The sequence below is a fragment of the Coregonus clupeaformis genome, chromosome 8 (genome assembly GCF_020615455.1).
Source record: "Coregonus clupeaformis isolate EN_2021a chromosome 8, ASM2061545v1, whole genome shotgun sequence".
Lineage (NCBI taxonomy): Eukaryota > Metazoa > Chordata > Actinopteri > Salmoniformes > Salmonidae > Coregonus > Coregonus clupeaformis.
The window spans coordinates 45,853,294-46,100,437 of record NC_059199.1 but is presented as its reverse complement, the minus strand read 5'-3'; the positions used below and the strand labels follow the sequence as shown (position 1 = coordinate 46,100,437).

The following is a 247,144-nucleotide window of genomic DNA, read 5'->3' as shown; positions in this document are numbered from 1 at the left end:
GTGTGACAAATTATTCAGGTCAGGAAAGTGGTTGGGAGCTAGAGGCGAGATGGAGCAAGGTGAGCCTATTGACGGATACAAATATAAAAAGAATGATGATGGTACAGTTAACAAGTACAAGGTTATTTGCAAGATTTGTAAGAAGGAGTTTCAATTTCACCGGAGCTGTTCAAGCTTGAAGTACCATGTCAACGCCAAACATGCGTTTGCTGGGCCGTCAGATTCAGCAAGTGGTTTGCGCCAGACCACGCTGAATGTTTGCAGGCAATTAACAAAATCAACCTCAGATAATTTGACCAACACAATAGCAAAATGGATTGCAAAGGATTGTAGACCCATTAGCATTGTAGAAGACTCAGGTTTCCTTGATGTTTTGCAAGTGGCGTCTCAAGACTCATTCTATAAACCACCGTCAAGAGCCACAGTTATGAAGAAAATCCACGAGCTCTATGAAAACGAAAAAGAAAAAAGGAAAGAGGTCTTGGCTCAAGTAAATCATATCGCCCTGACAGGAGACCATTGGACATCAGTGAGTAACAACAATTACCTCGGAGTAACTGCACATTTAATCAGTGACACGTGGGAACTGAAGTCTTTTGCGCTGACTATATTAAAAACTGAGGAGCGTCATTTTGCGGAGGCTTGTAAAGAACAGTTCCTGTCTGTTGCACGTGAGTGGGACATCGTATGCATTTCAGAAAAAAAATGGTTAGGATTCAGGTGTAATTGCAAATAGTGATTAATCATGATTAATCCACTGAAAATTCTGATTAATTTGATTAAACATTTTAATCATTTGACAGCCCTAATTTATATATATAAAAAAATTTATCCTTATTTTACCAGGTAAGTTGACTGAGAACACATTCTCATTTGGGGAATAGTTACAGGGGAGATGAATGAGCCAATTGGAAGCTGGGGAGGATTAGGTGGCCATGATGGTCAGATTGGGAATTTAGCCAGGACAACAGGGTTAACACCTCTACTCTTTAGTGACCACAGAGAGTCTGGACACCCGTTTATCATCCCATCCAAAAGACTGCACCCTACACAGGGCAATGTCCCCAATATATTATTTAGAAAAATCCTGTCTTGGGGTGAAGGACCTAGTCCTGCCACAGGCCTACTACACAGGTGGTGAAGAGGAGGTGGAGGTGGTTTTTGTGTAATGAAATTGAAAATGTTATGGTGAGAATCAAATAGTGTGACTTGGAGGTGAAGGGGGAAGGGGAGAAATAAAGGACTACTCACTAGACCTATCTGATGTAAGCAGTAAGGCTGAGATATGAATATCTGGGAACAGGAAGATCATGTTTTCTGTGGACAGGACAGGGGGGAAATTAAAACATGAGTCAAAGACGCCAGGTATGAGTTTCCTGGTGTAATATACGCATAAGAAAAACAAAACAGTGGGAAATCTCACAAAATACTTCCTGCTTGACAGTTAGCTAAAGTATAACATGATCACACGGTCGATTGCTGCCTGCTGGCTGGAAAAGTCTGGACGCCAGGGTTACACACGTCCTACAATCTCACGTAATTTGGTCGGTCTGTCCACGAGAGATTACCTGAGATAGAACAAAAACTTTTCCACCATAGTTCTTTACTGCATACATTAAAACACATTGTCTTGTTTCTCAGCTTTGAGTTACAGTAAGACAAACCTCCCATGATAAAAGATCAACAGATCAGTCATCTATGTATGACACAGTGTACTGAAAAGAGATGATGGATAACACAGGAGAATAAAGGTCACGGAAGGTCACTGGGAGCCAAACACCTCCTAACTGCAGTGTCTGGGACCTAGACACTGTCTGAACACAGACATACACACACAGACACCAGAGAGTGTGAGGACAGGAAGGCTGTGTTCATAAACTCCCGACTCTGAGAGGCCACAGCGCTCCTGGAGACCCTGGTTTGGCTGTTTTACAGAATCCTATTGTTCCTCTCTGTCAAGTAGACGGTTATCTCCAGTGTCCGTTTCTCCTCAGTCACTTTCACAACCGGCGGAACAATAAAGCTGCTTTTGAGAACACAAGAGCCAAACAGGACATCCACTCTCTCTGCTTCTCTCTCTCTCTCTGCTTCTCTCTCTCTCTCTGCTTCTCTCTCTCTCTCTGCTTCTCTCTCTCTCTGCTTCCCTCTCTCTGCTTCTTTCTCTCTCTGCTTCTCTCTTTCTCTGCTTCCCTCTCTCTGCTTCTCTCTCTCTGCTTCTCTCTCTCTGCTTCTCTCTCTCTCTGCTTCCCTCTCTCTCTGCTTCTCTCTCTCTTCTTCTCTCTCTGCTTCTCTCTCTGCTTCTCTTGCTCTGCTTCCCTCTCTCTCTGCTTCTCTCTTTCTCTCTGCTCTCTCTCTGCTTCTCTCTGTGCTTCTCTCTCTCTCTCTGCTTCCCTCTCTCTCTGCTTCTCTCTCTGCTTCGCTCTCTCTGCTTCTCTCTCTCTGCTTCTCTCCCCTCAGTCTTTCTCTCAGTTTCTCTCTCAGTTTGTCTGTCCGTCTGTCTGTCTGTCCGTCTGTCTGTCTGTCTGTCTGTCTGTCTGTCTGTCTGTCTGTCTGTCTGTCTGTCTGTCTGTCTGTCTGTCTGTCTGTCTGTCTGTCTGTCTGTCTGTCTGTCTGTCTGTCTGTCTGTCTGTCTGTCTGTCTGTCTGTCTGTCTGTCTGTCTGTCTGTCTGTCTGTCTGTCTGTCTGTCTGTCTGTCTGTCTGTCTGTCTGTCTGTCTGTCTGTCTGTCTGTCTGTCTGTCTGTCTGTCTGTCTCGTCTGTCTGTCTGTCTGTCTGTCTGTCTGTCTGTCTGTCTGTCTGTCTGTCTGTCTGTCTGTCTGTCTGTCTGTCTGTCTGTCTGTCTGTCTGTCTGTCTGTCTGTCTGTCTGTCTGTCTGTCTGTCTGTCTGTCTGTCTGTCTGTCTGTCTGTCTGTCTGTCTGTCTGTCTGTCTGTCTGTCTGTCTGTCTGTCTGTCTGTCTGTCTGTCTGTTCTGTCTGTCTGTCTGTCTGTCTGTCTGTCTGTCTGTCTGTCTGTCTGTCTGTCTGTCTGTCTGTCTGTCTGTCTGTCTGTCTGTCTGTCTGTCTGTCTGTCTGTCTGTCTGTCTGTCTGTCTGTCTGTCTGTCTGTCTGTCTGTCTGTCTGTCTGTCTGTCTGTCTGTCTGTCTGTCTGTCTGTCTGTCTGTCTGTCTGTCTGTCTGTCTGTCTGTCTGTCTGTCTGTCTGTCTGTCTGTCTGTCTCGTCTGTCTGTCTGTCTGTCTGTCTGTCTGTCTGTCTGTCTGTCTGTCTGTCTGTCTGTCCTGTCTGTCTGTTCTGTCTGTCTGTCTGTCTGTCTGTCTGTCTGTCTGTCTGTCTGTCTGTCTGTCTGTCTGTCTGTCTGTCTGTCTGTCTGTCTCGTCTGTCTGTCTGTCTGTCTGTCTGTCTGTCTGTCTGTCTGTCTGTCTGTCTGTCTGTCTGTCTGTCTGTCTGTCTGTCTGTCTGTCTGTCTGTCTGTCTGTCTGTCTGTCTGTCTGTCTGTCTGTCTGTCTGTCTGTCTGTCTGTCTGTCTGTCTCGTCTGTCTGTCTGTCTGTCTGTCTGTCTGTCTGTCTGTCTGTCTGTCTGTCTGTCTGTCTGTCTGTCTGTCTGTCTGTCTGTCTGTCTGTCTGTCTGTCTGTCTGTCTGTCTGTCTGTCTGTCTGTCTGTCTGTCTGTCTGTCTGTCTGTCTGTCTGTCTGTCTGTCTGTCTGTCTGTCTGTCTGTCTGTCTGTCTGTCTGTCTGTCTGTCTGTCTGTCTGTCTGTCTGTCTGTCTGTCTGTCTGTCTCGTCTGTCTGTCTGTCTGTCTGTCTGTCTGTCTGTCTGTCTGTCTGTCTGTCTGTCTGTCTGTCTGTCTGTCTGTCTGTCTGTCTGTGTGTCTCTCTCTCTCTCTCTCTCTCTCTCTCTCTCTCTCTCTCTCTCTCTCTCTCTCTCTCTCTCTCTCTCTCTCTCTCTCTCTCTCTCTCTCTCTCTCTCTCTCTCTCTCTCTCTCTCTCTCTCTCTCTCTCTCTCTCTCTCTCTCTCTCTCTCTCTCTCTCTCTCTCTCTCTCTCTCTCTCTCTCTCTCTCTCTCTCTCTCTCTCTCTCTCTCTCTCTCTCTCTCTCTCTCTCTCTCTCTCTCTCTCTCTCTCTCTCTCTCTCTCTCTCTCTCTCTCTCTCTCTCTCTCTCTCTCTCTCTCTCTCTCTCTCTCTCTCTCTCTCTCTCTCTCTCTCTCTCTCTCTCTCTCTCTCTCTCTCTCTCTCTCTCTCTCTCTCTCTCTCTCTCTCTCTCTCTCTCTCTCTCTCTCTCTCTCTCTCTCTCTCTCGCTTTCCCTCTCTCTGCTGGACTGGACAGTGCAGTCCATTTGGGTCTATAAATACAAGCAAATGGTCGTAAAGCACCTTACATAAGGCGTGTACAGTATGTTAATTAAGCTAATGGTGGACAAAGTGACACCAGAGTAAAAGAGGTGTGAGCTCTTGTTCATCCATTAGGATGATGAAAGACTAAGGCAAGCACAGCACATTGGAAGTTGATTCTACGAACTTCAAGGATGACTCACATTAGGTTGGTCACATTGGGTGGACACTGGAGAGATATTCCTTTTCTGTTGCTAAGCGCTCATTAATCCTTTGTTTGATACGCTTGGTCTTATCAAAGTCAGTAGAAGTGTTAATTTTATGTTTACAATTCCACACACCTCTAGATGCCTCTACTGCACTGTATGTGTACCCAACACAGAGAGGAAGTGAACAATTGGAGTCATATTTCATGCCAGTACAGTATGCTTGCTCTCTAGTACAAATAAATGGCCTAACCTTGACTCTGTCCATAGCAGAAACTTAATTTGCTTTTTAACTAATAGACGATTGATGTCCTGAGTTTGCTCCTAAACACACCTCTTGCTTCCTGCCTCATGGTCAGCTTAACGAGAGATAAGATGTTTTTGATTTGGAGCCAAATAATAAATAAAGGCTCTTTTTGTGACTCTCTTAGTTTCCTAAGTCTATAAATACCTTATTCTTCGTAATGAATGCATGCGACCACATTAAATGTGTCTGTAATGGTGAAAGGTAGTGCACTGTGTAGGGAATGGGGTGCCATTTGGGACGGACCCATGAACAAACAATGAGACGACAAAGAAAACTTCAAACAGAAAGGGCATGAACAGGCTTGCATGCAAAAGATTATCTGCTAGCCTACTTATGCTTTTATATAACATTCACACAACAATGTCTGCTCAGAGCTGTTTCATAGTGGCAGTTACTCCGTTTGACTTCCTATATTGACCCTGTTGAACCATGTGTAGCTAACTGAAGTCAATGAAGCAGGAGCATTGAGTGATCTTTTTAAACAGTAATGTTTATTAGATTGTTTGTACTGTGTTCTTCTCGGTCAGCGTATGTGTGTGTGTGTGTGTGTGTTTTTGTGTGTGTGTGTGCAGTGGTGGAAAAAGTAACCAATTGTCATACTTGAGTAAAAGTAAAGATACCTTAATTGAAAAAGACTCAAGTTAAAGTAAAAGTCTAAAAGTATTTGGTTTTAAATATACTTAAGTATCAAAAGTAAAAGTAAAAGTATAATCACTTCAAATTCCTTATAATAAGCAAACCAGACGGCATCATTTTCTTGTTTTTTAAATTGACGGATAGCCAGGTGCTCGCTCCAACACTCAAACATAATTGCAAATGAAGCATGTGTGTTTAGTGAGGCAGAACGGATGACCAGGGATGTTCTCCTGATAGGTGTGTGAATTGGACCATTTTCCTGTCCTGCTTAGCATTCAAAATGTAACGACTACTTTTGGGTGTCAGGGAAAATCCATGGAGTAAAAATTACATAATTTTCTTTAGGAATGTAGTAAAGTAAAGTACAGATACCCCCAAAAAACTACTTAAGTAGTACTTTCAAGTATTTTTACCTAAGTACTTTACACCACTGTGTGTGTGTGTGTGTGTGTGTGTATGTGTGTGTGTGTGTGCATGCGTGAATCTTACTGATCTACTGCAGCTTTGTAAATAAACTTGAGTGAAATAATTGACTTAATAATAATAATAATAATAATAATATGCCATTTAGCATTTATCCAAAGCGACTTACAGTCATCCTCTCTGTTAGAAACTCAGTCAGCTTAATTTGAAGGGTATGATTCTGATTGACACTCCTCAGGGGGATGAAAAACATTCTAATCAGTTTGTTAACAACCCTGGAGTTAATTACTCATTAAGGTAATGCTGTCTAATTAGAGGAGGCAGTAATCGTCAGAAATAAGAAATATCCCGTGATGATTAAGAATTTTCCCTTTAGAGCAGCTGTAGGCCATATTGGGTGAGGCAGCAAGATTGAGACACTTCAGGAAAAATCCAGAGAACATTCTCATTCAAGGTAACATTGCTATGTTTTTGCATACTATAAGGTACTGAATACCTTTTACAGTTCTAATGCAATTAAAGGGGTGTAAATAATGATTAAAAATGTTTTTGCACAATTGAATATTTACAGTAAAAGCATACTACTTGTATTTATGCTACTCTTGATTTAGTAGTGTAGGTAACAGTCTCTCAAAGCTTGTCATTAAGCCTACAGCTGTATGCCTGTGGTTCAAAACCTGAGCAGGTCTCATCAGGAATCATTCAACTTAATTTAATTTCGTAACCTTTCATATCTAATAACGCTTCAATATACCACTTAATGAAATCCATAAAGGACCATGTGGTCATACATAATAGTATGCTTTCAGGGATGAATGTCTCTGACCTGAATTGTAATCACAGTGGCCATAGGTCCAGCAAATAGCCTATGGTAGATTTACCTTACGATGATGGCTTGCGAGGAGTCAAACATTGGCTTTACCCATAAATAAGATATGTTATATGGTTCCTTCCTTTGAAATGTTAGGAGTAATCTGGTACATTATGTCAGATCACATAAAAGAGGAACTGATATGGCCTGCTGAGATTACTACTAGCATGTCATAATGGTGGGAGCACTGCAATATACTGCTGAGCACCGGCACTGCATAGCCTGCAGTCAATACTGTTTGCTATCTTTCACGTGAGTCAGATACCAACAGCTGAGCAATAAGCCCTGCAGCTTTCTACTTCCCCCACAACACGCACGTCCCAGATCCCAACCTCTACTATGACTGGCTGCATCACCACTTGGTATGGCAACTGCTCGGCATCCGACCGCAAGGCGCTACAGAGGGTAGTGTGTACGACCCAGTTCATCCCTGGGGCTGGGCTCCCTGTCATCCAGGACCTCAATACCAGGCGGTGTCAGTGGAAGGCCCTAACAATTGTCAAAGACTCTAGCCACCCAAGTCCCACTCTGTTCTTTCTGCTACCGCACGGCAAGCCTGGGACCAAAAGGCTCCTGAACAGTTTCTACCCCAAAGCCATAAGACTGCTGAACAGTTAGTTAAACGGCTACCCGGACTTTCTACTTTTCACCTACATGTACAGTACATAGTACTTCAATCAATTGCCTAACCAAACCGAAATGTACACATTACCTCAATCAATCTAGTTAAATACCTCGTACACCAGTACACTGACTCGATACCGGTACTCCTTGTATATAGCCTGTATATAGTCTCATTATTAATTTATTGTGTTATTTTATTGCGTTACTATTTTTATTTTGATCTATTTGTAAATGTGCTTACTTTTTAACTGCATTGTTGGGAAAGGGCTCGTAAGTAAGCATTTCACCACCACCATGCTTGTTCTTACTGTGGAATGCAGAGTTTGGTTTTCGCCAGGCATTACTGGAACCATGTTGTCCAAAAAGTTATACTTTTGAATCATCTGTCCATAGAACGTTCTTCCAAGAGTCTTGATGATCATCCAGGTGCTTTTTGGCAAGCTTGAGTCAACTTTTTGGACAAGATGGGTCCCATTATGCCTGGCGAAAACCAAATAGAGATACTGGGGTGCTCATTTGCACCCCAGTATCTCTATTTGCACATCTATCATTCCAGTGTTAATACGAAATTGTAACTATTTTGCACTATGGCCTATTTATTGCCTTACCTCCATAATTTATTACATTTGCACACACTGTATATATTTTCTGTTGTATTTTTGACTGTACGTTTTGTTTATCCCATATGTAACTCTGTGTTGTTGTTGTTTTTATCGCACTGCTTTGCTTTATCTTGGCCAGGTCGCAGTTGTAAATGAGAACTTGTTCTCAACTGGCTTACCTGGTTAAATAAAGGTGAAATAAATAAATATCACAGGAGGTTGGTGGCACCTTAATTGGGGAGGACGGGCTCGTGGTAATGGCTGGAGCGGAATAGGTGGAATGGTTTCCATGTGTTTGATGCCATTCCATTGACTCCGTTCCAGACAATATTATGAGCCGTTCCTCCCCTCAGCTGCCACGACTTCATGCTATCTGTTACTCAGTTGACCCCTGAAACTGCTTTAGCTGGTTTCATGAGAGCGCTATAAAAGAACATTGTAACGATTTAGTGAGGTCAGTAGGATGGCTGTCGAACACCTGAATAAAATAGGGCTGGTGCACAGGAAGTTCATTATTGATTATCAACAGTAGTGTGTGTGAGTCAGAGGAGGCTGGTGGGGGAGCTATAGGCGGATGGGCTCGCTGGAATGGAATTAATGGATTGGTATCAAACACGTCAAACATATAGAAACCACGTGTGACTCCATTCCATTAACTCCATTCCAGCCATTACAATGATCCCATCGTCCCATAGCTCCTCCCACCAGCCTCCACTGGTGTGTTTGTGTGTGTGTACATGTTGATTTACACACAGTAAAGTAACTCAGACCTGTAGTGAAGGGCAGGGCAACCTTGAAGAAGCATTCAATTGCATTCCTCTACTTAGAATAACCTCCCCATCAATACATGCCAGGCTTTGCTTGAATAACAACATGACCTGTCATTTTCTATTTGGATATAGGCTGTACAGTATCCTTCCTTCTGTCTTTCCAAACTCCAGGTAGCCTTAGGGCCTCTTCTGTTCTGAATGCAGGGGAATTTTACATTCAAATCACTACCTGAATTGAATGACTTCAATTCAAATTGACCGCAACCCTGCTGTCCAGGCCTTTGCGTCAGGCCCCCAGTCACCCCAGCCAAACCACCTGGCCACGGGCCACAGCCAGGGGAGGGATGGTAATACTCACACTGTAGGACCTAGGTGTGAACAACGCCAAAGCCCAGACTGAGCCTTGTTCACATCCTGTGGAAGAATGTAACAAATACAAACCTGACCAGCATACACAGACTGAATGAAACAGCAGATGGTTATAAGTCTGTGTGCTCCAGATAGTAGAGGATGATTGGGAATGTAACATGGATAACTCTTTACAGGAAAACATTATACTGTAGGATTTAATGGAAAATGAGATATGTGTGGAAGTATGTTTTCTAGGAATAAAACAGTAATAATAAGAAGGTCCAAATGCAGAAACGTGACCAAAGGTTTTCTCACAATGACAAGCCATTGGAAGAAACCACCCAAGTCTCATGCTTCCCCCTTGTGGCCCAAAAAAATAAAAAGAATTACAAAATAAAAAAGACAATCTGCTAGCCTACAGCATTTTCTCCTAAACCAGGGGTCTCAAACTCATTCCATGGAGGGCCCAGTGTCAGCTGGTTTTTGGTTTTTCCTTTCAATCAATTAAGATCTAGACAACTAGGTGAGGAGAGTTCCTTACTAATCAGTGACCGATCCCCGGGACCACCCATACGTAAAAATGTATGCACGCATGACTGTAAGTCGCATGACTGTAAGTCGCTTTGGATACAAGCGTCTGCTAAATGGCTTATTATTATATTAATTAATCAATCAAAGACCAGGAAAGAGCGAAAACCCGCAGACATTCGGACTTCCGTAGAATGAGTTTGACACGTGCCCTAAATGGAGAAATGCCCCAAACAAATCCTGAAAGAGTTAACCTTTAGAATACCACATTAGATTTTCTGACTCAGTGACAGTTAAAGGGGCAATCTGGGATTGGAACATCAATTTTTATACTTTTAAATGAATTACATACCCGTTGATTCTTGAAGAATATAAAGTATAAATCACAAGTTTAGTTTATCAGAACCCAAAAATATAAGCTTGTTTGTAAACAAAGTGTATAGCCTCAAAACATGGTTAAAACTGTAATTTTGATATCATGGATGGTCAGTCCTTGCATCTACAGCTCTGTGGTTGCATTTATCCAGCCCCATCCCTCAGCTGTTTACCAAAACAGTGGCGGGGCTGCCATAGTGTTGTTTTCCAATCCTAGATGTTATTCAAGGAGAACATTGAAAGCTATCGGAGAGACATATCCTGAAAGCTTTGACTAAAACAGGTCACTGCAGTGAGATAAACAAGTGAGTCAATTTGTCCATCAAGAGGAAACGCACTAAACAAAAGGTAGTTTGTGGTGGACATGCACTTGTAAGGTAAGTGTTTTAAAGATCATTCAACATTATGCCTATCATGAAACTGCATGGTGATGGTGACATCATGGTTTGAGAATAGCTCATATTTATTTCAAATGCTGAATTTTGTGGATAGTGCAGATAGAACAGAAGTGCTAATAACCTTTTTTGTGACCAATAATTATGGAATAACCTTTTGAAACTCAAAGTAAAAGTTCAAACGTAGCATTTGACACCAGCTGATAATGTTCTAGAAAAGGTTATGCTACTGTTCCATTCCAGTCCTTTTAGTCCCTATTAGTGATTCAGATCAATCACATATCCTGTCCAGGTTCATTATCGCTGCACAAAGTACTGTGTGAGTCTTCATCAGTGGAGGCTGCTAGTGGCTGGAACGGACCAAATGGAATGTCATCAAACCATGTGTTTGATACCATTCCACCTATTCCGCTCCAGCCATTACCACGAGCCGTCCTCCCCAATGAAGGTGCCACCAACCTCCTGTGGTCTTCATAGCCCAGACCCAAGGGTGTATATTCTGGGTTTCAAAAGCTCAACTGATTAGAAGTCCAACTGCAGTGTTCAATACCCTCTCTCTTGGCCATTATTGTAAAAAAAACACTTTCTTCCCTTCTTTCTGTTTACCTCCCTCCCCTCTCACTCCTCCATCTGTTGCAGGGTGCAGGGGGTGAGAATGAGTGTGGCCACACTGTGAGCAATAGCCATGGCTGTCCCTGATCCTTTCAAACTCCTTAGTCCACTGGCCAGGTCCCCTCCACTGGTCTTCTCCATCTCCATCTCCACCCCCACCCTCTTCCTGTAGACCCGGTGCACTGCGAGCGGAAGCTGTCCATCACAAAGCAGTAGACCACGGGGTCCAGGCAGCTGTTGAGACTACTGAGGGTCACCGTGGCGTGGTACACCACCACCTGCTGTGCCCCCCCGCCCCACATCCAGTGCCTGGTGGAAAGCTGTAAAGCAGATGACGAACACCACCAACACTGCCACCAGGAGCCTAACCGCTATGGCCTGCTGGCCCCGGCTCTGGGGCATCAGCCTGGGGATAGCCAGCGCGCACACCACCCTGAGGGGAAAGGTCACAATGACCACAAGGAGGAGCAGGAACTCCAGGCAGTGAGGCGGCAGCACGACATGGCCTTGATATCCAGCGCCGTGGTCTGGAAGTAATAGGTGGCAACCCCAGGGATCCTCCAGTGGCGCCTGGCCCCGGCTGACACCACGGCAATGTAGCGGTCTACGCAGATACTGGTGAGGATGAGGATGCTGCAGTACATGTTGACGAAGTAGCTGAAGGTGTGGACGTAGGAGCAGGCCAAACACTTTCCACCGCTGTGGTAGAGGGTGATGCGGGCCGGGAGCGAGAGCCACGGTCAGCCACGGCCAGGTTGATTGTATAGACCACAGGGGCAGAAGAGGTCCGGGAGGGCAGGCAGAAGAAGTAGAGGGCCAGACTGTTAAGGACCACATCCAGCACGAACATCAGGGTGTTGGCCACCATCAGGGTCACCCACAGGCCATAGATCTCCTGGTACAGGCCCTCATTCAGGTTGGCTAGTTTCTTCAGGTAGGGCACCCCCCACTGGGCGTTGGATGTACTGTTCATGTCTTAAGTGTGTTGCATTGACCAATGGTAAGGCTGTGAGAATCTCCATTGCTCAGTAGCTAGGAATGTTGCGCAGCTTCTGTAAAACAGTGATGATGACGGGTCACGTAATGTTATAGAGCAAACCAAGTTTCTTGGTGAGTATGCATTGTTGGTTAAGGGCCTGTAAGTAAACATTTCACGGTAAGGTATTTTTCGTTATATACATTTTTTATTTTAGGGGGTAGATCAGCTTTAATATTGCAGATAGATTGTAACTTCCATCAATGTAATTATCTGTATCACTTCCAATCCCCCATGTTTTTTTTCTCTCGCAAATATATATATACATACATATAATATATACACTGAGTATGAAAATGTATGCACTCACTAACTGTAAGTCGCTCTGGATAAGAGCGTCTGCTAAATGTCGTAAATGTAAATATAAATACATACATACATATCCTTAAAAAATATATATTTCCCTTTATTACTTTCCAGGTTAATGTTACCTGATACAATTTTTTTGCTGTGTTGTGTGGAATTAGTGAGGTGATGTGGAAAGGTAAAGGCGTTTAATTGCATATTAAGCTTATTAACACATCACTATGTTCTACAACGTGATAAATGTTTTAGTTACATGAACATTACCTTAATATACCAGACACTTGAGTCCTCAGTACAAGTGTGCCATAGTTTCCATTGGCTTTAATACAAATCATAATGGTCTGCTCTCATACCTCCCACATGTATTATTAGTAACACTTTACACAGTATTTGTATTGGAATATTATATCCTAATGACTACACTCGTTTTCCATAAACCTGGAATCATGAAACATTGAAATTGTGCTTAAAAGTTCTGCCAAGCTCCTAATCACTGCAATGTTATAGAAGAGTTATCAGCAACAAATATGGAGCTTAGAGGAAAGCTTACTTCAATGGCAGTTTACAAGTTGCACCTAATCCTTACCAAAAGCCTTTTTTCACAAACCATCTTTGTAAAGACACAGTGCCCCTCTGTGTGGCCTGGGGAGTAAGAGTTCACAGTACGAGAATAAATGCACTACTACTCAAAGCCTTCCTAAAAATGGTAAGTGCGGGTAGCCAAATCAGTTTTGTGATAAAGTTTGTGATATCATTATTCTATGCTCTGTCTGTCTTTTTTTGGGGGGGGGGGTAGATCAGCTTAATATTGCAGATAGATTGTAACTTCCATCAATGTACAGTGGGTAAAACAAGTATTTAGTCAGCCACCAATTGTGCAAGTTCTCCCACTTAAAAAGATGGGAGAGGCCTGTAATTTTCATCATAGGTACACGTCAACTATGACAGACAAATTGAGAAAAATAAATCCAGAAAATCACATTGTAGGATTTTTAATGAATTTATTTGCAAATTATGGTGGAAAATAAGTATTTGGTCACCTACAAACAAGCAAGATTTCTGGCTCTCACAGACCTGTAACTTCTTCTTTAAGAGGCTCCTCTGTCCTCCACTCGTTACCTGTATTAATGGCACCTGTTTGAACTTGTTATCAGTATAAAAGACACCTGTCCACAACCTCAAACAGTCACACTCCAAACTCCACTATGGCCAAGACCAAAGAGCTGTCAAAGGACACCAGAAACACAATTGTAGACCTGCACCAGGCTGGGAAGACTGAATCTGCAACAGGTAAGCAGCTTGGTTTGAAGAAATCAACTGGTGGGAGCAATTATTAGGAAATGGAAAACATACAAGACCACTGAATCTCCCTCGATCTGGGGCTCCACGCAAGATCTCACCCCGTGGGGTCAAAATGATCACAAGAACGGTGAGCAAAAATCCCAGAACCACACGGGGGGACCTAGTGAATGACCTGCAGAGAGCTGGGACCAAAGTAACAAAGCCTACCATCAGTAACACACTACGCCGCCAGGGACTCAAATCCTGCAGTGCCAGACGTGTCCCCCCTGCTTAAGCCAGTACATGTCCAGGCCCGTCTGAAGTTTGCTAGAGTGCATTTGGATGATCCAGAAGAGGATTGGGAGAATGTCATATGGTCAGATGAAACCAAAATAGAACTTTTTGGTAAAAACTCAACTCGTCGTGTTTGGAGGACAAAGAATGCTGAGTTGCATCCAAAGAACACCATACCTACTGTGAAGCATGGGGGTGGAAACATCATGTTTTGGGGCTGTTTTTCTGCAAAGGGACCAGGACGACTGATCCGTGTAAAGGAAAGAATGAATGGGGCCATGTATCGTGAGATTTTGAGTGAAAACCACCTTCCATCAGCAAGGGCATTGAAGATGAAACGTGGCTGGGTCTTTCAGCATGACAATGATCCCAAACACACCGCCCGGGCAACGAAGGAGTGGCTTCGTAAGAAGCATTTCATTATTATTACATTTAATTTATTGACAAGCAATTATTATCCTAGCAAACAATTACCGCGGTCCATCCCATACACAACAGATGCGGGACAAACACACACGTCTGCCTTTCTTTCTACCTGGGATGTTTCTACAACTTCACATAAAGTCCAATAAATAACTTTCTCAGAGCACTGATCAGAAAAAAACATGCGTAGTAAAAAAGTACAATAAAGGATTTCTCTAGCTACATTCAAGAATATTTTTGAAAATTCCTATGCACCTACATCACCATGAGCCACATTCAAACTGTATCAATACGATATAGCATCATCGACTTTCAGCCAACAGAAAACTCTTCCCAACTTACCTATTTCAAGGATAGAATCATGTGATAACCTGCCAGGTCTGGTTGGATTCTGATCTTCTGTATAGCCACTTAATTCAGCCAATCAGAGTTCAGTGACTTTTAATGCTTCTGTCACCTCTGACTCTCACAGGATCAATGAGGTTCTTCCTGAGTGCCCCAAGATCTTCTTGTAGCATTGTCATAGATCTCTGTCTAATGTATCTTCTCACACTATTGTTGAGCTGAGAGGGAGTCCATAGCACATCAAGTCCTACACTTTTAGGGACTACGAATGATCTTACGTCAATTTGTTCACTGTAAACCATGTCCCATTGACTATCCCCAAATTCTTCCCTCATGTATTTCTCTCTGAATCAATCTATCTCTGAATCTCTAGCTAGATCCCCAAAACTGTCAGGGTGCATCTCCATGTCTCCTAGTACGTTTCTCACAAGATCTCTCCAGTGTCCAGTCTCTCAGTATCTCTCAGTCAATGTACACACTCTTCAGAACAAAGAAAACGACAGGACTGTGCTTTCCGTTTCTCTTTATTACTACAGGACTCTGAAACCACTGTTGTCAACCTGCTAAAGAGCCATCGGGAGAGGTTGTGTTTTTCTCTAGCAGGAGGTAAGCTTCTCATATGGTGTTGAGTAAAGCTTAAACCATGTATTAGATCGTAGGTAGGTAGTTAGTTGTAGTTAGGTATTGTAGTTATTGTAGGTTAGTATTGTTGTTATTGTAGGTTTCCGTAGGTAATTATTGTAGGTTAGTATCGAAGCACGAGGCTAGCTAGCTAGCGGGTAGCTACTGGTAACGTGTAGCAACGGTGGAGAGCTGTTTCCAATGTTAATGTGCTGCTAGCCAACGTTACATTTTTGCTGCGTTATCCGTTATGAAAGGAACTAGACACAGACATGAATTATCTGTTTAGTGTGTTAACACACTCTTGGCAGTTTGTTGTAACCAAGTATTGGTGCTAAACTGTGTGTTAATGGATGCTAGCATGCTAGTTAGCTATGGCGTCATAGCTAGGCATCGTGGGTTGTTGTGGGTAGTTACTGTAGGTTGGCAGTGTCTTCGGCCGTGCCGGCTGTAGCACGAAGCGAGCTAACTTGCCGTTTTTCAAACAGAGTCAGAGTCAATACAGTAGCCATTGTGTGCCGGGTGTAGCACGAAGCTAGCTAGCTAGCCGTTCTTCAAACAAAGTCAACACAGTGGCCATTGCTAGCTACCCAACACGACCAGCTAACTGTACTGTAGTAGCTAAATACAATATACTTGTCCTAGCTAGCCAACGTTTAATCATTGCTGCGTCATGAAAGGAACTTGACACAGACACGAATGATCTGTTTAGTGTGTTAACACACTATTGGTGGTTTGTTGTGACCAAGTGTTGGTGCTAAACTGTGTGTTACTGGATGCTAGCATGCTAGTTAGCTAGTTAACACACTATTGGTGGTTTGTTGTGACCAAGTGTTGGTGCTAAACTGTGTGTTATTGTTATTGGATGCTATCATGCTAGTTAGCTATGGTGTCATAGTTAGCTAGCTGAATAAAGTGGGTTGAGTCTATTCCTTTAAACATTGAACCGCTGTGGTTCACAACAATTCTGATTTCTAAAGGTGGAAGTTGGGAGAGTTTTTTGTTCGGGTGGTTCAGTGAAACAATTTTAGTTTCTGAGGTAGAAGTTTTTGGTGAGGGAGGCCCTGCTCTCTCCTCTCCCAGATGCTTAGCTCATTTCATTCCGATCTCCTCTGCATTTTTGTAGCCATTTGCTACAGCCTGTCAACTATGCCTCTGCCTATCCCTGTTCTCTCCTCTCTGCACAGGCTACACAAACGCACCACACCGCGTGGCTGCTGCCTCTCTAACCTGGTGGTCCCTGCACGCACCCCCACACCTGGAGTTCCAGGTCTCAGGCAGCCTCTGGAACTGCCGTTCTGCTGCCAACAAAGCTGACTTCATCCCAGCCTATGCCAACCTCCAGTCCCTCGACTTCCTGGCGCTGACGGAAACATGGATTACCACTGAAAACACTGCTACTCCTACTGCTCTCTCCTCGTCTGACCATGTGTTCTCGCATACCCCGAGAGCATCTGGTCAGAGGGGTGGTGGTACAGGAATCCTCATCTCTCCCAAGTGGACATTCTCAATTTTTCCCCTAACCCATCTGTCTATCTCCTCATTTGAATTCCATGCTGTCACAGTCACTAGCCCATTTAAGCTTAATATCCTTGTCATCTATCGCCCTCCAGGTTCCCTTGGAGAGTTCATCAATGAGCTTGACGCCTTGATAAGTTACTTTCCTGAGGATGGCTCACCCCTCACAGTTTTGGGGGATTTCAACCTCCCCTATGTCCACATTTGACTCATTTCTCTCTGCCTCCTTCTTTCCACTCCTCTCCTCTTTTGACCTCACCCTCTCACCGTCCCCCCTACTCACAAGGCAGGCAATACGCTTGACCTCATCTTCACTAGATGCTGCTCCTCTACTAATCTCACTGCAACTCCCCTCCATGTCTCCGACCACTACTTTGTTTCCTTTTCTCTCTCGCTCTCCTCCCACACTACTCACTCTGCCCCTACACAGATGGTATTGCGCCGCCGCAACCTTCGCTCTCTCTCTCCCACTACTCTCTCCTCTTCCATCCTATCATCTCTTCCCTCTGCTCAATCCTTCTCCCTCCAATCTCCTGATTCTGCCTCCTCAACCCTCCTCTCCTCCCTTTCTGCATCCTTTGACTCTCTGTGTCCCCTATCCTCCCGGCCGGCTCGGTCCTCCCCCTCCAGCTCCGTGGCTTGATGACTCATTGCGAGCTCACAGAACAGAGCTCCGGGCAGCGGAGCGGAAATGGAAGAAAACTAAACTCCCTGCCGACCTGGCATCTTTTCACTCCCTCCTCTCTACATTTTCTTCATCTGTTTCTGCTGCTAAGGCCACCTTCTACCACTCTAAATTCCAAGCATCTGCCTCTAACCCTAGGAAGCTCTTTGCCACATTTTCCTCCCTCCTGAATCCTCCCCCCCTCCTCTCTCTCTGTGGATGACTTCGTCAACCACTTTGAAAAGAAGGTTGACGACATCCGATCCTCGTTTGTTAAGTCTAATGACACTGCTGGTCCTGCTCACACTGCCCTACCCTATGCTTTGACTTCTTTCTCCCCTCTCTCTCCAGATAAAATCCTGCGACTTGTGACTGCAGGCCGCCCAACAACCTGCCCGCTTGACCCCATCCCCTCCTCTCTTCTCCAGACCATCTCCGGTGACCTTCTCCCCTACCTCACCTCGCTGATCAACTCATCCTTGACCGCTGGCCATGTCCCTTCCGTCTTCAAGAGAGCGAGAGTTGCTCCCCTTCTCAAAAAACCAACACTCGACCCCACTGATGTCAACAACTACAGACCAGTATCCCTTCTTTCTTTTCTTTCCTATTGAGCGTGCCGTCTTTAGCCAACTCTCTTGCTATCTCTCTCAGAATGACCTTCTTGATCCAAACCAATCAGGTTTCAGGACTGGTCATTCAACTGAGACTGCTCTTCTCTGTGTCACGGAGGCTCTCCGCACTGCTAAAGCTAACTCTCTCTCCTCTGCTCTTGTCCTTCTAGACCTGTCTGCTGCCTTTGATACTGTGAACCATCAGATCCTCCTCTCCACCCTCTCCGAGCTGGGCATCTCCGGCGCGGCTCACTCCTGGATTGCGTCCTACCTGACCGGTCGCTCCTACCAAGTGGCGTGGCGAGAAGCTGTCTCCGCACCACGTGCTCTCACCACTGGTGTCCCCCAGGCCTCAGTTCTAGGCCCTCTCCTTTTCTCCCCTATACACCAAGTCACTTGGCTCTGTCATATCCTCACACGGCCTCTCCTATCATTGCTACGCTGACGATACACAACTAATCTTCTCCTTTCCCCCTTCTGATAACCAGGTGGCGAATCGCATCTCTGCATGTCTGGCAGACATATCAGTATGGATGACGGATCACCACCTCAAGCTGAACCCTGGCAAGACGGAGCTGCTCTTCCTCCCGGGGAAGGACTGCCCGTTCCATGATCTCGCCATCACGGTTGACAACTCCGTTGTGTCCTCCTCCCAGAGTGCGAAGAGCCTTGGCGTGACCCTGGACAACACCCTGTCGTTCTCCGCTAACATCAAGGCGGTGACCCGCTCCTGCAGGTTCATGCTCTACAACATTCGGAGAGTACGACCCTGCCTTACACAGGAAGCGGCACAGGTCCTAATCCAGGCACTTGTCATCTCCCGTCTGGATTACTGCAACTCGCTGTTGGCTGGCCTCCCTGCATGTGCCATTAAACCCCTACAACTCATCCAGAATGCCGCAGCCCGTCTGGTGTTCAACCTTCCCAAGTTCTCTCACGTCACCCCCCTCCTCCGCACACTCCACTGGCTTCCAGTTGAAGCTCGCATCCGTTACAAGACCATGGTCCTTGCCTTTGGAGCAGCGAGGGGAACGACACCTCTGTACCTTCGGGCTCTGATCAGTCCCTACACCCAAACGAGGGCATTGCGTTCATCCACCTCTGGCCTGCTGGCTCCCCTTCCTCTGCGGAAGCATAGTTCCCGCTCAGCCCAGTCAAAACTGTTCGCTGCTCTGGCACCCCAATGGTGGAACAAGCTCCCTCACGACGCCAGGACAGCGGAGTCACTCACCACCTTCCGGAGACATTTGAAACCCCACCTCTTTAAGGAATACCTGGGATAGGATAAAGCAATCCTTCTACCCCCCCCCACACACACACAGCGGAGTCACTCACCACCTTCCGGAGACATTTGAAACCCCACCTCTTTAAGGAATACCTGGGATAGGATAAAGCAATCCTTCTACCCCCCCACACACACACAGCGGAGTCGCTCACCACCTTCCGGAGACATTTGAAACCCCACCTCTTTAAGGAATACCTGGGATAGGATAAAGTAATCCTTCTACCCCCCCAAAAAAAAATTGTAAAGTGGTTATCCCACTGGCTATAGGGTGAATGCATCAATTTGTGAGTCGCTCTGGACTAGAGCGTCTGCTAAATGACGTAAATGTGCCCTTGAGCAAGGCACTTAACCCTAATTGCTCCTGTAAGTCGCTCTGGATAAGAGCGTCTGCTAAATGACTAAAATGTAAATGTAAATGTAATGTACTACTGCCTTGGGCCCTTCTCCCTCACCACTACTCCATCACTGCACTGAAGTCCCCTAGCGGTACTAATCCTCTTTCCCCCTGGGTTGGGACACTAAAGGAGGAAGAACCTTCCCAAGTTTACTTCAGCTGTGACGTCACAGCCCCAAGGATTAGGGGCTCTACTGCTCTTGGATGAAAACCTGACTAGGGGAAAGTGTGTTTGTGTAAAAAAAAAGAGCAATAAAAAACAATTCAATACAGTAAATGGAGTAGACATAGTATTGTACATGAAATACAAATATGGATAGGCAAATGGCAAGTGAAAAAGTGTTGTTTTGCTCACGATGGCTAGTTGCGTAAGTGTTGTCTTTGCTGGGGTTTCTGACTCAACGAGGGCCTGTCTGTGTCATCACAGGAGTCTAAGCATATAGTCTTCCTCATCAGTTCACATACCAAGACTTGACAATGGGATAGCAAGAGTTAGCAAATGTGAAAATATAGGTGATGGTGGATTGCATGGCTGTACAGGGGAATATATGAGGGTAGTAGTGTACGCAGTATAAAACTGTCAAATAATATTAAAATAATAGATGGGATTGAGCTGATATTGTGAAACTGTCTGAAGTTAGGATGGTATCAAAAACTGTGGATGTAGGCTGGATGATGTGTAGACCAAATGCTTCGTAAACAACAGATTGACTTACAGTGAAATGCTTACTTACGCAACAATGCAGAGAGAAAACTAGAGAAATAATGGAAAGAAAATAACACAAAGACTAAATACACAATGAGTAACGATAACTTAGCTATATAGATGGGGTACCAGCACTGAGTCGATGTGGAGGGGTACGAGGTAATTGAGGTAGATATGTACATATACATAGGGATAAAGTGACTAGGCAACGGGATAGATAATAAACAGTAGCAGCAGTTTATGTGATGAGTCAAAGGAGTTAGTGCAAAAAGGGTCAATGCAGATAGTTAAATAGTTAACCAAATAGCTACCCAGACTAACTGTTTAGCAGTGTTATGCTTGGGGGTAGAAGCTATTCAGGGTCCTGTTGGTTCCAGACTTGGTGCATCGATACCGCTTGTGTGCGGTAGCAGAGAGAACAGTCTTTGACTTGAGTGACTGGAGTCTTTGACAATTTTTAAGGCCTTCCTCTGACACCACCTGGTATAGAGGTCCTGGATGGCAGGGAGCACGGCACCAGTGATGTACTACTGGGCCATACGCACTTAAGATGTAGGATCTTAATTTGAGCCAGTTTGCTACAGCAGGAAAAATAATCTTGCAACAACAGGAAATGTGAAATATTATGTGGATTATAATTAATGAAAGAAATGTGTGGGGGTTGATACATTTTTCATTAGGGCAAATCAAGTCTGACATTTTAATGTGGAAATTACAAATTTTAGAAGCCTTTTTAAGCTTCTAATACACTACAAGTTTACATTTGCTGATGTACAAATTAAGATCCTACATCTGTACCCTCTGTAGCGCCTTGCGGTCGGATGCCAAGCAGTTACCATTCCAAGCAGTGATGCAGCCAGTCAAGATGTTCTCAATGATGCAGCTATAGAACTTCTTGAGGATCTGATGGCCAATGCCAAATCTTTTCAGCAACCTGAGGAGAAAGAGGCATTGTCGTGGTTTCTTCATGACTGTGTTGGTGTGTGTGGACCAGGGCTCTCCAACCCTGTTCCTGGAGAGCTACCGTGCTGTAGGTTTTAGCTCCAACCCTAAATTAGCGCACCTGATTCTAATAATTAGCTGGTTGATAAGCTGAATCAGGTTAGTTACAACTGGGGTTGGAGCAAAAACCTACAGGAGGGTAGCTCTCCAGGAACAGGGTTGGAGAACCCTGGTGTGGACCATGATAATTCCTTAGTGATGTGGACACCGAGGACTTGAAGCTCTTGACCCACTCTACTACAGCCGCGTTAATGTGGATGGGGGCATTTCCTGTATTGCACAATCAGCTCCTTTGTCTTGCTGACGTTGAAGGAGACGTCACTGACCTCCTCACTATAGGCTGTCTCATCGTCATCAGTGATCAGACCAACCACCGTCGTGTCGTCAGGAAACTTAATGATGGTGTTGGAGTCGTGCATGGCATCGGTTTGTGGTGCTAAATAGACAGCTACGAAACATATAGATGAAAACTCTTAATAAATAGTATGGTCTGCATCTTATCATGAGGTATTCTAACTCAGGCGAGGAAAACCTTGAGAATTCCTTAACATTAGAGATTGTGCACCAGCCGTTGTTAACAAAGATACACAAACCTCCCCCCTTAACCTTACCTGAAGCTGCCGTTCGGTCTTGGCAATGCATAAAAATGAGCAGTATGTTCCGAGCTGCCGACTCGTGAAGTAGAATTCTTTATCCAAATCGAGGTTAGAGATCACAGTTCTGATTTACAGAAGCTGTTTTCGGTCATAGGAAATTATGGCGGAAATATTATTAATTAAGATCAGTGTCCAAAAAAGACTAAATAGCAGAATTGGTCAGGAGCTGTAAGACGGCAGCTATCCACTGCAGCACCATCTCATGCATCTGTAGACTGGATAAAGAGTAGATGTAGGCTGGATGGAGTGAAGATGTAGGCTGGATGGAGTGTAGATGTAGGCTGGATGGAGTGAAGATGTAGGCTGGATGGAGTGAAGATGTAGGCTGGATGGAGTGAAGATGTAGGCTGGATGGAGTGAAGATGTAGGCTGGATAAGATGTAGGCTGGATGGAGTGAAGATGTAGGCTGGATGGAGTCTAGATGTAGGCTGGATGGAGTGTAGATGTAGGCTGGATGGAGTGTAGATGTAGGCTGGATGGAGTGTAGATGTAGGCTGGATGGAGTGTAGATGTAGGCTGGATGGAGTGTAGATGTAGGCTGGATGGAGTGAAGATGTAGGCTGGATGGAGTGTAGATGTAGGCTGGATGAAGTGAAGATGTAGTTAGCCTACTTTCCTCTTATAACACAGAGATAGATTGAAGGTGTCCATTATGATACTGAAGTTGTTAAGATTACAAGGAGTACTAGTCCTGGTCTGGTTCCAAAAAATAACTTACTAAACTGTTCTGCTCTAATTTATCAGGTGGACTGAGGGAACAGCCTTATTTTAGTAACTTGGCAGAATGATTGTGATCCAGAGTGAGGAATATAGATTTCAACCTCACTGCGCATTAACCAACCAGGCTGCTGGATATACAGCTACAGCATCCTGATGGAAACCACGTTAAGGGCAGAAGACATGGTGTATAGTACAATACATGCCTGGTTTGAACCTGGGACTTCATCACAACTCCACACTGACAGATTCAGTTCAATGAAATCAAAATGGCCTTGCTCCTTCAGTTTAGTAGATACCTCTCTAAAGAGTTGAGGTAAAATATCAGTTGTTGACGAATCCTTATAGTCATACAATCAGGGGGGGACACATTAAGTTTGTTTGAAGCTGGCTCCAGGGTGGTATAGTGTCCAGTTATTTTTGTCTCTTCATAAACCTCCCTCTCATACTGTACTGACCCTGGCCTCCCACTCACTCTCTCCCTGTACCTATATTTCTACCTAATAGTGGATTTTTATGAGGTGGTTGTTAGTTTTGGTGGACAATTTGTTGAATTAATATCGGGAGAATCAAGAATGATCCTTTTAAGGGCACAAAGTATTTTTCCCCAGTGAAAATTAACCCTGTAAAAAAGATAACACCATTATAGTATAAACCACACCACTGATGCTGAGCACTCAAGGATGTATAACCTCATCTTAGCCAGTCTAGATAAATAAAGATAAATACCATCTATTTCAAATAAACGGAGGCCTATAAAACAGACCATTTTTTGCAGGATTGTCTCATTAAAAGCTACTTTAACAACACCTCCAGCAGTGCTACTGTATTTTTAGAGATTTGAGATGGCTCTATCCAGTCATGGTCCATGGGCTAAAAACAATGTCACGGATCCCCCCGGTACTGCTGCTCATTCCGTTCACCAGCTCCGGAGGTCTACGTCACCGGCCTTCTAGGTGTCACTGACCTGGTTCATTACCACCAACCCCGGACTGTCTTGTCTCATTACGCACACCTGGTTCCCATTCCCCCTGATTAGTATGTGTATATATGTGCCCTCTGTTCCCCATTGTCCTTGTCGATTATTGTCCCATGTCCGTTTGTTCTCGTGAGTACATTGTATTACAGTTTACATGCCGAGTAATTGTGCACTTGTTATTACGGGTCTCGTCCCGTGTATTATTTAGAGGTTTACACCTCGCTCTTTTGTTTGGGTTACAGTCCTGTGTTATATATATGTGTTTGTTTTGGGCTTCGTCCACGTCGTTTTCCATGACGTACAGTACCTGCGCCTGTCTTCTATCAGTATACAACGTGACAAACAAGCCAAAACACATGTCACAGTGATTAACCTTAACTAATTTCGACCGCTATGCCAACATTAAGTTTTTCTTCAGCCGGTCGAATGTCCACTTCCTATAAAATACATGCCATTTAGCAGATGCTTTTATCCAAAGTGAATTGCAGCCATGCATGCATGCATTTTCGTATAGCTGGCCCCAGTGGGAATCAAACAGTGAAGGCTGCTGAGGGGAGGACGGCTCATAATAAATGGCTGGAATGGAGTGGTATCAAACGTGGTTGATACCATTCCATTGACTCCATTCCAGCCATTACTATGAGCCGTCCTCCCCTCAGCAGCCTCCACTGGAATCAAACCCATGACCCCGTCGTTACAAACCACAAGCTCCACCAACTGAGCCCCACAGGAGACTCCATGTCCTCATGGCCAGTCTTTCTCTTCACGGAGAGGATTGACCCCAGACTGTACAGAGGTTTAGACTTATCACGGTCCTGGTGTTGGTCTCCATTGACAGGCACATTACAGACCTCCTCCAGTGTCATTCTGGGAGTCACCGACGCCTTCAGTCTACACCAGGAGAGAGGAACACATTCATATATCTATCCATCCGTCCATCCGTCCATCCATCCGTCCATTCATCCAGCCATCCATCCATTATCCATCCATCCATCTTGGTGGATTCATATGCATTCATAGGGTGGCAGGTAGCCTAGTGGTTAAGAACATTGGGCCAGTAACTGAAAGGTCGCTGGTTCGAATCCCTGAGCTGGCAAGGTGGAGAAATCTGCTGTTCTGCCCTTGAGCAAGGCAGTTAACCCCCAACAGCTGATGACGTGGCACTTGCGGGGGGTACCTCTCTGATTTAGAGGGGTTGGGTTAAATGCAGAAGATGCATTTTGGTTGAATGCATTCGGTTGTGCAACAAACTTGTCTACCTTACCACTAAACAAGTGCCTTTCCTTCCAAGAAGCTCCAAAAGGTAGCGATATGTCTTCCCTTAACAAAGTGGGCTGTGCTGGACCATGGCAATGACCAGTATGGCCTGCAGGTAGAAAAGGTTGGTTAGGAGAAGAGTTCGTCTTTCAAAATAGCTAAGATTGTTAACTAAAACTTCTGTATGCAAAGGAAAATTCCACTATAAATGGAAAAATTCCACTATAAAATGGTAAGAGACATGAAGTGCCATTTGCCTCACTCAAAACAGCACTGACCTGTGCAAAATGCAGAACTGTAAAACACAGTTAAACTCGCAATACAATGCAGCGTGATTAATGCTGTAAATGTTTTGCTCATTGCATTAGCTGCCCTGGGCAGGGGTGATGTCACCCACTGGAATGTGCTAGTGCATGAATGAGGTAGACTCACCACGATTAACAGTGGAGAGACCACCAACCAGCAGTGCCTTAAAGACATTTGGAGGTTCTCCCAGAATCATTTTCACCATTATAGCGAGCCGATGTACTCCTACAAATCAGCAGGAAGTATATTGTCATGGACTAAAAGCGTATAAGAATGAGATCTGCAAAGGTCATTATCTGCTGTATATGAAATCAATCTTTAGAAAATAAAGGTCACAAGACATTTCTATTGAAGACATGTTCAGCATTGCCAGATCATTATTCTTTCTTGGAATCAAGAGGAGTTGTTTTTGGAGAGAAAATCAATGAATAATGTCATACAACAGGGCATAATCATTCAAGGCCAGATGAAGCAAACAGATACAGTACATTCATTCTGAAAAAGAGCTCACATTGGAGCACTTACCAAATATTCAGCTTAGGGCAACAAATTCAGATAAAGAAGTGAACATCAGAGTTATAACCCCAGCATGGTCTAACATTTGGAAGATGTAGACCCTGCCCTGTAAAGACCAAGGCCCAAGAGCATAATTTGATATTATTTGTTTGAATAGGATAATGGCACCAAGATTACCCCTCTTGAAACCAGATACACATATGCATGCACGCACACACACAAAGAGAAATAAAAACATGCATGGACACGCACACAAACACAGGTACACACACACACACACCTGAGTAATGAAGTGAAGGCCAAGCAGAAAGGTCAAGAATCAGACAAAGTAATAGGGTCCCCACCTCTTTATACTTCAGCCTGAGGAGACTCTTTGGGCCAGAGCTGTCATAATACAGTCCCCACAACCTCCACAAGAGCAAACTATAGACAAGACAAAACACACATCAAACTATGGACAAGACAAAACACACAAACTATAGACAAGACAAAGCAAAACACACAAACTATAGACAAGACAAAGCAAAACACACAAAATATAGACAAGACAAGACAAAACACACAAACTATAGACAAGACAAAACACACAAACTATGGACAAGACAAAACACACAAACTATAGACAAGACAAAGCAAAACACACATCAAACTATAGACGAGACAAAACACACATCAAACTATAGACGAGACAAAACACACAAACTATAGACGAGACAAAACACACATAAAATAAAATTTTATTGGACACATGCACCGAATACAACAGGTGCAGACATTACAGTGAAATGCTTACTTACAGCCCTTAACCAACAGTGCATTATTTTTAATAAAAAAGTAGAATAAAACAAAAGTGTTGAGAAAAAAATATCAGAAGTAAAATAAAATATATATATATATACACAAACTATAGACAAGACAAAACACACAAACTATAGACAAGACACAAACTATAGACAAGACAAAATACACATCTAACTAAATACAAGACATAACAAAACACAAACTATAGACAAGACAAAGCAAAACACACATCAAACTATAGACAAGACAAAACAAGAACACACATCAAACTATAGAGAAGACAAGACACACATCAAACTATACCGACAAGACAAATCACAAACTATTGACAAGACAAAACACACAAACTATAGACAAGACCAAACACATTTTAATATGATTAAACAGATAACAGATCGTGTAAGTGTGCGTATGTTTGCATGCGTGCGCATGTGTGTGTGAGCTTGTGTGTGCATGTGTGAATATACCTTACATTACAGACTTAAAACTTTATTGAAGTTTAGGTTATATAAAAAATATCAACAATACAATAGATTGTGGGGTTACAGACTCTTTAAAAGGTTCCTATGAACCATAGAAGTTGGCTCAACAAGTCTGGACATTTTAGAGTCAGTAAGTACTGCAAGGCACTCAAAGAGGTGAGAAAGATGAGAAACTTGAGCTTACGTCCCAAATGGCACCCTATTCCCTATATAGCACACTACTTTTGACCAGAGCCCTAAGGCCTTATGGGCTCTGGTCAAAAGCAGTGAAATATATAGGGATTAGGGTGCCATTTGGGATACAACCTGAGTTATTCTCCCCACTTTTCGTTCTCTGTTTAGAGTTACATTAAGCAGAGTCCTATTCACCGTGACTTATTAAATGTTATATGCTTCAAACGCATCAATCTCCCTCCCCGGACACACTGTACTCATCCTGGTCTAACCAGGTAAAAACAACATCCTGGCGGTTAATCATAGAGAATGAGAAAAGCGAAGGGTTTCCCCCCATATCTCTGGCGTTATTAATGAAAGAAGCACAGTTGGCTGCAGTGTTAAGTTTAGTTCAATGAAAAAGAGAGAGGAAGGTACTACGTTTACAGTCCTGTTTCCTAGCTCCTAGCCATAATGTAAATATAGAAGAGAGAGGGGAGGGGGGAGAGAGAGAGAGAGAGAGAGTGGGGGAGAGAGAGAGAGAGAGAGAGTGGGGGAGGGAGAGAGAGAGAGTGGGGGGAGGGAGAGAGAGAGAGAGTGGGGGGAGGGAGAGAGAGAGCGGGGGGAGGGAGAGAGAGAGTGAGTGGGGGGAGGGAGAGAGAGAGTGAGTGGGGGGAGGGAGAGAGAGAGTGAGTGGGGGGAGGGAGAGAGAGAGAAAGAGGGTGGGGAGGGGAGAGAGAGGGGAGAGGAGAAGGAGAGAGAGGGTGGAGTAAGTCGCTCTGGATAAGAGCATCTGCTAAATGACTAAAAATGCAAAATGTAAGAAGGCATGACCCAAAATAAAGTAAATGATGTGACAGAGAAAGCAGACAGGTTTGACCTCTTATTGCTCTATTTCACAGGTTTGACCATTTTCATTAAGTAATGAGTTTTACTGAGTAACTCATGTTATATCATGATAATACAATTATACTTTTCTCTAAACATGTCACTACAATAAACACTATTCATAAAAATGTTAACTCACATATTTAACTGTAGAATGAAGCATGACATAATGTATATTGTAAAATAGGAGGCTTTTGTTGACATGTAGTCTACACGTAAGTGTCCTGATTGGCAGAGCTGACGAAGACACTTATCTACTGCCATTGATTAAAAAAAACTAACAGGTGTTTCAGTAACACCAGGTTCATTTGTCAAATAACAAATATTTGCTACGTCACACTTAATCAAGGCACTGTCGTATGAAAGTAATGATGATAGCACAATACTACACTATAATAGTGGTGCGGCAGGTAGCCTAGCGGTAAAGAGCGTTGGGCCAGTAACCGAAAGGTCGCTTGTTTGAATCCCCGAGCCGGCAAGGTGGAAAAATTAGCTGTTCTGCCCTTGAGCAAGGCATTAACCCCCAACAACTGCTCCCCGAGCGCCGTTAAACTCGATTAAGGCAGCCCCCCCGCACCTCTCTGATTCAGAGGGGTTGGGTTAAAAGTGTTAGACACGTTTCAGTTGAGTGCATTCAGTTGTGCAACTGACAAGGTATCCTCTTTCCCTAATAACTCTTCTATCTCTCATGTTTTTACAGGCTCATTAATCTCAGCACTAAAACCAGCTCAAACAACACTGAAAGAAAGTTGTCTAATACTGACCTCTATTGGACAATAACAGAAGCTACATGCTATAAATCCTGATAGCCTAGGACAAGTTTTTCTAAAGTTATCTGATCGGATTTCGGCAATCGGATAGGATTAAATGCATAGAAATGTAGCGAATAGAACAGGCGTCCCCATTTAACTAAATGATACGCCCGTTCTTTTTACTCTATTTCTTTACATGTAATCCTATCTGATTGCCGAAATCCGATCAGATAACTTTTGAAAAACTGGGCCCTGGATCACAAGTGATTTACCATTGTGGACAATCAGGTCAATTGTGACAGAGTAATGTATTCACTGACAGCTGATAATAAAGGCAGTGTGATTGGTGCTAGTAGTTCTGTTTCACAGGTTGTTGCTGTGATGTAGTAGGTCAAGGCAGAGCTGGAGTCATACTGTCCAGTAAGTATTCAAGGCTCATGGTAATGTCAAGGCTGGGGTCCTGGGAGTCGGGCTAAGATGCTCGGTCCCGTCAAGGCTTGGCTAAGGTCCTAAGGGTGCTGCTGGGTAAGGCTCTTAGGCTGCATCCCAATTCTTCACCCTTTTCCCACAGTGTGCACTTACAGACTTTCTGACATGGATTTAAAAAGCATTGGATTGGATAAATCAATGGAAGGAGCTTCCAATATTGTTAAATCCATGACAGAAAGTGTGCAAGAGCATACTTTAGTAAAAGGGTGGAGAATCAGGATAATAAGTCAGGTGTGGGTGAGTTAGTCAGAGATACTAAGTCCTGGTTCTGGATGGACTGGATCAGTCAGGGTGCTGGGCAGGGCCTGTCCCAGGATCCCTCTCCTGCATGGCTCTGTCCCCCTGTCCTCTCAGCGCCAGGTAGCGTTGGACCACCGCGGCCCAGTCTGTCACTTGCTCCACGCGCACCTGGCCAGCCAGCCTGGAGCTGGAGGGGAGGGGCTGGCCACCTGGGGGGCATAGAGAGAGCTTAGAAGATAAGAACAAGGCAACAGACTCTTCATATACATCTGCACATTTCTTTAAGATTTTTAATGTAGGAACTATGTTTGTTGGGACTTTTATTGATGAGAATCAAGAATGTAAGACGCTCAAACATGTCTTTTTTTCACGTGCCATGCATGTACGTATCAGATCGTAGTAGAACACATTTACCAAATCACCAAATGATTAGTTTGAACAGTTAATTGAAATTAATTAAATATATCTCAATCATTTGAATCAGTGAATTGAAATGGATCAGTACAATCAGGCCCTCACCCTCAGGTAGGATCTGTGTCCTCTTGTTGGTCCTCATCCAGCCCAAGGTGGTGTGAGCTAGCATGTCCAGAGAGCGGGAGTCAGGCCCAGGCAGACCCTCTGCATCCTCCTCTTCAGTCATCAGGTCCCGGCCCTCCGCAGAGCAGATCTTACCTGGGGGGTCATACATAACACACATACTGAGTGTACAAAACATTAAGAACACCTTCCTAATATTGAGTTGCACCCCCCCTTTTGCCCTCAGAACAGCCTCAATTTGTCGGGGCATGGACTCTACAAGGTGTCGAAAGCGTTCCACAGGGATGCTGGCCCATGTTGACTCAAATGCTTCCCACAGTTGTCAGTTGGCTGGATTTCCTTTGGGTGGTGTACCATTCTTGATACACACAGGAAACTGTTGAGCGTGAAAAACCCAGCAGCGCTGCAGTTCTTGACACAAACCGGTGTGCCTGGCACCTACCACCATACCCCATTCAAAGGCACTTAAATATTTTGTCTTGCCCATTCATCCTCTGAATGGCACACATACACAATCCATGTCTCAATTGTCTCAAGCCTTAAAAATACTTATTTAACCAGTCTCCTCCCCTTCATTGAAGTGGATTTAACAAGTTAAATCAATAAGGGATCATAGCTTTCACCTGGATTCACCTGGTCAGTCTATGTAATGGAAAGAGCAGGTGTTCATAATGTTTTGTACACTCAGTGTATATCTGATACATGATGTAGCATTACACATGCTACACTCATGTTTTGCCTCCTTGGGAAACAATCATTTGTAGTGGTTCAAACTGCCAATATTGAATCTATGAATTCCCTGAACAAGGTAGGAACACTAGTATGAAACTCACCTCGATGTTTGCAAAGCACCTTGGCATAAAAGAAGAGGTTGGTGAAGAGGTTGAATGGAGACGGCGTGCCTGACTTCCTACTCATGTCCCGTATGAGCACGGCCCGGCCAAACTTCCACTCAGTGTCTGAGTGGGCCTGAATGCGCTGATAGGTGTCACTCATCATGGCGATGAGCAGGTTGATCAGCACGATTACCGTCACCACCAGGTAGATGCCAAACACCAGGTGGGCCACCACGCCGGCGGCCGGGGGTGAGCGCACCAACGCAGGCATGTCCTCAGGCTCCGTCAGGCCGAAGAGGGCGAAGAAGAGCAGGACTGACACCTCCAGAGGGGTGTGGCCTCCTGTCTCCTGCCTCACCAAGGTGACATTGTAATACTGACCGAGTGGGTAAACGGGCTGGCACACAGCACACAGGCTCATGGTGAAGGCGGTGTGGAAGAGTGCCAGGATGACGGCAAACCTTCCCAGATCCTTCATCAGGTCTCTGATGAGGATGTAAGCCAAAAAAAACAAACAGGAGGCCTTATTATTGCAGATAATACTTAAGTGAACAATAACAACATATTTACAGAGGTACAGTGCATTCGGAAAGTATTCAGACCCCTTGACTTTTTCTACATTTTGTTACGTTACAGCCTTATTCTAAAATGGATTCAATACAAATGTTTCCTCATCAATCTACACTCAATACCCTATAACGGCAAAGCAAAAACAGTTAAAAAATTTTTTTTGCTAATTTATTACAAATAAAAAACAGAAATACCTTATTTATGTAAGTATTCAGACCCTTTGCTATGAGACTCAAAATTGAGCTCAGGTGCATCCTGTTTCCATTGATCTACAACTTGATTGGAGTCCACCTGTGGTAAATTCAATTGATTGGACATGATTTGGTAGGGCACACACCTGTACCACAGTAAGGTACCACAGTTGACAGTGCATGTCATAGCAAAAATCAAGTCATGAGGTCGAGACAGGATTGTGTCGAGGCACAGATCTGGGGGAGGGTACCAAAACATTTCTGCAGCATTGAAGGTCCCCAAGAACACAGTGGCCTCCATACATCTGAAATGGAAGAGCTGGCCGCCCGGCCAAACTGAGCAATCGGGGGAGAAGGGCCTTGGTCAGTGAGGTGTAGATGGGAGAACCTTCCAGAAGGACAACAATCTCTGCAGCACTCCACCAAGTAGGCCTTTATGGTAGAGTGGCCAGACGGAAGCCACTCCTCAGTTTGCCAAAAGGCACCTAAAGGACTCTCAGACCATGAGAAATAAGAATCTCTGGTCTGATGAAACCAAGATCAAACTCTTTGGCCTGAATGCCAAGCGTCACGTCTGGAGGAAACCTGGCACCATCCCTACGGTGAAGCATGGTGGTGGCAGCATCATGCTGTGGGGATGTTTTTCAGCGGCAGGGACTGAGAGACTAGTCAGGATCGAGGGAAAGATGAATGGAGCAAAGTACAGAGAGATCCTTGATGAAAACCTGCTCCAGAGCGCTCAGGACCTCAGACTGGGGTGAAGGTTCACCTTCCAACAGGACAACGACTCTAAGCAAACAGCCAAGACAACGCAGGAGTGACTTCGGGACAAGTCTCTGAATGTCCTTGAGTGGCCCAGCCAGAGCCAGGATTTGAACCCGATCTAACATCTCTGGAGAGACCTGAAAATAACTGCAGCGACGCTCCCCATCCAACCTGACAGAGCTTGAGAGGATCTGCAGAGAATAATGGGAGAAACTCCTCAAATACAGGTGTGCCAAGCTTGTAGCGTCATACCCAAGAAGACTCGAGGCTGTAATCGCTGCCAAAGGTGCTTCAACAAAGTACTGAGTAAAGCGTCTGAATACTTATGCAAATGTTATATTTCCGTTTCTTATTTTTAATAAATGTGCACACATTTCTAAAAACCTTTTTTTGCTTTGTCATTATGGGGTATTGTGTGTAGATTGATGAGGGAAAAAACTATTTAATCCATTTTAGAATAAGGCTGTAACGTACCAAAATGTGGAAAAAGTCAAGGGGTCTGAATACTTTCTGAATACACTATAGGAGCAGAGGAAGACCTGTTTGGTTGAAACGTGTTGCAATATCAGTCCTGCTGACATGTTGATCTGCTCCTACCTAGTGAATAGCCTACTTGTATAGTTGTATTTTTCCCCACTGATCTTCTCTCACCTGATGATGATGGCCCAGGGGCCGAACAGGTGGTGGAAGGTCAGGAACTCCAGCAGCTGGACGAAGCCTAGAGTCATGGCCACGGCTAGTAGGACGTTCCGGGCGAACAGGCAGTGGAGATGGGAGGGGGGCCAGAGCTGGAGAACCAGGGCCAGGAGGTGGCAGAGGAAGGCAGCGGCAGAGAAGCCCAGGACGAGCACTCGGATCCAGGCTAGGCCCTGGCGCTCCCCTGGCTGGGTGAGCTCAGACACCAGCATGCCCCCCAGCCAGGCCAGCAGCAGCCACTCATTCCAGCAGGGCAGCAGGTGACCCAGGTGGATGGGACACAGCGGGGGGTAGACGATGGTGAGGATGAAGAGGGCCAGGAGAAAGACGTGGGACACCAGGTAGCTCATGAACTTCACGATGGGGATGGTGTTGAACCTGGTGTGGTTTTGAAACATTTTACATTCAATCCCAAGATAATATTTTCTGGCAATCAACTATCACCCAAAACTGGCATTGATTCACAGGATGAGTTTTAATGCTCTAAGTTAATTGTCGAATAATTGATTCATGGTTGGTCAAAAATAAAGAGTCTTAGTTCTCTTGTTGTAACTGGTGGAGTTTGAGATAATGTTTGAATGTAAACACATCCCACTGGGCACAAACTGGTTGAATCAACGTTGTTTCAATGTAATTTGTCATTGTATTGTGACAAGGAATCTAAATGGAAAACACATTGGATTTGAAAAAAAAGAGGTTGTTTTGAGGGTGGAATTTCAACCACAGGATTAAGTCATCATTGTAACAAATTTACAGAATAGGACTAAATTAAATCAAACTTTATTAAAAGTTTTATTTGATTTAGTTATATTCTTTAACTTAGATGTCTGGTTGAGATGGAGCCTTGAATCCAACATATAAATTATTCAGTTGTAGACAAACTGGAATTAAAGCCAGACTAAGTCAGGATTAAGCCAGTGGCTCAGATGAAACTATTCAAGCATTATCCTTTAAAATGTTGATATTTGGTTGCGTTGACAACCAAACACAATTCAATATTCCTTTTGTAATACAGTAAATAGCCTAAAGTTAAGGCGATCTTACAAACTAATGTAACAGTATTTATTCAACCTTAAAATGAGTAACACATCCATGGCCACATTTTGAGGTTAGCCTACTGTAACTATAAATGTTTTCTTATGTAATCATAGAAAGCGTACATGTTCAAGATAGCATGCAAAGGTCGCAGGTCAGTGGAGATCTTCACAATATAAATATCTGTGCAGAATCTCGAACAGCATTGATCACTTGCACCATGTACTTTTAATGTTATCTCAACTGCCATCCAGGTCATTTAGTTGTGCTATTAGATTAAGTACAGGGATAACACATTGATCTGTTGTATAAATAGAAAATATCTGACATTGTATTCCCATTTGAACTTTGTTTTGCTTTTAAAATGGTTGAAAGCGCAGTGATTACATGTTTAGATGACAACTAAACCAAAAATCTGACATTGTTTTTCCATTGGAATTTGGTTGTGCTTTTAAATGGTTGAAAAGCATAATGATAACCCATTGGGAATTCTACAAACGTCTGGCTGACTTTTTGAGTTGGTGAATAAAGGTTGAAATCTCATTGATCAATGTCTCTACCAAATATTACCCAAATTTCCATGTTGAAATGACGTTGTGTGCCCAGTGGGTTAGCTTCAAAAGGGCTCCCATTAATAAAGGCTATGAACCTGTATCTATGAAAGTCTACTCTGTACCTGTGTTTGAGAGGCAGTGAGAGGAACAGCCACAGCAGAGGGCAGAGCAGCAGGCCAAAGAACAGCAGCAGGATCCTCCAGGAGTCCCACTGCAGACTGCCATACCACACCTCCGTCAGGTACTGCTGGACAGCCGGGTGGGCCACCACCCCCTTCTGACTCCCCTCGATCAGGCAGTCCAGCACGCTGGCCCCTCTATGGTCCACCGCCCTGAGTACGGCGCCGGCCCCCCTCTCCCCGGTCGAGGCCATGCTGAGAAGGTCGGAGGCCAGGCTCTCGCAGTGGTGGGCGGCCGCCTGGAGGTCCACGTAACGCTCCTTCTCCCTGAGGGCGGCCAGGCCCAGGGCTCGGGACAGACGCACGGCCGTGTCCAGGGGAGCAGCGGAGTGAAGAACCAGCTCCTCCAGCGTAGTGTTGGAGTTCAGCTTCCCACACACCATCAGGTCAAACACAAACTAAGGACAACACACACCATCAGGTCAAACACAAACTACAGACAACACACACCATCAGGTCAAACACAAACTAAGGACAACACACACCATCAGGTCAAACACAAACTAGGTACTCATCGGCAACATCGATTAAAAAACATGTTCTGGCAGCGCCTGTTGTTTAAAATTGTGTGCTTTGCTGCCATCTTGTGGTTAGACTAGAAAGAAAGTGTAAGGGAGTAGAAAATAGAGGGAAAATAGAGACATAAACAGACAGAGAGAGAACACCAACCTTCCTGTCCTCCAGCAGTCTCAGTATGTTGTTCTCGTCTCGTCGTAGCAGGAAGCTAACCGTCCCCTGGTGGTTGTCCCTGGCAGCGTACTGCAGTGGGGTTCGTCCCCCCTGGCACTCTACACTGGCCGACGCCCCACTCTCCACCAGGAACCGCACCATGTCCAGACAGCCTGCTTTGGCTGCGTAGTGGAGCGGGGTCCAGCCACTCTAGAATAGGGGGGTCAGGTGTCAATGGAATTAGTGTGTGATCAGGCATAGTTTTTATTATTGTCAACATGTCACCATAACATCCCTATAACATCCTCATACGCTCCCCATAACATCCTCATACTCTCCCCATAATGTTTCCATAACATCCCCACAACATCCCCACAACATCCCCACAACATCCCCACAACATCCTCATAACCTCTCCATAATGTTTCCATAACATCCACATATTCTCCCCATAACGTCTCCATCTCCAGGTCAGTCTCACCTCTTCGGTGTGGTTGATCTCGGCCCCCTGGCCCAGCAGCACTCTGACCATGGCCACGTGGCCGCTGGCGGAGGCCAGGTGTAGACAGGTGCGGCCCTGCTTGTCCCTCAGGTGCAGCAGAGAGCTGGAGCGGCTCAGCAGCAGCCCCACCACAGACATGTGACCATTCTGGGCCGCCAGGTGAAGGGGGGTGGAGCCCTGAGGAGAAGGGGGGGGGACAGGGGGACAGTCAGTCTGACAGAACCACACACACTCACACACACAAGCTTGCAAAACGCACACATGCACACAAACATTTGCACATAAACCCTTGCACAAAATGCATACACTCACGTACAGTGCATTTGGAAAGCATTCAGACCTTTACTTTTTCCAAATTTTGTTACGTTACAGCCTAATTCTAAAATGGATTAAATTGTTTTTTCCCCCTCAATCTACACACAATACCTCATAATGACAAATCAAAAACGTTTTTTTTTTTTAATGTTTTGCTAATTTATAAAACATTTAGAACTGAAATATCACATTTACATACACTACTGGTGAAGTTTTAGAACACCTACTCATTCAAGTTTTTTTTTTCTTTTTTCTTTTTTTTACATTGTAGAATAATAGTGAATACATCAAAACTATGAAATAACACATGTGGAATCATGTAGTAACCAAAAAAGTGTTAAACAAATCAAAATATATTTTATACTTGAGATTCTTCAAATAGCCACCCTTTGCCATGAAGACAGCTTTGCACACTCTTGGCATTCTCTCAACCAGCTTCACCTGGAATGCTTTTCTAACAGTCTTGAAGGAGTTCCCACATATGCTGAGCACTTGTTGGCTGCTTTTCCTTCACTCTGCGGTCCGACTCATCCCAAACCATCTCAATTTGGTTGAGGTAGGGTGATTGTGGAGGCCAGGTCATCTGATGCAGCACTCTCCTTCTTGGTAAAATAGCCCTTACATAGCCTGGAGGTGTGTTGGGGCATTGTCCTGTTGGAAAAACAAATGATAGTCCCACTAAGCCCAAACCAGATGGGATGGCGTATCGCTGCAGAATGCTGTGGTAGCCATGCTGGTTAAGTGTGCCTTGAATTCTAAACAAATCACAGACAGTGTTACCAGCAAAGTACCCCCACACCATAACACTTCCTCCTCCATGCTTTACGGTGGGAAATACACATGCGGAGATCATCCGTTCACCCACACCACGTCTCACAAATACACGGCGGTTGGAACCCAAAATATCCCATTTGGACTACAGACCAAAGGACAAATTTCCACTGGTCCATCGTCCATGGCTCGTGTTTCTTGGCCCAAGCAAGTCTCTTCTTATTATTGCTGTCCATCAGTAGAGGTTTCTTTGCAGCAATTCGACCATGAAGGCCTGATTCACAGTTGATGTTGAGATGTGTCTGTGACTTGAACTCTGTGAAGCATTTATTTGGGCTGCAATTTCTGAGGCTGGTAACTCTAATGAACTTATCCTCTGCAGCAGAGGTAACTCTGGGTCTTCCATTCCTGTGGTGGTCCTCATGAGAGCCAGTTTTATCATAGCGCTTGATGGTTTTTGCGACTGCACTTGAAGAAACTTTCAAGGTTACCTTGTCACAACACAACTGATTGGCTCAAACGCATTAAGGAGGAAAGAAATTCCACAAGTTAATTTTTAACAAGGCACACCTGTTAATTGAAATGCATTCCAGGTGACTACCTCATGAAGCTAGTTGAGATAATGCTAAGAGTGTGCAAAGCTGTCATCAAGGCAAAGGGTGGCTATTTGAAGAATCTCATATATATTTTGATTTGTTTAACACTTTTTTGGTTACTACATGATTCCATATGTGTTATTTCATAGTTGATGTCTTCACTATTATTCTACAATGTAGAAAATAGTAAAAATAAAGAAAATCCCTTGAATGAGTAGGTGTTCTAAAACTTTTGACCGGTAGTGTAAGTATTCAGACCCTTTACTCAGTACTTTGTTGAAGCATCTTTGGCAGCGATTACAGGCTCGAGTCTTCTTGGGTATGACGCTACAAGCTTGGCACACCTGTATTTGGGGAGTGCGTCACGGTTGGGATGGTGTTCTTCGGCTTGCAAGTACCCCCTTTTTCCTCCAAACATAACGATGGTCATTATGGCCAAACAGTTCTATTTTTGTTTCATCAGACCAGAGGACATTTCTCCAAAAAGTATGATCATTGTCCCCATGTGCAGTTGCAAACCGTAGTCTGTGACTTCTTCCTTGCTGAGCGGCATTTCAGGTTATGTCGATATAGGACTCGTTTTACTGTAGATACTTTTGTACCCGTTTCCTCCAGCATCTTCACATGGTCCTTTGCTGTTGTTCTGGGATTGATTTGCACTTTTCGCACCAAAGTACGTTCATCTCTAGGAGACAGAACGCCTCTCCTTCCTGAGCGGTATGACAGCTGCGTGGTCCCATGGTGTTTATACTTGCATATTATTGTTTGTACAGATGAACGTGGTACCTTCAGGCATTTGGAAATTGCTCCCAAGGATGAACCAGACTTGTGGAGGCCTACAATTCTTTTTCTGAGGTCTTGGCTGATTTCTTTTGATTTTCCCATGATGTCAAGCAAAGAGGCACTGAGTTAGAAGGTAGGCCTTGAAATACATCCACAGGTACACCTCCAATTGACTCAAATTATGTCAATTAGCCTATCCGAAGCTTCTAAAGCCATGACATCATTTTCTGGAATTTTCCAAGCTGTTTAAAGGCACAGTCAACTTAGTGTATGTAAACTTCTGACCCACTGGAATTGTGATACAGTGAATTATTAGTGAAATAATCTGTCTGTAAACAATTGTTGGAAAAATTACTTGTGTCATGCACAAAGTAGATGTCCTAACCGACTTGCCAAAACTATAGTTTGTTAACAAGACATTTGTGGAGTGGTTGACAAACTAGTTTTAATGACTCCAACCTAAGTGTATGTAAACTTCCGACTTCAACTGTATGTAAATAAGATATTTAAGTTGCTTATTTGTAATACATTTGCAAAACTTGCTCTGTCTAGGTCTACCTGTACTCACCTGCGCTGTCTAGACTTACTCATTAATTAATTACGGTTGTTGTTTAATTCAACAAGTGTGTCAATAGCAGGATACCCTCAGATTAAAAATCAACACGCTTGGCTCTAGATTACACCTATCTCAACATACTTTACATTTTTTGTGAGATCAGATATAATTTCACTATAATCCAAGTGTTCATTTTTGGAAGTTGCTTTCATTTTAGTGCATCTAATTTGTAAACATTTCAACTGTATCAAATGATTACTTTTTTCAATTCCACAAAAAAAGAACACCAATCAAAATAAAGTTATTTCCTTCTCGTTCTTGTGATGTACAGTGGGGAGAACAAGTATTTGATACACTGCCGATTTTGCAGGTTTTCCTACTTACAAAGCATGTAGAGGTCTGTAATTTTTATCATAGGTACACTTCAACTGTGAGAGACGGAATCTAAAACAAAAATCCAGAAATTCACATTGTACGATTTTTAAGTAATTCATTTGCATTTAATTGCATGACATAAGTATTTGATACATCAGAAAAGCAGAACTTAAAATTTGGTACAGAAACCTTTGTTTGCAATTACAGAGACCATACGTTTCCTGTAGGTCTTGACCAGGTTTGCACACACTGCAGCAGGGATTTTGGCCCACTCCTCCATACAGACCTTCTCCAGATCCTTCAGGTTTCGTGGCTGTCGCTGGGCAATACGGACTTTCAGCTCCCTCCAAAGATTTTCTATTGGGTTCAGTTCTGGAGACTGGTTAGGCCACTCCAGGACCTAGAGATGCTTCTTACGGAGCCCCTCCTTAGTTGACCTGGCTGTGTGTTTCGGGTCGTTGTCATGCTGGAAGACCCAGCCACGACCCATCTTCAATGCTCTTACTGAGGGAAGGAGGTTGTTGGCCAAGATCTCGCAATACATGGCCCCATCCATCCTCCCCTCAATACGGTGCAGTCGTCCTGTCCCCTTTGCAGAAAAGCATCCCCAAAGAATGATGTTTCCACCTCCATGCTTCACGGTTGGGATGGTGTTCTTGGGGTTGTACTCATCCTTCTTCTTCCTCCAAACACGGCGAGTGGAGTTTAGACCAAAAAGCTCTATTTTTGCCTCATCAGACCACATGACCTTCTCCCATTCCTCCTCTGGATCATCCAGATGGTCATTGGCAAACTTCAGACGGGCCTGGACATGCGCTGGCTTGAGCAGGGGGACCTTGCGTGCGCTGCAGGATTTTAATCCATGACGGCGTAATGTGTTACTAATGGTTTTCTTTGAGACTGTGGTCCCAGCTCTCTTCAGGTCATTGACCAGGTCCTTCCGAGTAGTTCTGGGATGATCCCTCACCTTCCTCATGATCATTGATGCCCCACAAGGTGAGATCTTGCATGTAGCCCCAGACCGAGGTTGATTGACCGTCATCTTGAACTTCTTCCATTTTCTAATAATTGCGCCAACAGTTGTTGCCTTCTCACCAAGCTGGTTGCCTATTTTCCTGTAGCCCATCCCAGCCTTGTGCAGGTCTACAATTTTATCCCTGATGTCCTTACACAGCTCTCTGGTCTTGGCCATTGTGGAGAGGTTGGAGTCTGTTTGATTGAGTGTGTGGACAGGTGTCTTTTATACAGGTAACGAGTTCAAACAGGTGCCGTTAATACAGTTAATGAGTGGAGAACAGGAGGGCTTTTTAAAGAAAAACTAACAGGTCTGTGAGAGCCGGAATTCTTACTGGTTGGTGGGTGATCAAATACTTATGTCATGCAATAAAATGCAAATTAATTACTTAAAAATCATACAATGTGATTTTCTGGATTTTTTGTTTTAGATTCCGTCTCTCACAGTTGAAGTGTACCTATGATAAAAATTACAGAACTCTACATGCTTTGTAAGTAGGAAAACCTGCAAAATCGGCAGTGTATCAAATACTTGTTCTCCCCACTGTAAGTGTCAACATGATCCGTTAAATCCCAGACTAAGCTTTAGCATTCTTATAGATGCAACGGAAAGACAATGTATTCCATTGAGCACATTTCAGCCATTAACAGAGTGTGTTTCACAAGTCATTACAAACATTTCTGCGGTCGTAACATTAACGGGAAAAAACGACAGGCACAAGCAAGAGTATGAAAGAGTGAAAGGAGTAAAAGGAAAACAGTCAACAGTCTCACAGTCAAATGACCAAATCGCCCTCTAGTGGCCTCATGGGTGGAATGTTATTAATATTTTTCATAATTTCTGAATTACCAAACTTTTTAAAAAATTTCGCTGAAAATCCGGTGTTTCTATGTCACAAACGGTTTCGTTATATTTCAGTTTTCTGTGATTTATATAAAGTGTAATATTGGGATGCAAACTATAAGTTTTATACATTTCAACTCTATATCTGACATGGTACAGGTGTCTACTTTTGTTTCAAAGTAGATTTGTTTAAGATTACCAAGAAACACTGTGTGATCCTGATTTAGCCCACTGCAGTAAAAGGTTACTGGATTTTGCACCCCTCAAACACAGGAAATAGATGGCTGAAAAAGACAGATCCTCAAGTGGGCGGAGCATGCACATTGCTATATGCACACATATTCATTTACACACGCACGCACACAGACAGAGACAGACACACACGAAAAGAGCTTACCTGTATGTCTGTCTCCTTGTCTGCCTGTACACCAGGGGAGTTGAGCAGCAGTCTCACCACACTCTCATGGCCAGACTGGGCAGCCAGGTGCAGGGGAGTGTATCCTGACTGGAGTACACACACTCTTTCATTCATGGGGGAAGACAATGTTGATTCTCTGGTCATAAGTGAGTTGTGGGGTTGGCACTATACCGTTACCTACCTCTAAAGGGGGCTGGTGCACTGGTATTCCCTCCCTACTGTTGCTGTTTGGGGTGTCACTGCGCATGGTGGCTGGCACCTTGGTAAGGATCTCTCTGACAAAGTCCACCTGACCAAAACGGGCTGCTACATGCAACGCAGTCAACCCTGTCTGGGATCATAGGTACACACATACATCAAATCAACATAAATAAGGAAATGTATCTACTATATAAGCAATCCTACTGTAGTTAACATTTTCAAGTTTTAAGAGAAGGGACAGATACCTTGGAGCTGGTGACCTTAAAGGATATGCTTCCCTTCAGCACGTCCAGGATGTGTGTGTGACCGTTCCTGGCTGCCAAGTGAATGGCTGTCATCCCTTCCTGGGAAGATGAAAAAGTTTAATGAGCTTTTGAATGAATTGTTCTGAGCTACTTTTGAATGAACTGATCTTTGCTGAGCTATTCTTTACTGTAGACTGGGTTTTGGATGACACCCTAAAACTGAATTGAATAACTGTAGCTACAGTCAGTAACAGTGCATCATCTCTGGTCAGTCTGCGGTCAGTCTTTGGTCAGTTTGACGTCAGTCCCCCCCAGGTGAGGTTGTGGGTTCTCTCCATCACTCACTGCGTCCTCTTCAGCTACAGACGCCCCAGCCTCCAGTAGGACCTTCACCACCTCGGCGTGTCCCCCAGCAGACGCCAGGTGCAGAGGACAGGAGCCGTTGGTCTGGGGATGAAGGAGAGTGGACAGAATGGATCAAACATTCAAGCTGGTGACTAAGCTTCTCAATCACCCCTTATCCCTTCGAAAATTATATCAAATTGTATTTGTCACATGCGCCGAATACAACAGGTGTAGACTTTACTGTGAAATGCTTACTTACGAGCCCTCCCCAACAATGCAGAGTTTTAAAAATTTGAAACATATACATAGTAACACAAGAGGAATAAAATACACAAGAATAGAGCTACAGTTGAAGTCGGAAGTTTACATACACCTTAGCCAAAAACAGTTCAACTCAGTTTTCACAATTCCTGACATTTAATCCTAGTAAAAATTCCCTGTTTTAGGTCAGTTAGGATCACCACTTTATTTTAAGAATGTGAAATGTCAGAATAATAGTAGAGAGAATGATTTATTTCAGCTTTTATTTCTTTCATCACATTCCCAGTGGGTCAGAAGTTTACATACGCTCAATTAGTATTTGGTAGCATTGCCTTTAAATTGTTTAACTTGGGTCAAACGTTTAGGGTAGCCTTCCACAAATTTGTAGCCTTTCCACAAATTCCTCCTGACAGAGCTGGTGTAACTGAATCAGGTTTGTAGGCCTCCTTGCTCGCACACGCTTTTTCAGTTCTGCCCACAAATGTTCTATAGGGTTGAGGTCAGGGCTTTCTGATGGCCACTCCAATACCTTGACTTTGATGTCCTTAAGCCATTTTGCCACAACTTTGGAAATATGCTTGGGGTCCTTGTCCATTTGGAAGACCCATTTGCGACCAAGCTTTAACTTCCTGACTGATGTCTTGAGATGTTGCTTCAATATATCCACATAATTTTCCTTCCTCATGATGCCATCTGTTTTGTGAAGTGCACCAGTCCCTCCTGCAGCAAAACACACCCACAGCATGATGCTGCCACCCCCGTGCTTCATGGTTGGGATGGTGTTCTTCGGCTTGCAAGCGTCCCCCTTTTTTCTCCAAATATAACAATGGTCATTATGGCCAAACAGTTCTATTTTTGTTTCATCAGACCAGAGGACGTTTCTCCAAAAAGTACGATCTTTGTCCCCATGTGCAGTTGCAAACCGTAGTCTAGCTTTTTTATGGCGGTTTTGGAGCAGTGGCTTCTTCCTTGCTGAGCGGCCTTTCAGGTTATGTTGATATAGGACTCGTTTTACTGTGGATATAGATACTTTTGTACCTGTTTCCTCCAGCATCTTCACAAGGTCCTTTGCTGTTGTTCTGGGATTGATTTGCACTTTTCACACCAAAGTACGTTGAACTCTAGGAGACAGAACGCGTCTCCTTCCTGAGCGGTATGAAGGCTGCGTGGTCCCATGGTGTTCATACTTGCGTATTATTGTTTGTACAGATGAACATGGTACCTTCAGGCATTTGGAAATTGCTCCCAAGGATCAGGTCGTGGCTGATTTCTTTTGATTTTCCCATGATGTCAAGCAAAGAGGTACTGAGTCTGAAGGTAGGCCTTGAAATACATCCACAAGTACACCTCCAATTGACTCAAATTATGTCAATTAGCCTATCAGAAGCTTCTAAAGCCATGACATAATTTTCTGGAATTTTCCAAGCTGTTTAAAGGCACAGTCAACTTAGTGTATGTAAACTTCTGACCCACTGGAATTGTGATACAGTAAATCCTAAGTGAAATAATCTGTCTGTAAACAATTGTTAGAAAAATTACTTGTGTCATGCTAATTTGTGGAGTGGTTGAAAAACGAGTTTTAATGACTCCAACCTGTGTATGTAAACTTCCGACTTCAACTGTATATACAGGGAGTACCAGTACCAGATCAATGTGCAGGGGTACGCGGTATTTGAGGTAGATATGGGCGGCAGGTAGCTTAGTGGTTAAGAGCGTTGTGCCAATAACTGAAAGGTCACTGGTTCTAATCCCCGAGCCGACTAGGTGAAAAATCTGTCGATGTGCCCTTGAGCAAGGCACTTAACCCTAATTGCTCCTGTAAGTCGCTCTGGATAAGAGCGTCTGCTAAATGACCAATTATTTATATTTATTTATATGTACATGAAGGCAGGGTAAAGTGACTAGGCATCAGGATAGATAATAATACGGTATTTGAGGTAGATATGTACATGAAGGCAGGGTAAAGTGACTAGGCATCAGGATAGATAATAATAAGGTATTTGAGGTACATATGTATATGAAGGCAGGGTAAAGTGACTAGGCATCAGGATAGATAATAATAAGGTATTTGAGGTAGATATGTATATGAAGGCAGGGTAAAATGACTAGGCATCAGGATAGATAATAATAAGGTATTTGAGGTAGATATGTACATGAAGGCAGGGTAAAGTGACTAGGCATCAGGATAGATAATAATAAGGTATTTGAGGTAGATACAGTGGGGAGAAGAAGTATTTGATACACTGCCGATTTTGCAGGTTTTCCTACTTACAAAGCATGTAGAGGTCTGTAATTAACAAAAATCCAGAAAATCACATTGTATGATTTTTAAGTAATTAATTTGCATTTTATTGCATGACATAAGTATTTGATCACCTACCAACCAGTAAGAATTCCGGCTCTCATAGACCTGTTAGTTTTTCTTTAAGAAGCCCCCCTGTTCTCCACTCATTACCTGTATACACCAGGGTAGGGGAGGGAATGGCCGGCAGGGATGTAGCTCAGTTGGTAGAGCATGGCGTTTGCAACGTCAGGGTTGTGGGTTCGATTCCCACGGGGGCCAGTATGAAAAAAAAAAAAAAAAAAAAACATGTATTCACTAACTGTAAGTCGCTCTGGATAAGAGCGTCTGCTAAATGACTAAAATGTAAATGTTAACTGCACCTGTTTGAACTCGTTACCTGTATAAAAGACACATGTCCACACACTCAATCAAACAGACTCCAACCTCTCCACAATGGCCAAGACCAGAGAGCTGTGTAAGGACATCAGGGATAAAATTGTAGACCTGCACAAGGCTGGGATGGGCTACAGGACAATAGGCAAGCAGCTTGGTGAGAAGGCAACAACTGTTGGCGCAATTATTAGAAAATGGAAGAAGTTCAAGATGACGGTCAATCACCCTCGGTCTGGGGCTCCATGCAAGATCTCACCTCGTGGGGCATCAATGATCATGAGGAAGGTGAGGGATCAAACCAGAACTACACGGCAGGACCTGGTCAATGACCTGAAGAGAGCTGGGACCACAGTCTCAAAGAAAACCATTAGTAACACACTACGCCGTCATTGATTAAAATCCTGCAGCGCACGCAAGGTTCCCCTGTTCAAGCCAGCGCATGTCCAGGCCCGTCTGAAGTTTGCCAATGACCATCTGGATGATCCAGAGGAGGAATGGGAGAAGGTCATGTGGTCTGATGAGACAAAAATATAGCTTTTTAGTCTAAACTCCACTCACCGTGTTTGGAGGAAGAAGAAGGATTAGTACAACCCCAAGAACACCATCCCAACTGTGAAGCATGGAGGTGGAAACATCATTCTTTGGGGATACTTTTCTGCAAAGGGGACAGGACGACTGCACCGTATTGAGGGGAGGATGGATGGGGCCATGTATTGCGAGATCTTGGCCAACAACCTCCTTCCCTCAGTAAGAGCATTGAAGATGGGTCGTGGCTGGGTCTTCCAGCATGACAACGACCCGAAACACACAGCCAGGGTAACTAAGGAGTGGCTCCGTAAGAAGCATCTCAAGGTCCTGGAGTGGCCTAGCCAGTCTCCAGACCTGAACCCAATAGAAAATATTTGGAGGGAGCTGAAAGTCCGTATTGCCCAGCGACAGCCCCGAAACCTGAAGGATCTGGAGAAGTTCTGTATGGAGGAGTGGGCCAAAATCCCTTCTGCAGTGTGTGCAAACCTGGTCAAGACCTACAGGAAACGTATAATCTCTGTAATTGCAAACAAAGGTTTCTGTACCAAATATTAAGTTCTGCTTTTCTGATGTATCAAATACTTATGTCATGCAATAAAATGCAAGTTAATTACTTAAAAATCATACAATGTGATTTTCTGGATTTCTGTTTTAGATTCCGTCTCTCACAGTTGAAGTGTACCTATGATAAAAATTACAGACCTCTACATGCTTTGTAAGTAGGAAAACCTGCAAAATCGGCAGTGTATCAAATACTTGTTCTCCCCACTGTATGTACATGAAGGCAGGGTAAAGTGACTATGCATCAGGATAGATAATAATAAGAGTAAAATAAAGAACAGAGTAGCAAGAGCATATGATGAGTGTGTATGTGTGTGCGTGTATGTGTGTTATATGTATGTGTGTTATGTGTGTGTATGTGTTGTGTGTGTATGTGTGTGTGTGTGTGTGTGTGTGGGTTTGTGTGAGCGTGTCAGTGTAGTGTATATAGCATTGTGAGTGTGCATAGAGTCAGCGCAAGATAGGGTCAATGCAGATAGTCCGGGTAACCATTTATTGAACTATTTAGCAGTCTTATGGCTATCTAGCAGTCTTTTGGCATGAGGGTAGAAGCTGTCTCGGAGCAGTCTATGGCTTGGGTGGCTGGAGTCTTTGGCAATTTTTTGGGTCTTCCTCTGACACTGCCTGGTATAGAGGTCCTGGATGACAGGGAGCTTGGTCCCAGTGATGTACTGGGCCGTCCGCACCACCCTCTGTAGCGCTTTGCGCTTGAGGGCGGTGCAGTTGCCATACCAAGCGGTGATGCAGCCAGTCAAGATGCTCTCGATGGTGCAGCTGTGTAACTTTTTGAGGATCCAAGGGCCCATGCAAAATCTTTTCAGCCGATTCATTGCGCATCCATAAGATAATATTTCCTCTGTCACTTTCCTTCCCTTTCTATGGCCAGCCAGGCCATTCATATTATAATTCAAACATTTTTACAGTAATATGTTCCATTTCAGACAAGGACAGAGCAGCACTACTATCACAACCCTCCTGCCCTCTGACCTTGTTGTGGAATTATTGTGTTATTCTATTACCTTGTAATTCTCTATTGTTCTGTTTCCATGTTACATTTTCAGCCAAGCACAGAGAAACACTACTTCCTGACTCCTCGTGACTCCTAACCCCTGACCTCTGACCTTGTTGCTCAGCGTGGTCACTCCCCCCTGGTTGAACTTGAGCAGCTCCCTGATGACAGCCAGGCTGCCCTTGGCTGCAGCGATGTGGGTGCAGGTGGCCCCCTCCACATTGGCCAGGGTGGCTAGCTCTGGACGGTGCTTCAGGAACAGCTTGACCACCTCAGAGTGGTCGTTCTCTGCAGCCAGGTGGAGGGGTGTCTGGCCGTGCTAGGGACAAGAGAGACATGAATGAATGGAAGGATGGATGGATGGATGACTGACTGAATTCATCAGTGAATGGATGTAGGGATGGAGGGATAGGCGGCAGGTAGCCTAGTGGTTAAGAGCGTTGGGCCAATAACCAAAAGGCCGCTGGTTTGAATCCCAGAGCCGACTAGGTGACAAATCTGTCAATGTGCCCTTGAGTAAGGCACTTGACCCTAGTTGCTCCTGTAAGATGCTCTGGATAAGCGCGTCTGCTAGGATAGATGAATGAATGATAGTTAAATGCAACCAGGGGGGCATCTGGCCTCTGCTGATAGGAAGGGCTCAGGTAAAATAATGAAGAAATTAGACCAGGACTTGATATGTAAAATGAGATTGTTGAAGCTATGACTATAGCAGAAATGTCCTTCAGGAAAGATTTACATATTCATTTGTTTATTTAGCACATGTAACAGTGTTGCTTCCGTCCCTCTCCTCGCCCCTACCTGGGCTTGAACCAGGGACCCTCTGCACACATCGACAACAGTCACCCTCGAAGCATCGTTACCCATCGCTCCACAAAAGCCGCGGCCCTTGCAGAGCAAGGGAAACAACTACTTCAAGGTCTCAGAGCGAGTGACGTCACCGATTGAAACGCTACTAGTGCGCACCGCTAACTAGCTAGCCATTTCACACCGGTTACACACAGACAACATTTAAATAGGCACAGACAGCCACACACAGACAAAGGCAGTGTCAGACAGAGAAACAGACTCACTATGTCTGTGGCAGTGATGTCTGCTCTGAGGTGGAGCAGGCTGCTGCACACGTCCAGCTGTCCACTGATGGCAGCTAGGTGGAGAGGAGTCTGCTTACTCTGGGGGTCAAACACACACAGAGGTTCAGAACACCTTATTTCTCTTTTTGGATCAGGAGTGGACAAATAAAAATGGTTCTTAAGAAAGAGGAAGATATGGCAAGAGACTTTGCTAGGTGTTCGATTCTAACTTTATTTCCCCTGAGCACACAGATTAGCCTTGTGAAACTCGACTAACCATAACACTCAGGTTTTGTTTCACTTCAATATAATAAAACAGAATGTGAGCTTGTGAGATCAGGTTAAACAAGGTTACACACAGATGCCTACGAGAATATATATGACATCTACCCCAATAATAACCAAATGTACTCTTTTTGGACTGATTTCCTATGAGAAGGGACATGTTCTCAAGACCTCCATAGTTGAGGGGTCATTGCTCAGCTCACTGACCAGGGAGAGAGCGTCGATGCTGCCCAGGTGTGTCTCCACCAGTAGTCTGACCAGGCTGGCAGAGCCGTTCTGGGCCCCCAGGTGTAGTGGAGTGAGGCCCAGCTTGGTCTTGGCATTCACAAAGGCCTTATGGGACAGCAGAATGTCAGCGATGTCCTCGTGGCCCCGCTTCGCCGCCAAGTGGAGAGCTGCCTCGCCGTCCTGTAGGATACATCAGAGTTGTGTTCATTAGGTGCCAAACGGAAGAAACCGAAACAGGGAGGGACTACGTGAACTTGTCCAATAACAAACGCTAGTTTTGGTTGGATACATCAGGGTTGTGTTCATTAGGTGCCAAACGGAAGAAACCGAAACAGGGAGGGACTACGTAAACTTGTCCAATAACAAACGCTTGTTTTGGTTGGATACATCAGGGTTGTGTTCATTAGGGCACGCAGCACAGACACGACGATGTCATATGTTCCTTGGCTTTGATCCTGCTTGAGTCATGATGACCACATTGCAGTGACTCAGCAAAATGAAAGTTTTACAGCTCAGCAGGCAGTGGCAGAGTTTAAGAGACAGAGTTAAGTTGTGGTACAGTATATTGAATTAGCCAATGGAAAAGTCTGAAACATTCCAGGGCCCTCACCTCATCAAAGACGTCCACCCTGGCGTGGTTCTGCAGCAGGATTCTAACAACCTCCGTGTGACCTCTCTCAGAAGCCAATAACAACGGGGACCAGCCATTCTGTATGGGCCCACAGAGAGTGCTCTCTCAGTAAAACAATAACGCTACATAACCAAAACGCAGAAGGCAGTTCATGCCACTTCAGAATTATACTCACCCGCAAAATACCCATTTAACAGCAGTACCAGTTATTTTACAGCAATAAACCAATATTTAAATGTCATGAGAAACCCCTGCAGTAACACCCAAGTAACGTAATTCCATCAGTACCTTGGAGTGCTTGTTGACTGCCATCTGCAGGCGACCGGAGGGAACACTGTTGAGCATCTCTTGTAGGACGTCAGTGTTGCCCACTCTGGCACAGTAGTGAAAGGGAGTCTCACAGGACTACAGGAACAGCCAAGAGCAGGGAGAAACAACAGTGAGACACACATGTACCTGTATACCTCAATAACATACACCAGAACAGCTAACTACTGTTCAGCTACTAAACAGAACGTATTGTACTGTACCTCCATCTGCTGTAGTGTACGGCATTGCTTAAAGGGATAGTTCACTCAAAACCCATCACCATCACAGTTTTTGCTCTATACTGAAAGTGCTCTATCTTGAAAACTTGACTTCTGACATGCAACATTTTTGGGGATTGTATTGTAGCGATCCTCCATGATATGATCCATGTTACAATTCCCACCACGTTGTTTAACACTATTGGCACGATGCATAGGGTGTTTGCCTTTCACGCCAGCGACCCAGGTTTGCTTCCCTGCCCTGCCATTCGCTACAGTATTAACTGTAGAATAATTAATAAAATGCTATAGCTATATCAGACTGTTCCTTGTGCCATACCTCTCTGGTTGCTGCAGTGATGTCTGCGTCATATTCCATCAGAGTCTTGATAATGTGTACGTCTTCTCCTTCTCTGTGGACGCTCTCCTTCTGCAGCTCAGCAGCTAAGTGCAACGATGTTTCCCCTTTCTGCAGTCACAGAACAAAAGAAAACTGGTACGTCAAAACCAAGAAGTAAAGTGGCATACAAAGAGGAGTTGGCTAAATTGCATGTGAAATGTAAATGTAAAATGCTAAATGGAAATGGAATGTAAAATGTTCAACCTTAAATACACAGAGAATTGTGTTTATTAGTTTATGTTGGCATTTCTATAATAAGAATAAGATCTAGACGGTAGGGAATGCTTGCCGGTAAAACATTTCTATAATAGAGCAACGATCACATTAATATTTCTATAATAGAACCGCTGTTCCATCATCTGGTCCTGTGTGTCTCAGTCGGTAGAGCGCGGCGCTTGCAACGGCAGAATCGCGGGTTTTAATCCTGCTGGGACCACCCATATGAACATTTATTCACGCATGTCTATAAGTCTCTTTGGATAAAAAGCGTCTGTGTAATGGCATAAATTATGATTATTATCATGAGTGTGTTATTCTCACCCTGTTCACCTGGCTCACACAGCACTGGGCCTCCTCGCGGCTTCTCTCACTGGTCAGATAGGTGAGAATATCCTCCACCACATGGGCATGACAGTGGCGCACAGCGACATGGAGAGGGTTCTCTCCAGCCTATGAATACAGAAACACACACACACACATATATATACACACACATGCATGCATGCACATACATACACCCACATGACAAAACACATACATGACCACAAAAAGGAGGTGTTTTAGACTACTGAAAGCGAGAAATAGACTCAATGTGTCATTGTTACACTGGTTAGACACAGAAAAGCGGTTCTACTTTACCTTAGATCTCCAGGTGAGGTCTCCTCCCTCCTCTATCAGGGCTTTCATCATCTGCAGTCCACCGTGGCGAGCAGCAACATGCATCGCCGTCTCCCCATTCTGACAGGGAGAGAGAGAGAGAGAGAGAGAGAGAGAGAGAGAGAGAGAGAGAGAGAGAGAGAGAGAGAGAGAGAGAGAGAGAGAGAGAGAGAGAGAGAGAGAGAGAGAGAGACACAGACAGAGAAGCTTGCTTTCAGATTCAGATGAGCCCTCTGATCTGATAAACCCACTCATCTCTGGCCACAGTGAAGGGAGAGACAAGCTCTAACCTCCTGTTCTGCGTTGACATCAGCTCCGCTCTTCAGCAGCATCTCAGCCACCTTTTCCCCCTCCTTCACCCTGGCAGCAATGTGCAGTGGGGTCTCCCGGGCCTTCATGCAGGGGCAGAGTGAGGACAGAGGGAGTGTAGAGGTTAGCAGCACATGCCAACAATAGCAGTTACTGTGTTACAAAAAGCATATTACTTTCCACCATCATGATATATACAGCACAAACTGACCAATTTTGGATTGTATATGTTTCTAGGACATACGTATGTCTCACCTTGCCTCCATTGAGTTGGACCTGAGCCCCAAAGCCCAGTAGCATCTGCACCACGAGGGGCTTGCAGTTCTGCACTGCGACATGTAGGGCCGTCAGGCCGTCTTTAGTGGTGGTGTCCACATGCGCCCCCTTCAGGAGAAGAGACTTCACTACAGCCGTGTGACCTCGTTTGGCTGCAGCATGGAGACACACTGCACCTGACTGTGGAGGGTGTGATGCCAGAGTATGATACATAAATTATAGGTAGGGTTCATTTGATAGGATACATTAAATAACATAGTAAGAAAGGATCATACATATATAATGATATATTCTAAATATATGGCTATTCTCATACAGTATCTGTACAATGCAGTGCATTTGAAGAGGTGATATTCAAATAAAATTTCAGGCCAGTGATTTATGTTTTTTTTTTTTAAGTGCCCACTGGACACCTGGACTTCCTGTACCTTATTGGGCATGTAGAGTGGGACCCCTTTCTTCAGGAAGGTGAGGGCGGTCTCTGGGTGTCCACACTGGGAGGCTATATGCATCAGCGTGCTGCCATCCTAAGAGAAGACACTGTTATTTATATACAGTCTCTGGAAGACTGCACACTGGTTTTAGAAGGTCACACAAAGAGATGGAAACAAATGTGTAAAGTTTGAGGGTCAAATGCTTGGGATTTCCAACTTGGACTTACATTAATCCTGCACATATTGCACAGAAATCTACAACAGTTTGTAGGTTTTCAACTAAGATCATTTTTATATCGACAAGTCAGGGAGCGTGAGATGGTTTTCCACTGATTTCACATGAATCATGTCAACCAGATATTTGCAAGGAAATTCGAGTTACATGTGGCAAGACAATATCTCAAGTTAGGATCCAACCCTGAGCAGGATTAGTTCACACTCCGCCAACCCTGATGTTCTAGCAGTGTCTGAATCCTGGCTCAGGAAGGCCACCAAAAATTCTGAAATTTCCATCCCCAACTATAACATTTTCCGTCTAAATAGAACTGCCAAAGGGGGTGGAGTTGCAATCTACTGTAGAGATAGCCTGCAGAGCTCTATCATACTATCCAGGTCTGTGCCCAAACAGTTTGAGCTTCTACTTCTAAAAATCCACCTTTCCAGAAATAAGTCTCTCACTGTTGCCGCTTGCTACAGACCCCCCTCAGCCCCCAGCTGTGCCCTGGACACCATATGTGAATTGATTGCCCCCCATTTATCCTCAGAGTTCGTACTGCTTGGTGACCTAAATTGGGATATGCTTAATATCCCAGCCATCCTACAATCCAAACTAGATGCCCTCAACCTCACGCAAATTATCAACGAACCTACCAGGTACAACCCTAAATCCGTAAACATGGGTACCCTCATAGATATCATCCTGACTAACATACCCTCTAAATTTTTATTTTTTATTTTTTTTATTTCACCTTTATTTAACCAGGTAAGCCAGTTGAGAACAGGTTCTCATTTACAACTGCGACCTGGCCAAGATAAAGCAAAGTAGTGCAATAAAAACAACACAGAGTTACATATGGGGTAAAAAAAAACATAAAGTCAGAAATACAACAGAAAATATAAATACACCTCAGCTGTCTTCAACCAGGATCTCAGCGATCACTACCTTATTGCCTGCGTCCGTAACGGGTCCGCGGTCAAACGACCACCCCTCATCACTGTCAAACGCTCCCTAAAACACTTTAGCGAGCAGGCCTTCCTAATTGACCTGGCCCAGGTATCCTGGATGGATATAGATCTCATTCCGTCAGTAGAGGATGCCTGGTTGTTCCTTAAAAGTAATTTCCTCTCAATCTTAAATAAACATGCCCCATTCAAAAAATACAGAACTAAGAACCGATATAGCCCCTGGTTCTCCTCAGACTTGACTGCCCTTGACCAGCACAAAAACATCCTGTGGCGTACAGCATTAGCATCAAATAGCCCCCGCGATATGCAACTTTTCAGGGAAGTTAGGAACCAATATACACAAGCAGTCAGGAAAGCAAAGGGTAACTTTTTCAAACAGAAATGTGCATCCTGTAGCACTAACTCCAAAAAGTTTAGGGACACTGTAAAGTCCATGGAGAATAAGAGCACTTCCTCCCAGCTGCCCACTGCACTGAGGCTAGGAAACACTATCACCACCGATAAATCTACAATAATCGAGAATTTCAACAAGCATTTTGCTACAGCTGTCCATGCTTTCCATCTGGCTACCACTACCCCGGCCACCAACTCTGCACCCTCCGCTGCAACTTGCCCATGCCCCCCCCGCTTCTCCTTCACACAAATTCAGACAGCTGATGTTTTGAAAGCGCTGCAAAATCTGGACCCCTACAAATCAGCTGGGCTAGACAATCTGGACCCTTTCTTTCTAAAACTAGCCGCGAAATTGTCGCAACCCCTATTACTAGTCTGTTCAACCTCTCTTTCATAACGTCTGAGATCCCCAGAGATTGAAAGCTGCCGCGGTCATCCCCCTCTTCAAAGGGGGTGACACTCTAGATCCAAACTGCTACAGACCTATATCCATCCTGCCCTGCCTTTCGAAAGTATTTGAAAGCCAAGTTAACAAACAGATCACCGACCATTTCGAATACCACCGTACCTTCTCCGCTATGCAATCCGGTTTCCGAGCTGGTCATGGGTGCACTTCAGCCACGCTCAAGGTCCTAAACTATATTATAACCGCGATTGATAATAGACAGTACTGTGCAGCCGTCTTCATCGACCTGGCCAAGGCTTTCGACTCTGTCAACCACCGCATTCTTATTGGCAGACTAAATAGCCTTGGTTTCTCAAATGACTGCCTCGCCTGGTTCACCAACTACTTCTCAGATAGAGTTCAGTGCGCCAAATCGGAGGGCCTGTTGTCTGGACCTATGGCAGTCTCTATGGGGGTGCCACAGGGTTCAATTTTTGGTCCGACACTTTTCTCCGTGTATATCAATGATGTCGCTCTTGCTGCTGGTGACTCTCAGATCCACCTCTACGCAGACGACACCATTTTGTATACATCTGGCCCTTCATTGGACACTGTGTTAACAAACCTCCAAACGAGCTTCAATGCCATACAACACTCCTTCAGTAGCCTCCAACTGCTCTTAAACACTAGTAAAACTAAATGCATGCTTTTCAATCGAACGCTGCTGGCACCCGCCCACCCGACTAGAATCACCACTCTCGACGGGTCTGACCTAGAGTATGTGGACAACTACAAATACCTAGGTGTCTGGTTAGACTGTAAACTCAACTTCCAGACTCACATAAATAATCTCCAATCCAAAGTTAAATCTAGAATCGGCTTCCTATTTCGCAACAAAGCCTCCTTCACTCATGCTGCCAAACATGCCCTCGTAAAACTGACTATCCTACCGATTGTCATTTACAAAATAGCCTCCAATACTCTACTCAGCAAATTGGATGTAGTCTATCACAGTGCCATCCGTTTTGTCTCCAAAGCCCCATACACTACCCACCACTGTGACCTGTACGCTCTTGTTGGCTGGTCCTCACTACATGTTCGTCGTCAAACCCACTGGCTCCAGGCCATCTATAAATCACTGCTAGGCAAATCCCCGCCTTATCTTAGCTCATTGGTCACCATAGCAGCACCCACCCGTAGTCTGCGCTCCAGCAGGTATATCTCACTGGTCATTCCCAAAGCCAACTCCTCCTTTGGCCGCCATTCCTTCCAGTTCTCTGCTGCCAATGACTGGAACGAATTGCAAAAATCTCTGAAGCTGGAGACTCTTATCTCCCTCAATAACTTTAAGCATCAGTTGTCAGAGCACCTTACCGATCACTGCACCTGTACACAGCCCATCTGAAATTAGCCCACCCAACTACCTCATCCCTATATTGTTATTTATTTTGCTCTTTTGCACCCCAGTATCTCTATTTGCACATAATCTCTTGCACATCTAGCATTCCAGTGTTAATACTATTGTAATTATTTTGCACTATAGCCTATTTATTGCCTTACCTCCATAACTTGCTACATTTGCACACACTGTATATATATTTTCTGTTGTATTTTTGACTTTATGTTTTTTACCCCATATGTAACTCTGTGTTGTTTTTATTGCACTGCTTTGCTTTATCTTGGCCAGGTCGCAGTTGTAAATGAGAACCTGTTCTCAACTGGCTTACCTGGTTAAATAAAGGTTAAATAAAAAAAATAAAAAACTATCATTAGCCTCTGTCTGGATCACAGTAACTAATGACTACTACAGCTTCTATAGCCAGACACCATCACAGTAACTAATGACTACTACAGCTTCTATAGCCAGACACCATCACAGTAACTAATGACTACTACAGCTTCTATAGCCAGACACCATCACAGTAACTAATGACTACTACATCTTCTATAGCCAGACACCATCACAGTACCAACCAAACACAGATTTAATGTATATCTAACAACAGCCACGGGACTCATATACTGTATTATCCTAATCATGATTCCATATGAGATCATACTGCACATATGGCTTGTTAAGATGTAGTGGTGGTGGTGGTAGCCTACCTTAGTTCTGGCCAGCACGTTGGACCTGAACTTCTCTGTGAGGACCTCCACCACGTTGGTGTGGCCTCGCTCTGCAGCGATGTGCAGAGGTGACCTGTCCATCTGGAGGTTAGAGGTCAGAGGTCAATTAATGGGAAGGTGTACATGACAAAAAAACTATTGAAACTCACTGGTGGACTACAATACAACACATAATTGGGCCAGTTTCCCAGATCAATCAATCAATCAATCAATTTTATTTTATATAGCCCTTCTTACATCAGCTAATATCTCGAAGTGCTTTACAGAAACCCAGCCTAAAACCCCAAACAGCTAGTAATGCAGGTGTAGAAGCACGGTGGCTAGGAAAAACTCCCTAGAAAGGCCAAAACCTAGGAAGAAACCTAGAGAGGAACCAGGCTATGAGGGGTGGCCAGTCCTCTTCTGGCTGTGCCGTGTGGAGATTATAACAGAACCATGCCAAGATGTTCAAAAATGTTCATAAGTGACAAGCATGGTCAAATAATAATCAGGAATAAATCTCAGTTGGCTTTTCATAGCCGATCATTAAGAGTTGAAAACAGCAGGTCTGGGACAGGTAGGGGTTCCATAACCGCAGGCAGAACAGTTGAAACTGGAATAGCAGCAAGGCCAGGCGGACTGGGGACAGCAAGGAGTCACCACGGCCGGTAGTCCCGACGTATGGTCCTAGGGCTCAGGTCTCTCAGTTGGCTTTTCATAGCCGATCATTAAGAGTTGAAAACAGCAGGTCTGGGACAGGTAGGGGTTTCGTAACCGCAGGCAGAACAGTTGAAACTGGAATAGCAGCAAGGCCAGGCGGACTGGGGACAGCAAGGTGTCAGCATGCCCGGTAGTCCTGACGTATGGTCCTAGGGCTCAGGTTCTCAGAGAGAAAGAGAGAACGAGAGAATTAGAGAGAGCATACTTAAATTCACACAGGACACTGGATAAGACAGGAGAAGTACTCCAGGTATAACCAACTAACCCCAGCCCCCGACACATAAACTACTGCAGCATAAATACTGGAGGCTGAGACAGGAGCGGTCCGGGAGACACTGTGGCCCCATCCGAAGAAACCCCCGGACAGGGCCAAACAGGAAGGATATAACCCCACCCACTCTGCCAAAGCACAGCCCCCGCACCACCAGAGGGATATCCTCAACCACCAACTTACAATCCTGAGACAAGGCCGAGTATAGCCCACAGAGGTCTCCACCACAGCACAAACCAAGGGGGGGCGCCAACCCAGACAGGAAGATCACGTCAGTAACTCAACCCAGACACAGTGTTACGTCTCCTCCCGTTGCTCCCCTCCGTCTACTGAGCCACCGGTCTGAGCGCACCACCTCGGCAACACCGGAATGGAAACCCAGCGCACCCTAATCACCTCCAGCGCACCTGCACCTCATCATCTCATCACCACCCCTATTTAGCCCTGGACTGTTCTGGATGATGTTGTGTGTGATTGTTTAGCTTCGTGTCGTTTACTCTATCGTTGTTATTTCTCTTGATCATTGTTAAGTAAACCTTGACCTTGTTAATTCCTGCGTCTTCGTATACTCAGTACTCGTCACAGAATCACACACCAAACGAAAATGGATGCAGCAGGAGTTTCCCAGTGCCTCGACCAGCACCAGCAGCAGCTTGCCCAGTTGAACGCCGCCATGCAGGAAGTGCTCCAAACTCTGCTAAATCTGCCCAGCGCTCCCGTTCCACCTCAGGGAGCGGCGAGTGCCCCCAATCCACCTGTTCCCGTGCTATCACCCACTTCTGTGGGAACCCTCGCCCTACCGGAGCGCTATGACGGTAAAAGTACTAAATGTAGCGGCTTCCTGCCACAGGTTTCACTTTATCTGGTGCGTCAGCCTGGGGCATATCCATCTGACCAAGCTAGGATAGCGTTGGTGATTTCGCTCCTTAAAGGAAAGGCGCTGGATTGGGCCACGGCAGTCTGGGAAGGAGAGGAGGCAGTGGCGCTTCTCTACCCCACCTTCCTCGCTCGGTTCAGGGCGGTGTTTGATCATCCCACGGAGGGAAAGGACAGGGGTGAGCGTCTCCTCCATCTACAACAGAGAGAGAGGTCCGCGTTCGAGTACGCTCTGAGCTTTTTGGCCGTACTCTGCGCACGGCCTTCAGGAGAGGCTTACGAGAGGACATCAAGACGGAACTCGCATGACGGGACGACGAGATGGACCTTGATACCCTCATCACCACATCCATCCGTCTTGACGACATGTTGAGAGAGAGACGGCGTTCCCAACACCTCTCGGAGCCTCGATGCTCACCCCATCTGAGCTATGGAAGCCGCACTGCTTCCGAGTCCTCACCCATGGAGGTGGGCAGCACCCCCCACCACGGACCACAGATCTCCTGGTGGCTCCCTATCTAGGCGGTATGACTCCCGTTGCCGCTCCGTGAGTGTTACGTCAGCTCCTATCACAAAACCATTGTTTTTAGTTCCCATAACAGTGACTGGTTATTCCTTCTCTTCCATTTCTACTGCAATAATAGATTCCGGATCAGCTGGGAACCTTATAGATAGGGAGCTGGTCTCTGAATGGGGGTTGCCCACCGTGCCACTGCTATCTCCGCTACACATCACCTCACTGGACAATAAACCCTTTGGATCAGGCACCATTACGCACGTCACCCTCCCCATCACCATTCCCACACTACCGGAGCACCACGAGGAGCTGTCATTCCACATCGTCACGTCACCCCATTCACCGGATCGTCTTGGGATTGCCCTGGCTCAGACTACACAACCCCACCATCAATTGGAGCACCAAGAGGATCACAGCCTGGTCCACCTCATGCCAGAAGACCTGCCTGCCGGTGGTTTGTTGTTCCACGTCAGTGGAGAGTCCGGAGTCCACCCTCCAGCCCAACATTCCACGTGAGTACACAGATCTCTCCGATGTCTTGTCTTCATTAAAGGCTATGTGTCTCCCTCCTCACCGGCCCTGGGACTGCGCCATTGACCTGCTGGAGGGACAACACCCCCCGAAGAGTCGCATTTACCCCCTTTCCATGGCGGAGATTGAGGCCATGGAGAAGTATGTGGCGGAGACCCTGAAAACGTGGTTCATCAGACACTCTACCTCTCCTGCCTCCGCCAGCTTCTTCTTCGTGGCCCAAAAAGACGGAGGACTGAGACCATGCATTGCCTACAGGGGGCTGAACGCTGTCACCACCAAGTACCGGTACCCCCTCCCTCTGGTTCCGTCGGCCATCGAGCAGCTACGAGGGGCCCGGTACTTTACCAAGTTGGACCTGAGGAGTGCCTACAACCTGATCCGAATCTGGGAAGGAGACGAGTGGAAGACGGCATTCAGCACTACCTCAGGCCACTATGAATACTGTGTCATGCCCTACGGCCTCGCCAACGCACCTTCTGTGTTCCAGTCCTTCATCAATGATGTGTTCCGGGACATGCTGAGTAGACAGGTGGTGGTGTACATCGAAGATATCCTTATCTACACGGCTACGTTCAAGGAGCACATCAGGGACGTCCGAGCTGTCCTACTCCGCCTCCGGGAACACAGGCTGTTGGTGAAGGGGAAGAAATGCGAATTCCACCAACAGGCCATCTCCTTCCTGGGATACAGGATCAGTCCTCAGGGGGTGTTCATGGAAGGAGTGAAAACTGACGCCGTCAGGTCATGGCCAGTTCCCACCACCATCAAGGGCCTACAGAGCTTCCTGGGCTTCGCTAAGTTCTACCGGCGTTTCATCAGGTCCTTCAGCTCCATAGCCGCCCCTCTCACCTCTCTCCTTAAGGGTGGGCCTCAGAAGTTGGCCTGGAACCCTGAGGCTGACACTGCCTTCAAGAGGCTGAAGGAGAGGTTCACCAGAGCGCCCCATTCTAAAACACCCAGATCCTTCTTGTCTTTTCATCCTGGAGGTGGACGCATTGGAGGAGGGCGTGGGTGTGATGAACATTTTTCTGTAAACTATGAGATAAACAAAGTTAATTACAGACATGATGAACATGGAGTCAAAATTAGACATGGGTACTCTCTGTTGCTGTGCAGGAACTTGATTGGTTCCTTTCGCTGGGTTTATGTGTGTGTGAAGTGGGGATCTGACCTCGGGTCAAATTCCTCGCTCTTACCTAATCCATGGCTGTCCTACCTTATCAGAGACTGAAACCAGACTGTTGCCTTGTGCCTCTCTCCTCAAAACAAAGTCCTGAGAGCGGAGCCAGAGTTGAGTTTAAACTGAACATGATTATTTGTGCATGATAAGGGCTTGATTGATGGTACTACTATTGATTCTAAACTGAATAAAAGTCCAAATTAGCCGCTATCATAGACTAAGGAAGTGGGCGGAGTGGTCGAGAGGGGGAAACTGAAGATAATGATGGGGGAACCTAAGAGGGAGGGGCTTTAAGATAGGATGTATGTGAATATTACTATATAAATGGAGAGCTGAGAGGTAGACGGGAGGATGCTTTGCAAATCACCCCGGCTTTGTCTAATTGTAATAAAGTCTATCTTAATTCTACAAAAACTCTGAAGTACTTTGATTATTTGATTAGTATAAGGACAACATTTTCCACAACAGGTGCGGTCCTCTTCCAGCGGCACGGTAAGCCACAGAAAATGTATCCCTGTGCCTTTTTCTCTAAAAAGCTTACCACCGCAGAGAGGAACTATGGAGTTAGAGACAGGGAGCTGTTAGCGGTGGTCCTAGCTCTGGAGGAATGGAGACACTGGGTGGAGGGCGCAGTCCATCCATTCCGGATTCTTACTGACCTCCGGAATTTTGAGCACATACGGGCAGCGAAACGGATGAACTCTCGTCAAGCCAGGTGGGCCCAATTTCTCACTCGCTTCCAATTCATTCTGTCCTACCGCCCAGGATCCCAGAATGTGAAGGCCGACGAACTCTCCAGGATGCACCATACCGGAGAAAGGAAAGATCTGGGGGGTCCTTTCCTGCCCTCTTCTCTCATCGTTGCACCTGTCGTTTGGGATGTGGACGAAGACATCCGCCTGGCGGCTCAGGAGGACCCATTCGCCTGCCAATGCCCCTCTGGGGGCGCATGTATGTACCCACCAGTGTCCGTGACCGCCTGCTGATCTGGGCGCACACCACCCTTACGGCAGGGCACTCTGGTATTACACGCACCCTGCATTCTCTAGCCCAGAAATACTGGTGGCCCACCTTGGCTTCTGATGTCTCCCGCTATGTCAACTCCTGCTCCGTATGTGCCCAAACAAAGACACCTCGGAACGCCCCGGCAGGCAAACTAGTTCCTCTATCAGTGCCTCACCGACCTTGGTCACACCTGTCCATAGTCAGGTCACTGAGGTCCTGTTCCAACAGGTCTTCCGGCATTATGGACTTCCGGAGGACATCGTCTCGGACCGTGGCCCCCAATTCACCTCCCAAGCGTGGAAGGCTTTCCTGGATAAGATCGGGGCCACGGCCAGCCTCACTTCCAGGTATAGGCCTCAGTCAAATGGGCATGTGGAGCGCGTGAACCAGGAGCTGGGGAAGTTTCTTCGTTGCCACTGTCAGGACCAGCAGGGTGAGTGGGCAAGGTTTCTTCCCTGGGCAGAATATGCTCAGAACTCCCTCGTTCACTCCTCCACGGGGCTCACTCCCTTCCAGTGCGTCCTGGGGTACCAGCCGGCCCTGGCCCCTTGGACACCCAGCCAGACCGATGCGCCCGCTGTTGACGAGTGGTTCCACAGGGCCGGACAGGTCTGGGACGCCGCCCATGTCTATCTCCAGAGGGCCATTAGTCGGCAGAAGGACCAAGCCGACCGCCACCGCAGTGAGGCCCCTGTATTCCAGCCTGGGGATCTGTCACGGGTACTGTCACGTCTCCTCCCGTTGCTCCCCTCCGGCGCTCTGATTCGCCGGTCTACTGAGCCACCAGTCTGAGCGCACCACCTCGGCAACACCGGAATGGAAACCCAACGCACCCTAATCACCTCCAGCGCACCTGTACCTCATCTCATCACCACCCCTATTTAGCCCTGGACTGTTCTGGATGATGTTGTGTGTGATTGTTTAGCTTCGTGTCGTTTACTCTATCTTTGCTATTTCTCTTGATCATTGTTAAGTAAACCTTGACCTTGTTAATTCCTGTGTCTGCGTCCTGCCTCTTCATATACTCAGTACTCGTCACACACAGATTAACCCTGGTCTTGGACTAAGAGGCACTTCAATGGAGAATCTCCATTAAGCATGCTTTTGATTAGGACTAGGCCTAATCAGTGTCTGGAAAAAAACTGTCTAAAACATGGCTGAAACAATGGGATTCAGAAGATAGTTTTTTTTGTATTATACAGTTATACTTTGTTCTACTATGGGCTTCCTTCCTTCCTTCCTCCCCCACCTTGTCAGTGACATTAGGGTTGGCCTTGCTCTGGTAGAACAGTTTCAGCAGCAGCTCATCTCCCTCCCAGGCAGCTATGTGGAGAGGAGTCTGCCCTTCCTCCTGTCAGACACAAAACAACAGATGTACAACTCTACAATAACCACACCCAATAGCTGTGCTAGATGTTTTTACTGTCTCCATACCAATGTCTTGTCTATGAAAGTTTACGAGAACAGAATGCAGTGCAGAGAACAGAATGTTAAGTTTGATTACTCATGCCTGTGATAGTCTTGTTTCCCTGTTTGCAAGGGGAACCTAATACACTACCTACTCACATTCTGGATGTCTACATTGGCCCCGTTCTCAATGAGGACTTTAGCCATCTCCAAGTCCTTCCTTCGGCAGCAGACATGGAGAGCTGCATCTCCACTCCCCTGAAGTACAGTATCAAACACATAATGTTGCACAGACTCACTTTTTTGCAATGTTTCTATACAGTAGCCTGGTCCCAGATCTCTTTGTGCTGTATTGCCAACTCCTACAGTAGTTGTCATGGCAAATAATATAGGAGTTGGCAATACAGCACAAAGACATCTGGGACCAGGCTATCTATCGATGTGGACACCACAACACACAATTTTAATAGTGAACATAATTACATTACAATCATTGTGCGTTGTGTCATAAACACCACATGTAAATAGAAAGACCAAGCCTGTAAACCCCTGGAGGTGGAGCCTCAGAAGACACATGGGTCAGTAAATCACCCAAATGATAAATGATAAAAAACAGAAAAACACTAGAAACATATTAAACACCCTGATAAAGTGGTTTGGGATATTTGCACATATTTTCCTTTAAAACTGAGCGCTTTTTCTGTAAGTGCTCGGTTAACCTATTATCTCATTTTCACCATGACTTATTACAGGGCTAGCCACAATTGGAAACATGTTGGTACTTTGGGCTGTAGTACTAAGTCATGGTTTAATATGTCACAGAGAGTAGTTTCATAGTGCCATTACAGCATGAAGGGAGGGAGGGAATCAAAAGACTGGTGTCATGTGGCATAATGTTATAAACACTAGACTGGTGTTATGTGACATAGTGCTATAGTTGCTTGGGTGTACCCAACGCACCTCTGTACTTTGATTGGTTGTAAAGTACATGATTAGTTGTACATTTTGGGTCAACTCTTATAACTTAATATCAAAATAATTTTGTCAACCAATTTTGATTTATGTAACTGTCCATTAATCGTACCTACACAGATTTCCTATCCAGAGGTTCTAACCTGTTTTAAAACCTTAACCTTTACTTTAATATGTGTCAATAAACATAATGTAGCTATTATTATGAATACTATAGCTACAGTATAGCTCTTATTCCTAAATGAAACACTTTGCAGGGCCCTTGCAACCATGTAACCCCAGACACCTTAGTTGGCTCTTACTGTTTTCTGAGCCCTAAGCTGAGGCTCAGATAGAGTTCCAAGGAGCTCCTTAACGATTCCAACATTCCCGGCTTCGACAGCTAAGAGCAGTGGAATGCAGCCATCCTGGACACAGATACAAAGAGATGGAAACAATGACTGTCTGTGAGCTGCAACCCAGCACAGTCAAAAGCCAGATAATCTCCTCAGGGTAAAGATAATATACTGTGAAAGTCAGTGGGTGCATCCGAAATGGCACCCTATTCCCTATATAGTGCACTGCTTTTGACCATGGCCCATAGGCAGGGCCCATAGGGCTCTGGTCAAAGGTAGTGCACTTTATAGGGAATAGAGTCCCACTTGGGACACAGCCTGTGCTTAGCTTATATATACAGCACAGTTGGTTATTCCAGTCATTCGAGACCACACAGTAATACATTTGATTGACGGATGAGGTGAGAAGTGATGGATGAGAGGGAGGAGAAGAGTGCGTCCCACTGCGGTATCATGTGGCAGATACCCTACCTTGTCTGGTACGAGCCGGGCCTCTTTGCTGGAGAATTTTAGCAGTGTCTGGATGGTACCGAGGGATGGGGTGGCTCGGGAGGCAGCAAAGTGGAGAGGCAGCTGGTCCTTGGGCTGGTATAATGAAGAGGGCAGAATGGGGGATATGGTTGCAGGTTAGCGTTGTTCTGGAGGCAGCTCTACAGAGTGGTCACTAGATGGCACAGCCACAAAGTCATCAAATCAGATTTTAAATCTAACCCTAACCCTAACCACACTGTTAACCATAATGCCTAACCCTAACCTTAACCCTAACCTTAACCACACTGCTAACCTAACCCTAACCTTAATTTAAGACCAAAAAGCTCATTTTTGTTTTCATGACTTTTTACAATATAGACCATTTTAACTTTGCAGCTGGCCCATCTAGTGGAATTTGCTCAGTTCTGCCTCCAAGGCAAGATTCATGACAATAAACGTCAACCTGCGATACGGTTAGGAATTTGTTTTGGTGATGTAGCCAAAATCCATGTCAAAGATGCGTCTGAGTCCAACACATTTTGTCCACTTGATTCATTATTTATCTAACCATCATCATCTTGGCATTTTTGTTTGATCACACTGGGTGATTATTAAGTTCGAATCGGTACACAGTTTCTGTATTCCATGCGTAAAAATGTATGCACACATGACTATAAGTCGCTTTGGATAAAAACGTCTGCTAAATGGCATATTATATTATATTACTATTATGGGGAAACAGCTGATTATTTTGGCGGCACTTTTCCCGCCACTAGCTTCCTTAGAGAGTCCAGGATTGTCAGCACCCTTGGAAATCTGGGTCTACAACACCCTTGGGAATCTGGGTCTACAGCACCCTTGGGAATCTGGGTCTGCACGATGGCTGTGAGCCAAGAACCACCATGGGTCTTTTCTTCCTCTGGGGATTACCTCAAGCACATTTCCCTCTCTCTTTCTTTATTTCTCTCTGTCTCTGTCTGTCTCTCTCTCTCTCTCTCTCTCTCTCTCTCTCTCTCTCTCTCTCTCTCTCTCTCTCACTCTCTCTCTTTCACTCTCTCACTCTCTCTTTCTCTTTCTCTCTCTCTCTTTCTCTTGCTCTCTCTCTCTCTCTCTCTCTCTCTCTCTCTCTCTCTCTCTCTCTCTCTCTCTCTCTCTCTCTCTCTCTCTCTCTCTCTCTCTCTCTCTCTCTCTCTCTCTCTTTCTTATTATGTCTCTCTTTCTCTCTCTTAGCCAAATAATTCACATGTAGATCACTTTATGTAAAATCATATTTTCATGCTCTATAGTCTTGGCACAGTTGGGCCTCTGCTTAACAGAAAATATGAATGCCTGCAGATGTTTGTATGGGCAGACATTGCTATAAGAAACCACCCGATAGATTAGTCATCAAAACCCCACTAGACAGCTTGATCATATTGAAGGTAGCAGGCTGTCATTTGTGTCCTCTAAGCCCATAGTGGTTCCTGTCCGTTAGACAGACTCTGGATGTCATAACAGGTCAGCTCGGCCAAAACTCACACAAATAATAGCAGTTTTCAGTAACCACTGAGGAGAAAAAAGGGCCAAATAAGCCAAACCACAGGCCTGTTTAGGAATGCTATCCTCCCTGGGCTGTCCTCAATTCAAAGCATCTGCCTCTAACCCTAGGAATCTCTTTGCCACTTTTTCCTCCCTGCTGAATCCCCCCCTCCTCTCTCTCTGTGGATGACTTTGTCAACCACTTTGAAAAGAAGGTTGACGACATCCGATCCTCGTTTGTTAAGTCTAATGACACTGCTGGTCCTACTCACACTGCCCTACCCTATGCTTTGACTTCTTTCTCCCCTCTCTCTCCAGATAAAATCCTGCGACTTGTGACTGCAGGCCGCCCAACAACCTGCCCGCTTGACCCCATCCCCTCCTCTCTTCTCCAGACCATCTCCGGTGACCTTCTCCCCTACCTCACCTCGCTGATCAACTCATCCTTGACCGCTGGCCATGTCCCTTCCGTCTTCAAGAGAGCGAGAGTCGCTCCCCTTCTCAAAAAAACCAACACTCGATCCCACTGATGTCAACAACTACAGACCAGTATCCCTTCTTTCTTTTCTTTCCAAAACTATTGAGCGTGCCGTCTTTAGCCAACTCTCTTGCTATCTCTCTCAGAATGACCTTCTTGATCCAAACCAGTCAGGTTTCAGGACTGGTCATTCAACTGAGACTGCTCTTCTCTGTGTCACGGAGGCTCTCCGCACTGCTAAAGCTAACTCTCTCTCCTCTGCTCTTGTCCTTCTAGACCTGTCTGCTGCCTTTGATACTGTGAACCATCAGATCCTCCTCTCCACCCTCTCCGAGCTGGGCATCTCCGGCGCGGCTCACTCCTGGATTGCGTCCTACCTGACCGGTCGCTCCTACCAAGTGGCGTGGCGAGAAGCTGTCTCCCGCACCACGTGCTCTCACCACTGGTGTCCCCCAGGGCTCAGTTCTAGGCCCTCTCCTTTTCTCCCTATACACCAAGTCACTTGGCTCTGTCATATCCTCACATGGCCTCTCCTATCATTGCTACGCTGACGATACACAACTAATCTTCTCCTTTCCCCCTTCTGATAACCAGGTGGCGAATCGCATCTCTGCATGTCTGGCAGACATATCAGTATGGATGACGGATCACCACCTCAAGCTGAACCCTGGCAAGACGGAGCTGCTCTTCCTCCCGGGGAAGGACTGCCCGTTCCATGATCTCGCCATCACGGTTGACAACTCCGTTGTGTCCTCCTCCCAGAGTGCGAAGAGCCTTGGCGTGACCCTGGACAACACCCTGTCGTTCTCCGCTAACATCAAGGCGGTGACCCGCTCCCTGCAGGTTCATGCTCTACAACATTCGGAGAGTACGACCCTGCCTTACACAGGAAGCGGCACAGGTCCTAATCCAGGCACTTGTCATCTCCCCGTCTGGACTACTGCAACTCGCTGTTGGCTGGCCTCCCTGCCTGTGCCATTAAACCCCTACAACTCATCCAGAATGCCGCAGCCCGTCTGGTGTTCAACCTTCCCAAGTTCTCTCACGTCACCCCCCTCCTCCGCACACTCCACTGGCTTCCAGTTGAAGCTCGCATCCGTTACAAGACCATGGTGCTTGCCTATGGAGCAGTGAGGGGAACGGCACCTCTGTACCTTCGGGCTCTGATCAGTCCCTACACCCAAACGAGGGCATTGCGTTCATCCACCTCTGGCCTGCTGGCTCCCCTTCCTCTGCGGAAGCATAGTTCCCGCTCAGCCCAGTCAAAACTGTTCGCTGCTCTGGCACCCCAATGGTGGAACAAGCTCCCTCACGACGCCAGGACAGCGGAGTCACTCACCACCTTCCGGAGACATTTGAAACCCCACCTCTTTAAGGATTACCTGGGATAGGATAAAGTAATCCTTCTACCCCCCCCCCAAAAAAAATTTGTAAAGTGGTTTTCCCACTGGCTATAGGGTGAATGCACCAATTTGTGAGTCGCTCTGGATAAGAGCGTCTGCTAAATGACGTAAATGTGCCCTTGAGCAAGGCACTTAACCCTAATTGCTCCTGTAAGTCGCTCTGGATAAGAGCGTCTGCTAAATGACTAAAATCTAAAATGTATGTAAATGTAAACGTCTGGGGGAATAGGTTTAGAGGTAAAGGTAGAAGGGTGAGATGAAGAAAGGAATAGAATAGAATAAAATAAAATGTATTCAATATAGAATTTAGAATAAAGAATACAGAGAGGCTTACACTGGGGCTAGAGACAACTTACCCCTCCTAGTGAGTCAGCATCTGCCTTTCTGGCCAGGAGCTTCACAATGTCTTCCTTGGAGTGTGCTGCAGCTACATGCAATGCAGTCCTGCCATCCTATAGGACACAAACATAGAGACAACATAGTCAATTCTGGCCCAGCATAATATAGTTATTGCAGATTGATGATTAGGTCAGACTGCACACACACACACACACACACACACACACACACACACACACACACACACACACACACACACACACACCCCTAATTTACAAATTGCACTGCATTTAAGATCCTGCCATGTCTCAGTAAATCCTTCCATTGTGCAGTCTGACTTAATGTATGATAGAAGTATGATAATCAGTCTATAATGTGATTCAGAGTTGCTCAAACGAGTGCAGATGTGGTTGCAGCCACCAATCCATCAGTCTGGGATTATAGTTTTTCTACGAGGGAAGCATTTTTTACCCATGCTCCTTTGTGGAGTAATGTATAACGTCTGTAACCTCACATTGAGGCACACCACAGAGAAAATACTTAGGGCAGTCTGCAACCCGGCCATGAGATATTCCATAAGCCACCCATTCTTTTTTTAAATGATCACATAAATAGTTTTTTTTGCTTCTGTCCAAATCTGAAATTCAAGTGCTCTATTGGGGTGGTGCAACAAGAGCCTTGTTTGAGAGCAAATACCAATACATACAGAGTGGGAAAAGACTCCAATGAGGCAATGCCAACAAAAAGAAGGAGAGAGGTTTGGAGAAGAGGAGCAGTATGAAATACAGCAATGGTTCACCCAATTCCACCATTACCAGATAGCTATGTGTACATTACCAGATAGCTATGTGTACACGCTTAGAAAAAAAGGTTCCAAAAGAGTCCTGCAGCTGTTCCCATAGGATAACCCTTTTTGGTTCAGGGTAGAATCCTGTTTGGTTCTAGGTATAACTTTTTTGGGTTCCAAAGGGGTTCTACCTTGAACCAAAAGGGGTTCTACCTGGAACCAAAAAGGGTTCTCCTATGGGGACAGCTGCAGGACCCTTTTCGGTTCTAGATGGCAAAAATTAATTCTAAGAGTGTATGTATGATGATCTACAAAAGAAATCCTCTCTCTAACTGAAGAGACCCAGTAAAAATATTGCTTGGCTCCACATTAATAAATACATATTGTAGCAAGGTTAATAAATTGTTAAAGTATGTTTGGAACTTGTCAAACAGTGTGGAGTAAATTGATAGCATGACTGATTTTCCACCAGTACCATAATTAATATGGAGTCAATTCTTTGTTACACACCAGTGCAATGGGAAGAAGTTAAATATTCTATATAAAGGACAGAAAGACTCAAGAATTGATAAGAACTATCTTTGAACTAACAGAAAGAATGGCCAAAAAATGACAGAATAAAAACAAAGATTTTAGGAAGTGACACAGAGACCGTAAAAAGTCAACTGTGGGACAGCCCTTCTGTCATTAAAGAGTCTGTAACCTCACATTCCTGCTCTCCAGAGTCTACGTATTCCGACTGACGCAAGTAGTCCGTCTCTCTCTCTCTCTCTCTCTCTCTGCTAATAACTTCTCTGGTTTCCTCCACATCCATTGGCTACACAGTATACCAGAGGCACCGCAGCGCGGGAACACGTTGGCATGTTCATACACACGCATGCACACACAAATACAGACACACAAACACAAACACACACAGACACACACACAAACACACACACACACACACACACACACACACAAACACACACGTTGGCATGGTCAGACGTTGCATTCTGCCACCCCAGTGGGACGAGACTGCCAAACCCCAAGAGAAACCCTCTCAGATCAGACGTTCTCGGCTCTGGCTCTCTTGTCTCAGACAAACAGCTCTAAATCCTTCCAGACAGGGCTGTGGGCTGTACACATCTGCACACACTACTGCAAGTGACAAGGGATTAATGTATCAGCACACACAGTGTTTACTGGACTGATTAGGACAAACTATATATCACGTCTCTGCTTACAGATGTACTATCTTAATTTGATCACTCTGTTGTCAGAGATAATTTTCCTGTGCAGCAGGTAATGCAAATTGTAGAGTATTCAAGGTTTCAAAACACTTCTAAAGTTTGTAATTTCCAGTTTAAAAAGTTAGACCTGATTTATCTTAGCCAAAAATGTATCAACCTCTACAAAAATGTCCATTAATTATAATGCATAATTCACATTTCCTGTTGCTGCAGGATTATTTTCCTGCTGTGAGAAACTGTTCAAAGTAAGATACCACATTAAGATAAATGTGATAGGTAAATATATGATGAGTCAATTGTGCAAATATTAGACTCAGATGCTATTTGGACCATCAACTTTTTGGGCTACATGGCCAAATACATTATGCCAAGATATTAAGCATTTCTAAAAAGTGAAAAATGAACAAAAATAAGTTGCATAAAAGTCATCCTGCAGTCCTACAGAAAATGTCATCTTTGTTTTGGGCTAGCCTTGCTGGCTGCAGACTAGGCCTACTGTGCAAAGTATAGAATGATAGCAAAGTATTGCATTCCAATAGCAGAACATATCTACTAATATATCTACCAATGATAAATGTTTTATGTGGCTTCACTAGATATACTGAAAATAAATTGCTACAGGCTTAAATCCAAACTTCTGGGGGTTTTGTGCATGGAGTGGAGAGATTGCATTTGCACGCCATTAAATTCCCCCATAAGTCATAAGTCAGTAAGGGTTTCCATGGATTGTAGGTTTGAGCTGGAGTGGAAACATTAGGGTAGAACAGCAACAATAGACTACAATCATAAACTATTACACATCAGATAAAAATATGAAATGAACTGAACCCAGGAGCAAATTTATTGGAAAATACAACACTTGAGCTCATACTAAATAGAAACATGCCCAGGATTTTACAATGGAGACTATGATGTATACAGGACATTTTTATAATGATTCATAATTTCCTATTTTTCCCTATGGTAAGCTACAGCTAATAATTGTTTATGTAAAAGCATCCTGTTTACTTTTTACCACAAGACATAATGGATTTTTCTGCTGATTACTCAGCCTGATCCCTAATCTGTCTGTGCTGTTTACCATAGGAGTTGACAAGACAGCAGACAAATCAGGGATCAGGAAATGTAATCAGCAAAAAATAAACATTCTGTCTTGTGGGATAAAATAAACAGGATGCTTTGATGAAGTTACCTGTCAGGACAATGAAAGCTTTAGATAAGTGGACGCTGTGGGAAGGGCAGTCTACTTTCCTAAACAAGCTTTCAAAATTTCACCCAATAAAGGAACAATACCCACTGTCAGTAGGCCTACAGTATTTTGAGATATTCAACTGCTTTTGTGCTCAATCTGCTTCAATGCTCATGATTTCATAGATTTTAACTGCCTATAACAGCTGCTGTACACATATGACATAATTCATTTTATAGTGAATGTGGGGAGAAAACACCTACTGAAATGATTAGTCTGTCTAGTTATGTCACCACTTTATGGCAGTGTGCGTTATCCATTTAATAAAGGAGCTTTCAGATATTATATCACACATTTTGTAGGTTCCTACTATCCCTGTTCCACCACAAAAATGAAATGTGTGAAAAGTGACATTTTCCAAAAGTTGAATTTTGGCTATTCACGGGGAGATACAGTATGCCAAATGATTGTTTTGTCATTCTCATCATTGTGTTGTTTTGATTCTGACTTGCAGGGAGGGTAAAGTAAAGTCACTGTGCCCAGCTGTGTCATAAATGCAATAGAATAGAAACCAGAAGAGATGCCTAGTGAGTGTCTCCATCGTAAAGGTCAGCACCGCCAGTACGCCCACTCCTCTGCCAACAACCTTTACCTCAGAAGCAACCCTGATCTACCCCATAGAAAGAGTTCTAATAGCAATACCACCTATTCTATTCCTATGATCTACCCCTATTTATTATTACCTTTATTTAACTAGGCAAGTCAGTTAGGAACAAATTCTTATTTACAATGACGGCCTACACCGGCCAAAGCTGGGCCAATTGTGCGCCGCCCTATGGGACTCCCAATCACGGCCGGTTGTGATACAGCCTGGAATCCAACCAGGGGGTCTGTAGTGACGCCTCAAGCACTAAGATGCAGTGCCTTAGACCGCTGCGCCACTCGGGAGCTATTACCCACTAGTCCACTGCACTACTCTCGTGTCCAGTTAGAATGAGAATAGTGGTGCATGCTTACATAGTTGTTTCTTAATATGTAGCCTGAAAATAGACTTGGGAGTAATCCTGCAATGTAATTTTACAATGATTATATCACGGTGTTACGGTATATGCTTACAGTAGTCGGAAACTATCCGACTGCTGCCCTTGGATCAGTCCATCCTCATCATCCTCATCATCATTATCATCATCATCATTAACCATTTCCAGTTTGAGTAAGTTCTTACCTTTGTCCTTTCACTAGTGCTGCCTCCTAACTCCAGTAGTCTGTCTACTGCAGATAGGCGGTTCTCCCTCACTGCAATCATCAGGAGACTCAAGCCAGACTCCTGGAAAAGAGAAGAATCAACCATATCTATCTCATTAGCTGACTCAATAGTATCAAATAGCTATCCACCAACATTTCATAATTCTAATCAATTATTTGACATGCTTGAAAAATTGTTTTACCATATATATATATATATATATATTTTTTTTTTTTATGTATTCTGCTGTTTTTAAGATACTAATATTCAGATCTTCCTTTATAGCCCAGAAATATGTGTAGGCTATAACAAATATATATATATATATATATATATATATATATATATATATATATATATATATATATATATATATATATATATATATATATACATATGTAATTAATAGTCCAAATATATTTGATTAACATTAGGCTAATTTGATGTATTTATTGATTTTACTTAAGTCCCACCCTTCATTACATATCTTACTGGTGCACATCAAGCGAATAAACCGGTTAAAAAAAACTGTTTAGATTAAATTACAACAACAACAAACATTTTACCTCATCGATTATCGTTAGTTCTGGGTCTCCCTTTTCCATCCCTTTGATTGTCTGCTCGAGCGCAATCCATTCCCCCTTCAGAGACAGCTGCAAGAGTCGCTGGCTGGACCCAGAGTTGACTGAAGATGTCTCAGACATCTTTTACATAGGCTACCATTCGTTTTTTTAATGCAAAATTTACACTAGCACATCTCATGAGAATATCTTTTTTTCCTTATTGCGCGTGGCTAAAAGCTCTGTCCTCGTGGCAGGTGTAATTCCGAAAGTAGCATTCTGATTGTAGAATTTGTGCTTCAAGTTTCTCCGTCTTTGTAGGAGGTACAATAAGCCGCATTCCGTTAACTCCAGCATGGGAAAATCCACCGCCCCTATCCACCACTAGTTCGACTTTTCTAACTCCGCCTTTGTGCTCTTGTTACCTTGGATTCGTCTGTGGACGAGCCAAAAAGCCCACCTTTCTCTCCAAACCACCAGCTCTATTTTGTAGGCTAAACATGATAATAACGACCATAGACCTCTGATAGGCCTACGCTCTTTAGTAAACTCATTTTGGTAGTTTACTTTTCCTCCTCCATCTCCTCATCGTGTGTGTAGAACACATTTACATGACATTTAGTCATTTAACAGACGCTCTTATCCTGAGCGATTTACAGTTAGTGAGTGCATACATTATTTTAATTTTTTTTCATACTGCCCCCCTGTGGGATTCGAACCCACAACCCTGGCGTTGCAAACGCCATGCTCTACCAACTGAGCTACATACCTACTTAACCTTCATCTGTGATTAGAAGAATACATTATTTGTTTTATTTCATGACTAATAAAAAACACAATAATCATTGTTTATTCTGAGGTTGCAAGATTTTGGGGGGGGTAGTGACACGGTGTTACAATGTTGCATTAATATTTTTGAGATTACCATGTTACGGTCATTTAGGGATATAATAAGGTTACAATGTTGCAGACCATCAACAGCTAGCCCCGCCAAAGCCTTGTGTTACCATGGTAACTGAAATGCGTCAACAATGAAGTCCGACGTGACAAGGGGGCCGGGTTCGTTTCATAGCAACTCAAAAATAGCAGAAGGGAAGACAGCGAACAAGTGCATGGTTTATATTGCTGGTACAGACAGTAAGGCTGGACGGCATACTTTCGTACTAGTAACATTTAGGGTTATCTGAAGTTCCTTTTCATAGAATACGCTTTTCTTTTTTGTCGTTTTGCTAGGCGGAACGAAGGACCATTATTTTGTGCCACACGGAACTTGGAGTTGAGGCAAAAGATACATCAAGTAAACTAAAGTAACATTAGCAACAAGTATTTGTAACAATACATGTGGATGAGACGGTGTTATAAACGCACAAATGTTTAAAAACACCTTTCAAAGTGGATTCCTATCTATCTTGTATAGCATTGGGAGCAAACCTCTTCAGATTTGGGATAAAAAGGTAAGCAACGATTTACAAAAGCCTTCGCATGAATTAGCTTGCCAACTAGCAAATATGACAAGGCTAGTTAACATCGGCTAGCTAGCTAGGTAACTAAAGAGCAGGGCTTGGTATGGTGCTAAGCTCCAGGGAGCAAGCAGCTAGCCATCTAGCTAACCAGCTTACTCATGACAATGACAGTAGAAACCTATACGTTAGCTTGCTAACGTTAGCTGGTTTTGTGGTCCTCAAACTGCCCTGTTTTTAGCTAGCACTAGGACATCTTGTTTTAGCTCATTTGACAGCGTTTGTCATTGCCACTGTCTTAATCAAGCCTTAGCTAGCAAGCTAACTAACGTTTGTTTATTAGCTAGGTTAAATACCCATTAGTTCCACAGGGCTTGGCTTAACTTTCTGGGTTCACATTCAATACTCAGACACACATTTCTTAAAAGTAGTAGCTAGCCAACCCATTACAAACGGTTGCTTGTGCTGTTACAGGTCAGGAACGGCCACATAAAGCGGATTACAGACAACGACATTCAGTCGCTGGTGCTTGAAGTGGAGGGAACAAATGTCAGGTAAGCTTGTTCCATCTTCAGAGCCTGTTTTGGCAGGTCCGCTGTTGTGCATCTCTTCTTCAGTCAACCACATCCAATCATGTGTTCTTAAATTAAACAGCACAACCTACATCACATGTCCGGCAGACCCAAAGAAGACACTTGGCATCAAACTCCCTTTCTTGGTTATGATCATAAAGAACTTGAAGAAGTATTTCACCTTCGAAGTCCAGGTAGGTTATCATACAAGTCAACAATCAGAGCCATTGCATCTGTACAAGCATGAAAGCTGAACGTTATTGTATTATAATTATTTGAAACAAGTCATCATAAGTTTCTGTAATAGACATAAGTTTCCGGTAATAGACTGCTTTTGTCCAATTTTTTGTTGTTGTTGAAAAGCGGATAAATAAAATTGCTGCTGGTCAATTGTCAGGGAGAAGAAGAAAAAATCCCATTGCGAAATAATGCATTTTAGCCTATTCACTGATGTAAATACCAGTTTAAATCGGTCTATAGGTTAATTTGCATACTTTTGTGGAATTAAATTGGCGCGTGTGTTCAGTATATTCGTATGCATCTTATTTATCACACGCTGCAGCATACAGATATAGAGCCTTTGAGTGGAAAATATGTCAGACAGTGCAAGAGCTGCTGCTGAAGCATCTTGTGGTGCTTTCAAGACAACTGGGAACTCTGAAAAATACGAGGTCAAATCATGACGTCAGTGATCTTCAGGTCGGAAAGTCGGAGCGCTAGGCACAAGTGCCCGAGTTGGATGACCATTCAAAACTATTTTTCCCAGTCAGAGCTTGTTTTTTTCCCCAGTTCCCAGTTGTATCAAACGGCAACGGAAGGCAGGCTTCATCAGTGCCTGACACACCACTTTGCTGGTCGAGCTGGAGTCAGTATGCATTTTGAAAACATATACTTAATTGTTTGAAACCTGAACGTTTTAATGCAATCCCAGGTTTTGGATGACAAGAATGTGAGGAGGAGGTTCCGGGCCAGTAACTACCAGAGCACCACTCGGGTGAAGCCCTTCATCTGCACCATGCCCATGAGGCTGGACGACGGCTGGAATCAGATCCAGTTTAACCTGTCAGACTTCACACGGCGGGCCTACGGCACCAACTACATCGAGACACTCCGCGTACAGGTCAGTCAGAAAGGCTCATGGACCAGGGTCATGGCCCAGGATGCAATATACGGATCTCTTACCTAGCCTGGTCCCAGATCTTTGTGCTGCCTTGCCGACTCCTATGGTCATTGCCATGCCAAGTTTGGTGACCGTAGGAGTTGGCGAGACAGCACACACAGATCTGGGACCAGGCTAGCTCTTACGTCAAATGGTTGTGGAGGAATAATAAGATACTGAACTCATTGTTACTGTAATACACACTTTAAAAAGGGGGTATGAAACTAATTTAGATGATTGTTAGTGAGCTTGACAGTCAGGAAATGGTATAAATGTAGGTCCATTATCATTTCTACAAAGTTTCTATTTGGTGTTAGTCATTTTAATGTATATTGAGTTCTCTCCCCCCGTGCTTTAAAATATCAGTTAGGCTATGTTTTGGACAAGAATAGATATTGCAATACCTTGCCTGTGTTTTTGTTGCAGATCCACGCAAACTGCCGCATCCGGAGAGTGTACTTCTCTGACAGACTGTACTCGGAAGATGAGCTCCCTGCTGAGTTCAAACTTTATCTACCCGTACAGAACAAAGCCAAGGTGAGTACAAGTAATGTCAATTTTTCAAGATGTTAAAGGTGCCAATGTTGTCATGTAGGCCTACAGCTCATACTGGGTGTCTCCCTAATGGCACCCTATTCCTTTTATAGTGCACTACTTTCGACCAAGACACATAGAGCTCTGGCCTAAAGTAGTGCACTATACAGGATGCAAACACTGTCTCGTATGTATCTCAAAGAATGAGCAAGATCCGTTGAAGAAAAGTACATCTATTGCAGTTCTTGTAGCTAATTGACATTTGTCTTTTGTTTCTTTGCAGCAGTAAGGGAGCTGAATCAATTATCCTCCCCCATTTGATGTTTATTTTATTTGCAGATAGTCTACATTTGTTGTAATGTTTGTTTTGCGTTTATGTATTTTGGAACCATGTGATTGTTTTCTCTGCACAATAAACATTTTGTATGCACAATACTTCCATATTTTTGTTTAGCATAAACATCTGCAATTGAGTGGAACCCTCAAAATGATTGTGCAACAAATGTATGTAATTGACAAGCACTGGTCAGTGTAAGCTCATGGTTATTACATACAAGAAAGAAAATAGCAAGGTTCCAGTTACACAGGCAGGATTTTATTTAACTTGTGCAGTAGATGCCAATGAGGAGCTCAGTGCAGTGACAGCAGTTAAGTACTGTATCTAATGTTACAAAACTCTTAGCACAGAGAACAAGATGAAAGTATAAGAAAAAATATCACAAAACACACGCCATGTTCATAGAAAACATCCTGCCCTCACTTACATACCCAATCCGACTGTTCTGGAAAAATATCACCCACTAGATGGGGCTTAAAATAGATCTGAAGTTGAATTACAATATAAACAAACCTTTATCAAATGTCACATTTTGTTGAGAGGCTTTAAAAATACCTATTACCTACCCTTCAAACACACTTGGGTTGAAATTGTAAATTAACAAAATCATACATTCCATTTTAACACTTGGTGAGGATTGAAGCATTATTTCGTACAACAGTCCTGAATGAAAACAATTTGTACAGAAAGAAACTGAACTCAACCCATATTTATTTCCTACAATACATGAAAATACAAGCTAAAAAAAAAAGATACTAAGCACTTTGGAGTAAGTAAAACAAAAGTGAAATGCAGGCTCGATTTGGTTTATGTGGCTCATGTAGCAATGTCAGGCACGAGTAGGATATTTGCTGAAAAGGCATGTATAGACAAATTTCATACTGAACCCATAAAGGGTTGAGAGGGCTAAACTAGACAACAGCTATAGTATACTAGTGACACAAAAGGTTAATTGAAGTGCAAAAGGTATGGAATGGAATCAAGGGATAAATGCATACTGTTGGTTAAAATCAATATTGTTTTTCTATGGTTGTTACTGTTTGGATCACCATTTATTTATAATGGGATGTCAATATTGGCAAATAAAACAACTTATTTTACAAGGACCATGTTGGTCCTTTAGCTGATACATTCAAAGAGCACTTGTATATTTCTTGGAAAACACCATGCATTTTAGTGCAAACACATTACACAGATTAAGGGGGTAGTTCACCCAAACAACATGTGACTGGTTATTACTGCAGCCACATGAAATAAAATACACAACTTAATACTCAGATCATTAAATAATCAAAGGCAAGAAACGTGTCAAATGCATGACAATAGAGAGCACATTGATAGTCAGGTTTATATATATATATAGGGTTGTTTGCATTGATCCTCACAGTTGTAGACTAAGTAAGAAACAGAAAAGGCATACAAATGTTCTCTTTGGCAGGGAAGTGTTTCACAACAATTGCACATGACAGGACAGGAGCCAAGTGTCTCTGGAGTGTATCAGTGCATTAGAGAAATGGCATCTGGAGGCCAAAAACCTTTTCGTAGTACATTCTTACTAAACAGTCGAGCTTCATATAAAAAACATTTCCCTTTCAAAATAAACATTCACATTCAATTTTTCCTTATTTAGCATGATGTATTGCTCCTCTGCTTGTGGCCAACTGCTCACGATTGTGACACGTAATGTAATACGTAGAAGTCGTGGACGTACATCAGCACGGCGATGGGCTGACCAATGATGAGCGAGATCCAGACTGCCGCATTGCCATAGTTACCTCTCAGGAAGCGGCCGACGAACCAGGCGAGTGGAATCTGAAAGAAAAGTTGAGGCGGAAACACTGATAAATCTAAAACCACTTACTTTAAAATGTGCGTATAACCATTAACAGAGGAACATGTCAAACCCAATGTTTGATTATGAAAATACTTTTTGTTTTTAGAAGGAAATGTTGTCTGACCTGAGACATCATGCCCATGAATGCCCACAGTCGGAACATTTTCAGAGGAACACTCACCAAGTACTGAAAAGAGAGGGAGGAAGATTATCAAATGATGCAGCCTTTAAAAACACTGACATGTACAAGATCAGATTAAGTCAAGGGTGAAACTATGAGTCAGTGGCCGTGTTGGAGAGGATCAAAACCATAATATATATCATGGGTAAATTGTGACTGACTGATCTACAAATAATATGGAGTAGATATTTATGTAGATCAGTCAGTCGGCAGTCGCCTGCACTGGTCGGCTGCAATGTTGAACACGCCCAGAGTGTTCGATGGCATCACAAATCACAGCCAACCACACAAACCTCGTGAAAGAAGGCGGAGACCAGGAAGATGGCCGTCTTGGCGACCCACTTATTCACACCTCTCCTCAAGAGAGGCTTGTAAAAGTGGCTGTAAATACAAGAGATGAAAATAAATCATTTATTAGTTGGAAACTGTAGACAATAACCAAGAGCGTCCTTTATAGCCATCTTAAAAACAAGCCATTATAATGTCACAAGGTTACAGCACTTACTGTAGACAATTCACCACACCCACACACACACACACACACTACCAGTCAAAAGTTTGGACACCTACTCATTCAATGGTTTTTCTTTATTTTTACATTGTAGAATAATAGTGAAGACATCAAAACTATAGAATCATGTAGTACCCCAAAAAAGTGTTTAACAAATAGGCACCCTTTGCCTTGACAGCTTTGCACACTTTTGGCATTCTCTCAACCAGCTTCATGAGGTAATAATAATAATAATAATAATAATAATAAAGCCATTTAGCAGACGCTTTTATCCAAAGCGACTTAATCATGCGTGCATACATTTTAAAGTATGGGTGGTCCCGGGGATCGAACCCACTAGTCACCTGGAATGCAATTCAATTAACGTGTGCCGCCTTAAAAGTTAATTTGTGGAATTTCTTTCCTTCTTAATGCGTTTGAGCCAATTAATTGTGTTGTGACAAGGTAGGGGGGTATACAGAAGATAGCCCTATTTGGTAAAAGACCAAGTCCATATTATGGCAAGAACAGCTCAAATAAGCAAAGAGAAACGACAGTCCATCATTATTTTAAGACATGAAGGTCAGTCAATCTGGAAAATTTCAAGAACTTTGACAATTTCTTAAAGTGCAGTCGCAAAAACCATCAAGCGCTTTGATGAAACTGGCTCTCATGAGGACCGCCACAGGAATGGAAGACCCAGAGTTACCTCTGCTGCAGAGGATAAGTTCATTAGAGTTACCAGCCTCAGAAATTGCAGCCCAAATAAATGCTTCACAGAGTTCAAGTCACAGACACATCTCAACATCAACTGTTCAGAGGGGACTGTGTGAATCAGGCCTTCAAGGTCGATTGCTGCAAAGAAACCACTACTAAAGGACGCCAATATGGAGAAGAGACTTGCTTGGGCCAAGAAACACGAGCAATGGACATTTGTCCTTTGGTCTGTAGTCCAAATTTGAGATTTCTGGTTCAAACCGCTGTGTCTTTGTGAGACTCGGTGTGGGTGAACGGATGATCTCCGCATGTGTTGTTCCCACCGTAAAGCATGGAGGAGGAGGTGTTATGGTGTGGGGGTGCTTTGCTGGTGACACTGTCTGTGAGTTATTTAGATTTCAAGGCACACTTAACCAGAATGGCTACCACAGTGATACGCCATCCCGTCTGGTTTGGGCTTAGTGGGACTATCATTTGTTTTTCAACAGGACAATGACCCAACACACCTCCAGGTTGTGTAAGGGCTATTTTACCAAGAAGGAGAGTGATGGAGTGCTGCATCAGATGACCTGGCCTCCACAATCCCCCGACCTCAACCCAATTGAGATGGTTTGGGATGAGTCGGACGGCAGAGTGAAGGAAAAGCAGCCAACAAGTGCTAAGCATACAGTGAGGGAAAAAAGTATTTGATCCCCTGCTGATTTTGTACGTTTGCCCAATGACAAAGAAATGATCAGTCTATAATTTTAATGGTAGGTTTATTTGAACAGTGAGAGACAGAATAACAACAAAAAAATCCAGAAAAACGCATGTCAAAAATGTTACATTTATTTGCATTTTAATGAGGGAAATAAGTATTTGACCCCCTCTCAATCAGAAAGATTTCTGGCTCCCAGGTGTCTTTTATACAGGTAACGAGCTGAGATTAGGAGCACACTCTTAAAGGGAGTGCTCCTAATCTCAGCTTGTTACTTGTATAAAAAGACACCTGTCCATAGAAGCAATCAATCAGATTCCAAACTCTCCACCATGGCCAAGACTAAAGAGCTCTCCAAGGATGTCAGGGACAAGATTGCAGACCTACACAAGGCTGGAATGGGCTACAAGACCATCGCCAAGCAGCTTGGTGAGAAGGTGACAACAGATTATTCGCAAATGGAACAAACACAAAATAACTGTCAATCTCCCTCGGCCTGGGGCTCCATGCAAGATCTCACCTCGTGGAGATGCAATGATCATGAGAATGGTGAGGAATCAGCCCAGAACTACACGGGAGGATCTTGTCAATGATCTCAAGGCAGCTGGGACCATAGTCACCAAGAAAACAATTGGTAACACACTACGCCGTGAAGGACTGAAATCCTGCAGCGCACGCAAGGTCCCCCTGCTCAAGAAAGCACATATACAGGGCCGTGTGAAGTTTGCCAATGAACATCTGAATGATTCAAAGGAGAACTGGGTGAAAGTGTTGTGGTCAGATGAGACCAAAATGGAGCTCTTTGGCATCAACTCAACTCGCAGTGTTTGGAGGAGGAGGAATGCTGCCTATGACCCCAAGAACACCATCCCCACCGTCAAACATGGAGGTGGAAACATTATGCTTTGGGGGTGTTTTTCTGCTAAGGGGACAGGACAACTTCACCGCATCAAAGGGACGATGGACGGGGCCATGTACCGTCAAATCTTGGGTGAGAACCTCCTTCCCTCAGCCAGGGCATTGAAAAATGGGACGTGGATGGGTATTCCAGCATGACAATGACCCAAAACACACGGCCAAGGCAACAAAGGAGTGGCTCAAGAAGAAGCAGCCAGTCTCCAGAGCTTAATCCCATAGAAAATCTGTGGAGGGAGCTGAAGGTTCGAGTTGCCAAACGTCAGCCTCGAAACCTTAATGACTTGGAGAAGATCTGCAAAGAGGAGTGGAACAAAATCCCTCCTGGTGGCCAACTACAAGACACGTCTGACCTCTGTGATTGCCAAAAAGGGTTTTGCCACCAAGTACTAAGTCATGTTTTGCAGAGGGGTCAAATACTTATTTCCCTCATTAAAATGCAAATCAATTTATATCATTTTTTACATGCGTTTTTCTGGATTTATTTGTTGTTATTCTGTCTCTCACTGTTCAAATAAACCTACCATTAAAATTATAGACTGATCATGTCTTTGTCAGTGGGCAAACGTACAAAATCAGCAGGGGATCAAATACTTTTTTCCCCCTCACTGTATGTGGGAACTCCTTCAAGACTGTTGGAAAAGCATTCCAGGTGAAGCTGTTTGAGAGAATGCCAAGAGTGTGCAAAGCTGTCATCAAGGCAAAGGGTGGCTATTTGAAGAATCTCAAATATATTTTGATTTGTTTAACATGTTTTTGGTTACTACATGATTCCATATGTGTTATTTCATAGTTTTGATGTCTTCACTGTTATTCTACAATGTAAAAAAATAGTAAAAATAAAGAAAAACCGTTGAATGAGTAGGTGTGTCCAAACCTTTGACCTTTACTGTATGCTAGAACACACATGCTGCCATAAAGTCAGTGCTGTAGGTGGTGGTATTGTTCCAATCACAATGTTATTTCTTCAACTCCTACTCACCGGAGGCACCACTTGTGCACAGGAATGTTCCAGTTAGACCAGAAGTAAGTGACAGTTTCAGAGTTCCTACAAAACAACAAGTGACTCACTCAGAGACAAAGTTGCAGTTCAATATCTAGTCACTACTGTACATATGGAGGGAAAGGAGAAGTAGGGCAGCCTCGCTCTTGAAGTAAAAAAATCCTTTATTTAGAACAGTTTTGACTAAGCTATTTTACCATTATATCTAGCACTACACGTAACCCAAACAGATGGCACAATTTGCATGTTATCACTGCACGAACAAAACAAAATACAAGGCTAACTGGGAATCATCATCCACTTACCACCAGTCCTGGTAAAACTCCCTGTCGCCGAACCGCATCAGCTCAGCTACGAAGTTCATGGAAGAGTGGAAAAACCAATAGAAAAAGATGAGCCAGATTAAATGATTGGGAACCTGTTGGGGTAGAGGGGAGAGGAGGGAAAGCCTTGTGCCATTAGACAGTCTGGACATGTACAGTGCAATCGGAAAGTATTTAGAGCCCTTCACTATTTCCACTTTGTGACGTTACAGCCTTATTCTAAAATGGATTAAAACAGTTTTTTCCGTAATCTACACACAATACCCCATAATGACAAAGCGAAAACAGGTTTTTTACAAATAAACTGAAATACCTTATTTAAATAAGTATTCAAACCCTTTCCTAGGTGACTCGAAGTTGAGCTCATGTGCATCCTGTTTCCATTGATCATCCTTGAGATGTTTCTACAACTTGATTGGAGTCCACCTGTGGTAAATTCATTGATTGGACATGATTTGGAAAGGCACACACCTGTCTATACAAGGTCCCACAGTTGACAGTGCATGTCAGAGCAAAAACCATGCCATGAGGTCAAAGGAATTGTCCGTAGAGCGCCGAGACAGGATTGTGTCGAGGCACAGATCTGGGTAAGGGTACCAAAACATTTCTGCAGCATTGAAGGTCCCCAAGAACACAGTGGCCTCAATCATTCTCAAATGGAAGAACTTTGGAACCACCAAGACTCTTCCTTGAGCTGGCCGCCCGGCCAAACTGAGCAATCGGGGAAGAAGGACCTTGGTCAGGGAGGTGACTAAGAACCCGATGGTCACTCTGACAGAGCTCCAGAGTTCTTCTGTGGAGATGGGAGAACCTTCCAGAAGGACAACCATCTCTGCAGCACTCCACCAATCAGGCCTTTATGGTAGAGTGGCCAGACGGAAGTCACTCCTCAGTAAAAAGGCACAGGACAGCCCGCTTGGAGTTTGCCAAAAGGCACCTTAGGACTCTGACCATGAGAAACAAGATTCCCTGGTCTGATGAAACCAAGATTGAACTCTTTGGCCTGAATGCCAAGCATCACGTCTGGAGGAAACTTGGCACCATCCCTACGGTGAAGCATGGTGGTGGCAGCATCATCATGCTGTGGGGATGTTTTTCAGCGGCAGGGAGACTAGTCAGGATCGAGGGAAAGATGAACAGAGCAAAGTACAGAGAGATCCTTAATGAAAACCTGCTCCAGAGCGCTCAGGACTTCAGACTGGGGCGAAGGTTCACCTTCCAACAGGACAACGACCCTAAGCAAACAGCCAAGACAACGCAGGAGTGGCTTCGGGACAAGTTTCTGAATATCCTTGAGTGGCCCAGCCAGAGCCCGGACTTGAAGCCGATTGAACATCTCTGGAGAGACCTGAAAATAGCTGTGCAGCAACGCTCCCCATCCAACATGACAGAGCTTGAGAGGATCTGCAGAGAAGAATGGGAGCGTCATACCCAAGAAAACTTGAGGCTGTAATTGCTGCCAAAGGTGCTTCAACAAAGTACTGAGTAAAGAAAGGGTCTGAATACTTACGTAAATGTCATATTTCCTTTTTTTTATTTTTTATAAATTTGCAAACATTTCTAAACTGTTTTTGCTTTGACATTATGGGGTATTGTGTGTAGATTGAGGAGGAAAAAACAATTTAATCAATTTTAGAACAAGGCTGTAACGTAACAGAATATGGAAAAAGTGAAGGGGTCTGAATACTTTCCGAATGCACTCTATATCTTTTTAGTTATAGGGCCGGTTTCCCAAACACAAATTAAGCCTGGTCTTGGACTAAGAAACACTGATGCAGTACATACATACCGAGTGTAAAAACCCCCATTAAGAACACCTTCCTAATATTGAGTTCCACACAGGAAGCTGTTGAGCGTTAAAAAAACAGCAACGTTGCAGTTCTTGACTCTCAAACCGGTGCACCTGGCAACTACTACCATACCCCATTCAAAGGCACTTTGAAAAAAAGTTTGTCTTGCCCATTCACTCTCTGAATGGCACACATACACAATCAATGTCTCAAGGCTTAAAAATCCTTCTTTAACCTGTCTCCTACCCTTCATCTACACTGATTGAAGTGGATTTAACAGGTGACATCAATACGGGACCATAGCTTTCACCTGGATTCACCTGGTCAGTCTCATGGAAAGAGCAGGTGTTCCTAATGTTTTGTACACTCAGTGTATATTGAGAAAGTATTTTCAGTCCTGGACTTGGCTTTGTGTGTATGGGAAAATGGCTCATGATGTATGTATGGTGAACCAACATATCGTTTTGATGGGAAAATATGACAAATGCGAAACATGAAATAAAATGGATTAAGTGTTAGGTTTGTATGGAGACATCGGTTTAGGTAATGTCTTTATTTGTACTCACAGCCAGTTTCAGCATGCGCTCCATCATTCTGGAAAAGTCCATATCCTGCCATAGGGGGGTACATGAAACAAAGTCACCCTTAAGCACAGAGAAATGGGAAAGTCCAATGGACAAAAGTCTAAGAGACGAAAGACATTAATATTTACCTGGAATGGTTTCATGGAATTCTGAATAGTCGGCACCATCCACTGAAAGAAACATGATTAAAGGTTTTTGTGAGGCAAGGTTAAAAGGTAGACACAGCGATATGACGCAGATGTACAAAGTAAACAGTAGTGGGTCAATTTCCACAACAACTAAGCGTTGGCGCGTGAGGCTCAACTTCTCCGCTGTTTTGGTCCCGTGGCTACCACATAAGAGCGTGAAGCGAACCCGTGCACTGTGACTGTGTGAGAGCAAAGAGCTAAGTCTTGGATCTTGCGCATCGCAATATCTGCGGTGCTGCTCTTGCAACGTCATTTTGCTGACTCTACCTTAGTTTAAACATTAAAGTGTATCTTGTTACTTCGGATAATAAAGCCACCCATTAATCAAATGTAATAATATAATAATAATAATAATAATAATAATAAAAGCCATTTAGCAGACGCTTTTATCCAAAGCGACTTAGTCATGTGTGCATACATTTTTACGTATGGGTGGTCCCGGGGATCGAACCCACTACCCTGGCGTTACAAGCGCCATGCTCTACCAATTGAGCTACAGAGGACCAATTGAGCTGTACTCGTTTGACGAGTGAAAATAAACCAAATATTAACCAAGGTAATGTCAGCATGGACGGCAGCACATAATGAACATACCTGTTGTACCAATCCAATCAGTAACTGAATGAAGAACAGCTGGAAAAGATTTCAGATCATGTTTTTAGATTTTAAAAGGCATTTACATATACAGTATGTTGTTTATTTAGGGTGCATGCAAATTGCACATTCCCAGGTCGCTCTGTTTTCCTTATGTGATATTTGACCTCACCATCTCAAAGAGTCTCCTGAGCAGGAAGCTCTTGCGTATCCGTGCTGACCGGGGGAAGTTCAGCTCATAGCAGAGAGTTGGGGCGAACACAAAATAATATATATCTATGGAGGGAGGACAGTAAAAAAAAAAAAACACATTAAAGTAATTAATTCATTGTACATAGTCTTTTGAAATAACAATTTTGTATGTACAAATGTATAAAATCGGTATGGATTTAATTGAACTTAATTCTAAACAGCTACTAGTCATGCTCATAAAGTTCAGTATCTCTTTCTGTTCTGACCTCTGTGTGTGAGATTCTCAGGGTAGGACACATGAGCGTGTACAGCTGACCCATTGGACTGGGCGACTGATGGACCTATGGGGACACAAATCATGTGGATGGACAAGACAGATTATTTCTGACTGCAGTACTTCTATACAACCAGTAGATGGAGATGGCAGCACAGTAACGTTTCAGAAAGTGGGACATTGCTGTATGAGGGTGCATCTAATCTGTGTGTGTGCGCGCGCGTTCGTATTTATTCAGGGGGCAAAATAAACATATTTAAACAAACTCTGAAAGCTTTTCACAGTAAACAACCCAGCCAAAGAAGTTACTCATACAGCAATGAGTCATACAGCTCATTAAATACCTGTACATTTCCCCTCACTTCACAAGCATTTTGGGGAGGTCAGAGTAATTATACGAGTCCTGGGACAGCCAATCAGATCTTGGGCAGCATCTGTGTTACTGAGAGGGCGCAAATGGAGAGAAGACCCATATGTGTGTGTGTGTGTGTGTGTGTGTCTGTGTCTGTCAACATGCTAATTTGGAGATGCTAACCAGTTTTCACATCATTACACCTGCACTGGAGTAAAGATCAAATACCATCAACCAGGACAGACAATGTTGATATTTTTCTCAGGAGGCTGTACAAAGATGGCGGCCTTAGCACCTCTTTATTTTAGTTGCTGCCATTTGTACACTTAACAAAAATATAAAAACGCAACATGCAACAATTTCAAAGATTTGTCTGAATTACAGTTCATAAGAAAAATCTGTCAATTGAAATAAATGTATTAGGACGCAAGAACCTGGTGAGGATGACGAGCACGCAGATGAGCTTTTCCTGAGATGGTTTCTGACAGTTTGTGCAGATATTCTTTGGTTGTGCAAACCCAGTTTCATAAGCTGTCCGGGTAGCTGGTCTCAGACGATCCCGCAGGTGAAGAAGCCGGATGTGGAGGACCTGCGCTGGCGTGGTTACACACGGTCTGTGGTTGTGAGGCCGGTTGGACGTACTGCCAAATTCTCTAAAATGACGTTGGAGTCGGCTTATGGTAGATAAATGAACATTTAATTATCTGGCAACAGCGCTGGCGGACATTCCTGCAGTCAGAATGCCAATTGCACGCTCCCTCAAAACTTGAGACATCTGTGGCATTGTGTTGTGTGACAAAACTGCACATTTTAGAGTGGCCTTTTATTGTCCCCAGCACAAAGTGAACCTGTGTAATAATCATGCTGTTTAATTAGCTTCTTGATATGCCACAACTGTCAGGTGGATGGATTATATTGGCAAAGGAGAAATGCTCACTAACAGAGATGTAAACAAATTTGTGCACAGAATGAGAGCAATAAGCTATTTGTGCGTATGGAACATTTCTGGGATCTTTTATTTCAGCTCATGAAAATGGGACCAACACTTTACATGTTGTGTTTATATTTCTGTTCAGTATACTTTGTTTGTACTATTTGCCATTTGTACTTTACTCATTCGATTATGCAAAGTGTGGAGGGACACCTGGTCAGGAGTACTCACATGAATGGGAGCGGGTCAAGGTGCGGGCTTTGGTATGCCTAATCTCTCTGCACCACATATTCACGTCCTTATACGAGTACAGCTTCATGAAGAGGATGGTGTACACACCCAGGGCAAAGGCTCCACCCACTGCACAAGACAAAATAGATATGATCAAGCTTTACAACACTATTTTAGAAGTGGACAAATCCTCTGAGATGGGCATTTAGTATTTTTGATAAGGTCAAGGAGTAGATCTACTGTTACTCACAGATAACAAACATTAGGCCTATTTATATGGCCATGCAGTGTAAGCAAGTGTATGTGTGTGATCATGATCAGGCCATCTCACCTGGGGTCATGGAGGTCAGCGTGAGCACAGTGGCTGATGGGAAAAAGAGGAGGGTGGTCAGATTGACCAAGTAAAGGAATGTTCCGGTAGTCTCCGAGATGGTGCCCTGCAGAGCAACAGAAATAAAAAGCATTGTTAACACAGTGGCCTGAGCACAGAATTACATACAGTATAAGAATATATTTAAATAGGTTCTTTGTGGACCTGGGGTGGTCTAGCAGTCTAAGCTGGTGCCTCCAGAATACATGTACCTGTGCGAGTGTGGTTTCGAATCCAACCCACTGCTATTCTAGCAAACCCTCTCCTCCTTCCTTTCCTGTCAGTCACTGTCCTATCTAATAGATGAGGGGGGAAATACAAAAAGGAGTGGGACTGCCTCACTCCATACAGTGCATTCAGAAAGTATTTAGACCGCTTTACTTTTTCCACATTTTGTTACATTACAGCCTTATTCTAAAATGGATGAAATAAAAATAAATCCTCAATCTACACACAATGCCCCAAAATGACAAAGCGAAAACAGGTTTTTATAACAAATAAAAAATACAACTTGATTAGAGTCCACCTGTGGTAAATTCAATTGATTGGACATGATTTGGAAAAGGCACACACCTGTCTATATAAGATCCCACAGTTGACAGTGCATGTCAGAGCAAAAACCAAGCCATGAGGTCGAAGGGATTGTCCGTAGCGCTCCGAGACAGGATTGTGTCGAGGCACAGATCAGGGGAAGGGTCCAAAAACATTTCTGCAGCATTAAAGGTCCCCAAGAACACAGTGGCCTCCATCATTCTTAAATGGAAGAAGTTTGGAAACACCAAGACTCTTCCTAGAACTGGCCGCCGGGCCAAATTGAGCAATCGGGGGGAGAAGGGCCTTGTTCAGGGAGGTGACCAAGAACCCGATGGTCACTCTGACAGAGTGAAGAGTTCCTCTGTGGAGATGGGAGAACCTTCCAGAAGAACAACCATCTTTGCAGCGCTCCACCAAATCAGACCTTTATTGTAGAGTGGCCAGATGGAAGCCACTCCTCAGTAAAAGGCAAATGACAGCATGCCTGGAGTTTGCCTAAAGGACTCTCAGACCATGAGAAACAAGATTCCCTGGTCTGATGAAATCAAGATTGAACTCTTTGGAGGAAACGTCTGGAGGAAACCTGGCACCATCGCTACAGTGAAGCATGGTGGTGGCAGCATCATGCTGTGGGGATGTTTTTCAGAGGCAGGGACAGGGAGACTAGTCAGGCTTGAGGGAAAGATGAACGGAGCAAAGTACAGAGAGATCCTTGATTCAATCCTGCTCCAGAGCGCTCAGGACCTCAGACTGGGGCGAAGGTTCACCTTCCAACAGGACAACGACCCTAAGCACACAGCCAAGACAATGCAGGAGTGGCTTCGGGACAAGTCTCTGAATGTCCTTGAGTGGCCCAGCCAGAGCCCGGACTTGAACTCGATCTAACATCTCTGGAGAGACCTGAAAATAGCTGTGCAGCAACGCTCCCCATCCAAAATGACAGAGCTTGAGAGGATCTGCAGAGAAGAATGGGAGAAACTCCCCAAATACAGGTGTGTCAAGTTTGTAGCCTCATACTCAAGAAGACTCAAGGCTGTAATCGCTGCCAAAGGTCCTTCAACAAAGTACTGAGTAAAGGGTATGAATACTTATGTAAATGTGATATGTTTTTTTATTTGTAATACATTTGCAAAAATTTCCAAAAACCTGTTTTTGCTTTGTCATTAATGGGGTATTGTGTGTAGATTGATGAGGGGGGGGGACCAATTTAATCCATTCTAGAATAAGGCTGTAACGTAACAAAATGTGGAAAAAGTCAAGGAGTCTGAATACTTTCCGAATGCACTGTACATATACTGAACAAAAATATTTAAAAAAAACGCTAAAAAGGTGCAACAACTTTAACGATTTTACTGACTTACAGTCCATATAAGGAAAACAGTCAATATAAATAAATTCATTAGGGCCTAATTTATGGCTTTCACTTGACTTGTCAGGGGCTCAGCCATGGGTGGGCCTGGGAAGGCATAGGCCCAGCCACTGGGGGAGCCGGGCCCAGCCACTGGGGGAACCAGGCCCAGCCAATCAGAATGAGTTTTTCCCCACAAAAGGGTTTTATTACAGACAGAAATACTCCTCAGTTTCATCAGCTGTCCGTGTGGCTGGTCTCAGACGATCCCGCAGGTAAAGAAGCCGGATGTGGAGGTCCTGGGCTGGCATGGTTACACGTGGTCTGCGGTTCTGAGACCAAATTCTTTAAAATGACGTTGGAGGCGGCTTATGGTAGAGAAATTAACATTACATTCTGTGACAGCAGCTCTGGTGGACATTCCTGCAGTCAGCATGCCAATTGCATGCTCCCTCAACTTCAGACATCTGTGGCATTGTGTTGTGTCACAAAATTGCACATTTTAGAGTGGCCTTTTATTGTCCCCAGCACAAGGAGTACCTGTATAGTAATCATGCTGTTTAATAAGCTTCTGCCACACCTGTCAGGTGGATGGATTATATTGGCAAAGGAGAAATTCTCACTAACAGGGATGTAAACAAATTTGTGCACAAAATGAGAGAAATAAGCTTTTTGTGTGTATGGAACATTTCTGGGATCTTTTATTTCAGCTCATGAAACCAACACTTTATATTTTTTATATATTCTCACACACGCACACACACACACACACACACACACACACACACACACACACACACAGCTAGCTAGAAAAGCCAGATTGGCTTTTATTAGGGGAGGAATGCTTGACAAAACCAATATAACAGATGTCCCCCACCATCTCTACCTAACGGGGGTCTGAAATACTTGTCTTCACAAGCAACAGAGAGATTAGTGAGATTTCACAGCACATCCTTCACATTATTCCCAGACATTATGGCATGACACTCACCAATGATAGCCTCCGCTCCGTGTAAAAAGCTGCCATTATGAACACGTTCGAAACTGAGGAAAAATAAACACATTAGATTTGGGTACTCCACAAAAGACAGCAGTGTAATATTCCTACAATATTGTTCCAAAATGAGAAAATGTGCCCCCACTTCTTGGGAAAACAGTTGTATAATGAGGGTATAATGACTTGGGTTGCTAAGCAACCAAAACCAGACATTAAAATAAACAGATTTGGGAAGATGTACAACAATTACAATAGTACGGTTAGCATGCCAAAGAGGAGAGCGGTTTAGTCTACATACCAATGACCAGGCATGGTGCAGGCCAGCTATATGGGTCTTTTAAAAACAGTGAAACCACTTGGATGGGGTCCACCAGTATCCCATATCTATCAGAGGAGGGAAAGAAGACATTGATGGAAACTACTTTTGTTCACAAGTAAATAGTGATGAGCGTTTTACAAAAGAAGCTGTGGTCAAAATGAATGGATCTGCAGTCGTGACGGAAGATACACTTAGGATCCCAGTGATGAACAACTGACCATCCTGAAGTTGACATAGCCTAAGGGTTTTAGTTATTTGGGGGGCCTATAGCTGCAGATACTTACTTTATTAGATTCTCCAGAAAAAGGCGTGCATTGCTCAAGACCTGCAACAGAAGAGATTTCACAATCAGTGTATAATGTACTTTATCAACTGGAAGTAACATGGGATTGTTCACGTTAAAAAGGTACAATACAGAAGTTGAGTTAACAAACAAAATTGTATGAAGGAAAAGACACTGATCAGTGGTCATTCATTACCAACACAGACTGGTCACAGGTCAGTCTCCTGCCTCATGTTGATATGAGCCATACTGTTGATAGGAGCCATACACTAGAAGCGCCGAGGCAGTCATTTTGACTGCATATGAAATGTAATTTAAAATATCTCCGCAATTTTTTTAAGTCATGCCCCCCTTCATCCTTGAATTTTCCTAAATACGTCTATTTAACACACATATGTTGTTTGACTTTCAATATCACAAAAAATACTTTTTCCTAATCCTCCTTGAGTCACATGCAGGTAAGACATTCTGATTTCTGTAGTACATGTATATACTACCAGAAAGAGCAGATTCTAAGGTTTCCAAAATACTTACCTTTGCCAAATAACTTAAAATTGAAGAGATTAAATCCATTTCAAACTATCACTTTTTCCTAGAATAACCACTGTTCCTTTGTGCTCCACACATGAGCACGCGCCAACAGATAGTCTACACTAACAAACTAATGAAAATGCTATTGTGTTCTTTGAATCAAAAAATGTTGGGGGGGAATGTTGCGGTCAAGAGGTCTGCCCATTGGCGTAGTAAGGGGAGGGTAGCGAGGCCCGGCAGTTTAAGTGTTAATCATCTCAATGCTATAAAGGCTGATAAGAACATCTATTCTGGCAACAGATAACCTAACCCTGGGGACCAACCCATATCAGGCAGCAGTACATGATACAGTACATGTTCATAGCTTGCTTCTGTATTACAGCAAAAACAAAAAACGGGATGAGATGTGGGATAAATCCAGGTGGAATATCTAGGCATATCGTCCTTGTTTCTCACCATGCAACGTTGTACCCGTTCTCGGTCTACAGATTGGCTAGGCTACACAGGCTAGCTAGCACTTCCATTAAAAAAAGGTTCATTCTGCGATTTGTATATCCATTTTGGAACTTAGAAATTAATTATACAGTATATACACACCCATTGATTCTTGAAGAATATAACTTCTAAATGCTTCTTGAACTTAGCTCAACTGTCGTACTCCATCAGAACCAAAAATATACATTTGTTTTACTCTATTGTTTGTAAAGAATGTAATTGTAAACCAACACTGTATAGCCTCAAAACATGGTTAAAACTATACATTTGATTCATGGGTGGTCAGTCCTTGCATCCATTGTTCTGTCTATGAATTTGAGAGTGGTTACATTTCTCTAGTACCATCCCTGAGCTGTTTACAAAAACAGGTCCAGATTAGCCATGTGAAACCAGACTGATCTCGCAATAGCTCACATTCTGTTTCACTGAAACTAAAATGTGAGCAGGCTATCCATAGACTATATCACAGCAGTCACTCAATGGTGGTATCACATTCATCGAAAGGTGACAGTCACACAGAGACAGAACACTGACAGAGCAGAGTAAACCCTGTTCCTGAAACCTTGGCCCTGGATAGTGGGGCCGTGCACACTTTGTCTGAGTTCCAAACTGAAAATAGACATGCGGTTGTTGCCATATTAAAAAAAGAAAAGCATAAGTCAATAACCTACAAGCAGCATACCAGACAGACTGCTTCAGTAAAAGGTTGTTAGTTTCTGCAGCAGCAACTTCTTTAATACATTATTCAGAGGGGCTTGTTCAATTTGAGGAGCAACATAAATTAAAAAGATAATTGAACTGCTAAATTACTCACATTTCTCCCAAACATTAATGATAGCTGTGGGGTACCTGTATGTTTGAGCCCCTTTAAAATATCAACATAAAGCGCACAAACATAGCTTAACATCAATTATGCATGTAGCCTTTGGCTACCTAGCCTAACATGCATGACCTGTGAGATGCAGAAACTGAAATATTGATGGTCCATTGAAAAACAGTCTACATACTGTAGATATAGCCTAGGACCAGAGCCCTTTATTGAAATAGGAGGCTCTGGTCAGGCCTACATTAAGCAGCATGGGCAGAGGAACCAACCTTTTCGAACTGGCTGGGCATCACAGTGACAGAAGAATATCCTTGAGCCAGCAATGTAAAATATTGTTGCACGGAGGACCCGCTGTAGCTGTTACATTTCTTCTCTAGCTCACATCCTCTTGCCAGCAACTTTCCACTTGAGTTTCATAATTATTCATTACCGGGTACAAAGAATTTAGGGATGATTCCCGGGGAAAAACGGTTTGGATGTCATAGCGATCATGTTTCAAAGACTGGATTAATACCGGCTTTGGAAATTAAACTTATCTTTCTCAGATGCTTTGAAGGCGACGGCAAGATTTTTCCTGCAGTCTCTCTTCAAAACAGAAAGAATTGGGTGTTTATTTTTAGGTAGAATACATAAGATTCTGTCCATATTAATTTCATTAATTTTCATGTTAGAAATGAGTGTTATTGGATGTTCTGCCGGAAAAATTATAAAATACCCTTGAACTTCCATTCACACTTTTGAAGGAGAAACGGAAATGTCTATCCTCAGAGGAATAATACATTCTCTCCTCAGACAGTGTCCTCATTTGACCTTACCCTGGGGAACAGAATTAACTGTAACACATCAACTGAGAAATCAAATGCTTGACAGGAGTCATGAATGCTCTGGCAACTCTGGTAAAGTCAAGGACAGCGAATGCCCATTGCCCACTCCATTAAAACAATTCCAGCAGCCTAGCATACCAGGCAGACTGTGTCAATGAGTTGAACCTTGTTTATCTGAACAGTGCAAACTTGATTGATCAAACATCAGAGACTGCATTAGGCTAAACCTAGGTAATATGGACCTCCGGCGAGAGAGAGATTCAGTGTGAGGGAGCGAGTGAGTGAGTGAGCGAGCGAGCGAGCGAGCAAGCGACTTGGCTGGCCTTTGCAGTTGAATGAGGCAAGCTGTGTGACATTACCAAGAAGAGTCGGCTCTTGTCCAAAGTCCAGGTCTCTTCATAGTTCATATTAAACTCCTCTCATAATAAAATATAAGGGGGCCAGGGATAAGTTCCTTCTCTTATCAAACTGATTATCGTTTTGTTTGCCGTGCACAGACGTAGTGTGGATAAGGTAAGCCAACGTTTACCATTGCTATTGAGAGACCGCTCTGAAAGACATCTACCACACCGTTGGGTTACGCATGAATCTCACTGTGTAGACAACAGCTCAAGAGAAACTGATATCATCTGCCTATCAATAAAATTGTAGCTATTGGCAGGAAAGCAAGGAATGTTGGCCTACTGTGATGGACAGAACCAACTATCCATCCATCCTCAAAGCTGATCAGAGTTGAGTCTTCACAGATTTCCTCATCGACAGGAGAGAAGTAATTGACAGAAGAGTATTCAATATTCTACAAATTGCAGTCGGAGTTCGAGACTCTAAAAGGACAATGTGGGTTCGTGCAGATTGATTTCAATGGCTCCAATATGGCTGCTCAGCTGCATCACTGTATTCTCTCTGTGGGTCTATCCTAAGGGCACCTCTCCTACAGCAACTGGCTTCTAGCAGAAACAGATCAAAGACCAGAATGACACTCCAGTGGAGAGATGGCTCACAGAGCAACCAACATACTTGATGAAAATGCAGTGTTTTCAGTGGCCTACTTCCAAATGTCTGTCTTTAAAACACTGTTCAGATCGGGTAATTATTCTGTGAAAGGGGTTTATCATGAATGGAAGTATACACTACCGGTCAAAAGTTTTAGAACACCTTCTCATTCCAGGGTTTTTATTTTTACTATTTTCCACATTTTAGAATAATAGTGAAGATATCAAAACTATGAAATAGCACACATGGAATCATGTAGTAACCAAAAAAAGTGTTTAAAAAATCTTAATATACTTTATATTTGAGATTCTTCAAATAGCCACCCTTTGCCTTGATGACAGCTTTGCACACTCTTGGATTTCTCAACCAGCTTCATGAGGTTGTCACATGGAATGCATTTAAATTAACAGGTGTGCCTTCTTAATGCGTTTGAGCCAATCAGTTGTGTTGTGACAAGGTAGGGGGGTATACAGAAGATAACCCTATTTGGTAAAAGACCAAGTCCATATTATGGCAAGAACAGCTCAAATAAGCAAAGAGAAACGACAGTCCATCATTACTTTAAGACATGAAGGTCAGTCAATACGGAAGATTTCAAGAACTTTGAACGTTTCATCAAGTGCAGTCGCAAAAACCATCAAGCGCTATGAGGAAACCTCTCATGATGACCGCCACAGGAATGGAAGACCCAGACTTACCTCTGCTGCAGAGGACAAGTTCATTAGAGTTACCAGCCTCAGAAATTGCAGCCCAAATAAATGCTTCACAGAGTAACAGACACATCTCAACATCAACAGTTCAAAGGATACTGTGTGAATCAGGCCTTCATGGTCAAATAGCGGCAAAGAAACCACTACTAAAGGACACCAATAAGAAGAAGAGACTTGCTTGGTTTTTCAACAGGACAATGACCCAACACACCTCCAGGCTGTGTAAGGGCTATTGTACCAAGAAGGAGAGTGATGGAGTGCTGCATCAGATGACCTGGCCTCCACAATCCCCCGACCTCAACCCAATTGAGATGGTTTGGGATGAGTCGGACCGCAGAGTGAAGGAATAGCAGCCAACAAGTGCTCAGCATGTGGGAACTCCTTCAAGACTGTTGGAAAAGCATTCCAGGGGAAGCTGGTTGAGAGAATGCCAAGAGTGTGCAAAGCTGTCATCAAGGCAAAGGGTGGCTATTTGAAGAATCTCAAATAGATTTTGATTTGTTTAACACTTTTTTGGTTACTACATGATTCCATATGTGTTATTTCATAGTTTTTATGTCTTCACTGTTATTTTACAATGTAGAAAATAGTAAAAATAAAGAAAGAGCCTTGAATGAGTAGGTGTCATAAAACTTTTGACCGGTAGTGTATATGGAGACTGTAAAGAAATATGGGGTTAAATACATGTATTAAAATATATATCTATACATTTCCTGATCTTTCTTATATCTCTCAGATATAGGAGAGACATAAAACTTCCTTTTGATACTGTTGTTCCATTGAGTGAATTTGGTATTCAATGCGTTTGTATGGGCTAATTGAGGGCTTGCAGTTGGCGTTCGACGCCTCCTGGCAGCCATGTTGGAAGACCGCCACATTAATTATTCTGATCGTTTCATCACTGGTAAGTCAAGTCTGATCGATTTAGAGTTTAGTTTAGCGGTTACGCTAACCAGGTGTCAACAACACTACAGTAAGTTAGCCAAAATTAGCTTGTAGTCTAGCTATTAGCATGTGTCGCGTGAGTTAAGTTTTTTGGGGAACACTTTTTTCACCATAAAAATGCACCTTTATAACAAAGGATTGCATGCCTCTATCACATTTGCACACCAATGTAAGCCTATTATTCCTAATGTGATGAGAGATTGGATAGTGATAATTTAGGCTATTAATAAGCGCGTTGTGGCATAGAGACGTTTATTTCCTTTGCACAGGAAAAATGTGGCCTTTGATAAACATTTCATGCAATTCTACTACACTTTATACAGTGAGGGAAAAAAGTATTTGATCCCCTGCTGATTTTGTACGTTTGCCAACTGACAAAAAAATTATCTGTCTATAATTTTAATGGTAGGTTTATTTGAACAGTGAGAGATAGAATAACAACAGAATCCAGAAAAACGCATGTCAGAAATGTTATAAATTGATTTGCATTTTAATGAGAAACAAGAAACATCTGACCTCTGCAAAACATGACTTAGTACTTGGTGGCAAAACCCTTGTTGGCAATCACAGAGGTCAGATGTTTCTTGTAGTTGGCCACCAGGTTTGCACACATCTCAGGAGGGATTTTGTCCCACTCCTCTTTGCAGATCTTCTCCAAGTCATTAAGTTTTCGAGGCTGACGTTTGGCAACTCGAACCTTCAGCTCCCTCCACATATTTTCTATGGGATTAAGGTCTGGAGACTGGCTAGGCCACTCCAGGACCTTAATGTGCTTCTTCTTGAGCCACTCCTTTGTTGCCTTGGCTGTGTGTTTTGGGTCATTGTCATGCTGGAATACCCATCCACAACCCATTTTCAATGCCCTGGCTGAGGGAAGGAGGTTCTCACCCAAGATTTGACGGTACATGGCCCCATCCATCGTCCCTTTGATGCGGTGAAGTTGTCCTGTCCCCTTAGCAGAAAAACACCCCCAAAGCATAATGTTTCCACCTCCATGTTTGACGGTGGGGATGGTGTTCTTGGGGTCATAGGCAGCATTTCTCCTCCTCCAAACACGGCGAGTTGAGTTGATGCCAAAGAGCTCCATTTTGATCTCATCTGACCACAACACTTTCACCCAGTTCTCCTTTGATTCATTCAGATGTTCATTGGCAAACTTCAGACGGCCCTGTATATGTGCTTTCTTGAGCAGGGGGACCTTGCGGGCGCTGCAGGACTTCAGTCCTTCACGGCATAGTGTGTTACCAATTGTTTTCTTGGTGACTATGGTCCCAGCTGCCTTGAGATCATTGACAAGATCGTCCCGTGTAGTTCTGAGCTGATTCCTCACAGTTCTCATGATCATTGCAACTCCACGAGGTGAGATCTTGCATGGAGCCCCAGGCTGAGGGAGATTGACAGTTCTTTTGTGTTTCTTCCATTTGCGAATAATCGCACCAACTGTTGTCACCTTCTCACCAAGCTGCTTGGCGATGGTCTTGTAGCCCATTCCAGCCTTGTGTAGGTCTACAATCTTGTCCCTGACATCCTTGGAGAGCTCTTTGGTCTTGGCCATGGTGGAGAGTTTGGAATCTGATTGATTGATTGCTTCTGTGGACAAGTGTCTTTTATACAGGTAACAAACTGAGATTAGGAGCAATCCCTTTACGAGTGTGCTCCTAATCTCAGCTCGTTACCTGTATAAAAGACACCTGGGAGCCAGAAATCTTTCTGATTGAGAGGGGGTCAAATACTTATTTCCCTCATTAAAATACAAATCAATTTATAACATTTTTGACATGCGTTTTTCTGGATTTTTTTGTTGTTATTCTGTCTCTCACTGTTCAAATGAACCTACCATTAAAATTATAGACTGATCATTTCTTTGTCAGTGGGCAAACGTACAAAATCAGCAGGGGATCAAATACTTTTTTCCCCTCACTGTATGACTGCAGACATTAGCAGAATCTTTAATACGATGGTAGCCTAGGCCTACTATACCGACACTGACAACAGATCAATAAAAATGACCTTGTCTTGAACGCAACCAATTGTTAATTAACGTGAAGTTATGTTTTTTTTTGCATTTTAGCTAACCCTAACCCTTTTCTTAACCTGCTACGTTAATTCTCCTAATCTGCTACGAAATGTCCAATATTACATTAATTTGACAAGAGCTGTATCCCCTTCTTGCCGTGACCATGAAAAGGGGAGACGCAAATTGTATGATACAACGTCCATAAAGCCTGGAGGACATGATTGTCCAAAAAAACTCCAGTGGTTATCATATAATAACCCAATGATAATTTGTTGAGAACTTTATTCATAAGGAGGGAAAGTGTGGACATTACAGCATAGAGAACAGCGCCGGGAAGATGGCTGCCGTTTTACAGCCCTCTAACCAATTGTACTATTATGTGTGTTTTTCCGCGTTATTTGTAATTTATTTTGTACATAATGTTTCTGCCATCGTCTCTTATAACCAAAAAGAGCTTCTGGATATCAGGACAGCGATTACTCACCTCGCATTGGACGAAGATTTTTTCTTCAACGAGGCGGTCGCGAAGGATATCCTACAGACACCCGACAAGGCCCAGATCCCCGTCATTCGCGTGAGGAAGAGACGGAGATATCGCGGACGCAGATCCGGGTGCCTTGTAAGGATCCGACGGCGAGCGAGTAAACTGCCTCTCCCATCAATCCTACTAGCCAACGTTCAATCTTTTGAGAATAAAATGGACGAAGTTAAGATTACGGTTATCCTACCAACGGGACATTAAAAACTGTAATATCTTATGTTTCACGGAGTCGTGGCTGAACGACAACAATGATAACATTCAGCTAGCAGGCTATACGCTACATCGGCAGGACAGAACGTCTGACTCTGGTAAGACAAGGGGCGGCGGTCTGTGTATATTTGTAAACAACAGCTGGTGCACAAAATCAAATACTAAGGAAGTCTCGAGGTTTTGCTCGCCTGAGGTAGAGTATCTTATGATAAGCTGTAGACCACACTATTTACCAAGAGAGTTTTCATCTATATTTTTCATAGCTGTCTATTTACCACCACAAACCAATGCTGGCATTAAGATTGCTCTGAATGAGTTGTACAAGGCCATTAATCAACAGGAAAACGCTCATCCAGATGCAGCGCTCCTAGTGGCCGGGGACTTTAATGCAGGGAAACTTAAATCCGTTCTACCTAATTTCTACCAGCATGTTAAATGTGCAACCAGAGGGAAAAAAACTCTAGACCACCTTTACTCCACACACAGAGACGCATACAAAGCTCTCCCTCGCCCTCCATTTGGCAAATCTGACCATAACTCTATCCTCCTGATTCCTGCTTATAAGCAAAATCTGAAGCAGGAAGCACCAGTGATTCGGTTAATAAAAAAGTGGTCAGATGACGCAGATGCTAAGCTACAGGACTGTTTTGCTAGCACAGACTGGAACATGTTCCGGGATTCTTCAGACAGCATTGAGGAGTACACCACATCAGTCACTGGCTTCATCAATAAGTGCATCGATGATGTCGTCCCCACAGTGACCGTACGTACATACCCCAACCAGAAGCCATGGATTACAGGAAACATCCGCACTGAGCTAAAGGGTAGAGCTGCCGCTTTCAAGGAACGGGACTCTAACCCGGACGCTTATAAGAAATCCCGCTATGACCTCCGACGAACCATCAAACAGGCAAAGAGTCAATACAGGTCTAAGATTGAATCATACTACACTGGCTCTGACGCTCGTCGGATGTGGCAGGGCTTGAAAACTATTACAGACTACAAAGGGAAGCACAGCCGCGAGCTGCCCAGTGACACAAGCCTACCAGACGAGCTAAACCACTTCTATGCTCTTTTCGAGGCAAGCAACACTGAAGCATGCATGAGAGCACCAGCTGTTCCGGATGACTATGTGATCACGCTCTCCGTAGCCGATGTGAGTAAGACTTTTAAGCAGGTCAACATTCACAAGGCCGCAGGGCCAGACGGATTACCAGGACGTGTACTCCGAGCATGTGCTGACCAACTGGCAAGTGTCTTCACTGACATTTTCAACATGTCCCTGACTGAGTCTGTAATACCAACATGTTTCAAGCAGACCACCATAGTCCCCGTGCCCAAGAACTCTAAGATAACCTGCCTAAATGACTACCGACCCGTAGCACTGACGTCTGTAGCCATGAAGTGCTTTGAAAGACTGGTCATGGCTCACATCAACAGCATAATCCCAGAAACCCTAGACCCACTCCAATTTGCATACCGCCCCAACAGATCCACAGATGATGCAATCTCTATTTCACTCCACACTGCCCTTTCCCACCTGGACAAGAGGAACACCTACGTGAGAATGCTATTCATTGACTACAGCTCAGCATTCAACACCATAGTGCCCTCTAAGCTCATCACTAAGCTAAGGATCCTGGGACTAAACACCTCCCTCTGCAACTGGATCCTGGACTTCCTGATGGGCCGCCCCCAGGTGGTAAGGGTAGGTAACAACACATCTGCCACACTGATCCTCAACACGGGGGCCCCTCAGGGGTGCGTGCTCAGTCCCCCTCCTGTACTCTCTGTTCACCCATGACTGCATGGCCAGGCACGACTCCAACACCATCATTAAGTTTGCCGACGACACAACAGTGGTAGGCCTGATCACCGACAACGATGAGACAGCCTATAGGGAGGAGGTCAGAGATCTGGCCGTGTGGTGCCAGGACAACAACCTCTCCCTCAACGTGACCAAGACAAAGGAGATGATTGTGGACTACAGGAAAAAAAAGAGGACTGAGCACGCCCCCATTCTCATCGACGGGGCTGTAGTGGAACAGGTTGAGAGCTTCAAGTTCCTTGGTGTCCACATCACCAATGAACTATCATGGTCCAAACACACCAAGACAGTCGTGAAGAGGGCACGACAAAGCCTATTCCCCCTCAGGAGACTAAAAAGATTTGGCATGGGTCCTCAGATCCTCAAAAAATTCTACAGCTGCACCATCGAGAGCATCCTGACTGGTTGCATCACCGCCTATTATGGCAACTGCTTGGCCTCTGACCGCAAGGCACTACAGAGGGTAGTGCGTACGGCCCAGTACATCACTGGGGCAAAGCTCCCTGCCATCCAGGACCTCTATACCAGGCGGTGTCAGAGGAAGGCCCTCAAAATTGTCAAAGACTCCAGCCACCCTAGTCATAGACTGTTCTCTCTGCTACCGCACGGCAAGCGGTACCGGAGTGCCAAGTCTAGGTCCAAAAGACTTCTCAACAGCTTCTACCCCCAAGCCATAAGACTCCTGAACAGCTAATCATGGCTACCCGGACTATTTGCACTGCCCCCCCACCCCATCCTTTTTACGCTGCTGCTACTCTGTTAAGTATTTATGCATAGTCACTTTAACTCTACCCACATGTACATATTACCTCAACTACCTCAACTAGCCGGTGCCCCCGCACATTGACTCTGCAACGGTACCCCCCTGTATATATAGCCTCCCTACTGTCACTTTATTTTACTGTATATATAGCCTCCCTACTGTCACTTTATTTTACTTCTGCTCTTTTTTTCTCAACACTTTTTTTGTTGTTGTTTTATTCTTACTTTTTTTGTTTAAAATAAATGCACTGTTGGTTAAGGGCTGTAAGTAAGCATTTCACTGTAATGTCTGCACCTGTTGTATTCGGCGCATGTGACCAATAAAATTTGATTTGATTTGATTTGACAACGGCCTCAATGGGATAGGACAACCTGCTGTGTTGACTATTGATTGTTCCAGCTCAACAATAGATGTAATCTTGGTAAAGCATGGCGTTTGCAACGCCAGGGTTGTGGGTTCGTTTCCCACAGGGGGCCAGTATGATTTTTTTAAATAAAAAAGTATGCACTCACTAACTGTAAGTCGCTCTGGGTAAGAGTGTCTGCTAAATGACTAAAATGTAAATGTAATGTAAAATGTCTTTGTATGCATATATGTTTTGTATTGTTTATCAAATAAAATCTTACAAAAAATAAGGCAGGGTAGCACTTACCAGCATGACCACACACCAGTTGAGGATGCCTCTATAGTTACTGTAACCACTGGCTGAGCTGAGCAGGGACTCCTGGAGGACATGACAGCTGAAGAGACAGTAATAAGGATATACAGTATTAGATACAACTAATCAACTTCAGTTCAATAAAAATAAAAACTGCTCATTGGGCACTACACAAATGGCCCAGCATCATCCGGGTTTGGCCGGGGTAGGCCGTCATTGTAAATAACAATTTGTTCTTAACTGACTTGCCTAGTTAAAGCAGAAGACACCACGAATGTACTAATAAAATATATATTATCTTAAAAGAGGCTAAAAACAGGTCTACGGTGATCATATAGTTGATCATAGGATTGCCAATGCTTAGGGGGGAAATTATAATGTTCCGAATTCATTGCATCATTTGTCACAGACATTTCCTGGCGGTAGGCCTATATCTGAGATTGCAATATCCAGAGTGTTTTGGGAAATGAACTTTGTGCTTTGGGGTTGTAAACTTCGTTAGGACTTCGGAAATTCCCAAAAGACTTGGACACTGGTTGTGAAAACTGGAGTAAAGGGGGTTGTTAGTAAAGGGGGTGTTTGGTATTGCGAAACCAGGTGACACCTAGCAGTGGAAGTGATATGCCTACACAAAACAAGTCCAGGCTTGAGGATCACTGAATAGTGTACAGCCACAGTTGCACTGGAGTAGCACATTTAAATTCACTGCAGCATAACTAGTTACCTGATCTGAAAAGGTAGCCTATGGACATTTGGCCTAGATTTCTCTCAAACATGTTAGCAAAGAGATCATACATGATGTAAGTGAATTTATGGCAGATTTGTCCTTTGGACCCATATTATGAGGCACCTGTAGCTTGTATTATGAGTAACCTGCACCTAAAGCTTAGCAAACATTTTAGGGCGGCAGTTAACGTTAGCTTTGCGGTTGAGAGCATTGGGTCAGTAACCGAAAGGTTGCTGGTTCGAAATCCTGAGCCAACTAGTTGAAAAATCTGTCGATGTGCCCTTGAGCAAAGCACTTAACCCCAATTGCTCCTGTAAGTTGTTCTGGATAACAGCGTTTGCTAAAATGACAAACATTTTATTCTGACAAAAGATGAGTGACAGCTAGAAATTGAAGACATGTTTGTGAGCTGCGCTCACAAAAAGCCTTGCGTTATGTCTTACCTAAATCTTTCGCTGGTTTTGCTCCTCTCTTTGCGTGGTGTAGTGACCGGCTCGTGCACGGGTTTTTCCTCCTTCACTTTCCCGTTGCTGTGGCTCGGATGGCTTGACATTTTTTCCCCTGCGCTGCCCTGCTTACTACGGTTGGCTTGTTTAGAATCGGCAGCCGCTGGCGTAGCGCAGATGGTAGTTCTCCTTGTTCTGCGCGTCATCATGGGGACTCTATCGTTTCTGTCGCCCATTTTCTCAATTTGATGCATTCAACCTTACCTTGCTGGCATTGAACTAGACGTTTCTCCCTCGAGCCTCTGAAATAAAGTCCAGCCGGACATGCTGTCGAAGAGACGGCTGCAATCACCCTTTTAAACGACAACATTATTTTGATTGAGGAGGGAGGAGCAATAGTTTGTAGGAGGGGGACGTTAAACTGAACCTTCAAGTGGTTTGGGAATTGAAGTTCTTTCTGTGCTACGACGCGGCGCACAGTTTAACGCTTTTGGATTTAGTCATTATTTTTTAAATAAAAAAAGGCGTATAAAATATGGGGAATATTGTTCATGAACGTCTGTTTTCCTCAAAGTGCACACATGTCCACGAATTTGCATGCCAGAAGATAAGAGCTGTGAAACGTTAAAAGCTCTATTGCACTGAGCCCACCTTCATGGATTTACAATTGACAGTGAATGAGCCAATGAGATGCATAGATTCTTAGATTGCGATCCTTTTGCACCAATCAGATAACAATAAATTATAAATCCCTCCTCAAAACAAGTTATGTGGATTTCCTGGGACAATAGCGGATGATAAATGAACAGCTGTATGACAGATCACAACTCGAACTGAGAATTTGTTGTAATTGTTATTTTCTGTAGTTAGAGATACGATTATAAACCTGTATTTACTTCTGCAATTGACGGTATCACAACGTATGTATTGTTGATGCTTTATTAATTTTAACAGGCTATGAAAAAAGGGAAGAAACACCAGCAAAGTACAGGAAGCCGGGAGAATGGGAATGGAAATACTCAGAGACATGGAGGTAAATTAACTCAATCAGTATTCAATTGTTAACAAATAGCAGATAATGTACTCATACATTGCATGTTGGGAATCGTTTTTTAGATAGTTGACAGTTGAATAGACGAATAATTTTACTAGTATTTAACAGATCTCTGTGTGAATCCTCTGTGAATGCATATCAGCTGGTCAGCTGCCAGACATGCTACGTGGAACAGCAAAGCAACGTGACCATCGATTGACCCATAGCAGAGCCCATATTAATAATCCCCATAAGAATAGGCTGCCATTCTTCAATGGCAATATACAAATGTACATTTTAGAATCATCATCACGTATTCTTCATCAAAACAAGTAAAAGGTGATACTGTCAGTCAGTAAAGTTGCCCGTGCAGTTGAAGCAAAGCAAGACTGCAAAATATAGGTGGGTCATTCCTGTTATGTGGTGCCTTTTCTGTCCCCAGGAAATATTCCAAAGGGCTTAAAATATAAAGTTAAACCATAAAAACACAAAGATATGGATCTCAAAGGGAATTTTATTTTGCCATGTCCCCGGGTGCTATTCATCGACTATAACAAGAAATATAAGCCATTCAATAATAAAATATTCCAAATATTTATTCATTATTTTATAGTCCTACTCAAAATCTGTCATCAATACATTTTTTTTCATGATTACTGTATTTGTTACTGTATTTAAGATTTTCTGTGTGTCCCTGATTTCACTTTCCACCCTGTTAGTTTGTAGTAATACCCCTTTAAAAAACAGCCCCTTCCCACAATAACATCACATTAAAATAAAATCAAATTTTATTTGTCACATGCGCCGAATACAACAGGTGTAGACCTTACAGTGAAATGCTTACTTACAAGCCCTTAACCAACAATGCAGTTTTAAGAAAAATAAGTGTTAAGTAAAAAAGAGATAAGTAAAAATAATTAAAGAGCAGCAGTAAAATAACAGTACCGAGGCTATATACAGGGGGTACCGTACAGAGTCAATGTGCGGGGGCACAGGTTAGTCAAGGTAATTGAGGTAATATGTACATGTAGGAAGAGTTAAAGTGAGGGGGGCAGTGCAAATAGTCCGGTTAGCCATTTGATTAGCAGTTCAAGAGTCGTATGGCTTGTGGTAGAAGCTGTTAAGAAGCCTTTTGGACCTAGACTTGGTACTCCGGTACCGCTTGCCGTGCGGTAGCAGAGAGAACAGTCTATGACTAGGGTGGCTGGAGTCTTTGACAATTTTGAGGGCCTTCCTCTGACACCGCCTGGTATAGAGGTCCTGGATGGCAGGAAGCTTGGCCCCAGTGATGTACTGGGTCGTACGCACTACCCTCTGTAGTGCCTTGCGGTCGGAGGCCGAGCAGTTGCCATACCAGGCAGTGATGCAACCAGTCAGGATGCTCTCGATGGTGCAGCTGTATAACTTTTTGAGGATCTGAGGACCCATGCCAAATCTTTTCAGTCTCCAGAGGGGGAATAGGCGATCCTTTTGCACCAATCAGATAACATTAAATTATAAATCCCTCCTCAAAACAAGTTAAGTGGATTTCCTGGGACAATAGCAGATGAAACATTTTCAGGAAGTGTCAATCTTCTTTTTGGCGAGAAAACAACAGTGCAAAGCTAAGTAAGTATCAACACCCGGTTTTATCTATATTGTATTGTTTCATGATGTTAGTCAGTATGTCTCACTCTTACATTTTCACCCTGTTAGGCTACATTAGATGAACATGTTATACAATTTTAGAATTTCAAAATATGTTTGACAGAAAAGTTAAAATCCTCTTCATCAGAAAAGCAGAACTTAATATTTGGTACAGAAACCTTTGTTTGCAATTACAGAGATCATACGTTTCCTGTAGGTCTTGACCAGGTTTACACACACTTCAGCAGGGATTTTGGCCCACTCCCCCATACAGACCTTCTCCAGATCCTTCAGGTTTCAGGGCTGTCGCTGGGCAATACGGACTTTCAGCTCCCTCCAAAGATTTTCTATTGGGTTCAGGTCTGGAGACTGGCTAGGCCACTCCAGGACCTTGAGATGCTTCTTACGGAGCCACTCCTTAGTTGACCTGGCTGTGTTTCGGGTCGTTGTCATGCTGGAAGACCCAGCCACGACCCATCTTCAATGCTCTTACTGACGGAAGGAGGTTGTTGGCCAAGATCTCGCGATACATGGCCCCATCCATCCTCCCCTCAATACGGTGCAGTCATCCTGTCCCCTTTGCAGAAAAGCATCCCCAAAGAATGATGTTTCCACCTCCATGCTTCACGGTTGGGATGGTGTTCTTGGGGTTGTACTCATCCTTCTTCTTCCTCCAAACACGGCGAGTGGAGTTTAGACCAAAAAGCTCAATTTCTGTCTCATCAGACCACATGACCTTCTCCCATTCCTCCTCTGGATCATCCAGATGGTCATTGGCAAACTTCAGACGGGCCTGGACATGCGCTGGCTTGAGCAGGGGGACCTTGCGTGCGCTGCAGGATTTTAATCCATGACGGCGTAGTGTGTTACTAATGGTTTTCTTTGAGACTGTGGTCCCAGCTCTCTTCAGGTCATTGACCAGGTCCTGCCGTGTAGTTCTGGGCTGATCCCTCACCTTCCTCATGATCATTGATGCCCCACGAGGTGAGATCTTGCATGGAGCCCCAGACCGAGGGTGATTGAGCGTCATCTTGAACTTCTTCCATTTTCTAATAATTGCGCCAACAGTTGTTGCCTTCTCACCAAGCTGCTTGCCTATTGTCCTGTAGCCCATCCCAGCCTTGTGCAGGTCTACAATTGTATCCCTGATGTCCTTACACAGCTCTCTGGTCTTGGCCATTGTGGAGAGGTTGGAGTCTGTTTGATTGAGTGTGTGGACAGGTGTCTTTTATACAGGTAACGAGTTCAAACAGGTGCAGTTAATACAGGTAATGGGTGGAGAACAGGAGGGCTTCTTAAAGAAAAACTAACAGGTCTGTGAGAGCTGGAATTCTTACTGGTTGGTAGGTGATCAAATACTTATGTCATGCAATAAAATGCAAATTAATTACTTAAAAATCATACAATGTGATTTTCTGGATTTTTGTTTTAGATTCCATCTCTCACAGTTGAAGTGTACCTATGATAAAAATTACAGACCTCTACATGCTTTGTAAGTAGGAAAACCTGCAAAATCGGCAGTGTATCAAATACTTGTTCTCCCCACTGTATGTGATATATGTTATTGTATTGCAATGTATATACAATTATAATTAGTAATTGTAATGTATTTAGCAACCATATATCTGTGTATCACAGGCGGCTGGTGGCACCTTAATTGGGGAGGACGGGCTCATAGTAATGGCGGAAAAGGAATTGGGAATGGCATCGAACACCTCAAACATGTTTTCCATGTGGTGTATACCGTTCCATTAACTCTATCCCAGCCATTATTGTGAGCCACCCTCTCCTCGGCAGCCTCGTGTGTGTGATCTCTATCTCTATCTCTCTCGCTCTCGCTCTCTCTCTGATATTAAAACAGTTACATGCATTTGTTAGGGAATGGCACCATCACTCAGTGCTCCTGAAATGCAGCGGCGTTACCGAGCACGCCATGATGCAGACCCAGAGAGAAGACAAAAGTACCTTGAGACCGAGATGTCAGCGAGACAGCGAGACAGGGAAAAATAGGATAGCAGATGTCAGTGAGAGAGAGAAGCGTGTTCTAAGGAAAAAATTGAGAGAGACGAAGAGAGAAGAAAACTCCAGAGCAACAGCCAGGGCATATTTTACCCCTCCCCCCACACCTCCCCCACTTCCTGAACATGACCCAATGCCAGGGCCCTCAAGGTTAGAGCAAGCTTGAAGCTGGGCACTTTAATGATTTATTAGTCAGGATCTATTTGAGTTGTGTTCACAACAGTTCACAATATTTGTGCTCTATTGTATATTACTAAACATACTCTTTTTTAATTGATAGGTTTATTGATTCATTCATTGAATAACATATTGATTAATTGATTGGTCGATTGATTTATTGATTAGTTTACTGATTACAATACCAATAGTCCTTACTGTGTTTTAGGCAAAGACATCAAGGTCAAAGAAAGACCAACAATACAAAGAAAACGCTCATGAAAGAGATCAAGAAACTTCAAGCCACCTTGGAAAAAGAGAAAAGGAAAAATACAAGAGATTCCAACACATTAAGGAAAACTCCAAATCTCCTCGCTCAAAAGTGAATGCCATGCTGAGACATCATCCTGTCCATCCAACCATTAGAAGAACCCTTCTGTTGTACTCATCATTGGTTGAAGACATAATAAATAAATATCGCAACACCAGAAAAGACAAGGAGAGGCAGATGAGTGCAAGAGTAACTATTGGGAACATAGTGAAGAAGTACCGACTGCAAAGGCTCATCCAGACTACTCTAGGTTTTTCAAAGAAGAGTGCTGGATTGGATGGATATATTTGTACCTTTGTGTGGAAGAAGAAAAACTGGGCAACTGCTGAATCCAAGTAGGGATGATGTGAGCCACATGACTACAGGGAGGAAACAAACTGTCACGCGAAACAAACAGAAGATGCATAAAAAGGTAGCTGACAGACAATGAAGACTCTACACAATAAGTTCCTGTCAGAAAGTCAAGACTCGATCTCCTACTCTTTCTTCTGCACCTTTAGGCCATTTTGGGTTGTGGCACCAACGGAAGCTGACCGTGAGACGTGCCAATGTCTCATGTCTAACAGCCTTTACAGCTGTGGGCTTTTATCGTCCAGAAACTGCAGTGAAAGGCACAATGAAGATGCATCAAGTGAAAAGTGTGTTGCCAGGTCACATCAAGTACAGAGACATAACCTGTCTCTGCCAAAGAGATGAGGGGGTCATGGCCTGTCCCTGCTTTGAGTTAACAGAAGCATCTCTAGAAGCTGCTGAGGCTCCAAGATCAGTGTGCACCATTGAAACCCCGTGGCCACCAGAGCCCATTCACTCTCACCATATTGGTCAGTGGTGTGTGGTGTCCTACGACAATGAGCCATACCCAGGAATCATAACAGATGTGGAGGAGGATAACATCCAGGTCAAGTGTATGCACCGTAATAGAATAAACTAATTATTCTGGCCAAGCCCACGCGACGACATCAGCTGGTACACTGACCACCAGGTAATATGCCTGATCCCAGAGCTTGGAGGTACATAAAATACCACTTTGGAAACCATTGAGCTACAACTGGAGCAAAGGGACTTGCAGTATGTGGAGGGGGGGATGGAGCGGAGTGGAGAAAAGGCGAGAGGGGTGGAGTGGGAAGGGTTTTGGAAGGGAGTGAAGTGGAGGAGAGGTGAGGAGGTGAGAGGGAAGAAGGGGCACTTTTTAAAGGTTCATGTATCCTTATATGTATGAGATATTTTATAAATGCTGTTAAACTTTTTGAATAACCATTTTTATTAAGCTTGAACCATGAGCCCAGAATTGTTAGGAGCAAAATGTGTAGGGCTGTTTATCATAAAATGCCTGAACAAACTGTGATTTTCAAATACAATCCAATTGTTTTACATCCAGCTATGTTGTTCTAATGGAATACTCGTGTTTTAATAATCTGTTTTTATGTTGTTTTACAAACTTTTAGGTTGACAATGTTTTTAAAAAGACAAAGTAAATTGAAAATTAAATAAATAGAAAGTGGTTCTAATTATAAATGTAATGTTTTTTTTAACCATTTCACAGATTTCAAAGTTCATAAAATATCTTTAATTGTTTAAATATTTTGTTCATTATTGGTGTTAGTTCCACCCTGTTATTGCTTTCCACCCTGTTATGCTTCATTCCACCCTGTTAGGTCAGTGTTTAAAAAAATCATAATTGAAAAATACCATCAAATGTTATGTATACCTTTGTGGTAACTTGTATAAATAGAAGGGGTCAAATACAAAAATGTTGACCAAATGATGTTGTTATTCACTCTTATTAGGGTGTGGTGCAAATGAAGAGCTGGTTCCGAAAATAACACACGTTTCGCTTAATAATCTTTGATTTATAATTAGTTTAAGTAAATCAATTAACGTAATAGAGTAAGGGACATTTGATGTCTTTAGAAAATCTAAATATATACATGCATTGTTAACACTTTCAAATAGTTATGTGTATGTCCCTAACAGGGTGGAAATATCCCATATTTATTAGGATTTAAGTGCCTGAGCTTGACCAATATGTTTTTCTGAAAGTCAAACATGTCCTTTTTCTGATAGAATACAAAACAAAAGAAAAATATATACTTTTTTTCACAAAAGTGATGTGGTCCGAAAGGCACCGCATTGTAGGAATGACCCAGGTGGGATACTATTATTTACTAGCTACAGTTGAAGTCGGAAGTTTACATACACTTAGGTTGGAGTCATTAAAACTCGTTTTTCAACCACTCCACAAATTTCTTGTTAACAAACTATAGTTTTGGCAAGTCGGTTAGGACATCTACTTTGTGCATGACACAAGTAATTTTTCCAACAATTGTTTACAGACAGATTATTTCACTTATAATTCACTGTATCACAATTCCAGTGGGTCAGAAGTTTACATACACTAAGTTGACTGTGCCTTTAAACAGCTTGGAAAATTCCAGAAAATGAAGCTTTAGAAGCTTCTGATAGGCTAATTGACATCATTTGAGTCAATTGGAGGTGTACCTGTGGATGTATTTCAAGGCCTACCTTCAAACTCAATGCCTCTTTGCTTGACATCATGGGAAAATCAAAAGAAATCAGCCAAGACCTCAGAAAAAAAATGGTAGACCTCCACAAGTCTGGTTCATCCTTGGGAGCAATTTCCAAACGACTGAAGGTAACACGTTCACCTGTACAAATAATAGTATGCAAGTATAAACACCATGGGACCATGCAGCCGTCATACCACTCAGGAAGGAGACGCGTTCTGTCTCCTAGAGATTAATGTACTTTGGAGCGAAAAGTGCAAATCAATCTCAGAACAACAGCAAAGGACCTTGTGAAGTTGCTGGAGGAAACAGGTAGAAAAGTATCTATATCCACAGTAAAACAAGTCCCATATCGACATAACCTGAAAGGCCGCTCAGCAAGGAAGAAGCCACTCCTCCATAACCGGCATTAAAAAATCCAGACTACGGTTTGCTACTGCACATGGGGACAAAGATCGTACTTTTTTGAGAAATTTCCTCTGGTCTGATGAAACAAAAATAGAACTGTTTGGCCATAATGACCATTGCTATGTTTGGAGGTAAAAGGGGGCGGCTTGCAAGCCAAAGAACACCATTCCCAACCGTGAAGCACGGAGGTGGCAGCATCATGTTGTGGGGGTGCTTTGCTGCAGGAGGGACTGGTGCACTTCACAAAATAGATGGCATCATGAGGAAGGAAAATTATGTGGATATATTGAAGCAACATTTCAAGACATCAGTCAGGAAGTAAAAGCTTGGTCGCAAATGTGTCTTCCAAATGGACAAGGACCCCAAGCATACTTCCAAAGTTGTGGCAAAATGGCTTAAGGACAACAAAGTCAAGGTATTGGAGTGGCCATCACAAAGCCCTGACCTCAACCCTATAGAAGATGTGTGGGCAGAACTGAAAAAGCGTGTGCGAGCAAGGAGGCCTACAAACCTGACTCAGTTACACCAGCTCTGTCAGGAGGAATGTGCCAAAATTCACCCAACTTATTGTGGAAGGCTACCCGAAACGTTTGACCCAAGTTAAACAATTTAAAGGCAATGCTACCAAATACTAATTGAGTGTATGTAAACTTCTGACCCATTGGGAATTTGATGAAAGAAGTAAAAGCTGAAATAAATCATTCTCTCTACTATTATTCTGACATTTCACATTCTTAAAATAAAGTGGTGATCCTAACTGACCTAAGACAATTTTTACTAGGATTAAATGTCAGGAATTGTGAAAACTGAGTTTAAATGTAGTTGCCTACGGTGTATGTAAACTTCCGACTTCAACTGTATATGTGCCACATTGTACATTAGTAACAGTAGAATGTGTGAAAAGTACACACTTTTAACTTGCACGATTGGCATTGAATAGCATTTTGTGGAAGGAATTGACTAACAAAAAGTGATATCAACCTACAGTACCAGCATAGACAAGCCCTTGCTTGCAGTGGTACTCTGGTGTTATCTTATCATCCAAGCAAACCCTGTCCACAGTCAAGCACTCAATTCATATTTTCTGTTGTCAAGCAGAGCACGAGTCGTGGAAGAAGCTGAAGCTGGTGGAGATCCACCAGGCCCTGAACAGTGACCCGGTGGACATTGAGACCCTGCGGAGGGCGGCCGTCAGCGAGGGAGGCCTTCTAACAGATGAGATAAGGAGGAAAGTCTGGCCCAAGCTGCTCAGCGTCAACGTGTACAAGTTGCCTGCTAAACCTAGTGAGTAAGAGGTTTCAATGTGAGGATCTGTGTGTCCATTGTTGCGATTGGCCATTGCCCTGAGACATGGCTTTAGACTACTATGGCGTTTAACATAAGACATGGCTGTAGACTACTATGATCATTACACTGTGTCAGAAGGCCTCTAGCTATCTATAGTCTGTTGATGTATGTTGACTGAATGTAGCCTACTGTAAGTTCATTAAATTCAGGTGACTTTTGTCAACATTGACTCATTCCGTAGTCCTCAACACTGTGCAACAACGGAATGTAAACGCCCCACAAGCAACATTAAGGGCCTTTGGCAGTAGCACTGATGCATATGTTCAACTGAAAACAATGGTTGGGGAGGGGGGGACACTGAGCTGTTGTTTTGATTCTCCTGAGTGGCGCAGTGGTCTAAGACACTGCATCGCAGTGCTAACTGTGCCACTAGAGATTCTGGTTCGAATCCAGGCTCTGTCGCAGCCGGCCGCGACCGGGAGACTCATGGGTGGCGCACAATTGGCCCAGCGTCGTCCAGGGTAGGGGAGGGAATGGCCGACAGGGATGTAGCTCAGTTGATAGAGCATGGCGTTTGCAACGCCAGGGTTGTGGGTTCGATTCCCACGGGGGGCCAGTATAAAAAAATATGTATTCACTAACTGTAAGTCGCTCTGGATAAGAGCGTCTGCTAAATGACTAAAATGTAAATGTAAATTCTAGCTAAGGATGTCAGAGAGAACCACAAGGACTTCAACCAGGTGCTGCTTGACGTCAGGAGGTCCATGAAACGTTTCCCAAGAGGTAACTAACTCACTCATTGTGCCATTGATCAATTATTATATTATTATTTTATTAAGATTATTATATTGTATATTAGACCTAATATAGAATAGAGTTAACTCACTGTGTCATTGATAGATTAGAGTTAACTCACTCACAGTGGCATTGATCTGATCAGGGTTCAGCTGATAGGTCACTGTCTGTCCTCCCTCTGTCAGTTAACTCAGGGCCTTAACCATCATGGGGCATCTCAATAGTGGGTTTCAGTGGCTTCCTTATATCATTATCTTATCTCCTTCCCTTTATGATGACCACTGATTAAAGAATACTAATATGGTGGAAACAGACTTCAATCCTTCTATCGACCAGAGACGGGCAGTGTATATCAGTGTCTAGACAGTGCTCTTGAAGTAAAGTAGATGATGAAAGCAAGCTATTGGCAAGTATTGAGACATCTAGACACAAGTATCTGAAACCCTAGTGATTGCAGCTTGCTTTCGACACGTTGGTTGTTAATAAATGTATTGCATCAGAGCGATAGTTTGTGGCTACCTCTACCTTCAGACACAGCTTTGCTCTCCCCCTCTCCCCAGGCATGCGTGTGGACGAGAGGAAGGTATTACAGGAACAGCTGATTGATAGCATCCTGGTTGTCCTACAGAAGAACCCTGCGTTGCACTACTACCAGGGTTACCATGACATCGTGGTCACCTTCCTACTGGTGGTAGGGGAGCGCATGGCCATCGCCATTGTGGAGACCCTCTCTAACCACCACCTCAGGTAGATATGAGGAAATCAGAACACTTACTATGAGACTCTTTATGAATACATAAGGGCACAGACCTCCAGACCGGGGTTCAAATAGTGTTTGAAAGATTCCAAAAATACTTTGAGCGTCTGCTTGAGCGTGCCTGTAGTGCCAAATGGGCGGGCTTGGTAATTTTGGGACATATTCCATTGTGCCAGGCAAGCTCAATCAAACACCGCTTAAGTATTTTAAAGATTTCAAATATTATTTGAACCCAGGTCTGTTATTATACATACCCCTTATTATACGATTATTACCCTATTCTGACCACCAAAGATGGCTTCCCCTCTCTGTCTATCATGGTCACATTATCCTCCTTCCCCTGCAGGGATTTCATGGATCCTACCATGGACAGCACCAAGCACATATTGAACTACCTGATGCCAATACTGGAGCAAGTTGATCCAGAACTACATGATTTTATGCTCAGGTAATTCTTTGTTCTTTTTTTATAAATACATTTACATTTTAGGAGACGATCTTATCCAGAGTGACTTACAGGAGCAATTAGGGTTAAATGCATTGCTCAAGGGTACATCTGCATATTTTTCACCTAGTTGGCTTTGGGATTCGAACCAGCGACATTTCGGTTACTGGCCAAACGCTCTTAACCGCTAGGCTACCTGCCGTCCTATGTGGATTTGTTGCAGTAAGAGAGATACAGATCACAGTTCGTGTGACTTCAACTTCAAATCTGTGTTTACTTGTGTCCTTTAGGGAAATTGGAGAGACAGTTTCGCAGATTATTTGAGAAAATATCAAATAACAGGTTTTAATGGCAGATAACAAGCTGCAATGAATACATGTTCACTTTGAAGTAATTCTACCAGTTTTCCCCAACTTCAAACTCTGATTCAGAGCAAGAGTTGTCAATGTTTTCAGTTGATACCAGTGTAATCTATTTAGTTTTATTATGTGTTAAAGAAAAAAACTTTTTCAGTTTCTACAGTGAGCTCCAAAAGTATTGGGACAGTGACACATTTTTGGTTGTTTTGGCTCTGTACTCCAGCACTTTGGATTTGAAATGATACAATGATATAAAGTTAAAGTGCAGACTGTCAGCTTTAATTGGAGGGTATTTTCATCCATATCGAGTGAACCGTTTAGAAATTACAGTACTTTTTGTACATAGTACCCCAATTTTAGGGAACCAAATGTATTGGGACAAATTCACTTACAGTGAGGGAAAAAAGTATTTGATCCCCTGCTGATTTTGTACGTTTGCCCACTGACAAAGACATGATCAGTCTATAATTTTAATGGTAGGTTTATTTGAACAGTGAGAGACAGAATAACAATAAAAAAATCCAGAAAAACGCATGTCAAAAATGTTATAAATTGATTTGCATTTTAATGAGGGAAATAAGTATTTGACCCCTCTGCAAACATGACTTAGTACTTGCTGGCAAAACCAGCAAAACCAGACGTTTCTTGTAGTTGGCCACCAGGTTTGCACACATCTCAGGGGGGATTTTGTCCCACTCCTCTTTGCAGATCTTCTCCAAGTCATTAAGGTTTTGAGGCTGACGTTTGGCAACTCGAACCTTCAGCTCCCTCCACAGATTTTCTACGGGATTAAGGTCTGGAGACTGGCTAGGCCACTCCAGGACCTTAATGTGCTTCTTCTTGAGCCACTCCTTTGTTGCCTTGGCCGTGTGTTTTGGGTCATTGTCATGCTGGAATACCCATCCACGACCCATTTTCAATGCCCTGGCTGAGGGAAGGAGGTTCTCACCCAATATTTTACGGTACATGGCCCCGTCCATCCTCCCTTTGATGCGGTAAAGTTGTCCTGTCCCCTTAGCAGAAAAACACCCCCAAAGCATAATGTTTCCACCTCCATGTTTGACGGTGGGGATGGTGTTCTTGGGGTCATAGGCAGCATTCCTCCTCCTCCAAACATGGCGAGTTGAGTTGATGCCAAAGAGCTCCATTTTGGTCTCATCTGACCACAACACTTTCACCCAGTTCTCCTCTGAATCATTCAGATGTTCATTGGCAAACTTCAGACGGGCCTGTATATGTGCTTTCTTGAGCAGGGGGACCTTGCGGGCGCTGCAGGATTTCAGGCTTTCACGGCGTAGTGTGTTACCAATTGTTTTCTTGGTGACTATGGTCCCAGCTGCCTTGAGATCATTGACAAGATCCTCCCGTGTAGTTCTGGGCTGATTCCTCACCGTTCTCATGATCATTGCAACTCCACGAGGTGAGATCTTGCATGGAGCCCCAGGCCGAGGGAGATAGACAGTTATTTTGTGTTTCTTCCATTTGCGAATAATCGCACCAACTGTTGTCACCTTCTCACCAAGCTGCTTGGCGATGGTCTTGTAGCCCATTCCAGCCTTGTGTAGGTCTACAATCTTGTTCCTGACATCCTTGGAGAGCTCTTTGGTCTTGGCAATGGTGGAGAGTTTGGAATCTGATTGATTGATTGCTTCTGTGGACAGGTGTCTTTCATACAGGTAACAAGCTGAGATTAGGAGCACTCCCTTTAAGAGTGTGCTCCTAATCTCAGCTCGTTACCTGTATAAAATACACCTGGTAGCCAGAAATCTTTCTAATTGAGAGGGGGTCAAATACTTATTTCCCTCATTAAAATGCAAATCAATTTATAACATTTATGACATGCGTTTTTCTGGATTTTTGTTGTTGTTATTCTGTCTCTCACTGTTCAAATAAACCTACCATTAAAATTATAGACTGATAATTTCTTTGTCAGTGGGCAAACGTACAAAATCAGCAGGGGATCAAATACTCCTGAGTGGCACAGTGGTCTAAGGCACTGCATCGCAGTGCTAACTGTGCCACTAGAGATCCTGGTTCGAATCCAGGCTCTGTCGCAGCCGGCCGTGACCGGGAGACTCATGGGCGGCGCACAATTGGCCCAGCGTCGTCCAGGGTAGGGGAGGGAATGGCCGGCAGGGATGTAGCTCAGTTGATAGAGCATGGCGTTTGCAACGCCAGGGTTATGGGTTCGTTTCCCACGGGGGCCAGTATAAAAAAAATATACAGTGGGGAAAAAAGTATTTAGTCAGCCACCACTGTGCAAGTTCTCCCACTTAAAAAGATGAGAGAGGCCTGTAATTTTCATCATAGGTACACGTCAACTATGACAGACAAAATGAGAAAAAAAATCCAGAAAATCACATTGTAGGATTTTTAATGCATTTATTGGCATATGATGGTGGAAAATAAGTATTTGGTCAATAACAAAAGTTTCTCAATACTTTGTTATATACCCTTTGTTGGCAATGACACAGGTCAAACGTTTTCTGTAAGTCTTCACAAGGTTTTCACACACTGTTGCTGGTATTTTGGCCCATTCCTCCATGCAGATCTCCTCTAGAGCAGTGATGTTTTGGGGCTGTCGCTGGCAACACGGATTTTCAACTCCCTCCAAAGATTTTCTATGGGGTTGAGATCTGGAGACTGGCTAGGCCACTCCAGGACCTTGAAATGCTTCTTACGAAGCCACTCCTTCGTTGCCCGGGCGGTGTGTTTGGGATCATTGTCATGCTGAAAGACCCAGCCATGTTTCATCTTCAATGCCCTTGCTGATGGAAGGAGGTTTTCACTCAAAATCTCACGATACATGGCCCCATTCATTCTTTCCTTTACACGGATCAGTCGTCCTGGTCCCTTTGCAGAAAAACAGCCCCAAAGCATGATGTTTCCACCCCCATGCTTCACAGTAGGTATGGTGTTCTTTGGATGCAACTCAGCATTCTTTGTCCTCTAAACACGACGAGTTGAGTTTTACCAAAAAGTTATATTTTGGTTTCATCTGACCATATGACATTCTCCCAATCCTCTTCTGGATCATCCAAATGCACTCTAGCAAACTTCAGACGGGCCTGGACATGTACTGGCTTAAGCAGGGGGACACAGCAGGATTTGAGTCCCTGGCGGCGTAGTGTTTACTGATGGTAGGCTTTGTTACTTTGGTCCCAGCTCTCTGCAGGTCATTCACTAGGTCCCCCGTGTGGTTCTGGGATTTTTGCTCACCGTTCTTGTGATCATTTTGACTCCCACGGGGTGAGATCTTGCGTGGAGCCCCAGATCGAGGGGAGATTATCAGTGGTGTTGTATGTCTTCCATTTCCTAATAATTGCTCCCACAGTTGATTTATTCAAACCAAGCTGCTTACCTATTGCAGATTCAGTCTTCCCAGCCTGGTGCAGGTCTACAATTTTGTTTCTGGTGTCCTTTGACAGCTCTTTGGTCTTGGCCATAGTGGAGTTTGGAGTGTGACTGTTTGAGGTTGTGGACAGGTGTATTTTATACTGATAACAAGTTCAAACAGGTGCCATTAATACAGGAAACGAGGGAGGAGAGAGGAGCCTCTTAAAGAAGAAGTTACAGGTCCGTGAGAGCCAGAAATCTTGCTTGTTTGTAGGTGACCAAATACTTATTTTCCACCATAATTTGCAAATAAATTCATTAAAAATCCTACAATGTGATTTTCTGGATTTTTTTTTCTCAATTTGTCTGTCATAGTTGACGTGTACCTATGATGAAAATTACAGGCATCTCTCATCTTTTTAAGTGGGAGAACTTGCACAATTGGTGGCTGACTAAATACTTTTTTTCCCCACTGTATATGTATTCACTAACTCTAAATCGCTCTGGATAAGAGCGTCTGCTAAATGACTTAAAATGTAAATACTTTTTTTTTTCTCCACATTTTGTTGTGCTACAGCCTGCATTTAAAATGGATTAAATAGAGGTTCTGTGTCACTGATCTACACACAATACCCCACAATGTCACATTTTTACAAATGAATTAAAAATAAAAAGCTGAAATGTCTTGAGTCAATAAGTATTCAACCCATTTGTTATGGCAAACCTAAATAAGTTCAGAAGTAAACATGTGCTTAACAAGTCACATTATAAGTTGCATGGACTCACTCTGTGTGAAATAATAGTGTTTAACATGATTTTTGAATGACTACCTCATCTCTGTACCCCACACATACAATTATCAGTCGAGCAGTGAATTTCAAACACAGATTCAACCACAAAGACCAGGGAGGGTACCTATTGGTAGATGGCTACAAATATAAAAAGCAGACATTGAATATTCCTTAAATATTAAACTTTGGATGGTGTATCAATACAACTAGTCACTCCAAAGATACAGGCGTCCTTTCTAGCTCAGTTGCTGGAGAGGAAGGAGAATGTATGGATCAACAACATTGTAGTTACTCCACAATACTAACCTAATTGACAGAGTGAAAAGAAGGAAGCCTGTACAGAATAAAAATATTCCAAAACATGCATCCTGTTTGCAACAAGGCACTAAAGTAAAACTGCAAAAAATGTGGCAATTAAATTAACTTTTGTTTTGTTCTTTTTAACTTTTTGTCCTGAATACAAAGTGTTATGTTTGGGGCAAATACAATACAGCACATCACTGAATACCACTCTTCATATTTTCAAGCATGATGGTGGCTGCATCATGTTATGGGTATGCTTGTCATTGGTCAGGACTAGGGAGTTTTTTAGAATAGAAATAAACAGAATAGCGCTAAGCACAGGCAAAATCCTAGAGGAAAACCTGGTTCAGACTGCTTTCCAACTGACACTGGGAGACAAATTCACCTTTCAGCAGGACAATAACCTAAAACACAAGGCCAGATATACACTGGAGTTGCTTACCAAGACGACATTGAATGTTCCTGAGTTACAGTCTTGATTTCAATCGACTTGAAAATCTATGGCAAGACTTGAAAATGGCTGTCTAGCAATGATAAACAACGAACTTGACAGAGCTTGAAGAATTTAAAAAGAAAATGTGCAAATATTGTACAATCCAGGTGTGGGAAGCTTTTAGAGACTTACACAGAAAGATTCATGGATGTAATCGCTGCCAAAGGTGATTTTAACATGTATTGACTCAGGGATGTGAGTACTAATGTACAGTGATTCGGAAAGTATTCAGACCCCTTGACTTTTTCCACATTTTGTTACGATACTGCCCTATTCTAAAATGTACGAAATAGTTTTTTTCCCCCTCATCAATCTACACACAATACCCCATAATGACAAAGCAAAAACAGGTTTTACATTTTCTTTGCAAAAAGGACCAAGGCCTTTCTCCCCCGATTGCTCAGTTTGGCCTGTCGGCCAGCTTTAGGAAGAGTCTTGGTGGTTCCAAACTTCTTCCATTTATGAATGATGGAGGCCACTGTGTTCTTGGGGACATTCAATGCTGCAGACATTTTTTGGTACCCTTTCCCAGATCTGTGCCTCGACACAATCCTGTCTCGGAGCTCTACGGACAATTCCTTCGACCTCATGGCTTGGTTTTTGCTCTGACATGCACTGTCAACTGTGAAACCTTATATAGACAGGTGTGTGCCTTTCCAAATCATGTCCAATCAAATTAATTTACCACAGGTGGACTCCAATCAAGTTGTAGAAACATCTCAAGGATGATCAATGGAAACAGGATGCACATGAGCTAAATTCCAAGTCTCATAGCAAAGGATCTGAATACTTATGTAAATAAGGTATTTCTGTTTTTAATAAATTAGCTAAAATTGGTGAAATCCTGTTTTCGCTTTGTCATTATGGGGTATTGTGTGTAGATTGATGAGGGGAAAAAAATACTTGTATTCATTTTAGAATAAGGCTGTAACGTAACAATGTGGAAAAAGTGAAGGGGTCTGAATACTTTCCGAATGCACTTTATGTGAATCAAAAGTTTAGCATTTGGTCCCATATTCCTAGCACACAATGATTACATCAAGCTTGTGACTATAAACTTGTTGGATGCATTTGCTGTTTGTTTTGGTTGTTTCAGATTATTTTGTGCCCAATAGAAATGTATGGTAAATAATGTATTTTGTCATTTTGGAGTCACTTTTATTGTAAATAAGAATATAATATGTTTCAAAACAGTTCTACATTCATGTGGATGCTTCCGTGATTACGGATCGTCCTAAATGAATTGTGAATAATGATGAGTGAGAAAGTTAGACGCACAAATATCATACCCCCAATACATGCTAACCTCTCACCATTACAATTAAAGGGGAAGTTAGCATTTGTTGTGGGTTATGATATTTATGCCTCTGTAACTTTCTCACTCATCATTATTCGTGATTCATTCAGGACTATCCGTAATCATGGTAGCATCCACATTAATGAAGAGGTGTTGAAAATACCCTCAAATTAAAGCTGACAGTCTGCACTTTAACCTCATAGTCATTGTATCATTTCAAATCCAAAGAGTACAGAGCCAAAACAGCAAAACATTTGTCACTCTCCCAATACTTTTGTAGCTCACTGTATATTTGCAGTTGTGACTAATGATCGGTGTCCATATTCATGAAGGCTCTCAAAGTAGGAGTGCTGATCTGGGATCAGGTCCCCCCTGTCCATGTAATCTTGTTCATGATGATCCAAAAGACAAAACTGATCCTAGATCAGCACTTACTCTGAGACACTTTATTAATATAGTCCCCTGCTTCCCACTCTTCTCTCCTGAAGGGGGCAGTAAGGGTGTGCATGTTCTTCTTGGAAAAGTAGGTTGTTGCAGCCAGGATTGAGTCAAACTAAGAGATATGGAGTAAAAATCCATCCGATCGATTGCTTCTATCTCTCTCCACCTGCCTTGCCTTAGCTAGGCTACTGTACCCCTGAGCCAGCTGGACTAGTGTGTAGTATGAGACTACAGATCTGAGGGAGATGGAGAAAGGATGGAAGACTGTGGATTTCTTATTTATCATAGATATATTTTGGGCTCCTGATGCATTTGTATAATTGATGGTCTGACAAGAATGTTTGCGGTGAGATTTAATTGAGAAGACTGAGTTAAGAGCGGGCCCTGGTTTCCTGTCTCCACAGCTAACTGTCAGGCAGTCAAAGGATTCCACAGCCTTCCACTGTGCTGTCACTGTGTTCTCTGTTTTTTTTCAATGTCACATTGGCTCTTGATTGTCAACCATCTTAAGGTTTTCTCCACATCAATATGATTGCTGCACTGACAAGTCACTATTAGCATGGTTGAGGTCTTTCTTTTTACACGCTAGACATGTTTTTCATCCATCTCCGAGGAGAAATGGAACGCAGCAGACAAACAATATTTTGACTCGAGCTGAAGCAGTGTTTTATTTTACTGTTCGTCAAAGTTGTGTGACTATATCCCTCTAAAACCCCAGCATTGTGTGTGGTGTACTAAAACACACTACCATGGTATTAGATATTCTCCTAGTCGTATTTACACTGTGTTCTGGGTGTGTGTTGTGTTGGAATGTTATGGGGTAAGCTGTAGCACATACAGTGAGGGGAAAAAAGTATTTGATCCCCTGCTTATTTTGTACGTTTGCCCACTGACAAAGAAATGATCAGTCTATAATTTTAATGGTAGGTTTATTTGAACAGTGAGAGACAGAATAACAACAAAATAATCCAGAAAAACGCATGTCAAAAATGTTATAAATTGATTTGCATTTTAATGAGGGAAATAAGTATTTGACCCCCTCTCAATCAGAAAGATTTCTGGCTCCTAGGTGTCTTTTATACAGGTAACGAGCTGAGATTAGGAGCACACTCTTAAAGGGAGTGCTCCTAATCTCAGTTTGTTACCTGAATAAAAGACACCTGTCCACAGAAGCAATCAATCAATCAGATTCCAAACTCTCCACCATGGCCAAGACCAAAGAGCTCTCCAAGGATGTCAGGGACAAGATTGTAGACCTACACAAGGCTGGAATGGGCCACAGACCATCGCCAAGCAGCTTGGTGAGAAGGTGGCAACAGTTGGTGCGATTATTTGCAAATGGAAGAAACACAAAAGACCTGTCAATCTCCCTCGGCATGGGGCTCCATGCAAGATCTCACCTCGTGGAGTTGCAATGATCATGAGAACGGTGAGGAATCAGCCCAGAACTACACGGGAGGATCTAGTCAATGATCTCAAGGCAGCTGGGACCATAGTCACCAAGAAAACAATTGGTAACACACTACGCCGTGAAGGACTGAAATCCTGCAGCGCCCGCAAGGTCCCCCTGCTCAAGAAAGCACATATACAGGGCCGTCTGAAGTTTGCCAATGAACATCTGAATGATTCAGAGGAGAACTGGGTGAAAGTGTTGAGATCAGATGAGACCAAAATCGAGCTCTTTGGCATCAACTCAACTCGCCGTGTTTGGAGGAGGAGGAATGCTGCCTATGACCCCAAGAACACCATCCCCACCGTCAAACATGGAGGTGGAAACATTATGCTTTGGGGGTGTTTTTCTGCTAAGGGGACAGGACAACTTCACCGCATCAAAGGGACGATGGACGGGGCCATGTACCGTCAAATCTTGGGTGAGAACCTCCTTCCCTCAGCCAGGGCATTGAAAATGGGTCGTGGATGGGTATTCCAGCATGACAATGACCCAAAACACACGGCCAAGGCAACAAAGGAGTGGCTCAAGAAGAAGCACATTAAGGTCCTGGAGTGGCCTAGCCAGTCTCCAGACCTTAATCCCATAGAAAATCTGTGGAGGGAGCTGAAGGTTTGAGTTGCCAAGCGTTAGCCTGGAAACCTTAATGACTTGGAGAAGATCTGCAAAGAGGAGTGGAACAAAATCCCTCCTGAGATGTGTGCAAACCTGGTGGCCAACTACAAGAAATGTCTGACCTCTGTGATTGCCAACAAGGGTTTTGCCAAGTCATGTTTTGCAGAGGGGTCAAATACTTATTTCCCTCATTAAAATGCAAATCAATTTATAACATTTTTGACATGCGTTTTTCTGAATTTTTTTGTTGTTATTCTGTCTCTCACTGTTCAAATAAACCTACCATTAAAATTATAGACTGATCATGTCTTTGTCATTGGGCAAACGTACAAAATCAGCAGGGGATCAAATACTTTTTTCCCTCACTGTAAACCTCTAGTCTTGATTGCTTGTCTATTTCCTTCTCTTTCTCTCTGTCTCTAGTCTTGAGTCTCTCCCTCTCTCTCTCACACTCTCTCCATCTCTCTCTTTCTTTCTCTGTTGCGTGCAGTGCCTCCCTAGTCCTTGATAGAAAAAGTTATTCTTGATAGTGGCACCATCTAAAATGTAGAGAATACGAGGGCTAGTGATAAATATTGAATAGGGGTGCATCTTGGAAGTAGTGCACTATATAGAGCATAGGGTACTATTTGAGACAGAGCCAAGGAGATGGAAGCTCACAGGTTGAATGATGTTGCACTGTCTGGCCCTGCTGCTGCTGCGGCCACTGCTTTTAGGCTACCTCAAGACTGCTGAGGAAATGTTCATGAAAGTATTGGACGCTAGAACGGTTAAATAGCCTCGTTTTTTTACAAATAGGCCCTACTTAATTTTAACAAAATTGAAATTTTACAAAGGCAAGTCATTTGACAACACAATGACTGTTGCTGTTGTGGTTGCCGTCCTAAATGTTCAGTTAGCTATAGAGTTGCCTATGGATGTAATAATAATAATAATAATAACACATTTTCGGCTTCTAAAATAGAGCTGCATTAAGCGCTGCAGTCCAAAGGGGTTCTGTAGTGAACCATGGCTAATGCCTTGCCTTTAGAACTGGGTTCTCCGTATTCTATAATTTCATCATCAGTGTGTGTCCGTCCTTACTCACAGGAACTGGCATAAGCATAACTTGGCTGTGTCCCAAATGGCACCCTATTCCCTATATAGTGCACTACTTTTAACGAGAGCCGTATGGGACGTACTCGTAGCCCTTGATATATTCACACATTTCTCTCAGACTTGCATTGCCCACTTTGCAGGCTAATGCAGGTTAAGTGGTGGGCTGTCCTGAGGTAATCATCACAGAATAAGGAGATTTGGTTTACTGTACATCAACTAGTGGGATATCAACTGGTGTATTTTAATTAGCCAGTGTAAAAATGAGCTGTTGCTCTTGATAATGAGGGGTTAAACAATGTTGTTGCTGCTGTTTATTCCCTCTGTAAAGTGTATGGAGACTCTGTGACGAAGCACTTTAAATCAAATTTGACTTAACTTGTTCATAATGGCATAGGGTGGTCAAGAGGTCTAAGCCGCTGCCTCCAGATCTCATATATTGCTGCAGTATGGGTTTGAATACGGCCCACTGTTATTTCAGCACACTCTCTCCTCTATCTCTACCTCTGTCCTATCCTATAAACAAACACATACAATAATAATAACTGACTAACTTGTTCATATGTGTTGCAGGGCCGAGGTGGGAACCATCTTTGCTCTGAGCTGGCTCATCACATGGTACGGCCACGTCCTGTCTGAGTTCCGTCACGTCCTCAGGCTCTATGACTTCTTCCTGGCTTCACACCCACTCATGGCCATCTACTTCGCTGCCGTGGTAAGAACCAATATTTAAACTGTGACCTCTCTGTTTATAGAATAGAGTAATATAGAATAAAAATACTAGAATAGAATAGCTAGGTTATTGTCCATTTTGTAAGGAATGGAAATGTCTTGTGCCTTACTCTGTACCTAAAATCATTTTTTTCAGTGCATCTCGCCATCTGCTTCCAAGTTGTCTGCTGGACATAATTATTTTATGGGGGCAGTGTGTATTGTTTTATAAGTGAGCGACAGTAATTTGGGCATTTTACAATCTGAAGGGAATTCAGAGATGCATTCTTATTTGTTGTACAGTAGTTGCTAATGAACAAGAAAACACTCATTAGTCTGCACATTCAACTAAGTGCTTATTAGATGGTATTGGGGAAACGATATCTCGCCAAACTTCAAACGTATGTTTCTCGCTCGGCCCTTTGTAAATGGAGTTGTTTTGTGACTACTTGGCAACGGGAAGGAAAAAAAAATAGGCAAGGATTTCTCTTTTCTTACATGCACCACACCACACACACACACACACACACACACACACACACACACACACACACAGGAATCCAGGGCACTTTGTTGTAGCTAGACCAGTTAATTAAACAACTCTAATGAACTCACCAGAGGTTTGGTGTGGAGGACTGGCTGTGTTTGTGCTAGATTGCTTTAAATGGCCCCTTTCTTCTCCTTCCATAAGCCTATCCCCTGCTAGATACTGGAGCTGCACACAAACCAAAGGGGGCTGAGGCCTTTTGAAGTCGGGATAACAAGGCAGTCAGGAAATGTAGTTCATCCTGCCTCTTATGTTACTAGACACAGGGAGGCTTAACCCTTTCAGTCTGCGCCGAGCCAAAACCCAATACCGCTACTCACCGGGCCAAAACCCTGAATCGTTACTCACTGGGCCACAACCCTGAACCGTTACTCACCGCGCATCTCCTGGAACAGAAAAGAGTCTGGGGTATGAGTCTGCTGAGGTAGATGGTAGATTTACATTTGAGTCATTTAGCAGACTCTCTTATACAGAGCGACTACAATTAGTGCACTCATCTTGAGACAACCAGATATCACAGTCGTAGCAAGTACATTTTCCCTCAATAAAGTACTTATCTTCAAAGTCAGTGCTGGTAGGAAAAGACAAGTGTATTTAAACAAATATATAATTGGTAGGTTGGTCTACTATGTATGTCGATTTAAAATGTCTTAATTAAGGATGTTGAGGCATATCTTCAACAGTTAGCAAAAGAGTGTAGCTAGACGAACTGTAACTACTCTACTGAATGGTTGAATGGGACAAAGCTAATATAATAACCTGCTAATATTCTGTCTCGTTTATAGATCGTCCTGCACAGGGAGAAGGAGGTGAAGCAAACCGAGTGTGACATGGCCATGGTGCACCACCTCCTGTCCCAGATCCCCCAGGACCTGCCCTACGAGGAGCTCATCACCCAGGCCCACTGCCTCTTCACCCTCTACCCTCCCTCCCTGCTGGCCAAGCGAGCTGCTCTGCAGTCCCGCAAGAGGTGAGAGGGTCAGGGTCTCCCTGTATAACTTACCATACCCTTTACCTTATAGGGGGGGGGGGGTTACTGTGCTTCAACTAAATCCAGTGTTGTGACTACTGTTGCCAGGAGGACTTGTGAGCTAAAGAACAGAGGCTGCTGTTACATCAGAACATGAGGATATGTGGACCATGCCAGTCACATAATACAGGAGGAGGAGATATTACATGGAAGAGAATGTAGCACAGTTAGATTGGGCTTGTAGACAGTGTAACATTATCTGCAGTGTAGCCACAGCAGGGGGTTCTGTCTTCTGCAAAGGATGGGTCTTTTACTATGCAGGCCTGGCCATGGATCCTCTAGACCCCTCAAACTCAACTCTGGATCTCGAAACCAGTTCCACTGCTTTTTTCATAGTTCCCCTCTAATTTTGTATTTGTATTTATTACGGATCCCCATTAGCGGCTGCCAAGGCAGCAGCTACTCTTCCTGGGGTCTAACCACAATTTACATACAATAAAACAATACATAACACAACACCTTATTACACACTACTCTACCATAACATATTTACAATACAAAATCAACAATACTGCAAAATAACAATATTAAAATGTGTGCGTGTAGAGTGCGTGTGTTAGCATGTAATCAGGGACTGATTTAGACCTGGGACACCAGGACAGTTGGGTGCAATTAATTATCAGGTAGAACAGAAAAGCAGCAGTACTCCGGACCTTGTAGGGTAAGATTTGAATACCCCTCCAGTAAACTACAACATACATTTTATTCAAATATCCAACAATCAGCTTCTAGTCTGAACTGGCCTGAAACAGGGAATGTGAGGAGAGATAGTCCTCTCTGTAGTATTAGCAGTAGATCCAACTTTGTTCAGAGCAGAGCAGAGCAGAGCAGAGCAGAGCAGAGCAGAGCAGGTAGAGCAGCGTAAAGGGATGTAGCTCAGTTGGTAGAGCATGGTGTTTGCAATGCCAGGGTTGTGGGTTTGATTCCCAAGGGGGGCCAGTATGTAAAAATAATGTATGCACTCACAAACTGTAAGTCGCTCTGGATAAGAGCGTCTGCTAAATGACGTAAATGTAAATGTAAATGTAAAGCACTCTTGTGGTCCTCTGGGATTTGTTTTTCCACATGTCCAGCAGGTGGGGCTGTTGAGCAGCAAGTCCCCCAGCCCACACCACAGTGACTCCCTGCTGCTGGAGCTGATCCTCTTCCTCCTTAGTGTCTATTGTGATGTGGCTGACGTTCAGTCCTGCCTGTCTGCATCCCAGCCCTTTGTATGTAAACGCTATCTGTCAGTCTGCGAGATTGAGCCTGCAGATTCTGGCGTTTTTTGAATATACTTTTTTTTTTACAGGTAGGCTGCTAGGCTCACCTTTATGATGCTATCAACACCAGTGGGAGGTTATGAGTACCTTTACCTTGCCCACAAGAGCAATGTTGTTCTCCCTCTATTCATGTCTCCTTCCTAAGGAGAAATGTCATCTAAATTGGACAGAAATCTGGTTCATTTTAGATCTGACAGCTTTTCTGATTCTCTCGCTACCTGCAATTGCCTGTCTCTTGTCAGAAAAGGTTGTCTAGAGAGATGGGGTTGTTAGTAGTCGGTGGCTCTGAGTTTGGGGTGTCTTCTCCTCTTTTGAATGTCACACTCGTCACACCACGGCATTGGAGGCCCCTTGTGCTACCTAATAAATAAGCCTCGTCCCTAGGTAATTAATGGGCTGTCTGATTTAGCATGCAGACCCCCCCCATCCTCCCCCTTTTAAGCATCTGTGGCCTCCGAGGAAAGGGGGGGTACATAGCCTCCTGTATTGTTCTCAAGACAGAGATGAGATGAGCAGCCCTCACCGCACTCCAACCCCTGGCTTCTGGCTCTATTTGTCTGACTGACCTTAGAGTGGGCTGCAATGGGGAAAATTTAGCAATGTAGTGGTTTCCCTCAAGAGGCAGGGGAATGGCGGTGAGGGTGACCCCCAAATGTTCTTCACAATGGATACACCCCCCCGTGCTGCAGGCTCTTTTCCCCCAATCTGCTCATAGTTGTAGGCCTATGTGCTTTGGAGGAGATTTAAAATACATGTTGGATCTCTTACAGGTTTTCTTTTTAATATCATCTTCTTTTCAGGCCTTTTCAGTGATTTTTTTAGGATTAAGAAACATTGTGATGTATCACAATCAAATCTAATCAACAGAGTGAAACCCCCTAAAAACAGAATATTCCACTTCCGTACTGCAGAAGCCGCCACCTGTAACCCACCCAGTGCATCAGCTCCTCCAGCAGCGGTTGGTTGGCTGGCTAGTTGGGTTTGGTGTGTGAGGTGGCTGGCCCAGCAGGACTGTGATATCACCTCAGGCACATCTTTGAGCTGTGGGCCAGGCGGTGGGGGGTTGGAGTGGGGGCTGGCTCAGTGGCGGTTTCTGTGCAGGGACAGCGAGCATGCTGGGAAGCACAGAGGCGTTGGAAACGGATTAGCCAGTTAGACCTTGTGCACAATCACCTCTGAAAGTGCTCCCTCAGACGAGAAACGAACAAATGCCTCTGCACTCATTTTTCCTTCCTCTCTCATACTCAGCCTAAAAACAGGGGCTTCATACGCAAAGGCAATGGATGTTGGTGAACAAGTCAGTGTGTTAACCTCTTGAAGGTTGAATTTTTCTCATCCATTTTTACCTCTCTAGCAGATAAACATGCCCCTTTCAAGCGACTCAGAGTCAAAAACCGAACTAATCCATGGTACTCTCCTGTACTCAAATCAAATCACATTTTATTTGCCACATGCGCCGAATACATTACTGTGAAATGCTTACTTACAGGTCTTAACCAACAATGCATTTATTTTTTCATAAAAATGTAAAATAAAACAACAACAAAAAAGTGTTGAGAAAAAAAGAGAAGAAGTAAAATAAAATAAAAGTAGGGAGGCTATATACAGTGGGGGAAAAAAGTATTTAGTCAGCCACCAATTGTGCAAGTTCTCCCACTTAAAAAGATGAGAGAGGCCTGTAATTTTCATCATAGGTACACGTCAACTATGACAGACAAAATGAGAAAAAAAATCCTGAAAATCACATTGTAGGATTTTTAATGAATTTATTTGCAAATTATGGTGGAAAATAAGTATTTGGTCAATAACAAAAGTTTCTCAATACTTTGTTGGCAATGACACAGGTCAAACGTTTTCTGTAAGTCTTCACAAGGTTTTCACACACTGTTGCTGGTATTTTGGCCCATTCCTCCATGCAGATCTCCTCTAGAGCAGTGATGTTTTGGGGCAGTCGCTGGGCAACACGGACTTTCAACTCCCTCCAAAGATTTTCTATGGGGTTGAGATCTGGAGACTGGCTAGGCCACTCCAGGACCTTGAAATGCTTCTTACGAAGCCACTCCTTCGTTGCCCGGGCGGTGTGTTTGGGATCATTGTCATGCTGAAAGACCCAGCCACGTTTCATCTTCAATGCCCTTGCTGATGGAAGGAGGTTTTCACTCAAAATCTCACGATACATGGCCCCATTCATTCTTTCCTTTACACGGATCAGTCGTCCTGGTCCCTTTGCAGAAAAACAGCCCCAAAGCATGATGTTTCCACCCCCATGCTTCACAGTAGGTATGGTGTTCTTGGGATGCAACTCAGCATTCTTTGTCCCCCAAACACGACGAGTTGAGTTTTTACCAAAAAGTTCTATTTTGGTTTCATCTGACCATATGACATTCTCCCAAACCTCTTCTGGATCATCCAAATGCACTCTAGCAAACTTCAGACGGGCCTGGACATGTACTGGCTTAAGCAGGGGGACACGTCTGGCACTGCAGGACGTCTGGCACTGCAGGATTTGAGTCCCTGGCGGCGTAGTGTGTTACTGATGGGAACACCATACCTCAAATAAGGGATCTTTAGGTAAGCAGGAGGTAAGCTGGAGGTAAGCTTCTCATATGGTGTTGAGTAAAGCTTAACCATGTATTAGATCGTAGGTAGGTAGTTAGCTGTAGTTAGGTATTGTATTTATTATAGGTTAGTATTGTTGTTATTGTAGGTTTCCGTAGGTAATTGTAGGTTAGTATCGAAGCACGAGGCTAGCTAGCTAGCGGGTAGCTACTGGTAACGATTAGCAACGCTGGAGAGCTGGTTCCAATGTTAATGTAGTGCTAGCCAACGTTTAATTTTTTGCTGCGTTATGCGTTATGAAAGGAACTAGACACGGACTTGAATTATCTGTTTAGTGTGCTAACACACTCTTGGCAGTTTGTTGTAACCAAGTATTGATGCTAAATTGTGTGTTAATGGATGCTAGCTTGCAAGTTAGCTACGGCGTGGGTTGTTGTGTGTAGTTACTGTGTCTTGGCAGTGCCGGCTGTAGCACGAAGCGAGCTACCTAGCCGTTTTTTTTCGAACAGAGTCAGAGTCAACACAATAGCCATTGTGTGCCGGGTGTAGCACGAAGCTAGCTAGCTAGCCGTTCTTCAAACAAAGTCAACACAGTGGCCATTGCTAGCTACCCAACACGACTAGCTAACTGTACGGTAGTAGCTAAATACAATATACTTGTCCTAGCTAGCCAACGTCTAATCATTGCTGCGTCATGAAAGGAACTTGACACAGACACGAATGATCTGTTTAGTGTGTTATCACACTATTGGTGGTTTGTTGTGACCAAGTGTTGGTGCTAAACGGTGTGTTATTGTTATTGGATGCTAGCTTGCTAGTTAGCTATGGTGTCATAGTTGGCTAGCTGAATAAAGTGGGTTGAGTCTATTCCTTTAAACATTGAACCGCTGTGGTTCACAACAATTCTGATTTCTAAAGGCGGAAGTTGGGAGAGTTTTTGTTCGGGTGGTTCAGTGAAACAATTTTAGTTTCTGAGGTAGACGTTTTGGTGAGGGAGGCCCTGCTCTCTCCGCTCCCAGATGCTTAGCTCATTTCATTCCGATCTCCTCTGCATTTTTGTAGCCATTTGCTACAGCCTGTCAACTATGCCTCTGCCTATCCCTGTTCTCTCCTCTCTGCACAGGCTACACAAACGCACCACACCGCGTGGCTGCTGCCTCTCTAACCTGGTGGTCCCTGCACGCACCACCCACGTGGAGTTCCAGGTCGCAGGCAGCCTCTGGAACTGCCGTTCTGCTGCCAACAAAGCTGACTTCATCCCAGCCTATGCCAACCTCCAGTCCCTCGACTTCCTGGCGCTGACGGAAACATGGATCACCACTGAAAACACTGCTACTCCTACTGCTCTCTCCTCGTCTGACCATGTGTTCTCGCATACCCCGAGAGCATCTGGTCAGAGGGGTGGTGGTACAGGAATCCTCATCTCTCCCAAGTGGACATTCTCAATTTTTCCCCTAACCCATCTGTCTATCTCCTCATTTGAATTCCATGCTGTCACAGTCACTAGCCCATTTAAGCTTAATATCCTTGTCATCTATCGCCCTCCAGGTTCCCTTGGAGAGTTCATCAATGAGCTTGACGCCTTGATAAGTTCCTTCCCTGAGGATGGCTCACCCCTCACAGTTTTGGGGGATTTCAACCTCCCTATGTCCACATTTGACTCATTTCTCTCTGCCTCCTTCTTTCCACTCCTCTCCTCTTTGACCTCACCCTCTCACCGTCCCCCCTACTCACAAGGCAGGCAATACGCTTGACCTCATCTTCACTAGATGCTGCTCCTCTACTAATCTCACTGCAACTCCCCTCCATGTCTCCGACCACTACTTTGTTTCCTTTTCTCTCTCGCTCTCCTCCCACACTACTCACTCTGCCCCTACACAGATGGTAATGCGCCGCCGCAACCTTCGCTCTCTCTCTCCCACTACTCTCTCCTCTTCCATCCTATCATCTCTTCCCTCTGCTCAATCCTTCTCCCTCCAATCTCCTGATTCTGCCTCCTCAACCCTCCTCTCCTCCCTTTCTGCATCCTTTGACTCTCTGTGTCCCCTATCCTCCCGGCCGGCCTCGGTCCTCCCCTCCAGCTCCGTGGCTTGATGACCCATTGCGAGCTCACAGAACAGAGCTCCGGGCAGCGGAGCGGAAATGGAAGAAAACTAAACTCCCTGCCGACCTGGCATCTTTTCACTCCCTCCTCTCTACATTTTCTTCATCTGTTTCTGCTGCTAAGGCCACCTTCTACCACTCTAAATTCCAAGCATCTGCCTCTCAACCCTAGGAAGCTCTTTGCCACATTTTCCTCCCTCCTGAATCCTCCCCCTCCCCCCTCCTCTCTCTCTGTGGATGACTTCGTCAACCACTTTGAAAAGAAGGTTGACGACATCCGATCCTCGTTTGTTAAGTCTAATGACACTGCTGGTCTTGCTCACACTGCCCTACCCTATGCTTTGACTTCTTTCTCCCCTCTCTCTCCAGATAAAATCCTGCGACTTGTGACTGCAGGCCGCCCAACAACCTGCCCGCTTGACCCCATCCCCTCCTCCCTTCTCCAGACCATCTCCGGTGACCTTCTCCCCCTACCTCACCTCGCTGATCAACTCATCCTTGACCGCTGGCCATGTCCCTTCCGTCTTCAAGAGAGCGAGAGTTGCTCCCCTTCTCAAAAAAACCAACACTCGACCCCACTGATGTCAACAACTACAGACCAGTATCCCTTCTTTCTTTTCTTTCCAAAACTATTGAGCGTGCCGTCTTTAGCCAACTCTCCTGCTATCTCTCTCAGAATGACCTTCTTGATCCAAACCAATCAGGTTTCAGGACTGGTCATTCAACTGAGACTGCTCTTCTCTGTGTCACGGAGACTCTCCGCACTGCTAAAGCTAACTCTCTCTCCTCTGCTCTTGTCCTTCTAGACCTGTCTGCTGCCTTTGATACTGTGAACCATCAGATCCTCCTCTCCACCCTCTCCGAGCTGGGCATCTCCGGCGCGGCTCACTCCTGGATTGCGTCCTACCTGACCGGTCGCTCCTACCAAGTGGCGTGGCGAGAAGCTGTCTCCGCACCACGTGCTCTCACCACTGGTGTCCCCCAGGGCTCAGTTCTAGGCCCCTCTCCTTTTCTCCCTATACACCAAGTCACTTGGCTCTGTCATATCCTCACATGGCCTTTCCTATCATTGCTACGCTGACGATACACAACTAATCTTCTCCTTTCCCCCTTCTGATAACCAGGTGGCGAATCGCATCTCTGCATGTCTGGCAGACATATCAGTATGGATGACGGATCACCACCTCAAGCTGAACCCTGGCAAGACGGAGCTGCTCTTCCTCCCGGGGAAGGACTGCCCGTTCCATGATCTCGCCATCACGGTTGACAACTCCGCTGTGTCCTCCTCCCAGAGTGCGAAGAGCCTAGGCGTGACCCTGGACAACACCCTGTCGTTCTCCGCCAACATCAAGGCGGTGACCCGCTCCTGCAGGTTCATGCTCTACAACATTCGGAGAGTACGACCCTGCCTTACAGGAAGCGGCACAGGTCCTAATCCAGGCACTTGTCATCTCCCGTCTGGACTACTGCAACTCGCTGTTGGCTGGCCTCCCCTGCCTGTGCCATTAAACCCCTACAACTCATCCAGAATGCCGCAGCCCGTCTGGTGTTCAACCTTCCCAAGTTCTCTCACGTCACCCCCTCCTCCGCACACTCCACTGGCTTCCAGTTGAAGCTCGCATCCGCTACAAGACCATGGTGCTTGCCTATGGAGCAGTGAGGGAACGGCACCTCTGTACCTTCAGGCTCTGATCAGTCCCTACACCCAAACGAGGGCATTGCGTTCATCCACCTCTGGCCTGCTGGCTCCCTTCCTCTGCGGAAGCATAGCTCCCGCTCAGCCCAGTCAAAACTGTTCGCTGCTCTGGCACCCCAATGGTGGAACAAGCTCCCTCACGACGCCAGGACAGCGGAGTCACTCACCACCTTCCGGAGACATTTGAAACCCCACCTCTTTAAGGAATACCTGGGATAGGATAAAGTGTTCCTTCTAACCCCCCCAAATTGTAAAGTGGTTATCCCACTGGCTATAGGGTGAACGCACCAATTTGTGAGTCGCTCTGGCTAAGAGCGTCTGCTAAATGACGTTAATGTGCCCTTGAGCAAGGCACTTAACCCTAATTGCTCCTGTAAGTCGCTCTGGATAAGAGCGTCTGCTAAATGACTAAAATGTAAATGTAAATGTAGGCTTTGTTACTTTGGTCCCAGCTCTCTGCAGGTCATTCACTAGGTCCCCCCGTGTGGTTCTGGGATTTTTGCTCACCGTTCTTGTGATCATTTTGACCCCACGGGGTGAGATCTTGCGTGGAGCCCCAGATCGAGGGAGATTATCAGTGGTCTTGTATGTCTTCCATTTCCTAATAATTGCTCCCACAGTTGATTTCTTCAAACCAAGCTGCTTACCTATTGCAGATTCAGTCTTCCCAGCCTGGTGCAGGTCTACAATTTTGTTTCTGGTGTCCTTTGACAGCTCTTTGGTCTTGGCCATAGTGGAGTTTGGAGTGTGACTGTTTGAGGTTGTGGACAGGTGTCTTTTATACTGATAACAAGTTCAAACAGGTGCCATTAATACAGGTAACGAGTGGAGGACAGAGGAGCCTCTTAAAGAAGAAGTTACAGGTCTGTGAGAGCCAGAAATCTTGCTTGTTTGTAGGTGACCAAATACTTATTTTCCACCATAATTTGCAAATAAATTCATTAAAATCCTACAATGTGATTTTCTGAGAAAAAAAATCTCAATTTGTCTGTCATAGTTGACGTGTACCTATGATGAAAATGACAGGCCTCTCTCATCTTTTTAAGTGGGAGAACTTGCACAATTGGTGGCTGACTAAATACTTTTTTTCCCCACTGTACAGGGGGGTACCGGTGCAGAGTCCATGTGCGGGGGCACCGGCTAGTTGAGGTAATATGTACATGTGGGTAGAGTTAAAGTGACTATGCATTAATAATTAACAGAGTAGCAGCAGCGTAAAAAGATGGGGTGGGGGGGATAGTGCAAATAGTCCGGGTAGCCATGATTAGCTGTTCAGGAGTCTTATGGCTTGGTGGTAGAAGCTGTTGAAAAGCCTTTTGGACCTAGACTTGGCGCTCCGGTACCGCTTGCCGTGCGGTAGCAGAGAGAACAGTCTATGACTAGGGTGGCTGAGTCTTTGACAATTTTGAGGGCCTTCCTCTGACACCGCCTGGTATAGAGGTCCTGGATGGCAGGAAGTTTGGCCCCAGTGATGTACTGGGCCGTACGCACTACCCTCTGTAGTGCCTTGCGGTCGGAGGCCGGGCAGTTGCCATACCAGGCGGTGATGCAACCAGTCAGGATGCTCTCGATGGTGCAGCTGTAGAATTTTTTGAGGATCTGAGGACCCATGCCAAGTCTTTTCAGTCTCCTGAAAGACCTCTTGATAAGAAATCAAGCCTGGGCCAAGGCTAGACAAACTGTCTCGTTAGCTGATTGGCAGCTATTTAGGTAATTGAGAAATCTGTGCACTGCCTCGGCTAAACAGGCCAAATCAAACTAGTTCCTTAGCGCTATGACAGACAGTTAGTGATCCCTCTAAATTCTGGAAAATCGTTAATTCACTGAAGTGGGGGTAATTCCTCTACTTCCCTGCCTAAGCAAGTAGTTTTAGACTCCTGCATCATTGCTGAAAACTTTCAGATTTGTGATTATTTTAATCAGCATTTTATCTCAGCTGGTTTCCTATTTGAAAGAAATGGTGGTCATACTGGTCTTGGCCAGTCAGTTGACTGTTCTTCCCACATACAGCCTCCAGTTGTCTCAATGGATGATCAGTCAACCTGACTTGGGAAATGGTAGTTAGGGTTTTTCTTTTTGGCAACTCACAGAAACTTAAGTTCTTGCTGCCTTGTTAGCTATTGACACCAAGAAGTCATTATGGGCTGACAATTTGGACCCGTCTTTGCTTAAGTATGCTGCACCCCTCATTGCTGTCTCAGTAACACAAATGTTTTAACTTTAGTATCAGGAAATATTCCAAAAGTGTGGAAAGCATATTTTGTGCTACCACTCCATAAGGGAGGGGATAGTAGTGATCTCGATAACAATCGACCCATTTCCAGGCTCCCTTGCGAAAATACTAGAATCATTGGTCAACAAACAGCTACGTTATTTTCTATCTGTAAATTGTATTCTTTATGTTATTCAATCCAGATTAAGACCTAAACATAGCACCACTATGGCTACCATGCTTGTTTTTAAATTATATTGCAAATGCCTTGGATTATAGAAATAATTGTGATGCCATGTTTGTAGACTTGTCAAAGGCTTTTGATACTGTAGACCAAGACCATGTTATTCTTTTGAATAAGCTGTCCTCGAAAGGGTTGGGTACTGATGCTTGCTGATGGTTTCATAATTATCTCAATGACAGAACTCAGGTCATCAAGGTAGATGGGATCAAATCTGAGTTCCTTGAGGTACATAAAGGGGTGCCCCAAGGTTCGTCACTCGGCCCACTACTTTTTACAATCTATCAAGATAACATTGGTAATGCTGTAAAACAATTATAATATTCATTTGTATGCAGATGATACTGTGTTGTATTCCATTGCTCCATCAGTTGGCCAAGCCTTTTCACATTTGAAGTCTGATTTTCAAACACTGCAGAGGTCACTACTGGATTTAAAGTTACTGCTAAATGCAAACAAAACGCATGCTTTTTTCTAGGTCCCATAACCCAGATTTAAATGAATTTGTAATGACTAGTTTCAATGGTACACAGATTGAATTCCATTCTACAAATATCTTGGTTCTGGCTTGATGACAAACGGTCATTTATAAAACCATGTCACTGAGCTGGTGAAGAAGTTGAAGTTCAAGGTTGGTTCTTTTACATAAACAAAGCATGTCTGATTTTTGTGAATAGGAAGGAAATTGTCCAGGCCAATTTTATGTATATTTTAGATTATGGGGATATTATCTACAGTGAGGGAAAAAAGTATTTGATCCCCTGCTGATTTTGTACATTTGCCCACTGACAAAGTAATTATCAGTCTATAATTTTAATGGTAGGTTTATTTGAACAGTGAGAAACAGAATAACAACAACAAAATCCAGAAAAACGCATGTTATAAATTGATTTGCATTTTAATGAGGGAAATAAGTATTTGACCCCCTCTCAATCAGAAAGATTTCTGGCTCCCAGGTGTCTTTTATACAGGTAACGAGCTGAGATTAGGAGCACACTCTTAAAGGGATTGCTCCTAATCTCAGTTTGTTAAAAAGCAATCAATCAATCAGATTCCAAACTCTCCACCATGGCCAAGACCAAAGAGCTCTCCAAGGATGTCAGGGACAAGATTGTAGACCTACACAAGGCTGGAATGGGCTACAAGACCATCGCCAAGCAGCTTGGTGAGAAGGTGACAACAGTTGGTGTGATTATTCGCAAATGGAAGAAACACAAAATAACTGTCAATCTCCCTCGGCCTGGGGCTCCATGCAAGATCTCACCTCGTGGAGTTGCAATGATCATGAGAACGATGAGGAATCAGCCCAGAACTACACGGGAGGATCTTGTCAATGATCTCAAGGCAGCTGGGACCATAGTCACCAAGAAAACAATTGGTAATACACTACGCCGTGAAGGACTGAAATCCTGCAGCGCCCGCAAGGTCCCCCTGCTCAAGAAAGCACATATACAGGCCTATTTGAAGTTTGCCAATGAACATCTGAATGATTCAAAGGAGAACTGGGTGAAAGTGTTGTGGTCAGATGAGACCAAAATCGAGCTCTTTGGCATCAACTCGCCGTGTTTGGAGGAGGAGGAATGCGGCCTATGACCCCAATAACACCATCCCCACCGTCAAACATGGAGGTGGAAACATTATGCTTTGGGGGTGTTTTTCTGCTAAGGGCACAGGACAACTTCACCGCATCAAAGGGACGATGGACGGGGCCATGTACCGTCAAATCTTGGGTGAGAACATCCTTCCCTCAGCCAGGGCATTGAAAATGGGTCATGGATGGGTATTCCAGTATGACAATGGCCCAAAACACATGGCCAAGGCAACAAAGGAGTGGCTCAAGAAGAAGCACATTAAGGTCCTGGAGTGGCCTAGCCAGTCTCCAGACCTTAATCCCATAGAAAATCTGTGGAGGGAGCTGAAGGTTTGAGTTGCCAAACGTCAGCCTCGAAACCTTAATGACTTGGAGAAGATCTGCAAAGAGGAGTGGGACAAAATCCCTCCTGAGATGTGTGCAAACCTGGTGGCCAACTACAAGAAACGTCTGACCTCTGTGATTGCCAACAAGGGTTTTGCCACCAAGTACTAAGTCATGTTTTGCAGAGGGGTCAATTACACTGCTAAAAAAAATAAAGGGAACACTTAAACAACACAATGTAACTCCAAGTCAATCACACTTCTATGAAATCAAACTGTCCACTTAGGAAGCAACACTGATTGACAATACATTTCACATGCTGTTGTGCAAATGGAATAGACAACAGGTGGAAATTATAGGCAATTAGCAAGACACCCCCAATAAAGGACTGGTTTTGCAGGTGGTGACCACAGACCACTTCTCAGTTCCTATGCTTCCTGGCTGATGTTTTGGTCACTTTTGAATGCTGGCGGTGCTTTCACTCTAGTGGTAGCATGAGACGGAGTCTACAACCCACACAAGTGGCTCAGGTAGTGCAGCTCATCCAGGATGGCACATCAATGCGAGCTGTGGCAAGAAGGTTTGCTGTGTCTGTCAGTGTAGTGTCCAGAGCATGGAGGCGCTACCAGGAGACAGGCCAGTACATCAGGAGACGTGGAGGCCGTAGGAGGGCAACAACCCAGCAGCAGGACTGCTACCTCCGCCTTTGTGCAAGGAGGAGCAGGAGGAGCACTGCCAGAGCCCTGCAAAATGACCTCCAGCAGGCCACAAATGTGCATGTGTCTGCTCAAACGGTCAGAAACAGACTCCATGAGGGTGGTATGAGGGCCCGACGTCCACAGGTGGTTGTTGTGCTTACAGCCCAACACCGTGCAGGACGTTTGGCATTTGCCAGAAAACACCAAGATTGGCAAATTCGCCACTGGCGCCCTGTGCTCTTCACAGATGAAAGCAGGTTCACACTGAGCACATGTGACAGACGTGACAGAGTCTGGAGACGCCGTGGAGAACGTTCTGCTGCCTGCAACATCCTCCAGCATGACCGGTTTGGCGGTGGGTCAGTCATGGTGTGGGGTGGCATTTCTTTGGGGGGCCGCACAGCCCTCCATGTGCTCACCAGAGGTAGCCTGACTGCCATTAGGTACCGAGATGAGATCCTCAGACCCCTTGTGAGACCATATGCTGGTGCGGTTGGCCCTGGGTTCCTCCTAATGCAAGACAATGCTAGACCTCATGTGGCTGGAGTGTGTCAGCAGTTCCTGCAAGAGGAAGGCATTGATGCTATGGACTGGCCCGCCCGTTCCCTAGACCTGAATCCAATTGAGCACATCTGGGACATCATGTCTCGCTCCATCCACCAACGCCACGTTGCACCACAGACTGTCCAGGAGTTGGCAGATGCTTTAGTCCAGGTCTGGGAGGAGATCCCTCAGGAGACCATCCGCCACCTCATCAGGAGCATGCCCAGGCGTTGTAGGGAGGTCATACAGGCACGTGGAGGCCACACACACTACTGAGCCTCATTTTGACTTGTTTTAGGACATTACATCAAAGTTGGATCAGCCTGTAGTGTGGTTTTCCACTTTAATTTTGAGGGTGACTCCAAATCCAGACCTAAATTTGATTTCCATTGATCATTTTTGTGTGATTTTGTTGTCAGCACATTCAACTATGTAAAGAAAAAAGTATTTAATAAGATTATTTCATTCATTCAGATCTAGGATGTGTTATTTTAGTGTTCCCTTTATTTTTTTGAGCAGTGTACTTATTTCCCTCATTAAAATGCTAATCAATTTATAACATTTTTGACATGCGTTTTTTTCAGGATGTTTTTGTTGTTATTCTGTCTCTCACTGTTCAAATAAACCTACCATTAAAATTATAGACTGATCATGACTTTGTCAGTGGGCAAACGTACAAAATCAGCAGGGGATCAAATACTTTTTTCCCTCACTGTATATGCATGCAGCAGCATCTACACTTAAACCACTAGATGCTGTTTTCCATTGTGTCCTTAGGTTTATTACTGGTGATGGTTATAGAACTCACCATTGTGTCTTGTATCAAAAAGTGGGTTGGGCCTCTTTTGTATGTAAGAGGGCAGCATTTTCTTGTGTTTATCTACAAAACACTTCCTATGTATCTATCATCATTAATAAAATGTTGACGTACAAATTACCAAACCCGGTCTCAGGCTTGGATAACAATGGAGGCCCCTTCAGTCTCCACAGAGTTGGGTAAAGCTGCTTTTAGTTTTTTTGCACCCTTTATGTGGAACAACTTACAGAGCTCTCTGAAATTATACTGAACACAAAAAAAGGCAACATGCAACAATTTCAAAGATTTTACTGAGTTACAGTTCATATAAGGAAATCAGTCAATTAAAATAAATTCATTAGGACCTAATCTATGGATTTCACATGACTGGGAATACAGATATGCATCTGTTGGTCACAGATACCTTTAAGAAAGTAGGGGCGTGGATCAGAAAACCAGCCAGTATCTGGTGTGACCACTATTTGCCTCATGCAGCGTGACACATCTCCTTTGCATAGAGTTGATCAGGCTGTTGATTGTGGCCTGTAGAATGTTGTCCCACTCCTCTTCAATGGCTGTGCGAAGTTGCTGGATATTGGGAGGAACTGGAACACGCTGTCGCACACGTCAACCCAGAGTATCCCAAACATGCTCAATGGGTGTCATGTCTGGTGAGTATGCAGGCCATGGAAGAACTGGGACATTTTCAGCTTCCAGGAATTTTGTACAGATCCTGGTGACATTGGGCCGTGCATTATCATGCTGAAACAGTAGGTGATGAATGGCACGAATTTGGGCCTCAGGATCTCGTCACGGAATCTCTGTGCATTCAAATTGCCATCGATAAAATGCAATTTTGTTCGTTGTCCGTAGCTTATGCCTGCCCATACCATAACTCCACCGCCACCATGGTACACTCTGTTCACAACAGCAAACCACTCGCCCACACGACGCCATACACGTGGTCTGCGGTTGTGAGTCCGGTTGGATGTACTGCCAACTTCTCTAAAATGATGTTGGAGGCTTATGGTAGAGAAATTAACATTACATTCTCTGGCAACAGCTCTGGTGGACATCCCTTCAGTCAGCATGCCAATTGCACACTCGCTCAAAACTTGAGACATCTGTGGCATTGTGTTGTGACAAAACTGCACATTTTAGAGTGGCCTTTTCATTGTCCCCAGCAGAAGGTGCACCTGTGTAATGATCATGCTGTTTAATCAACTTCTTGATATGCCACACCTGTCAGGTGGATGGATTATCTTGGCAAAGGAGAAATGCTCACTAACAGGGATATAAAAAATGTGGCAAAGATTTGAGAGAAATAAGCTTTTTGTGCGTATGGAACATTTCTGGGATCTTTTATTTCAGCTCATGAAACATGGGACCAACACTTTACATTTTGCTTTTATATTTTTGTTCAGTGTAGATGTTCTGGTCCCCCTTGGCCAGTTCAGACTAATGATTGGAGACCTCTATGCTGATAAATGTGTCTGATTTTCTTAATATGTTTTTTTATTTTGTATATTGCATGTGTATCCTTCCACTGGCGCTGCAGTCATCCCTCTGTCCGTATCCTTCCACCCCGTGCTGCAGTCATCCCTCTGTCCGTATCCTTCCACTGGCGCTGCAGTCATCCCTCTGTCCGTATCCTTCCACCCCGTGCTGCAGTCATTCCTCTCCCGGAAAAAATGACATTGCTGACAAGGGGCCTTGAGTGACAGCTGGATACAAATGTCTGCCTGGAGGTACACAGATAGTGTCATGCTCTCTGGCTAGTTGCTGCTTCCTTCCAATTGTAGGAAGTGCTGAGTGAGTCAGTCAGTCAGAAAGTCAGTCAGTCAGGGTTGGCCTGGGCTGATTTCACAACAGGTGACTTCGGGTAGAGCGAGAGTTGGTGACACCCAGGACAGGTTTGTATTCATTAGTGCACACAGAACGTTTTTCAGCAGAAAACGGAAAATGAGCATTTCTTATTTGACACTCCAGGTAGAATCCTCCCTGTTTCAGTCCGTTTTCTTCCATTTGGTGCCTAATGAATACGACCCAGGAGAGCTAGGGTGGCTGTGGGACTCTTGTATACGAGACATGGCATTAGCTCCGTACATGAAGGTCATGTCTGTGTTGGTTTGACTTTGACCCAATATAGAGTAACAGGTGACCTCATCTCCCTCTTGCCCAGTAGTAGGGCGATGCATGACATGCAAGTGAAAGTGTGACGACGAGTCTGACTAACTGATAGTGTATTTTAGATCTAGCTGCAGCATATTGACTGAGTTGTGGTGTGTGTCTGACGAGAAAGGGAGAGAAGGAAAGAGTGAGATACTGTACAGGGAGAGAGAGAGAGAGGGCAGGGGTGTAGTGTTGCGTCACGCTGCACGGCTGAGAGAGCAGCTCCCGGTGGTGACATGACAAACAGGCCAGGTCGGTGGTGATGACTCAACCACACTGAACATCCTCTGCTTCTTCTGGGTCACGAGGATAACTGCATGCTGAATCACCCGTCTGACCGCTGTTGTGTCCTTACTTTACTTTGGACTAGGGAATAGGGTGCCATTTGGGACGCATCCATGGTTTACTAATGCAAATTAAAACATGACTACACAACTACTGTGGCACAGCACCACTGACTACAGGACAGGTTAGGCCAAGGTCACATACGGTGAATGACCGGCAGGCAGGCAGGCAGGCAGGGGATGGAAGGGTCACAATGCCCATAGGATCTTTTTTATTGTTTTTGAAATCCCTGTAATGACCACATATTTAATTTCAAAGGGAAGAAGCCAGCAAAGCCACCTGTACCTCGCAAAATATTTCTCAAATTCTATGAAGGTTTAGAATGAGCTGCTTTGATCACGGTCATCATCTCACTATCCTGTCAGCTGTATTCAAAGACTGAGTGTCACTGTCATTGACGAGGTCCTAGACCCTTTCATCAGGAGGAGAAACGAGAGGAGAGGACATAGGCTAAGCCAGCCTCCGTACTGTCACACGGAGCTATGTTCCAAATGACACCCTATTCCCTATTTAGTGCACAACTTTTTTTTTGTGATCAACATTTTATTTTTTATTTCACATCATACAATACACAACGCAGGATCACGTTACAAATATGAACTTAGTGCACTACTTTTGACAAGGTAGCTCTGGTCAAAAGTAGTGCACTAGAAAGGGAATAGGGTGCAGTTTGGGATGCTGTCAGAGAGAGGAAGGAGAGGAGTGAGTGAGTGATAGAAGTCAGCCACTACTGTATGTACTGTACACTATAGATGGAGGTTCATCAGAGGAGCTGGGCACTCTGGGGTGTTAAGCTGTTTAAAGTGAAAGATAAAAAGTTAATTGTCTGCCGTTACCTGTCAGCTATTTTCAGCCTGGGCTCATTAGCAGATGATTCTAATGAGAGAGAGAGAGATGGGAGAGATGGAGAATCAAAAAGTCGAACGAAAGACTTTAAAGATATTGAACCCCTCAACGCACGCTCGCTCGGGGTACCATTTTCCGAGAGGCATTTTTCTGTCATAAACCGTCCCGTTTTTATTTTTACAAGGTTCATAATCGGAGAGAAAAGGCATTTGCATTTTGTGTTGCAGCGCAATGTTTACTATTACTTCCAGAGGGACGATAATGAAATGGAAGTGAATATCTTACGATTTTTTAATGATGTTTTTCTCCAAACTGTTGAGGAGAAGAAGAAAAAAAATCAGCCTTGTTGCCGTTGTCTTGCCCATCAGCGCTGGCTGGTGCTTCTGCTGTTGTGTTGCTATTGTAATTGAGAGAAAGCCGTAGCCAAATTAAAAGTGGCTTCTCTCAGTGTCTTTGTTGAGGCCATAGGGCACTGCTCCCTCCCTCCCATATGGAGCATTTCTTCTTTTTCTTTTGTCACCCGTCTCTCTCCCTTCTGTCTTTCTTATTGACATTTCTTCACTCTGTCATTCACTGTATTTTGCTGCAAGGCCACTAGTCCTCCTCCCCCATTGACAGTGGTAAACAATAGGCAATATCCTGTAGTAGGACAACTCATATTGTGAAGTGCCGACCCTATTTATTTGTCTACCGCCTGTTTCAGTATTCTTGTGAGCCATAACCAACTCGGCAGCGATGAATAACTGTTATGAGAAACGAATGTTTCTCTTACACTTTATCAGACAAAACAGTATTTCCTTCTGTCTCTCTCCAGCATCACCATCAACTGTTTCAAGGCCTTCCAGATGAGCACTCAGCAGCAGCGGCCCGACTCGGTCCTCCGTCGGCAGCTCCTCCGGGGCCCAGCCCGAGGCCGAGGGGGCCTAGACTCCCAACTGGCCATGCCCAAGGACACGCAGCCCAACCAGGCTGCCAACCAGCTTGTCAAGATGGCCGTGTGGGGCATCTCAGCCACCCTGGGGGCGGCCGCTCTGGCTGTGGCCCAGACCGCCCTGGACTGGGCTCCTGACTTCTTTATGCAGCTCTACTGATGGACTTACTGCAGCCCGCTGTTAAGGAGCAGGGGGTAAGGAGGGAAACGGGTCTACCTCTGTTAAGGAACAGGGGGGAGGGAGATGGAAGGGAGGTGGGGGAGAGGAGCACTCCCCCAGTTGAGGAGTAGGAGGAATGAGATGCTAGGGCAGTAGGGAGGAAGAGAGGAGGGAGACAGGAGCTAGTGCCAAATGGGTTGAGCCACTAACACATATGTAAACCCTCAGCCTAGGAGAGGTGGAGCACCCCAGAGGACCTTGTGTGCCAAACTCAGTTCCATGAAAAGAAAGGGGAGGAAAAAGCCTTTATTTATTCAGTAGTGTTTTTATTTATGGATTTTACTTGTGCTAATATTGGTTAATGAAAGGTAGTAGATTAGTTTTTGTAATGATAAGCATTTCCGAGTGCTGGCCTGTGTGCCGTCAGCAAGCATGTCTGGGGAGGAAAACGCGCCGGTAGCTAATTCACAGCAGCACAAATGATGAAAAATACGTCTTCCCCCACCCTTCTGCTGATTGCCTTGGGTTGGGAGTGGAGGAGCGGTTCATTAGGGGGTGGAAACACTCACTCAATCAGGTGGTTTTTATTCAGAGAGGTCGACTATGGGGAGGGAGAGAGAGAGAGAGAGAACCCAATTTCTGCTTTAAACTGGCACTTTAAAGTAACCGGCTTCCCTCCAGTTGATGTCGATGGAGGATTTATAGAGTACATGTAAAATATTCACCTGCACACCACTAGGAGACAGTTACCATTTACATCAGCATGAAAGGAAGGCTGCTGTCCCAAATGGCTCCCTATTCCCTTTTGTAGTGCACTACTTTTAATACAGGGCCCATAGGGTGTAGTGTGCTATATAGGGAATAGGGTGCCATTTGGGATGCAATCGAAATGTCCACACTTATGCCTCCAACAACCCTCTAGACTACCGCTGTCACTAGCCAAATACTTATTCAGTTAGCTGTACTAACTGGATAGCCCTGCGGCTTTTTAAAGTATGTTTTATTAAATGTTTTTACAAGAACAAGACTCTGAGAGAGTGTGTATCTGTCCAAAGACAAACGAGTTCGGAAGTCTTGCGTTCTATTGGTTCTATGTCATCACACTGTTGTGTATTCATTATGGAAGGAGACCCTATAAAACACTGAGGATACTTGATGATCATAATGTTACAATGCATGCTGTATGTGTGCACCCCCTGTATTGGAGGGGTGGTGTTGTTTTAATTAGCATTTGATGATCTCGGTGCCTTGGAGGTGATGGATATAGCAACCAATGGGCAGCTGTTGCTATGCTCTAAGTTAATTTGATCAATACTACATGAATCACTGCCAGGAAGGACAACATGGTTGGTTTGGTTTGGTTCTGTAAAACATATGTCTATGTTCCATGCAGCCTAGTTAGATGCTACTAGCCAAGCCAGAAAGTCAGAAAGGCACAGGCCATATTTTTATTTCATGTGAGTTTAATTTGAGCCTCTGGCTATTTGCAAGGGTTTAGCCCAATCATTCACCGGAATACATTTAACTAATGAAGCTGACAAAGCAAGATCTTAAAAGGCCCAATGCAGCCGTTTTAACTCAATATAAACATTTCTGGGTAACAATAAGTACCATACTGTGATTGGTTTCAATTAAAATAGTAAACAAAAAATAGTTTCTTAGTAAAAGGCAATTTCTCAAGCAAGAATTTTGCTAGGACTGTGGGAGTGATCTGAGTGGGGATGGGAAAACAGAAAAGTAGTTGTTATTGGCCGAGAGGTTTGGAACTCTCTTTCTTGATCTATTAACTAGACTGAACAAAAATATAAACGCAACATGTAAAGTGTTGGTCCCATTCCTCATGAGCTAATATAAAAGATCCCAGAAATGTTCCATGTCTCAGGTTTTGAGGAAGCGTTCAATTGGCATGCTGACTGCAGGAATGTCACCAGAGCTGTTGCCAGAGCATTGAATGTTCATTTCTCTACCATAAGCCGCCTCCAACATCATTTTAGAGAATTTGGCAGTACATCCAACCGGCCTCACAACCGGCGTTGTGTGGGTGAGCGGTTTGCTGATGTCAACGTTATAAACAGAGTGCCCCATGGTGGCGGTGGGGTTATTGTATGGGTAGGCATAAGCTATGGACAACGAACACAATTGCATTTTATCGATGGCAATTTGAATGCACAGGGATACCGTGACAAGATCCTGAGGCCCATTGTCGTGCCATTCATCCGCCGCCATCACCTCATGTTTCAGCATGATAATGCATGGCCTGCATACTCAGACATGCCATCCACTGAGCATGTTTGGGATGCTCTGGATCGACGTATACGACAGCGTGTTCCAGTTCCCGCCAATGTCCAGCAACTTCGCACAACCATTGAAGAGGAATGGGACAACATTCCACAGGCCACAATCAACAGCCTGATCAACTCTATGCGAAGGAGATGTGTTTTGCGCTGCATGAGGCAAATGGTGGTCACACCAGATACTGACTGGTTTTCTGATCCACGCCCCTACCTTTTTTCTAAGGTATCTGTGACCAACAGATGCATATCTGTATTCCCAGTCATGTGAAATCCATAGATTTGGGCTTACTGCATTTATTTCAATTGACTGCTTTCCTTATATGAACTGATACTCAGTAAATATTTGAAATTGTTGCATTTATATTTTTGTTCAGTATAATTTACCGCATGGTGATGTCACCATTGAAGGCCAAAACTCCATCCCACCAAAACAAGCTGAAATTCCAGGCGGTCTTTTCAAACCGCTCTTAGACTAAAAGGGCATTATCATAATTTTAACAATAACACAGCATTATACAAATCTCATAGTGATCAGTTTATTAGGTACACCCATCTAGTACGGGGTCGGACACCCCTTTGCCTCCAGAACAGCCTGAATTCTTCAGGGCATGGAAACGTTGCTCAATTGGTATCAAGGGACCTAACATGTGTCAGGAAAACATTCCCCATATCATTACACCACCGCCACCAGACTGTACCGTTGACACCAGGCAGGATGGGGCAATGGATTCATGCTGCTTACGCCAAATCCTGACTCTGCCATCAGCATGGCGCAAAATAAACCGGGATTTGTCGAACCAGGCAATGGTTTTCCACTCCTCAATTGTCCAGTGTTGGTGAATGCGTGCCCACTGGAGCCGCTTCTTGTTGTTTTTAGCTGATAGGAGTGGAATCCGGTGTGGTCATCTGCTGCAATAGCCCATCCGTGACACGGGCCGACAAGTTGTGCATTCCGAGATGCTGTTCTCCACACCACTGTTATACTGCATCGTTATTTGCCGGTTTGTGGCCCGCTTGTTAGCTTGCATGATTCTTGCCGTTCTCCTTCGACCTCTCAGCAACAAGCTGTTTTCGTCCACAGGACTGTCGCTGACAATGTCGCACCATTCTCGGTAAACCCTAGACACTGTCGTGCCTTAAAAGCCCAGGAGGCCGGCAGTTTTTGAGATACTGGAACCGCCGCGCCTGGCACCGACGATCATACCATGCTCAAAGTCGGTTAGGTCACTCATTTTGCCCATTCTAGCGTTCAAACCATTTTTGTGAATGGGGTGGTGTACCTAATAAACTGGCCAGTGTATATAAAACACAGGAAAGTTTGACTGCACTGGGCCTTTAAAAGATGAGAAACGACAAGAAACCACTGGTCTGATTTCAGAATTACTCAAATTTCACCAAATTGTATATGTTTGAAATGTATGACACATCTTTTAATTTGTCATAGGTTGTGTTTATGAAGCTGTTCATTAATAGTTTTGATATGATTGTCAGTAATTTGTCATGATTATTCATTGATTTGTTAATTTATTTTGGTGCTATATTTTAAGATGTGTTTTGCATGCATTACACATCAACTTTGCGAGGAAAATAACATTATGAATATTGCAAAATGAACTTGGAACAGACAGAGGCCCAACACAACATTGTTGATTTAAAACATACTCAGAGACCCAACACTATTGATTAAAACATATTCAGATCCCGGTTACTGAGCTACTGGCCTTTTGGAGTGTTGTTGGCAGAGGATCTAGTTTGATGGGAGACACTAGACAGTTAGTTTATTGGCTCAGTCTCTCTCTCTCGCTCTCCCCCCCAGTCTAACTGGGGTCTTGTTGACACCCGCTCTTCTAAATCCTGTCCAGTTGGAACAGGTTAGCATGACTACTGGCCTTTTGATCTGCCCTGTCTGTCTTGACCCTGGAGTTTTCCACTGCCCAAATGTTTACGGCAGAGACTATGGGCAATTGTCTGAAGAACCTTCCCAAACATGGTACACTAGCCTATACTTCCCAGAGAAAGCTAACTTTTAATGGGTGTCCGGCACTGACACTAGCCATGGTACAGGCTGTGTCCCAAATGGCACCCTATTCCTTTTATACTGCACAATACCAGTAGTGCACTATATAGGGAATATGGTGCCATTTGGGACGCACCCACAGAGGCGAGTGTTCAAGTCGCGCCACCATTCGACAGGTGCAAGGCTTTTTATTGCTTGGCAATAAGAACGTTTCCAGTCCATTCATGTGACGACTGTTTTGCTACGCTGCATGTGCTTCCACAAAAAAACGGTTATGTTGAAATTGAATACCCCAATGTTTTATTTTCTTGTTTGTGAATTTGATGCACAGTGCACACGTGAAATGGTTTACATTAACGGTACAGTACGATGCATTTGAAAGTATTTCTACATATCACAGAATCTTTGCACATGCTGTTGTGTTATGACCATGTCAATATTGATAATGAGGAGACATCAATGTCTCTATTTGCATCTTTCATTCAGGTCTGGTATTCTGTTATGATGTTCTTGGTTAGAGAACAATTTGTCTTTTGGTAAGGAAAAGCACATCAATAAAGACATGAAAAAAAGAACATTATAGTTACATGACAATCTGTTTTCATTGTCTTAGGGTGTGTCAATCTCTATTGCACTCCACACTGCCCTTTCAAAAGGAACACGTGTTCAGTGGCGATTTTAGCATGTAAATATTTTTTTTAATGCATGCCAGCAAAGCCACTACGCAACACTAAACAATACATTAATTGCACTATAAAGCTCTCCCAACAGCAGTCCCAACACCACTGCTACACCTGGCTATCAGCGGAGCCTTGTCTGGCAGTGAAACAGTTAATTCAGCCTAATTTACTGACTTTAAAAAAAACATAGCTGATATGGCTGATTGCTTAAACATATGTGGTTTCTACCGACAGTACAAACTATGGCATAAGGGGACGACGAGCGGCAATCCATAATTTCCATTAAGACATTAATGAGCGAGCTAGGACGGACGTAGTCAATATAACTATTTGTTCAGCACTTTTGAAATGTATGGCTACAGAATTCATGGGCCATTCTTACAGTATTCTCCCTGTACACCAAGTCAGAACCGTAGGATAAATAAAGGGGGCATTTAAGCAGACAATGAAAGCTCTTACAATATTCGATGATGACATTTCTCTAAAACAGGCTATAGGCTAAATGTGCACCACCAAGTCAGAACAGTAGGCTAAGTTATGAGATGAAAAGGGAGCAAATTATTAGGGTGAGGCACATGGGCTACTAACAGCTTACTACACAACATACACTTAGTATTACTTTCTTAGCTACAGTATACATATCTCCTTGGCATATTACATCATTTATGCAGCAGCATACAATAAATTTTTGGACTCACCTTGTTGTGCTGTGCTCACTTGAACAGGAAGGTGGCGCTGCGGTCCTTCTTGTGGGCTCTAGAAAGAGGCCCGGATTTCCGACCCAGTCTGAGCTAGTTTGACGTCATTTTATCTGTGCCCTATGACCTTGAGCCTTTTCGGATGGGCACATCTAATGTAAGTCTATGGCAGCACCCAACGGCCTTTAATTTTCGAGCTCTACCCGTAGATTTTGTGGTGACGTAGTGTCGCCATGAGTGACAGAACACTGAGCCAATCACGGCGCAACTAGAGAACATTACCAACCCCTACGCTCCGTATTTTCCAGTGGCTGCCCCACCACCACAGAAAGCACTGACCTGCCCTGAATGACGCGTCGCCACTGCACCTTTTTGAGAATGCTGTTCATTGACTACAGCTCAATGTCCAACACCATAGTGCCCTCCAACCTCATCACTAAGCTAAGAACCCTGGGATTGAACACCTCCCTCTGCAACTGGATCCTGGACTTCCTGACGGGCACCCCTAGGCAACAACACATCTGCCACGCTGACCCTCAACACGGGGGCCCTTCAGGGGTGTGTGCTTAGTCCCCTCCTGTACTCCCTGTTCACACACGACTGTTGTGCCCTCTTCACGACTGTATTGGTGTGTGTGGACCATGATAGATCCTTAGCGTACGACTCCAACACCATCATTAAGTTTGCAGACGACACGACGGTGGTAGGCCTGATCACCGACGACTATGAGACAGTCTATAGGGAGGAGGTCAGAGACCTGGCAGTGTGGTGCCAGACCAATAACCTCTCCCTCAACATCAGCAAGACAAAGGAGCTGATAGTGGACTAAAGGAAACAGAGGGCCAAGCACTCCCCCATTCACATTGACGGGGCTGTAGTGGAGCAGGTCGAGAACATCAGGTTCCTCGGTGCCTACATCTATCATGGTCCACACACCAATACAGTTGTAAAGAGGGCACAACAATGCCTCTTCCCCCTCAGGAGGCTGAAAAGATTTGGCATGGGTCCTCAGATCCTCAAAAAGTTCTACAGCTGCACCATTGAGAGCATCTTGACTGGCTGCATCACTGTTTAGTATGGGAACTGCTTGGCATCCGACCGCAAGGCGCTACAGAAGGTAGTGCGTACAGCCCAGGTACATCACTGGGGCCAAGCTCCCTGCCATCCAGGACCTCTATACCAGGTGGTGTCAGAGGAAGGCCCTAAAAATGTGTCAGACTCCAGCCACTCAAGTCATAGACTGTTCTCTCTGCTACCGCATAGCAACTGGTACCGATGCAAGTCTGGAAACAACAGGACCCTGAACAGCTTCTAACCCCAAGCCATAAAACTGCTAAATAGTTAGTCCGGGTAGCTATTTGGTTAACTAATTAACTACACTACATGACCAAAAGTATGTGGACACCCGCTCGTCGAACATCTCATTCCAAAATCATGGGCATTAATATGGAGTTGGTCCCCCCCTTTGCTGCTATAACAGCCTCCACTCATTCGTGAGGTTGGGCACTGATGTTGGGAGATTAGGCCTGGCTCGCAGTCTGCGTTCCAATTCATCCCAAAAGTGTTCGATGGGGTTGAGGTTCTTACACACCATTTCTGTATGGACCTCGCTTTATTACGTGATTCATCACTCCAGAGAACGCGTTTCCACTGCTCCAGAGTCCATTGGTGGCGAGCTTTACACCACTCCAGCCGACGCTTGGCATTGCGCATGGTGATTTAGGCTTGTGTGCGGCTGCTTGGCCATGGAGCTCCCGACAAACAGTTATTGTGCTGACGTTGCTTCCAGAGGCAGTTTTGAACTCGGTAGTGAGTGTTGCAACCCGAGGACAGAGGAGTGAGCAGGTGCTCCAGGAGCACCATAAAACGTCACATTTCATCTATCTAGTGTATGTGACAAAACAACATGTTGTTGTTTTTTTTGGGGGGGGGTGGGTCGTATAGGTCTACATCCCAAATTACAACCTATTTCCTATGTAGTGCACCAGGGCTCTGGTCAAATGTAGTGCACTATATAGGGAATAGGGTGCCATTTGGGACACAACCTAGGTCTCTCGAGTGAAACGAACCACACTATCTAGGCTACACTACCAGACCCATGAGGACAGCAGTACACAGAAACAGTGGCTCATGTCCTCATGTCATGACACAATGCACAGAAGTGCATGGGCATGCAGAGGATTGGGGTAGAGGGGAGGGCACAGAGGTGGCAGCAGTCGGCAGCTGCGCCAAGGGCTCTGTCTTTGTGTTTTCCCAGAAGCAGAACCACCCCAGTGTCCCCTGCACGGATGCCACACAGCTGGGTCACAGACGTCACCAACCCACCTACCTCGGGACCCCAGAGGGGACAGACAGAGCACCAAGGAAAGAACCATGTTTTTATATTATATACGTTAGAGAGAGATACATTAGTGGACCCAAAATGACATGGTACAGTGGTCACTGTTGGACCTTAGGTGCCTCAGGAGGCACAGAGCACCATGGATGCCCATGTTTTGATTTCATATACATTAGACAGACACTGGACCCAGATGACATGGTGCGGTGGGCGATAGGGGAATTCGTTCAGTGGAAGCGGTAGGGGGGTAAGTGAGTCAGTGAGAGTGGTAGCCAGACTACTTTGTCTCACTGTGAATACATCCAAAATGGCACCCTATTCCCTTTATAGTGCACTACTTTTGACCAAATGTAGTGCACTGTAAAGTGAATAGGGTGCCATTTGGGACTCAGTCAGAGTCTCACTGTGGCTGCATCCTGAGTCCCAGGGACAGGAGGTAATGGAAACTACTAGCTGTTTCTGTTGATGTCATGTTTTATTCATAGTTCCATGCTTTAAAGTGTGCCTTTTTGGTTCTATCAAATCAGTTTGTAGATGGGAAAAACCCTTCAGCTCTTGCTGAAATAGTATATTCTGTATTAAATTCAATATCTCCTTGTCCAGAATACAGTGTTATATTAGAATGTTCTTCACAGCTGGACTTCAGGGTCTGTATGTATAACATGTCTGAGTAGGAGTGCTGATCTAGGATCAGGTCCCCCCCTGTCCATGTTATCTTATGAATGATATAGCTCACAATTTCACCTTTGTCCTAGTATCCTCATCCATTTACCAGGTAAACCATTATCTAAAACTGTCTGTAACCACTCCGAGACAGACTTGATTGATGATTCTACAACACGTAGATCCTAAAGACCTAAATACATAAATGAGGCTAAAGTCAAAAATCTGAGGCATCCTCATATTCCTCCTAGAGTTCCAAGGGATATGAGGAGCAAGAGGTCGAGTGAGTGTGAGACAGAGGGGTGGTAAAGGTCACTAACGAAGAGAGGGCATCGCTAGTCCTTAGAGCCACCGACCCGTCTGTCCCAAACCACAAAGGTGAAGAGATTAATATTCATATGTCCGAGCTGCACCCACCTCTTCCACCCTCTCCCTTATTGTCCTCCAGGGGGGAGCCTCACAGCTGTAACCCAGGACTGGGGTTAATTGATGGGCCTGAGATTCCCTCCGTCAGGGCTGGCTGCTAGTCAGCCAGTGTAAAAGTATTAATAATGAAAAATGACGGCGCCAGTGTTTCCTCGTGCATGTAGGAAATGAGCTTCTCTTAATTAGGCCCCAGAGCTCCTTAACGTGTGTAATGAGCTTCTTCTCTCTGTGTGCTGACTGTCACAGGGCCAGAGCCGGCGCCCTCACTACACCACCACCACTGTCCATCCAGATTGGACAATGGATAGACGACACAGCTTCTCAGTTATGGTGATGGTGATAACCGGGAAAACAGGTATTCAATTATTTTGTAGTATTTTATTTTTTAGGTTAAAAACAATGTACTGAAATGCTTATGTACCGCTTATGAATGCAATATGAATGGGTTATAAATGTGTTATGAAGTCATTATGTAGGCACGGTACCCTTCAAGTAAAGTGCTTGTTCTGATATTGTGTGAAAAAGTGGTTTCCCTCTTTTATATGAGCAACCTGATCTATGCTAGAGTACATGCTATGCCCTGTATTGTCAGTTTTGGGTAGATATGGCACAGCACAGGGAATGATTCATCACAACATCACACAGGTGTCGGAGAGCGAGACAAATTAAATGTCTTTAATAGTGCAACCAACCAACCACACACTCATGGTCTGCATTCCAAATGGCACCCTATTCCCTATTTATAGTGCATTACTTTTGACTAGAGCCATATGCGCCCTGGTCAAAAGTAGTGCACTACATAGGGAATAGGGTGCCATTTGAGACCCAGCCTTAGACACCTTGTGCCATATGTACAGTGAGGGAAAAAAGTATTTGATCCCCTGCTGATTTTGTACGTTTGCCCACTGACAAAGACATGATCAGTCTATAATTTTAATGGTAGGTTTATTTGAACAGTGAGAGACAGAATAACAACAACAAAATCCAGAAAAACGCATGTCAAAAATGTTATAAATTGATTTGCATTTTAATGAGGGAAATAAGTATTTGACCCCTCTGCAAACATTACTTAGTACTTGGTGGCAAAACCCTTGTTGGCAATCACACAGGTCAGATGTTTCTTGTAGTTGGCCACCAGGTTTGCACACATCTCAGGAGGGATTTTATCCCACTCCTCTTTGCAGATCTTCTCCAAGTCATTAAGGTTTCGAGCCTGACGTTTGGCAACTCAAACCTTCAGCTCCCTCCACAGATTATCTATGGGATTAAGGTCTGGAGACTGGCTAGGCCACTCCAGGACCTTAATGTGCTTCTTCTTGAGCCATTCCTTTGTTGCCTTGGCCGTGTGTCCAAACACGGCGAGTTGAGTTGATGCCAAAGAGCTCGATTTTGGTCTCATCTGACCACAACACTTTCACCCAGTTCTCCTCTGAATCATTCAGATGTTCATTGGCAAACTTCAGACGGCCCTGTATATGTGCTTTCTTGAGCAGGGGGACCTTGCAGGCGCTGCAGGATTTCAGTCCTTCACGGCGTAGTGTGTTACCAATTGTTTTCTTGGTGACTATGGTCCCAGCTGCCTTGAGATCATTGACAAGATCCTCCCGTGTAGTTCTGGGCTGATTCCTCACTGTTCTCATGATCATTGCAACTCCACGAGGTGAGATCTTTTTTATTTTTTTATTTTTTTATTTTATTATTATTATTACTTATTTTTTTTCTGGGGGAATGGATCAGCTTAATATTGCAGATAGATTGTATCTTCTATCAATGTAATTGTCTGCATCACTTCCAATCCCCCATATTACTTTTCAACCCCACCATCCTTTCCCTACTTGGAGTAAATTAGTGAACAACAATGCCCAGGCCTCTAATTCCGGTCTATACTTACTATCTACACCTTATGGACAGAGTTAATTTTACAATAATTCTATATATATATATAAAAGAAAACATGAATCATCAGCGTACAATGACACCTTTGTTTTTAAGCCCTGTATTTCTAATCCTCTGATATTATTATTGGATCTGATTTTAATAGCTAACATCTCGATGGCCACAATAAATAGATATGCCGATAGTGGACAACCTTGTTTCACTCCTCTTGACAGTTTAAAACTTTCTGAGAAATAGCCATTATTTACTATTTTACACCTAGGGTTACTATACATGATTTTGACCCATTTTATAAGAGATTCTTCCAAATTGAAATGCTCCAGGCATTTATATATAAACCCCAGTCGAACTTTATCAAATGCCTTTTCGAAGTCTGCTATGTGAGATCTTGCATGGAGCCCCAGGCCGAGGGAGATTGACAGTTATTTTGTGTTTGTTCCATTTGCGAATAATCGCACCAACTGTTGTCACCTTCTCACCAAGCTGCTTGGCGATGGTCTTGTAGCCCATTCCAGCCTTGTGTAGGTCTACAATCTTGTCCCTGACATCCTTGGAGAGCTCTTTGGTCTTGACCATGGTGGAGAGTTTGGAATCTGATTGATTGATTGCTTCTGTGGACAGGTGTCTTTTATACAGGTAACAAGCTGAGATTAGTGTGCTCCTAATCTCAGCTCGTTACCTGTATAAAAGACACCTGGGAGCCAGAAATCTTTCTGATTGAGAGGGGGTCAAATACTTATTTCCCTCATTAAAATGCAAATCAATTTATAACATTTTTTACATGCTTTTTTCTGGATTTTTTGGTTGTTACTCTGTCTCTCACTGTTCAAATAAACCTACCATTAAAATTATAGACTGATAATTTCTTTGTCAGTGGGCAAACGTACAAAATCAGCAGGGGATCAAATACTTTTCCCCCTCACTGTAGATGGGTTTCTATAAAACATAAGAAGACCTGGGGCTAATGTTTTAAACATATCCCATATCTCGCTGCATGCATGTATGAGTGGAAATGAAACATGGCCATAAACCACTACACACTCTCCCTGACACGGAACACAGAACATGCTCTGTGTGTTTTAGCATGCGCCACATGTATGCTGCTTGCATGCTTCATAACCGGTTGCTGCGCTGGGCTCCGATGCATCAGCGAGCAGCCTCAATGGCGCGCTTGTATGTTGCTATCGCATGGTAAAGAAAGTCACCTATCACTTTCAATACTGCGTAGAGTGAGACGGACCGACACAATATGCTACTGTTGTTTAGCATGTTCTGCCTGAGGCTGCATGTGTCGTTTACGGTTCATATATCTGCGACAAGTCACATCCAATATATTCTAATTCATATCAAAAATATGGAGTGGAGGGTTGTTGGTAGTGGTAGTTTGCATTTAAAGTTTGGTCCCTTGGATTTTTACGTATCTGTGTGCAAGCAGCTGTGTAAAGTGGAGTGAAGTTGAGAGATGTTCTCCGTCTTGGTTATCATGACAGATGTTCACACACATGTATCATGACAGATGTGCCACTAGGTGACAACAGGAAGAGAGATGGTGCAGCTTCTTGAGACGAGTGGTTTCTGTGCAACACCCTGCTACACCCGCAATAATAATGTGTACCTCCCAGCCAATCTACCATTACAATTTACCACCCTGGAAGAGAGTGTTTGCTTAGCAAATATATAATAATAATAATAATAATGAGAGTGAGTGAATGAGTGAGTGAGTGAGTGAGTGAGTGAGTGAGAGAGAGAGAGAGAGAGTAGCTGATCACTGCAGAACTGAGGTTGATCCCGTGTTGCTAAAGGAAATGATAGGCCTTGTTCTGAGACTGTAGTTCTGAAATGAGATCTTATCCACCCCCCTCCCCTTCTCATCACTCCTTCTCCCCCTTGCCCAAAACATCATTACAGGGCTCATGGAGATGACATTTCCAGGGAGTGAGAGGGAAGAAAAGAAATACACACACACCAAATCCATTATGGAGACATCACTGATAATAGGATTACTCTCCCACTCTCCAGCGCCAAGGCCCGGGCAAAGTGGCCGTAATTGACTAATAATCAGTCCTCATCATTATCGCTCCCAGCTAAATCTTTCCCCTCCACTACTCTGCCAGCTACTCCATACAGAGGGGATATAGACAACACACATGGACACACTCGGCCCAGCAGCAACACTACTTCCAATTCATTGGCATTCAGGCCAGGCCTGGGTGGGCCTTAGCCCGACCGTAGACAGGCAGGCAGGGGGTCAGTAGCTGAGGGTCTGGGCCAAGCCAGGTGGTGGCTGCTCCAACCAGGGGCGACCCAGGTGGTGGCTGCTCCAACCAGGGTCGACCCAGGTAGTGCCTGCTCCAACCAGGGTCGACCCAGGTGGTGGCTGCTCCAACCAGGGTCGACCCAGGTGGTGGCTGCTCCAACCAGGGTCGACCCAGCAACTTGGCCTCGGGGGTGTTGGGGGTGAGGCCCAACATGTGTGGCCATCTGGCCCAGGTCTGATTGGAGGAGCAGGGGTCTCTGGGTGGAGGAGAGGGTGTGGGGTGGGTGTTATTGGGTTCTTGGTGTGTGTGTGTGTCAGGGTGGTGTGTGGCTGTGTGTGCGTATGTGTGGCAGGGAGGTGTGTGTGTGGGGGGGGGGGGGCAGAGACCTGTCACTCTGTGTCAGAGTGAGGACAGCTCAGACTGGCAGGGGCAGATAGGTTACTGACCAACAGCTGTTGAACAGGCTAGGTGAGAGATGCGTGTGTGTGTTTTTGTATTTGTGTGAGTGCAGGCGTGCGTGCGTAATTAAGTGTGATGAAGTCAATCTAGCAAGGATTCCACTCCACTTCACTATATTAGCCATATTGGATAGAACTGTTTGTTATTAAATGTAGCAGCCAGAAACCTTTGATATGTACATTATACTGTATGACTAAACTCTATGTGCATGTATAGTATGATGTTAGTGGGAGACTATCGTTGCCTAAGCGAGTCGTCTGACCAGTTGAAGTAGTGCTGCTACTTCTCAGTCTGTGGGCGCGGTGCCAGGAAGCCTCTCTGCCTGGTGTGTCCTCTCTGCGGCGGGTATGAGAGGAGACTGGCATATGGTGGAGCAGCACCCTGAGATTGTTAATCAGCACGGTTTCATTAGCTTCACCTCTAATAGGTCCTATCTGATGAGTTTACAATGCATTATGCATCACACGCGCGCACATTTATGCACGCACGCGCACACACACACACACACACACACACACACACACACACACACACACACACACACACACACACACACACACACACACACACACACACACATGCCTTCACACGCACACACCATGTAATAGGGAGCCTATTCTGTGTATATGGACCTTTTTTCATGGAGGCCAGGCTAGGCAGGTACAGCTGTAACCCATTCATCACACCTTTCCTCTGGGCATGTGGACCACCTGAGTGGGGCCTAACCTTGGCCTTGGCTGCTGGGTGCGAGGCTGAGCCAAGATTCCTGGCATGGCTGGCTGCAGGGAAGCAGGCTTGGAAACAGGAAAGAGAAACATGTAGTGAGGCAAGCAGGTTTTCTTATCAAGTTGTAAGCTTATGAATAGATATTTTTCATTTACAAAATCTATAACAAAAGCTCAAATAGGATCGGAAAAAGTAGTAGTAGGATGTTCAGTGTGAGGGATTTATCTTTGTTGTTTGTGGGAGTTTCAGCGGCCTGTGTGGTCCTTCGGTTACAGCTTCTGACCCCAGCATACATGTATGCCAGAGTTGGCATGGGTTCATTCCGGCCCACTGCTTTTTGACTCCCCCTCTCCCCATCTCCCCCATTTTCCCAACACTTTTCTATCTCTTCAATAAAGCAAAAAAATTACGAAAGGAGTGGGACTGCCCCACTTCTTAAAATGTTCTTTAAAAAAAGAGGGAGTTTGGATTCTGATTAAGGGACAAGTCAGTTGGGAGCAAGTGTTAATCAAGAATGTGGTTGATCATTTGCTCCAGAACATTCTCTCCTTAATTCTAGAACTATGTCCTGTGAAGACCTTACCTGTGTTCCAAATTTCACGCTATTCCCTCAGTGATCACTAGAAATAGACAGCGATTTCGGACATTCGAAAAGGTCCTGGGAACATCAATAGAAGCCTTCCTTTGCGCTCACTAAAAAACAGACAGATTCCCTATATAGTGCATTGCTTTTGACCAGGGCCCATAGAGCTCTGGTCAAAAGTAGTGCACTATGTTCTTTAGAGAATAGGGTGCCATTTGGAACGTAACCCATGTCAGAATAGAACAATAATTGCCAGCCCTCGCCAGCCACGCTTATGCAGATCTTAGGAAGTGATCTGAGGTTTGTTTTCCAAGAAAGTAGCCTATAAAAGATGAATCTGATATGATAGTCAAACATTTACGTCGGGCATCTAAGAGGAGTGTTTTGATCAAATAGATTGTATCGAATCAAATTTACAGACATGCTTTCAGGGAGTTAGATGTCATCCACAAATCAAACAAACTATGGATCAAACACGAACACCCTGCACCCTGTGATCAGATTGTCCCCTGTAGCTCAGTTGGTAGAGCATGGCGCTTGCAACGCCAGGGTTGTGGGTTCGTTTCCCACGGGGGGCCAGTATGAAAATGTATGCACTCACTAACTGTAAGTCGCTCTGGATAAGAGCGTCTGCTAAATGACTAAAATGTAAATGTAAATAAGCACTGTAACACTAACGTGACGTCATCGACTCTCACGACCAATAGACACACTCAACAAATACTAATTTAATACCACTCCTCAGTATATTTACAAGTGGTAACACATTGGGGAAAGCTCAATATCCGATCTTCCACTTTGTAATCAACATCGATTCCAGCTTACTAGCCATAAATGTAACAAATAATACTATAAACAGTATATCATTAAACTCTTCTAGTCAGAATAATTCCTTAAGAGTCTATAAACAGTATATCATTAAACTCTTTCTAGTCAGCAACAATGAGGATTGAGGACCCCACAGGTATACAGCGAGCCATAACAGGTCATATATGTGTTTGTGTACGTGAGAACAGGTTCTCTATGCTTAAAAGTGACCAGTTGAAACCAGAAACAGTGGAGAAAAGTGGAGTTGATTGGAGGGCCTCTTTCAGTAATCGTTGAGAAACGATCGAGGTCTGCCCATGTGTAATAACTCTCTTCCTGCTTTGCCTCTACCTCTATGAGGGGTTAGTAGCTGGTAGCCCGATGAGAGAGTGTAATTGTTTGTGATTCCGTATTCCACCCCGGAGTAGCCGCTATTAACCTCATCACTAAGGGAAACAATTGCATCTGTGATTGATATCCCCCAAACTAATAAACAGGCTGAGGGGCAGCAGCTGGGGATCTGTAGTCTGTAAAACATAACATTAGTGACACAGGCAGACAGGCAGGCTAGTGATGCCTGGGTTGACTCATAACCCGCAGTCCCTCTGGTTATTTCCCTGGGTTGACTCATAACCCGCAGTCCCTCTGGTTATTTCCCTGGGTTGACTCATAACCCGCAGTCCCTCTGGTTATTTCCGTGGGGCGGGTGGGTTTACACCTCATGTCCACCAGATGTGTCAAACTCTTTGCATTCCAGCGGAAGTCATTCATTGTCAATGGAGCAGTCCGCAACTCCACGTTGGGGATGCCGCACTAGGCTGCGGTGCATTCTGTGTACCGCATGTGTTCAATATTCAATAAGTACAGACAGACTCCAACTAGCTAGCTTGTATCTTGATGAAAGCGAAGCACAGGTGCATCAAGTACAGAAAATGCAGGCTAGACATCCTGCGAAGCAAAACGCATATGCATCTGGTGGGCATCGGGTGTTAGGGTAATGAAATATTGTGTGGATGAAGGTCGGGTGGGTGGCGGGCGGGTTGTGTAAAGAGAAAACTATGCATTCCAAATCAATAAATGTATAATTATTGTGCAATTCATATCTATAGATTACATTGAGGTTTTTCTTTCATTATTTTTATCTGGCGTTAGTGCGTTGGTCTAAGCCTAAGCTTTAGGGCCTAACTGTGCGCGCGCCAAATACACGCCAATTGCCAAATGTTTTTGGGAACTTGGGCAGAAAAGGTTAACATCGATCCACTGAGGCAAAAAGGACAATGTCAGAGTTTGTTTGTGAAAGATTTTATATGTGATGATGAGTATAGCCTGAGCAATGGAGCAAATGGAGCAGCTGCACCTCCACTTTCAAAATAGGGGTGCATGATCAATATCCATTGGGTAATATGTCATTTTCAATGATTAGTAATGTTTTGAGCTATTCTGTATGTAAAAACTATTGGTCACTAAATCCGTCTAGAAGGACCATGTAAAAAACGGTTGGCTGGTATGCCCTCACCCGTCTGAGCGGTCGGCTGTGAATGCCCTCACCCGCTATATACTTAAAACTGATTGGTTTGGTTCTGTCCTCTATAGTGCTGTCCGGTTAGAACATGATGTTGAGGCCCATCACTGTACTCTTGATAGTCACCACCAGACACAGCTGTTTCCTTTGAAGATGTTTATATGATTTTGGTAATCCGAATGACTTGGAATCTTACTGTTGTGGTTCTACAAGACAAAGATATGCACACGTAAACAGTATTAGTTAATGATTATAACTATGCAATATACATATGTACATTAATAAATGGCAAATGGCATTACACTTACAACATGTCTACAAAGGGCTTTAAACACAGCATTAATATAAACATAAACTTAAACATTCACCTTTTGGAGAGAGAGAAACTAATTCAACATTTATGGCACACTCTCGCTCCAGCCTTGTGTAAGAATCTGCCAGGCTGAGACCTTATCAGATCTGCCCTAGCGCCACAGGGTCATAAATTACACTGCGCATGAGCAAGCTCCAAGAACTGTCTGGGATGACTAGAAGCTTGCCCATGGCAGCGCAATAAAACACCTTAATAAAGGCCACTATGGAAAACGCTGTGGTAGCGTGTGCATGCAAAATACTATGTTTATCAATACAACAATTAAACCGCTTCTGCAAAAGTACTTGTGCAACCAATGCAATAATAACAATTATGGCAGTACAGAATAATTCTACATATGATAAACAATACGCAAAGCAGCATTGGCAACTCTAACATTAATGAATACTAACAGCCATACAGTAGGACATATGGCTGAAACTTATCAAAGTAACATGAAGTAATTAGCGGTAATAACCTCTTACTACACAGCATGTAAAAACCCCAATAAACCCCCCTGCAACTTACATTTTGATGCATGCACAACATTCAGACATTCGTGTTACTGTCGACAATAAAAAGTACTCAGAAACATGCGTCTTCTCCCTTCGGATGACGATAACACTCTGACCTGAGTGGGCGGGTGCAGTGTCCAGATGCGGATTTCCAGGGTTGGCAGGGTTATGATGGGTGAGGGATAACTAAGGTAGGCTGAGCAGCAAAACTAATGGGACTTAAGGGAAACTGAAGTGACTGTGAGGGGAAGTTAGGTACAGAGGAGTGGAGCAGGATGGCCTTTTTTACACTGTAATAAAATAGATATGTTCATTTTATAACAGTACCAGTCAGAAGTTTGGACACACCTACTCATTCAAGGGTTTTTCTTTATTTTTACTATTTTCTACATTGTAGAATAATAGTGAAGACATAAACTATGAAATAACACAGATGGAATCATGTAGTAACCAAAAAAGTGTTAAACAAATCAAAATATATTTTAGATTTTTCAAAGTAGCCACCCTTTGCCTTGATGACAGCTTTGCACACTCTTGGCATTCTCTCAACCAGCTTTATGAGGAATGCTTTTCCAACAGTCTTGAAGGAGTTCCCACATATGCTGAGCACTTGTTGGCTGCTTTTCCTTCACTCTGCAGTCCAACTCATCCCAAACCATCTCAATTGGGTTGAGGTCGGGTGATTGTGGAGGCCAGGTCATCTAATGCAGCACTCCATCACTCTCGTTATTGGTCAAATAGCCCTTACACAGCCTGGAGGTGTGTTGGGACATTGCCCTGTTGAAAACAAATGATAGTCCCACTAAGAGAAAACCAGATGGGATGGCGTATCGCTGCAGAATGCTGTTGTAGCCATGCTGGTTAAGTGTGCCTTGAATTCTAAATAAATCACAGACAGTGTCACCAGCAAAGCTTCCCCACACCATCACACCACCTCCTCCATGCTTCACAGTGGGAACCACACATGCGGAGATCATCCGCACGGTTGGAACCAAAAATCATCAGACCAAAGGACAGATTTCCACCGGTCTAATGTCCATTGCTCGTGGTTCTTGGCTTAAGCAAGTCTCTTCTTCTGATTGGTGTCCTTTAGTAGTGGTTTCTTTGCAGCAATTCGACCATGAAGGCCTGATTCACGCAGTCTCCTCTGAACAGTTGATGTTGAGATGTGTCTGTTACTTGGACTCTGTGAAGCATTTATGTGGGCTGCAATCTGAGGTGCAGTTAACTCTAATGAACTTATCCTCTGCAGAAGAGGTAACTCTGGGTCTTCCTTTCCTGTGGCGGTCCTCATGAGAGCCAGTTTCATAATAGCGCTTGATGGTTTTTGAGACTGCACTTGAAGAAATGTTCAAAGTTCTTGAAATGTTCTGGATTGACGGTCTTAAAGTAGTGATGGACTGTCGTTTCTCTTTGCTTATTTGAGCTGTTCTTGCCATAATATGGACTTGGTCTTTTACCAAATAGGGCTATCTTCTGTATACCACCTCTACCTTGTCACAACACAACTGATTGGTTCAAACGCATTAAGAAGGAAAGAAATTCCACAAATTAACTTCTAACAAGGCAGACCTGTTAATTGAAATGCATTCCAGGTGACTACCTCATGAATCTGGTTGAGAGAATGCCAAGAATGTGCAATGCTGTCAAGGTAAAGGGTGGCTACTTTGAAGAATCTCAAATATATTTTGATTTGTTTAACACTTTTGGTTACTACATGTGTTGTTTCATAGTTCTGATGTATTCACTATTATTCTAAAATGTAGAAAATAGTAAAAATAAAGAAAAACCCTTGAATGAGTAGGTGTGTCCAAACTTTTTACTGGTACTGTATGATATAATAATTAACAGATTGCATTTTGCACCCCCTCCCCCTGATGCCTCAAGATTAATGGTTTTGATCACTGGAAAGTGTAGCTTTTTCCCGCGCACCACTGTTTTGTTGCAGTGCCATTAGAAAGCAGCAGTTGCACCACTGGTGTTTAAATGAGAAGGCACCTGCAAAATACACTGCTCAAAAAAATAAAGGGAACACTTAAACAACACATCCTAGATCTGAATGAATGAAATAATCTTATTAAATACTTTTTTCTTTACATAGTTGAATGTGCTGACAACAAAATCACACAAAAATTATCAATGGAAATCAAATTTATCAACCCATGGAGGTCTGGATTTGGAGTCACCCTCAAAATTAAAGTGGAAAACCACACTACAGGCTGATCCAACTTTGATGTAATGTCCTTAAAACAAGTCAAAATGAGGCTCAGTAGTGTGTGTGGCCTCCACGTGCCTGTATGACCTCCCTACAACGCCTGGGCATACTCCTGATGAGGTGGCGGATGGTCTCCTGAGGGATCTCCTCCCAGACCTGGACTAAAGCATCTGCCAACTCCTGGACAGTCTGTGGTGCAACGTGGCGTTGGTGGATGGAGCGAGACATGATGTCCCAGATGTGCTCAATTGGATTCAGGTCTAGGGAACGGGCGGGCCAGTCCATAGCATCAATGCCTTCCTCTTGCAGGAACTGCTGACACACTCCAGCCACATGAGGTCTAGCATTGTCTTGCATTAGGAGGAACCCAGGGCCAACCGCACCAGCATATGGTCTCACAAGGGGTCTGAGGATCTCATCTCGGTACCTAATGGCAGCACATGGAGGGCTGTGCGGCCCCCCAAAGAAATGCCACCGCACACCATGACTGACCCACCGCCAAACCGGTCATGCTGGAGGATGTTGCAGGCAGCAGAACGTTCTCCACGGCGTCTCCAGACTCTGTCACGTCTGTCACATGTGCTCAGTGTGAACCTGCTTTCATCTGTAGCACAGGGCGCCAGTGGCGAATTTGCCAATCTTGGTGTTCTCTGGCAAATGCCAAACGTCCTGCACGGTGTTGGGCTGTAAGCACAACCCCCACCTGTGGACGTCGGGCCCTCATAGCACCCTCATGGAGTCTGTTTCTGACCGTTTGAGCAGACACATGCACATTTGTGGCCTGCTGGAGGTCATTTTGCAGGGCTCTGGCAGTGCTCCTCCTGCTCCTCCTTGCACAAAGGCGGAGGTAGCGGTCCTGCTGCTGGGTTGTTGCCCTCCTACGGCCTCCTCCACGTCTCCTGATGTACTGGCCTGTCTCCTGGTAGCGCTTCCATGCTCTGGACACTAAGCTGACAGACACAGCAAACCTTCTTGCCACAGCTCGCATTGATGTGCCATCCTGGATGAGCTGCACTACCTGAGCCACTTGTGTGGGTTGTAGACTCCGTCTCATGCTACCACTAGAGTGAAAGCACCGCCAGCATTCAAAAGTGACCAAAACATCAGCCAGGAAGCATAGGAACTGAGAAGTGGTCTGTGGTCACCACCTGCAGAACCACTTCTTTATTGGGGGTGTCTTGCTAATTGCCTATAATTTCCACCTGTTGTCTATTCCATTTGCACAACAGCATGTGACATTTATTGTCAATCAGTGTTGCTTCCTAAGTGGACAGTTTGATTTCACAGAAGTGTGATTGACTTGGAGTTACATTGTGTTGTTTAAGTGTTCCCTTTATTTTTTTGAGCAGTGTATAATAGTTTATCTATTTTGTTGTGCTGTTGTTTCATTTGTATCGTTGTTTCATCATCATGTCTGATGCACTCAGGGTGTTGTGACATATCATTTGAGTGGCATGCACCACAAGCAAATTCATTGTTATTTCACTTTGTCTGTTGAGTGATGATGAGTACGGGCACGTCTGATTAGGCTTCGGGCTATCGCAACCTCTGGCTCCAAGTAGCCTTCCTTCAGCCTACCAAAGGTTGGTTGCGCCTTTGCAGAAAACCAGATGTCTGGTATAGCTCACAGGCTATCAATGAGTAGCTTACAATTAGATACTGATATAAATAAATAATAAAAAGTTGTAAAAAGTGATTTATTTAAATATTTTCTACATTGTAGAATAACAATCACTCACAAAGACAAGGGGAACAGAGGGAACACTTATACACATACTAATTAGGGGAATGAGCACCAGGTGTGTGTGATTGACAAGACATGACAAGTGGAGTGATGAGAATGGGATTGGCAGTAGCTAGTACTCCGGTGACGACGAATGCCGAAGCATACCCGAACCAGGAGGGGTGCAGCCTCGGCGGAAGTCGTGACAGTACCCCACCCCCCCATGACGCGCGGCTCCAGCAGTGCGCCGACCCCGGCCTCGGGGACGGCCAGGAGGACGCGGAGCAGGGCGAGTCGGATAGCGACGGTGGAAATCCCTCAACAGGCAGGGATCGAGGATGTCCCGCCTTGGGACCCAGCACCGTTCCTTCAGACTGTACCCCTCCCACTCCTCGAGATACTGAAGGCCCCCCACCCGACGCCTCGAATCCAGGATGGAACGGACCGAGGACGCCTGGGCCCCCTCAATGTCCAGAGGAGGTGGAGGAACCTCCTGCACCTCAGACTCCTGGAGTGGACCAGCTACTACCGGCCTGAGGAGAGACACATGAAACGAGGGGTTAATACGGTAATCAGGGGGGAGTAACAACCTGTATGTCACCTCGTTTATTCTCCTCAGGACTTTAAACGGCCCCACAAACCGCAGGCTCAGCTTCCGGCAGGGCAGGCGGAGGGGCAGATTCCGGGTTGAGAGCCAGACCCGATCCCCCGGTACGAACACCGGAGCCTCCCTGCGGTAGCGGACAGCGTTGGCCTTCTGACGACGCACGGCGCGCTGGAGGCGAACGTGGACAGCGTCCCAAGTCTCCTCCGCGCGCCGAAACCAGTCATCCACCGCAGGAGCCTCGCTCTGGCTCTGGTGCCACAGTGCCAGGACCGGTTGGTAACCTAAAACACATTGGAAGGGTGTTAGGTTAGTGGAGGAGTGGCGGAGAGAGTTCTGAGCATATTCTGTCCATGGCAGGAACACCGACCACTCTCCCGGCCGGTTCTGACAGTAGGTCCGCAGGAACCTACCCACATCTTGATTCACCCTCTCCACCTGCCCATTATTCTCGGGGTGGAATCCAGAGGTCAGGCTGACCGAGACCCCCAGGCGTTCCATGAACGCCTTCCAGACTCTAGACGTGAACTGGGGACCTCGGTTGGACACTATATCCTCTGGTACCCCGTAGTACCGGAAGACGTGAGTAAACAGAGCCTCCGCAGTTTGTAGGGCCGTGGGGAGACCGGGCAGAGGAAGGAGGCGGCAGGACTTTGAAAAGCGGTCCACAACGACCAGGATAGTGGTGTTACCTTGGGAGGGGGGAAGATCAGTGAGAAAATCTATACTCAGACCTATATACCGCTGGCGCAGGGACTCAGTGACGTGTATTTCCATAGCCTTCGTTTCAGCCTGCGACAGGGGATACACATGACTCCTGGGAGGTACAGCGTCTACCCGAAGGTTTATCGCGCAATCCCCCTCCTGATGAGGTGGTAATTTAGTCGCTTGCGTCTTGGAAAACGTGAGCGCCAGATCATGGTATTCGGGGGGAATGCGCACGGTGGGGGTACCGTCTGGACTTTCCACCGTGGTCACACAAACGGAAACACCTAGACACCTACCCGGACACTCACGCGACCACCCCGTAAGAACCCTCTGCGGCCATGAGAAATTGGGGTTGTGAAGGGCTAACCACGGGATACCCAAGACTACAGGGTAAGCAGGAGACTCAATAATCATAAAGGTGATCTGCTCAACATGTGTCTCCTGCGTAATCATGGTGACTGGTACAGTAACTTCCTTAACCAACCCGGACCCTAATGGTCGACTATCTAGTGCTCTGATGGGGAGTGGAATGGTTAGGGGAACCAATGAAATGCCTTGACGGTGTGCAAATGCCCTGTCCATAAAATTCCCAGCTGCGCCTGAATCAACTAGCGCCTTACACTGGGAACCTACTAAGTGATCTGGAAAGGAGATAGATAAAGTACAGTGTGCCGCAAAGGGCTCTGAACACGTTTGGTGTTCGTTACCTGGGGTGATGCGTGAGTACCCTGCCTACCGCCTCCAGACCCAAAAGAACGTTGACTGCGACGTGAGGTGGATTGTCCCTTCGTGCCACCAGAGTGGCACTGTTGCTGTCCTCCTGCACTCTCTCGACCGGCGGCTCCCCCCAGCTCCATCTGCTCGGGGTCAGTCGTCCGGAGTGGGAACGAGCAGACCCCTACCAGGACGTCCTCTGGCTGCTAGCAGATTGTCCAGCCGGATGGCCATGTCCACCAGTTGGGAGAACGATAGCATGGCATCCCGGCAGGCTAGCTCCCGTCGGACGTCCTCCCTAAGGTGGCACCGGAAATGGTCGATCAGGGCCCGCTCGTTCCACCCGGACCCCGCTGCCAGCGTCCGGAACTCCAGCGCATAGTCCTGAGCGGTCCTCGTCCCCTGCCTCAGATGAACCAGTCTTTCGCCCGCCTCTTGACCCTCAGGCGGGTGATCAAAAACTGCCCGAAAGAAGCGAACTCTAACGCGCTACCACCCTCGTTCCACACCACGTTGGCCCACTCCAGGGCTCTCCCACAAAGGCAGGAAATGAGGACGGATACCTTCTCCCGCTCCCGGGGTGCCGGCCTGATGCTGGAGAAATACAGCTCGAGTTGGAGCATAAATCCCTTACATTGTGCTGCAGTCCCATCAAACGCCGGTGGCCGGATATCTGGATCCCTCCAGGGGCTGGGGTGTAGGTGGCTGGATCCAGCTGACCAGCTGGTCTCGATAGATCGGGTCCTCTCCTCTCCAGGCGTTCTACTACCTGAAGAACCCGATCCATCACTTCCCCCAAGCTGGCCAGCATTGAGGAGTGCTCATGGACCCTTTCCACAACTCCAGGCATGCGGTCTTCTCCTGCTGACTCCATTCAGCGGGTGAGTGATTCTGTGACGAGGTGTGAAGGAAGGAGTCAGGCGCAGGAGGTAAAATACCGAAGTCCAGAGTTTATTCCGTTTACATAAATCAAACGCTCCAAGCGTCAAAACGAAACTAACAAGGGAAAACATCCACCTTGGCATAAACACTAAGAATAGTAGCTCAACCGACAGCTACACGCTCTCACAACAAACAATCACTCACAAAGACAAGGGGAACAGAGGGAACACTTATACACATACTAATTAGGGGAATGAGCACCAGGTGTGTGTGATTGACAAGACAAGTGGAGTGATGAGAATGGGATCGGCAGTAGCTAGTACTCCGGTGAAGACGAACGCCGAAGCCTTCCCGAACCAGGAGGGGGGGCAGCCTCGGCGGAAGTTGTGACAATTTGGTAAAAGACATATTATGGCAAGAACAGCTCAAATAAGCAAAGAGAACCAACAGTCCATCATTACTTTAAGACATGAAGGTCAGTCAATATGGAAAACTTCAAGAACTTTCAAAGTTTCTTGAAGTGCAGTCTCAAAAACCATCAAGCACTATGAAGAAACTGGCTCTCATGAGGACCGCCACAGGAATGGAAGACCCAGAGTTACCTCTGTTGCAGAGGATAAGTTCATTAGAGTTACCAGCCTCAGAAATTGCAGCCCAAATAAATGCTTCACGGAGTTGAAGTAACAGACACATCTCAACATCAACTGTTCAGTGGGGACTGTGTGAAATCAGGCCTTCATGGTCAAATTGCTGCAAAGAAACCACTACTAAAGGACACCAATAAGAAGAAGAGACTTGCTTGGGCCAAGAAACACAAGCAATGAACATTAGACGGTGGAAATTTGTCCTTTGGTCTTGAGTCCAAATTTGAGATTTTTGATTCCAACTGCTGTGTCTTTGTGAGAAGCGGTGTGGGTGAACGGATGATCGCCGCATGTGTGGTTCCCACCATAAAGCATGGAGGAGGAGGTGTTATGGTGTAGTGGTGCATTGCTGGTGACACAGTCTGTGATTGATTTAGAATTAAAGGTACACTTAACCATCATTCCTATCACTGCATTCTGCAGCGATACGCCATCTCGTCTGGTTTGGGCTTAGTGGGACTATCATTTGTTTTTCAACAGGACAGTGACCCAACACACCTCCAGGCTGTGTAAGGGCTATTTGACCAAGAAGGAGAGTGATGGAGTGCTGCATCAGATGACCTGGCCTCCACAATCACCCGACCTCAACCCAATTGAGATGGTTTGGGATGAGTCGGACCGCAGAGTGAAGGAAAAACAGCCAACAGGTGCTCAGCATATGTGGGAACTCCTTCAAGACTTTTGGAAAAGCATTCCAGGTGAAGCTGGTTGAGTGAATGTCAAGAGTGTGCAAAGCTGTCATCAAGGCAAAGGGTGGCTATTTGAAGAATCTCAAATACAAATTTGATTAAAAAATTGTTTAAAATAGAAATTATTTGTTTAACCCTTTTTTGTTACTACATGATTCCATATGTGTTATTTCATAGTTTTGATGTCTTCACTATTATTCTACAATGTAGAAAATAATAAAAAATAAAGAAAAACCCCGGTCCGTAAAACATCTTTGCTGCGCAAGAGAAGCAGAAATTAAAGAGAAAACTTTACCGACATCAACTAGGTTGAAGCATTCATTCTATCGATGTATGACATATTTTCTGGTGAGCAAGGGTTTATTTAGTATTCTAGGGCAATATTTAACAACAGGATAGAAGCTGCATGAATCTAATTATAGACAAGTTAATTAACAAATAGCCTATCAAAATGTCAGAAATTATAAGCAGAAACATAGAGCTATCTAAATTAGGCTTTTTTTTTATCACGCACTCCCTGTCAAAAAAACGTTCCAGCATCTCTGACTGTACAGCATATTTGCGGGTTAGGGTCAGGTGCATGCCTCAGATTTTCACTTAGTCACTTTATTCTAGTGATAAAGGGGGCAGTTGAAATCAGCAAGGGGGCACCATTTTTGGGGGTTATGCATTGGAATTATATTGAATTCTGCTTATATCATGCTATACCACAATAAACATAAAGTTTAAATGCAGAGACTCTGAGATCATTGAGTGCTTTTGAAGTGACAGGTTGGCGCGAAATCTGTAGCCTATCTCTGCTGCGCTGTATCAGCACAATCAGCGCCCTACACACTAAAGCGAGGTCGTTTTGGTAATGAATATAGGCTACAAGATACAGTGGGGAGAACAAGTATTTGATACACTGCCGATTTTGCAGGTTTTCCTACTTACAAAGCATGTAGAATCCAGAAAATCACATTGTATGATTTTTAAGTAATTAATTAGCATTTTATTGCATGACATAAGTATTTGATCACCTACCAACCAGTAAGAATTCCGGCTCTCACAGACCTGTTCGTTTTTCTTTAAGAAGCCCTACTGTTCTCCAATCATTACCTGTATTAACTGCACCTGTTTGAACTCGTTACCTGTATAAAAGACACCTGTCCACACACTCAATCAAACAGACTCCAACCTCTCCACAATGGCCAAGACCAGAGAGCTGTGTAAGGACATCAGGGATAAAATTGTAGACCTGCACAAGGCTGGGATGGGCTACAGGACAATAGGCAAGCAGCTTGGTGAGAAGGCAACAACTGTTGGCGCAATTATTAGAAAATGGAAGAAGTTCAAGATGACGGTCAATCACCCTCGGTCTGGGGCTCCATGCAAGATCTCAACTCGTGGGGCATCAATGATAATGAGGAAGGTGAGGGATCAGCCCAGAACTACACGGCAGGACCTGGTCAATGACCTGAAGAGAGCCGGGACCACAGTCTCAAAGAAAACCATTTGTAACACATTACGCCGTCATGGATTAAAATCCTGCAACGCACGGAAGGTCCCCCTGCTCAAGCCAGCGCATGTCCAGGCCTGTCTGAAGTTTGCCAATGACCATCTGGATGATCCAGAGGAGGAATGAGAGAATGTCATGTGGTCTGATGAGACAAAAATAGAGCTTTTTGGTCTAAACGCCACTCGCCGTGTTTGGAGGAAGAAGAAGGATGAGTACAACCCCAAGAACACCATCCCAATCGTGAAGCATGGAGGTGGAAACATGATTCTTTGGGGATGCATTTCTGCTAAGGGGACAGGACGACTACACCATATTGAGGGGAGGATGGATGGGGCCATGTATCGCGAGATCTTGGCCAACAACCTCCTGCCCTCAGTAAGAATATTGAAGATGGGTCGTGGCTGGGTCTTCCAGCATGACAACGACCCGAAACACACAGCCAGGGCAACTAAGGAGTGGCTCCGTAAGAAGCATCTCAAGGTCCTTGGAATGGCCTAGCCAGTCTCCAGACCTGAACCCAATAGAAAATCTTTGGAGGGAGCTGAAAGTCCGTATTGCCCAGCGACAGCCCCGAAACCTGAAGGATCTAGAGAAAGTCTGTATGGAGGAATGGCCCAAAATCCCTGCTGCAGTGTGTGCAAACCTGGTCAAGACCTACAGGAAACGTATGATCTCTGTAATTGCAAACAAAGGTTTCTGTAACAAATATTAAGTTCTGCTTTTCTGATGCATCAAATACTTATGTCATGCAATAAAATGCAAATTAATTACTTAAAAATCATACTATGTGATTTTCTGGATTTTTGTTTTAGATTCCGTCTCTCACAGTTGAAGTGTACCTATGCTAAACATTACAGACCTCTACATGCTTTGTAAGTAGGAAAACCTGCAAAATCGGCAGTGTATCAAATACTTGTTCTCCCCACTGTAGATAGGCTGTTTGTAATAAGTGAATTACCCTATGTGAATGCAGCCGTACACACAGCTGTCTTACCAATATAATGCAAAGTAAATGCTGAAAGTAGTAGCCTAGTTATTCAAGCATGCAAACAAAAATACTGAATAGCAGTTGTGAATGTGAACTAATGAATGCAGAACAAAACAGAATTACCAAGTACAGTAGTAGGCCTAGTAAACAGAATATCTGATCGATAAAGGCATGAAACAATGTATATTTAGAGTAGTTACGTTAACAGTAAACACACAAATGGTTCACCTTTTTCACATCTAGAATGTCATGGCTCTCTGGGTCAAGGGCACACAGGGCCTCCACCAGTTGGCTGTAGCGTTCGCTGAATATCACCAATTATAGCATCCAATGTGCTGAAGAACAGTCTTTTACATTCAGTCTCTTCTCCTCTGTCCTGCTGGCCTACTGTACTGTCCACCAGGTATTGCTGGAGATTTGCACTTACATAACGTCGTCTTTTGCTTGGAGCTGGTGGTGCGTCAGTGCCACTGGCACTGTGCCCAAATGGCTTCGAACTCGCTGTCACACCTCAGCTTCTTGATGCACTCCAACGCACTGTGGACCACTTTGACTGCAGTGGAAAGATCGGTTGCTTTTGCCTGGAGTCATTTGTTTGGAGGATCGAGAAGACTGAGGATTCTGTGCACCATGGTGGCTGTAAACTTAAAGCTGGGATCCATCACCGCCTTCAGCAGCCCTGTAGCCTCGAGTCTTACTTCTGTGTTGTACGAATGTGTGCATTCGATGTCAGAGGACCTTCACAATGCAGTCATAACTTTTAACAACCACTGACACAATAGCCAGGTGTCTGGTCCACCTTTGATCCAATAGCCTTTTCAAGGTTTCTCCAGTGTACAGGGCAGCCACTGTTGGTTTCTTTAAGAACTTGTAGAGTGAGTCACAGACATTAAAAAAAGTCATCCAGCGCATTCTCAGAATACATTGCATGAACGACCACTAAGTGAAGCTAATTTCTTTCCACTTTTAATGGAAAACCAAAGGAGTCACACCTAACCGCCCCAGTGGCTTTCCATAGCCCCCCTAGACACACCGCGGAACGCTCTGTTCATTGTGCTGACACAGCGCAGCAGAGATACAGAATTAGCGGCAACCTGTCACTCAGTCATTTGAACTTTTTAGCTATTTTTATATAGTAAACAAACTAAAACTGAAGGGTCACACGTTTCAACTGAAGGGGCTAAACCCCCTTTTGCCCCTTCGCGGAGCAGGGCCCAGGTTGCGGATGGGTTATTAGCCACGAACAGCTGACCTGCGCATCACTAATGCAGGCCTCTCCTCCTCTCCTCTCCTTCTCCTCCTAGGGCAGTCTAGCCGTAGGAGTTATTAAGTGTCTGGTGGGAGAGCAGAGCTGCTCCATGTTTAAAACAGGAGGCCAGTCTGTGGGATGTCATTACAGAAACAGCAGCACTCTGAAAGGGCCAGATTTATCAAAGGTCCCCCTCACAGGGGAGCAGTATAGCAGCTCACTCTGATGCGTTTGCCAGCTCTGCTTTTTTTGTATTTTACACATCGCAGTGTTTTCAGAGAGAGCGAGATTTTCCAAGAAAAAAAACACGGAAGAATACACACACTTGTGTATTTTCTCTCTCTCTCTCTCTCTCTCTCTCTCTCTCTCTCTCTCTCTCTCTCTCTCTCTCTCTCTCTCTCTCTCTCTACCTCTCTCTCTCTCTCTCTCTCTCTCTCTCTCTCTCTCTCTCTCTCTCTCTCTCTCTCTCTCTCTCTCTCTCTCCCCACCTCTCTCTCCTCTCTCACTCTCTCTCACCTCTCTACCTCTCTACCCCCACCTCTCCCTCCCTCTCTACCCCCTACCTCTCTCTACCTCTCTCTCTCTACCTCTACCTCTCTCTACCTCTCTACCTCTCTACCTCTCTACCTCTCTACCTCTCTACCTCTCCACTGCAGCTCAGTGACAGGTAGTCTAGTGGTTAAGAGCGGTGGGCCAGTAACCGAAGGTCGCTGGTTCGACTAGGTGAAAAATCTGTTGATGTGACCTTGAGCCTGGATAAGAGCGTCTGCTAAATGACTAAAATACTCTACTGTACACAGGCAGGGTCCTTGGGAAAGAGAATGTGAGGTCATAATTCAGTACACAAAGTCTATAACAGGGTTACTATGTGATAAACCCTATTTTTACTATCTACAGTTATTTCCGTATCTCTCACAAAAGAAAGACATTCATTGCAAACGTTAGATTTATTTGTCTACTTTTATCTTGAAAATAAGCAGAATTCTGGTCATGAAATCTTAAATCAAGCAATCTTACCAATCTAGATATATAGACCAGTGGCGGTCGGTGCCGTTTAATATGAGGGAGGACGATCATTGTTTTCAAATGGGCATGGCCTTATTTCTATTACAGCATATTGGATGATTGTCATTCATATTCCATTCACCCAGCTCATTGTAACATCGATAGTTTTAGGCTACTACATTATACTCAAGTTTTCCTTATACCCATCATGAGATTGCTACAACCTAGCCTATGAATGACAGTTTACACTGTAGGTGCACAAGTCGAGAGAAATTAGAGTAATCAAGGTGACAGTCACACATTCAATACCACCTTGCAAACTATTGCCTGCATCTAGCTGATCTAGGGTGTAATCATTAATGTAACAGTTGCAAACGAGAGTTTCTATTGGACAAATTCAGGTACTGTATGTTTATCCCCGTTTCGTTCCATTTGCTTCCGTTTAAGAAACGTTTTTCAAGAGAATCGCTGGAATGAATACACCCCTGATCACATGCAAACACAGAACTAGCAGCCACATATAAACCACATGATTCAAAACCTATTCCCCTTAAGGAGACTGAAAAGATTTGGCATGGGTCCTCAGATCCTCCAAAGGTTCTACAGCTGCACCATCGAGAGCATCCTGACTTGTTGCATCACTACAGAGGGTAATGCGTACGGCCCAGTACATCACTGGGGCCAAGCTTCCTGCCATCCAGGATCTCTATACCAGGCGGTGTCAGAGGAAGGCCCTAAAAATTGTCAAAGACTCCAGCCACCCTAGTCATAGACTGTTCTCTCTGCTACCGCACGGCATGCGGTACCGGAGCGCCAAGTCTAGGTCCAAGAGGCTTCTAAACAGCTTCTTATCCCCAAGCCATAAGACTCCTGAACATCTAATAAAATGGCTACCCAGACAATTTTTTTGGTGTTCTTTCTCAAAACTGCATTGTTGGTTAAGGGCTTGTAAGTAAGGTCTACACCTGTTGTATTCGGCGCATGTGACAAATAAAATTTGATTTAAAAATGTGATTTGATCTGATCACTTTACTTATTGAATATATCATTCCTTCTTGCATCTACGCTCTCTCCTCCTCTCACCTTTTCCCTTCGCTTGTGGACTTCAGTGCACAATACAACAACTGCCTGTGACCAGGCGAAAAAACAAAGCCAAACTTTCATACCATAACAGCTAACCGCTACACACAACCTACATTATTTTCACCATATTAACGTCATAGTCAACATAGCTACTATAACTAACGCATTAGTAAACCCGCTACAATCATGTAGTACAGTGTACAGCAAGCAGTTTAGCAGTTACACCAGCAGGCCTCGGTGGCAATAAATTAACAAAACCAAAAGCTTACCTTGATTTGGAAGAGTTCCAGTGTTGGAAAGCCATAGCCAGCTAGCTAACATAGCATCCCTCTCTGTTTGAACCGGGTGTTTGAGTAGGCTAAACTAGCTAGCTGCATTTGCTAGCTAAGTAAGTGAAAGTAAAAAATATATACTACGAAATATAGCTCTCTCGCTCTTGCTTCTCCTTTTGGAAGTTCAAAACTTTCCAACTGTTACGCACACCTCTCGGAAGAGGGAACGCAACACCCTGCTACAACTCAACTCTCCGTGGTGTGAAAGAGGTATGGGACTGTAGGTGTGAGTAAGGATGACAAAAGGCAGAGAATACCGTTAACAGGGAATTTATTCCTTCGCACGGTAAGTTTGGGGAAAAGGGGCTGGACGGAACCAAAGCAAAGAAAGTAAATATCAAAGCCCCCCTCTCCTACCTTACTACTTACTGAACTAGCACCACCTGGTGCACTAATCAAAATACAAGGGATGGTCCGCCCAGGTCTTTCCTAGTGTGCATAGACAGTCAACTTCTACGGGTAATGTATGCCCGCGGGCCTCTTGCCTAAGCACTCCCTAGGTGCCTTCCCCTTCCCCCCTTGGGAACAAATGAAACAAAAATAGCCTAAACTGGTTCACAACAAAAACCTGAGAAAAAACTAACTCAGGACATTATAGAAAACTCTGAGCCACAAACTAACACAAAACATTATAATTGGTTCTCAGAGCAACAACAACACAGTACATACCAACTCTTAGCATATAACCAACATGCTGTAACTCTCAGCAATTAGTTCCCCTTTTTTCTTCTTCTGAGCAACTGGGACTTATATAGCTTCAGAAGGAGTTGGTAATTGGAGACAGCTGCGTCCTGACGAGGGCACAGGGTCAGCTCTCCAATCATCAATGTTCATTGACCAATCAGCTGCTTGTTGGTGGGGAATTTCAGGAACCCATTTCCTGAAATACATACATGAAAATACACAACCTACAACACAGAAACTGGGGAACGTAACACGCCCACCACAAAAAATGCAAACATACAGTTTGCAATAACAAAAACCAACGCATCCCCAGTTATTAAACCCGTGATAGGGCATCGGCAACCACATTTGCCGAGCCCTTCACATAGGCTATCTGTACATTATATCCTTGTACAATCAGAGCCCACCGCATAAGGTGGCGGTTCTGATTGTACATTTGCTTTAAGAACACCAAAGGATTATGGTCCGTGAAGACCATAACAGGCAAGGCACTGGAGCCCACATATACCTCAAAGAACTGTAAGGCTAACAATAAAGCCAGCGTCTCCTGTTCAATTGTGGAGTACCTTGACTGACACGAGTTGAACTTACGGGAGAAGAAACTGACGGGTCGATCCACTCCATCTTCATCTTCCTGCAAGAGAACCGCACCCACCCCCACTATACTAGCGTCTACCTCCAACTTAAAAGGTTTGTCAAAGTTGGGGGCGGCAAGCACTGGGGCACTACAAAGTAGCGCTTTAGCGGACTCAAAAGCATAGTTACAGTCCTGGGACCACATAAATGGTACCTTAGGACTAAGCAGAGATGTAAGGGGAGCTACTACCGTCGAGAAATTCTTACAGAATGTACGATAGTACCCTACCATCCCCAGGAATCTGCGCAACTGGCGGCGATTCGTGGGAGCAGGAAAAGCAACCATTGCTTCCACTTTGCCAGTTACTGGGCGCACTTGACCTCATCCCACTTGTTTCCCTAAGTAAGTCACAGTAGTCTTCCCAAACTCACACTTGGCCAAATTGAGGGTTAAAGAAGCATTCTCCAACCGCTGAAACACACTTTTCAAGGTGGCGAGATGATCAGACCAAGTAGACAAATGAATCACCACATCATCAAGGTAAGCAGTACAATTTGGCACATCGGCGAACACAATGTTAACTAGCCGCTGAAAGGTAGCAGGTGCATTACACATTCCAAAGGGCATCACAGTGTATTGTACGAAGTTATCTGGCGTAACGAAAGCCGAGATGTCAGAAGCTCGAGAGGTCAGAGGCACCTGCCAATAACCTTTTAGCAAATCTAACTTGCTAACATAAGCAGAAGAGCCAATTCTATCAATGCAGTCTTCTAAACGAGGTAGAGGAAAAGAATCAGACTTTGTAACGGCATTTACTCGACAATAGTCCGTACATAAGCGAGACGTACCGTCAGGCTTAGGAACAAGAATACACGGAGAACTCCAGGAGCTGTTACTGGGTTTTGCCATGTCATTCTGTAATAAATAAGCTACTTCACTTTTCATTACCTCCCTTTTCTTTGCATTAACTCGGTACGGATGCTGTCTTATGGGAGCCGCGTTCCCCACATCCACGTCATGTTCCAAGATAGACGTGCGACTTGGAACGTCCTGAAACACATTGAGAAAACTGTTTATCAATAGGATAAGATGCTTAGTTTGCTCATTATCCAAATGTTCCATTTGAGAGGGTAACTTTTTCAACATCTCTGAATTACATAAGCGTTCACACTCCAACCCGTCCTCTTTATCCTCCTCTAGGTCCAAGCCAGGCTTTAACACAACCACAGCCACACTGGAGACGGTGGCCTGGACCGGCTTACCTGAGGAACTGTTGGGAGAATCACGCACATAATATGCTTTCAGCATGTTAACATGACACACTCGGGAAGAACGCCTCCGATCTGGGGTCTTTATTACATAATTGGTGTCACTCAGTTTCTTTTCCACTAGATATGGTCCAGAAAAACGTGCTGACAGAGATGATCCAGGGATTGGCAACAAAACTAAAACTTGATCCCCTGGTGCAAAAGAACGCCCAACAGCCTTTTTGTCATAATGCAACTTCATGCGTTTTTGAGTAGAGGAAAGGGACTTTTGGGCTAACGCACATGCAGTGAGCAGTCTCTCCCGCATCTTACTGACATAATCCAACACATTTTTAGGGGCACTACTGGGTGTAGGAGATAAGATATGCTCCTTCAACACTTTCAGCGGACCCCGTGGGGTGTGTCCAAACACAAGGTCAGCAGGGCTGAACCCTAAGGACTCTTGTATTGCTTCCCTACTAGCAAATAGGACAAAGGGCACCCCCTCATCCCAATCGGTACTGGTATCCATGCAATACTTGCGTAGCATTGCCTTCAGCGTCTGATGCCAGCGTTCGAGAGCCCCTTGACTCTCCGGATGATACGGACTGGAGACCTGATGGTAAATACACAGCATCTTCAACACATTTGAGAACAGCTTTGACATAAAATTGGATCCCTGATCAGTCTGGATTACTTTAGGGAGTCCAAACGTAGAGAATAACTTTACCAGTGCCTTCACGACAGTCTTAGCCGTTATTGTACGGAGAGGAATAGCCTCTGGGTATCGAGTAGCACTGCACATTATTGTTAGAAGGAACTGGTTACCTGACCTGGTTTTCGGCAACGGACCTACACAATCAATTATCACTTTTTCAAACAGTTCCCCCACCACAGGAATCGGGCAGAGCGGCGAACGAGGAACTGTTTGATTCGTTTTCCCAGTGAGTTGACATACGTGACATGTTTTACAATACTGGACAACGTCAGACTTCAAACCTGGCCAACATTTTTTTTGAAGGACTCGGTTATAAGTCTTCGTGATCCCCAAGTGTCCGGACCAAGCCTGGTCATGGGCGAGTGACAGCACTGGCTGTCGGAACGGTGTAGGAACAACCACTTGACACACTTCACTCCAGTCACTAATGGTGTCATGAGCTGCCCATTTACGCATCAAAACTCCTGCTTCCATAAAGTAGGCAGTCTCCTTAGTTTTAGCTTCCTCAATGGACATTACCGAAGTAAAACACTTGCGAAGACTGGTGTCTCTCTTTTGACATTCAATCACCTTCTCAGGGGTGACAGACAAAAGAATGTCATGTAATTGGGGCGCAATTTCATTTTCCCCTGCCTTAGTTTTTACGGGAGTAAAAACTGTCGGCATAGCAGAAGGAATACTCGGTGCATTGTCTTCTACCTCAACCTTCTCAAAAATGGAACTAGCCAAATCCACCACATCTCCTAGCTTGCGAGATTGTGCCCTCATTAACACACAAGCTGGAAAAACATGTGGAAAAGCTTGAACCAGTTTATCATCTGCAATTCTGATTTCTGGGTTGTCTACTACCTCTAACACAGGAGTGACGTTACCACCAGCAATATCATTCCCTAGTAACAATGTAACTCCTTTTACTCGCAGTGTAGACACTACACCAACTCGGAAACATCCTGATACCAAGTCTGACTCTAAGTGGACCCAGTGTAATGGTACAGGTACTGTTTTTGTCTCGATCCCCTGTAATATGACATGCGAGCCACAATATGTTTCATGAGACCAGGGTAAAGCATCAGTAACCATTACTGACTGCGTCACCCCGGTGTCTCGCAAGATTTGAATGGGCTTTTGATCAGCTTGTTCTCCAGTTAAGGAAACACAACCGGCAAATATAACCGGAGCATAGACAGGATCCGGTTTCTCAAATACTGAATCAATAACTCGATCCAACGGACGAGCCAAAGACTTGACTAAACCCATACTTTTCATTTTTGGGGACGGTGACCGGGACTGTTTCGGTTTATTTTTCAAAACCGGGCAGTCTGCAATCACATGACCCTTTTGGTGACAGTAAAAACATTCACGGTTTTCATGAAAAGGCTTAGGGTTGTCAGAGGAAAAGCGACCTGAACGAGGCACTGATAATGTAATCGTTCGGTCTTCAAAACGAGGCGCACCAAATACAGTCTTGTGTGTCAAAGCGTACTCATCAGCTAACACTGCTGCCTGGGCCAATGTCACCACTTTCTGTTCATTTAAATGAACTACAATTCTATCAGGGAGGTTGCTTTTAAAATCCTCTAACAGCATCAACTCCCGAATATCAGCAAATGTGTTAGCTTTGCTGGCTGAACACCAACGATTAAACAGAGACTCTTTGTCCCTTGCAAACTCCACAAAAGTACGGTGAGATGTTTTTTTGTGGTTCCTGAAGCACTGTCTATAAGCCTCAGGCACCAACTCATAAGCCCGCAACACGGTAGTTTTAACTGTATCATACTGTAAACTGTCTTCCAGGGAGAGAGCAGCTACTACTTCCTGGCCTTTCCCAGACAATTTACATTGTAACAGGAGCGGCCAAACCTTGCGTGGCCAATGTAGCGCAGCGGCCACACGCTCAAAAGCAAAGAAATAGGAATCAACTTCCGACTCTCGGAATGGAGGGACTAACGCTATATTTTTACTTACATCAAAGTGGGCTTGATGATAAGCAGTTTGTGGAGTCGCACTGAAGCCAGCGTCCAACTCCAGTTGTCGGATTCTCACCTCCTTTTCAATTTCCATTTTCCTTATTTCAAGTTCAAACTGCATCTGTCTCTCTTTATCTTTTTGCTCCATTTCTAACCGGGCCAGCCTCACCTTTAGCCTAGCGGTCCCGCTTGAACGACCTGAAGCAGAAGATAAAGGATCGAACCGGGGCAATGTAAAGGGGGTACGAGCAACCCCTTCCTCCGTCCTGTCCTCCGACTTGGCATCGGAAGGTCTACCCGTCTCCTCTCCTGAAGCCTCCCGCTCCTCATCTTGAAATGAGAGAATTCGCTCTCTCATTAAACCCTCCCTGACTAGCACAAAAAGCTCCGCCTTTAGGGCTTTCTCAGGGACAACAATTCCATAATGGCGAGCAATAGCGAAAATATCTGTTTTCCGAAACCTCACCAAACTATCAACAGAGGGCGCTTCAATGAACTTGGAGATGGCTGAGGCAGCCATCTTGTATACAGCAGCCTCCTGAATACACACAAACTAAACAAGTCACCCAAACTCACAACCTACCATCACAACTCAATCACAACTCAGAGAGCTCAGTGCAGCAGGGTCCTGTGGGTTTAATTAAATCCCGGACGAGCCCCCATTATGTTACGCACACCTCTCGGAAGAGGGAACGCAACACCCTGCTACAACTCAACTCTCCGTGGTGTGAAAGAGGTATGGGACTGTAGGTGTGAGTAAGGATGACAAAAGGCAGAGAATACCGTTAACAGGAAATTTATTCCTTCGCACGGTAAGTTTGGGGAAAAGGGGCTGGACGGAACCAAAGCAAAGAAAGTAAATATCAAAGCCCCCTCTCCTACCTTACCTGCCTACCCACTTCTTACTGAACTAGCACCACCTGGTGCACTAACCAAAATACAAGGGATGGTCCGCCCAGGTCTTTCCTAGTGTGCATAGACAGTCAACTTCTACGGGTAATGTATGCCCGCGGGCCTCTTGCCTAAGCACTCCCTAGGTGCCTTCCCCTTCCCCCATTGGGAACAAATGAAACAAAAATAGCATAAACTGGTTCACAACAAAAACCTGAGTACAAAACTAACTCAGGACATTATAGAAAACTCTGAGCCACAAACTAACACAAAACATTATAATTGGTTCTCAGAGCAACAACAACACAGTACATACCAACTCTTAGCATACCTGTAACTCTCAGCAATTAGTTCCCCTTTTTCCTCTTCTGAGCAACAGAACTGGGGCTTATTTAGCTTCAGAAGGAGTTGGTAATTGGAGACAGCTGCGTCCTGACGAGGGCGCAGGGTCAGCTCTCCAATCATCAATGTTCATTGACCAATCAGCTGCTTGTTGGTGGGGAATTTCAGGAACCCATTTCCTGAAATACATACATGAAAATACACAACCTACAACACAGAAACTGGGGAACGTAACACCAACTATGGTCTTTCTCTCTCTTTGAGTCAACTACGCATGGCATTTTATGCACTGCAGTGCTAGCTAGCACTAGATTCATTCTCTGATCCTTTGATTGAGTGGACAACATGTCAGTTCATGCTGCAAGAGCTCTGATCGGTTGGAGGACGTCCTCTGGAAGTTGTCATAATTACTGTTTAAGTCTATTGAAGGGTTGAGAACCATGAGCCTCCTAGGTTTTGTATTGAAGTCAATGTACCCAGAGGAGGACAGAAGCTAGCTGTCCTCCGGGTACACCATGGTACTACCCTACAGAGTGCTGCTGAGGCTACTGTAGACCTTCATTGCAAAACAGTGTGTTTTAATCAATTATTTGGTGACATATTTAGTATAGTTTTATCTAAAAATGATAACTTTTTTAATGTTTCACTATTTTTATGAAATTCCCTGAGGAGGATGGTCCTCCCCTTCCTCTTTTGAGGAGCCTCCACTGATATACACTGTGATGTGTGAGAGAGTGTGTGTGCATGTGTGTGAGCACGAGCATCTGCAGGTGCGTAGGTGGCTAACGGAGATCAACAGCCCTGAAGGACGATCGCATGGTTTCTCTCCAGCTCCAGTGTTCTCTCCTTTTTCATATGTCAGCAGCCCTGCGTCAGTGTGAAATTGCACATAGTGCAGCGAGCGGAGCAGTCCAATGCCAAAGCGAGGCCTTTTCAAAAGATGGATTTGGACCAGAGTCACAGAAGATTACTCAGCAGTGAGCAGCACCGGCCTGTCGGCCAACACAAACAAAATCAGACACACCCAACCACCTGTTCCTCCATCTCCCTCCCTCCTTCAATCTCCCCCCTTCAGACACATTAACAGAGATGCGACCACTTCAAGGTCAAATGTCCAAGGTCATAGGCATGACAGGGCTGTGACCCCTGACCCCTCTCTATGAGGTCAAACCGTAGAAAAAATACCCCTGCCACTTTAACTCCCTGCAGTGTGTGTGAGAGGTGAGAGCGAAAGGGCTCTGCCTCTGAGTGGTGATGGAAAATGATTATTTAGCAGAAGTGGGAATAATAGCCCTGTTAAAGTGAGCCATAATCCTCTCTGCACTGTGGAGGGGCAAGAAATCAATGGGAGAGAATGAAGGACTCTGTTCCCTTAATTAGCCTGAGGAGAGGGAAGGAGAGGAGCACTCTCACGACACGGAAGGCAGGGCCGTGAGGAACGACGCAGGGTGTGTGTGTGTGCATGCCTCTGTGTGTGTGGGTGTGTGTGTGCATGCCTCTGTGTGTGTGTGTGTGTGTGTGTGCACGTGCGCAGGGCCGCAGGCAGACTGCAAATGGGACTAACTAATGTAATGGTGATGCTGCTCTCCAGTCATCCTTGCTCCTGGAGGAAGAGATAAGATAAAAAAGCATCTGCATCGATAGGCCAGGTGGTTTTAATCGCTAGATGAAAATAATAGAATTGATCGACTACTGTAGCAGTGGCTTTGACTTATAAGCCTACAGTGCACTCGCCTTTCTGTAGTGTTAAACTGCTGCAGACAGAGGCATCGTCCAAAGATGAGAGAGAGGAGGGATCCATCCTATTGGCACTATGTAGGGAATAGGGTGCCATTTGGGACCCAGACATTGACAGCATGGCTCAGAGACGTATATGACTGATATATAACAGCGATATGGAGATGATCAAAACATCAGTGTGATTCAGAGAGGGTCCAGAAGGACGTCTAATGACGTGTGTGTGGGAATTTAAAATGAACGCTTCACACACACACACACACACACACACACACACACACACACACACACACACACACACACAGATAATGTCACGTTCAACATCAGACAGAACACCTTTCAAGTTGAGAGAGAGAGGAAGAGATGGAGATGAGGGGAAGGATGGGGGGGAGATGAGGGAGGGGGGGGATGCGGGAGAGTGAGGGGGAGATGGAGGGGGAGGGGGGAGGGGGAGATGGAGATGGAGGGGGAGGGGGGGGCGAGAGAAAGAGGGCGGCGAGAGAAAGAGGAGGTTGAGAGAGGGAGAGGGGGTGAGAGAGAGAAAACAAAATGAGAGCTTCACCACAAATCACAAAAATAGATTAAACATCGTCTGGCTTGACAAGGCAAACAGGGAAAGACCGAGAACTGGCTAATTGAAGTAGCACATATTCAAAGCACACCTCAGGAAAATCAACCTAACTCATTACTGCACTTCAAACCGCACACAGACAAGGACCAGATCAGAATAGTAATTAAGAATACATTGAGAAACAAGAAGAAGAGGAGGAGGAAGAGGAGGTGAATGAGGAGGAGGAAGAAGGAGGAGGAGAAGGAGGAAGAGGAGGAAAAAGAAGAGGAGAAGAAGGAGGAAGAGGAGGAAGGGGAGAAGGAGAAGGAGGAGAAGGAAGAAGAAGAGGAGAAGGGGGGAGAAGGAGAAGGAGGAGAAGGAAGAAGAGGAGGCAGAGGAGGAGGAAGAGGAGGATGAGGTAGAAGAAGGAAGAATAGGAGGAAGACGAGGAGGAGGAGAATGCAGCACTGTTCTGTCATCAGATACTTTAGCTAACAAACAATAGATGTTGTTGTAACCTGTTTGTGTACTGTAGTTTAAGCCTGGTCCCAGATCTGTTTGCACCGTACAGCTGTTTTACATGATAATGCAAATACGAAACGGTAACACTGTACAAACAGACCTGGGACCGGGCTATTTGGGCCTACAGCACAATGCAATAACATCTGCAAATGTCTAATAAAAGTTTTAGTGTACATGATTAACATGTTGATCAACATTATGCCTAAAGAACATACTTCTGCATTTCAGATGGTTTAGGGGTTGACTGCCATAGGATTTGACCTCATGTTGACAAACAACTAATGACGCATTACTACCTTAATTCATGGAAATTAAGCTTCTTTATTTTTTCTCTCAAACGTTACCACTTACATCTTGTTAACTACCTCTTAGTACTGAGGCAAAATCATCCACTTGTAAATAAGTTAACAGGATCCCATCTCCGCCACGACGCAGACAACCTGGGTTCATCCCAAATGGCATCCTATTCCCTACTTAGTGCACTACTTTTGACCAAAGTCAAAAGTAGTGCGTTATATATAGGGAATAGGGTGCCATTTGGGATGCAGACAGTCTATCATCAGAGCTCTGTGGCTCGGCCTGGTAGGATGAAGCCATCCGTCCAATGTCACGTCCTTCAGTTAAAGTGTCTTGGAAAAATATTGCTGGCAAATGTCAATAAGCACATAGGCTTAATGGCTGCTGGGACATACAGTTGAAGTCGGAAGTTTACATACACTTAGGTTGGAGTCATTAAAATTCGTTTTTCAACCACTCCACAAATGTCTTGTTAACAAACTATAGTTTTGGCAAGTCGGTTAAGACATCTACTTTGTGCATGACACAAGTAATATTTCCAACAATTGTTTACAGACAGATTATTTCACTTATAATTCACTGTATCACAATTCCAGTGGATCAGACGTTTACATACACTAAGTTGACTGTGCCTTTAAACAGCATGGAAAATTCCAGAAAATGATGTCATGGCTTTAGAGGCTTCTGATAGGCTAATTGACATCATTTGAGTCAATTGGAGGTGTACCTGTGGATGTATTTCAAGGCCTACCTTCAAACTCAGTGCCTCTTTGCTTGACATCATGGGAAAATCAAAAGAAATCAGCCAAGACCTCAAAAATACAATTGTAGACCTCCACAAGTCTGGTTCATTCTTGGGAGCAATTTCCAAACGCCTGAAGGTACCACGTTCATCTGTACAAACAATAGTAGGCAAGTATAAACACCATGGGACCACGCAGCCGTCATACCGCTCAGGATGGAGATGCATTCTGACTACTAGAGATTAACGTACTTTGGTGCGAAAAGTGAAAATCAATCCCAGAACAACAGCAAAGGACCTTGTGAAGATGCTGGAGGAAACAGGTACAAAATAATCTATATCCACAGTAAAATGAGACCTATATCGACATAACCTGAAAGGCTGCTCAGCAAGGAAGAAGCCACTGCTCCAAAACCGCCATAAAAAATCCAGACTACGGTTTGCAACTGCACATGGGGACAAAGATCATACTTTTTGGAGAAATGTCCTCTGGTCTGTCGAAACAAAAATATAACTGTTTGCCCATAATTACCATCGTTATGTTTGGAGGAAAAAGGGGAATGCTTGCAATCCGAAGAACACCATCCCAACCGTGAGGCACGGGGGTGGCAGCATCATGCTGTGGGGGTGCTTTGCTGCAGGAGGGACTGGTGCACTTCACAAAATAGATGGCATCATGAGGAAGGAAAATTATGTGAATATGTTGAAACAACATCTCAAGACATCAGTCAGGAAGTTAAAGCTTGGTCGCAAATGGGTCTTCCAAATGGACAATGACCCCAAGCATACTTCCAAAGTTGTGGCAAAATGGCTTAAGGACAACAAAGTCAAGGTATTGGAGTGGCCATCACAAAGCCCTGACCTCAATCCTATAGAACATTTGTGGGCAGAACTGAAAAAGAGTGTGCAAGCAAGGAGGCCTACAAACCTGACTCGGTTACACCAGCTCTGTCAGAAGGAATAGGCCAAAATTCACCCAACTTATTGTGGGAAGCTTGTGGAAGGCTACCTGAAACGTTTGACCCAAGTTAAACAATTTAAAGGCAATGCTACCAAATACTAATTGAGTGTATGTAAACTTCTGACCCACTGGGAATGTGATGAAAGAAATAAAAGCTGAAAGAAATCATTCTCTCTACTATTATTCTGACATTTCACATTCTTTGTCAAACGGCTGATGTGGATGTGGTGACCACGGTGGAACTCAGTCAGGAGAGACGGGTCTACGATGTCCCTCCTCGGCACCCAGCACCGTTCCTCCGGGCCGTACCCCTCCCACTCCACGAGATATTGGAGACCCCCCATCCGACGTCTCGAATCCAAGATGGACCGAACTGTGTACGCCGGAGCCCCCTCGATGTCCAGTGGGGGCGGAGGAGTCTCTCCTATCTCACAGTCCTGGAGTGGACCGTGAGATAGAAAGCCGAAGTAAACAGGTCCTTCAGTCTTCCAAATGCCCTGTCCGCCTCAGCTGACCACTGCAAACGCACCGGGCCCCCCTTCAGAAGGGACGTTATGGGAGCTGCCACCTGTCCAAAACCCCGAATAAATCTCCGGTAGTAATTTGCAAAACCCAAGAACTGCTGCACCTCTTTAACCGTGGTTGGGGTTTGCCAATTACGCACGGCTGACACACGGTCAACCTCCATCTTCACCCCTGACGCGGACAACCGATAACCCAAAAAGGAGATAGACTCCTGGAAAAACAGACATTTCTCTGCCTTGACATACAAGTCGTGCTCCAACAGCCTCCTCAACACTCGGCGCACCAGGGCTACATGCTCGGCTCGGGTAGAAGAGTACACTAGAATGTCGTCAATGTACACAACCACACCTTGCCCCTGCATGTCCCGGAAGATCTCGTCCACAAAGGATTGGAAGACTGAAGGAGCATTCATCAACCCGTATGGCATGACGAGATACTCGTAATGACCCGAGGTGGTACTAAATGCTGTCTTCCATTCATCGCCCTCCCTAATGCGCACCAAGTTGTAGGCGCTCCTGAGATCCAGTTTTGTGAAGAAACGCGCTCTGTGTAATGATTCTGTCATAGTCGCAATCAGAGGGAGTGGATAACTGTATTTCACAGTGATCTGATTGAGACTACGGTAATCAATACACGGGCGCAACCCTCCATCCTTCTTCTTCACAAAAAAGAAGCTCGAGGACGCAGGGGAAGTGGAGGGCCGTATGTATCCTTGTCTCAGAGACTCGGCTATGTATGTCTCCATAGCCCCCTTCTCCTCTTGAGACAGAGGATACACATGGCTCCGCGGAAGCGCTGCTCCTGCCTGGAGGTCTATCGCACAATCCCCCTGTCTATGAGGAGGCAACCGCGTCGCCCTCGTCTTGCTAAACACGAGTGCTACATCCTCATACTCAGGGGGAATGTGCATTGCGGGCACTTGGTTCGGACTCTCCACCGAGGTCGCCCCCACGGAAACACCTAGACATCGCCCCACACACTGGGCAGACCACTCCTTGAGAGCCCTCTGTTGCCACGAAATGGAGGGATTATGGGTAATCAACCAGGGAAGCCCCAGCACCACTGGATACGCAGGAGAGTCGATCAGATATAACTGAATAGTTTCCTCATGACCCCCCTGCGTACTCATCCTAAGTGGCGCTGTGACCTCTCTAATCATCCCCGATCTCAACGGGCGGCTATCTAGTGCATGGACAGGGAAGGGAGCATCAACAGGAAGGAGGGGAATCCCTAACTCTACACAAAAATTCCGATCAACAAAATTCCCAGCTGCGCCTGAATCTACTAGCGCCTTATGCTGGGAATGAGGTGCAACCTGTGGAAATCTTACAGGTAGACATAAGTGCACAACAGAGAGCTCTGGGTAAGTGGGGCGCCTACTCACCTGGAAGGACTCCCCAGTGCGTGGCCTGTTGTCCCGTCCCCCTGGAGACCCTCCCCAGCACCTAGCCGCAGTGTGCCCTCCACGGCCACAGTTGGTGCAGGGACGGCCCCCTCGGGCTCCTTCTCCTCCTCTCTCTAGCGCCAGCACCCCCGAGCTCCATAGGGCTCGGCTCGGAGGTGCTGGAGGATGGAATGGACGGCCCCCACTCGGGACGTCCGCGGGTGGCCAGCAGGGTGTCGAGACGGATGGACATGTCCACCAACTGGTCGAACGAGAGGTTGGTGTCCCTGCAGGCCAGCTCTCGGCGAACGTCCTCCCGTAGACTGCATCGATAGTGGTCGAGGAGGGCCCGCTCATTCCACCCTGCATCCGCCGCTAGAGTCCGGAATTCCAGGGCGAACTCCTGTGCGCTCCTCTTCCCCTGTCGGAGGTGGAATAGACGCTCCCCCGCCGCTTTCCCCTCAGGTGGATGGTCGAACACTGCCCTGAAGCGGCGGGAGAACTCCGCGTAGGTGATGGTGGCGGCGTCTATTCCCCTCCATTCGGCGTTGGCCCACTCCAACGCCTTGCCGGTGAGACAGGAGATGAGGGCGGAAACGCTCTCGTGTCCCGAGGGCGCCGGGTGTACGGTGGCCAGGTAGAGTTCCACCTGCAGGAGGAACCCCTGACATCCAGCAGCGGTGCCATCATACGCCCTCGGGAGCGAGAGCCGAATCCCACTGGATTCCGGAGCTTGGATGGGAGGACTGACCGATGGTGGTGGTAGGGTAGGTGGAGGTGTGGGTACCCCTCTGGTCTCCCATCGGTGCAGAGTGTTGATCACGTCCTGCAGGGCGGTTCCGAGTTGTAGGATCCTGTCGTCCTGCCCGCGGACGCGCTCCTCCAATGACTCGGGTGCTGCTGCTGCTCCTGCTGACTCCATTAAGGGTGTGTAATTCTGTCAAACGGCTGATGTGGATGTGGTGTAGGAGTCAAGCGCAGGACACAGAAGCTTCGTCCAACAGACTTTACTAGACGACAAAAATACAACGAAATGGGCCTCAACAAACCCGGAGGCGAACGATTACGCAGCAGTGCGTAAAACACCTCAATACTAACAGAGCACGAAAACAGTGCGACTGTCCTAAAAATATATAAGGCAAAATGAGCAGCACCAAAAGACAGGCGGAACAATTACACACAACTCACGACTAACAAACGAGAAACTTATAGGAGACATAATTAACACTAAAAGGAAACAGGTGTACAAGGAAGACAAAACCAAACAAACATCGATAACATACAACGGTGGCAGCTAGTACTCCGGGGACGACGAACGCCGAAGCCTGCCCGAGCAAGGAGGAGGAGCAGCCTCGGCCGAAACCGTGACATTCTTAAAATAAAGTGGTGATCCTAACTGACCTGAGACAGGGAATTTTTACTAGGATAAAATTTCAGGAATTGTGAAAAACTGAGTTTAAATGTATGTAAACTTTCGACTTCAACTGTATGATACACAAAGTAAAGTTCAACGATTGGCTCAGCTTCTGACCTATCCATTCTGACACACACACACATCCATTCTGATGCTCTCACATCACATAAACTCACAATAAATCACTGTGGGATCTTAAGTAATGAGGGATCGTAGGAGCCGTGATGTGTGTGTGTTTTGTGTTATGTGCAGTCAGGCCAGCAGTTTCTACATCGGAGGCTAAATATAATCTACTGATGCTATAATGTGTCAACCTCTGGATGTGTATCTGAATACAAAATCTGGAAATTCTATTTTGATGCAATTTCAGAAGGAGATACTGATATTTTGTATCTAAATTGTTCTCTTCCGAAGTCTCAAATGTTCCATACACTGAAAAGTTTAACTCTCATTACACACAGTGAGTATGGTACACTGGCAAGGCAATAATGTTGTTCCAAGTTTGCTTTGTTTTTCTGTGCAATGTGAACACATACAACTCAGCATGTGGCACAGTTAATTTTTATTCGAGCTTAATAATTCAGTATTTTCACTGCAAATGAAGCTTCATGATTTAATATTAGTACAGCTGAATCTATTGTCTATGCCAGGTCACACTTTGATATTTAATGTTTGGAGTAAATGAGACAGTAGAAAAGATTTACCCCAAGATGCTATTTGAATTGTTTGTTTGATAGCTGATATCTATTAAATATTTCAAGAAAATGGTGTGTGATTTCAGCGTGGTGATATTGACATAAAAGTGGGTCTTTCTCCTCTATTGAACAGCAAGCCAAATGCCAGAATGATATTAAAAGTTGAAAGAATATTACCATCAATATCTCATCTAATCTCCATCTCTCAGGAGATGGACAGGCAGCTTTGAAGCTGAGAAGCACTTGTCAATAGTCAACAAAAATAATTTATGGATGGGCTTCAGAAAATTGTCAAATGGGAGCAGAGGGTTATTCAGGGGGAAAAGCGACCTTAAAGCGTTTTAACTTCAAATCACATTTTATTTGCCACATGCGCCGAATACAACAGGTGTAGACCTTACAGTGAAATGCTTACTTACAAGCCCTTAACCAACAATGCAGTTTAAAGAAAATTTAAAAAAGTGTTAAGTAAAAAAAAAATAGACAGGGGGTACCGGTACAGAGTCAATGTGCAGGGGCACCGGTTAGTCGAGGTAATATGTACATGTGGGTAGAGTTAAAGTGACTATGCATAGATAATAAACAGAGTGGCAGCAGTGTAAAAGAGTGGGTGGGGTGGGGGGGCAATGCAAATAGTCCGGGTAGCCATGATTAGCTGTTCAGGAGTCTTATTTGTATTTCTATTTATTAGGGATCCCCATTAGCTGCTGTCAAGGCAGCAGCTACTCTTCCTGGGGTCCAAACATATTAGAGCACTTACATTACATATAAAACAGTACATCATATGACATTGTTACACCACTACCTATCTACAATACAAAATGTTTAATATGGCTTGGTGGTAGAAGCTGTTAAGAAGCCTTTTGGACCTAGACTTGTCATCATTCCGCCGAGCTCTGGTGTGCACAACGCTGTCAGCGGCAGCTCCATCCCTCTCCTCTCCTCCCACTGCACCTGTGACGGCACCGTCTCAATCTCTCATTCACTTCACTCCCCCACGCTGATGCACCAGACCACAGAGCGCTCTCTCTCTCTCTCTCTCTCTCTCTCTCTCTCTCTCTCTCTCTCTCTCTCTCTCTCTCTCTCTCTCTCTCTCTCTCTCTCTCTCTCTCTCTCTCTCTCTCTCTCTCCTCGAGACTCATATCTCCTCTCCAGGAGGGAGTGTGAGGTGTATAAGATGAGGCTATCATCAAGGGCTCCCTGTAGGCCTGCAGTCTGCACTCAGTCAGTCTGCTGCAGCACATTACGAATGTGTCCCAAATGGCATCCTATTCCCCATATAGTGCACTACTTTTGACTAGGGCCTTATGACTGCACCTATGGGCACTGCTAAAAAGTAGTGCACTAAATAAGGTGCCATTTGGGACGAAGCCTAACATTTCCTGCTTTAGCAGCCCAGCTCACCTGGTCTCATCTCATATCCCCAGTCCCTACACCACTCCTCTCCTCCCTCACATCAACTTCCCCAAATACTCTGGCCGTGTCCGAATACCCATACTTGCGTCCTTAATAGTAGGCCTTTTGAGTATGCGGAAAAAGAAAGTTGAATAGTATGCGACATTTAAAAAATCTAGTGTGCGACATCTAGTATACTTTAAATGCCCAGATGTCATACTCATTTCGGCTTTGACAACAGCTGATCAATTAGATATGGGGATGCACAACCGAAATCAACAGATAGCGGGAAACAACACAATCGCGCATTACGCATTCTTTAAACTTTTGTGCGAGGACATCCCGGCCAAACCCTCCCCTAACCCGGACGACGCTGGGCCAATTGTGCGCCGCCTCATGGGTCTCCCGATCGCGGACAGCTTTGACACAGCCTGGGATCGAACCCGGGTCTGTAGTGACGCCTCTAGCACTGCGATGCAGTGCCTTAGACCGCTGCCCCACTCGGGAGGCATGCATGACGCATTCTACGTATGTGAAAATAGATCGCTTTATAGTAGAAATTGTGAATTTTTGAAAATCAAGTGCCATTTTATATGCCAGGACGTTATACTCATTTCGGCTCTTTATCTAGTAGAATTCGATGCACACTTTTCCACAATGCATTGGAAGAGGTGGGCTGCGAGTGATAGGCCCTAGTTTTCTTCAAGTAGCCAAACAACAAAACTAGGCTACTTAATTGGGAAGATGCCGAATAGTGAAGCTTCTGCGATGGTGTGCAAATGTAGGCTAAGTAGTTTTTGTTGTCTTTAAAATGATCACGAATAGCCTATTGCATCATAGGCTACATCTATGAAAACAGAAGAATATTTGGGGGTTGGGGGGCAGCAAAGTGGATTATTGTTCTCTTGGCCTTCGTCAGAGCTTTTAAACTAAATACTAAACCATCTTTTGATTTCTGAATATTTCGGCACCAGGGACTCGGGATGTGGCTGCGTTATTGTATTGATGTCATGTTAATTTGAACATATGGATTGTTTTAGTTTTGTAGGCTAGGCTACCTATTTAATTATTTAATTTACGGATCACGCCTTGGCAGTCATTCTGATCACGTTCCCAATGATCAGTGCTTTAGTTTATTATGTTGCTGTCCAGCGGTTCTGAATATGCGATACACCTGACTGTCAATGTTTTTCTGTGCAGTAACCTTTTGTACTAGGCTGTTTGATTTAATGTATATATAGTATGTTACAGCACTTTGATTGTGTTGAAGTGTTGAAATGGAAACAAATTCTGTTTCTTTCTTCAGTCCTTTTTAAATAGGATAGATGGGCTATATGGGCTACTGTATAGGTTGAAAGAATGTGATAATCTGCCTATAACCAACCTGAGTAGGCCTATAACTCCATTCCTAATCTATTCAGAGTTTAGAGAAATGAATCGAATTAGAAATGAGCTATTATCAGGCTGGTTGATGGATGCATGTCTGTTGAACATGACTGAAGGGAATGGCTACGCTAAGAGAAAAACATCTATCTTAGACAAATATAAACGGACTAATACTAAAACCCACTTCTAATATTCCAATGTCATTTTAGGAGTAGACCTAAGCTTCGTTTTTTGTTGGTGACAATTTAATTGCGTACATCAGCCTCCTCCCCCGGCTTCACGCCTATTCAACGAAAGGACTTCAACAATCCCTAGGTGATCACACAGATGAATTTTAGCGCTGCTGCCATTCATTAAGTGGTACTGATTGTTAAAATTGATTTAATAATCAAATCATCCTGGCTGACATTGATCAACCCATGTTAATGGGAGTCACCTATCCATGTAATTAGCTGTGATACATTGAGTCAGAGAGATGCGTTATGTGTGCTATATGAGTGCACCAACATCCAGCTGTCTCTCCATCTCTTAAAGGCCAAGGCTCCGTCTATAACAGAGTGAGATGCACATCGTGTGTACTAATATGGCCTTTAGGAAGATGGATAGCAGCAGCCATTGTGTTTTATATCTAGACACACACACACACACACACACACACACACACACACACACACACACACACACACACTTGGACTGTCTTGAGACTCAATTACAGACATAAACTGCAGGGAAACATTTCACAGTAAAAGATATGGATGGAATCATCATGTCAATCTCTAAGCGACGTAGCTGAGTGCTGGGACAGTATGATAGCTGGTTGACTACTAGCTATCTAGCTGAGTGCTGGGGACAGTATGGTATCTGGTTGACTACTAGCTATCTAGCTGAGTGCTGGGGACAGTATGGTAGCTGGTTGACTACTAGCTATCTAGCTGAGTGCTGGGGACAGTATGGTAGCTGGTTGACTACTAGCTATCTAGCTGAGTGCTGGGGACAGTATGGTAGCTGGTTGACTACTAGCTATCTAGCTGAGTGCTGGGGACAGTATGGTAGCTGGCTGACTACTAGCTATCTAGCTGAGTGCTGGGGACAGTATGGTAGCTGGCTGACTACTAGCTAGCTAGCTGAGTGCTGGGGACAGTATGGTAGCTGGTTGACTTCTAGCTATCTAGCTGAGTGCTGGGGACAGTATGGTAGCTGGTTGACTTCTAGCTGAGTGCTGGGGACAGTATGGTAGCTGGTTGACTACTAGCTATCTAGCTGAGTGCTGGGGACAGTATGGTAGCTGGCTGACTACTAGCTAGCTAGCTGAGTGCTGGGGACAGTATGGTAGCTGGTTGACTTCTAGCTATCTAGCTGAGTGCTGGGGACAGTATGGTAGCTGGTTGACTTCTAGCTGAGTGCTGGGGACAGTATGGTAGCTGGTTGACTACTAGCTATCTAGCTGAGTGCTGGGGACAGTATGGTAGCTGGTTGACTACTAGCTATCTAGCTGAGTGCTGGGGACAGTATGGTAGCTGGTTGACTACTAGCTATCTAGCTGAGTGCTGGGGACAGTATGGTAGCTGGTTGACTACTAGCTAGCTAGCTGAGTGCTGGGGACAGTATGGGTGAGTAGTGAGTACCTCAGTGGTGCTGTTGGAAAGCACACACACACACACACACACACACACACACACACTCTCCCTGCATCACGTTTGTATGCAAGCTGAACGACGGAGGATAAACGAGGTTGCGCGGCAGAGCCAGGAAACCATGACTAAGCTCCCAAATGCTGATAAAAGCATATTTTTTAAAGATATACAACTTTTGGAGGAGAGGAGGGGATCACGTGAACCACAGACTACCCACCGCACCTCACGCACACACACACAATCACACACAACACTCCAACATACACCCTAACACCCTCCCCCCCACACATCCTCATCCTTCAAACCCCAAACCCTCACCAGACAGCCCCCGCATAATCCGGCCGCACCTGCATCCTTCCATCCATCTGGATAGTCCCCTCTGTTGGCCTATGCAACAGGGAGCCAGCCAGCAGGCAGCTAGTGGACGCAGTCAGGATATTATGCAGTATGCAGAGAGTATATTAAACACAGAGGAGCTATCTCTGCATGTTTCCACTGCCCACACGGAGAGAGGGGATCGTGGAGTGCCGGCGTGCGCCGATGCTTCCCCTCCCACTTCCACGGCTAGGAGCGTTAAAGACGCTGGGTAATTAGTTTAGCTTTAGCGGTGGAAACTTCAATCTTATTTTCTCTCTCCCTCGCTCTCTTTTGCGTTCTCTCTCCCCCCTCTCTCTCTCTCCCCCCTCTCTCCCCCCTCTCTCTCTGCCCCCCTCTCTCTCTCTCCCCCCTCTCTCTCTCCCCCTCTCTCTCTCTCTCCCCCTCTCTCTCCCCCCTCTCTCTCTCCCCCTCTCTCCCCCCTCTCTCTCTCTCCCCCTCTCTCTCTCTCCCCCTCTCTCTCTCCCCCCTCTCTCTCCCCCTCTCTCCCCCCTCTCTCTCCCCCCTCTCTCTCTCTCTCTCTCCCCCCTCTCTCTCTCTCCTCGCTCTCTCTCTCACTCTTCCTCCACCCCCAAAATGAGTCTGACCTTAATAAACAGATGAGGCATTGAGGGAGGACAGTAAGAGTTTCTTCTGTGTTTTTTGGATTTGTTTAATCAAGCTGGCTAAAGTTTCCACCCCTTCTCTCTCTCATGTCCTCTGCCCACCATATTCTCTTCTCTTTTTCTCTCTCTCTCGCATCTGCTTTTCTCTTCTCTCGTCTACCCTCACCCTCTGTTCTCCTTTTCATCAATTTTTTCTCTCTCTTCTCCGCTCACTAAATCTGCAGAGTGACCCTTCCATGTCTGAAGCGCCTCTATCTGTGGAGGCTGGTGGGAGGAGCTGTAGGAGGACGGGCTCATTGTAATGGCTGGAATTGAATTAAAGGAGCGGAGTCAAACGTGGTTTCCATATGTTTGATGTGTTTGATACCCTTCCATTTATTCCATTCCAGCTATTACAATGAGCCAGTCCTCCTATATCTCCTCCCACCACCCTCCACTGACCTCTATGGTATGTTTTAGAGAAAAAACGCCACTGTCACCTCATTCATTGCCTGTGGCTGCAGTACTACCTTGTTACATCTTCAATGAGAGAATGAACACAAACACAATGGATGAAGATAACTTATACTCCGCATTTATAGGGAGGGGCTCAGGGGTCAGAGGTTAACCTGCTGGCAGGAAGACAAACATAATCAAAACACAGAGCACCTTCACTACAGTGGAAAACACTCAAAATGGCTACCTGTAACAGGACAATCTTCACCCTTTTACACTGAAATCTGTTTTGTTTTAGGTTGTGCTATGCTTTTGAGCAATAATCGGAATCTGGAGCTAGCTGTATATGACAGAGACTAATGTTGTGCGGTTTCTAGTTTTTTATTTGGTTAACCAGGGATCACTGTCCCATTGTTGTCATGCTGAGTGTGAAGACCGCAGTCATCTGATAATGACTTCAATAAGAGCACATGCAGCGCTTCAGACGTGAGAATCTCTTCTCCATAGTAACACACTGGGAGATAATCTTGAAGAGGGCCTGATTTCCCAGCGAGACCAACGTGTTCTGTGTATGTGTGAATGTAGGATTGATGTGTGTGTGTGTGTGTGTGTGAGTGTGTGTCTGTGTGCATTTGTGCTTGCGTGTGTGTGTGTTAATATAGGATCAGGGAGGAGAAACACTGCTAATTGCGATCTAGGCCACAGACTGGTAACAGCAGGCTTCGTCTGCACACTGACCTAGGGGATAAACACACAAACAAACAGAGGACCAGAGATACAAAAACAACAACCTGAGAGCAAAGGAGATGAATCACACCTGTGTGTACTAAACACTGTACATTCAGGTGAAGCCATGTGTATGTAGCCTGTGTCATTACCGAAGGTAGTATTATTTGTGTGTGTGTTTGTGTGTGCTTCTTCTAAGCAGAAAGAATGCTATGGTCTTTGCTATGTATGTTGCCATCCATGATTACTCCATCAGTGCATTCGGAAAGTATTCAGACCCCTTGACTTTTTCCACATTTTGTTACGTTACAACCTTATTCTAAAATTGATTGAATTGTTTTTTCCCCCTCATCAATCTACACCCAATACCCCGTAATGACAACGCAAAAATAGTTTTTTTGAAATAAAAAATATAAATACGGATATTACATTTACATAAGTATTCAGTCCCTTTACTCAGTACTTTGTTGAAGCACCTTTGGCAGCGCTTACAGCATCAAGTCTTTTTGGGAATTATTCTACAAGCTTGGCACACCTGTATTTGGGGAGTTTCTCCCATTCTTCTCTGCAGATCCTCTCAAGCTCTGTCAGGTTGGATGGGGAGCGTCGCTGCACAGTTATTTTCAGGTTTCTCCAGAGATGTTCGATCGGGTTCAAGTCTGGGCTCTGGCTGGGCTACTCAAGGACATTCAGAGACTTGTCCCGAAGCCACTCCTGCGTTGTCTTGGCTGTGTGCTTAGGGTTGTTGTCCTGTTGGAAGGTGAACCTTCGCCCCAGTCTGAGGTCCTGAGCGCTCTGGAGCAGGTTTTCATTAAGGATCTCTCTGTACTTTGCTCTGTTCATCTTTCCCTCAATCCTGACTAGTCTCCCAGTCCCTGCCGCTGAAAAACATCCCCACAGCATGATGCTGCCACCACAATGCTTCACAGTAGGGATGGTGCCAGGTTTCCTCCAGACATGACGCTTGGCATTCAGGCCAAAGAGTTCAATCCACAGAGGAACTCTGGAGCTCTGTCAGAGTGACCATCGAGTTCTTGGTCACCTCTCTGACCAAGGCCCTTCTCCCCCGATTGCTCAGTTTGGCCGGGCAGCCAGCTCTAGGAAGAGTCTTGATGGTTCCAAACTTCTTCCATTTAGGAATGATGGAGACCACTGTGTTCTTGAGGACCTTCAATGCTGCAGAAATGTTTTTGTACCCTTCCCCAAATCTGTGCCTCGACACAATCCTGTCTCGGAACTCTACGGACCAATTCCTTTGACCTCATGGCTTGGTTTTTGCTCTGACATGCACTGTCAACTGTGGGACCTTATATAGACAGGTGTGTGCCTTTCCAAATCAGGTCCAATCAATTGAATTTGGAAAAGAAAAGGAGAGCCGCACACTCTAGGAGCTCATGTACCCTGATGAAGACAGCTTGTCTGTCGAAACGTTGGTTATTCGGTTATTCAATTATTGCATCTGAGCTTTCAAGTGTTCTATTACGTTAGCCAGCACCTCACCTAAATAGGTGTGCGTTTCTTTCGCCTCCATATCAATCAATTGAATTTACCCACAGGTGGACTCCAATCAAGTTGTAGAAACATCTCAAGGATGATCAATGGAAACAGGATGCACCTGAGCAATGTGTGTTTTTCCGCGTTATTTGTAATTTATTTTGTACATAATGTTTCTGCATCCATCGTCTCTTACAACCAAAAAGAGCTTCTGGATATCAGGACAGCGATTACTCACCTCGTATTGGACAAAGATTTTTTCTTCAACGAGGCGGCCGCGAAGGATATCATACAGACACCCGACAAGGCCCAAATCCCCGTCATTCGCGTGAGGAAGAGACTGAGATATCGTGGACGTAGATCGGGGTGCCTTGTAAGGATCCGACGGCGAGCGAGTAAACTGCCTCTTCCATCAATCCCATTAGCCAACGTTCAATCATTTGAAAATAAATTAGATGATTTAAGATTACGGTTAACCTACCAACGGGACATTAAAAACTGTAATATCTTATGTTTCACCGAGTCGTGGCTGAACGACGACAATGATAACATTCAGCTAGCAGGCTATACGCTACATCGGCAGGACAGAACGGCTGACTCCGGTAAGACAAGGGGTGGCGGTCTGTGTATATTTGTAAACAACAGCTGGTGCACAAAATCAAATACTAAGGAAGTCTCGAGGTTTTGCTCGCCTGAGGTAGAGTATCTTATGATAAGCTGTAGACCACACTATTTACCAAGAGAGTTTTCATCTATATTTTTCATAGCTGTCTATTTACCACCACAAACCAATGCTGGCATTAAGATTGCACTGAATGAGTTGTACAAGGCCATTAATCAACAGGAAAACGCTCATCCAGATGCAGCGCTCCTAGTGGCCGGGGACTTTAATGCAGGGAAACTTAAATCCGTTCTACCTAATTTCTACCAGCATGTTAAATGTGCAACCAGAGGAAAAAAAACTCTAGACCACCTTTACTCCACACACAGAGACGCATACAAAGCTCTCCCTCGCCCTCCAATTGGCAAATCTGACCATAACTCTATCCTCCTGATTCCTGCTTATAAGCAAAAACTAAAGCAGGAAGCACCAGTGACTCGGTTAATAAAAAAGTGGTCAGATGACGCAGATGCTAAGCTACAGGACTGTTTTGCTAGCACAGACTGGAACATGTTCCGGGATTCTTCAGACAGCATTGAGGAGTACACCACATCAGTCACTGGCTTCATCAATAAGTGCATTGATGATGTCGTCCCCACAGTGACCGTACGTACATACCCCAACCAGAAGCCATGGATTACAGGAAACATCCGCACTGAGCTAAAGGGTAGAGCTGCCGCTTTCAAGGAACAGGACTCTAACCCGGACGCTTATAAGAAATCCCGCTATGACCTCCGACGAACCATCAAACAGGCAAAGAGTCAATACAGGACTAAGATTGAATCGTACTACACTGGCTCTGACGCTCGTCGGATGTGGCAGGGCTTGAAAACTATTACAGACTACAAAGGGAAGCACAGCCGCGAGCTGCCCAGTGACACAAGCCTACCAGACGAGCTAAACCACTTCTATGCTCGCTCGAGGCAAGCAACACTGAAGCATGCATGAGAGCACCAGCTGTTCCGGATGACTATGTGATCACGCTCTCCGTAGCCGATGTGAGTAAGACTTTTAAGCAGGTCAACATTCACAAGGCCGCAGGGCCAGACGGATTACCAGGACATGTACTCCGAGCATGTGCTGACCAACTGGCAAGTGTCTTCACTGACATTTTCAACATGTCCCTGACTGAGTCTGTAATACCAACATGTTTCAAGCAGACCACCATAGTCCCCGTGCCCAAGGACTCTAAGATAACCTGCCTAAATGACTACCGACCCGTAGCACTGACGTCTGTAGCCATGAAGTGCTTTGAAAGGCTGGTCATGGCTCACATCAACAGCATTATCCCAGAAACCCTAGACCCACTCTAATTTGCATACCGCCCCAACAGATCCACAGATGATGCAATCTCTATTGCACTCCACACTGCCCTTTCCCACCTGGACAAGAGGAACACCTACGTGAAAATGCTATTCATTGACTACAGCTCAGCATTCAACACCATAGTGCCCTCTAAGCTCATCACTAAGCTAAGGATCCTGGGACTAAACACCTCCCTCTGCAACTGGATCCTGGACTTCCTGACGGGCCGCCCCCAGGTGGTAAGGGTAGGTAACAACACATCTGCCACACTGATCCTCAACACGGGGGCCCCTCAGGGGTGCGTGCTCAGTCCCCTCCTGTACTCTCTGTTCACCCATGACTGCATGGCCAGGCACGACTCCAACACCATCATTAAGTTTGCCGACGACACAACAGTGGTAGGCCTGATCACCGACAACGATGAGACAGCCTATAGGGAGGAGGTCAGAGACCTGGCCGTATGGTGCCAGGACAACAACCTCTCCCTCAACATGACCAAGACAAAGGAGATGATTGTGGACTACAGGAAAAAAAAGAGGACTGAGCACGCCCCCATTCTCATCGACGGGGCTGTAGTGGAACAGGTTGAGAGCTTCAAGTTCCTTGGTGTCCACATCACCAACGAACTATCATGGTCCAAACACACCAAGACAGTCGTGAAGAGGGCACGACAAAGCCTATTCCCCCTCAGGAGACTGAAAAGATTTGGCATGGGTCCTCAGATCCTCAAAAAATTATACAGCTGCACCATCGAGAGCATCCTGACTGGTTGCATCACCGCCTGGTATGGCAACTGCTTGGCCTCCGACCGCAAGGCACTACAGAGGGTAGTGCGTACGGCCCAGTACATCACTGGGGCAAAGCTTCCTGCCATCCAGGACCTCTATACCAGGCGGTGTCAGAGGAAGGCCCTCAAAATTGTCAAAGACTCCAGCCACCCTAGTCATAGACTGTTCTCTCTGCTACCGCACGGCAAGCGGTACCGGAGTGCGAAGTCTAGGTCCAAAAGACTTCTCAACAGCTTCTATCCCCAAGCCATAAGACTCCTGAACAGCTAATCATGGCTACCCGGACTATTTGCACTGCCCCCCCACCCCATCCTTTTTACACTGCTGCTACTCTGTTAAGTATTTATGCATAGTCACTTTAACTCTACCCACATGTACATATTACCTCAACTACCTCAACTAGCCGGTGCCCCCGCACATTGACTCTGCAACGGTACCCCCCTGTATATATAGCCTCCCTACTGTCACTTTATTTTACTTCTGCTCTTTTTTTTCTCAAGACTTTTTATTTTTCTTTTTTTTCTTTTTTTCTTTTCTTTTTTTACTTTTTTCTTGTTTAAAATAAATGCACTGTTGGTTAAGGGCTGTAAGTAAGCATTTCACTGTAATGTCTGCACCTGTTGTATTCGGCGCATGTGACCAATAACATTTGATTTGATTTGATTTGAAAATGTTGAGTCTCATAGCAAAGGGTTTGAATACCTTTATAAATAAGGTATTTCAGTTTTTAATCTGTAATACATTTGCTAAAATTTCAAAAACCAGTTTTCACTTTGTCACTATTGGGTATTGTGTGTAGATTGATGTGGAAAAAATGTTTTTAATCCATTTAAGAATGAGTCTAACGTAACAAAATGTGGAAAAAGTCAAGGGGTCTGAATACTTTCCGAATGGTTGGGATGAGGGACATTATGACGATGGTTGGGGTGAGGGACAATTATGACCATGATTTTGATTACATACCCAGTTGTTAACTCTCTCTTTCTGACACGTACTGTGTTGTTTGTTCTATAATTGCATAGTTGCTGTAGGTTAGCTCGAACAATCTGACATCTGACTGGACTCAATAGATATTCACCTCTTTTACTCAGCTTTGACAAGATCATCTGCTTGAAGCAAATAATAATTTGTTCTGAGAGTGCAGGCATTTCTCTCGCTCTCTCTGTGTCTCTCTCTGTCTCTCTCTCTTTCTCGCTGTCTATAAATTCAGTTTCAATTTAAGGGCTTTATTGGCATAGGAAACATATGTTTACATTGCCAAAGCAAGTGAAATAGATAATAATTAAAAGTGAAATAAACAATAAAAAAATTAACAGTAAACATTACACTCATAAAAGTTTGAAAAGAATAAAGGCATTTCAAATGTCATATTATGTGCAAATAGTTAAAGTACAAAAGGGAAAATAAATAAACATAAATATGGGTTCTTTTTACAATGGTGTTTGTTCTTCACTGGTTGCCCTTTTCTTGTGGCAACAGGTCACAAATCTTGCTGCTGTGATGGCACACAGGGGTATTTCACCCAATAGATATGGGAATTTATCAAAATTGGGTTTGTTTTCAAATTCATTATGGGTCTGTGTGATCTGAGGTAAATATGTGCCTCTAATATGGTCATACATTTGGCAGGTTAGGAAGTGCAGCTCAGTTTCCACCTCATTTTGTGGGCAGTGTGCACATAGCCCGTCTGCTCTTGAGAGCCAGGTCTGCCTACGGCGGCCTTTCTCAATAGCAAGGCTATGCTCACTGAGTCTGTACATAGTCAAAGCTTTCCTTAAGTTTGGGTCAGTCACAGTGGTCAGGTATTCTGCCACTGTGTACTCTCTGTTTAGGGCCAAATAGCATTCCAGTTTGCTGTTTTTTTTGTTAATTCTTTCCAATTTGTCAAGTAGTTATCTTTTTGTTTTCTCATGATTTGGTTGGGTCTCATTGTGTTGCTGTCCTGGGGCTCTGTGGGGTCTGTTTGTGTTTGTGGGAAGGATAGGGTAGGAGGTTGGGGGGTAGGGAGAGAGGGATGGGTTGTGGGAAGGATGGGGGGGGATAGGGTGGGAGGTTGGGGGTTAGGGGGAGAGGGATAGTGTGGGGGAGGGGGTGGGTTGTGGAGGGAGAGAGGGATGGGGTGGGGGTAAGGGGTAGGGAGAGAGGGAGAGGGTGGGGGTAATGGGTAGGTAGAGAGGGAGAGATGGAGAGGGTGGGAGGTTGGTGTTTGCTTCAGATGTGCTCCATTCAGCTCCATTGTGCTGTAGCAGAGTGTCAGAGATTTAACACTGACTTTAGAGGGATAAAAGATTCATGGGCCAAACAAAGCACAGTCACAATCACGGGGAGGGACACAGTGAGGCTGTGTGTGTAGGTGTATGAGTGTGAATGTGTGGCTGAGGATGTTGCTCCCACTACAGATACAGGGTGAAATCAGGTGAGTCTGTAGACTGGTGAGGAGGAGGAGGAGTGGGGAGAGATAAGGAGGAGAAGGAGGGAGGGTGAGAGGGAGAGAGAGAGAGGGAGGGAGAGAGACAAGAACAAGGAAAGATGCAGCAATCATAAAATATATTGTCATCCGTACACATACACATACAGTGGGGAAAAAAAGTATTTAGTCAGCCACCAATTGTGCAAGTTCTCCCACTTAAAAAGATGAGAGAGGCCTGTAATTTTCATCATATGTACACGTCAACTATGACAGACAAAATGAGAAAAAAAAATCCAGAAACTCACATTGTAGGATTTTTAATGAATTTATTTGCAAATTATGGTGGAAAATAAGTATTTGGTCACCTACAAACAAGCAAGATTTCTGGCTCTCACAGACCTGTAACTTCTTCTTTAAGAGGCTCCTCTGTCCTCCACTCGTTACCTGTATTAATGGCACCTGTTTGAACTTGTTATCAGTATAAAAGACACCTGTCCACAACCTCAAACAGTCACACTCCAAACTCCACTATGGCCAAGACCAAAGAGCTGTCAAAGGACACCAGAAACAAAATTGTAGACCTGCACCAGGCTGGGAAGACTGAATCTGCAATAGGTAAGCAGCTTGGTTTGAAAAAATCTACTGTGGGAGCAATTATTAAGAAATGGAAGACATACAAGACCACTGATAATCTCCCTCGATCTGGGGCTCCACGCAAGATCTCACCCAGTGGGGTCAAAATGATCACAAGAACGGTGAGCAAAAATCCCAGAACCACACGGGGGGACCTAGTGAATGACCTGCAGAGAGCTGGGACCAAAGTAACAAGCCTACCATCAGTAACACACTGCGCCGCCAGGGACTCAAATCCTGCAGTGTCAGACGTGTCCCCCCTGCTTAAGCCAGTACATGTCCAGGCCCGTCTGAAGTTTGCTAGAGTGCATTTGGATGATCCAGAAGAGGATTGGGAGAATGTCATATGGTCAGATGAAACCAAAATATAACTTTTTGGTAAAAACTCAACTCGTTGTGTTTGGAGGACAAAGAATGCTGAGTTGCATCCAAAGAACACCATACCTACTGTGAAGCATGGGGGTGGAAACATCATGCTTTGGGGCTGTTTTTCTGCAAAGGGACCAGGACGACTGATCCGTGTAAAGGAAAGAATGAATGGGGCCATGTATCGTGAGATTTTGAGTGAAAACCTCCTTCCATCAGCAAGGGCATTGAAGATGACACGTGGCTGGGTCTTTCAGCATGACAATGATCCCAAACACACCGCCCGGGCAACGAAGGAGTGGCTTCGTAAGAAGCATTTCAAGGTCCTGGAGTGGCCTAGCCAGTCTCCAGATCTCAATCCCATAGAAAATCTTTGGAGGGGAGTTGAAAGTCTGTGTTGCCCAGTGACAGCCCCAAAACATCACTGCTCTAGAGGAGATCTGCATGGAGGAATGGGCCAAAATACCAGCAACAGTGTGTGAAAACCTTGTGAAGACTTACAGAAAACGTTTGACCTGTGTCATTGCCAACAAAGGGTATATAACAAAGTATTGAGAAACTTTTGTTATTGACCAAATACTTATTTTCCACCATCATTTGCAAATAAATTCATTAAAAATCCTACAATTTGATTTTCTGGATTTTTTTTTCTCATTTTGTCTGTCATAGTTGACGTGTACCTATGATGAAAATTACAGGCCTCTCTCATCTTTTTAAGTGGGAGAACTTGCACAATTGGCGGCTGACTAAATACTTTTTTTCCCCACTGTATACACTGTAGATATCATTACATATGATATGAGGAAATGGGTTCAAATTCAGTTTATGAAGGAATAAATCTTCCTTGGATTAACAGTACAGTGCTGACTCTGGCTCATAAGTGAATTTATAAATAGATCCTGTTTAATAAGGTTAATCTGGAACAAGGGGATTGTCCCTCTGCCTAACAACATGGACACCAACACCAGCTCATTTCACTGTATTTTCTCAACTAGGCTATTTAACATTCTTCATTGAAATAACACATTTTTATCCCAACAAAATCCCCCCTCCCCAATAAAAAAAATGATATACAAAAAAGACAAAGGTTGTCTCCCAAATAGCACCCTGTTCCTTTCATACCCATCAAAAGTAGTACACTACATAGGGAATAGGGTGCCATTTGGGACACAAACAAAGAGAAAAAGAAAGCGAGAAATCCTGGCCGTGCACAGAGATGCCTGCTGTAGAGATGAGTAATGCCGGGATGTTGAGCATAAAAAGGCTGTTGGTGTACGTAGCACCTTAATGCCAGCTGAATAACAGGGATTAGTGACTAATATGCCTGTCTGTTTACCTATTTACAATACGGATGACTGTATAGCAGCAGTTCAGCTGCTCCTACCCTGAATCACGATAAACAGTGTGGTGAACTGAGCAGTCGTTAACAACTGTATCATAAGCAGACAAGAAGGGCTGTGTTTATGATCTGGCGCTAAAGCTGGTATAGATTCCCTTTTTTTCGTCAGACAAAGGGATTTTTCTATCACCGGTGGGTGCATATACTGTATTCTACCAAAGCTTGCTACAGTACTGCTTATTCATCATTACTTACACATTATTGAGCACTGCAGACTTGACTCAGTCATACACAATTCTTGGAACGCACTGAGTAGGTTTTTGAAAATGGTGACCAGCGATTATGATGCATCCAACCACTTTAATTGTAACTATTAAATACATCTAACCCTGACAATGAATATTTGCAGATCTGCAAGTCTGACTCATCCAGGGATAAACATCAGGGAACATCACCATGTACGGCGTCCATATTAGGACAGCCTTAATCTCAGCAGGACTTTCCTAATATGGATACCTCAACAATGGACTGACTAAGAGCCCAAGTCAATAAATATGTAAGTAAACATTGCACTTTGTTTTTCAGTTTAGGCTTATTAACTTACATGTGTAATGTGTATTATTTTTTATTCATTTGCTAATTAAAACATACTTTCATTTTGTGAAAGAGGAAGATAAACAAACGCCTTATCACTGAGCAGAGGCCTACAACTTGTCTAGCAATCTGTTGAAATGTGTATTAAATGTATGTCCTTGGAAAAGTGATATTTTGGGAGTCAAAGGTCCTCATTTTGACAGCATGTTGTTAGCCCAACAGAATAAGTGAACTCTCACCCTCCATTACCACCCCTTCCTCCTCTCCTCCACCCTCCCTGCCATCCCTCTCTCACCCCTCGCTCCTCCCCTCCACTCCGGCTCGGTCTCAGGTCATCACAGGGCAGTCATATCAGACAGCCCCAGTCAACAGATGGTAATCTTACTGAATAGAACTCATTAACACGTACAACCACACCAGATGTCACACAAAACCTATTTTTATACAAATGCCAGCTAATTAATTCGCAAAAACCCAGCTATTTCTTAAAAGGAAGGAAAGAAAGAAAAAAATCACATCATGAATTGTACTTCAAATTAAAACCACATCGTTTCTTAAAAGATGAGCGGGAGCATTGCTAATCTGGTTTGTTGGGATTAGAAAATCTCCATCACAATGAGCTGTTGGTGCAGATTTTTTTCAAAGACTCATGAAAAATGAAAGAAAGGATGAAGGATGGGAATGGGGGAGCTCGACTTGGAAGATGACAGACATGGAGGACTTAAAAATAATTCATTCTGAAATTATGCCAAATGAAGTAGAAGCCAGCAGCTGAAAATAAATGGTTTCTAATGATTGTTTTGAGGCTGGCCGGTGTGTTGTGTCAAATCGTAGATTGAGGTGCATCGGTTATTTGTGATGTCACTAGTGGTGGCGGAGATCACCATGGAAATGTGGGTAGTTGTGAGCTTTGGATTGTAATTTTATTGCATGGGCGGTTGTAACTATAGTACGGTAACATCGTTGTTCGGAGAACATATGCAGGGGAATCATCCGGGGAACACGCAGGGAATCAATGAGAAAGATGTAGCTCGCAGTATGCTAAATAATGAAAAATGCTGAATTGAATTACCCTTAACAAATTAAATGCAACAAGGTTGAACAATATTTAATATAGTCTACCTTTTCTTCACATTCAGATAAAAGAAAATAGGGCAAATATCAATCCTGCTTGTTATGCTGAATGTAATATTGAAATAATTATTCAAATCCTTTAGTGGTTTATTTGTATTGTAAGGACTTTAAAGTAGCTAGTTGACTCAGTAGTCAGAAAGGCAGCAGCCTTGTTAACTAAGTCACTGGCATTTGGCCCTCGTAACCTACAGAAGACTTATAGAATGAACATTCAGCTCATTGTCAATCAAAATCATGTGTTCAAATTTTGATACCTAATGGTTGATGACCTGAAGGAGTTACCTTCTCTGTAGCTGAAACTGTATATAATTCAACATGAGTACATGCTTTACCATCTTTGTTCTTGTCTACAGTATACTGAGATCTGCTTGTCTCAGCCTCAGTCCTGCTGAATCCCGAGAACACAGGAGCTACAGAGATGGAGGGAAAACGGGGCGAATCGATTTGGAAAATAATGAACTACACACTGAGCAATATCAGGAGGATTTGGCCTCGGTTATATCTCCTTATTTTTCTGATGTTATCTGCAGCGGTATGGCGGACAGCCTGAAGAGAGAGGCGCCGCTTTCCACCGACTGCCAGGTCCCGAAACACCTGCCCCTTCTCACCTGGAGGTTCTACTGCAGTCGATGAAACACACACACACGCTCTCTCACACACACACACGCTCTCGCTCTCGCACACACACACACACACGTTCTCTCACAATGCTCTCTCACACACACGCACACACACGTTCTCTCTCTCTCTCACACACACACACACACACACACACACACACACACACACACACACACACACACACACACACACACACACACACACACACAATGGATCCAATCACACTGTCTCTCTTCTTCTCTTTCTCTACAACTTTTTTCTTTCTTTCTTTCTCTCTCTCCCTCTATTTTTTTCTCTCCCTCGTACAGTCATACGCACAGTACAGTGCATTGCTCATACTACATTCCTCTCTCTCTCCCCATCTCTTTCTGTTCAGATCCAATACAGGAGCAGAAAGTATTCACACCCCTTGACTTTTCCCACATTTAGTTGTGTTACTGTCTGAATTTAAAATAGATTAAATTGAGATTTTGTGTCACTGGCCTACACACAAAACCCCATAATGTTATTATTATTATTATTATTATTATTATTATTATTATTATTATTATTATTATTATTATTATGTTATTTACAAATTAATAAAAAATGAAAAGCAGAAATGTCTTGAGTCAGTATTCAACCCCTTTGTTATGGCAAGCCTAAATAAGCTAAGGAGTAAAAATGTGCTTAACAAGTCACATAATAAGTTGCATGGACTCACTCTGTGTGCAATAATAGTGTTTAACATGATTTTTGAATGACTACCTCATCTCTGTACCCCACACGTACAATTATCTGCAAGGTTCCTCAGTCGAGAAGTGAATTTCAAACACAGATTCAACTACAAAGACCAGGGAGGTTTTCCAATGCCTCAAAGAAGTGCACCTATTGGTAGATGGATTTTTTTTAAAAGCAGACTGACTATCCCTTTGAGCATGGTGAAGTTATTAATGACACTTTGGATGGTGTATCGCTACACCTAGTCACTAGTAGGATACAGGCGTCCTTTCTAACTCAGTTGCCGGAGAGGAAGAAACCGCTCAGGGATTTCACCATGAGGCCAATGGGGGATTTAAAACAGTTACAGAGTTGAATGGCTGTGATAGGAGAAAACTGAGGATGGATCAACAACATTGTAGTTACTCTACAATACTAACCTAATTGACAGAGTGAAAAGAAGGAAGCCTGTACAGAATACAAATATTCCCAATTATGCATCCTGTTTGCAACAAGGCAGTAAAGTAATACTGCAAAAAAATGTGGCAAAGCAAATAACCTTTTGTCCTGAATACAAAGTGCTATGTTTGGGGCAAATCCAATCGCACCAACTGTTGTCACCTTCTCACCAAGCTGCTTGGCGATGGTCTTGTAGCCCATTCCAGCCTTGTGTAGGTCTATAATCTTGTCCTTGACATCCTTGGAGAGCTCTTTGGTCTTGGCCATGGTGGAGAGTTTGGAATCTGATTGATTGATTGCTTCTGTGGACAGGTGTCTTTTATACAGGTAACAAGCTGAGATTAGGAGCACTCCCTTTAAGAGTGTGCTCTTAATCTCAGCTCGTTACCTGTATAAAAGACACCTGGGAGCCAGAAATCTTTCTGATTGAGAGGGGGTCAAATACTTATTTCCCTGATTAAAATGTAAATCAAAATATAACATTTTTGACATGCGTTTTTCTGGATTTTTTGTTGTTGTTATTCTGTCTCTCACTGTTCAAATAAACCTACCATTAAAATTATAGACTGATCATTTCTTTGTCAGTGGGCAAACGTACAAAATCAGCAGGGGATCAAATACTTTTTTCCCTCACTGTATGGCAGCCTTCCGCATCTGCGGTGGAAGGTGGCTGTCACGCCCTGGCTCTGGGACTCTGTTATGTTGAGCCAGGGTGTGTAGTTTCTATGTATTTGTGTTCTAGGTTCTTTATCTAGCTCATGTGTTTCTGTGTTGGCCGGGGTGGTTCTCAATCAGAGGCAACGAGTGTCAGCTGTTGCTTGTTGTCTCTGATTGGGAACCATACTTAGGCAGCCTGTTTTCCACAGTGTTTTGTGGGATCTTGTTCCGTGTATGGTTTGTGTCTGTTACCTTGGACTTCACGTATCGTTTTGTTTCGTGTGGTGAACCAAATAAAAGTATGTTCACTCATTACGCTGCGCATTGGTCCACTTCCTCCAATGATCGTGACAGAAGATCCCACCAATACTGGACCAAGCAGCGTGTCCAGGAGTACACGCCGGAGGTAACTTTAGCGGATGTACACCTCGACTGGGTCAAGCAGCGTGAGGAGGAGATAGGTTGGACTTGGGAGCAGAGGATGGAGAGTCTGGCGAGAGCCATGGAGGCCATATCCACAGGGGAGAGACAAGCCCAATACGTTTTTAGGGGGGGGGGCTCACACCGTGGACGACGGGGCTGTTGGAGGCAGATAAGGGGCGAGTTAGTGGACGAGGAGAGAAGGCCACCGGGTTACGGGAGCCATTGGCGAGTAGAGGGAAGGAAAGTGTAGAGGCACGGCGAGAGGTACTGATGTGTGTTGCCAGTCCGGTCCGGCCCGTTCCTGATCCCTGTATAAGGCCAGTGGTGTGTGTTCCCAGTGCGGTCCGGCCTGTTCCTGTCCCTCGCACCAAGCCTGTGATGCACATCGCCAGCCCTGCCCGGCCTGTTCCTGCCCCTCTCACCAAGCCAATGGTGCGCGTCGCCAGCCCGGCCCGGCCTGTTCCTGCCCCTCGCACCAAGCCAATGGGTCACCAGTGCCTGGTCAGGTACCGGTCAGCTGCTCCACATTGGAGCCTAAGCAATCCGCTCCACCGATGTCCAGTCCAGCTCCAGCCAGCGGGGCCAGACCGGACCAGGGGCGCTACGGGGGGATTGTTGGAGGGTGGTGGTCAAGCCCGGAGCCGGAACCGCCTCCGAGGAGGAATGCCCACCCGGCCCTCCCCTGTTCGGTTTATGTTTGGCGCGGTCGCAGTCCGCGCCTTTGGGGGGGGGATACTGTCACGCCCTGGCTCTGGGACTCTGTTATGTTGAGCCAGGGTGTGTAGTTTCTATGTATTTGTGTTCTAGGTTCTTTATCTAGCTCATGTGTTTCTGTGTTGGCCGGGGTGGTTCTCAATCAGAGGCAACGAGTGTCAGCTGTTGCTTGTTGTCTCTGATTGGGAACCATACTAAGGCAGCCTGTTTTCCACAGTGTTTTGTGGGATCTTGTTCCGTGTATGGTTTGTGTCTGTTACCTAGGACTTCACGTATCGTTTTGTTGTTTTGTTTCGTGTGGTGAACCAAATAAAAGTATGTTCACTCATCACGCTGCGCATTGGTCCACTTCCTCCAACGATCGTGACAGTGGCTGAGCTACAGCGATGTTAATCAGACCATGAGACATCCCGAAAATCAGTTGTCTTCTCACAAAAACAGATGTAGCGTCTGAACGGTTTGGCCTACAAAACTAATTTGACCACTATGGAAAGATGAGACTCTCACGAACACGATGGAACATGAGGTAACATGAGAAAACATGAGGAAACATGATAAAACATGAGGAAACATGAGGAAACATGACGTAACATGAGGAAACATGATGAAACATGAGGAAACATGATGAAACATGAGGAAACATGAGGAAATGATGTAACATGAGGAAACATGATGAAACATGAGGAAACATGAGGAAACATGAGGATGTACAGACAGAGAGACATCCATCACTATCTATCACTGCTGCAGATGCCATTAGCTCTAACAATGCTCAACACTCATTACCAATCCCAATAGGCTGATAGATACGTACAGTGCTGTAGTGCAGCAGAGGCTAGCTTTGTGTGTGTGTGTATGTATGTGTGTGTGTGTGTGTGTGTGTGTGTGTGTGTGTGTGTGTGTGTGTGTGTGTGTGTGTGTGCACGTCTCTTCGCTTGATCATTTTTGTCTCACTCACCTTCCCTTATCCCCACTGCTCAGGGGCCAAGCTAACATTTAACACCCACACCAACCTTAAGGGCTCTATAAAGTGTTCTATTCGATTCGTAGCGCTGAAGATCCGCTTTATGCCGTGATTGACTATTAAAGGCAATGTTACCACGGTCGCGGAGACTGCATTCACGGTAAAAGCTGCATATGTCGGCTCAATCGGAAATTACCTTTACATTTGAAAGCAAATCTTCCGCGATACTTCAGCGATACGGATTGAATCCAGACCTAAAGCTTCCTTCCTGCCTGCCTTCCTTAGCTGCATCACTGTTGCAGCAGCTGAAGTGAACGGAGACTGAGATGAGAAAACCACATTAAGACTCACCTCTGGCTAATTTGTGTAATTTCAAGCAAATTAGCCTGTATGCCTCTGGAGCATCTTTAAGGTGGGATGGATTTAACATTTTTACCAGACACTCTTATCCAGAGCGACTTACGGGAGCAATTAGGGTTAAGTGCCTTGCTCATGGGCACATCGACAGATTTTCACCAAGTCGGCTCGGGAATTAGAACCAGCGACCTTTCGGTTACTGGCCCAACATTCTTAACCGCTAGGCTACTTGCCGAAATGGATTATATTATTATTTAACACCGCAGCTCTCATCCTCTGGCAGACGCTTGTGGTGTGAGGTAGAGTCAAGATGGATCAGTAGGCCCCTATGGTTTCTATCTGTATCAGGGCCTTAAGTTTGGTGGCTGCAGCACTGTTAAAACCCAGGCTGGTTGATTTAGTTAGTAAGCTGGATCTGTGTGGTTTCTGTATCAGGGCCCCCAGTGTGACTGACTGGGCTGTCTGTTGCAGTGTGACTGACTGGGCTGTCTGTTGCAGTGTGACTGACTGGGCTGTCTGTTGCAGTGTGACTGACTGGGCTGTCTGTTGCAGTGTGACTGACTGGGCTGTCTGTTGCAGTGTGACTGACTGGGCTGTCTGTTGCAGTGTGACTGACTGGGCTGTCTGTTGCAGTGTGACTGACTGGGCTGTCTGTTGCAGTGCCTGACCATAACATTAAAGAGAGCTGTATCCGGATCAGACTGAAGTTCTCTCTCTAACTCTGCTACTTTCTCTAACTCTGCTCTGCTGTGTTGAGCCATAGGGTGATGGTGCAGTACAGGTGGTGGTGACGCATCATCTCATGCTGATGAAGTGAAATGTGCTCTACTATTGCTCTATCTCTCAGTCTCTACCGTGGCTCTCTCTCTCTCAGTCTCCACCGTGGCTCTCTCTCTCAGTCTGCACCATGGCTCTCTCTCTCAGTCTCCACCATGGCTTTCTCTCTCAGTCTCCACCGTGGCACTATCTCTCAGTCTCCACCATGGCTCTCTCTCTCTCAGTCTCCACCATGGCTCTCTCTCTCAGTCTCCACCGTGGCTCTCTCTCAGTCTCCACCATGGCTCTCTCTCTCAGTCTCCACCGTGGCTCTCTCTCAGTCTCCACCATGGCTCTCTCTCAGTCTCCACCATGGCTCTCTCTCAGTCTCCACCATGGCTCTCTCTCTCAGTCTCGCTCCTTCCTTCTCTCTGTCTCCCTCTCTCTCTATCTCTCAGTCTCCACCGTGGCTCTATCTCTCAGTCTCCACCGTGGCTCTATCTCTCAGTCTCCACCGTGGCTCTATCTCTCAGTCTCCACCGTGGCTCTATCTCTCAGTCTCCACCGTGGCTCTCTCTCAGTCTCCACCGTGGCTCTATCTCTCAGTCTCCACCGTGGCTCTCTCTCTCAGTCTCCACCGTGGCTCTCTCTCAGTCTCCACTGTGTCTCTCTCTCTCAGTCTCCACCGTGGCACTATCTCTCTCAGTCTCCACCATGGCTCTCTCTCTCAGTCTCCACCGTGGCTCTCTCTCAGTCTCCACCATGGCTCTCTCTCTCAGTCTCCACCGTGGCTCTCTCTCAGTCTCCACCATGGCTCTCTCTCAGTCTCCACCATGGCTCTCTCTCAGTCTCCACCATGGCTCTCTCTCTCAGTCTCGCTCCTTCCTTCTCTCTGTCTCCCTCTCTCTCTATCTCTCAGTCTCCACCATGGCTCTATCTCTCAGTCTCCACCGTGGCTCTATCTCTCAGTCTCCACCGTGGCTCTATCTCTCAGTCTCCACCGTGGCTCTATCTCTCAGTCTCCACCGTGGCTCTCTCTCAGTCTCCACCGTGGCTCTATCTCTCAGTCTCCACCGTGGCTCTCTCTCTCAGTCTCCACCGTGGCTCTCTCTCAGTCTCCACTGTGTCTCTCTCTCTCAGTCTCCACCGTGGCTCTCTCTCAGTCTCCACCATGGCTCTCTCTCAGTCTCCACCATGGCTCTCTCTCTCAGTCTCGCTCCTTCCTTCTCTCTGTCTCCCTCTCTCTCTCAGTCTCCACCGTGGCTCTATCTCTCAGTCTCCACCGTGGCTCTATCTCTCAGTCTCCACCGTGGCTCTATCTCTCAGTCTCCACCGTGGCTCTATCTCTCAGTCTCCACCATGGCTCTCTCTCTCAGTCTCCACCGTGGCTCTCTCTCTCAGTCTCCACCGTGGCTCTCTCTCTTAGTCTCCACCGTGGCTCTCTCTCTCAGTCTCCACCGTGGCTCTCTCTCAGTCTCCACCGTGGCTCTCTCTCTCAGTCCCCATCTCTCTTCAATGATCACAAACATATTGTATACTGACATTCTAAACTCAGCCACATTTTTTTGGCCCTTTTTCAGGACCCTGTCTTTCAAAGATAATTCGTAAAAATCCAAATAACTTCACAGATCTTCATTGTAACGGGTTCAAACACTGTTTCCCATGCTTGTTCAATGAACCATAAACAATGAATGAACATGCAACTGTGGAACGGTCGTTAAGACACTAACAGCTTACAGACAGTAGGCAATTAAGGTCACAGTTATGAAAACTTAGGACACTGAAGAGGCCTTTCTACTGACTCTGAAAAACACCAAAAGAAAGATGCCCAGGGTCCCTGCTCATCTGCGTGAACGTGCCTTAGGCATGCTGCAAGGAGGCATGAGGACTTCAGATGTGGCCAGGGCAATAAATTGCGATGTCCGTACTGTGAGACGCCTAAGACAGCGCTACAGGGAGACAGGACGGACAGCTGATCATCCTCACAGTGGCAGACCACGTGTAACAACACCTGCACAGGATCGGTACATCCGAACATCACACCTGCGGGACAGGTACAGGATGGCAACAACAACTGCCCAAGTTACACCAGGAACGCACAATCCCTTCATCAGTGCTCAGACTGTCCACAATAGGCTGAGAGAGGCTGGACTGAGGGCTTGTAGGCCTGTTGTAAGGCAGGTCCTCACCAGCAACAAAGTCGCCTATGGGCACGAACCCACCGTCACTGGACCAGACAGGACTGGCAAAAAGTGCTCTTCACTGACGAGTCGCGGTTTTGTCTCACCAGGGGTGATGGTCGGATTCGCGTTTATCGTCGAAGGAATGAGCGTTACACCGAGGCCTGTACTCTGGAGCGGGATCGATTTGGAGGTGGAGGGTCCGTCATGGTCTGGGGCGGTGTGTCACAGCATCATCGGACTGAGCTTGTTGTCATTGCAGGCAATCTCAACGCTGTGCGTTACAGGGAAGACATCCTCCTCCCTCATGTGGTACCCTTCCTGCAGGCTCATCCTGACATGACCCTCCAGCATGAGAATGCCACCAGCCATACTGCTCATTCTGTGCGTGATTTCCTGCAAGACAGGAATGTCAGTGTTCTGCCATGGCCAGCGAAGAGCCCATTGAGCACGTCTGGGACCTGTTGGATCGGAGGGTGAGGGCTAGGGCCATTCCCCCCAGAAATGTCCGGGAACTTGCAGGTGCCTTGATGGAAGAGTGGGGTAACATCTCTCAGCAAGAACTGGCAAATCTGGTGCAGTCCATGAGGAGGAGATGCACTGCAGTACTTAATGCAGCTGGTGGCCACACCAGATACTGGCTGTTAATTTTGATTTTGACCCTTTATTCAGGAACACATTATTCCATTTCTGTTAGTCACATGTCTGTGGAACTTGTTCAGTTTATGTCTCAGTTGTTGAATCTTGTTATGTTCATACAAATATTTACACATGTTAAGTTTGCTGAAAATAAACGCAGTTGACTGTGAGAGGACGTTTCTTTTTTTGCTGAGTTTATATCCTTTGTAGAATAATAGTAAAGACATCAAAACTATGAAATAACACATATGGAATCATGTAGTAACCAAAAGAGTGTTAAACAAATCAAAATAGCTTCACCTGGAATGCTTTTCCAACAGTCTTGAAGGAGTTCCCACATATGCTGAGCACTTGTTGGCTGCTTTTCCTTCACTCTGCGGTCCGACCCATCCCAAACCATCTCAATTTGGTTGAGGTTGGGGGATTGTGGAGGCCAGGTCATCTGATGCAGCACTCCATCACTCTCCTTCTTGGTAAAATAGCCCTTACACAGCCTGGAGGTGTGTTGGGTCATTGTCCTGTTGAAAAACAAATGATAGTCCCACTAAGCCCAAAACAGATGGGATGGCGTATCGCTGCAGAAAGCTGTGGTAGTTATGCTGGTTAAGTGTGCCTTGAATTCTAAATAAATCACAGACAGTGTCACCAGCAAAGTACCCCCACACCATAACACCTCCTTCTCCGTACTTTACGGTGGGAACCACACATGCGGAGATCATCCGTTCACCCACACCGCGTCTCACAAAGACACAGCGGTTGGAACCAAAAATCTCCAATTTGGACTCCAGACCAAAGGACAAATGTCCACCGGTCTAATGTCCATTGCTCGTATTTCTTCGCCCAAGCATGTCTCTTCTTATTATTGGTGTCCTTTAGTAGTTATTTCTTTGCAGCAATTCGACCATGAAGGCCTGATTCACACAGTCTCCTCTGAACATTTGAGATGTGTCTGTTACTTGAACTCTGTGAAGCATTTATTTGGGCTGCATTTTCTGAGGCTGGTAACTCTATTGAACTTATCCTCTGCAGCAGAGGTAACCCTGTGGCGGTCCTCATGAGAGCCAGTTCCATCATAGCGCTTGATGGTTTTTGCGACTGCACTTTCAAAGTTCTTGAAATGTTCCGTATTGACTGACCTTCATGTCTTAAAGTAATGATGGACTGTCTTTTCGCTTTGCTTATTTGAGCTGTTCTCGCCATAATATGGACTTGGTCTTTTACCAAATAGGGCTATCTTCTGTATACCCCCCTACCTTGTCACAACACAACTGATTGGCTCAAACGCATTAAGAAGGAAAGATATTCCACAAATTAACTTTTAAGAAGGCACACCTGTTAATTGAAATGCATTCCAGGTGACTGCCTCATGAAGCTGCTTGAGAGAATGCCAAGAGTGTGCAAAGCTGTCATCAATGCGAAGGGTGGCTATTTGAAGAATCTCAAATATAAAATATATTTGGATTTGTTTAACAATTTTTTGGTTATTACATGATTCCAAATGTGTTATTTCATAGTTTTGATGTCTTCACTAAATATTCTACAGTGTAGAAAATAGTAAAAATAAAGAAAAACCCTTGAATGAGTAGGTGTGTCCAAACCTTTGACCGGTAGTGTATATTATAATACACTACATGACCGAAAGTATGTGGACACCTGCTCGTCGAACATCTCATTACAAAATCATGGGCATTAATATGGAGTTGGTCCCCACTTCGCTGCTATAACAGCCTCCACTCTTCTGGGAAGGCTTTCCACTAGATGTTGGAACATTGCTGCGGGGACTTGCTTCTATTCAGCCACAAGAGCATTAGTGAGGTCGGGCACTGATGTTGGGCGGTTAGGCCTAGCTCGCAGTGGACGTTCCAATTCATCCCAAATGTGTTCGATGGGGTTGAGGTCAGGGCTCTGAGCAGGCCAGTCAAGTTCTTCCACACCAATCTCGTCAAACCATTTCTGTATGGATCTCGCTTTGTGCACGGGGGCATTGTCATGCTGAAACAGGAAAGGGCCTTCTCCAAACTGTTGCCATAAAGTTGGAAGCACAGAATCGTCTAGAATGTCATTGTATGCTGTAGCATTAAGATTTCCCTTCAGTGGAACTAAGGGACCTAGCCCGAACCATGAAAAACAGCCCCAGACCATGATTCCTCCTCCACCAAACTTTACAGTCGGCACTATGCATTCGGGCAGGTAGCGTTCTCCTGGCATCTGCCAAACCCAGATTTGTCTGTCGGACTTCCAGATGGTGAAGCTTGATTCATCACTCCAGAGAACGCGTTTCCACTGCTCCAGAGTCCAATGGCAGCAAGCTTTACACCACTCCAACCAACACTTGGCATTGCACATGGTGATCTTAGGCTTGTGTGCGGCTGCTCGGCCATGGAAACCCATTTCATGAAGCTCCCGACGAATAGTTATTGTGCTGACGTTGCTTCCAGGGGCAGTTTGGAACTCGGTAGTGAGTGTTGCAACTGCTTCAGCACTCACCGGTCCCGTTCTGTGAGCTTGTGTGGCCTACCACTTTGCGGCTGAACCGTTATTGCTCCTAGACGTTTCCACTTCACATGGCGCTTGTAACGCCAAGGTAGTGGGTTCGATCCCCGGGACCACCCATACACAAAAATGTATGCACGCATGACTGTAAGTCGCTTTGGATAAAAGCGTCTGCTAAATGGCATATTATTATTATTATTATTATTATAACAGCACTTACAGTAGACCGGGACAGCTCTAGCAGGGCAGAAATTTGACAAACTGACTTGTTGGAAAGGTGGCATCCTATGCCAATGTTTGTCTATGGAGATTGCATGGCTGTGTGCTAAATTTTATACACCTGTCAGCAACTGGTGTGGCTGAAATTGCCGAATCCACTAATTTGAAGTCCACATACTTTTGTATATATAGTGTATTTTGGCTATGTATTATGTAACATACAGCACATCCCTGTTAACAACAAACATTCCCACAATTTTAGAGAACGTTCCCTTAAAAGAGTCTCATTTAGGTAATTAACTAATGTTTTCACAGGAATGTTCCTGTGATGTGCAAGGAATGTTTCCAAGAGACTATTCCATTAATGTCAAATAGAACTTCCCAGAATGTGGTTACCATGTTCTCAGAACTTAAGATATTAATGTTCTAGACACATTTCATGGGAACGTTGCAAGAACATTAATGTGTCCAGTTTCTAAGGGTTACGAGAATACTCCATCAACGTCCCACCAAACATACACAGAACATGGTTGCCATGTTCTCAGAACATAAGATATTAATGTTCTAGACACATTTCATGGGAACGTTGCAAGAACATTCATGTGTCTAGTTTTCTAAGGGTTTTTCATTATACGTCACTTGTTACTGTTGCCAAGCAATCAATTCCTTGATTGGTTAACCACTGATCCATTCATATACTGTATCTTTGTATTTTGGCAAGGTTAGGGATGCTCACACTGCTTTTAACTTACATATTTGACACAGATGATTACATTGTGCATGTTCATTTATACAGAAATTATTATTCAACATGTCCTCACCTGGGATTTCAACTCACAGCCTCTTGGTTCACGGTACTCCCATCTTCCCGCTACACCACTATGTCTGTGTCAGGTATCAGTAAATCGGACTTATCTCATCACTGATTTGATTTACTTACAGTATTTCAGTAATTTAAGGGCTTTCTCTATAGTTGTCTAATGTTGGTGGGGCATGTTAACCTGTTTTAATGACACTCCTGAATCACTCTGATAAAACTTTTAACATAGCTGAGATTTACTTCAAAGTAAATTCACCCTATTTGTTACACCTATCAAGTTGTTTCATTTATATACTGCAAGTGCCTAGGGAGGAGGGCTTAGGGTTTCTTCAGGACAGGGCCCAATAAGCACATGCCATAGAGATACTATATCCCTTATTGGGACAGTGTTTAGGGCATTGGTGCTACTGACCCAGGTTCGAGACCACCTACAGTATGTGGTGTAGATTTCAAAAAGACGATAGTTCTCTTTGAGATGTTTAGCTATATATATTGAATAAATACTGATAATTTATGAGGTAGTGGAAATGTCTTCATAATTCGTGCTCAAGGGGAAATCCTACATATTCCCATTGTTCAATGAGAAACTAATTTTTATTAGATCAGGTAGGTGTGTTGTAACTGTTGCCAAATAATGACATTAACATATTTTGCTAAGAATGTGAGAGTAGGGTGATTCCCCTAGCACAGGGGTAGGCAACCCTGTTCCTGGAGTGCCACGGGTACTGCAGGATTTTGTTCCAACTAGGCACCACACCGGACCAACTGAGCTAATTGATCAGTTCAGTGACTGCCTAAATTCAACACACCTGGTTTTCCAGGTCGGTTAAATAAAAAAACATGACGTGCCTGCGGCACTCCAGGAGCAGGGTTGCCTACCCCTGCCCTAGCGGGTCTCGAACACAGGCCACCTGCACCAATGATGAACATCGTAACCACTGTCCCAATAAGGAATATCTCACGGACAGGGATGGGCAACTCTATTCCTCAGGGGCTGGAGTGGTGTCATTTCCCCCCCATCCCTAGCAAACACAGCTGATTAAACTGAAGATCATGATTAGTTGATTATTGGAGTCAGGTGTGTTAGCTGGGGCTGGGGCAAAAGTGTGACACCAATCAAGCCCTTGAGGACTGGAGTTGCCCATCCCTGCTCTAGGACATGTGCTTATTGGGTCAGTATACAGTACCACAGTATGAGTCATAATACCCATAAAACCTAGCAGTCAAACAAGGAAATAGTTTCAATTGTTTTTTCCACCATACATTTTTCACATAGTGGATTTTTAGAAACACTTAAAATAAGGGCTGTGTTTCGTGTAGGCTTACCCTGAAGTGACGTGTAAATCTCTCTAGGACAAGGTGACCTTTATCAATATATTCGCCTGTATTTACCCCCCCAAAAAAAGAAGTAAATGCTAATTAGCTATCATAAAGAACTACAAATGCCATGATGATCTGGACGAGACTGCCGAATCGAGGCAAAGGTAAGAATCGCTGGATTAACTAAATTTAGTAATGAATAAATTGGCTACATTTCTTTAAATTGACAATTCTGTGAACTGTCTTGTGCAAGTATTAAATTGACACAATACCTGTTAGCAAAGGTGTCAGCTAGAAATGACATGCAGGAGCTTGCAGGGATTTGTAGTCTTGCATGATGTCTACTTTGATGCTAACTAGCATTTTTGAATCTGAGAGTAAATAGAGCCGAATATATTGATAAAAGTCAACTTGTCCGAGAGAGATGTACATGGTTATCAAAATGTCACGCCAAGGTAAGCCTACACGAAACACAGCCCTTATTTTAAGTGTTTCTAAAATCCCCTATGGGAAAAATGAATGGTGGAAAAACGATTGGAACCATTTCCCTGTTTGGCCGCTATGTTTTATGGGCATTATGACATTTCCACTGTGGGGCTCTATAGTTAGACCCTGTCCTGTCCAGAATAAATCCTACACCCTCCTCCGTAGGCACTTGTGCAGATCTGAAACAACTTGATAGGGGTAAGGCTGTAAGCAATAGGGTGAATGCGCGTTGAAGTAAATCTCAGCTCTGTTAAAAGTACACTCAAGAAAAACTTGTATTGATCATAGTGATTCAGGAGTATCATTAAAACAGGTTAACATGCTCCACCAACATTAGACAATTATACTGAAAGCCCTTAAATAAGTAAATCAAATCAATGATGAGAATAGTCAGATTACCCGATACATGACACAGACATGGTGGCATAGCAGGAAGATCGGTGTACCGTGAACCAAGAGGTTGTGAGTTCAAATACCAGGTGAGGACTATTGTATAATAATTACTGTATAAATTAACATGCACAATGTAATCATGTGTGTCAAATATGTAAGTTGAAAACACCATGTTAAAAGCACTGTGTGTGTGAGTATCTTAACCTTGCCAACAGACAAAGAGCTGTGAATGGATCAGTGGTTAACCAATCAGGGCCTTGATTGCCTCAGCAACAGTAACAAGGCGTGATGTGTAATGAAACAATTTGGGTGGGGGGAAGGTTTATTTGGTGTCTAAACATTAATATCTTATATTCTGAGAACATGGCAACCATGTTCTGTGTATGTTTGGTGGGACGTTGATGGAATATTCTCCTAACCCTTAGATAACTGGACACATGAATGTTCTTGCAACATCCCATGAAACGTGTCTAGTACATTAATATTGTACAGTGGGGAAAAAAAATATTTAGTCAGCCACCAATTGTGCATGTTCTCCAACTTAAAAAGATGAGAGAGGCCTGTAATTTTCATCATAGGTACAAGTCAACTATGACAGACAAAATTAGGAAAAAAAATCCAGAAAATCACATTGTAGGATTTTTTATGAATTTATTTGCAAATTATGGTGGAAAATAAGTATTTGGTCAATAACAAAAGTTTCTCAATACTTTGTTATATACCCTTTGTTGGCAATGACACAGGTCAAACGTTTTCTGTAAGTCTTCACAAGGTTTTCACACACTGTTGCTGGTATTTTGGCCCATTCCTCCATGCAGATCTCCTCTAGAGTAGTAATGTTTTGGGGCTGTCGCTGGGCAACACGGACTTTCAACTCCCTCCAAAGATTTTCTATGGGGTTGAGATCTGGAGACTAGCTAGGCCACTCCAGGACCTTGAAATGCTTCTTACGAAGCCACTCCTTCGTTGCCCGGGCGGTGTGTTTGGGATCATTGTCATGCTGAAAGACCCAGCCACGTTTCATCTTCAATGCCCTTGCTGATGGAAGGAGGTTTTCACTCAAAATCTCACGATACATGGCCCCATTCATTCTTTCCTTTACACGGATCAGTCGTCCTGGTCCCTTTGCAGAAAAACAGCCCCAAAGCATGATGTTTCCACCCCCATGCTTCACAGTAGGTATGGTGTTCTTTGGATGCAACTCAGCATTCTTTGTCCTCCAAACACGATGAGTTGAGTTTTTACCAAAAATTTATATTTTGGTTTCATCTGACCATATGACATTCTCCCAATGATCTTCTGGATCATCCAAATGCACTCTAGCAAACTTCAGACGGGCCTGGACATGTACTGGCTTAAGCAGGGGGAAACGTCTTGCACTGCAGGATTTGAGTCCCTGGCGGCGTAGTGTGTTACTGATGGTAGGCTTTGTTACTTTGGTCCCAGCTCTCTGCAGGTCATTCACTAGGTCCCCCCGTGTGGTTCTGGGATTTTTGCTCACCGTTCTTGTGATCATTTTGACCCCATGGGGTGAGATCTTGCGTGGAGCCCCAGATCGAGGGGAGATTATCAGTGGTCTTGTATGTCTTCCATTTCCTAATAATTGCTCCCACAGTTGATTTCTTCAAACCAAGCTGCTTACCTATTGCAGATTCAGTCTTCCCAGCCTGGTGCAGGTCTACAATTTTGTTTCTGGTGTCCTTTGACAGCTCTTTGGTCTTGGCCATAGTGGAGTTTGGAGTGTGACTGTTTGATGTTGTGGACAGGTGTCTTTTATACTGATAACAAGTTCAAACAGGTGCCATTCATACAGGTAACGAGTGGAGGACAGAGGAGCCTCTTAAAGAAGAAGTTACAGGTCTGTGAGAGCCAGAAATCTTGCTTGTTTGTAGGTGACCAAATACTTATTTTCCACCATAATTTGCAAATAAATTCATGAAAAATCCTACAATGTGATTTTCTGGAATTTTTTTTCTCAATTTGTCTGTCATAGTTGACGTGTACGTATGATGAAAATTACAGGCCTCTCTCATCTTTTTAAGTGGGAGAACTTGCACAATTGGTGGCTGACTAAATACTTTTTTTCCCCACTGTATATTCTGAGAACATGGCAACCACATTCTGGGTATGTTCTGTTTGACATTAAGGGAATGTTCTCCTAACTCTAACGCCAAAACATGCTGAAACGGTTCTCTGAAGGTTTTTGCTAAAAAATATATAATGTTCCTCTAACTTACGGAAAACTTGACACTCAAATAATAGGGGAACATTATGGGTAACATTACAAAAACATTCTCTCTCCCTAGAATTGTTATCTGGGATATTGTGAGGTTCTGAGACAATGGTGAGACTGTCATTCTGCCGACCTTTCTACAGCCAAGAAAAGCTGGAGCATGCTGCTTGGTCATTCACAATCTCCCCACATCAACAACATTAATTCTGCTCATGTTCTAAAAAACAATGTCTGAGGATTCATTTAGGCAGGGAGAAAAAACAGCAGCATCATGGTAATCAATTCTATTTTACCTAAATGGATATTGATCCATCTAAAGTGATCAAAGAATGAATACATTTAGATAAAATAATGCTTCTTTCACAGGAGAGTGCTCATTAAAAAAATAACTTTCCAATCTCAGATATGTCTGAAATGTGTGGCTCAGCATAACAAATAGACACTGGGAGCTGTTTACATAGCAACCCTTTGTCAATGACAGTATTTTCTTAAAGAAAGAAAGTACCTGACTGTAGTGTATGACCTCTACCATAGCTATTTATCCCTCTCGACAGGTTAGGATCTGTATGAGAATTTAAGTTGACCTTCACATGGCTGAAAATGTAAAACAATAACAATGCATTAATATGAAACATATTGATATCACTTACTGATTATTCATTATTTATTCTCTATTCATTGTACGGTACTGACGCATATCAAAAACATTATGACAAACAGTCATATGGACAGTACAGTGCAATAGATTGCTTATAAATCATTCTCCTCCTCTCTCTCTCTCTCTCTCTCTCTCTCTCTCTCTCTCTCTCTCTCTCTCTCTCTCTCTCTCTCTCTCTCTCTCTCTCTCTCTCTCTCTCTCTCTCTCTCTCTCTCTCTCTCTTACTCTCTCTCTTACTCTCTCTCTCTCTCTCTCAGACTCTCTCTCTCTCTCTCAGACTGTCTTACCCCCACCTGTCAAATGGCTGTCACCTACTCTCTGGGCGAAAAATGTTAGAGATTTTAAATGACATGGCCAAGTGTCGACTGACACAAGGTGCCACACTGTCTCCCTACACGACCTTATAAGGAACTGAGGCAGCACTACTCTGCCCGGCGGAGGTAGACACCCTCTAATAGATCTGACCCCATCACTGTCATGTAGCGCGACAGATACACAAGAGCAGTGATATGATATAAGGCCATAAAGAGGACATGGTGTCATTCCTCCTGTCTCTTTTATCCACTCTATGAGGCATGTGATGTCTTGGCCTATCAAAGTCCTGGACCATGGATGATGTTTTAGCTTTATACACTGAGTGTACAAAACATTAGACTGACCAGGTGAATCTAGGTGACATAGACTGGTCAGGTGAATCTAGGTGAAACTATGATCCCTTATTGATGTCACTTGTTAAATCCACTTCAATTAGTGTAGATGAAGGGGAGGAGACAGGTTAAAGGAGGATTTTTAAGCCTTGAGACAATTGACACATAGATTGTGTATGTGTGCCATTCAGAGGGTGAATGGGCAAGACAACATATTTAAGTGCCTTTGAACGGGGTATGGTAGTAAGTGCCAGGCGAACCAACAGTTTCCTGTGTGTATCAAGAATGGTCCACCACCCAAAGGACATCCAGCCAACTTGACACAACTGTGGGAAGCAATTGTGTGGACACTTTCAATACCTTGTAGAGTCCATTCCTGACAAATTGAGGCTGTTTTGAGGGCAAAAAGGGGTGCAACTCAATATTAGGAAGGTGTTCCTAATGTTTTGTCCACTCAGTATACGTTAGCCTGTTTAGATGCCCTTACAGAGATGATTAAATCAATTACAGCATACCCCACACTATTATTATGTATGATATTCATTTTAAAAAGGTTAAAAACCTATTTAATTTGGTAAGTATTAAGGAAAATCAGTCCCGGGGAATGGATGTTGGATTACTTCCTGTCTGATGCCATATGGTAACGTAATAAAAAAAATAAGGATATGTAATTTAACGCTGCGCTGATAGGGCATTCTCAATTACTGGCCCAGGGTGTGAGATTAATGGGTGAAAAAAACGTTGAACGTGGCGTAATGTGACTTCATAGGGCTTGACGATCAAGGTGCTGATCCTTAGCAAGATAGGGTGTGTCAGAAATGGCACCCTATTCCCTATGTGGTGTAGTATCCTATTTGTAAGTCGCTCTGGATAAGAGCGTCTGCTAAAGGACGTAAATGTAAATGTAAATGTAGTACATTTTGACCAGGTCCCATAGGGCTCTGGTCAAAAGTAGTGCACTATATAGAAAATAGGGTGCCATTTCTGGGATGCAGCCTAAGTTCCCCTTCATGCCTTCTTACAGGACAGTGGGTGTATAAGACATCCAGTATCTAAGTCACCTTCTGTCACACTAGTTTCAAGTTTCACATTTCTAATTTTATTAGTCGTATGGGATACGCATGGCATACATCGTCCAACGAAATGCTTACTTGCAGATTCCTTTTCGACAATGCAACAACAATAAGAAATAATAAAATATAAGAATACGAACATAAATTAAATGGCAGTAGAATATACTGTATATATATATATTTATTTGCATAAGTATAATACAGGAAGGCACAATTTATAGTCCAATATTTACACGTGTTTTGGGGAAGGGGGGATTGTGGGGTATGTGTATAAATTGAGCAGTTTAATAAGAGTCTGGTAGTGTCACGCCCTGACTCAGGGGACGCTTATATGTTGAGTCAGGGTGTGTGTATTCCTTGTTGTGTTAGTTCTATGTTGTAGAATCTAGTATGTCTATTTCTATGTTGGCCGGTGTGGTTCCCAATCAGAGGCAGCTGTCGCTCGTTGTCTCTGATTGGGGATCATACTTAGGCAGCCTATTGGCACTAGTGGGTTGTGGGATCTTGTTCCGTGTAGGTATGTTTTGTGTTCTACCTTGGATTTCACGTTTCGTTTGTTTATTGTTTTGTCAGTTGTTTATTCATTAAAATAAACATGTACGCATATCCCGCTGCGCCTTGGTCCGTCCCGTCTATAAACGATCGTGACAGAAGATCCCACCAAACGAGGACCAAGCAGCGTGCCCAGGAAGAGCGAATTGCCATGTCACAGGTGGGCAAATGGTGGTCATGGGAGGAGATATTTGCGGGGAAAGGGCCATGGGCAAAGGTAGATGCCCAGGCAGGAGAGGAGCAACGGCAGCACAGAGGAAGCCGGTCGAGGAAGAAGGCAGAGAGACAGCCCCAATAATTTTTTTTGGGGGGGGCTAAGAGGGTGGTTGGCGGAGCCTAGGGTTACAGCAGAGCCAACTCCCCGTACTCACGCGAGAAGGCGTATGACTGGGCAAACTCCATGTTATGCGGAGCTACGTACTGTGTCACCAGTGCGCCGGCACAGTCCTGCACGTCCTGTGCTTGCACCACGCACGTGCCGTGCGAAGATGGGCATCCAGCCAGGACGGGGTGTGCCGGCTCAACGCTCCTGGTCTCCAGTACGCCTCCTCGGTCCCGCATATCCTGCGGCAGTTCTACGAGCTGTATCGCCAGTACGCGTGCACAGCCCAGTGCGTCCTGTGCCAGCGCCCCGCACGTGTAGTGTGAAAGTGGCCAGCCAGCCAGGACGGGTTGTGCCAGCTCTCCGCTCCAGACCTCCAGTCTGCCTTCGCAGCCCGGCCCGGCCTGTTCCTGCCCCTCGCACCAAGCTAGTGGTGCGCGTCGCCAGCCCGGCCCGGCCTGTTCCTGCTCCTCGCACCAAGCCAGTGGTGCGCGTCGCCAGCCCGGCCCGGCCTGTTCCAGCTCCTCACATCAAGCCAGTGGTGCGCGTCGCCAGCCCGGCCCGGCCTGTTCCTGCTCCTCGCACCAAGCCAGTGGTGCGTGTCGCCGGCCCGGCCTGTTCCTGCTCCTCGCATCAAGCCAGTGGTGTGCGTCGCCAGTCCGGCCCGGCCTGTTCCTGCTCCTCGCACCAAGCCAGTGGTGCACGTCGCCAGCCCGGCCCGGCCCGTTCCTGCTCCTCGCATCAAGCCAGTGGTGCGTGTTCCTAGTCCGGTCCGGCCCGTGCCTGCTCCTCGCACCAGACCAGTGGTGCGTGTGTCCAGTCCGGCACGGCCCGTGCCTGTTCCACTGGTGCCTGTCAGCTACTCCGGTCAGCGGATCCACTCCGGAGCCAGAGCAGTCCGCTCTACCGGTGCCCAGTTCAGCTCCGGTCAGCTGCTCCACTCCGGAGTCAGAGCAATCCGCTCCACCGGGGTCCAGTCCAGCTCCGGTCAGCGGCTCCACTCCGGAGCCAGAGCAGTCCGCTCCACCGGTGCCTGATCCAGCTCCAGTCAGCGGCTCTACTCCGGAGCCAGAGCAGTTCGCTCCACCGTCGTCGGGTTCAGCTCCAGTCAGCGGTTCCAGTCCAGACCCAGACGTCAGCCCCTCTCCAGTTTCGGGGTCTCCCACACCAGGGTCCAGACAGGGCTTGGTACTTCGTGGGAGGAAGGAGAGGGCAAGCAGCGCGCCGAGGTCCAGACCAGACCAGGGGCGCAACAGGGAGGCGGAGAATAGGTGGTGGTCACGCCCGGAGCCGGATCCGCCTCCGAGGCGGAATCCCCACCCGGCCACTACCCTGTTATGTTTATGTTGCGCGGTCGGAGTCCGCACCTTTGGGGGGGTACTGTCACGCCCTGACTCAGGGGACGCTTATATGTTGAGTCAGGGTGTGTGTATTCCTTGTTGTGTTAGTTCTATGTTGTAGAATCTAGTATGTCTATTTCTATGTTGGCCGGTGTGGTTCCCAATCAGAGGCAGCTGTCGCTCGTTGTCTCTGATTGGGGCTCATAGTTGGGCAGCCTATTGGCACTAGTGGGTTGTGGGATCTTGTTCTGTGTAGGTATGTTTTGTGTTCTACCTTGGACTTCACGTTTAGTTTGTTTATTGTTTTGTCAGTTGTTTATTCATTAAAATAAACATGTACGCATATCATGCTGCGCCTTGGTCCGTCCCGTCTATAAACGATCGTGACAGGTAGCAGCAGTTGTGATGTGTGTGTGTAGCATGAAGCGTAGTGTAGCATACACTACCAGTCAAAAGTTTGGACACACCTACTCATTCAAGGTTTTTTCTTTATTTTTACTATTTTATACATTGTATAATAATAGTGAAGACATCAAAACTATGAAATAACACATGGAATCATGTAGTAACCAAAAAAGTGTTAAACACGCTTGACAATCCATCATTACTTTAAGACATGAAGGTCAGTCAATCCGGAACATTTCAAGAACTTTGAAAGTTTTTTCAAGTGCAGTCGCAAAAACCATCAAGCGCTATGATGAAACTGGCTCTCATGAGGACCGCCACAGGAATGGAAGACCCAGAGTTACCTCTGCTGCAGAGGATAAGTTCATTAGAGTTACCAGCCTCAGAAATTGCAGCCCAAATAAATGCTTCACAGAGTTCAAGTAACAGACACATCTCAACATCAACTATTCAGAGGAGACTGTGTGAATAAGGCCTTCATGGTCGAATTGCTGCCAAAAAAAACACTACTAAAGGACACCAATAAGAAGAAGAGACTTGCTTGGGCCAAGAAACACAAGCAATGGACATTAGACTGGTGGAAATTTGTCCTTTGGTCTGGAGTCCAAATTGGAGAATTTTGGTTCCGACCACCGTGTCTTTGTGAGACGCGGTGTGGGTGAACGGATGATCTCCGCACGTGTATTTCCCACCGTAAAGCATGGAGGGGGAGGTGTTATGGTGTGGGGGTGCTTTACTGGTGACACTGTCTGTGATTTATTTAGAATTCAAGGCACACTTAACCAGCATGGCTACCACAGCATTCTGAAGCGATATGCCATCCCATCTGGTTTGGGTTTAGTGGGATTATAATTTGTTTTTCAAAAGGACAATGACCCAACACACCTCCAGGCTGTGTAAGGGCTATTTTACCAAGAAGGAGAGTGATGGAGTGCTGCATCAGATGACCTGGCCTCCACAATCCCCCAACCTCAACCAAATTGAGATGGTTTGGGATGAGTCGGACCGCAGAGTGAAGGAAAAGCAGCCAACAAGTGCTGTGGGAACTCCTTCAAGACTGTTGGAAAAGCATTCCAGGTGAAGCTGGTTGAGAGAATGCCAAGAGTTTGAAGAATCTCAAATCTAAAATATATTTTGATTTGTTTAACACATATGATTCCATATGTGTTAAACATATGATTCCATATGTGTTATTTCATAGTTTTGATGTCTTCACTATTATTCTACAATGTAGAAAATAGTAAAAATAAAGAAAAACCCTTGAATGAGTACGTGTGTCCAAACTTTTGACTGGTACTGTATGTGTGTATGTCTGTGTGGGTGTGTGCATGAGTGAGTGTATGTGTGCTAACGTGCGGAGAATCAGAGCAGGTGATCAGTCCAGTTAAAGTGTTCAGCAGTCTGATGGCTTGTAGATAGAAAATTTCTCTGAACCTGTTGGTATCAGACTTAATGCTCCGATAACGTCTGCCCGATGGTAAGGGAGTGAACAGCTCGTGGCTGAGGTGTGTGGGGTCCTGGATGATGCTGCAGGCCTTCATCAGGCACCGTTTCAAGTAGATATCCTGGATGGGTGGGAGCACGGCCCCAGTGATGTACTGGGCCATCTTCACAAGCACACTAGAGGGCCTTGCAGTTGTGGACGGAGCAATTCCTGTATCAGGCCGGTCAGGACGCTCTCGATGGTGCAGCGGTAGTATTTGGAGAGGACCGGGGCGGCATACCGAATTTCTTCAACCATCTTAGGAAGTAGAGACGCTGTTGTGCCCTCTTGACAAGAGTGTTGTCGGTCCATGACAAGTGCTCGGTGATGTGAACGCAGAGGAAATTAAAACTTGTGACTCTCTCTACTGCAGTATGTGGAACTGGACTGTGTCAGAGTAGAGTGACCATCTCTCTGCTCCCACAATCCCTCCCTCTCATGGTGACATACTCTATGATAAAACAACAAAATGAGTCACATTTAGAGACTGGAGACGAATATAGGAAAGCCCTCCTTCACACTCACACACACACACGCACGCGCATGCAAGAGCATAAACAAGCATGAACACATGTTAACACACGCCCGCCCGCACACACACACACACACACACTCTATTCGTGCATTACACTTAACACCTGTGAAGTTTTATTGACTGTATTGATATCTTATCATTCACAAGGCTGTTTGATTCTCTAGTTCTAAATGTCCGGTGAATAGAACAGTAGAACAGAGGGTGTTTCAGAAACACATCCAGCTGAATCTCTCTGCTCAGGAACATTCTGTCATCTTAACACCACGCGCCCAGATTGTCAACGCTTCCATTAAACCATATTGAGCTGTGATGGAATTTTTAGTACTTTACATTATGCCGGCTAAGCTGTTATGATTAAAACATGCAATTCCAGTCCTCTCCAGTCTCCCCCTTCCACAACTTTAATTTAATATGAGAGTGGGGGTGAGAGTGGGGGTCTAAAGCTCTAAAATGCTATTTTTGGCGTATAAATGCTATTAGCATCTTTCGCGGAAAGGCTCCTTGTTCGTTTCCTCCACACTTTTCCTAGAGAGAGTAGCAATGAGCTGTTTTATTGCATTGGTGGAATTCTATGCAGCCAGCCTCTGAGTGACTTCTCTCCCTGCCTCACCTCTCTGGTGGGGAGCGGTCGGGAGAGCGCCGGGAGAGCCAGGAGTGAGCCCCACATTAACTGACACTGTATCTCTGAAGACGTGACCTTTACGGGCAGACTTAATGCCTTTAAACGACTAGGATTTAAAACGAGGCAGCCGAGTGCCCTTTGGGTCTGTGAAGCCAAGCTGACCTCGGGTCTCTGACACCTCAACTCATTTAATGGATTAGGGGGTGGGGGCCCTGTTTTGTCCACCAGGGTAATGAATTGCGCCGGAATGCAAAGCATGCCTGACTAAAGCCTTCCTATTAGCATGAGGTTCTAATAAACTGTCAGGTCTATTCTAACCCATTCTCTTTTTTCGTAATTAGGATTATTTGTATTGTATGACATCAGATTATAGAACCTAGTGGTACGTGGGTATTATGTTATGATTCTCATCCCTTTTACTAGTAACCAATCACAGATCTCCTTATTGTAGATAGGTCTACAGTGTCCATATTAGGACAGCCTCAGTCTCTGCAAATCTGTTTGGACATAATCTAAGTCAGATTGTACTGTACTCTGTAAACCCCTCCAGCAAGGCAAAGCAGGTTCAGGGGGATGAGGTGGGAGAGGAGATGAACGCATGGTGCTGTTTGTGTCACTTAGCTTATTAACTAGCCTCAGGCTGAACACACACTGGTTGCCATGAAGGTGACTCTTCTCATGTTCCATATATCATCATAATGTGATGAACCCTATGGTACGCTGTCTAATGGAGCTGTTATTATAAAAATACTATGAGCAAGTATGTGTGTCTGGTGAGTATATTTCGAAATTGTCATGTCTATATTTACTGATGTTAAAATATAAACGCATTTCTATAATTACCTCTCACTAGACATCCAACCAGTTCTGATAGTTGAAATGAACTGTCAACTATATCATCTATTTAGCTTTGTCCCTGCATCTGCATAGTTAGCCTCAAAGGTCACACATGCTGTGCATAAAAAATCTTCATCATGATTATTCTGATATCCAGGAAGTATCTTTTCTATATCCCTTATTAAAACTCAAAGTGCATTCCAAATGGCATCCTATTCCCTATATAGTGTACTACTTTTGACCTGGTCAACAATAGGGTGCCATTTCTTTGAAGCCGGCGTTCCTTTTTATTCTGATCTGGGAACAGGGAAACCATCTGTATTCCTGCTGCGGATGGACTGGTCACCTCTGGGAGTTACTGACTTCAGATTGCCCGTTCCTCCCTCCCTCCGTCCTCCCTTCCCTCGTTCCCTCCCTCCGTCTGTCACTATTAGTAAGTCTCTTTGAGTGTTCCGCTTGATCCTGCTCTCTCTGTCTCTGTGGCCGTCACTCAGAGCCGTATGCACACGCACGCACACACACAAATACACACACACACACACGTTGCGTGTGGCCACTGACTCTCCTGCTTTGAGCCCAGTTCTGCCTCTGACGCATGGTAAACTAGCTGCATGCATCATGTCGGAGAAACTTTCTTTCCGCTCCACTGACCCTCTTTGCATTTCTCCTTTTTTTGGGAATCCTGAGAAGAAGATGTCTGAAACGGTTGATGTACAAGAGCATTTTCATGATTAAATCTGACATACAGGTACTCAGTCAGAGAGCTCATGTACTGTAGCTAGCTCAAAAACACGACAATGTATTGTCCGTTTTGAGAATAGAGTGATCCCATGGAGCAAAACTGGTCGAAATGACGTTAATATGGTGCCATTTCAACCAGTTTTGAATTTGTATTGGCCATAATTTCTGTCTACAAGGTAATCCAAGGTTTTGGTGAGAGGGCTTTAAGAAAGTTCTGTCTGAACTCCAGACCCCGTTTGTGTGTGTGTGTGTGTGTGTGCATGTGTGAGCGCATCCCTGCTTGCGTAAGCTTTAAGAGCGAATCAAACAGCAAATTCAACAACCATCATCCAACAATGAATGCCATGACCAATATTATTGTATGTTCTCCTTTAGTTTAACCATTCTCCCTTTTCCTTTCATGGTTCTCACTTTTCGTTTGTCATCACAGCACAGCACAGCACAGCAATCCTTGGTGCCCTTTCAGCCCAATCCATGTACAGTCGTGGTCAAAAGTTTTGAGAATGACACATATATTAATTTTCACAAAGTCTGCTGCCTCAGTTTTTTTTTATGGCAATTTGCATATACTCCAGAATGTTATGAAGAGTGATCAGATCAATTGCAATTAATTGCAAAGTCCCTCTTTGCCATGAAAATTAACTTAATCATAAAAAAACATTTCCACTGCATTTCAGCCCTGCCACAAAAGGACCAGCTGACATCATGTCAGTGATTCTCTCGTTAACACAGGTGAGAGTGTTGACGAGGACAAGGCTGGATATCACTCTGTCATGCTGATTGAGTTAGAATAACAGACTGGAAGCTTTAAAAAGGAGGGTGGTGCTTGAAATCATTGTTCTTCCTCTGTTAACCATGGTTACCTGCAAGGAAACACGTGCCGTCATCATTGCTTTGCACAAAAAGGGCTTCACAGGCAAGGATATTGCTGCTAGTAAGATTGCACCTAAATCAACCATTTATCGGATCATCAAGAACTTCAAGGAGAGAGGTTCAATTGTTGTGAAGAAGGCTTCAGGGAGCCCAAGAAAGTCCAGCAAGCACCAGGACCGTCTCCTAAAGTTGATTCAGCTGCGGGATCGGGGCACCACCAGTGCAGAGCTTGCTCAGGAATGGCAGCAGGCAGGTGTGAGTGCATCTGCATGCACACTGAGGTGCAGACTTTTGGAGGATGGCCTGGTATCAAGGGCAGCGAGGAAGCCACTTCTCTCCAGGAAAAACATCAGGGACAGACTGATATTCTGCAAAAGGTACAGGGATTGGACTGCTGAGGACTGGGGTAAAGTCATTTTCTCTGATGAATCCCCTTTCCGATTGTTTGGGGCATCCGGAAAAAAGCTTGTCCGGAGAAGACAAGGTGAGCGCTACCATCAGTCCCGTGTCATGCCAACAGTAAAGCATCCTGAGACCATTCATGTGTGGGGTTGCTTCTCAGCCAAGGGAGTGGGCTCACTCACAATTTTGCCTAAGAACACAGCCATGAATAAAGAATGGTGCCAACATATCCTCAGAGAGCAACTTCTCCCAACCATCCAAGAACAGTTTGGTGACAAACAATGCCTTTTCCAGCATGATGGAGCACCTTGCCACAAGGCAAAAGTGATAACTAAGTGGCTCGGGGAACAAAACATTGACATTTTGGGTCCATGGCCAGGAAACTCCCCAGACCTCAAGAGGTGGGTGGACAAACAAAAACCCACATATTCTGACAAACTCCAAGCATTGATTATGCAAGAATGGGCTGCCATCAGTCAGGATGTGGCCCAGAAGTTAATTGACAGCATGCCAGGGCGGATTGCAGAGGTCTTGGAAAACAAGGGTCAACACTGCAAATATTGACTCTTTGCATAAACTTAATTGTCAATAAAAAGCCTTTGACACTTATGGAATGCTTGTAATTATACTTCAGTATACCATAGTAACATCTGACAAAAATATCTAAAAACACTGAAGCAGCTAACTTTGTGAAGACCAATACTTGTGTCATTCTCAAAACTTTTGACCACGACTGTACATCACCTTAACGTACTGCGGCTGACAAGCGCCTCGGCCTGCCTCAGTTAATCAACAAGTCCAAGCGCTGCGCTCCTCATTCCTCTAACGGCTGTAACTCGCTGACTGGATCGATAACGCGCTCCTCGCCCTTTCATCGATCAAACCAATCTCAGACCCGGGCGATCTCCAGGCCTTCTTCCTGCCTCTTTTGCTTATTTATTTTCCACCCCGGTGACAATAAAGCCGGGGAGTCAGGGACACGCTGGTTGCGTTTGTCACACTTTACGACTCCACAGGGGAGGAGGAGGGGACGTGCGTGTGTGTGGTGTGTGTGATAGGGCCTTCTTAACACATAGCTGTCAGAGCAGAAGCAACACGCGGATGACAGGCTCTTGTTCTTTGAGACCCGTTCAGCACTTCAGAAATAAAAGGGCCAGCCGTAGAGCGTACTGTAGTCATCTGAGGCTCATGAAACCATGGGGATGTGAAATATTCTCTGTCTCAAACTGTTCTGTTCCCTCTGTCTGAAAGTCTCTCACTCACACACTCTCTCACTCACACTCTAACACACACACACACACACACACACACACACACACACACACACACACACACACACACACACACACACACACACACACACACACACACCCCTATGGGGGTACACTGGTGGAGAAGCAGCATGTACAGTCCTGTATGCTCCCCCACAGCACCTGTAGCATTGATACCTACCTGCCTGCCGCTTCAGCTGATCAAACCGCTTCAGATATCCCACCATCTGTGAGCATCTCCCAGTCTCAGCAGTACCCAGCGTGCGTCAGAGGAGTGGCCGGGCAGGAGACAGTGCCGTCCCTGAGACATCTGCTACGGAGTCACAACTGATCTGAGTCCTCAAACTCAACAGTGGCCGTACATACGTCTGCCTGTCTGTCTTTCTGTCTGATGTTTCTCTGTATGTACTGTAACACTGCTCACTTCAAGGTGGAGAACTGTGTGTGTGAGAGACTTTTTGTGCCTGACCTTTGACCTTGTGGAAAATTGTTGACAAGATAATAAGAGACCCCCAAACACAGTCCACCATTGAGCTCTGGTACAGTAGGCCTCCAGCTTCAGTATGCTGAGTGACAAACACTACTCAGGCTCCTGTCTTCCTCTTGTATAGTAAGGTATGTACATTTAAATATCTATGGATGCATTTTCCCACGGGATCCGACTGTGGTATGTTTGATGCAGCCAAGCAATAGATGTGTAGTTAGCGAACAAACGTTGCTTAAACTTTAGGGCAGAAAAAGCCTGTTGGGCCCGTGGCAAATAGCAAAGTCTGTGATGTGCATCAGTGGTTAATGCAACCTTTATATTAAATGTTATATTCAGAAAGAACACAGCATCACATTGTGTTGAATTGATTATGAAAAGACCTCGTTGGTTTTCTCGTAAACAATAACACAACCAAATCACAGCTTTCATAGTTTGTGGAAGGATTACGATTCCAATTTGAGTAAAAACGGATCACAGCTGATGTTGTTGGTGAGACAGTCAGTCATTCAACAATCAGATAATCTGTGGCAAAGCTGAGACCGCATCTATAAACTAGGGGAAAACATAAACCCTTTCTTTACAAGATGAAGATAATAAATAGTCTGTAACAGGAAGACCGTCAACATCCATCACACTGAGATCAGATAATGGGAGAAGTAAACTCTTTATTTTTCTAGGTACATAGAAGACGCAGGCTCAAACCCAGTCACTCTGTCTGCCACAAGACTGTGTTAGCCCACTGACCTCAAGCCTAGGAGGCATTAGTTTGGGGAGCCAACACAAGTCTTTGAGTTACTCATCACGGTTCAGAACCAGCTCTATTAAACCTTTATGGTGAACCCACACCAAGTAAAGTTAGAGCCTCTCTCAGGAACGGATTTGGACCAGAAATCGGCCCAGGCATTTTTAACACATCAGCCCATTTTTTTCATTTAGGCCCCCATGCCAGGACATATTTTTCCTGGAGGCCCCATTATTAAACAAATAATGACAATTTTGCACAACATCCCCCATTTAGACTAGCCCACTGGGCTAAATATGGACCAGCCTATCTGGCATTTTCCAGAACTGAACTATGGCCAGTCCGTCTCTGATTTATTTAGAGGCTCTCTATTCTACAGTGTTTTCAGAAAGTTGTCAAACCTTTGACTTATTCCACATTTTGTTGTGTTACAGCCTGAATTCAGAATGGATTAAATATTTTAAAAAACCTCACCCATCTACACACAATACTCCATAATGACAAAGTGAAAACATGTTTTTTTAAGTTTTGTTTTAGCTTATTGTCCTGCTGAAAGGTGAATTTGTCTCCCAGTGTCTGTTGGAAAGCAGACTGAACCAGGTTTTCCTCTAGGATTTAGCCTGTGCTTAGATCTATTCAGTTTCTTTCTATCCTAAAGAAAACTCCCTAGTCCTTGCCGATGACAAGCATGCCCATAACATGATGCAGCCACCACCCTGCTTGAAAATATGAAGAGTGGTTCAGTTCTCAGTGATGTGTTGGATTTTCCCCAAACATAACGCTTTGTATTCAAGACATAAAGTTAATTTCTTTGCCACATGTTTTGCAGTTTTACTTTAGTGCCTTGTTGCAAACAGGATGCATGTTTTGAAATGTTTTTATTCTGTACAGGCTTCCTTCTTTTTACTCTGTCAATTAGGTAACTACAATGTTGTTGATCCATCCTCAGTTTTCTCCTATCACAGCCATTCAACTCTGTAACTGTTTAAAAGTCACCATTGGCCTCATGGTAAAATCCCTGAGCGATTTTCTTCCTCTCTGGCAACTGAGTTAGGAAGGACGTCTGTATCTTTGTAGTGATTGGGTGTATTGACACACCATCCAAAGTGTAATTAATAACTTCATCATGCTCAAAGGGATATTCAGTGTCTTCTTTTTTGTGTTTTACCCATCTACCAATAGGTGCCCTGCTTTGCGAGGCATTGGAAAACCTCCCTGGTCTTTGTGGTTGAATCTGTGTTTGAAATTCACTGCTCGACTGATGGACCTTACAGATAATTGTATGTGTGGGGTGCAGAGATGAGGTAGTCATTAAAGAATCATGTTAAACACTATTATTGCACACAGAGTGAGTCCATGCAACTTATGTGAATTGTTAAGCACATTTTTACTTCTGAACTTTTTTAGGCTTGCCATAACAAAGGGGTTGAATACTTATTGACTCAAGCCATTTCAGCTTTTCATTTGTAATTCATTTAAAAAAAATCCTAAAAGCATAATTCCATTGCCATTGATTCAACATCGCAATTTAATCCATTTTAAATTCAGGCTGTAACACAACAAAATGTGAAAAAAAGTATAGGGGTGTGAATACTTTCTTAAGGCACTGTAAGTGCGTCGTTAGATGCTTTTTTGCCCTTCCGCGTCACTATATACACAGAAGGTCTCCGCTAAACATCGAATCAAGATGTTTATCTGTCTCTTTGTGACCACCAATAACTTGGGAACAAAGTTGACTACAAACACAAAGTTTCCAATGTCTTTGCAATTGTGTCACGTTCGTTGAGAGACGGATTGGACCAAGGTGCAGCGTGGAATGCATACATGTTTATTTATAAAGTAAACACACGACAAAACAACAAAAGCAACGTAACGTGAAGCTCACAATGGCTACACACACACAAGCCAAACAAGAGTCAAGATCCCACAACATAGGTAGGTAAAATGGCTGCCTAAGTATGATCCCCAATTAGAACAAACGATCGACAGCTGCCTCTGATTGGGAACCACACCCGGCCAACATAGATCTACACATACTAGATCATACACATAGATATACACATACATAGATACTCACACCCTGACCAAACCAACTAGCGAACTCTATGTCAGGGCGTGACAAATTGTTACAAACAAGCGGAGGATAATGAAAACCGAGATGACTGTATTAAAAGATACATACAGTATAGGCTACATAGACCTATATATTTCAATCATATTGAAATAAATGTAATGTTAAATCAATTGTGTTCTATTTTGCTAATTGTAGGCTACTGTCTGTAATTTTTGCCTCAATATATTTCAGTCTGTGACTTAGTGTGTTATTATGGGGTAAGTATTAAAATAAGCCGCCTCAATATTTGCAGCCATAAACTATAGGTTGTAATAGTCTCTCTCTCTAGGAGCTGATCCGTCGTCAGTATTGTGGAATAATTCTAAAGTTAAGGTAAAATTTGAATGGAGAAATCTGATCTGAGAGCAGCGCTGCCTTTCTTTCGATGCTATCAGTATCGACACATGCTCCAACAACGCACTTAGCGAACGTTCTCTCTATAAGTCTGTGTGATGGTACATCAAATATGGCTTGTCGTCTAAAGAGTCATTTAGCCGCCAAACTCAGTGAAAACTGAAGCTAAAATCACACTCCTACTCCTTTTTGTAAAAAAAAGGATCAGCTTTAATATTGCAGATAGATTGTAACTTCCATCAATGTAATTGTCTGCATCACTTCCAATCCCCCATATGTTTTTTTCTCTCGCAAATATATATACAGTTGAAGTCGGAAGTTTACATACACCTTAGCCAAATACATTTAAACTCAGTTTTTCACAATTCCTGACATTTAATCCTAGTAGAAATGCCCTGTCTTAGGTCGGTAAGGATCACCACTTTATTTTAAGAATGTGAAATGTCAGAATAATAGTAGAGAGAATTATTTATTTCAGCTTTTATTTCTTACATCATATTCCCAGTGGGTCAGAAGTTTACATACACTCAATTAGTATTTAGTAGCATTGCCTTTAAATTGTTTAACTTGGGTCAAATGTTTTGGGTAGCCTTCCACAAGTTTCCCACATTAAGTTGGGTGAATTTTGGCCCATTCCTCCTGACAGAGCTGGTGTAACTGAGTCAGGTTTGTAGGCCTCCTTGCTCGCACATGCTTTTTCAGTTCTGCCCACACATTTTCTATAGGATTGAGGTCAGGGCTTTGTGATGGCCACTCCAATACCTTGATTTTGTTGTCCTTAAGCCATTTTGCCACAACTTTGGAAGTATGCTTGGGGTCATTGTCCATTTGGAAGACCCATTTGTGACCAAGCTTTAACTTCCTGACTGATGTCTTTAGATGATGCTTCAATATATCCACATAATTTTTCTTCCTCATGATGCTATCTATTTTGTGAACTGCACCAGTCCCTCCTTCAGCAAAGTACCCCCATAGCATGATGATGCCACCCCCGTGCTTCACGGTTGGGATTGTGTTCTACGGCTTGCAAGAACCCCCTTTTTCCTCCAAACATAACGATGGTCGTTATGGCCAAACAGTTCTATTTTTGTTTCATCAGACCAGAGGACATTTCTCCAAAAAGTACAATCTTTGTCCCCATGTGCAGTTGCAAACCGTAGTCTGTCTTTTTTATGGCTGTTTTGGAGCAGTGGCTTCTTCCTTGCTGAGCGGCCTTTCAGGTTATGTCGATATAGGACTCGTTTTATTGTAGATATAGATACTTTTGTACCTGTTTCCACCAACATCTTCACAAGGTCCTTTGCTGTTGTTCTGGGATTGATTTGCACTTTTCGCACCAAAGTACGTTCTTCTCTAGGAGACAATCTTACTAATTTGCTTGAGAACCAGTTCAGATTTAAAGTTTAATTTTTGTATGACTGAAGATTTTAGTGATAGGTTTAATGCTTTAATATTTAATAATTTCTGTCCTCCGAATTCATTTTCATTATATAAATAGGCCCGTTTAATTTTGTCTGGCTTGCCGTTCCAAATAAAATGGAATATTTTTTTCTCATAATTTAAATAACTGTTCACTAGACGTAGGCAAGACCATAAGCAAATAGGTAAACTGGGATAATACTAAATAGTTAATCAGGGTGATTTTTCCACAAATAGACAGGTATTTACCTTTCCATGGTAGCAAGATCTTATCTATTTTTCCTAACTTTCTATAAAAATGTAGTAGAGTGAGATCATTTATTTCATTTGCGATATGTATTCTGAGTATATCCACATCACCATCAGACCATTTTATTGGTAAACTACATGGTAATGTACATTTTTTATTTTTTAGTGATCCAATACGTAATATAGTACATGTAACATAATTTGGTTGTAATCCAGAGCGGTTAGAAAATGTATCTAGATCCTCTGAGGCTGTGGGGGGATTCAAGTTGTGGATTTAAAAGAAAACATGAATCACCAGCGTACAATGACACCTTTGTTTTTAAGCCCTGGATATTATTGTTGGATCTGATTTTAATAGCTAACATTTCTATGGCCATAATAAATAGATATGCCGAGAGTGGACAACCTTGTTTCACTCCTCTTGAAAGTTTAAAACTTTCAGCCATTATTAAGAAACAGGCAATATTTACTATTTTACACCTAGGGTTACTATACATGATTTCA

General features: G+C 44.5%; 4 protein-coding genes and 1 long non-coding RNA gene across 6 annotated transcripts; 3 read left to right on the top strand and 2 right to left on the bottom strand.

Moving 5' to 3' along the window:
• Positions 1-28,804: 28,804 nt before the first annotated feature.
• trpn1 (transient receptor potential cation channel, subfamily N, member 1) lies at positions 28,805-74,260 on the bottom strand. Its single transcript, XM_041883548.2, has 30 exons — positions 73,936-74,260; positions 73,349-73,450; positions 68,933-69,028; positions 65,178-65,291; positions 64,674-64,778; positions 63,559-63,657; positions 63,242-63,343; positions 56,890-56,991; positions 52,815-52,913; positions 52,366-52,566; positions 52,092-52,193; positions 51,784-51,882; positions 51,466-51,594; positions 50,866-50,994; positions 50,287-50,403; positions 49,978-50,076; positions 49,347-49,547; positions 48,855-48,953; positions 47,894-48,100; positions 42,746-42,847; positions 42,401-42,499; positions 42,136-42,285; positions 41,934-42,041; positions 36,262-36,459; positions 35,781-35,990; positions 35,055-35,509; positions 33,299-33,721; positions 31,119-31,606; positions 30,268-30,420; positions 28,805-29,957 (listed from the first exon to the last, which is right to left on the bottom strand). The coding sequence occupies exons 1-30, from the start codon at positions 74,071-74,073 to the stop codon at positions 29,791-29,793; spliced, it is 4,893 nt and encodes a 1,630-aa protein (XP_041739482.2). The 5' UTR covers positions 74,074-74,260; the 3' UTR covers positions 28,805-29,790.
• A 741-nt stretch (positions 74,261-75,001) lies between these two features.
• On the top strand, positions 75,002-78,089 carry LOC121571835 (cilia- and flagella-associated protein 20). Of its 2 annotated transcripts, none has more exons than XM_041883547.2 (6): positions 75,002-75,383; positions 75,864-75,943; positions 76,044-76,155; positions 76,893-77,081; positions 77,547-77,657; positions 77,941-78,089. In XM_041883547.2, the coding sequence occupies exons 1-6, from the start codon at positions 75,300-75,302 to the stop codon at positions 77,941-77,943; spliced, it is 579 nt and encodes a 192-aa protein (XP_041739481.1). In that variant the 5' UTR covers positions 75,002-75,299; the 3' UTR covers positions 77,944-78,089. The 2 variants fall into 2 exon arrangements, with proteins under 2 accessions (XP_041739481.1, XP_041739480.1); XM_041883546.2 differs by having other exon boundaries at positions 75,003-75,383; positions 77,938-78,089.
• Positions 78,090-78,227: 138 nt separating this feature from the next.
• dgat1a (diacylglycerol O-acyltransferase 1a) lies at positions 78,228-106,034 on the bottom strand. The gene is made up of 17 exons (XM_041883545.2): positions 105,650-106,034; positions 104,474-104,561; positions 93,140-93,180; positions 92,835-92,920; positions 92,531-92,583; positions 89,619-89,724; positions 89,288-89,416; positions 87,766-87,840; positions 87,480-87,583; positions 87,308-87,346; positions 86,654-86,695; positions 86,508-86,552; positions 84,134-84,246; positions 83,808-83,873; positions 80,300-80,387; positions 79,950-80,012; positions 78,228-79,803 (listed from the first exon to the last, which is right to left on the bottom strand). Exons 1-17 carry the CDS (start codon positions 105,904-105,906, stop codon positions 79,657-79,659), a joined length of 1,542 nt encoding a protein of 513 aa, XP_041739479.1. The 5' UTR covers positions 105,907-106,034; the 3' UTR covers positions 78,228-79,656.
• A 420-nt stretch (positions 106,035-106,454) lies between these two features.
• Positions 106,455-149,008, top strand: zgc:63863 (uncharacterized protein LOC393372 homolog). The gene is made up of 8 exons (XM_041883543.2): positions 106,455-106,685; positions 114,849-115,034; positions 115,740-115,820; positions 116,393-116,579; positions 116,936-117,037; positions 127,788-127,929; positions 129,258-129,442; positions 147,705-149,008. Exons 1-8 carry the CDS (start codon positions 106,610-106,612, stop codon positions 147,979-147,981), a joined length of 1,236 nt encoding a protein of 411 aa, XP_041739477.1. The 5' UTR covers positions 106,455-106,609; the 3' UTR covers positions 147,982-149,008.
• A 7,998-nt stretch (positions 149,009-157,006) lies between these two features.
• LOC121571832 lies at positions 157,007-213,742 on the top strand. Its single transcript, XR_006001770.1, has 3 exons — positions 157,007-157,452; positions 211,764-211,910; positions 213,436-213,742. It is a non-coding gene; the product is annotated as an uncharacterized LOC121571832 (long non-coding RNA).
• The last annotated feature ends 33,402 nt before the right edge of the window (positions 213,743-247,144 follow it).

Excerpts from the sequence above, each read along its gene's own strand:
- trpn1 (XM_041883548.2), bottom strand. The coding sequence starts at position 74,073 with ATGTCTGAGACATCTTCAGTCAACTCTGGGTCCAGCCAGCGACTCTTG. Across the intron at positions 63,658-64,673 it reads AGCTTAGGGCTCAGAAAACA|GGGAGTGGAGATGCAGCTCT; the intron begins GTAAGAGCCAAC and ends ACTGTACTTCAG. Across the intron at positions 51,883-52,091 it reads ATGTCAACGCAGAACAGGAG|AATGGGGAGACGGCGATGCA; the intron begins GTTAGAGCTTGT and ends TCTCCCTGTCAG.
- LOC121571835 (XM_041883546.2), top strand. The coding sequence starts at position 75,300 with ATGTTTAAAAACACCTTTCAAAGTGGATTCCTATCTATCTTGTATAGC. Across the intron at positions 75,944-76,043 it reads GTGGAGGGAACAAATGTCAG|CACAACCTACATCACATGTC; the intron begins GTAAGCTTGTTC and ends TAAATTAAACAG. Across the intron at positions 76,156-76,892 it reads ATTTCACCTTCGAAGTCCAG|GTTTTGGATGACAAGAATGT; the intron begins GTAGGTTATCAT and ends ATGCAATCCCAG.
- dgat1a (XM_041883545.2), bottom strand. The coding sequence starts at position 105,906 with ATGCATCAAATTGAGAAAATGGGCGACAGAAACGATAGAGTCCCCATG. Across the intron at positions 93,181-104,473 it reads ACTGGTGTGTGGTCATGCTG|GTCTTGAGCAATGCACGCCT; the intron begins GTAAGTGCTACC and ends CTTCTGTTGCAG. Across the intron at positions 89,725-92,530 it reads CGGAGCGGAGGCTATCATTG|GGCACCATCTCGGAGACTAC; the intron begins GTGAGTGTCATG and ends GTTGCTCTGCAG.
- zgc:63863 (XM_041883543.2), top strand. The coding sequence starts at position 106,610 with ATGAAAAAAGGGAAGAAACACCAGCAAAGTACAGGAAGCCGGGAGAAT. Across the intron at positions 117,038-127,787 it reads CTACATGATTTTATGCTCAG|GGCCGAGGTGGGAACCATCT; the intron begins GTAATTCTTTGT and ends TATGTGTTGCAG. Across the intron at positions 127,930-129,257 it reads CCATCTACTTCGCTGCCGTG|ATCGTCCTGCACAGGGAGAA; the intron begins GTAAGAACCAAT and ends TCTCGTTTATAG.